At 44.3% G+C, this 250,469-nt stretch overlaps 3 protein-coding genes and 1 long non-coding RNA gene across 6 annotated transcripts; 3 read left to right on the top strand and 1 right to left on the bottom strand.

The window, feature by feature from the left end:
- The first annotated feature begins 15,606 nt into the window (after positions 1-15,606).
- On the top strand, positions 15,607-33,576 carry MAD2L2 (mitotic arrest deficient 2 like 2). The gene is made up of 9 exons (XM_073603167.1): positions 15,607-15,738; positions 18,476-18,523; positions 19,779-19,897; positions 22,326-22,397; positions 23,456-23,556; positions 25,085-25,179; positions 25,262-25,335; positions 27,561-27,653; positions 32,505-33,576. Exons 2-9 carry the CDS (start codon positions 18,484-18,486, stop codon positions 32,544-32,546), a joined length of 636 nt encoding a protein of 211 aa, XP_073459268.1. The 5' UTR covers positions 15,607-15,738; positions 18,476-18,483; the 3' UTR covers positions 32,547-33,576.
- Positions 33,577-39,160: 5,584 nt separating this feature from the next.
- LOC141111128 (F-box only protein 6-like) lies at positions 39,161-167,497 on the bottom strand. 2 transcript variants are annotated; one of them, XM_073603166.1, is made up of 6 exons: positions 167,322-167,497; positions 60,843-61,102; positions 56,857-56,983; positions 50,065-50,160; positions 48,614-48,749; positions 39,161-42,192 (listed from the first exon to the last, which is right to left on the bottom strand). In XM_073603166.1, exons 2-6 carry the CDS (start codon positions 61,099-61,101, stop codon positions 41,950-41,952), a joined length of 861 nt encoding a protein of 286 aa, XP_073459267.1. In that variant the 5' UTR covers position 61,102; positions 167,322-167,497; the 3' UTR covers positions 39,161-41,949. The 2 variants fall into 2 exon arrangements, with proteins under 2 accessions (XP_073459267.1, XP_073459266.1); XM_073603165.1 differs by lacking the exon at positions 167,322-167,497 and adding an exon at positions 70,015-70,240.
- Positions 78,083-129,774, top strand: LOC141111127 (F-box only protein 6-like). The gene is made up of 7 exons (XM_073603164.1): positions 78,083-78,346; positions 87,838-87,973; positions 93,880-94,133; positions 116,511-116,637; positions 122,798-122,893; positions 127,378-127,513; positions 127,761-129,774. Exons 2-7 carry the CDS (start codon positions 87,945-87,947, stop codon positions 127,911-127,913), a joined length of 795 nt encoding a protein of 264 aa, XP_073459265.1. The 5' UTR covers positions 78,083-78,346; positions 87,838-87,944; the 3' UTR covers positions 127,914-129,774.
- Positions 167,498-192,877: 25,380 nt separating the features above from the next.
- Positions 192,878-200,337, top strand: LOC141111131 (uncharacterized). Of its 2 annotated transcripts, none has more exons than XR_012236386.1 (3): positions 192,878-193,027; positions 199,576-199,705; positions 200,264-200,337. It is a non-coding gene; the product is annotated as an uncharacterized lncRNA (long non-coding RNA). The 2 variants fall into 2 exon arrangements; XR_012236387.1 differs by having other exon boundaries at positions 192,879-193,017.
- The last annotated feature ends 50,132 nt before the right edge of the window (positions 200,338-250,469 follow it).

Genomic DNA, 250,469 nt, shown 5'->3' with positions numbered 1-250,469 from the left:
CAGTGGAAGGGAAGGAAAAAGGAAGGAGGGGAAAGAAAGGGAGAAAATATTGGATAGAAGGTGAAGGAAGAAGGAAGGGAGGAAGGAAGGAAAAAAGTGATGAAGAAGGAAAGGTAAAAAGAAAATGGAAGGTGGAAGGGAAGGGATAAAAGGGAAGTAGTTTAAGAAAACTAGTGCAGAAAGGAAGAATGGAAGTAGGGAGAAAGTAAGGGGGAGGAAGGAAGAAGAGAAAGAAGGGAAGAAAGGGTGAAGAAGGAAAGGAAAAGAAAATGTAAGGTGGAAGGGAAAGAAAGAAGGAAGGAAGTTAATGTAAAGAAAATGAAAGTAAATGAGGAAGGTAGGAAAGAAAGAAAGAACAACTGAAGTGGTGAGAAACAAGAAGGAGGAGGGGAAGAAAGGGAAGAAAGAAGGAGTGAATTAGAAAAGGAAAGGTAAAAAAAAAAAATGAAGGGGGGAGGAAGGAAGGAAGGAAGGAAGGAAGGAAGGAAGGAAGGAAGGAAGGAAGGAAGGAAGGAAGGAAGGAAGGAAGAATAGAAAGATGGAAAATGATAAATATACCTATCCCTCTACACAGGGACATAAGTATCCTCTCCCTGATGCCCGGTGGCCGTGATCTGCTGGAAGTGGCAGAGGGTGCAGTAGATAATGAGAGTTGATGGGAAGCAGAGCGGCGAGGAGTGGGATCAGAGAAGATCAGGTAGCCTTTTCTCTGGCTGTGTATCCCCTGAGGATGAAGAGGAGGAGAAGACTGAAGACAAAGGATAGCAGAGAACACTCATCTCATCCATGATGCAACTAAACAAAAGCTGAGACCTGTGTGGCCCAGCCTGGGGGTGAGCACCCCCTCCTACTGTCATTACATCTGTCATAACATCTGCACTGTGACCTGGAGAGCCCTTCAGAGGTCTGAGACCCCAGTCCAGGGGCTCACATAGGGCCTGACAGCCCCTGGGGCTCTGTGACACTGACAATTATCTGCTGCATACAGATCACAGGGATGACCTCTCACCACTCTGGAATCTGCTATGTCCAGATAACCTTTGGGGCCCCAACTATCTGCTCCGAGCCCACTGCAAGTCACATCATCACTGCTGCTTCTCCTGGGAATAACTGATGATCAGTGATGTGCAGATTCTCTTCTTTGAACCCAGATCTTTATCAGATTGGGATCATTCACTGCATATCACCATGTCTGTGTATAAGGATTCATTGATGGTATGGAAAAGGTTCTTCTCTGCCCCTTAGCAGTTCATATTTATTGCAAAATGCATAGCGGGTCCTCTCCCTCCCACTACCTTGTACAGTGTATTACTGACCTCGTTTTCTGGCTGGAGGACGTCCAGAATCCTCTAGCCCTTTCCTCCTGACCCTGACTATTTCTGGCCCACCCCTTTCATTCATTGGATTTCAGTTCTTTAATGCTGGAGCATCGCACATGGGCATTACTTAGGGTGATCTGCATACAAATACATGTATAGCCTAGAAACACCCACTCCTCCAGACTGACATCCACCCATAAAGGCATTTTAATATTTTTTTAACACCTCCTGAGATCTTGCCTACTGCTTACATCAGGGCCGAGGGTGCTTAAAGTGATTGTAAAGTCTCGTTTTTATTCCACAAAAATAATAATCATGTTATACTTACCTGCTCTGTTGCAGTGGATTTGCACAGAGCAGCCTGGGTCCTCCTCTTCTCGGGTCCCTCTTCATTGTTCCTGGCCCCTCCCTCCTGTTGTGTGCCCCCACAACAAGCAGCTTGCTATGGGGGCACCCGAACCAAATCACAGCTACCTGTGTCCCCTGATTGGCTGGCTGACTTTGATTGACAGCAGCAGGAGTCAATGGTGCCGCTGCTGTGTCTCAGCCAATCAGGAGGGAGAATCTCGGACGGCTGAGAAACTCGTGGACATCGCTGGACAGAGAGGGACCTCAGGTAAGTGTGAGGGGAGCTGCTGCACACAGAAGGCTTTTAATCCTAATGCATAGAATGCATTTAAGATAAAAAACCTTCTGCCTTTACAACCACTTTGTAAACCACAGTGCTATGATGTTTTCAGGAAACTATGTACAGCACCATGCTGGCCCCTCCCACCAGCCATGATCTATCTGAATTTCAGAAGAAGAAGCACAGAGACCCAGGGATGACATAATTGTGTCTAAAACAAAATATATTTTATTTAAAAATATCATAAGCATGTTGCTAAGAGGGGGGAGGGAGGAACCAGAGTGCTTTAATTTAAGCAGAATAAACTTCAGCTTAACCACTTGCCGACTGCAGCACGCCGATATACGTCTGCACAATGGCAGCGGTGGGAAAATGGGCGTACCTGTGCGTCCCCTTTAATTGGCAAGGCCAGCGGGCGTCGCGTGCTCCCACAGAGTACAGCGTGACCGTGACCGTGGGTCCCGCGGACTCGATGTCCACCAGGGGCCCGTGATCGTGTCTCGGAGCCGCAGAACGGGGAGATGCCTATGTAAACAAGGCATTTCCCTGTTCTGCCTCGTGACATGACAGAGATCTACTGCTCCCTGTCATCGGGAGCAGTGATCGCTGCCATGTAAGTGGTAGCCCATCCCCCCACAGCTGGCATCACTCCCTAGGACACACTTAACCCCTTGATCGCCCCCTAGTGTTTAACTCCTTCCCTGCCAGTGTCATTTATACAGTAATCAATACAGTAATCAATGCATTTTTATAACACTGATCGCTGTATAAATGACAATGGTCCCAAAATAGTGTCAAAATTGTCCGATGTGTCCGCCATAATGTCGCAGCCACGATAAAAATCGCAGATTGCCGCCATTAATAATAAAAAAATAATAAAAATGCCATAAAGCTATCCCCTATTTTGTAGACGCTATAACTTTTGCACAAACCAATCAATATACGCTTATTGCGATTTGTTTTACCAAAAATATGTAGAAGAATAAAAGACAGATTTGGGGTGTAAGGGAAATCTCCCCTATACAAGATATTCCATTGACTAGCACAAGGCTAATTCACACATTCCTCAGCTCTATTCACTGGGCCATAGCCTTCAACTGGCGCTCCACTACGGTACCTTGGTCACAAATACTCAACCGCATGACGAACATCAAACTCTCTGAGAGAATCCACCACACATTATATGACTCTATGCCACTTTATCAAAAAAAATGGACTCACTGGGACACCACCTCTATGATTTAGAAAAATTTCTATTATATATATGTAATTGTCCTTTCCTCCTTTTATGACAATACTTTTGACTGGCCTGATTATAACAATGTGTATTTTTTCATCTAACTAACCATATTCCTTTATTATCTCCTATACAACATTTACTGCTAAAGATATTTGTATACATTTCCATACCATCATTGTAATTGTTTTATACCTTGACCTTTTACATAATAAAAATAGTTTGTAAACACAAAAATATGTAGAAGAATACATATCGGCTCAAACTGAGAAAAAAAAAAGTTTTTTTATATATATTCGAGGGATATTTATTATAGCAAAAAGTAAAAAATATTGCTTTTTTTCAAAATTAATGCTCTTTTTTTGTTCAAAGTGCTCTGGTCAGGAAGGAGGTAAATATTTCTGGGGCTGAAGTGGTTAAAGACTGGGGCAGCATGACAGATAACCTGACCTGCAATAGCCTCTGACTATCTCCTGTAGCGTGCTTGTAGTCTCTGACCATCTCCTGTAGCATGCTTGTAGACTCTGACCATCGTTTGTAGCATGCTTGTAGACTCTGACCATCTTTTGTAGCATGCTTATAGTCTCTGACCATCTCCAGTAGCGTGCTTGTAGTCTCTGATCATCTCTTGTAGCATGCCTGTAGACTCTGACCATCTCCTGTAGTGTGCTTGTAGTCTCTGACCATCTCTTGTAGCATGCCTGTAGTCTCTGACCATGTCTTGTAGCATGCCTGTAGTCTCTGACCATGTCTTGTAGCATGCCTGTAGTCTCTGACCATGTCTTGTAGCATGCCTGTAGACTCTGACCATCTCCTGTAGTGTGCTTGTAGTCTCTGACCATCTCCTGTAGCGTGTTTGTAGCCTCTGACCATCTCCTGTAGCGTGTTTGTAGCCTCTGACCATTTCCTCTGGCGTGCTTGTAGTCTCTGACCATCTCCTGTAGCGTGCCTGTAGTCTCTGATCATCTTTTGTAGCATGCTTGTAGTCTCTGACCATCTCTTGTCGCATGCCTGTAGACTCTGACCATCTTTTGTAGCATGCTTGTAGCCTCTGACCATCTCCTCTGGCATGCTTGTAGTCTCTGACCATCTCCTGTAGCATGCCTGTAGCCTCTGACCATTTCCTGTAGCGTGCCTGTAGCCTCTGACCATCTCTTGTGGCATGCTTGTCGTCTCTGATCATCTCCTGTAGCATGCCTGAAGACTCTGACCATCTTTTGTAGCATGCTTGTAGTCTTTGACCATCTCCAGTAGCGTGCTTGTAGTCTCTGACCATCTCTTGTAGCATGCCTGTAGACTCTGACCATCTTCTGTAGTGTGCTTGTAGTCTCTGACCATCTCCTGTAGCGTGCTTGTAGCCTCTGACCATCTCCTCTGGCATGCTTGTAGCCTCTGACCATTTCCTGTAGCATGTCTGTAGCCTCTGACCATCTCTTGTAGTGTGCTTGTAATCTCTGACCATCTCCTGTAACATGCTTGTAGTCTCTGACCATCTTTTGTAGCATGCTTGTAGTCTCTGACCATCTTTTGTAGCATGCTTGTAGCCTCTGACTATCTAAGGTGGCATGCTTGTAGTCTATGACCATCTCCTGTAGCATGCCTGTAGTCTCTGACCATCTCCTGTAGCGTGCTTGTAGCCTCTGACCATCTACTGTGGCATGCTTGTAGTCTCTGACCATCTCCTGTAGCGTGCTTGTAGTCTCTGACCATCTCTTGTAGCATGCCTGTAGACTCTGACCATCTTTTGTAGCATGCTTGTAGTCTTTGACCATCTCCAGTAGCGTGCTTGTAGTCTCTGACCATCTCTTGTAGCATGCCTGTAGACTCTGACCATCTCCTGTAGTGTGCTTGTAGTCTCTGACCATCTCCTGCAGCGTGCTTGTAGTCTCTGACCATCTCTTGTAGCATGCCTGTAGTCTCTGACCACCTCTTGTAGCATGCCTGTAGACTGTGACCATCTCCTGTAGTGTGCTTGTAGTCTCTGACCATCACCTGTAGCGTGCTTGTAGCCTCTGACCATCTCCTCTGGCATGCTTGTAGCCTCTGACCATTTCCTGTAGCATGCCTGTAGCCTCTGACCATCTCTTGTAGTGTGCTTGTAATCTCTGACCATCTCCTGTAACATGCTTGTAGTCTCTGACCATCTTTTGTAGCATGCTTGTAGTCTCTGACCATCTTTTGTAGCATGCTTGTAGCCTCTGACTATCTAAGGTGGCATGCCTGTAGTCTCTGACCATCTCCTGTAGCGTGCTTGTGGCCTCTGACCATATACTGTGGCATGATTGTAGTCTCTGACCATCTCCTGTAGCGTGCTTGTAGCCTCTGACCATCTGCTGTGGCATGCTTGTAGTTTCTGACCATCTCCTGTAGCGTGCTTGTAGCCTCTGACCATCTACTGTGGCATGCCTGTAGCCTCTGACCATTTTCTGTAGCGTGCCTGTAGCCTCTGACCTTCTCTTGTGGCATGCCTGTAGTCTCTGACCATCTCCTGTAGCGTACTTGTAGTCACTGGCCATTTATTTTAGCATGTCTGTAGTCTCTGACCATCTCCTGTAGCTTGCTTATCGTCTGTGACCACTTCCTGTACCATGCATGTAGTTCTTAACCATCTCCTCTAGCATGTCTGTAACCATCTCCTATTGTATGTTTGCAGTCTTTGACATCTCTTGTAGCATGTCCTTAGGCTCTGAAAATCTCTTATGCCGCGTACACACGACCGGACTTTCCTGCAGAAAAGGTCCGATGGAATCATTCCATCGGATATTCCGATCGTGTGTGGGCTTCATCTGACTTTTTCTTTCGAAAATTCTGACGGACCTACAAATAGAACATGTTTTAAATCTTTCTAACGGAATCAATTCCTATCGTGAAAACTGCTCGTCTGTATGCTATTCAGACGGACCAAAAACGACGCAAGGGCAGCTATTGGCTACTGGCTATTGAACTTCATTTTTCTAGTCCCGTCGTACGTCATCACGTTCTAAACGATCGGACTTTGGACTTTGGTGTGTAGGCAAGTCTGTTTCAGCAGAACTCCGTCGGAACTCCCTCAGAAAAACATCCGAAAAACAGTCAGAGTTTATTCTGACGGAAAAAACGGTCGTGTGTATGTGGCATTATTGTATTTTTGCAGTCTCTACAGTTTTCTGTGGTATTACGATCACTGAATCTTCTGCATGCGCAGGGACCACATTTGAAGCCCTGTATAGCAAGAAAAGTGACCACCACTAGTCCAATCTTTTCCTTACAGTATCCAAAACTAAAAAGATTTTTTCTCTTGATACACATTAATGCCACCACTGCCCTGCGGTTTGACCCCTTATCATGTAACACTGATGAATAACATAACTGGAAGTGACAGAATGTAGAGGAAGTGATATTTCCTGTGTGTTGGGATATGAAATAAAGCCACCACCTTCATTCATTATTCAGCAGCCTGTTATATGGATAGTGTTCCATTCCGCTGTCCCCTGACTGCTGGTGTAATATTGTGTTTTTATATGCCTGAGGCATCCGAAGAGGGCCACTGCCAGCCAATCAGAACACAGCAAAGGTCCAGCGCCACTCTAAATTTCCTGTCTCGCTTCAATAACAGAAGTAATTTTTGCTTAGAAAGCTGGTTGGGAAGATGACATATAGGATGAAATTCATTAAAAAAGTACTCCGCTAAGCATAATCTAACTTAAACACATAACAGAAGCCCATTATAACTACACATGCAGTAAACAGAAATGATAAATGACTTTCTTGAATGTTACTGTGTCATAAATGACATGTACAGAAATGTGACTTTGAACAGGGGCAGAAATCGGAACTTTGTGTGCTGTGTCTCATAGCTAAACAGGTCTGAATCAGGGAAAAAAAGATCTGCTCCCCTAGTGCAATTATAACTTTACATGTTCTCTTGTCTGTAATTTCTTGCTCACCCACTGAAAGAAAGAAAATGTGAAAAGAACGAGAGGGTCACAGATATAAGGTACATTTTAAGCTTGCCATACACTAGAAGAATTTTAAAAAATGTTGAAGCTTTCAAACAAAATTAATTGACTCAATGATGGCAAGAAAGAATGCTATGATGAGCGATTTTCCTACAAATATATAAACAAAAATCTAACTGTGATGGTCAGTCTTAATGTCACAAGGCAGGTCACAAGAGAAAGCCAACACATTTAGTAGAGGGGGCAATACTTATTCTTCATCAGGGTCAATTCTTCCCTTCATCAGGGCTTAGATGCTGGCAGTAAATAAGGAGAATGCAGGTGACAAACTGGACAGCAGACTGCGGTGGGTGGCAGCAAGAACAGGCAGTTAAGCCATGTTTATACCCACATCCAATTCTCATAGGTGTGAACCCAGCCTTACAGTCTCCAGCAACACATCTCCAACCTTTAACTACACCTGTAGCATTTCATCATCCTCTTCTCTGACAATCCTTTACAGCATCACATATAGTGTATATTATAGGCGGCCCCCTGGGGATGCCGGGGGGCCGCAGTTAAGACCCCTTATATCTAGTAAGTTGACCACCACTTGTCTAACAGTCCTAAAAGTATGACAGCTGTAGTAATACTGAGCACAGAATATCACATATCTGCGACTCCTGGGGGTTTCACATGTAATTAAACGCATTTTCATTATAACAGTGCAGCGTGTCTATTTATCAAATGGCCAATCAATTACAAGACGGCCTAAAGCATCGGCATAATCAAATCCGGCTCCGATTCTTTCACTTCAAGGCTATTTTTACTAGATGCAGTAATGATGGGCTAGTTGAAGGACCGGGCATCTGGCGATCGCTGGTTGTCATAGCAACATCACGGTTACCTTGTTATGTAGGCGTGGCATGACATAGACGACGGATACCTCTGTGTGCTTCTAATTTTAGTCATGTAATAAAAGGGTACAACAAACGGGCAGGCTTGGCAGGAGTTGCTCTCAGCAGCCACCTTATTAGCTACACCTGTCTGGTACCCATAAAATGGGGCTTGTGGATAGGAACAACACTCAGCTATGTGATGGCATTTAAAGCAGAACTGAAGCTAAAAATACAAAGCTAAAAAGTGAACAGCTTCTTAAAAAAATATTTTTAATCTAGAGATTTCACCTCCTGAACATTTTTCTGCCACTAGATGGCCTCAGTCTCAGGCCAATATACAACCCACTTCCTTTGAGCTTAAAGCGGAGTTCCACCCAAAAATTGAACTTCCGCTTTAAGTACTGGTGACCCCCTGACATGCCACATTTGGCATGTCATTCTTTTGGGGGTGGAGCAGGTACCCAGTTTTGACAGGCACCCAGCTCCCACTTCCTTTCCTGGCGCCGGAAGGAGGTTCACCTCTCCCCCCTCCCTCCCTGCAATCTTCTGGGACACGTCACAGGTCCCACAAGATTTCCCTGTACATTCACAGCATGCGACGCAGCTCGCGCCCAGCTGTGAAGTCACAGCTGGGCGCCCAAAGTTACAATGCCAGCGCCGCAGAGAGGGGGTGGAGAGGAGCGAAGCTTCGTGCGCCCGCATCGCTGGACAAGTGATTGACTGTTTATTAAAAGTCAGCAGCTACACTTTTTGTAGCTGCTGACTTGTAAATGGGTGGAACTCCGCTTTAAAGTGTTTGTTAACCTCAAAAAATAAAAAATAAATCCTGTTCCCTTAAAGCATGTTATACAGCACAGTGCTTGTGCTGTGTCATTTAGACCCCTCTATCACCTGCAATACCTGGCTGATCCTGCCTGGCTATATCCTCAGCCATGTAAACTGACCACCGTGTATCATGGCTGCTGACCCCTGACACCGTGGTCAGTTTACATGCCTCCGTTATCCGCAGCCCTGCTCTGTCTCCTCTGTGCTCTCTCCCTCCCTGCCTATGTCCATGTCGCTCTGCTCCCCACCCATTAAACTGGCTGGTCATACACTTTGTGGAGCCTGATGTATGCCAAGATAACATTCTCCATACCAGTACACTGCCACCAGACTGAACTGGTGACACCAGACAGAATGAATCTCCATGGATTTCTACTGTGTTTTCCAAATTCTGCACGTCACACAGGAAATCCAGATTGGTTAGCACAGGAGACATTTCTCATTGTCCTCCAGTTTTGGTGTTCCAGTGCCCCTTCTTGGCCTATAGCATGGAAGAGCCTTGTGTGGTCTTCTGCTGCTGTAGTCTGTCCTTCTCAAGGTTCCCCATGTTGGGTGTTAAGATATAGCCTTCTGCATAGTACTGCTGTAAAGAGCAAATATTGGATTGTTTATTTCCAGACAAGTCTGACCGTTCTTCGCTGACTGTTCTTATTAAAGCGAACACAAGCAGCACAATGCAAGGTCTGCTTTTAATGTCCAGGTCCCCTCTTCCTGCAAACATTTTTTTCCTTTAGCAGCTCCAAAGTATGCCTGTACAGTAAAAACTCAGACTTGTACTAACCATCTGCATCACTGGGTGTGATGTCACCGTCCTTCAAAGAAAATTCCTGGGGAATACAAGGAAGGTGAAGACACTTCAGTTCACTGCAAGATTATCTTCTTGCAAAATTTTGGCTACTACATTTCCCAGGGATCTTCCAGGAAGGACGGTGATGTCACTCTCACCTAGGCACTGAATGCAGAAGACAGGAGCAAAGTAAATATAAAATGTACGCTTTCATTACAGGTACACTTTGCAGCTACTAAAGACCAGCAGTTTTTTTACAGGGAGAGGGACCCCAGGCATTATACCCTGTTTCCCCGAAAATAAGCCCTACCCTGAAAATAAGACCTACAAGGACTTTAACTAGGGCTAATTTGGGGGGTAGGTCTTATATTGCAGCCATCACCGACAATCACGCTAGGTCTTATTTTCGGGGAAACAGGGTAAGAGAGCCTTACATTTTACTGATCTTCTCACAGAACCGCTGTCCAGGATGTTTTTTGTTACCAAAGCCCTCCCCATAACTCCCAGAGTCTTCATCAAATAAAATTCTCATGAACTTGAGGTGTTTTTCATATTATATAGTGTGTCAGGAGGAAAAATTAGGTGTTTAAAGCGTATTCCCCATGCATGGCCCAAATTTACTTCCAAACCTTCCTTTCCCTCCCTAGATCATGTCCCAGCATTATTTTTTTACCTTTATTTTTAGCAAAAAAAAAAAGTTTTTTGTCTTTACTTTGACTTCATCACTGGGAGGTCAGTTCTTAGGCACCTCCCCAGAACTAAATTTCCAAGAGCAATGTTATTGCACAGCTTTTATTCCTTTTTCTGCCAAGAACATTCAATCAGACTGTAATTTTTCTGACATATAATCTAAAAGTTATATAGATTTGCTGGCCAGAATAAAATTATTTTTCATAGGAGGCAATTCAAGAGGGAGAGAGCAGACTCTATCTTTAATGACAAAAAAAGATCCTATGCTCTTTCTGACAAAGGAAAAGAAAACTGTGGCACTGGTTACTAAAGAAGGTCTTGAAAGCCTCACTTCAGCAGCCATCGCCACAGCTGCTCCTCCTTTCACAGGACACTTCAAGTTACAATGCCCATAAAATGGTATACTGTCACCCTCAGGAAATTAGATTAACTGGCTCCCTGTCAGTGCTGGGCTCTCAGTCCTTCCTTCTCTGTGCTCAGCTTTCAGTTAATTGCCAGAACTCATCGTTCCACAGTGGCTCACCTGTTGTTCATCTCTTGCTCGTCAGTCAAGCCCTGGGCCAGCCCCTTCTGGCTATTTAAACTGCCTGGTTCAATTCCTCAATTGCCTTTGCCTTGGTCAAACATATCTAGAGACTCTCTGCTGTGTTCCTGTTGAAGACTTGCCTGGCTGACATCCCTTCTGGTTCCTAATCCTGTCTGCTGCCTCTGACTACGCTGATCTCTGGCCTCCCGATTTCCTGGCTTGTTCTGACTACCCGATTTGGCTACCGAACCCTGGCTATGTTTTGACTAAGTTTACCAGTTGTACTATTTTTAGCATTTTATTAAAAGGTGTGATTTTTACTGCATTTTCTGTCTCTGTTTGTTTCATGGTTCCTGACACTCCCCTGCAGAAAATCCTCCAGGTGTTTCATGTTTTGGCCCTTTTCTTGAAGCCACAAATCTTGGAATCTTTTCACAGGCAGTGGATCATGAAGGAGCCATCTGCCAGAAATTACCAGAGGCAAAAGAACCCGAAACAACATTGTCCTCAGCTATCTCCCCCCAAACATATACAACTCCTTGGGTTGCCTGCACACTTGGAAGCCTGCCCTATATTTTCCTGAACACTGCCACGACAACTATACGCCTCCTTTTTTGTCTGCTGTGGTCTCAGGGAGGTGGAGTCTGGATAAAGCAGGCCCTGAGACAAGAGGAAGGCCTTCCTCCTGCTGCACTTGATCTATATAAGGCTTGATACAGTTGTCACATAAGACCTTTCCTGGCACATGATGGCTTGGGTTTAAGCACCTCTGGGCCTGTCCCTGCAGAACTTACAGAATCTCAGTGGCTCCTGTCCTCTAGACATACCAACTTCAAAACTTGTGGCAGCCATTTGCCTCAGGAGTTTCATAGTCTATTGAACACTTGGGGGGATTGGTGGTTCTGAGGACAAATTACTAAAAAAAAGCATAAAGCAAGAGGTGACTAATGTGTCACAATTACCAGGTCACGTGGTGGCATAACCAGTGGTTGTCAACAAAGTGACCCAGTGGGCCATGAATTAGATATAATATCCCTGACTATACTTGTTGGACCATGTATCTGTAATCATGTGGACCAAGCAGTTGACTACGTGGTTTAGCAACATGGAAACATTACCTTCCACATGATAGTGGATGTCAGGGATGACCTTATAGGAGAAAAAAAATGGTTGCTTGGGACCTGTCACTGCGATACAGTACAGGCTGCAAATTCACAGAAGGGGCAGACTCCACCTGCTGGGACAGGGGCCGCTCAAACTTTTTTCAAAACTGGAAATGAGATGCTGGGCAAGGGGGTGGCTGGGGGACTTACTTTTTTTCTACATTACAGTAACAGGGGCTGAGAAATCTGCCTGCTCGGTGTTAAAGCTGGAGATCTGTCAGAATCAGAGCATAGTTGCAGCTTTGTCCCTACACTGCAAAGCCCCATGTTGAACCTTTTCTCAGCTGGAGGTGCCGTAAGAAAAAGCTCTGACACCTATTGAAATAATTTCATCCCGAACACTTGTGGCTGCTGATAGGAAATTTTGTATAGTGGTATTTGATAGAGGTGGAAAGGGGAGAGCTGGAAAGAACAAGAGGAGGCCCATTTGCTGCAGAGGTCAGATGCAAGACTTTGGCCTGTGATGTTTTTTTTGCAGCACATTGTGGGATATCTGGCTGGGCAGTTCCCAACAAGTGTCTCAAAAGCGTGCATTGACTCCAAACTTCTGAACAAGTGGAACCCATGGCTCTTCCCTACTGACTGCAATAATACTGTGAGGTGAGTCAGCAGAGCGTGGGTCAACTACAACCCCCAATAAGAGAAAGTGGATTGAATGACACTGGGCATCATTCGATGTGGAAGACTGGGGACATCTAGTGGTGGAAAAGAGGTAATACATGGGGGTAGACTTTGGATTAAAAGCATGTATTTGCAGCAAAAGCTGTTTTCCCCCCTATACTGATGTTTTGCCTATTTTACCCTTGGAGCTCAGCTTTATTCCAGCTACAGACAAAACTTTTTTTTTTCTAGCTTTATATGATGTGCGAAAGGATAAGAATCTCTTTTAATTATTATTATACAGACTTTATGTAGTTTGTGCAGTGCTTTACAATATAAAGGGAGACTGTACAGGTACAATAGAATTCAATAGAAGAGGGTTACAAGGGCCTTGCTTCTGAGAGCTTACAATCTTATTGCTGTGTGTTTTACAAGAAGAGAGGTGAAATTCCAACATAAACTGGACTCAATAATCTTCAAACTCCCTAATCCCACTATAATAGAAGTATGTCCACATTGCTGTGTGTGCCCCCGCTGGATGGAGAAATCCCCCCTCACTCCGACAGCAGTCTTGGCACACCTCTCAGGGGACAATCCCAGAGGCTGCCATTCCCAGCCTGAAAATGCTGTCTGCCTGGCTGTGTTTTATGGGGGGTGCCGGCACTCCATCCTCTATATAAGCATCAACCTGACAGCCAGCAAACCAGCAATTTCAGGAAGAGTGGTCAACAAAGATAACCCTGGAACACTCCCGACTCCCTAAGTTCTCCTCCTTCTCATTCAAATCTCCTAAACTCCTGAGGCCCAACACGTGACCTGTGGGCTACTGGGGACCAATCAGATTGCAGAGTGACAATGGGGTGCCAGGCGCTGGAACGTTGTGTCCCAGCACTGAAAGAGAGAGAATGGACTGTGGGCGGAGTTATCTCCATCCACAGAGAAAGAGACAGCAGTGCAGGTGTTTGATAGGCATGTGGTCAGCAGTGGGGCGGGGTTAACACTTCCACTGATATGACCACCAATAAGGTAGGGGGGGTTAACACCTTCACTGCCATAACCACCAATACAGGGGAGATGAGGGGGTATAAAACTTTCACTGCCATGACCACCAATATGGGGGGGGGGGGGGGGGGGAGTGTTTAACCCTTTCCCCTACACTGCCATGACAACCAATACAGGGGGATGGAGGAGTTAACACGTTCACTGCCTTAAGCCGGCCTTCAGTAATTTTTTCATCTATTAAATCTTCTGTCCTTATTGTTTTCATTTTGGATAGTAAAGCATTTCTTTTCTGCCAGTAAATACCTTATACAGCCCACTTCCTGTTTCTTGTCTGGTCATTAGCCTAGGCTTATGACATCATGCACTGCTCTGTTGCTCTCTCTCGTGAGAGTTTGCCAGGAAGGGAGGGGGGGATGAGTCATAAGAGAGCCAATGATAGCTGGAGGTGTGCCTCTCTGTGTCTGTGTAAATCCAGGAAGTGAACAGGCAGCAGCTTCAGCTGCCCACAGTTAAAATGGCTGCAACCAGACTTGGTGGAGGGAGATTTCTGCAGAATATTTGGTAAGTACAAATTACAGTATATATAAAATAATATGCAATGTGGTTGGAGGGAAGCTTCAGAATGGCAAAGATGTTTTCATTACAAATTATGTGAGCAGACTGCAGTTTAACCGCTCGCCGACCAGCCGCCGCAGATATACTGGTACCGGTACGGCGCTTTATCAGGCACGCGTTCCCGCGGCGCCGGACCCGATGCACGTGCCCGGCAGCCGCGATGTCCGCTGGCCACCCGCAATCGCTCCACAGAGAGCCGAAACGGGGATCTGCCTATGTCCACAAAGCAGATCCCCGTTCTGACAGGGAAAGTAGAGAGAGATCGTTTGTTCCTAGTGATCAGGAACCGTGATCTCGCTGTACTCCCAGTCAGTCCCCTCCCCCCACAGTTAGAAACACCTCCCTAGGACACACTTAACCCCTTGATCGCCCCTCTAGTGTTAACCCCTTCCCTGCCAGTGTCATTTATACAGAGTCATTGGATATTTTTAGCTCTGATCGCTGTATAATTGTCAATGGTCCCAAAAAAGTGTCCGATCCGTCCTCCGCAATGTCGCAGTCTCACTAAAAAGCACAGATCGTCGCCATTACTAGTAAAGAAAAAATAATAATAATAAAAATGCCATAAATCTATCCCCTATTCTGTAGACGCTACAACTAAACCAATCAATATATGCTTATTGGGTTTTTTTTTTAATCAAATATATGTAGCAGAATACTTATTGGCCTAAATTGATGAATACATTTGTTTCTTTTTTTATATATATATTTTTTGGATATGTGTTATAGCAGAAAGTAAAAAATATTGTTTTTTTTCAAAATTGTCTGTCTTTTTTTTTGTTTATAGCGCAAAAAATAAAAACTGCAGAGGTGATCAAATACCACCAAAAGAAATCTCTATTTGTGGAAAAAAAAAAGGACATCAATTTTGTTTGGGTACAACGTCGCACGACCGCGCAATTGTCAGTTAAAATAATGCAGTGCCGTATCGCATAAAATGGCCTGGTCATTAAGGGGGTAAATCCTTCCGGGGCTGAAGTGGTAACGCGGCAGGTGGGGGGCATAAACTTTCACCGCCATGTCCACCATTGTGTGTTAATAGCACTGACACCAGTACTGGGATTATTGTACTCCAGATTCCTCGAGCATTGCCATACACTGCACACCATTCAGCAGGACCGACATTTCTGGGCGTTGTGGTGCGAAATCTTTGGTGAGAAAATCCCCTGCTACTGTGCGGCCCTCTGGAAGTGTGGGGGAGGGAGGGGGTGACATGAGCTTGGTCTGGAGCTCCACTTTAAGCCCTATAAACTACAAGTCCCATCACCCTCCAGCCTGTCATAGTGGCTTCCCGGGAGGAGGTGAGTGACAGCGGGGGACACACGTGTGTCATCAGATCCTCTCCCCGCCATCACAGCCTAAGGCTGCACGGGGCCGGTGACGTCATCAATCGGTGCCCGAAACCGGAGAGGAGAGAGCGGTGTCGTCATCAGCGCTGCGCCGGGAAGAGTGCTGACTGCAGGAGGAAAGACACAAAGACTGGGGGGCCCCAAACCTGGGTGCTGAAGGGGCCACTGCTGTGTGACACCGGTGTGTACAGTGTGCTGACAGCTCTGATTATTATTACTGGAGTCATGTTTATTAGTGTTATTGTTCTGTGATTGCTGGTATTTGTATTATTATACTGCCAGTGTTGTTTTTTGTAAATAATATAAATATGTTATTATTATTAGTACTTTCCTGTTTGTTTTTGGGATTCTCCTCCTTGCCTCTCTCATCACATGTTCTATTGTTGTTATTTTTATGGGACTGATATTTTCCTGTAGCCACCATTATAATCATTTCTATATTTGTCCTCATTGTGAGTGTTCTGATTAGATTCATCGTCAGGGTGGATTTGATTTAAATCACTAGTAAAAAGGCTTGATTTAAAGCGGAGTTCCGACTAAAAAAAAAAAAGAAAGAAAATCAGCAGCTACAAATACTGCAAGTGCTGACTTTTAATAATCAGAGACTTACCTGTCCCAGGGTCTAGCGATGCGGGGGAACGAAGCCCCGCTCCTCTCTGTGGTGCCGGCATTGTCACTGTGGGTGCCCGGCTGTGGCTTCACAGCTGGGCACACCTTGCGCATGCGTGAGCCGCACTCTGACTGGCCGGGCAATTATCTGGGACCTGTGACATGTCTCAGATGATTGCTGAGAGGGAGGGGGGGGGAGGTGAACTTCCGGCGCCGCGGTCCCCCTGGAGGAAGTGGGAGCTGGAACCCTCTAAAAAGAGTGTTCCCGCCCCCCAAAAATGACATGCCAAATGTGGCATGTCAGGGGGTCACCTGCACTTAAAGCGGAAGTGGGTGGAACTCCGCTTTTAATCATAATTTTTTAAAGAGCAACTGTCATCTCTGTTCCGCAGTGGAGTGGCTCCTCCTCGGACCCGCTGTTGACTCACAGTCCAATTCACTTTATTGGGACGTCTGGTGATGCGGCAGTGACACAACAAGGTGAGGGACATGGTGAGAGCAGGTGAGTGGATGCCCGCTAACAGTCGCTGCCATGATGGATCTGAAATGACAGGTGCTCTTTAAATGTAAGGACTAATGCCCCGTACACACGATGAGATTATCGTACGAATGATCGTCCATTTTTTATTGCATGCTAGTCTCAGATCGAATCTGATGAGTTTACTAAAGTCACGAAAATTCCCGCACGACAGAAATAAAATTCAGAAGTGATGTTATGTGTTGTAATGCATTTGTATTGCATGTTCAAACGATAGCTGTACTGATTAAACGAAAATCGTACAATCTGGCATCGTACGAAAACATTTTTCGTGCATGTCCGATAGAATAATATCGGATGAACTGTCCTGATCGTCTCTCAAAAGCTCTGTACTAACGTTCCGATTCGAAAGTGGTATTTTCCATACGATTTTCTGATCGTGTGTACGGGGCTTTATTCTTGCTGGTAGTTAGAATCTTTATTATTTACAAACAAAATGAAGGTTTCCTATTTAGAAAAATAAGCTGTTGGGTTAGTAAAACAGCGATATCAGAACCGATTCAATCATACAGTTTGTAGTGTACATAGATTTGCAAAACAATGGGATAAAGGAATATTCCTGAACTTTGTTTTATCTCGTGGTTGCTGTGAAATTGTGTGAATGCATCAATGCAGTGCATGGTATCTCAGCTTGCAGAGCTTGGATTCATTCAATGAGTTTACCAAACATGTAAATATTGCAGAATATACAGCCTCATGCTACATAACTAAGCTCCATTTTATGCTGAATAAACTAAGTGATTAATGTCTCTTAAATAGAAAACTATCTTTAGATAGCTTTTTACTCCAAAAGCACTTTATTAAAATAAATTTGATACAAATCCAAAAAAAACATTTAAATTTAAAAAAATCCCTGAGTCAGCCAATCACAGATCGGAGTAAAGGGCCAATCGCAGCAGCCATTTACCAAGTGATCAGCTGTGTCCAATGACAGCTGATCACAATGTAAACTCTGTGTGAGGAGAGGAGAACAGAGCCGATAACTGTCTTGTGTTGAAGGAACATCTACACTGATTATCAGTGCTGCCAATCGGTGCCCAAGCCCACCAGTGCACCCCCCCCCCCCTTTTTTTTTTGTTTGTTTAGCAAAACATAAAAAAAACAGCAGTGATTAAAGCTCTGTGTGAAAAAAAAATGATACAAATTTAATTTAGCACAGTGTTGCATGACTGCGCAATTGTCATTCAAAGTGTGACAGAGCTGAAAATTGGCCTGGGCAGGAAGGGGTAAAAGTGCCAAGTAGGCAAGTGGTTAAGTGAAATAGTAACCAACTTTTAAAGTTAGGTTTAACATACACTTTAATTGTTGTTTTATATCCCTTTTGTAGCCCATAGGCAGCCATTTGTCCTATCTGTGTAGCGATCAATTGACACTCTCTCAGCAGCTCATCATTGGCATTTTAGTCCTCCAGAAAGCTTAGAACTTAATAAAATGGGAAATCATAAAGTATTCATAGGTTCCAAGAGAAGCAGAAACACTTTATGATTTCCTGCTCGACACTCTTCGTATTATTAAGGAAGCTGCAGCAAATATTTCATGTTTTATTAGGTTAAGCTTTTTAATTTAAAAATGTTTTCATATTTTTTTTTTGGTTAGATTGTTTTATTCATATACACATGTACTTCTGTAAAAGAATGATTGATTATTAGAGAATTTCCAAGGCGCGGTGTTAAGTTATGTATAAAACAATTTAACAGCACCCATCCTACTTATCTCTTCTCAGTTTGTGGTATGAAATCACCAATAGGTTGTATTTCCTGTTTATTATTAGATGGAAATATGACCACTCTCACCCGACAAGACTTAAACTTTGGGCAAGGTAAGTCAAAAATCTGTGGTGGCTGCTGGGGCCATCTTCTGTTATATACTCCTAGTATTTCAGAGTTGGATTAAAGTGAGTGTCCCTGGAGGGGGGGGGGGGGGGGGGGGAGAGAATTAAAGCTTATCTTTCCTGCTGCCAATGTTCAGTCTGATAAAGAGTTACTGGAACCAAAAAATTAAATGCAAGCATTGCTTCCCAGTGTGCCCCAGGTATCTGACGCTCTCGGAAGTGTTGTTGCATTTGATTTTTTTCAGATGCCGTAGTTTTACAATAGAGTGAAGATTGGCAGCGGGACAATTAAGTTTGAACCATTTTCTTTATAAGTTGAGCATTTTAAAACCTGTTTTGTAAACCTGAACAAGCCCAAAGGTCTCTTATTTTCTCCCCTTTTTTTTTTTCTTTGCTAACGATTATGTTGAAAGCCTTGTTATATCTGTTGGATTCTAGAGAATTCCATAGATACTTGGGGTGGGGGTGACCCAATACGGGGATCCAACCATTCACCCCTCTCCCTTCATTATCATCTAATTCCAAGCATTGACATTGGTGTGATGACAAGCATCGCAAAGCAGGGAGCCAGTTTGTGCAGATGGACTATGCAAGAACCGGCAGGGTGTGGCTGAAATGCAGGTGGTGTACGCGCATGCAGGAGTTGGAGCTGCATTTGTGGTTTGAAGTGTGAAAGTTGTAACTGATTCCCAGGGATTGCCCTGGCTGAATGTCATTATGGGTGACCTGGGTGAATTTTGGGAAGAGCAGGAGGGGCTCATGGCTGGCTGTCTCTTAGTAGTGGCTGTGCCAATTGTGTGCTGGCAGTGCGGTGATGTCTGCATTCCTCCAAAGTTTTTTTTTTTTTTTTTGTTCCTGCTGCCAGCCGTATTGGTTCTACACTGCCCTGTAAATGTGAGCCGCATGGGAATAGTGTGCTGCTAGTGGAATTGAGTGTGTGTGTGTGTGTGTGTGTGTGTGTGTAGCCCACAACTGGTGGCCCAGATGCCATGGCAATCTTGTGCCCATCACCTAGAGGCACATGTTAGCTGCAGCTTGCTTGTCCCTGCTGGGGATCCGGCATGAAAGCACACTGAGGAGAATGATCTGGCTATATACTAAAAGGAGTTGACTCTCTCCCTTCCTACAAAACAAAATCATCTAAGCTCCCTGAGAACTCTTTGTAGCCTACCAATCTAACATGCAGAAATGTGCTCTATATTGTGCTGATGCTAAACAATTTCTGCTGCTTTCCTCCCCTCAGTGGTGGCGGACATCCTATGCGAATTCCTGGAGGTGGCCGTGCACCTGATCCTCTATGTCAGAGAGGTCTATCCGACTGGAATCTTCCAGAAGAGGAAGAAGTATAATGTCCCAGTTCAGGTATATAGTAAAAAAAAAAAAAATATATATATATATATATATATATATATATATATATATATATAATTTTTTAGTGTCTCCTGTATAAACAATTCCCCCATATTATCCACATAAATCCAGTGCACCTTCCTCTACTACCCTAGGTTACTATACCCTGTATTAATGAGATTGATTTCCAATAATCTGTGTGGAGGGGGGTTGGTAAAATATTGAGCAGGAGGCGGCTGATGAGGAAATGTTCCAGTGACTTCTTAGCTCAGCAGATCAAAGCTTCATCTAGGTTTAAGTCATTGTGACAGGTGTGCACAGGGCAGCAGTGTTCTTCCCCTTCAGTTATCACTACTGCATGCTGAATGTTAATGCTGAACAGGACTAGTATGTGATGGTAAGACTCCGGGTTTTATTTCAATTATTGTAACATTGTATGGTGCAAACATGGGACAATTCTGGGTTGGTATTTTTATCTATTTAAATATTTATCCCAATACTTTTTAAATATTGAGGAACCATTACAATAGTTTTCAAGTCTCACGATGACCCTGCTAAAAATGATGATATCTACTGCTCTTGAAACAATAGCGTAGTCATTAAATTGCAGATCTGATAGTGGTAATAATAATAATAATACATAAAAGAACACGGCATACTTAACACATTTAACACCCAGATTATTTTTAATAATGAATCATGAAATGTAACAATAAACAGTTACTAATGGCTGTAAAATAAAAGTAAACAGTCAAAATGATATTGGTGGTCTCTGCAAACATTTCCCCTTACATTGGTGGTCCATGTAGTGCTCCATTACATTGGTGATCAGTGGGAAAAGTGGCCTCTTACATTGGGAGAAGGGCCCCTTATACTGGTGGTCAGTGAAACGAATGCCATGTTACATTGCTGTTCAGTGGGAAGACTTGACTGTTTTTTATTGGTGGTCAGTGTAGTGACCCCTTACTATGATGCCTAATGAATAGGATGCCTGTTGGTGCTCAGTGGCTGTTTGCTTGAGAGACGGTAGGAGAGGCTCCAATGATTCCACACCATTGGCTCTGCCAAGTGACATTGGTGCTGCAACTACCGGTATGCAGGCACTATCAGGCAAGAGCTCAGTTTATAATCTGCTCAAGAAACCCAGTCAAAAAGCAATTTTTGGAGGAACCCTGCTTTAGAAAGGCTGGCATAATGTGTACGTGTGTTGATCCGCTTTCCTCACTAGGATGGATACTCAGTTGTTGATTAAAACGGGAACAGATAGACATCTCTGTCCTTTCTTGTTGAGCTGGTTCACAGTGCATAATGTCTCACTCAAAGGACATCTTCAAAGGAAAGGAGAGAGATAATATAAACAGGTGTTTCATGCAGTTTAACAAGAAGAAAGTACTGTTATACCCAACCCCTTCCCCAAAGTGTCCCTTTTGCCATGTATTGGTGCAGTTTGCATGAGAGTTATCCTGGTGCTAGCAGAACTATCACTGGAGCCACACTTTCCAGAAAGGGATTTCTTGGGTGTAAAGGGTAACCATTCTATTTTGTAAAAAAGATAACCATTGTGTGTGTGTGTGTGTGTGTGTGTATGTGTGTGTGTGTGTGTGTGTATATATATATATATATATATATATATATATATATATATATATATATATATATATATATATATATATATATATATATATATATATATATATATATATATATTAGTGGTGGGGGTAAAGGGCTGGATAATGCTGGATGTCAAGCCGGGAAAATGAGGCAAACTGTATCTGACTTGCTGCTGCTTGTAATACACATTGTGAGAAGTTCACCGTATGCAGCAAAAACAGAGTAAGTAATTTTAGTGCAGGAGAGGAGCCTGTACTGCAGTTCAGCTCTAAAGACTTATGCCCCGTACACACGGTCGGACTTTGTTTGGACATTCCGACAACAAAATCCTAGGATTTTTTCCGACGGATGTTGGCTCAAACTTGTCTTGCATACACACGGTCACACAAAGTTGTCGGAAAATCCGATCGTTCTAAACGCGGTGACGTAAAACACGTACGTCGGGACTATAAACGGGGCAGTGGCCAATAGCTTTCATCTCTTTATTTATTCTGAGCATGCGTGGCACTTTGTCCGTCGGATTTGTGTACACACGATCGGAATTTCCGACAACGGATTTTGTTGTCGGAAAATTTTATATCCTGCTTTCAAACTTTGTGTGTCGGAAAATCCGATGGAAAATGTGTGATGGAGCCTACACACGGTTGGAATTTCCGACAACAAGGTCCTATCACACATTTTCCATCGGAAAATCCGACCGTGTGTACGGGGCATTACAGTCAGGGAAGTTAATGCAATGGCAGGTGGAGAGGAAGAGCAAGTCAAGCACAGATTGTTTATGTTCCTCGCAGTCTGCTCAATGTCTTCATATATTATGTGTGTTTTCTAGATGTCGTGTCATCCAGAGCTGAATCGCTACATCCAGGACACGCTGCACTGTGTTAAACCCCTGATAGAGAAGGTAAGGCTACTACATGACCTGATGTGGGCACACACTCTGACAAACAAGAACACGTACATGTATGGGGACACTATAAACATTATTTTCTCAGACAGGCTTGTTGTTTTTCATGTAAAGTAGATCTAAACTTGATCACTAGAATCTCATGTAAGCTTTAACATGTTTTCCTAAATCTGCAGCTTTTGTTTAAATAATCTCTGGTGATCCTACCAAGGTCCTTGTTCAGGCACTTCCTGTTGTAGGGTGACAGTGCTTTCTCCCTGTTTCCCAATAGTGCTCCTACTTTGTCACCTTGTCACATGCACCCCTGCTGAAAACTACAAAAAGACGCACATTGTGCAGGCATGGTCCACCATTGTTGCTTGCAGGTAGCTGGTCCAGAGCAATGATGTGCAACTGCACTGGAGGGAGTGCATGTAAGCGGAAAGTGGCTGCAAGAGGCTGGAGTACATCAGTAGCACTGAAATGGAAAAAAAATAGCGCAGAGCAAACTAAATGTCATCCAGTTAGGGTTTACATCTACTTTATACTTTCTAAAGGCTCAAGATTTTTTTACCTTCGTGCATTCTATGAATTCTGTGTGAAGCAGCTCCCCTAATACTTACTTGAGCCCCATTTTGATCTAGCAATGTGCACGAGAGCCTCGGCTCTTCAGGGACTCTCACTCTTCATTGGCTGAGTCAGCAGCAGGAGCCAGTGGGCAGAGAGAGGGGACGGGACGGAGCCGCAGCTCTGTGTCTGAATGGACAAGCAGAGCAGCGGCTCGGGTGCCCCACAGCAAGCTGTTTTGCTCTGGAGGCACTTGGCAGGAGGGAGGGGCCAGGAGCGCCGGCGAGGGACCCGAGAAGAAGAGAATCTGGGCTGCTCTATGCAAAACCCACTGCACAGAGCGGGTAAGTATAATGTGTTTGTTATTATTTAAAGAAAAAAAAAACTTTTAATATCACTTTAATTACACTGGCTTTATGTCTTGTGGCCACTTTTATATTGAAATCGTGCTTGGTGGGGTTGATCTTTAGTAGCTGCTCTCTGACACTTTGTTCTCCTTGGCTTTGCAGAATGATGTGGAAAAGGTTGTTCTGGTCATCCTGAATAAAGAGCACCACCCTGTGGAGAGATTTGTTTTTGAAATGGCACAGCCTCCTCTCCTTTCCATCAGGTGACTGCCAGTAATACATTATATCTTACTTCTAGAGTGCCCAGCTTTAACCTACATTAAAGTTTCACATTTTCTGTTTTATTCATTTTAAACTAGGCTGGAGGGAAGTCAATGCCACACTTGCATGCATAGATGTTGGCATGATTCCAGTAGATCTGTCATTTTTCAACTTCCTTTAACAGGGTGATAGTGCTGTTCTTTCAGCAGTGAAATCATAGTGGAGGGAAAAAAAAAAAAAAAAATTATATATATATATATATATATATATATATATATATATAACATTTCAATTGAAAAATGCACTATGATAGTAATTCATAGTGATGAAAGTTATCCTTTTAGATCAGTTTTTACTTGGGATGTGTCGAATCTATATTATCTTGACTGACCTCTGTCTCTTTCTGTGCAGTCAGGGTGCTGGCTCTCTTTCTGTGCATATTAAAACTAAAAACTAAAAGAGTGGACTTTAAAGGCACAAAGGCAGACTGTCTAAAAATTAATTAGATTGGTTTGTTAGGGACAAGATTAATTACGTGAAAACAGTTATTACATATAAATACATATAAAAATTGTTGGTCAGGATGTGGATCCCGGCACAAATATTCTTTTATTCGCTCGACATGTTGCGCGTAGAGGCTCGCTTCTTCAGGAGCATAAAAGGTTCATGTAGTCATCAAACGCAGAGGGAACGGCGTGATGGATTGCTGATAAGCAAAATTATCTGGGTATGTCTGGAGACAGGTAGGTACTGACACAACAATGAAAAAACACAGGTACTGGTAGCGTGAGCCAGAGCCCCTTTATATCTTATACACTATTTCTTATGATGTTCAACCAGCGTTAATGTGATTGTAAGGTCTGTTTTGTAAGGTATTGTAAAGAAAACAGACTGGTGGCTCAGAGAGGTTAACACCTCAAGGATAGTAGAGCCAAGTTGTGTGAGATTGATTCGTCTCCTGATAGCCGATCAGTGTTTGCTGGGTCGGCTACCAGCAAACGCTGATCGGCTATCAGGAGACGGATCCACATCCTGACCCACAGGCCTTCTTACTTACATCCTTGTCTGGATAGTATCACGGGAATCTCAATTTCCGTTCTCTCGGATGTATTACTGCATTTCTCTATCGTATTAAGTGGTGTCAGAGTTTATGAGTGGGGTATATAATATCAACTTCATGAATTTTTTATATTTATTTATATGTAATAACTGTTTTCACTTAATTAATCTTGTACCCAATAAACCTAAAAAAAAATCTAATTATTTTTAGACGGTCTACCTGTAAGCCTTTGGAGTCCACTCTTTTAGTTTTTAGTTTTCATATGTCCATTACTGGGACGTTGGCACACTACTACCTGTGTAGCCACAGTGTCACCCTGTGTAAGTACACAAAAACCTGGAATCTTTTTCAATCTCTTTCTGTGCAGTCAGGGTTCTGTATTATGGCTCTCTGTAAAATCTGTGTGTGTTCAGGGTGTTAGATTGGAAGCCGTCCTGAGTGCTGTGACATTCTGTTTGTCTTTTGCACAGTTCCGACTCCCTGCTGTCTCACGTAGAGCAACTGCTGAGGGCGTTTATTCTGAAGATCAGTGTCTGTGACGCCGTGCTAGATAACAATCCGCCAGGTACTGCTCACAGTTGGGGCATTGTCCTTTGCTTCAGGTGTAGATTTAAATGGAAACTTTAATGGTTATCATTTCCATCCAGGCTGTACGTTTACTATGTTGGTCCATACACGGGAAGCAGCCACAAGGAATATGGAAAAGATTCAAGTTATAAAAGTGAGTTACCAGACAGTTTAGATGACTGTGAAAAAGAGAAACTATCCTTTTGGGAGGTCCATAGATTTGGACGTCCCTGGGATAGCAAAAGACAGCTACTTTTGGTCAGAAAGGGTAATGGACGAGATCAATGTAAGAAATAAAGTATCAAATTTTATTATGGTTTAAATACCAAAATCATCAATAAAAAATATATCAAGTTACTTTCCATGCCTGTTAGTAACTTTTAAATCTTTGAATGACACATCATTAAAAAAGGATACAGCGAATGTCTAGTACAAACAATGTATCAACATCACAGATGACGGATCTAAAGACTAACAATACACACACTTAACAAATAACACATAACACACAATGCAGGCGCCTGGAGTGATCCACTTCTGCCTAGCAGCCCCGGTGGAAAAATACCAATTCATTAAATTAAAGAAAGATTTCAGAAAGAATCTGATTAGTTAGTTAATTAAGTCGGGGGTGCTGTGCAGAAGTGGTCCCCGGGGATGTTGTTTAAATTGGCTGGGCGGTAGGAATCTTATTATGATATGGGGGGCGGTAAATAGAGTGGTGAAAAAAACTGCAATGTCTGGATCTGTGTGTATCCCACAAATGTTTGTTGAGAAAGTCCTCTTTAATTATTCCATTACTGATAGTATAGTCTGAGTATGGATATAGGAAGGGTTGCTTAGGGTATAAGTCACAGTTCCAAGCAGAGAGGTTAGGCTGTTGTTAAGTGTGCTTATATGCATATAGATGTTCAGTAATGATAGTAAGGCTGAGCTGATAGTCCGCTGTTCCTCAGATCTTCCGAACGCCTAACCTAGCCCACTGAACATGCAAACTTTACTAGGCATTTCAATCACATTGATAAAGCCAGGGTACTGTGGGATAAGAAAAGTAAATATTTGTTGGTATGTTACCACCTTCGTTTCCTATGTGGACTCTGACACACTTCTTATCTTTCCCGGCTGTCGGTGTTTGAATAGTGAAACAGCTGATGGAGAGTGTTGAATCACTGATACGGCAGCCCTGCATTCACGCTGCGCTGAGTAGTTTATCTCTCCATCCTGCTGCATTCAATAGCCACTCGTTCCCATATGGATCAGAAGTCCTGATTGTAAGGTGGTTGATCCTTCGCTGTCCCACAGTTTTCCCTTTCAGTGATGATTTATAGTTTGTAATAGGCTCACTTGCAGCTCCGCTCACTCTGTCATCTCATGTAGTATGGCTCATTGCTCCCCCATTCCTCCGCTACAGCACGGTACCTCGGGGGTCACTGACACGGAACCCCTGCATCTGATTTACGCCAACGCGTTTCGCAACATGAGTCACGTAGCTCATAGCATTTCTAGTCGTGGCCATCTTGAGTAAGGGCAGATGATTCATATAGCATTTACGTCCTGCACGCTATCTGCGCTTAGCTCAGGTATACAGGCAGGAAGGTGTGCTAAGCTGAGAAAACTCTGCCTTCCCCCTCCTGGGAAGTATGACTTCATTCACCTAGGCCCAGAAACCAGGCAGTAGTTGAAGAAATGTAGAAAAATGTTTAAAACCAGTAAATACTTTCCTATCTATTAATGCTAGCAGCATAAGGATTAAAAATAATCAATGTTAATTAAGAGGGTGAAGTGCCACTTTAATATTCATAAAGTATTTAAGTCCACTTTGTGTGCACCAAATTCCCTTCAAACCCAGGTATAACCTTATAAAAGTAGCAGTGACATCATCACTATGCTGTATATAGCCTATGCAGAGAACAGAGTTGTGGGAGGGACCCAGCAGGCTCCACCAACTACAGGAGAGGGCGGAGAGCAGACCAGTTATCCTAAACAAGGAGAGAGAGTCTTTATTACAGGAAAATCCAGGAAGTTCCACACTGGATTACTACACAGATCTGGAAGAAATATGCAAAGCAGAGTACACATGGCTCGTGTATTTAGATAATATTTGGTTATCCCAGAGTTCAGCTTTATTATGAAGTCACGGGGTTGATTTACTAAAAACTGGAAATTCTAAATCTGGTGCAGCTGTGCATGGTAGCCAGTCGGCTTCCAGGTTGTGTGTTTTTTTTTTTTTGTCAAAGCGTAATTAAACAAGCTGATTGGCTACCATGCACAGCTGCAACCAAATTTTGCACTCTCTAGTTTTAGTAAATCAACCCTACAGAGTCCTAGAAAACTGTCACTGAATATATCCATCTTTAATCTTTGCGGTTGGTTTCTGCATAGGATTTCCCTTGGATACTGGCTGATGAGCAGGATGTACACATGCAGGAACCTCGGCTCATACCACTGAAGACCATGACCTCTGATATATTGAAGGTGAGTGTTTAGAAACTGACTTTTCTTAATATTGTACTACCTAAGAATGATTTTTAATGGTCACAACAGCTCATCATCAGTTGGTCATTGGTACACAATCACTTTGATCAGAATGAATCTGAATCTGACCAAACAAGTGTCACTTCTGTTTAGACAAACACAGGTCTACACTCTCACAAAGACATTTTATCTTTGTGGTGAGGAAGATCCTTATCTGTTACAGCATGACACTACCTCTGTGCTAAAAGCCAGCTCCATGAGTTTGATGAGTTTAGTGTAGAGGAACTCTAGTGTCCTGTACAGAGCCCTCACCTCAACTCTACTGAACACCTATGGAATGAATTGGAAAGCTGATTATGACCCTGTCTTCTCATTCAACATCAGTACCTGACCTGACAAATGGGCCTTCCCGGAGGAGTGGTGGCTGTTATAGCTACAAAGGGGACAACTGCATGTTAATGGCCATAGTTTGGGAATGTAATGTCCACAAAAATGTTGGCCATATAGAGATAGAATAGTCAGTAAGGAGCGCATCTGTTGTCAACAATAGACCCAGCTCTGTCACTAGTTGTAATAGAAACCTATTATTTATTGGGTTTCTTTTCATTTATTTTTTTGTGCTCAAGGTAGCCTAAAATCATTACCTGCATTATTTACCATCAGGCAGCCAGGGGAGTCCAAGAGTCATGTATAGTGATGAATGGCAGCCATCACATGAATCTCATTAGGACATCCAGTGTGTTCTGCAGGGCTCTCAGCACCCCAGTGATCACTACTGGGAAGTTAAATCTGATGTTTAATCTGCTTATATTTTGCTTTCCCTGGTTCAACCTTTCCCCCTCATCAACCTGCTAATACAATGTTTAACTGAAACAACAGAATGACGCGTTGTTGGCCTGGCAGTCTTTAGCCAGATCAGGCAGCTTTCAGAGTTAAAGTGTTAGTGCCCACAGCTTATAAATCATCTTTTTACATTTAAAATATTGCCACTATATACCTTTTTTGGCTGATCTGTCTGTATACCACGGTCAGTGATCACCTGCACAGTTTCTCCAGTGCTGAGAGTTCAGGTAGGAGGAGATTTCCACTGCAGCCTGTATACACGCCCACATGCGTGATGCCAATATCATGTGACCTGGCTGTCTCTGAGAAGAAGTAGCATTTTTTTTTTTATCGTGACTGCGACATTGCAGTGGACAGATCGGACACTTTTGACACTATTTTGGGACCATTGGCATTTATACAGCGATCAGTGCTATAAAAATGTACTGATTACTGTGTAAATGTCACTGGCAGGGAAGGGGTTAACACTAGGGGGCGATCAAGGGGTTAAGTGTGTTCCCTGGGCGTGTTCTAATTGTAGGGAGGGGATGGGCTCACTAGAACATGACAGAGATCACTGCTCCCGATCACTGGGAGCAGTAGATCCCTGTCATGTTGCTAGGCAGAACAGGGAAATGCCTTGTTTACATAGGCATTCTCCCGTTCTGCCTCTCCCTGTCACGATCGCGGGCCACCGGCGAACATCGAGTCCGTGGGACCCCGCAGGCACGCTCCCGCTAGCAGTCGATGATGCAGCGACGTACAGGTACGTGATTTTGTGCACACGTGCCACTTTGCCGACGTGTGTCAGCATGAGGCGGTCGGCAAGTGGTTAAAGTTTAATCTGCTTAAATGTTGTCCCACCCCTCAACTCGTGGATCTGATCTGGCCGGCTTGGCGGCTTCTATTTTGTAAGGTAAGACTAAACAACACTAGTATTCCTTCCTAATTCCTATACTCATACTGTATATACAGTGGGGAAGTCTGTGGATATTACAGCAGTGGGGGAGATTGTGGATATTATTACAGTGGGAGAGATTTTTTTTTTTTGATCCGAAAATGTATTTTATTTATTTCAGTTACTTTTATAGCGCCGTCAATTTACACAGCGCTTTACATATACATTGTACATTCACATCAGTCCCTACCCTCAAGGAGCTTACAATCTAAGGTCCCTAACTCACATTCATACATACTAGGGACAATCTAGACAGGATCCAATTAACCTACCAGCATGTCTTTGGAGTGTGGGAGGAAACCGGAGTACCCGGAGGAAACCCATACCGGCACAGGGAGAACATGCAAACTCCAGGCAGGTAGTGTCATGGTTGGGATTCGAACCAGGGACCCTTCTTACTGCGAGGCGAAGGTGCTATCCACTGTGCCGCCTGAAAATGATCCGAACCGTGACTCCTGATCTGAGGAACAATCCGAACCGTGAGTTTTTTGATCCGTTGCACCCTTAATTATCATCCCTATCTATCTGTGCTTCTCTATGCAACGCAGACAGATCATGGCTGGAGGAAGAGGCCAACAGAGTGCAGTAAATAGATTCCTGAAAACATCACAGCAACCTGCCTCATTACTCCTCTCGAGCCGTGCGCCATGATGCAAGCAGTGAGCTGGGTCTTGAAAGGAGTGATGCAATTATCAAAATGCCTTGATGGGTATTTGTTAGTCCTGGAGGAGTGGACATTCCTAGGCGGGCTGAATTTGAATGCTGAATGCCCAAATGTAATGCTAAACCTCCATGATTGAAAACCATTGCCATGGACGGTAAGCTGGGGAGGAAATGGCTAAGAAATGGGGCGGGCTTTATCTGATTTGCTGTGGCTTCTATTGCACATTGAAAAGCTCACAATCTGCAGTAAAAACAGAGTAAAAAATTTCTGGAGAGACAGATAGGTCTTAATTGAATGATAAAATGTCTATTGGGAGACAAATCTATATACATTCAGTTTATATAGTCCATATGTTAAAAGTTCAGCATGAAATCTGAGCAACATTAGCAGCGGCTCCCAATTGAGTAAAACAGACTCTGCAGGACATAAAAAGGAACACAAGTGGGCGCAAGACTAAGTGTAGCAATAGTAGTAAAGGAATTTATTAAAAAGCCAAATGGCAACTCACATTTTTAAAAGGAGCAATATATATATCTGTGTCTAAATGGCCTTAATAATTTGCAATCCCAGGGTCATTTGCTTGGTCCAAGGTGTATGTAGCTCCTGTAGCTGGTGTACCCAGGAAGGGACGGGGGAGCGTTGCTGGAAGGAGCTGTGACCAGGGTGGAACGCGGAAGCTGCCGGACCAAAAGTGACATCAGCATACGTCTATTGCTACACTTATTCTGGTGCCCCCTTGTGTTCCTTTCCAGATTTAAGACCTAAAGACCTCTTCTGCCCAGATCACATTTCAGTATGAATAATTTTTATATCCCCGACCAGATCAAATGCAGCACATGACATGAAGTATATTTGATCTGGTAACTACAAATAATTAAGGCTTCCCTTAAAGGGTAACTCCACTTTCATGGGGAAAAAAATAGCATATAAAAAAAAAAAAATAATATAGCATATACAATTGTGACACAAATCATATTGTAATTGAATGTTATCAAAAATTACCTTTCCTTTTCAATCTGCAGCTCTGTAATTTTCTGTAAGATGCATTGTGGCTACCTGGAGGCTTTCTGTACACAGAATAAAATAATGTCCTGCTTGTGTGATTGGCTCACTGATTTTCCCAGAAGTCTACAGTAAGATACAAGTCAGGTTTTTGGCATCCCTTGCAACAAAAATACATTTTTTGGTAAGATACTCTCAATTGGAAATCACATCTTAAGGAAAGCTGACCCTGCTGGTTTCCTCATTAGAGCCCTACAGCCCCACAAGCCTGTAACGGAGTAACGAGTCCTTCTGGGGGGAGGGTAAGAGTGAGTACTGTTTTTTTTTTTTTTTTTTTATCGGTACCCATCCCCATTTCTGCAATCCTCACCTAGGCAAGAATGATGTCCCTTGCCTTGCCTCCTGGGACATGACAGGAGGCGGCAGGACTATGCGCAAGGTGCCACTCAAGTTTGCACCTTCAGAAAGCCATACCAGGGACCACCAGTGGTGGTAAGAAGCAGCAGTTGGGGAAGACAATGCTGGAGCCCAGGCATGGGCAAGTACTTGATTTAAAAAAAAAAAAAAAGTCAGCGGTGACAATATTTGTAGCTGTTTAACCTAAAAAAAAAAAAGAAATGAAGTTTCTCTTTAAATATAACTGACCAGCATGCCATAAATTTTAATTTCAACATAAACGAATAGTGTCCCTAGTACTGCTCAGAGGTGTATTGGTGTCACTGCCTCAGCTGCGGGTGATCACATCTTCAGCATCTGTTCATCCCAAACTAGTGCATACAGCATAATAGGAAGATGCACCCTGCTGTTCTCCTAGGCACAAAAACAACTTTATTTTTCCAGCTTTGGTGAGAAAACACTGCTAAGCACATTTCTCCACCTACTGGGGCTTAATCATAGTACAGACTCTACAATTAAACCCTAGTAGGGGTGAAATGCAATAGTGGAGCTGGGTGGGGTGTCCTCTACAGTACTGCACCTGTGCATTACTGCCAAATGGAATTCTATGGGGCTTTAGGATTTGAGACAGTTACATAGAATATGAGGCTGTAATGTGCAGGAGCTGCCAGGACCTGTGGATTGAGGTAAGTGTGCATCTGTGGAGGGGGAGGTGGGTTAGGTCAGAAGAAGGGGGCACAAAAGAGAAGTGCACTTTGTTTGTTTTAAAGAGCATTTATTTAGGACTTCTCTTAAATAAATGACTTATCTTTATAATTTGAGTCTTAATCTAATGTTGAGCACTCTGATTCATAAGTGAACCTTCTGTGTCTCGATACGGTATAATTATATTAGTCTTGGATATACTCCACCACAGCCAGTGGTGCAATATTCTGACACTAAGGTTTACAGATATGAAGAGTGATTGGTCACATTACTATGCTGATGATCCATTTCTTGGTCTTTTCAGATGCAGCTTTATGTAGAAGAAAGAGCACAGAAATGCACTTGACATCCAACTCTGCGACTCACCTACAGCTAAGCCCCACTGACATCATTATTTCCAGAAGATGCTAAAGGCTCTATGATTGGCTGAGTTCATATTTTCAGTCTCCTTATTAGATGACTTGTTGATTGTATACAAGGAACTCATTTCACAAACTCCAATCTCCTGTCTCCTTAGTTCAACAGACTGCAGAGAGGATCTACAAACTGCTTTTATGGAGCCATGTTTATACCTATGCTGCAGTGTTTGACACTTCCCTGGCTCTTTCCTGCCCCCTTATAAACATGCTAATGAAAATTTGATTTCTTTTTTCATTTCATACTAAATTTAGACCCCAGGGATGTCATCACTGGATCTGTGTGCTTCTTTAGGCATTGCAGGCTGACCATGGCTGGTGGAAGGTGCTGGTTGGTCAGAGCAGTCGTGATCATTTCAAAATGCCTTGAATTGGCTAGATGACACTGGATGTGCTCCAGTCAGGAAATGAGGGGGGGGGGGGTTCTATCTGACATGCTTCTATTGCACTTTGTGAGAAGCTCACAGTGTGCTGTGAAATTTAGGTAAGCAATTTAAGCCCAGGAGAGGAGCCTGTACAACCGTGCAAGGCTGGAAGTCCGGTATTTAAAGGAAACTTCACTTTTATATTTTGCACTTAAGTATACATATAAACATAAATACGTAATTGTCAGCTTCCATGCATTTTGCTGCCTCCAGTTTGACCTCAAGCTTCAGAAGAGCCATTTTCATGATCAGCAGCATGTAAAAAATCTAATCTGCTGATTTGTATACTGTTGCGATGGTTACAAAAGAAAAAGTCTTGGCTCACTGCAGGTTGCAATACAAGAATAATTTTTAACTGTTACAAACTATCTTTATGTTTTAACAAAATTGCATTGAATTGTCAATAAAACTTTGGAATCAATTGTAACTTGTTGATAAATTGTGAAAAATCACTTACTTTGTCCTCCTTCGCTGTGTATTTTATGTGTTGCATATTTTGTATTTGGATTAAATGTTCTTTTGTTTGTTTCTTTCATTCATTCTTTATCTATAATTATACACAGTGCCTTGAAAAAGTATTCACACCCCTTGACATTTTTCACATTTTGTTATGTTACAACCAAAAACATAAATGTATTTTATGTGATAAATCAACACAAAGTGGCACATAATTGTGAAGTGAAAGGAAAATGATAAATGGTTTTCAAATCTTTTTACAAATATATATGTGGTAAGTGTGGGGGGCATTTGTATTCCCCCTGAGTCAATACTTTATGGAACCACCTTTCTCTGCAATTACAGCTGCAAGTTTTTTTGGGGATGTCTCTACCAGCTTTGCACAGCTCGAGAGTGACATTTTTGCCCATTCTTCTTTGCAAAATAGCTCAAGCTCGGTCAGAGCTTCTGCAATTCTTGCTACAGATTCTCAATTGGATTTAGGTCTGGACTTTGACTGGGCCATTCTAACACACAAATATGCTTTGCTCTAAATCAGGGATCTCTAAACTACGGCCCTCCAGCTGTTGTGGAACTACACGTCCCATGAGACATTGTAAAACTCTGCCATTCACAGACATGACTAGGCATGATGGGAATTGTAGTTCCTAAACAACTGGAGGATCATAGTTTGGAGACCCCTGATCTAAACCATTGCTTTTTAGCTCTGGTTGTATGTTTAGGGTCGTTGTCCTGCTGGAAGGGGAAGCTTCGCACCAATCAATCTTTTGCGGACTCTAACAGGTTTTCTATAGACTATAGACCTGTTAGTTTAATTTCTATAGTTGGGAGATACTGGAGAGTTTAATAAAAGATCACATAGACGAGTTCTCGCTGGAAAAAAATGTTTTAGGCAACAGACAGCATGGATTCATGAAAGACAGAAGTTGTCAAACAAATCTGATTTCTTTTTATGAAGAGGTAAGTGAAACCTTGGACAGAGGGGTGACTGTGGACGTGGTATACTTGGATTTTGCAAAAGCGTTCGATACAGTTCCCCCATACATGGGTCATGTGTAAGGTAAAGTCTACAGGCTTGGAAATATCAGTTTGTAAATGGATAGAAAACTGGCTAAAAGACAGAATTCAGAGAGTAGTGGTTAATGATTCCTACTCTGAATGGTCTAAGGTTATATCAGTGGTGTACCCCAAGGTTCAATATTGGGACAATTACCTTTTAATATCTGTATAAATGATATAGGAACTGGTATTAAAAGTACCATTTCAGTCTTTGCAGATGACACCAAGCTATGCAGTGGAATAACGTCCTTACAGGATGTCTCCAATTTACAAGCCGATCTTAATGCACTGTCTAATTGGGCGACTATGTTTCAGATGAGGTTTAATGTTGAGAAATGTAAAGTTATGCACTTGGGGGGTAAGAATATGCATGCATCATACATGCTAGGGGGAGTACAACTGGGGGAATCCGTAGTGGAGAAGGATCTGGGGGTTTTGCTAGATCATAAGCTCAATAATAGCATACAATGCCAAGCTGCAGTTTCCAAAGCGAGCAAAGTCCTTTCTTGTATTATGAGGTATGGACTCCAGAGAGAGATATCATTTTGCCCCTGTACAAATCATTAGTAAGATCTAATCTGGAATATGCAGTTCAGTTTTGGGCACCGGTTCACAAAAAGGATATTGGGGAACTGGAGAAAGTGCAGAGAAGGGCAACCGAACTGATAAGAGGCATGGAGGAGCTCAGCTATGAGGAAAGATTAGAGGAACTGAATTTTTTTTCTCTTGAGAAGAGGAGAATAAGGGGGGATATGATCACCATGTACACATATATAAGGGGTCCATATAGTGAACTTGGTGTTGAGTTATTCACTTTATGGTCAACACAGAGGACAAGGGGGGACTCTTTACGCCTAGAGGAAAAGAGATTTCATCTCCAAATACAGAAAGCTTTCTACACAGTACGAGCTGTGAAAATGTGGAATAGACTCCCTCCAGAGGTGGTTCTGGCCAGCTCAGTAGATTGCTTTAAGAAAGGCCTGGATTCTTTCCTAAATGTACATAATATAATTGGGTACTGACATTTATAGGTAAAGTTGATTCAGGGAAAATCCGATTACCTCTTGGGGGATCAGGAAGGATTTTTTTCCCCTGCTGCAGAAAATTGAATCATGCCTTGCTGGGGTTTTTCACCTTCCTCTGTATCAACTGTGGGTATAGGATTGGGTATTTGGGATTGAATGATATTATTTTTTATTTATTTATTTGGTTGAACTAGATGGACTTGTGTCTTTTTTCAACCTAACTATGTAAATGGGGCTTCTAGCAGAGGGAGGAGCTAACAGGCTGTAATGGAGGAGGAAAACCATTTATGTAATGCACAACATACAGCATTGCTTTACACAATCAGTGATAAGTGTTTCTACATTAGCCACTAGACCAGTAGTTAAAGTGATTGTAAAGGTTTTTTTTTTCTTCTAATATGTTATACTCATTTGTTTTGTGCAATAGTACCTGAACCTCCTCTTCTGGGTTCCCCCATTGGTGTTGTCCGATCCTCCTTTTCTCTGTCTGTCCCCATAGCAACCTGCTTGCTATTGGGGCAGGCTTGATTCTGTGCAGGGCTGTGTGCATCTGTAGACACACATAGCCCATCCCCGCTCTCTCCTCACTGGATTTGAATGACAACAGCAAGAGCCAGTGGCTCCTGCAGCATCTCCAGTAAGAAGAGAGAGAAGGTAGAAGAGCTGCTGCAGATGGGCACAGCGCTGGATCAAGATCGGGATGAGGTAAGTGTTTAAGGGGTGGGGACACAGACGCATGAAGGTTTTTTCCTTAAAGTGGTTGTAAACCTCAGACATAAAATCTGAACAAAGTATATCCCTCTATAGCAGGGTCAGCAACCCATAGTATCATCAGTACATCTAATGAACATCTAACATAAACATAAATAGTAAGCTAATCAACAGCTAGCACCTAACAGCTAACTGATCCAATTAGCAGTAAGTTATTTAGCAACTATAGAAAGTGAATTTGGCTAATGCCACATCCGAAGCAGGGAATACAAAAAGATTGCAAGACCAGATATGCCAGAGCCGCCTAACTAACCGTAGTGCATTGCAGTGGATCGTGCAAATCCAATAAGGTCCAGCCTGGGGCGGGCATAGGGGCACCAGGACCCACCGCCAAACAGCGGGAATTCATCAAGGGCAGAGATATATATAGTTTAATTATCAGGGATGGATACAGTGGTGGGCCACCAGCATATAGCTCACTGGGCAATTTGCAGTAAGGTGTATAAGAGGGGGGCAAAAAAGCCCCAACATCCAGTTGAAGAGGTATAAGGAGCCAGGGATATTATGAATAAGTACAGCAATCAGAGCGCTCCCCAAAAGCAATAGCCACAGGATACTCGCCAGCCCTTAGAAAAATGGCTAGTGTCATTAGACGCCAAGAAACACCGCCCACCAGGCTGCCCTTAATCAACAACTAGTAACCTAGAAAAACCTAGCTGACTCAGGTCCGTGCCCACCCAGAAAGTTTGGCACCAGTTCCCCAGAAAGAAGACCCAAGGCTATCCAAATCTCATCAACCAACTTTCACTTGTGTAATCTGCCCACTTGTCTGTCCACTACTATACAAGCCATCATAAGAAAAAACTCATACAATGTTCCAGCAGTCTGAAAAAAGTGGAATTAATTTATCTTCATAAATTTCTTGAGGGAAATTGTTGATAAATATTTATATCCCATCTGAAGAAGCTTCTCCAACTCAGTCTGCAGGAGGGCCGCCATATTCCCTCTGACCATTAACCTGTACACGATTAATATTATTAATATACACCTTTCCATCCACTCCAGCTTTATTGTCCTTATTCAGGGAATTAATCCAAGCCTCGCTGTCAGCGTTCATCACATTGTTATCCATCATTAGAAAATGATCTGCTCTCTCAACAGGATCAGAGGCTGAGCTGAGTTCTTTTCCATGATCTGACTGGAAAAAGCAGACAAAATCCCCGGTCTTCTCCATGGACCATAATCGGGGGTGAAAGGCTAGCCCCCAGTCACCTCCAAAAGCCTCCTGTCCTGGTTGGGTTAGTCACACAGCCCTTGGGTGTATTTATGCTTATAATTGCTATCTTTGGATCAGGATCTTTATGGGGAAAATCTCTGTTTGGGTTTATTTGTGACCATCTCCCCTTTTGTGAATAGATCCTGTTTACCTTATGGTTATATTGTTGGCCAATGTTTATTATGTTTACTTCACCAATCTCTTATGGCATAATGGGACTTGTTTTCCCCCCCGAGGCAGACATGGTGTCCTTATGCTTTGACTGTTATACATCCTCTACCTGGGACCCATATTATATTTGATTTATTCATATCTGTAGGAACACCACACCTGTCAGGGGTGAGTGGGGCTTCTCGTTGTGAATCTTTTGAGACAAACTCCTGGAGATGAATTTGAGGTGACTAACTCACCCCTTTGGGGTAATCACAGGACTTATTTTCCCCCCTGGAATTCCACACTACTTTTCTCTATCTAAGGTATGATGATTAATGGGATTGTTTTTTTTTATGATGGTATATCTTTTACAACTCCCTTACCTGGTTCTCCCCCCCCCCCCTTTCCTTCCCTGTTTACCTTCCTCCCTTCCTCTGTTCTTCCCCTACTTTCCTTTTCCCCCTTTCCTTCCAACTCCCCCCCCCCCCCCTTCCTCTCTCTTCCCCTCTCTTTTTTTCCCCCTCTGCCTCCCCCTTCTCTTTACCCCTCCCTCCTTTTTAATCAATTATTTTCTTGTTTAATTCTCTGTCCCTTTTCTCTTAGGCAGGGCTCCAGTACAGTTAGCATATACATCTGCTAGACACTTTTTATTTTTAGTTGTTGAGTTGTGTATTGGTCTGAGTGCTTGTTGCATGCCCCCCTGTGTCTGTCGTTGGGGAGACTCTGGCGCCTCTGTCTTGGCTGTCTTTTTTTGCCTTTAGTTGCTGGTCCTCATTGGTAAGCAATTTTGTTCACCCCTTCTCTTTCCTTCCATGTTTACCTTCAGCCCTTCCTCTGTTCTTCCCCTTTTTTCCTTTTCTCCAATTCCTTCCTCCTCCTTCCTCCCCCTTTTTCCCCCTCTCCTCACTCCTTTCTCTTCCCTCCTCCTTCCCCCCTTTTTTAATCAAGCAGAGGGCTCCAGTCTGTTGTTGTTGAGTGGTGGTATTGGTCTGCGAGCTTGTTTCATGCCCCCTGTGTCTGCCATAGGGGAGACTTTCTGGCACCTCTGTCTTGGCGTCTTCGAATGCTAGTCCTCATTGGTAAGCAATTTTGTGACTATCCCCCTTTATCACCATTGTTATTACATGTATTATCATCTGTGCATATTCAGTTTATTGTTACTCTGTCATTATGCTTTTGTTACAGATCGTACCCAAAGTGTAAGTAACCCCACCCCTCTATCGTTTTCAGCCAAGGAAGCTGCCATCTTTGCCTCTGTTTAAGCTACAACTGCCATGATGCTGCACATATGATCAGTTATGACACCAGCCATTAGATAAAGAAAGATATCACCGCTCTAGGAAGGTCAATCAGGAACAGACATCTCCTCCATGCTGGAAGTAACAGGTGCCGGAAATGCTTATAATGAAGTAGTGAGAAAAAGTCCAGGACAGCCGCACTCAAAATACTGTTTTACCTTTATTGAGTGATGATCATAAAAGATACATGCCACAGCAGAAAAATGCAGGAAACTGACGCGTTTCACACTGTAGTCAGTGCTTAATCAAGCTATGATTACTAGTGACTAGTGACTTCTAAGGCTTTAAATATACGCAGAGGGATATATACTGGAGCCTGCCATAGGATATACAAGAATTTTGGTAGTATAATCATTTTTATTAAGTTTATCCGGCCCATGACTCCCAGAGGTAGTCTGGTCCATGCCTGTGTTTTGGTTTTTAAGACTGTGAATAGTGGTTCTATGTTTAGTCTAATATAGTCATCTGGGGAGCGGGTGATCATGATACCTAAGTATTTCATTTTGCTAAGGATGAAAGGGGATGAAGCCTGTATCTCCGTTGGGGCCCCTATATCTAAGGGTAGTATCTGGGATTTATCCCAATTGATCCAAAGCCCTGAGTAATTCCCGAATTGCTTTATGGTTTCAAGGGCCGTTAGCAAAGACTGTCCTGCATCTTCCAGATAGAGGAGCATATCGTCTGCGTTTAGGCTAATGGTCTCAATCAGTTGACCACAGCGTAAGCCTCTGATCCCGGGGGGCATGCGAATTGATGTAGCTAGGGGTTCTACCGCTAAAGCATATAATAGGGAGGATAAGGGACAGCCCTGACGCGTGCCTCTAGATAGTGGGAAAGCGTCAGAGACCCTACCATTAATCAGGATCCTGGCACTTGGAGATTGGTAGAGAAGCTGAATCCATTTAATGAATTTGGGCCCGAAACCAAACCTGGCCAGACCGTCCCAGAGATAGTCCCATTCTACAGAATCAAACGCTTTTGCGGCGTCCAGGGACACCACTACTCTGGAACCTATCTGGTCGTGTTCGGCCTGCATATTGATATATAATATAAGTAAGTTAAACGCTGTGTTTTTCGCAGGCATGAACCCAGTTTGGTTGGGGTGAATAAGATTCAGAATCACTTTGTTTAACCGGAGTGCCAGGACCTTGGCCAAAATTTTTATGTCCAATTGCAGTAGGGAGATGGGGCGATACGATTCAGGGAGCGCAGGGTCCTTGCCTGGCTTGGGTATAAGTACAATAAATGCTTCTCTCATTGACTGTGGGAGGGATCCTGATTTGAATATGTGTGTAAACAATTCATGTAATTTGGGGACTAAAGCCTCACTGTAGTTCGTATAGAATTCTAGGGGGAGACCGTCTGATCCCAGAGCCTTGGAGGGGGCAAGGTGAGACATTGCTTCTGCAATATCATCCTCAGTGATGGAGGCCTCCAACAACTCAAATTGAGTTGAGGTTATCTGGGTAAAGTCTACAGTAGAAAGAAAGTCAGCTATATCTTGTTTGGAGTTATTAGTGGTGGATGAGTATAGGGACGTGTAAAAGGAGCAGAATTCACCAGCCACGTTCTCTGGGTCTCGGATCAGGTCGCCTGTGGTACCTCGCAGGGCGACTACAATGGGCCGTTTATGTTCCAGATGTGCCAAGTAAGCCAGTAGATGTCCCGCAGGCTCCCCACACTCGTACACCTTTTGTTTAGTGTAAAATATTTTCCTTTCTGCTCTTTCAAAATGAAGTCCATTCACTATACGGGCCTGCACTTTCACCTGGCTTGCCGCTTCTGTGGAGGGGTTTTCTGAGAGGGACCTCTCTACCTCATTTTTAGTTCAGCTTGTTTAATTACTTGATTTGAGGTTCTCCGATATCTAGATGTTCGCTGGGACAGTAGCATGCGTGCATGAGTTTTAAATGCATCCCATACTATATCAAAGGGGGCTGAGTCTCTGTTGGTCTGGAAAAGAACTCCCATTCCTCTCCCGCAGTCCCCAAATCGGGGACAATTGAGAGCTAAAAAGGGTTGAGTCTCCAGGCGTAAGAGAAGGAGGGGGAACTCACTTTGACCTCTATCCAGTATGGAGCATGATCCGAGAGAATACGTGGGGAAAATCCAGCTCCGCTTAAGGTGGGTACTAGAGATTGGGAAATAAGAATTAAATCTATGCGTGACATGGTATTGTATGACGCAGAGAAACAAGAAAAGGCCCTATCTGTAGGGTGAGTATGCCTCCAGGTGTCTACCAGTGCGAACTCGTTCATAAGTTTCCCAAATCTCATGGGTGAGGGGGTGTGGTTAGTTGAGGGTGGCGAAGCAATTCTATCTAGGTTAGTATCTAGTATCGCATTGAAATCTCCCATCCACAGTGCAGGAACTGATGGAAACTGTGCCATGAATGCCAATCCCTCAGTGAGAATATTAAACTGGAATGGGGGAGGTATATAAAATGCCAGCAGCAACAGTTCCAACCCATTCAGCATGGCATGTATAAATAGGAATTTGCCCTGTGGATCGGATCACATTGTTAACAAGGAAAATTGAACCGTTTTGGCCACTGATATTGCAATGCCTCTGGAGTGTGCAGAGTACGGGGCTTGGTATAGCCATCCCACCCAGGGTTTCTTAAGGGATAGCAGTAGTTGACCCGTAAGGTGGGTTTCAACCAGCACATTGTGTTTTAAGGTAGGCCATAGCCGCATTTCGTTTAGGTTTAGCTCTAATGCCGCGGACATGCCACGTTAAACATTTTAGAGTAGGCATACTAATGCAAACAATCTATAGGCACGCAGCCCTGTATGCTCCCCCGGGCTCAGAGGTAGAACCATGTCCGCACATCAGGTATGTTAAGCAGTGATTGTGCCCACATGGTCCATGCAGAAGACTTTAAAAAAAAACCTTCTACTCTTACTAACACTTGAACTTCTTCATTTTATTCACATACAGGGCTTGCAAGCCCTTTTTTTAGATTTTCCTTTTTGATTTTGTTTTTTTACTCCATGGCACTTGATGGTGTGGGGTGTCACAGACTGCACTGTCAGATCCTCTGGTTCTATGGTGACACTGGTATTGGTGACACGTACCCCATACCAACCGGCCCACCACTGTGTGTCCTTCCCGCCATGACTGAAGTATATATAGCGCACTCCTGGTCCGTAGTCCCGGAACGTGTGAGACATCTATGGAGGAAGGAGACAGTACATGTATGAAGTAGGTTTATATATATTCACACAAATACATACAGATGTACATTGGGGTTGATTTACTAAAGGCAAATCCACTTTGCACTACAAGTGCATTGATAGTGCAGTCGCTGTAGATCTGAGGGGAAGATCTGAAATGAGGGGAAGCTCTGCTGATTTTATCATCCAATCATGTGCAAGCTAAAATGCTGTTTTTTTATTTTCCTTGCATGTCCCCCTCAGATCTACAGCAACTGCACTTCCAAGTGCACTTGTAGTGCAAAGTGGATTTGCCTTTAGTAAATAAACCCCAATGTCTCAACACTTCTTGTTGGAATGTCTAACTGGCCCATCTAACAATTATTTCTGTATGCAGCGATTTTTCAATATGCTCAATGCTAAAAACATAAACTTTGTAAAACTTCTTTTTCAAGTGCATATAAAATATCATAAGTTGATATTTTCTATTTTTCTGTTACCAGATGCTATCTCCTCTTATTCCTGAAATTCCTTATCTGCAGCTTCTTAGAACCTAAAGAAGAAATCTCACCACACACATATCTTTTAACCTATTCCTCCCATGTAGAACTTTGTCCTGTTTTGATAGGCATGGTGGGTCCAGACCTGGTGTGGTCGACAGCGCGCCCCCTTCCCTCCACTGCTGTCACCACGCTTTTCTGTGGGATATGAATTATTAATTAGCGCTTATTGACAAAGCTTGTCTCCAACAACAGGCACTTGCCCCAGACCAGCGGCGTCACAACAAATCCAGAGGGAGGGGGTGTCTCAGAGCAAGTGCCTTAAAAACATCCACCAGAGTGGGTAGAAACAGTCAGTAGCCATGCAGGGTTGTGCCAGCACTTGCTTTCATTTGCAATGTCCTACAGGGAGCTTCCCAGTATAGTCTGCTATACAGATTGGACCAGTTCTAATGATCTAGAACAGGATTAACAGCAAGCCCAGTGTAGAAATTAGTCACAATTGGTGACAACCAGGGGTTCCCTGCCAAACCGAGACGCTACGATCTTACAGCACCAAAAAAGCTCTCTACCACAGTTATCTTAGGTTCCAGACCTGTACCGACCATATATTTCTACACAGCCATGATGAAGGGCGAGGCTATTCCCCTGAAACGCACTGGATTTTTACATGTGAGCTAAGTGCTTTAATAAGCCTACTACTACTACTACAATAAAAGAAAACTGACCTCAGTTACATTAGGCATGCCTCTAAACCTGTTCTAGATCATCCCCCAGAGCATCTCTGGGGCAGCACCCAGAGACCTAAACCAATATCACCAACACCATAACCCCATCGTTTTGAAGGACAAATTATCTGTCCTCCTTTACTTGTTACCTATCCAAACACAGGCCCAGCGTAGTTATACAGTGCCTTGAGAAAGTATTCATACCCCTTGAAATTTTGCACATTTTGTCATGATACAACCAAAAACGTAAATTTATTTTATTGGTATTTTATATGATAGACCAACACAAAGTGGCACATAATAGTGAAATGGAATGAAAATGATAAATTGTTTTCAAAATGTTTTACAAATAAATATGTGAAAAGTGTGGTGTGCATTTGTATTCAGCCCCCTTTACTCTGATACCCCTAACTAAAATCTAGTGGAACCAATTGCCTTCAGAAGTCACCTAATTTGTAAATAGAGTGCACCTGTGTGTCATTTTTTTTTTTAAATCAGAATAAAGTTTATTAACAACTTTTAACAGTACAATAAACAATGCACATTCCAAAGTATTACATTTTTACAATACCTTCACAGAATACAAAGTAGAATAATGTTCTTGTACATAGCCAAAGCAGGTTTATACAACAAATTGAACCTGAGATGCCATTAGTCGTTATATCTCACTGTATATGTATCCCTAGATATGGTTTAGGAAAACATTCTCATCATATCTCTTCCCCAATACTTTAAATTTAACTCACTCCAAGGGTGAGGACACACTGAGAAGTTGAGTTGCCATAGTCTATCAAGAATTAGGTCTAATGGAGCCAAGCCAGGGGTAGCTAGCCAGCATTACCAGATCTTTTGAACCGGGTCAGGCTGCCTCTATGCTGATATATCAATCGCACATATCTCAAAGTTAATCCCATGTTGGCTAACTACATCTCTGAAGTTGGAGAGGTTTGAGAGATCCAATGTCGCAAGATCAGCTTTCGAGCTTGGAACAGTGATCTGGACACCACCTCTCTGACATATTTGTCCATTATAACCTCAACCAGTATACCCAATAAGCACAGTTTAGGGTCAAGAGAGATGGTCACTTGAAAAGTATTGTTGATGGTGTTTACTATTCCAGTCCAAAAGCAGTGCAACTTTGGGCACCACCAAAGGAGATGTATCAGATCCCCATTAGATCCCTTGTATCTCGCATACAATAGGTCTGGGCGGAGTCCAATTGCAAACAATTTAAGTGGGGTACGATGAACCCGCAATAATATATAGTTGTGACAGTCTTTGGATTACATTTAAAGAACAGCAATGGACCGATTCCAGGGCCTCTGACCACTGATCCCCGTCACCCACATCCTCCACACATTTTTCCACAGCTGTGTTGGAAGAGTTCTCCAGGCACTCTGGCAGCAGCATCGCATAGCACCCAGAGATAAACCCTCTAGTGGATGTGGATTGCTGCATCATATTGAAAAGTGGAGTGGGAGACAACACCGCCTGCTCTAAGGATGCTTGCACTTTAATGGCGTGCTACAATTGAAGGTAGCCGAAGTACATTTTGTTTGACAAACCATACCTGGCTTGCATCTGGGCAAATGGGAGAAACCTGCCATTGCTTGAAATGTGACAAAGGTGAGTAACACCATATGCTTGCCAGAGGGCTGCACACTGCAGCTTTGCAAGTTCTGGGTAAGTATTGTTATTCCAGATGGGGCTGTGACTATTAAATCCTGACACTCTTTGTAGTTGTTTTTCTTTGAACCAAATCCTATGTAGTAACCTATACATAGGGTACCTTTTGTTGGACTTTAACCACTTCCATACCGCGCTATTCTGGCACTCCACTCCTACATGTAAAAATCATAATTTTTTGCTAGAAAATTACTCAGAACCCCATAACATTCTATATAATTTTTTAGTAAACACCCTAGGGAATAAAATGACGGTCATTGCAACTTTTTAACTTACACAGTTTTTGTGCAACAATTTTTCAAACGCGTTTTTTTTTTTTTTTAATTTCATGAATTAAAAAACAAAACAGTAAAGTTAGCCCAATTTTTTTGTATACTGTGAAAGATGATGTTACGCCAAGTAAATAGATACCCAACATGTCACGCTTTAAAATTGCGCACACTCATGGAATGGTGCCAAACTTTAGTACTTAAAAATCTCCATAGGCGACGCTTTAAAATTTGTTAAAGGGTTACCAGTTTAGAGTTGCAGAGGAGGTCTAGTGCTAGAATTTTGCTTGTGCTCTAACGCACACGGCGATACCTCACATGTGTGGTTTGAGCGGCGTTTACATATGTGGGCGGGACTTACGTGTGCGTTCGCTTCTGAGTGCAAGCTACCGGGGACAGAGGCGTTTTAAAAAAAATTTTTTTTTTTTTTATTGTTTATTTTACTTTTTTTTACACTTTCTCTTTTACATTTTTTTTTATCACTTTCATTCCTATTACAAGGAATGTAAACATCCCTTTTAATAGGAATGGTGCGTGACAGGTCCTCTTTATGGAGAGATGCGGGGTCAATAAGACCCCACATCTCTCCTCCAGGCTTGAAAGCATGAGATTAAAAAAAAAAAAAAATTGAGGATCTCATGCGAGATTGTTTACAATCGTGGCCCGGATGTGACGTCATAACACCCCACCCGGGCCTCCGATGGTCATAGAGATGACTGGGGACCATCTGGTCACCAGTCATCTCTATGGTCGTCATCCGGCAGCGGCCGATTCCTTCTCCGGGTCCCCGATGGCACGGGAGAGCCCGGAGAAGCACCGGATGGCGGAGGGCCCTCCCGTCGCCTCCCGTCGCCTGTAAGAACGATCAAGCGGTGGAACTGCCGCTATGATTATTCTTATGGTTCACAGAATCGCCAGCTGAAAATGAGGATATCTGAACGATGCCTGTAGTTGCAGGCATCATTCAGATATTCCCACTGAAAGTCAAGGACGTCATATGACGGCCTTGGGCTGGAAGTGGTTAAGAAGAGCTGGGCCTCAAGCACCTTATCCCTAAACTGTGACAGCAGGAGAAATATGTTCAAACGGCAATAGTCCACAATCTCAGCCGAGACTATGATCCCCAAATATCTGAACTGCTCCACTATAGGCACTGGGTAGAAAGAAGATAACTGGGGGTCAAGAACTCCATCCAGCAGGAACAGGGCTGACTTGGTAACTAGTGTGTAATTTAATATCAGTATAAATACAGCTGTTCTGTTAAGCCCTCAGAGGTTTGTTAGAGAGCCTTAGTGAACAAACAGAATCATGAAGACCAAGGACCACACCAGACAGGTCAGGAATACAGTTGTGAAGAAGTTTAAAGCAGGGATAGGGTATAAAAAAAATTACAAGCTTTGAACATCTCATGGAGCACTGTTTAATCCATCATCTGAAAATGGAAAGAGCATGGGACAACTGCAAACCTACCAAGACATGGCCGCCCACCTAAAATGACAGGCTGGGCAAGGAGAGCTTTAATCAGAGAAGCAGCCAAGAGGCCCATGGTAACTCTAGAGAAGCTGCAGAGATCCACAGCTAAGGTGGGAGAATATGTCCACAGGACAACTATTAGTCGTGCACTCCACAAATCTGGCCTTTATGGAAGATTGGCAAGAAGAAAGCCATTGTTGAAAGAAAACCATAAGAAGTCTCATTTGCAGTTTGCGAGAAGCCATGTGGGGGACACAGCAAACATGTGGAAGAAGGTGCTCTTGTAAGATGAGACCAAAATTTTACTTTTTGGCCTAAAAGCAAAACGCTATGTGTGGTGGAAAACTAACACTGCATATCACCCTGAATACACCATCCCCACCATGAAACATGGTGGTGACAGCATCATATTGTGGGGATGCTTTTCTTCAGCAGGGACAGGGAAGCTGGTCAGAGTTGATGGGAAGATGGATGGAGCCAAATACAGGGCAATCTTAGCAGAAAACCTGTTAGAGTCTGCAAAAGACAACGATCCTAAACATACAGCCAGAAAAACAATGGAATGGTTTAGATCAAAGCATGTTCATGTGTTCGAATGGCCCAGTCAAAGTCCAGACCTAAATCCAATTGAGAATCTGTGACAAGACTTAAAAATTGCTGTTCACAGACACTCTCCATCCAATCTGACAGAGCTTGAGCTATTTTGCACAGAAGATTGGCCAAAAATGTCACTCTCTAGATGTGCAAAGCTGGTAGAGACATCCCCAAAAAGATTTTCAGCTGTAAATGCAGTGAAAGGTGGTTCTACAAAGTATTGACTCAGGGGGGCTGAATACAAAATGCACGCCACACATATTTATTTGTAAAATATTTGGCAAACCATTTATCATTTTTTTCCCACTTCCACTTTACAATTATATGCCACTATGTGTTGGTCTATATAAGAGTGAAGAGCCAGCAACTCCAGAGTCCTTGTTACAAAAATGTATTGGCTACATATGAGCATTAAAAAGCAAACAACTGATGTGTTTCAGCTTGAGCCTTAGTCATAGCCTACACTTTGTGTTGGTCTATCACCTAAAATCCCAATAAAATACATTTACGTTTTTGGTTGTAACATGAAAACATTTTGAAAAATTTCAAGGGATATGAATACTTTTTCAAGGCACTGCACACACATCAGTGCTAATGATGTCAGATGTGCCCAATATGTGCAGCAACAGCAGAGGTGGCAGGAGCAACAGAGCTCTGCTTGTGCTAAATAATAGGAACGCCCACAAATCAGGCTTCTGGCAGAGGGAGGAACTAACAGGCAGTAATGGGATTTTTTTTTCTTCTTTATTGCACAATAATACAGCGGTTCTTTACACAATCACTGATAAGTATTTCTACATTAACCACTAGACCAGCAGCTAAGGTTTTATTGCTCATGAGACTTCTTCTTTAACTCCATAAAGTCTCAGATGTCAGCAGTTGTGTTAAAATAAGAGCAGAATGACCGGAAGCATGCAAAGAGAAAAATGCTTTAATTAGAGCTTTAGTAATTTACTGTACCATGTTAGCCATGAATGAATGCAGAAAGTTTGCTCTTTCTTGTATAAACTAGTGGTTTAGCAAACTTTGAAAAAAGTGTGAAGCTGGTGCTGGGCTTTCTTAACAGCACTTTTTGCAAAAAGGTGTTTACGTATAATTAGTGCCATTGTAAATTTAGCCTATATCTGCGCTGCGAAGCAGTGGTTATGCATGCAAACCTTTACAAAAATTGGATGCAGTCGCTCCCTACCTCCTGCCAATGGGCGTCACTCCACTGCGGTATAAACACCAGCTCCGGGGAAAATTTACAGAGAACCTTCTTGTCTTCGGACAACAGATGCACTTTTATTTCGTACTGACAGCCACAGTCTGCCCTAGCTGCAAACCTGTACGGACATTCAAAGGAAATAATGGCACAAGTTATAAGATTTCCTGAAAGAAGAGCTCCTGCTATGATAGTCATAGAGTGATCTGATATTCACCTGTACCCCCACTATCTACTGCCCATCAATGGCAGTTGGGTATAAAGAGATAAAGATGACAATGGCTTGTAAGTTTTATATTCAACTTAAAGTACATCTAAAGCCTTGGTGCCCAACATGTGGCCCAATGGCAGCATGACCACCAATATGAGGGCTATGAGGAGGTTAACTTTCAACATGAATGCTCTGCACCCTAAACATTCTCCTCTATCTTCATCCATGCCATGCTCCTCTCTGAATCATTCTCCTTCTTTTCTATCCACCACCATTTCCCTCTCTGGTCACTATCATTCCTTTCTATCAATGCCCACTCCACCTCTCTGATCGTTCTCCTCCACATCCCTCCATACCTTCTCTCCTTTACTCTTCTGTCATTGATCAAAGTCCACTGCTATTTCCTCTATACACAGCTATCAGACTGACATCGTTGCTCAATGCCGGGGCAGGAGATGTTCGTCCTTCCGAGCTCCTCCTAGTCTTCTCTCAGAGGGCACATCAGAGTCAAGGAGGAGCCTAGGGGAACCTTCCCTGGCTCTGTTTGACTAGCATGACAGACGGTAAGGGATGGTTGGGGTCTGGCTGGATGCCCGGTGCTAGCAACGCTACTGGTGCCCCTCCCTCACCTTTACACTAACTGCACCCTGGGCACATGTCCTCTATGTCCACCCCTTGTCCTGACCCTGGGACATGTGGCCCAGGACCACTGTGCAAATGCCTGGTGTGCCCTATGGCCAGTCCAGGCCTGCTCACTAACACCAATGTTGGGGGTTATTATTCCACTCACTGTCACCAATGCTGGGGGTTATTATTGCTCTCACTGACACTAATACTGGGGGTTATTGTACTCCAACTTCTTCAGTGCGCATTGCAATACACTGCAAAAAAATGCAAAACAAATGCAGCAGGTCTGCAATTTTTGGCCGTTGAGGTGTGAAAATGTGCTGCTATTGTGCAGTCCTCTGGAAGTGTCTGGGTCTGCACTTGACCCCCACTGATCTAAAGGCTCCTGTATGCTTTCAACAACATTCACAGGTAAATATTGTATATAAAATTTTAGGGGAAGTACACACAATAGTTAATATAACCAGCAGGTCAGTTTCAGGACAAAGATCTCAATGTTCATAAACATACATTTTGAATTTGTGAATTTATTTGCAGTTCTCTTCCATACAGCTTGTCATTTAGTTCATTATATGTTTTGAAAAACCTTGTTGCTCACCAATCTCTGATGACGATATCTGGCTGGTCACTGTCCATCAATTCCTTACTATATCCCATCTTCCGTAGGTCTATAAGCTGGGACTTCAGACACTTCCTATGGAAAACCAAAAACAGTTACCTAAGGTATCCCATACAACATACTTGCCAACTGTCCTGAATTTGCTGGGACATTCCGGGAGTTTGACCCTTTTCCCGATGTTAGCGTTTCCCGGGAAATGTCCCGGGAAATCCCTTTTTTCACGATTTTTTGCCGCTGCCGCTAGAGGTCCGCGGCCGGAGGAGACATTGTACACCATTTTACAGAAGACCAGAAGAAGTAACGGCGAGAACAAACAAGAAGCGGATCTGGCGGGTGGCTACAATAAAAATTGAGCTGTGATGCCGCCCACTGGTCTGCTGATTGTTAAACTTTCTGAAATACACATATTTCTATTGTGGTGTAGGATCTGGGCCTGCTGTCCCTCCATCCCTCTTTCTTTCCTTCCTTCTCTCTCTCCCTTTGTTTCTCCCTCCAGCCCTCATTCATCTCAGACTCTAACCACACCCCCTTTGAGTCATACCCCCTTTAAACCACACCTAACATTTGGCTTAAACCACTCCCATTTTCCTGCCGCTATGTCACACCTACAAACAAATGCCCTGCCCCATAATAATAATAAGAATCCGCCCACAGACAAAAAAGTGTCCCTATAATTTTTTTTACAATGTTGGCAACTATTCTATTATGGCTTCCACTGTAAGGAGTCAAAGTCACACTGTATTAAAAAAGGAACAAAAGAGTGCATCACCCAGAAACAGACGGCCTCTAGCACTCTTCTCCTCTAAAGAAAAACTCATTGTCTGAAAGCATTAAGCTGGCTGTTCTATTTAAAGGGGTTGTAAAGGTAAAAGTTTTTTCACCTTAATGCATCCTATGCATTAAGGTGAAAAAACATCTGACAATACCGCCCCTCCCAGCCCCCCGTTTTACTTACCCGACCCCTCGAAGGTCCTGCGTTCGCTCCCGACATCCATTTCGCCGCTCAGCCTGGTCGTTGATTGGCTAGAGTGGATGGATTGAAAGCAGCGCAACCATTGGCTCGCACTGCTGTCAATCACATCCAATGATGCAGCGCGCTGGGGGCGGGGCCGAGTGATACAATGAGCGGCTATGGCCGCCGGCTGTATCACGGGAGCGCGCCCGCAAGCACTTGACACCTTGCGAGGGAGCTCACATGAAGGTGTTAAGTCCTTGCGGGGGGGAGCCGAGACAGCCGCTGAGGGACCCCAGAAGACCATTTTCGGGGCCACTCTGTGCAAAACGAGCTGCACAGTGGAGGTAAATATAACATGTTTGTTATTAAAAAAAAAAAAATAGCTTTAGTGATCCTTTAACTTGCGCATATCTTTTGTGTTGCATTGAACTGCATCAGGTTATTATTGTTCTGTAGTATGCTGACATCTAGTGGAGATTTTGGGTCACTAAAACATGTTTACTATGTGATTTTGGTTTCCCTCTCTGTCCTCCTCTCCCATTCAGTACTGGTTAGTTTAGTCCTAACTAGACCCTCCACATTTCTTTCATGTCCCCCCCAGTCAGTGTTAGTACTTCACAGAGACAGGGTTTAGGGAAGCCATTGTCTTCTTACACTTCAAAAGACTGAAAAAAGATCTTCTGTACTGCAAATAACTGAAGTAAAATTGTGTTGGATTCAATGTCTGTGCCTTATTGAAGAGTTAAACTGCCTGAAGATGGTGTCAAGTCAGCATACTGTCTGGGAAGACTGGGTCCAAGGAGTTATGTCAATGCATACCAGTGATGGGAGTAAGTCACACATGTGCAAGTCACAAGCAAGTCTCAAGTCTTAACCTTCAAGTCACAAGCAAGTCCCAAGTTACTGTAGCGAAAAGCAAGCAAGTTAAGTCAAGTCCCTGCTAGAAGTCAAGCAAGTCAAGTCAAGTCATTTATTTTGGTCAAGTCACAAATTAAGTCAAAATACTGATCTACCCCGAAGCCGGGACTCGGGGGAGCTTTCTTTTGTGGGGGGGGGGGTGGGGGGGTGGGGCGGCTTTTGCCTAGGCCAAGACACAGAACTGGTGGTGCCAAGTCATTGCAAGTCAAATAGCCCAAGTCAAAGTCAAGTCGCAAGTCATTAGTGACAAGTCAAAGTCAAGTCGAGTCATTTATTTAATTTTGTCAAGCAAGTCGCAAGTCCTCAAACAGGTGACTCGAGTCTGACTCGAGTCAAGTCATGTGACTCGAGTCCCCCACCTCTGATGCATACAGCGGCATTGGAAACAGAAAACTGGCCACCCATTACAAAATAAATATCCCAAAAAAATTAAAAAAATAAAAATTTCTTTATCAGTTTAGCCGATTTATATTCCTCTAAATATTTTTGGTAAAAAAAAAAAAATCACAATAAGCGTATATTGATTGGTTTGAGCAAAAATTATAGCGTCTACAAAATAGGGGATATATGTATGGCATTTTTATTATAATATTTTTTTTTTTTTTTTTACTACTAATGGCGGCTATCATCGATTTTTAGTGGGACTGCGACATTACAGCGGACAGATCGGACACTTTTCACACTTTTTTGGGACCATTGACATTTAGACAGTGATCAGAGCTAAAAATAGCCACGGTTTACTGTATAAATGTCACTGGCAGGGAAGGGGTTAACACTAGGGGGGCGATCAAGGGGTTAAATGTGTTCCCTCATAAGTGTTTCTAACTGTTGGGGGATGGGACTGACTGGAGGAGGAGACATATCGCTGTTCCTAATTACTAGGAACAACAGATCTGTCTCTCCTCCCCTGGCAGAATGGGGATTTGTTTTTACATACACAGATCCCCGTTCTGGCTCACGGACATCGCGGCCGCCAGGCACTCGCACCGAGCGTGCGCCTGCTATGGCTTTTAAAGGAGCCGATGTACCCATTGGTCGATTCGCGGGAACGAGTCAACTTGCCAGTGGCGTACCAACAGGGGCGGGGGGGGCGGTCTGCCCCGGGTGGTACACATTAAGGGGGGGGGTGCAGTAAAATCAATTTTTTTTTTGCCAATGGTAGTCCCCATGGATTGGGCTGGCAGCTCAGCTCCTTCTCTCTGTTCAGTCGAGCGATGTGCAGGGAGGGAGGCAGGCAGAGGCAGACAGGAGAGGACATGATAGCAGAAAACAAACACTTTTGCGCACAAGTGTGTTAATCAGGTGGACTATAGTCCATAACGGAAAGTGTCTCAGGCCTTGCTGCCCTCAAGGATAGGGATATCCTAGTAGTCAAACAAGAAAATAGAGAAAAGGGGGCGCACCAGACATTATCTTTGGATATATTTTATTAAAAATATAAATTAAAAACTACTCACAAACATGTGAAAGAAAACCTCAGTTTAATGACAACAGTCTCCAGATGACAATAGAGAAGACTTGAGAGTTGATATTTTTACAATGACAAATTTTTGTGCGTGTTTTTACATTTTAAATGGGGGGGGGGGGGGGGGGGCAGATATAGGATTCACCCCGGGTGCCAAATGTCCTAGGTGCGCCCCTGCAACTTGCTGAAGTAAATGTGCATGAGCTGGTCAGCAAGTGGTTAAGGCTTAACTTGTAGGAACTGATCTTAGCATCCTAATCCTAATGCTGTGAGGCAGCCATGCAAACCCACGAGCCTGTACCAGGTCACTCCTGTACTTGGTGGGTTTTCATCTCAGGATAAACTTTCTATAAAGTTCTTTTGAACTGTTGTCTACATATTATACAATATCTTACTCTCATGACTAACTAGTACTAGATACGTCATGACCTGGATCCAGTGCTGTTTCTTGGCCTAGGCCGACAAGGCCCAGGCCTAGGGCGGCACTTTACGGGGGGCGGCATTCCCGCACGAAAAAAGCCTCCATCTGCCGAGTCCCGGCTCCCACACACAAACCGTCCCCAGCTACAGACCCCCAGGCAGGCGGCTTACTGCAGCCTGTAGTGATGAAACAGCGGCGTGGCTTGGCCGGGGAGGGAGGGCGAGGACTAGCGCGCCATAAGCGGCCAGTGATTGGCAACACTCTAAGCAACTGACGGAGGCTTCGCCTACCCTCCTCCGTGACATCTAGGCTCAACGCAGGTGTGCTCACCCCGCTGTCTACTGTTACTACTAAACACAGAAGCCTCAGTTCTGTGCTTACTGCTGACAGCCCTGAGCTCATCTCTACCGCTGGCTTCCACAGAATCTCCCAGCTTCTGCACCAAAACAACGTAGAGACACTTGCCCGGTGCTGTGTGATCATGGGCAGGAGTACGGGGCTGGGCATTACTTCAGACGTCGGGATGGCGACCCCCATGCCTGATGATCCCATGGCTGCCACTGCCAAGTGAAAAGTGAGTTGCAGCTACACTGCATGGGTAAAGCCAGAAAGAAGGGGGGGGGGGTATCTTATGCAAAGCTGAGGAGATACAGAGGGAGCTGAGTTAAAGAGATGCAAAGCTTAGCTGTTGGGGGGTTGCAGAGATAAGCTGTAGGAAAGGTGCAAAGGCGAGTTGTGGCCAGGGGTGCAGAGGTTAGCTGTAAAAGGGGGGAAAGTGTGATGAAGTGAGCTGCGGTCATTGAAGGGGGAGGCGTGCATAGGTGAATTGCAGAAGGATGGGGGTGCAGAAGTGAGTAACAGACATGGGGTGAAGAGGTGAGTCGCAGAAAGAGGACGCAGGGGTGAGTCGCAGAAAGAGGGTGCAGGGGTGAGTCACAGAAAGAGGGCGCAGGGGTGAGTCACAGAAAGAGGGCGCAGAGGTGAGTCGCAGAAAGAGGGCGCAGAGGTGAGTCGCAGAAAGAGGGCGCAGAGGTCAGTCGCAGAAAGAGGGCGCAGAGGTGAGTTGTAGACAGGCGGTGCAGATGTGAGTTGCCAAAGAGTGTGGGTGTGTAGATGTGAGTTGGAAAAGGGATGGGGAGTGTTGAAGAGGTGGGTTGTGCATGGGTGGGAATGAAGAGGTGGGTTGTGGATGGGTGGGAATGAAGAGGTGGGTTGTGGATGGGTGGGTGTGCAGATATGAGTTATAGACAGGGGGTGCAGGTGAGTTGTGGATTGGGGTGTAGTAGTAAGTTGTGGATGGTGGGTGCAAAGGTGAGTTGTGGCAGGGGATGCAGAGATGAGTTGTGGACAGGAGTTCAGAAGTGAGTTGTAGATGGGGGTGCAGAGGTGAGTTTTGGACGGGGGCAGAAGTGAGCTGGGAACAATTTTGGACGGGGGTGCCGAAGCAAGTAGTGGTTGGGGGTGCAGTCAGTGCTGTTTCTTGGCTAAGGCCCAGGCCAGCACTTTTTGGGGGGGCACCATCCCAGCACGTAAAAAGCCCCCCCTCTCACGAGTCCTGGCTCCCGCAGACAAACTGTCCCCAGCTGCAGCCCCAACTGGCAGCGGATGGCTTACTGTAACCTATGGCTGTGCTGTTTTCTGGTGGTGACTTGACCGGGGAGGGAGCACTTAAAACAACTGACGGAGGTTCCGCCTACCCTCCTCCATAGCATCTATTGCAACTTCCTCCTGCCTCCTGCCCGGGCTCTGTGTGTTTACGATTGGAGACAGGAGGATGAGGGGTACCACCAGGACAGCCAGGTACGATTCTTATACCTCTTGGGCACTCTTTTTTCTGTTTGATAAGCTGCACTTATGGGACTGTAGTGATGGGCACTGATAAGCCTGCACTGATGGGACTGTACTAATGGGCACTGATAAGGCTGCACTGATGGGCACTGGTGGGACTGCACTGATGGCACTGTACTGATGGGCACTGAAAATAACAGATACAACATTTGAAATGGTATACAAAACAACAAAATATAGAAGTAGGCACTTGGTACCCACAGAGAGGAAGAGGTGGAGCTCTGAGAGGAAAAGGTGGAGCCTAAAGAGCAAGGGTGGGGTTTATAGATGACAGGGCGGGTCTTAAACAGGAAAGGTGTGGCCTTGACAGGAAGGGGTGGGTCATAATTTAATTAGGGGGTGCACGAGTTTAGTCAGGCCTAGGGCAGCACAAAACTAAATACACCACTGCCGGTAATGCTCAGTGAAGTCGCCTAGACCTTAGTCTTTTACTAATATATATATATTTTTTCAGTTAGCAATTAAATTGGGTGGGTGGGGGTGAAGGGCTAATAAGGAGAGTTTAGGTCTTTTGCACTGCAAGGTATACTGTAGGAAACTTTCAATCTGATTGGCTGCTATAGAGTACTTTGTTTTATACTTTGCTCTCTGCTTTGCCTTAATAGTAGCCAAACACATTTAATGGCAGTTGGATCAACACATGTCGATTGTTTTAAAAATTGATAAGCTCAGTAGGGTTGATTTACTAAAGCTGGAGAGTGCAAAATCTGGTGCAGCTGTGCATAGAAACCAATCAGCTGACAGGTTTTAGCCCTGGTTCACATTGATGCGATTTGACATGTGACTGGTATTGAAGTGGTTAAAGTACTTTTTTTTTTTCATTTTGGATAGAGTAAGGGAGGGTTTGAGCTCCTGTCAGTTTATTTTTTACCATCCCTGTCTCATTGCAGAGATTTCCCTTCACTTCCTGCCCCATAGCCAAACAGGAAGTGAGAGGAAATCTATGCAAATTAAGGGAATCCATTGCTCCCCCCTCCAGGCCCTCAGAACTAGTGTCCCCACTTGAAAATTTCAGGGCGGGTCTTAAACAGCAAGGGGTGTGGCCTTAGCAGGAAGGGGTGGGTCATATTTAAATTAGGGGGTGCACGAGTTTAGTCAGGCCTAGGGAAGCACAAAACCTAAATACACTACTGCCTGGATCAATGAGGACCTTCATAGACTTACTCAAATGACGTCACAAAGTACTTGGTGACTGTGTCATCTGGATGCTGCTGTCCGTGCTCGCCTGGCAGATCCTCTACCTTCCAGTGATGACCCTCGTTTTTCTCTAACTTCCAAAACTTGAACCCTTCTGTAACAGAATAAAACGATACAACGTAATAAATAAAATAAATAGACATACTATTTTCTAACTACTTTTTTGGCCACTTTCTACTTTTACTTTCTAGCATGTGACCATTGGCGTCACTAAATTTCAGCCACATCAGATAAAATTAAAATTTATTCTTGTTGGAGACATGTATTTGGGAGAGAAACGTTATGGCATGTGATATTTCATCATATATTTGTCATTTAATGTACAAAACTAACACCTAAAGTGGACTTCATTTAATTGAGAGCTTAGTTTTAGGGTTGCACCGATACCACTTTTTCAAGACCGAGTACAAGTACCAATATTTTCTTTCAAGTACTCGCCGATACCAATTACCGATACTTTTTTTAATGTCATGTGACAGTGGCACTAATATGCAGCACTGATAGGTGGAACTGATGGGCACTGATGAGGCATGTGTCAGTAGTTTTTTATTTTTATTTATTTTCTTTTTTTACAATTTTTTTTTTTTTTTTTACAATTTATATATTTGTTGTTATTTTTTTTTTTTACAATGCTTTCTTTATTGCTTTATTGGGGGGAGTGGACGGTGTCAGTGTTTTGTTTTTTTTTATTATTTTTACAAATTTACTTTAAAATATTTATTTATTACAATGTTTTTTTTATCAACCCTGTTGGGGGGGGGGGGGGGGCTTTGGTGAGATATCAGAGGTCTAAACAGATCCCTGACATCTTCCCTTTGAGACACAGAAAGGGACTGAGGACATAGATCCCCCAGTCCCTTTCTCTGCAGCCTTAGCTGCACTGAAGAAGAATGGAGAGGAGACGATGCTCAAGTATGAATAGACAGAGTCAGTGATCGCTGACTCTCTTCATTCGGAAAAGGAAGGAGTTGGTAAATGACAGATTTACTGGCTCCTTCCTCTGCTCTCCTTCCTGACAGATCCAGGATGAGCCGGGGCCGGAGGAAAACTCGGGGAGGACACAATCGGGGATGATCGGTATGGCAGTGGGGGCACTGACTCTCCCCGACAGCTGCAGGAGGGAGAGGAGGAGAAGCGTCAGAAAAGCTCTACAGGGAGATCAGTGCTTGTAACTGCCCCCACCACCGCACTGATCATCTGTGAGGCTCCTGCTACACTGAGGACGCTGGGTGTACTGGCCTCCTGCCAGGTATCGGGTCACACATTGGAGCATTTGCATGAGTACAAGTACTCGTGCAAATGTTCGGTATCGGCACTGATACCGATAATAGCATCGGTGTAACTCTACTTACTTGTTAACCTGTTATGCAGTCAGACTAGATGGAAAAAAAAGGGTAATTTTGAAACTGTTGGCAGCAACACATCTCAAATTTGGGACAGGGCCATGTTTAGCATCCCCTCTTTTACCAACACTCTGTAAACATCTGGAAACTGAGGAGACCATTTGCTGGAGTTTTGGGAGAGGAATGTTGTTCTATTCTTGCCTGATGTAGAATTCTAACTGCTAAACAGTCCTGAGTCTTCTTTGTTGTATTTTTTGTTTCAAGATTCACCCCATATTTTCAGTTAGGGCCAGGACACCCTTGAGTAGATGCAATGCTAATTGGTAGACTCAGAGACTTCTATAGGTAGACATCTACACAGTGGAAGGCCTCAAGCCGGATAACACATCTGTATAGCTAGGACCGCTGTCTCCTATGGCAACTAATCTTGCAACAGTCAATAAAAGGTAGTTGTATGTAACACTTGGTAACATAGAACAGTCCTTTTACTTATCTCACAGCATCCCACTGTAGATTGTCACTCACTGGAGCTCCCAGTCTCTCACCAGACTTCCAGATCCCAGTCGTCACTTGATCCTCTTAGCTTTTTCACAGCTATCCCGCTGTATACTCCTCAAGCATCACCTCCGCTAGCCTGCTGGGTCCCTGGCTTGGCACTTACTGATGCTTTCCCACTTCTTCACCGTCCCCGGCTGGTGAGAAGACTTGCTACAGCTTACCACCTCTGGTAACAAGGTGGATGGTCCCTTAGTGCCGACAGCTTCCCCTCAACCTCCAACCACAGCTGGTTCCCTGTCCGGCTGAACCTTCTCAACTCGGTTGGACTCCAATCCTGCAGTCCCAACCCTACGCTGCTTCTCCTGCTCCTGGATAGGCCTTAGGCAGCCTAGCAGCCAGGTGTCCCTGGGATAGGCCTCAGGCTTCCGGCCTAGCAGCCCAGGGGGACATAACACACGTCCACCCATACAGCCGTCCAGGTGGCACAGAACCCCGATCACCTGACTCTGCCCAAATAAGTAGGCTCTCCCAGCAGGCCAAGGAACTAAAGAAACTCCTGCCAATTGGCTGAGACACCCCATCCATTCATACTCTGACCTTGTGAAGCCCCCTGTCATTCTAATGTCCCCAGCCACAGTGCCACCTAGTGACAGAAAAGAAAGGTTACAGCAATCCCAGAATTAGAGGGGAATCAATTGATCTTCTAACAATTAGCCAGGAAAATTACCACCTGGCAAACTAAATTTATTAGCAACCCTGCCTAAACACCCAGGTACTACATATTTATATATATATATATATATATATATATATATATATATATATATATATATATATATACACACACACACATATACATCAAGTGTTGTTGATTGGAGCTCTGTGCAGAGGGTGTGTTGCACTGCTGTAGATCCAGACTGCTGAACTATGTGTGAGAACAGCAGTCTGCCACTTCAGCATGTTGCTGGAACAGGTCAACTCAGTACACTGTTAAGTGCACACATAGTAACAAAAAAAACCCTATATTTTGCCTGGCTGCAAAATAAGTAAAAAAGAAGTAAGATTGCGGTTGGGCAATTGTATATCTGATGAAGGATTAATAATGCTTTCCACTTAGCCCTGTGATTTATATCCAGGCCAGGGACTTGACTTTCCTCTGCTAGTGTATGTAAGCCCAAGATCCATTTTTAGTACCTTTGGTATTATCTATCATATACGGAGCTCAATTTCCAACTGAAGTACAGTATTTTCTGGCGTATAAGACGACCTTTAACACTTAACAAAAAACGGCCAAAAAGCGGGGGTCGTCTTATAGGCCGGGTATAAAATGCAGCCCGCTGTATGTCAGCCTGCCGGATGTGCGGTAATACACCGCTGAGCCAATCCCAGCAAGCGTTGTATTCTATTAATGAATACAGAGCCTTCTCAGATTGGAGAAACAACCTCTGCCAATCCGAGCAGGCTACTGTATGTGGCCACTGTATGGCTTTGAGAGTCAGAGAGGCACGGACTGATGATGTTACAGCCTCTGCCAATCCGAGCAGGCTTTGTATTCATTAACAGAATATATCTCTCACCGTGATTGGCTCAGCGCAGTATGGCTCCAGCTCCAGCAAGAAGAAGGAAATATAGAAAGTATGAAGTCTCGGAAGGGGGGGCCGTCTTATACAGTGAGTATAGGCAATAACTGTAGAAAAACAGTAAACTTTGGGGGTCGTCTTATACGCCTGGTCGCCTAATACACCAGAAAATAAGGTAGTGTGCATAGCAGGCTGACAACACTACTGCTAATTGTAAGGCAGTGGCTTAGCGCTATCAGCCTGCAACAGGAAGTGCTGGTTCTGGCAGGATCATCAAATAAGAAACTTTACAATAGAGGCCCAAAAATGATTTGCTTAAGAAAACTGTATAGAATGAGGCATGATGCCAAACAAACATACTCAAAACAGATTTTGGGTTTACATTAACCAATAGAGTCTGGTGACCTCCCCACCTCTAGCCAGTAAATGGACACAGTAAAGGAGTGGCAGCACATATGCATACAGTACATCTAATTGACTTCTAGTATTGCCCTCCACATAACTACGTTACTAACGTGCCTATGTGTCTCACCATTTGCACAAGTATTTTTCAGTAAATTACGTCTGCGGTTGCTGAGATAATAATATTTCTTCCAGTCTTTTGGCTGATGTTTCCAGTCTTTGGGGATGTGTCCCATTTTCTGACATATCATCTTCCACAGCGTCGAAGAGTCAATGACGTCCCTCCACTGCCTACAGACCAGCCGGCAGCGACGGATCAAGTCCAGAGGTGGAACCAAAGACAAAATCTCCAGAAGAACATCCTCTGGGAGGAGGGTGATATTGAGCATCCTGCAAACACAAAATGGGCATGTATTAAAGAGGACCTGCCATGCAAAAAAAAAAAGAACTTGTCTATTTAAAGTATTATTCCAACTCATACCAAGTGGTTTTTAAAGGATCCAGGACTGGTTGTATAGGTAACTTTGTATTATATAGGTTATTTATTTAATGAAGGAGCTAAGCAACATAGCCTTGGAGACTGACCCAGATTGCTCTGGCTCTTGCTGTATACATGTTTCGGCACTCAGATGCTGTATTTTATGTACTGTATACTGTTTATTTAAAAACAAGATGGTTTTCTGGTTGAACTGTTGAACCTCTATTCTGTGGGCAGAAACACTCCATACCTTTTTTCCCAATATATGATGTAGTAGTCATGACACAGTGGAGATAGTAGAGTGGGGCTTAGTGGGAAATAGGAAAAGCGACAGCGTGTTTTTAAATTGCCCTCCCCCCCCCCTATAGTTATTTTCATATTACAAGCTTGCACTACACATTGCATAGAAAAAACAGTGCTTCACAGTAAGGCGGCACATGGGACCTCCTTCCGTTGACCACCTAGCCTGTCTGTAGCCTTGACTATTCTTACATTATGTAGAGGGTGACATCCCCACCCCTCCTGGCCTCAGATACCAACAACACATTGGATCTCAGTGCCAGGGGGCATTTATAAACACTCTGTCACTTGTCTCTTTAACAAATTTTGAACTGCCATATGTCTAAAAACGCCAAGGTGGTGGGTGCTTATTTCCTTAATGCCCTTTTTAAATGGCACTGCAGAAATCACCCTGGGCTGACCAGTACACTTATTCATGGCTTGAACCAAGCTACCTTGAGATGGCGGAGAATCTGCTTGTAGGCAGGCTGCCTACAGTTTTCTAGCTAGAAAGTGGCTTATCCAGTCTATAAAGGGGTTAATGCTGTACTTTGCTGTTCCTGTGATTTTTGGGCCCAGCCTATCCTATTGGTATTGTAAAAAGTGGGAAGGCCGGTTTCCGATGTCACAGGTACCGGCTCAAAAGAAGGATGTGATTGCTGCAGAGCAGGACTGCTGCACCTTGCAGTCTGTCAGAGGCACTGGGAGTCTAGAGATCTATCAGCTTCTGGAGAGCACCAAACATGAACTACTACCTTATAGAGGTATGTCTGGGCAGCCTGCTAGAGATAGTTCTATTGTCACTGCTCATGTTGGACTGTACTATCCTGATGATTGAAGTAATGGTTGCATTAACTATTTTAACCCCTGGGTGGACATCCTTGACTTTCAGTTGTTATACCGGGATGATGCCTGCAGCTACAGGTTTTGGGAGCCTGAAGTCCGATCTGACGATGCCACCGGCTTATCATAGAGCTGGCCATGGACCAGACAGTCCCTGGCCATCTCTTTGAACCTGGGAGACAGGAAGCCATGTCATGACATCACTTATGGTTCTGACAGATGTAAACACAGCCATTTGTTCTGGAAAATAAAAGATCAATGTTTTTTAGAGGAGACCCCAGATGTCTCTATAAAGAGGACCTGTCATGCCTTATTTCTATCACAAGGGAAGTTTACATTTCTAGTGATAGGAATAAAAGTGATAAAATAAAAATGAAAGTGACAGTGTAAAATAAATAATAATTATTTTTTTTAAAGGCCCTTGTTCCCCCATGCTCGTGCGCAATAGCAAATGCATATGTATGTCGTGCACACATATGTGAACAGTGTTTGAGTACATCATGGGACACAGAGTCAGGCTATATTCCATCTCCAGGTGAATAGACACTGGTAGACCAAAGGTCTTTAGACAAGAAGTGATCCCCTATATAACCCCTCCCATACAGGAAGTACTTCAGTTTGGTAGCAAGCACTGAATCCTCAAAAAAGAGGGGAGAGTGCCCCATGATGTACTTAAAGAAAAGGATTTTACAGGTAAGTATGATGAAAAAATCCTATTTTCTTTTTCATACATCATGGAGCACAGAGTCAGGCTAATATTCATTACCTGCTGGGACGTCCCAGAGCAATAGCCTTGAGGGGAGGGAGACACCCTGCCAAGCGATAGCCATCAGAACTTATACGGCAGCTCGCAGTATACTGCAGCTGAAAGCCGAATCCTCGGCTGCTTGAACATCCACTTGATAACAATTTGTGAAATTATGCACTGAAGACCAGGTAGCAGCTTTACAAATCTGAACCACAGATACCTGATGGTGAAAAGCCCAGGAGGTTCCTACACCCCTGGTAGAATGAGCTCTCACCCTAAAGGGAGGAGCTTTATATTTCAGGCCGTGGGCCTGAATGATCAATTGTTGGACCCAATTGGCAATGGAAGCCTTGGAAGCTGCCTGCTCCTTCTTGGGTCCTTTTGGTAAAACAAAAAGAGTCTGATCCTAGGCTCTCCGCAGATCTAGACAAATAAACCTTGACTGCCCGGACAAGGTCCAATGAGTGCAGTCTTCTCTCTTTTGCCGAGCGAGGCTGAGAGAAAAAAGTAGGCAAAATAATGTTCTGATTTAAATGAAAGGCCGACACCACTTTTGGTAAAAAGGATGGAACCTGAAAGGATGGACCCTGTCGTGGTGAAGGATCAAGTATGGTTTCCTGCATAAAAGGGCCGCCAACTCCGACACCCTTCTAGCCGAGGTGATAGCCATTAGGAAGGCTAGCTTGTGTGACAGCAAGTCTAATGGGATTTCCTTGATAGGTTCAAATGGTTGTTTCTGTAACACAAACAGCACCAAGTTCAAGTCCCAAGGACACATATGTGACCTAATGGGGGGAAGCAAGCGAGTTGCCCCCTGCATAAAAGTTTGGATCAGTGAATGGGAGGCTAAAGGCCTTTGGAAGAATACTGATAGGGCTGAAACTTGACCTCTGTACTCAAAGCCAATTTGATTTCCACAGCTGACGGTAGAAAAGAGAGAATTCTCCCAATCACGTATTTTCGAGGATGCCATTTTCTGGCTTCACACGCAATATAGCAATATAAGTCTTCCAGACCTTATGATAAATTTTCCTAGTGACAGCTTTTCTAGCATTCACTGGGATAAAAACTACTGGTCCCGAGATACCACGGTCCTTCAGCACCCTGGCTACAATAGCCATGTCGTCAAATTTAGAGACTGTAAATTGGGGTGAAATATAGGACCTTCAGACAGGAGATCGGGGTGACATGGAAGCGTCCATGGCCCGTTTATTGTCAGTCTCACAATCTCCGGGAACCAGGCCTTCTGGGCCAGGCTGGTGCTACCAGAATGACTGGAACCCCCTCTTTCCGAATCCTGCGCAACAAATGTGGAAGGAGAGGGATCGGAGGGAAAGCATAAACCAGGGAGTACTGTCTCCATGGAACTATCAGAGCATCTGCTCCGATTGCCAGAGGATCCCTTGTTCGGAACACAAATTGCTGTAGCTTGTTGTTGAACTTGGATGCCAATGGGTCAACCTCTGGCCATCTCCAATGCTGGCAAATATCCTGGAACACCTCTGGGTGTAGGGACCATTCCCCCGGGCAGATCTGCTGGCGGCGGAGATAATCTGCCTTCCAGTTCTCTACTCCCGGGATATGGACTGCCAATATAATCGGCACATGTCCCTGTGCCCAGGCTAGTATATGGTTCACCTCCTTCAGAGCTGAACGACTCCTGGTACCGCCTTGGTGATTTATATAGGCCACTGCATTGGCATTGCCAGACTGAACCCTGATAGCACAGTCCTGAAGCTTCACCGTCCAGGACCATAGGGCCAGTCGTACTGCCCGTAATTCCAGGACGTTGATGGGCAGGAACTGTTCTGTCCCTGACCATTTCCCCTGAGCTGTGAGCACTTCTAGGGTCGCTCCCCAGCCTGAGAGACTGGAATCTGTAGTCAGGATTTTCCCTTTCGCAGGTTCTGATCCTGCAATCACCAGTTTAGGCTTAAGCGTGCCCGAGGAGATAAGCACATAATCCAGGGCTTGTCCTCTTCTGATCCAGGCCAACAAGATGTCTTGTTGTAAAGGCTTGGAATGGAACTTGGCATAGGGCACTACCTCGAAGGAGGATACCCTAGAAGACTCAAACAGAGCTGAATGGAGGGTTGTCTGATACCCCTTATCTGATGCACCTGAACCTTCAGGGCACAGATCCTTACAGGTGGCAAGAATACTCTTCCTTGAACCGTATCTAGGATCAGACCTTAATACTTTAGACTTTGAGCTGGTTTCAAGGCAAACTTTTTGTTATTTATGATCCAGCCTAAGCTTTTCAAATACCGCACTGTGCATATTATGCTCTGTTCTAGAGCCTGTAATGAGTGATCTCCGAGCAGGAGGTTGTCCAGATACCCAAGCACTAGGATCCCTTGGGCCCTTAAAAGACCCAGTACTGGTGCTGGGACATTAGTGAACACCCGGGGAGCTGTAGCCAGCCCGAAGAGTAGATCCACAAACTGAAAATGATGTTCCTCTACTGCAAAACGTATAAACCTCTGATGAGGCTGAAAGATAGGTATGTGTAAATACGCATCTTTTATATCTATGGAGGCTAGAAAGTCTCCCCTCTGGAGTGAGGCTACTACTGAGCAGACAGACTCCATCCGAAAGGATTGTATCAGTAGATACTTGTTCAGGGATCTTAGGTCCAAAATGGGCCTTGTGTCCCTGTTTGGTTTCTGAACCGTAAACAGGTTTGAATAAAACCCTGTGCTTCTTTCGGTAGTGCCTGAAGCAATAAGTTTCTTTTTTGGAAGATCCGAGGGAACGCTGGATCTTAAAAACCTCTGAGGGGGAATCCCCCGCAACTCCAGCTAGTAACCGCGAGATATAATTGAGGTGACCCACTCGTCCTGAATTATTGTTCTCCAAATGTCTTGATGGAGTGGGAGCATCCCCTCAAAAGGACGGCTTGGTGCTGGGTTTAGAAGAATTTTGGACCCAGGGCTTCTTCTGGCCCTGGCCCTGCTGCTTGCCCCTGGCCCTAGCGTCCTGTTGGCGGCAGAACTGCCTTGACCCTGAGACATTGGAGGAAGCAGTCCATGAGGTTTTTAGGACGTCTGGTGCTTTTCTTCACAGGAAGTAGAGAACTCTTCCCTCCGGAAATCTTTTAGAAGTATTTGTTCAAATGATCACCAAATAAACGTTCCCCATGAAAAGGGAAACCTGACAATAACTTTTTACAAGGAAGCTCGGCTGACCAGTTCTTAAGCCATAAGAGTCTGCGCATATGTACAGAGAGAGCCAAACGAGAAACCTTCTGTATTGAAGCCTTTAAGGCATCAATAGCAAAACACAGCGCTCAAAAAATATCTGTCTTACTTTCAGGCAAATCATCCTCCTGGTTAGGCCTATCAGGCCATTTGACCTGATCCTTTACAGACTGGCAGATACCAATTGCTGTAACAGCTGTTTGAATAGCTGAACTGGCCAAAGAAAAGGAAGCCTTTAATAATGACTCCAATTCCTTGTCAACAGGATCTTTCCAGCCCTGTGCGTTATCTACCGGATAAATTAAGTTCTTGTTTAACTGCTTCAGCCCCGGAAGATTTTACTCCCTTCCTGACCAGAGTGCTTTTTGCGATTCGGCACTGCGTCGCTTTAACTGACAATTGCGCGGTCGTGCGACTTTGTACCCAAACAAAATCGACGTCCTTTTTTTCCCACAAAAAGAGCTTTCTTTTGGTGGTATTTCATCATCTCTGCGTTTTTTATTTTTTGCACTATAAACAAAAGAAGAGCGACAATTTTGAAAAAAACACAATATTTTGTACTTTTTGCTGTAATAAATATCCCCTTTTTTTAAAAAAAGAACATTTTTTCTCAGTTTAGGCCGATATGTATTCTTCTAAATATTTTTGGTAAAAATAAAAATCACAATAAGCATATATTGATTGGTTTGCGCAGAAGTTATAGCTTCTACAAAATAGGGGATAGATTTATAGCATTTTTATTATTATTTTTTTTTTCTACTAGTAATGGCGGCGATCTGTGAAGGGGTTAACTGTGTTCCCTAGTGTGCGTTCTAACTGAAGTGGGGAGGGGACTGACTAGGGGAGATGACAGATCGCTGTTGATACTTTGTATGAACAGATGATCTGTCACTTCTCCCCTCAGAGAACTGGGATCTCTGTGTTTACACACAGAGATCCCGGTTCTCGCCGTGTTACGAGTGATCGTGGGAGCCCAGCGGTCTCGATGGGGCTCCAGGGGCAAGCTGCGGGCGTGTGCACCCCTAGTGGCCACCAGAGGGAGCGACGTAACATAACGGCGATTCGCCTGCCCATGCCATTCTGCCGCAGTACCCCTGCAGCGGCTGGTCGGGAACAGGTTAAGGAAGAGACTGCTGCATCTACTGCTGGCATGCTCCATTTTTTAACGAACTTTTCATCCATGGGGTATAAAAAGGAAAACCCTCTTAGGAGGAACAAAAATCCTGTCAGGATGTTCCCAATCAGCATACACCGCCTGTTCCAACAGCGGGTGTACGGGGACAGCCTGTGTGGCCTAAAGAGGCCTCAGGGATCCCAAAGAGGACCGGGGGGGCTCAGTCACCTCTGCAAGAGGCAACTTAAAGGCAGAATGAACCATTTCGATCAAAATCAGGATCAAAAGCCTCTGCAACTGAAAGGCAGACATCAACTGGATATCTTCTTGTCCAGATTGCTCGTAAGCCGACTCACCTGCCGGGCCCTTCACAGAGTCCTGAGCTTAAAGCTCTTCCCCATCCTCAACCCATTCCTGCTCCAGACTAGGAAGCTCCGGGGAGGGGAATCTGTCACGCTTCCTGCTACCCTGCGGGATGGAGGCAATCATGCCAGCAATCCTGTGCTCTCACCTGTCTAGGGCCGAAGACAGTTCATCCTTGGTGATAAAGGGTGAAGCAGCAGCATTGACTATAGGCACAATACCAGATAGGCGCAGCGGCTTAGATTGCCCGGAAGCCTCTGGTCTTTCAGGGATACAACACTAGGGATACGACTAGGTTCATCAGGAACTACTGACGACATAGGTGTGCCCTTCCCTGTAGTGTTGGTCCCGCTCCATTTTTTGAAGACATTTACCAGCCACAAAAAGAGAGTACTTGGGTGTAGTATTAAAACACCTCAGAATGGAGACCCTTTAATAGGCCCTATTAAAGCCCCTATGTAACAATCCTGCTAAGCACCTTTAGCCTGCCATGCAACACCTGGTGACTCACGTGACCCAGGTAAGGAAAAATTAACCGCTGCAAGTGTTCAGAGCCTGCTCTGTGTCCCACAGCTGCCTTCTGGAAGCACTGCATGCTTGGCCTACACAGCTTAAATAAGCTGGGTGTGCGCCAGAATGTTCTGTGTGTGCGTGCGCATGCACGTGTGTGGTCCCAGCGAACAGGCCTGGCTGTATTCACGTATGAGGTGAAGCCTCACGTGCCCAGATAAAAGGCTACTGCGTATGTGCGGCGAAGCCACGTGCGCCATGGCCTCCAAACAAACTGCTAAGTCCAGCGGCGCTTTTGCGAATGTACGTGCACCATGGTCGCCAAACAACTGCTGAGCACAGTGGCACTCTTGCAAACACACATGCGCCCCGGTGAACTAAGGCGAAATGACACACCGTTGTGCGCCATCATACAGGTAAAAAATAGCCAGACACAAGCAAAATAGGTACACTTTGCAAACACCCACAGCTAGCCCAAAACTCCCCTGTCTGGTCACCACACACAGGTGTCCAGCCTCTAGCTAGCTTGACTGATTGTTACAATCACTGGGACACCCCACAATAATAAGTAAAGAGGTTTCACTTGCCTGTCCAGGCGCAGGGAAACTTAGAAACTAAGAGCCCAATCTTCACCCTTCATGGCGGGTTCCTGTCACTTGAGGACCTTCGAGGACTGGGTACCCTTTTCATGTTCCACTCCCTTGGACAAGTACAGCACCCTGCAGGAATGCCTTAGCGCTGTGGTGTCCAGGATTCCACTTCACAGGGTCCAGCACCCGGAGGCCACATTGCAGGCAAAACCTCGCAGAATCTTGAGTCTTCTTTGCGATGCTCGGGTACCATTTATCTAAGCATATAAAGCCTGTGAATGAATATTAGCCTGACTCTCTGTCCCATGATGTATGAAAAAGAAAATCCGATTTAAATAAAAAAAATCAGATTTAAATAAAAAAAAAATCAGATTTTTTTTGAATTTTTTTTTTTAAAAATCATCGATTTTTATGCATCCTGCCTTTACAACTCCTTTAAGCCTGGTCTGAAGTTCTTTAAAGGGGTGCATGATGGTTCTGAGCAAGAGTCAGTAAAGCACAGGTGGGGTATGAAGCAAAGCCACTACAAAAGGTCCACTCGGCAAGTCAAGCAGAAGGCAGTTGCTATGGGTAACCAAGAACTAGTGCAAGGTACATTGCAGCCAGTCGTGAAACATGGTATCTGGTGTAGGTGAGGGGTCCACTGGTAGTGAGGGGGTCAATGATCTGGCTTGGTTTCTGAAAGCAACTGGGACCAAACCCATGTTACAGATTCCCTTAGCCTGGCCACCTGGCATGGAAGGAGTGCAAGCATGAGGTCCATGCTATGTGCATGGCGGGACCCCAATCTGTCATTGGGACTGAAGTGACAGAGGTACGCTGGACTGGTGGAGTGGGCATAGGCTCAGTGTCCCTCATAAATGCAACATCCAACAAGCTAAGGTGTGTAGTGACACAAGACAAAGACACTTCACAGAGGGACTCTACATTTTCTTCTGCACACTGTATTAGGCTCTTCTCTAAGTCGGGAAACTGCCATAATCTTTGATCCTCACATGACTGCGGTCACCATCTGGCATTGATTAGCTCGCTCTGTGCGAAAATGTGCCCCCCACATGCAGGAAGAGTGGCACCACCCACGTGCTTCCATAAAGACGGCTGTTTTCAGCTGTCTAGCTACATGCAGGAGCTTTGAAAATATGAGATAATAAAATAGGGCTTGTCCTTTGTGACGTACCTGTATGCCGTATTGCTGTGAAACCCAGCAGTGCAGAGATCAGAACCTCAACAGGCCAGATCCTGAATAGAGGAGCCCCCTAATAGAGCAACCCCTGGGGTCCTCCAAGAGTGGACAGGCTTTTATTTCACCTTCTCTCCCATATTCAGTGTCTCTGTAGCCCTCAGTCTTCCAGGAAACTTATAATCTTTATTTGTAAGAGAAGCTGATAGGATATAAAGTGACATGTGACTCATCTCCGAGAAAGCTTTCACTTTCTGTTCCTGAGAATATTGAGTACTGTTCGTGATACTTTTTTTATTTGCACTAACATACAATTTTTCAGGACAAGCTTTCGGGGTATGTCCCCTTCTTCAAGGTCCAAGCAGTACTGATTCACACATTTTTAAGCAGAATGTTAAAGAAGAAAAAAAAAAAGAGAAAAACAAACACATACAAATCAATGGTAATAAAGATAGCAGCAGAGTTAGTGAGATAAGACTAAGGCTTGGTTCACACAGGGGGGCGACTTGTCGTGCCGCGTCTAGTGTGAACCGGCACAGAGGGAGATCTATAGTATTACAGCCACATACTTTCTGTTCCTGGAAGAGGAAATGATTCTTAACCACTTCAGCCCCGGAAGATTTAATGACCAAGCCATTTTTTGCGATACAGCACTGCATCGTTTTAACTGACAATTGCATGTTCGTGCGATATTGTACAAAAACAAAATTGATGTCCTTTTTTTCCCACAAATAGAGGTTTCTTTTGGTGGTATTTGATCACCTCTGCGGTTTTTATTTTTTGCGCTATAAACAAAAAAAGAGCGACACTTTTGAAAAAGAAAAAACAATATTTTTAACTTTTTATTATAATAAATATTCCCCAAATAAAAAACAAAAACAAATTTCTTCCTCAGTTTAGGCTGATATGTATTCTTCTACATATTTTTGGTAAAAAAAAAAAAATGCAATAAGCGTATATTGATTGGTTTGCGCAAAAGTTATAGTGTCTACAAAATAAGGATAGATTAATGGCATTTTTATCATTTTTTTTTTTTTTTACTAGTAATGGTGGTGATCTGCGATTTTTATCAGGACTGCGACATTGCAGCAGACAGATCAGACACTTTTGACACTTTTTCGTTACCATTGACATTTATACAGCTAAAAATAGCCACTGATTACTGTATAAATGTCACTGGCAGGATAGGGGTTAACACTAGGGGGCGATCAAGGGGTTAACTGTGATCCCTAGATGTGTTCTAACTGTGGGGGGAAAGTGGCTGACTAGAGGAGGAGGCAGATCATTGTTCCTACTTAGTAGGAACACACAATCTGTCTCCTCTCCCTTGACAGACTGGGATTTGTGTGTTTATACACACAGATCCCGGTTCTCGCTCTGTCACGAGCGATCGCGGGTGCCCGGCAGGCATCGAGCCCGCCGGGCACACGCATCGGCTCCGGGGACATGCTGCGGGCTACAGCGTCTTAAAGAGCCGACAATTAGCTGGATCTGCAAGGAGGATTCATACAGACGAATATGATTCCTTGGTGGGATCATTTTGTCTGGTAAGCGGCTTGTTATTCAGTCAGCACGGTGGTGACATTTTCTTCATGTGGAAGCAATTGATTCTCGTCACGATCATTCAACTGGAATTACAGATGGGAAGTTGCATTTATTGACACAGATATTTCCCTTTTTCTACCACCTTTTCTTTTGTGAATACAGTACAAGAGCTGTGGAACATTGTTTCTATTTTTTCTTTGATTGGACACATTTGTTTTTCACTTTGCGGATTCTTTTGCAATAGGTTTTTTTTTTGTTTTTTTTATGCAAACACTCCTAATTTATGCTTATTTTTGGTTTTTCAAATTTTGTCATATCCATTGCATACCAATTATTGAGTTATTATTTAGTGGTAACAGTTTTACTCAGTTATGGTGATACAGCGCATCTTAGAGTGGGGTTCCACCCAAAAAAACAAAAATACATGAATAATCCTAAAAAACAAAAAAAAAAAAACATTTGGATATTTTTTTTTTTTTTTTTTTAACTTACCTCTAAATGCCTGTTGCTAGGGGGTCCCTTGTAGTCTGCCCCTTCCAGTGTCTGGGCTGGTGACATCACTTCCCCCTCGGCACAGGAAGGGCTCCGCTCTGCTCCCTCCCTCCTGTCAATCATCTGGGACCCATTACAGGTCCCAGGTGACTGAGCGCCCAATCAGCCACAGCCCGGCGCCCACAGTTGCAATGCCGGCGCCGCTGAACGGAGGGGGAGACGAGCGGGGCTTCGATCCCCCGCATCGCTGGACCCAGGAACAGGTAAGTGTCCAATTAAAAGTCAGCAGCTGCAGTATTTGTAGCTGCTGACTTTTAATTTTTTTTTTTTTTTTACTGGACCCCCTGGGTGGAACTCCTCTTTAATGATTTATTATGTTTATTTAACAGAGGCGAGATGGGAGGCCATCAAATAAAGCGAAGTTCCATAAGGTAGGGTGTGAATCTGGACACGTCAGCTTGCTGCACGGGAAGCAAAAGGAGGCCTAAGGATTCACACCTATGCATTTTTAGTGCTTTTTGCATTTTGTAGATTTGCATTACAGAACGTGTTCCATAGGAAACCATGTTAAATGGACTGTAGTGCAAATCTGAAAAATGCAAAAAGCACTAAAAGAAGTGGATGCAGATACAGCAGCTGTACAGACACAATCGCATTTCAAAATCTGAACACAGACAGTGTATAGGCTTCCTGCACGCAGCTCCATGGTGGATGCAGGCGCAGAAAACAACAGCGCAGCACACAGGACTGTTGTCAGAGAACATCTAAATGAGCCTTAGCCCAGGTTCACACTTAGCTGCGGTAATGAAGCCGCACAAATTCACTCCTGCATGTCAGTCCTGATTTCGGCCACGATTTCAGAGACATCTGTGCAGATGTCAATGTAAATCGCAGCCCTAAATCGCAAAAAGTAGTACAGAAACTTCTTTTTGAAATCGGTGCAGCGCCACAAATGCAGCAGTGATTAGGACCGTACCATTGCCGGCGATTTGACATGCAATTTGACATGTCAAATCGCATGTCAAATAGTACCAATGTGAACCAGGGCTTAAAGCGGTCTGTTAGTCCAGTGCCATTGTAGCAGACTCAGAGGGGTTTATTTACTAAAGGAAAATCCACTTTGCACTACAAGTGCACTGCAAGTGCACTTGGAAGTGCAGTCGTTGTAGATCTGAAGGGGGACATGCAGGGAAAATAAAAAACAGCATTTTTGCTTGCATAGGATTGGATGATTAAATCAGCAGAGCTTCCCCTCATTTCAGATCTTCCCCTCAGATTTACAGCGATTGCACTTCCAAATGCACTTCCAAGTAGCAGGAGAAAGTGACTGGCTCTCTATTGAGCCGGTTCACATATCTCCGGGGGCGGCTGTGGAGTAGTCTGTACAGAAACGCTATGCGTCTTTGGCTCTGTTTCAATGCCGAATTCAGGCAAAGATTCGGTCCCTGAAATGGAGAACAGGGATGCATAGCGTTCCTGTGAGATCCGAGGCCGGTTCCAGTGTGAACTGAGCCTAAGCCTAGGTTCATATTGGAGCGATTTGTCATGCAATTTGAGAGATCAAATCGCATGACAAGTCGCGCCTATTGGAGGCAATGGCACTGTTCCAATCGGTGCGACACTGATTTTGCAGCGTCGCACCAATTTGCAAAAGTAGTTTCTGTACTACTTTTGCCAATTTCAGGTGCGACTTAAATAAACATCTGTGAATGAAGCCACACAGACGTCTATCAAGTAGCAACTGAAATCGCGCTGACCTTGCTACTTTGAAATTGCGCTACTTCAAGTGAAATAGTGTGATTTCAAAGTAGCATCAATTTGAACCAGGGCGAAGAGATACAAGGAGCTATGAAAGGTTTACCACATATACACAGACACTAAGGTCTTAAATGCCATAGTTGCCAACAGTCCCGATTTTCCCGGGACAATCCCGATTTTGGGACCCTCGTCCCGATTGGAGGATGTCCCGAATAGGGATTTCCATCAGGAAAATCGGGAATGTTGTTTTTTTTAATTTTTGGAGCAGCTGGCTCCAGCAATATGGCCGCCGGTGCCGCCGCTCGATCTTCCCCCTAGTGTTCAGTGGAGAGAGGAAGGGGGCTCGATCCGTGCAGCCAATGAATCGGCTTCTTTAGCTGCACGGATCAGCCCCTCCCCTCTCCATTGAACACACGGTGCCGGTGTCTTGCCGAAAAGTTCCCCAGCTCGGCTATTTCCGCCGGCTCGTACTGTGCAAGCGCTGCGCCTGCGCAGTACAGGGGGTCCTTACTTGCCGAGGGGAACTTTCTCGGCAGAACACCAGCCGCTCCTGGTCAGGGGGGGGTCTGCACTGAAGGGGGGGTCTGCACTGATTGAGGGGGATCTGCACTGATGGAGGGGGTCTGCCATGAGGGGGTCTGCACTGATGGAGGGGTCTGCACTGATGGAGGGGGTCTGCAATGAGGGGGTCTGCACTGATGGAGGGGGTCTGCACTGATGGAGGGGGATCTGCACTGATGGAGGGGGTCTGCACTGATGGAAGGGGTCTGCAATGAGGGGGTCTGCACTGATGGAGGGGGTCTGCACAGATGGAGGGGGTCTGCAATGAGGGGGTCTGCACTGATGGAGGGAGTCTGCACTGATGGAGGGGGTCTGCACTGATGGAGGGGGTCTGCAATGAGGGGGTCTGCACTGATGGAGGGGGTCTGCACTGTTGGAGGGGGGTCTGCACTGAAGGGGTCTATACTGACTCTGCTGGGGGCACCTGATGCAAGGACAGACTCTGCTGGTGGCTAGTGACACGCTCAGGGCTCCCACTGATTCTGCATTATGGTGAGTTGAATGATTTAATTTTATATTACATTGTAATAATAGAAATAATGCGATTCAATCATCCTGACACCATAACAACCATGGTGCCAGGATGATTGAAGTGCCAACACCAAGTGTTTGGAGTATCTTTATCTGCTGATTGTTAAACTTTCTAGAATACACATATTTTTATTGTGTAGGATCTGGGGCTGCTGTCCTGTCATTCCCCTCTCCCCCTTTCCCTCTCCCCCTTTCCCTCTCCATCCCTCATTCATCTCAGACTCTAACCACACCCTCTTGAGCCACGCCAATTTAAGCCACGCCCACAATTTCACGTAAACCACACCAATTTTTGCCGCAGCGCGACGCACTTATATATTTTTTTGCTAAACCACACCTGCAAACGAATGCCCCACCCCCTAATTATTGTACGGCTCCGCCTACAGCCAAAAAAGTGTCCCACATATTTTTTTTGCAATGTTGGCAACTATGAGATTCCATTGATACCAGAAGCACCAGCCTGCAGATATTGAGCTGTAAAGAGTTAACCATAAATGTAAGCAGCAGTGTACATGTGCCCATTGACGCACAGCAAGGACACAGAGGGTTAATTATCAGAGAGTCCTTATTTCAGATAACAGGGAGATGATAGGAGAAACAAAGTTGGAGCACAGATAAGCCCTGTGTGAGGTTTTCAAGGAGAGACAGTGAAGAGGATGGGGATTTTACTCTCACCCTCCAGGATATGCAGACTGTAGCTGAGTCTGTCCACTGAAGCCACAATCCCACAACAACACAGGAGGAGACGCTGACAAGTTCTCTCTCCCTCCTGTCTGTGCAGAGGGGAGGGGGGAACTGTGAGCACACGCTGTGCTCCATGTGAGAGACGCTGCTGCAGCCAGCAACCTCCGGCAATGAATAGACTGACTCGGGAGGAAGAGGGGGGCTTTTTTCGTGCGGGAGGGGGGGGACTCCTTTACACCTAGTGCAGCAACTGGGGATTTTTCGCACTGGATAAGCGCCAGGGCCCATAGAAAACATCAGTTTTTCATGCTCTGCTTCACTATGTCACAGTACATGTTGGCACTAATGGTTCCCTCAATGAACTGTAGCTCCCCAGTGCCGGCAGCACTCATACAGCCCCAAATCATGATACTCCCACCACCATGCTTGACTGTAGGCAAGACACACTTGTCTTTGTACTCCTCCTCACCTTTTTGCCACAACACACGGTTGAAACCATCTGAACCAAATAAGTTTATCTTGGTCTTATCAGACCACAGGACATGGTTCCAGTAATCCATGTCCTTAGTCTTCTTGTCTTCAGCAAACTGTTTGCGGGCTTTCTTAAGCCACGTACACACGGGTGGACTTTTCAACATCAAAGGTCCGATGGTCTTTCTGATGGACTTTCGACGGCTTTACGACGGACTTTCGGATGACCGGACTTGCCCTCACATGAACGGACTAAAGTCTGTTGGTATGAACGTGATGATGTACGAAGGGACTAGAATAAGGAAGTTCATAGCCAGTAGCCAATAGCTGCCCTAGCGTCCTTTTTTGTCCGTCAGACTAGCATACAGACAAACGGATTTTTCGACCGGACTCGAGTCCGTCGGAAAAATTTGAAACATGTTCCAAATCTAAAATCCGTCTGATTTTCGTCAGAAAAAGTCAGCTGAAGGTCCGATGGACCAGTCCGGTTGAAACGTCCAGTCGTGTGTACATGGCATAATGCATCATCTTTAGAAGAGGCTTCCTTCTGGGATGGCAGCCATGCAGACAAATTTGATGCAGTGTAGATATAATAAAATATTTCCAAAAATGTGAGGGGTGTACTCACTTTTGTGAGACACTGTAAATTCTAGGTAAAATAGATGAAGTCAGTAATTCTTCTATTCAGGACTCTGCACCATAGCAGCTAATTTGGAATAGATTAGATTTAAATTTGTATTACTTTTATTTGGCTAAAGTAACTGTCAGTAAAAGTAACGAATACAAATGCATCCAAAGATATGAATTATCCGAAGTAACGAATGCCGCATCTAAACGAATGGAACGAATACAAATGCATCTGAAGTTATGAATGATCCGAAGTAACATATGACGATCAAAACAAATGATCTGATAAACGAAAAAAAGAAACCAAAAAAAATGAATGAAACGAAAAAAAAGGACAGCGCTGTGGTTAACCATTCATCCCTTGCCCTGAGAGATCTTCGGAGCAGACAGGTGGGCTGGTAGACAAGCAGCCAGGAGGGCTGGTAGTACCTGCAGGTGGTGGAGCTGGGAGCAGTTCTACAAAGGAGAGGAGATACTCCTGCATGCAGATTCTCAATATTTTGTGCTATTTTCCAAAGGGGGCAGAGAGCTCCTGGTCCGTAAGGGACTTTGCCACTGATCCAAGAGACTGGAGGTTTCGAGTGAGGAGAACAGTCCAGGACCTTTTCTTTGTATATAGGAAGGAAGTTGTCCTCATATGTTGTTCTACAAGTCAAGTTGGGCATCCCATAATCCCTACACCCTATCCAAGTTATGCCCCGTACACACGAGCGCATCCACGTTTTTTCCAACGGAATTCCGCTTAAGCTTGCCTTGCATACACACGGTCACACAAACGTTTTCTGAACTTTCAACCATCAAGAACGCGGTGAGGTACAACACTATGACGAGCCGAGAAAATGAAGTTCACTGCTTCCGAGCATGCATCGAATTGTTTCCGAGCATGCGTAGGAATTTTGCGCGTCGAAATTTGTACAGACAATCGCATTTTCGGATAGGAACTTTTCCTGACCGAAAAATAGAGAACATGCTCTCAATCTATTGCTGGCAAAATTCCGCCAGCAAAAGCCCGATGGAGCATACACACGGTCGCATTTTCCGACAAAAAGCTCACATCAGAGTTTTGCTGAATTTCCGATCGTGTGTACGCAGCATTCGTTTTCCCCAATAAAAAAAAAAAAAAAAACAAGCCCGTGGACAGCAGCCCCTGCAGGGGTTTTATTTATAATTATTTATGATTTTTGTGGCACTAATGAAATGCCATTTTATGTAGAGCACTATACCATTTTATGTTTATATAAACCCATCCCTCTCTTCTTTATTTAGCGCTCTGTTTCACAATGGATTACTGCACAGATCTGGAAGAAATACACAAAGCACACCAAGATCCAGCTGCAAACATATACACGCCTTTTCTATGTAGACAATATTTGCGGAGTGTAGCTTTAATTGACACAATGGGTGGGAACTGGAGCAAAGGGCGTCATTCACATGAGCCCGGGTGTCATGGCGTCTGCACACAGCTCTGGGACTCGGTATTATAGGACTGTGTGTCCTTCCTATTAAAGAAGATGAGGAAGATTGGTCAATCTGCAGCCTGACTCCGTGATTCTGATCGCATTCTGCGTGCCTGCTTTCACTTCCTTTTCCGTGTGTAAACTTCACAAACTTGGAAAAGTCCCAGCATAAATTAACTCTTTGCTGTCACTGCAACTACTATGTGAGCAGACTCCTCCATCAGACGCATCCATAATTGGTATAGTATATTATTGTAGAAAATGCATGCAGAACAATGAGCTCCAATGCATACGGGTCCAGTGATAAGATGTGTGGCAGAAGGCAGAGGTGTACCATTCAGCCCCACTGCAGGCACTCTGATAAACTCTATGAGAGACTATCAGCTGCTGCTGGGTGGGGCTGGAGGGTGCATTGAGTACATGCATTGGGCCAGTATGCACTCAGGGACGTGCGGTGAGTTCAGTGGCTGGCAAGGCACTGGCTAGTATCAGAGCCAGATACACACAGGTTACATACACTGCGATCGTTAGAGCGAGAGCAATAATTCTAGCACTAGACCTCCTCTGTATCTCTACACATGTAACCTGGAAAAATTTTTACAATGTCGCCTATGGAGATTTTTAAGTACTGAAGTTTGGCGCCATTCCACAAGTGTGCGCAATTTTAACCACTTAAGAACTGAGCCTCTTTTTGAGATTTGTTGTTTACAAGTTAAAAACTGTTTTTTTTTTTTTGCTAGAAAATTACTTAGAACCCCCAAATATTATACATTTTTTTTCTAACACCCTAGAGAATACAATGGCAGTCGTTGCAATATTTTCTGTCACACCGTATTTGCGCAGCGGTCTTACAAGCGGCACTTTTTTTGGAAAAAATACACTTTTTTGAATTAAGAAATAAGACACCAGTAAAGTTAGCCTAATTTTTTTTTATATTGTGAAAGATAATGTTACGCCGAATAAATTGATACTCAACATGTCACGCTTCAAAATTGCGCCCGCTCGTGGAACGGCAACAAACTTTTACCCTTAAAAATCTCTATAGGCGACGTTTAAAAAATTGTACAGGTTGCATGTTTTGTGTTACAGAGGAGGTCTATGGCTAGAGTTATTTCTCTCGCTCTACCGATCGCGGCGATACCACACATGTGTGGTTTGAACACCGTTTTCATATGCGGGCGCTACTCACGTATGTGTTTGCTTCTGCACGCGAGCTCGTTGAGACGGGGCACATTTAAAATCTTTTTTTTTTTTCTTATTAATTTTACCTTTTATTTTTTATTTTTACACTGTTCTTTAAAAAAAAAATGTGTCACTTTTATTCCTATTACAAGGAATGTAAACATCCCCTGTAATAGAAAAAAAAGCATGACAGGACCTCTTAAATATGAGATCTGGGGTCAAAAATACCTCAGATGTCATATTTACACTAAATTGCAAAAAAAAAAAAAAAAAAAAAAAAAATGTGATCTAAAAGAAAAATGTCCCTTTAAGAGCTATGGGCGGAAGTAACATTTTGACGTCGCTTCCGCCCTGCAATAGTATGGAGACAGGTGGGGGCCATCTTCCACTCACTCGTCTCTATACCCAGCATGGATCAACATCCGATCGCCTCCGCCGCTGCCGACAGCTCCAGTAAGGGGGCACTGAAGCGCGGTGGGAGGGGAGGGCCCTCTCCCGCCGCTGATAAAAGTGATCTCGCAGCGAATCCGCTGCAGAGACCACTATTATCGGATACCGGACTGCCGGACGAAAAAGAGGATACCGGGGTTATGGCAGATGGCTGCTGCCATAACAATATTCCAGAAGTGGTTAAAGCGTGGCATGTTAGGTATCTATTTACTCGGCGTAACATCATCTTTCACATTATACAAACAAAATGGGGCTAGCTTTAGTGTTTTTTAATTTTTTTTTTTTGTATGTTCATGAAACAGTTTCTTTAAAAAAAAACGTGTTTGAAAAATGGCTGTGCAAATACCGTGTGACATAGAAAATTGCAATGACCACCATTTTATTCTCTAGGGTATCTGCTAAAACAATATATATAATGTTTGGGGGTTCTGAGTAATTTTCTAGCAAAAAAATTATGATTTTTAAATGTAGGAGAGAAGTGTCAGAATTGGCCTGGGTGTCAAGGGGTTAATTACCATAAGTAGGTAATATACGGGTGGCTTAGCGGACAAATACTGAAGTTTGAAGTTATAACTTCCAACCAGTAATTTCACCGTAAATAGATAAATAATAAATTATTATATTATAACATATAGCATATAAATATATGATTTAGCGTGATTAAAAAAGTACCTTTTCATCAGCAGATTCTCATTCTCTCTCTTAACTTTGTGAAATAAAAATGGGATTGTGGGTAAATTTTATACCAATAAACCCATGTTTTTTCCTTCTAGTTAAAGTGGTTGTAAACCCTTTTAAAAAAAAAACTCCCAAAAAAAAAAAAAAAAACCTGCAAGACAAAGGCATAATGAGCTAGTATGCATAGCATACTAGCTCATTATGAATTACTTACCTGAGATCGAAGCCCCCACCCGACATCTCTCTGGGGGGTTACTTCTGGGTATCGCGGCTCCGGCGCTGTTGGCCGGAGCCACGATGATGTCTCTCCTGCGCATGTGTGCCGGAGCCGCCGGTAACGGCACAGTACAACTGAACCCACGGCACGTACGTGCCCTTGCTTCAGTTTGCTTAAGTGCGCATGTGCCAATGACCAGTGGCGTAACTAAAACCTTCAGGGCCCCAATGCAAGAAATCGTGAAGGGCCCCCCTGACCCCTGGACAGCACTTTTCCTAGGGGGATGTCTGATAAGAGGAGGAGCCGCGAGAGCCGCCGAGGGACCCCAGAAGTCGGTGTTCGGGGCCACTCTGTGCAAAACTAACTGCACAATGAAGGTATGACATGTTTGTTATTTAAAAAAAAAAAACCTTTACAATCACTTTAAGGGGTTAAAACAGGTGGTCAGGAGGCAACATATTGCCTCTTTACCGGCTGTCAAATGCTTCTGAAAAGTGATCTGAGCATGGATCGCTTTTCAGAGGAACAGCATTTTGTTGCTGGTACTTTGAACAAGCAAGAAAAGAAAATCAGTTCTGATTGTACACATATAGGGTGTCAGGATTAAACGTGCATACATAAAATGTGCATACATACATCTAAACAGTGGCGGCTGGTGCTCAAAATTTTTTTGGGGTCGCAAACATTTTTTGAAAAAAAATCATCAAATGCAGCCACTGTGCCATCAATTGCAGCCACTGTGCCACTTAAATGCTGCCAGTGTGCCATCAAACGCTGCCACTGTGCCCCTCAAACGCAGCCACTGTGCCCCTCAAACGCAGCCACTGTGCCCATCAAACGCTGCCAGTGTGCCCATCAAATGCTGCCACTGTTCCATTAAACGCAGCCACTGTGCCCATCAAATGCTGCCAGTGTGCCCATCAAATGCTGCCAGTGTGCCCATTAAATGCTGCCAGTGTGCCCTTTAAATGCTGCCAGTGTGCCCATCAAATGCTGCCACTGTGCAATCAAACGCTGCCACTGTGCCCATTAAATACTACCAGTGTTCCATCAAACGCTGCCACTGTGCCAAACGCTGCCACTGTGCCCATCAAATGCTGCCAGTGTGCCCATCAAATGCTGCCAGTGTGCCCATCAAATGCTGCCAGTGTGCCCATTAAATGCTGCCAGTGTGCCCTTGAATGCTCCCAGTGTGACCCCCGACCGCTCATCGGTCGACGCGACGAGTGGGGTCCTCCATGCGTCTCCTGCTGTCCACATCTCCCGTCCTCCCCTCCTGATAGGCGTCCAATAGCGGCGCCTGTTGTTTCAGCCAATCAGGTGACGGGTAACAGACCCGAGCACCTGATTGGTGGAGAGGCAGTTTAGTGTTAGGAAAGCGATAGTCATTCGCTTTTCTAACACAGCTGAGTGACCTGTGAGGTCACCTTTTTTGATGCCTATTAGAGCCTATGGCTCTAATCCGGTGCTTCAAAAACACCCCCCCCCCCCCCCCCCCCCAACGCTGTAATTCAGGTTCCCTGCGCCCAAAAAGGGGCTGGGCGCCTGAATAGGGGGTGGCAGCTGCCGCTATAGATAGATTCATGCAATGCATGAATCTATCTATTGGTGATAGAGGGGTGGCTGGAGAGAGGGGGGCGGCGCCTGTGCGCCCTTAATGCATGGGCCGCCACTGCATCTAAACACACACACATACACGTAAACACACACATACACACACATATACTGTATATACACACACAAACACATATATAAATACACACATAAACACACATAAGAACACACACTTACAGAAAGCCTTTTTAAAAACGGCAGCGCTTTACCTCACCTCTTCCTGCCGGGTACTGCACTGTAGGGGGAGACAAAGAGCACAGCACACACTGCTTTCACTTTAGAACAGTGTGACAGGCTCCCCGCACAGTGCCGATTACAGTTCGGCGGACGATCGGGGAGAACGATCTCAGCTGCCCCGCTCCTATCAAGATAAACAGGGGGGCCCTCAAGGGCCCCCTGCAGCATGGGGCCCAGTCGCCATGGCGACCTCAGAGACCCCTATACTTCCGCCAATGACGTCGGCACATGCAAATAAAGGGGATATTTCCTAAACCGTGCAGGTTCAGGAGATATCCAGTGTAGCTACAGGTAAGCCTAATTATAGGCTTGCCTGTAGTATAAAGTGGTTGTAAAGGGTTTACAACCACTTTAAGAGGACTGGGCTGGAAGGGATTATTTGTCTTTTTGACACATGCCCCCTTCTATGACACTGCAGTGAGAGGCATGCCTCAACTGCAGCATTTTTATTGGACAGCTTGTTCCAATGGTGCTTTACCATTGGTCCAAAGCTCCAAGCTGTCCATTGAGCTCAGTGCTTCTAACAAGAAGTGAGAGGCACTGTGAGCTCATCCTCTCAGACTGCTGCAAACAGAGTGTGCCAGCTTGTATTTAAACTGGCCGCTCTGAATGTAGCTTCTCACAGGCTGCACAAGGAGCTCCGTATCTCCAAAACCATAGGTCGTAGGAACCCCAAATTTTGACCAGTGGTGGGGTAGGACTTCAGTTACCTACCCCCCAAGTTTGAATTTGACGACCCTTGAAGCTTGAATCTTGGACCTCTGCTTTCGTCCATGGGCCCATGCTGCCCTAAACTTTAGTAGCACTCAGTGCAGCAATCAGCCTCCGCAGCTGTCGGCTTCTCCTAGTGTTTAACCACTTAAGCCCCAGACAACCAGAGCTCTTTTTGCGATTCTGCACTGCGTCGCTTTAACTGACAATTGCGCGGTCGTGCGACGTGGCTCCCAAACAAAATTGACGTCCTATTTTTTCCCACAAATAGAGATTTCTTTTGGTTGCATTTGATCACCTCTGCGGTTTTTATTTTTTGCGCTATAAACAAAAATAGAGCGACAATTTTTAAAAAAAACGCATTATTTTTTAATTCTGCTATAATAAATATCCCCCAAAAAATATATAAAAAAACATTTTTTTTCCTCAGTTTAGGCCGATACGTATTCTTCTACATATTTTTGGTAAAAAAAATTGCAATAAGCGTTTATTGATTGGTTTGCACAAAAGTTATAGCGTCTACAAAATAGGGGATAGTTTTATGGCATTTTTATTAATTTTTTTTTTTTTACTAGTAATGGCGGCGATCTGCGATTTTTTTTTTTTTTATCGTGAGTGCGACATTATGGCGGACACATCGGACAATTTTGACACATTTTTGGGACCATTGTCATTTTTACAGCGATCAAATGAAAATCCAAGACGGAGCTGGGTGTGTCTGCTGCCACCTTCTTCTGACTGCAGGTGTTCTGTCAGATGAGCAAACCTGGTGACAATGGAACGCATGCGCAGCTGACGGAACGTCACTTCTGTTACTTAATCTGACCGGTTGCCGATTCTGACAGAACACTGGGAAGAACCTGTGGGCGTAGCTAGAAAGCAGAAAATGCAGGGTCTGGAGGAGGACCAGAGGAAGGCTGGAGTTGGCTGCCAGAGTCTACTGAATGATGAGACTAGGGTAGGCATAAAGGAAAGAAAAAGGCGCCTAAGATAGTAAGAGGTCATAGGAATATAATGATTTATCCTCATGCGGATCGCTGTAATCCTCGTCTGTCAGGGGGAGAGAGAGAGCCATCCTGCAGCTGTCAGAGGAGTCCCTAGTGACATGGATTGGTGAGGAGGTGTAGATGCGATGAGGCGGCCCGGGTTCTGGAACCAAGCTGAAACGCACACGGCCAATGTGACATCAGGTGAAGGTGGTGGACGGTAACGTGTTTCGGACCATGCACAGCTCCTTCATCAGACCCCAAGGGGGTGCTGCAGCTGCGCAGAGAGGCACAGGAGTTGTCCACAGCTGCAGGAGAAAAGAAAGGGCAAAATGAAATGGCTTGGCAGTCCAGCTTTGGCCTGTGGGCCTTGAGTTTGACACATTTGCTAATCTATAGGAGGGTAAGCCCATGTTATTTTTTTGCTGTCTGTATACAATTGGGTTAAAATTCCCTTCACTTCCTGTCCCAGGGATGCAACAGGAAGTTAGTGGAAATATCCCAACACAAGGAATTCCTCTCTATATTTTGCACCAGATCAGGTGTCCCCATTTGAAGATGTCCCCTCGCCCCCTGTTCTGGTGACAACTGTAAAATTTTAGATATGCCATCACTTTTTATACTGGTGACAATGATTTATCAGGAGTGAATCCCCCACTTCTAGCTGGGGAAACAGACAGCAATAAAATCTGAGCATGCTTAGGCTGACCATACACTATACAATCTGACTGTACAATTTCCGTTAGATCTATCATCAACTATGTAGTGCAAGGGCCTGCTGGATTATATACTGATTGAATATATTGCTTAGGTTTGTCTTGACACTGACCCTGTAGCACAGACTGTGTCCAGGGCCAATGACTCGCAGCATTGGCCAGCTGCCTCCCATTGCTTTCAATAGGGCTGCCTTTCTCCGCTAATCACCGGGACCCCCTCCCGCTGGGGTTCTCGCTGTTCATGTTTTCATGTCATAATATAATATACTGTGATGGTCATTATTATTGTTGTGAAAGGGGTGGGAAGACATAGAATTTACACTGAGGTCCTGAGATTCTGAAAATGACTGGGAGTATAGAGCGGTTAGCTGGAAAATGAATGCTAAAAGTTAACTTGTTCTGTGCGAATTGGGCAGGAAATGCTACATTTTCTGCAGATAGAATGTGCAAATGTGGAAAAATGCTGCATTATGGCCACTGGATGGCGCTGTCTATCATAGGAAATAAGTATGCTCCTCGGCTCCATCTAGTGGCCATAATGTAATATTTTCTGCATTCACACATTTGATTTTCAGAAAATACAGTTGGAAAAGTTAGATTTTGCCCTATTCGCACAGAATTTACATTTGATTTAGGTGGATGAATAACTATGCAAAATATTTATAAATACACTCGTTAATGTTAAATGAATTTCCTGCTCTCATACCCATCTTCCCTGACAACTTCAGTCCATAGCACCGGTCCCTACTAGTAATGTACTGACTATGCTGACCGCTCGTCTGCTGTCTGTCTTTGATTCACTTGATTCTTGATAGTCGGATAAATGACAGTAGGGAGATTCCCCCATCCAGATTTTGCTCTGGGGCCCCGTGATCTGTAGTCACACCCCTCAATAGAGAGGCGACGGTATCCCCATTTAGTTGTCCTAGTGACCTTCACTGGGATTGAAAGTGATAGGAAATCATAAAACCTGAGTTGTCACCAGAACGAGTATAAAGTGTTAATCTTCCAATGGGGACATTGGTTAGCCCCGTTTCACACTGCTGCAAATTGTCATGCGATTTGCTGCAGCTTGCAACACAGGAAGTCACATGACAAGTCGCAACACTTTCATTTCAATGGGTGCCATCTTAATTGGTGCACTACTTTTCTGCACCTTTGGTGCGACTTGAATGCCATAGACTGCAATGTTAAAATCACAAAGGTTGCAAGGGAGTCATATCTTTGTCTTATCTATGTGGCTACAACATGATCTGACTTCAAAGGGTTTTTTCTTAACCCTATAATCCACTCCCAGTCCATTTCCTGCTGTGTCACACTCTGTATTGTGTTGTTTGGGCAAAGCCAAAGTCACATGAAGTTGCAAGAAGGTCGAAATGCAAATGTTCACTGGCAGCAGTGTGAACTGAGCCTGAGGGTGACAACTAGCTAAGAGTGAATTTTCTCTTGTTTTCTGTTGTCTCTGAAACAGGTGAAGGGAAATCTCCCTAATGGGACACAGACAGCAGCAACAAACCTGACAGGGGTTATAACCCCCATATAGCAAGGATAACTTGCTACAAATTTGTGGCAGTGTTGAATTTTAGGTCTTGTTAACTTGCTGCACATTTTCACTGGCAAGTTGTACACCTGCAGAGTACTTGAAGCACAAGTTCTAGTTGACACTTTTCCAATTTGTAGCGCATTTGCATTGCAAGTCTCTAGCAAGTCGCAGTGGTGAGTCTACAGCAAGAGCTCTGCAAGTCTACAGCATGAAAATTCAGCCACAGTGACCCCATGTGGTGGGATGACTATTGCACAACAAACTGAACCAGAACTTGCAGCAGACCTGCAGAATGTTTGCAAAGAAAGTTGATCTGGAGTCATGCAATGCGGACTTGCTGTAATTGTGCAACAACCGTGTGAATCCTGGCAAGTCTACCAATAGCTTAACAAGTCATTTTCAAACTTGCAGCTCAATTGCTTGCTTTCCGGGTCCTTCCATATTCAGAAAGAAAAAAATATTTTTTTTTTACTGGCAGGATCAACTAGGGATGCCACATTTTCTTTAAGCCAGATCCAAACACTTTAGCAGCCTGGGACACCTTTGGGTGCCCCAAGAAGAGTAGTACTGTGGTGCGCATAGCGTGCCACAGCGAACAGTGATTGTGGCCAAATTGCTATTGCTGACATCATCACCCAGTGATGCCGAACCTGCCCCGAGACAGCCACCCGCACCTCCCGGACGGCAACAGATTTGCATACCTCCCAACATTTTGAGATGGGAATGAGGGACACCTACTAGCAAACATATGTAGGCATAAGACACGCGCCCTGCCACACCCCCTTAAAGGAGAATTAACCCAAAAAAAGGTTAATTAAATCCACAAGGACTTTTTTTTACCACTCCTATTCCTTTAAATTGGCTTTTAAATTTACAAATGCAGCAATTTAGAAATTGGATGAAAGGTTTAGCACTGGGAAACTATTTTGAAAGATAAAAAGTATATTTTAGATACAACTATATGGACCAGACCAAAATGAGGGACAAATGAGGGGCAAAGAGGGACAGAGGGACATTGCTCCAAATCAGGGACATTTGGGAGCTATGGATTTGTGTGTGACTATCTCGGTTACTCTGGGAGCCACAGCTTGGTCTGAATAATGTGTCCGGGTTTCAGTCTGCCTTTCTTTTTCGACCTCACCTACTATGTAACTATGCACCTGAACGACCACAACATACATGGATATACAAGGTAATACTGACATATAATCACACGCATAGGATGGACCAGTGTGAAAGGGGTCTTAGTGAAACTCATACGTCAAGCTCTGCATTGCAGGCAAGGGGACTTTCTCAGCTGGAATGTTTTTTTGTTTTTTTCTGTAGCATTAGTGGAAAGTTATTTTCTTTCTTCCCGTAGGTTGACACCGTGAGACCAAAGCTCTTCTTGGTGGGAAAAGTGCCATCGCTCATCTGCACTGTGCTGACAGAGGAGGGAGAGCGGCTGCTGGGGAGGTGACAGCTGACATGGGGGCCCAGCAGACCACGCAGCAGAGGTGAGACCGCACAGCTGACTCATTGATTCCTGGGCCTGGCCACATATTGGAAGCAGGCCTCTGCTTTCCTGTAAACAGGCAGGATTTTATTATATATTGTATTTCACAAGCTACCACCCCCAGGCGCTGTGAGCGAGAGGGCAGCGAGGGTGCCAAGGTGTGAAGATAGGGGCCTGGCAGACAGAGATATGTGGTCATAACATAGAAGAAATATCTGCACTGAAAATTTCTGTCACGTCTGTTGAAAACACGGGGGAATTAAATGTCAGCTCTGTGGATCGATATGCACCACTGCAAATCCCCATGCCTTTGCCTTTCTAGCCCTATGTTAATGCCTGGCTTGTCTAGCCTGCCTGGCCCTTACTGCTGGGCATTGCTACTGAGGAACTACAACTCCCAGCGTGACCTGTTAAGTTGCTAGTCCTCACTGCTAGGCATTGCTACTGAGGAACTACAAATCCAAGCGTGACTAGGGTTCCCACCTCATCCCTTTAAACCCAAACACATATTGATTACACAGGTTCTGTGGCTGATTAAGGTGGTAATTAAACTCACTTGGTGTCTTATCTGCATTAAATTCGCCTCAGAACCTGTGTAATTCATATGTTCGGTTTTAAAGGGATGAGGTGGCAACCCTAAGCTCACCGCTGGACATTGCTACTGAGGAACTACAACTCCCAGCGTGACCTGTCACACAAGTTGCTGGTCCTCAATGCTTGCTAATGCCACTGAGGGACTACAACTCCCAACATGACCTATCAGCCAAGGTGTCTTGCCCTCACTGCTGGTCAGTATTGCTGAGGAACTACAACTCCCAACATGATCTGTGAGCCAGGCTGCCTGGTCTTCACTGCTGAGCATTGCTGCTAAAGTACTACAACTCCCAGGCTGCCTGGGCTTCAATGCTTAATAGGCATGAGCCAGATGTACCTGGGATTGATTTGCTAGATGTTTGCCAAATTGTGGTGAAGTTTTGAATGTTAATCCAAACCCACAGAAGTCAATAGAAGAGGAATCTTTAAATGGTTAGGTCACCATTGCCAAAAACTGCCTATGCAGATAAGTGGTGTCTGTAGATGAGAACAAACTGTGCAGCTCTGACCAAAGCAGAATAATGTCCGTGTTAAGAGTGAATGCTGTTTATTTACCTCATGAAGCCCGACTTGAAAACTCCCAGGATGTTGCTAAGTGAGGCCTAGCTGAATTGTTCACCTTCTCCACCACAGGAGTGATCTCTCAAACTCTGCGCTCAAAGCTACTGCATCAGTGGAGAGAAAACGCATGTGAGGGGATTTGAGATACAGAAATCTCGTTCCTGTGATGGTGGATGTGAACAGTAAGAGCTAGGCCTCACTTAGCAACGACCTGGGAGTATTCCAGTCAGGCTTCATGGGGTATGTAAATCCTACCTCCCAACATTTGAGATGGGAATGAGGGACACCTACCAGCAAATGTATGTAGGCATGGGACACGCCCCCTGCCACACCCCCTTAAAGGAGAATTAACAAAAAAGGTTAATTAAATACACAAGGGCTTTTTTTACCACTACTATTCCTTTTATATTGGCTTTTAAAATGTACAAATGCAGCAATTTTAGAATTTGGAAGAAAGGTTTAGCGCTGGGAAACACCCTTTTTTTTTTTGAAAGATAAAAAGTGCATTTTATATACATCTATATGGATCAGACCAAAATGAGGGACAAATGAGGGACAAATGAGGAGAAATGAGGAGGAATGAGGGACAGAGGGACTTTGTTGCAAATCAGGGACAGTCCCCCTAAATCAGGGACAGCTGGGAGCTATGTGTAAATGGCCTACTCCTATAGTAAGGGCATTATTCAACAGTCTAATACTGCTGACACAAAGTGTTCACACTTCCACCTACTGGTTAAAAATGAATACATTTTAATTGGTGTATTTTTATTTATTTCTTTTGTGTGGCACGGTTTTTTTAAAATAATTAACCATTGTTCAACAGTAGCGCAGGAACCTTTTACTAAATCGGTGTGACTTGAGTCACACTAATTCGAACGGTTCCATTGCCGTTAAAGGGGCACGACATGTCATGCAACTTCGAACTCTTGAGTCACATGACAAATCAGCCCTAAAGTCAGATCTGCACAGTTTGCAAATCAATTTTGGTAATTTTCTAAAAAAAAAAAAAAAAAAAAAAAAAAAAGTTTTAAATTCCTTTTGGTGGGGAGCAGTGGTTTAACTACGTGCCGCCCGTCCACAATAGATTTACTGCGGATGGGAAGCACAGGCAGGCCCGACAACATACCTGTACATCGTGGCCTGTTTTCCCCGGGATAACACCTTCCAGAGCTCAAGTGGTTAATTATACTAAAGTAAGTTGTACTGCGGCAGGTTGGCGCGGCTGCGTGAATCGCCGTCATTGTACGTCGGCCGCTTTAAGAAGCTATAGGAGGCACGCGCCCGCTGCCGGAGCCGATGCCCGTGGCCACGATGTCCGCCAGCTACCCGCGATCGCTCCTCAGAGAGCCAGAATGGGGATCTGTCAATGTAAACAGACAGATCCGCGTTCTGACAGGGGAGATGAGCTCAGGCGTGTTCGCACAGCCCACGTGCAGAGCCCGCCAGGAATTTGGCACTGCGTTGCGCTAATCACAGGCAGCGAGACATTTCCCGATCTCTGCAGCCACGTATCGGGACAATGTCTCTCTGCTTGTGATTAGCGCAGTGCAGTGCCGACTTCCTGGCGGGCTCTGCACGTGGGCTGTGCGAACACGCCTGAGCTCATCCTTACAGGGGAGTAGAGAGAGATTTGCTGTTCCTAGTGATCAGGAAATCAGGATCAGGATCTCTCTCCTCTAGTCACTACACTCCCCCCACAGTTAGAAACACCTCCCTAGGGAACACTTAACCTCTTGATCACCCTCTAGTGTTAACCCCTTCCCTGCCAGTGACATTTATACAGTAGTCAGTGACTATTTTTAGCTCTGATTGCTGTATAAATATCACTGGTCCCAAAAAAAGTGTCTGATCCTTTTGCCGCAATGTCGTAGACCCGCTAAAAATTGAAGATCACTGCCATTACTAGTAAATAATAATAATAAAAAATAAATAAATAATAAAAATGCCATAAATCTATCCCCCATTTTGTCGACGCTGTACCTTTTGCACAAACCAATCAATATACGCTTATTGCAATTTTTATTTTTTTTTACCTAAAACAAGTAGAAGAATACATATTGGCCTAATGAAGAAATTAATTTTTTTAAAATTTATATTTATTTATTTATTATAGCAAAAAGTAAAAAAATATATATTTTTTTTAAATTGCCTTTTTTCTTTATAACGCAAAAAATAAAAACAGCAGAGGTGCTCAAATACCACCAAAAGAAAGCTCTAATTGTGGGGAAAAAAAGGACATACATTTTGTTTGGGTACAAAGTCGCATGACCGCGCAATTATCAGTTAAAGGGACACAGTGCCATATTGCAAAAAATGGCCTGGTCATTAAGGGGGCGAATCCTTTCTGGTCCTTAGTGGTTAAAGAAAATACCTGATTCACTCTCTTTGTGAACAAAGTGTCTGGGAGGTGAATAGGGGAGCCTACCCAAAAAATAGGCATTGGGTTCCCCCTAAAATACATACCAGACCTTTTATCCTTAAAGCGGGTCTGTGATGGATGAACAGACAAAAAAAAGGCATGGGGTCTCCCTCAAAATCCACATCAGACCAAGCATGCAGCCTGGCTGGCCAGTAAAGATGGGGCCACCAAGCATCTGCCCCCCCCTTTGAACCAGACCAGGCCACATGTCCTCAACATGGAGAGGATACCTTGCCAGCCAGGGAGGGCCTCTTCCCCACAACCCTGTCCCAGTGGTTGTGGGGGGTCTGCAGGCAAGGGGCTTATTTGAATCTGGAAGTACCCTTCAAAAATAAATATCAGATACCAGCCCCTCATGTGAATGAGTAAGGGGTAGGTACACAGTACCCCTACTTATTCATTAAAAGTAAACAGTGAATATTGAGACCACACACTTTGGAAAATCATTTATATAAAAAAGTCCCATGGTGTAAATCAATTGTCAAGCCAACTGTCCAACGATGCAGATCCTTGTCAATCATGGGAAACAAAGCCCACCAATAAAAATAAACCACCAAAATATCCACTGCCCACAGAGACTTGTGTCAAATGAAAGATCCCAACTGTCAGCTGAATTGTAAATACATGGGTGGGGATGGTGGTCGATGTCACTGACATCACTGACATGTGACACAGATGTCACATATGGACATGGCCACTTTTGAACAGTGATGTTAGCCATAATCCCCGCGTCCGTTAGGTGTGCACGGGCGCCACCGCCATCCATGCGTCCGGCTCCCTAATCTACATACATGGCACCAGAAGCATGGATTCCTATGGGGGGGGGGGTATGAAGCACGTGATTAGAGCCTGAGGCTCTAATAGGCTTCAAAAAAGGGTGGGCTTAGGACGCAGAGCACTTCGCTCCGAGCCCACCCAGTTGTGTGAGAATAGCTAATAAATATTCTGTGGTGCGCTACGTACAAAGTGCAGGGTTCAGGAGTGCGCTACGTATGGAGCGCAGAGTTCAGGAGTGCGCTACGTACAGAGCACAGAGTTCAGGAGTATGCAACGCACGGAGCCCTAAGTATGAAGTGCAGAGTTCAGGAGTGTGCTATCTATGTATGGAGTGCAGAGTTCAAGAGTGCGCTACGTACAGCGTGCAGGGTTCAGGAGTGCGTTACGTATGAAGCGCAGGGTTCAGAAATGCATTACGTACAGAGCGCAGTGTTCAGGGGTGCGCTACATGCAGATTGCAGGGTTCAGGAGTATGCTACATACAGAGTGCAGGGTTCAGAGGTGCATTACGTACAGAGCGCAGTGTTCAGGGGTGCGCTACGTACAGATTGCAGGGTTCAGATGTATGCTACGTACTGAGTGCTGGATTCAGGGGTGTGGTACGTATAGAGTGCAGGGTTCAGGGGTGTGGTATATAGAGAGTACAGGGTTCAGGAGTGCGGTATGTAGAGAGTGCAGGGTTCAGGAGTGCGGTATGTAGAGAGCGCAGGGTTCAGGGGTGCACTACATACAGAGTGCAGGGTTCAGGAGTATGCTACATACAGAGTGCTGGATTCAAGGGTGTGGTACGTATAGAGTGCAGGGTTCAGGGGTGTGGTACATAGAGAGTACAGGGTTCAGGAGTGCGGTATGTAGAGAGTGCAGGGTTCAGGAGTGCGGTATGTAGAGAGCTCAGGGTTCAGGGGTGCACTACATACAGAGTGCAGGGTTCAGGAGTATGCTACATACAGAGTGCTGGATTCAAGGGTGTGGTATGTATAGAGTGGAGGGTGCAGGGGTGCAGTATGTACAGAGTGCATGGTTTAGGGGTGCGCTATGCAGAGTGTGTGCAACATCCCAACCCCAACACCCCCCAAGTTTCCGTGCATCTCTACTCTCTCCTACCTAGCCCGACTCTAGTCCAAGTATTTGGCTCTAGTACCTCCCTGTGTAGGTGGCTCTACTACCCGTGTATTCGGGCTCTAGTACATCCCTGTGTAGGTGGCTTTGCCTTGCCTTGCAGGGAGCTCATTCTCTTTCCCAGATTCTGGAGATCTGTCCCCGTCGTTCCCCACCATGAGTGTGTGCAGGCATCTGTTAGATCCAGGAGCCGCTGAGAGCAAAGATGTCTCTTGTAATCACAGAAGGCTTCTGCATTTACACATGGCAGCAGGGAGCGGGAGAAGAGGGTGAGAGCCAGAGGTGGAATGGAGTTCCGCCATGTTCCAGCTGAAAAACTGGGTGTGAGGGCCACATAATAAAGCCTGGTGGGACGGAAGTGGCCAGCGTGCCCTGTCTTTGACATATGTGTTCTATGCAGATCAAATGTGTGAATATTATATTTTTGTTTCTTGCAGCCCGTGGAGCATGTTGCCAGAAGACGTATTGCTGGAGATTCTAGCCCTGGTCCCGGCTGTGGATCTGATCCATCGCTGCCGGCTGGTCTGCAGTCAGTGGACGAAAGTAATCGATTCTGCAACGCTGTGGAAGCTAAAATGTCAGCGTGCTGGCTACATCAAAAAAGACTGCCAGAAACATCCCAAAGACTGGAAGATCTTCCACTACCTGTCCAGCCACAAGAAGAACCTGCTTCAAAATCCATGTGCGCTGGGTGAGCAATTTGTTATGATCCTGGACTTCTCTGTAACTTTAAAACTCTGATTTAATAAGATCCACTTTTTATCATTAAAGAAATATCTTCCAGTTAGTGACTTTGTCTAGGCTGCGATAATGTCATTAGTCTGCTGCAGGCAGAAGAAAGCATTTCCTCAGTTTCCTCTCCCCCAATGATCAGACTGCAACATTATAAATTTGTAGCAAGTCACAAGGTGAGAGGCTGCAGCAGCGGCTGATCTGTGTCAAACATTTGTGAACACAGGCAAAAATTGCACCCTAATATAACAATATCTACACAGTAGGGGAGATTTACAAAAGCCGGAGCACTCAGAATCTGATGTAGCTCTGCATGGTAGCCAATTAGCTTCTTTCTTTAGCTTGTTCAATTAAGCTTTGATAAAATAACCTGGAAGATGATTGGTTTCTATTCAGAGCTGCACCAGCTTTTGCACTCTCCAGTTTTAGTAAATCTCCCCCAGTATTCAAGGCCAGATTAGGATCAGTAACACAAGAAAATGATCTGTATAGAAGAGGTGATCCCAGCAGAGGGGTCCTGTTTTTGATGACTACAGGTTCCAGTGATAGAAATCCATCACTAGGTGTCAACATAGACTTCTACACCATCAATAACGTCTTTGTCCATCTCAAAATTCACACTAGACGAGTTCCTGTAAGATAACAGATGGAAGGGGAAGATCAGGTACATATTAGGGGAGCTTAATCCCCATGATTAAGCTGCAGGGGTGGATTGAAACGCGTAGGAGGATGTGGCCTGCTTGGAGCCCAAGCTGAGGCTTTCATATCTATTCACATAGCTGTCCTAAAATCATATCAATCTACCTATTTCACCAATAAAGTGCAATTCATTCATGAAAAGAATCATGCAGCAAATGTACTGTACCATTATACAATACTACTATTAAAGTCCAAATAATAAATGTCCATATGTAAAATAATCTTTATACATCAGAAATATATTAAAGTGCTTCAAAAATTCTTCATATGGTGCTCCATATACAAAGGCCCCTGGTGGTGGACCCTTTCCTCATCTTCATAACATAGTAGGGGTTGTTCTGTAGTCCCCAGAGAGAACTGTCAACATTGCTAACTGTTATGCCCCGTACACACGGTCCGATTTTGCGACAGAAAATGTTCGATGGGAGCTCGTTGTCGGAAATTCCCGACCGTGTGTAGGCTCCATCGGACATTTTCCATTGGAATTTCCGACACACAAAATTTGAGATCTGGATCTCAAATTTTCCGACAACAAAATCCGTTGTCAGAAATTCCGATCGTGTGTACACAATTCCGACGCACAAAGTTCCACGCATGCTCGGAATCGAGTAGAAGAGCCGCACTGGCTATTGAACTTCATTTTTCTTGGCTCGTCGTACGTGTTGTACGTCACCGCGTTCTTGCCGTTCGGAATTTCCAACAAGATTTGTGCCACCGTGTGTATGCAAGACAAGTTTGAGCCAACATCCGTCGGAAAAAATCCTAGGATTTTGTTGTCGGAAAATCCTATTGTGTGTACGCGGCATTAGTAGTACAGCAGAGGCAGAGAGTACAGAAAGGTATTAACCACTTGACGACCGCCTCACGCCGATGTACGTCGGCAAAGTGGCACGGACAGGCAAAATCACGTACATGTACGTGATTTGCCTTCCGCGGGTGGGGGGTCCGATCGGACCCCCCCCCCGGTGCCCGAGGCGGTCGTCTTTTGTCCAGCGGCGATCAGTGATGAGGGGGAGACCATCCGTTCGTGGCCCCCCCCTCGCGATCGCCGCCGGCCAGTGAGAACACTCCTTTGCTGCTGTATGCTAAACAGCAGCAAAGGAAGTGATGTCATCTCCCCTCGGGTCAGTATTTTCCGTTCCGGCCCGAGGAGAGAAGACATCTATGTGAGTGCACAACACACACACACACACAGTAGAACATGCCAGGCACACAAAACACCCCGATCCCCCCCGATCGCCCCCCGATCCCCCCCCAATCACCCCCCCCCCCCCCCCCCGTCACAAACTGACACCAGCAGTTTTTTTTTTTTTTTTTTTTTTCTGATTACTGCATAGTGTCAGTTTGTGACAGTTACAGTGTTGGGACAGTGAGTATTACCCCCCTTTAGGTCTAGGGTACCCCCCTAACCCCCCCTAATAAAGTTTTAACCCCTTGATCACCCCCTGTCACCAGTGTCACTAAGCGATCATTTTTCTGATCGCTGTATTAGTGTCACTGGTGACGCTAGTTAGTGAGGTAAATATTTAGGTTCGCCGTCAGCGTTTTATAGCGTCAGGGACCCCCATATACTACCTAATAAATGTTTTAACCCCTTGATTGCCCCCTAGTTAACCCTTTCACCACTGATCACCGTATAACCGTTACGGATGACGCTGGTTAGTTCGTTTATTTTTTATAGTGTCAGGGCACCCGCCGTTTATTACCGAATAAAGGTTTAGCCCCCTGATCGCCCGGCGGTGATATGCGTCGCCCCAGGCAGCGTCAGATTAGCGCCAGTACCGCTAACACCCACGCATGCAGCATACGCCTCCCTTAGTGGTATAGTATCTGATCGGATCAATATCTGATCCGATCAGATCTATACTAGCGTCCCCAGCAGTTTAGGGTTCCCAAAAACGCAGTGTTAGCGGGATCAGCCCAGATACCTGCTAGCACCTGCGTTTTGTGCCTCCGCCCGGCCCAGCCCACCCAAGTGCAGTATCGATCGATCACTGTCACTTACAAAACACTAAACGCATAACTGCAGCGTTCGCAGAGTCAGGCCTGATCCCTGCGATCGCTAACAGTTTTTTTGGTAGCATTTTGGTGAACTGGCAAGCACCAGCCCCAGGCGTCAGGTTAGCGCCAGTACCGCTAACACCCACGCACGCAGCATACGCCTCCCTTAGTGGTATAGTATCTGAACGGATCAATATCTGATCCGATCAGATCTATACTAGCGTCCCCAGCAGTTTAGGGTTCCCAAAAACGCAGTGTTAGCGGAATCAGCCCAGATACCTGCTAGCACCTGCGTTTTGCCCCTCCGCCCGGCCCAGCCCAGCCCACCCAAGTGCAGTATCGATCGATCACTGACACTTACAAAACACTAAACGCATAACTGCAGCGTTCGCAGAGTCAGGCCTGATCCCTGCGATCGCTAACAGTTTTTTTTGTAGCGTTTTGGTGAACTGGCAAGCACCAGCCCCAGGCAGCGTCAGATTAGCGCCAGTACCGCTAACACCCACGCACGCACCGTACACCTCCCTTAGTGGTATAGTATCTGATCGCATCAATATCTGATCCGATCAGATCTATACTAGCGTCACCAGCAGTTTAGGGTTCCCAAAAACGCAGTGTTAGCGGGATCAGCCCAGATACCTGCTAGCACCTGCGTTTTGCCCCTCCGCCCGGCCCGGCACAGCCCACCCAAGTGCAGTATCGATCGATCACTGACACTTACAAAACACTAAACGCATAACTGCAGCGTTCGCAGAGTCAGGCCTGATCCCTGCGATCGCTAACTTTTTTTGGTAGCGTTTTGGTGAACTGGCAAGCTCCAGCGGCCTAGTACACCCCGGTCGTAGTCAAACCAGCACTGCAGTAACACTTGGTGACGCGGCGAGTCCCATAAGTGCAGTTGAAGCTGGTGAGGTGGCAAGCACAAGTAGTGTCCCGCTGTCACCAAAAAGACAAACACAGGCCCATCGTGCCCATAGTGCCCTTCCTGCTGCATTCGCCAATCCTAATTGGGAACCCACCACTTCTGCAGCGCCCGTACTTCCCCCATTCACATCCCCAACCAAATGCAGTCGGCTGCATGAGAGGCATTTTTATGTCCTCCCGAGTACCCCTACCCAACGAACCCCCAAAAAAGATGTTGTGTCTGCAGTAAGAGCGCGGATATAGGCGTGACACCCGCTATTATTGTCCCTCCTGTCCTGACAATCCTGGTCTTGCATTGGTGAATGTTTTGAACGCTACCATTCACTAGTTGAGTATTAGCGTAGGGTACAGCATTGCACAGACTAGGCACACTTTCACAGGGTCTCCCAAGATGCCATCGCATTTTGAGAGACCCGAACCTGGAACCGGTTACCGTTATAAAAGTTAGTTACAAAAAAAGTGTAAAAAAAAAAAAAATATGAAATAAAAAAAAATAGTTGTTGTTTTATTGTTCTCTCTCTCTCTATTCTCTCTCTCTATTGTTCTGCTCTTTTTTACTGTATTCTATTCTGCAATGTTTTATTGTTATTGTTATTGTTATTATGTTTTATCATGTTTGTTTTTCAGGTGTGTAATTATTTACACTTTACTGTGCTTTATTGTTAACCATTGTTAACCATTTTTTTGTCTTCAGGTACGCCATTCACGACTTTGAGTGGTTATACCAGAATGATGCCTGCAGGTTTAGGTATCATCTTGGTATCATTCTTTTCAGCCAGCGGTCGGCTTTCATGTAAAAGCAATCCTAGCGGCTAATTAGCCTCTAGACTGCTTTTACAAGCCGTGGGAGGGAATGCCCCCCCCCCCCCACCGTCTTCCGTGTTTTTCTCTGGCTCTCCTGTCTCAACAGGGAACCTGAGAATGCAGCCGGTGATTCAGCCAGCTGACCATAGAGCTGATCAGAGACCAGAGTGGCTCCAAACATCTCTATGGCCTAAGAAACCGGAAGCTACGAGTATTTCATGACTTAGATTTCGCCGGATGTAAATAGCGCCATTGGGAAATTGGGGAAGCATTTTATCACACCGATCTTGGTGTGGTCAGATGCTTTGAGGGCAGAGGAGAGATCTAGGGTCTAATAGACCACAATTTTTTCAAAAAAGAGTACCTGTCACTACCTATTGCTATCATAGGGGATATTTACATTCCCCGAGATAACAATAAAAATGATTAAAAAAAAAAATATGAAAGGAACAGTTTAAAAGTAAGATTAAAAAAGAAAAAAAATAATAAAGAAAAAAAAAAAAAAAAAAAAAAACACCCCTGTCGCCCCCTGCTCTCGCGCTAAGGCGAACGCAAGCGGCGGTCTGTCGTCAAACATAAACAGCAATTGCACCATGCATGTGAGGTATCACCGCGAAGGCCAGATCGAGTGCAGTAATTTTTCCAGTAGACCTCCTCTGTAAATCTAAAGTGGTAACCTGTAAAGGCTTTTGAAGGCTTTTAAACATGTATTTATTTTGTTGCCACTGCACGTTTGTGCGCAATTTTAAAGCATGTCATGTTTGGTATCCATGTACTCGGCCTAAGATCATCTTTTTTATTTCATCAAACATTTGGGCAATATAGCGTGTTTTAGTGCATTAAAATTAAAAAAAGTGTGTTTTTTCCCCAAAAAATGCGTTTGAAAAATCGCTGCGCAATTACTGTGTGAAAAAAAAAAATGAAACACCCACCATTTTAATCTGTAGGGCATTTGCTTTAAAAAAATATATAATGTTTGGGGGTTCAAAGTAATTTTTTTGCAAAAAAAAAAAACTTTTTCATGTAAACAATAAGTGTCAGAAAGGGCTTTGTCTTCAAGTGGTTAGAAGAGTGGGTGATGTGTGACATAAGCTTCTAAATGTTGTGCATAAAATGCCAGGACAGTTCAAAACCCCCCCAAATGACCCCATTTTGGAAAGTAGACACCCCAAGCTATTTGCTGAGAGGCATGTCGAGTCCATGGAATATTTTATATTGCGACACAAGTTGCGGGAAAGAGACAAATTTTTTTTTTTTTGCACAAAGTTGTCACTAAATGATATATTGCTCAAACATGCCATGGAAATATGTGAAATTACACCCCAAAATACATTCTGCTGCTTCTCCTGAGTACGGGGATACCACATGTGTGAGACTTTTTGGGAGCCTAGCCGCGTACGGGACCCCGAAAACCAAGCACCGCCTTCAGGCTTTCTAAGGGTGTGAATTTTTGATTTCACTCTTCACTGCCTATCACAGTTTCGGAGGCCATGGAATGCCCAGGTGGCACAAAACCCCCCCAAATTACCCCATTTTGGAAAGTAGACACCCCAAGCTATTTGCTGAGAGGTATAGTGAGTATTTTGCAGACCTCACTTTTTGTCACAAAGTTTTGAAAATTGAAAAAAGAAAAAAAAAAATGTTTTTTCTTGTCTTTCTTCATTTTCAAAAACAAATGAGAGCTGCAAAATACTCACCATGCCTTTCAGCAAATAGCTTGGGGTGTCTACTTTCCAAAATGGGGTCATTTGGGGGGGTTTTGTGCCACCTGGGCATTCCATGGCCTCCGAAACTGTGATAGGCAGTAAAGAGTGAAATCAAAAATTTTCACCCTTAGAAATCCTGAAGGCAGTGATTGGTTTTCGGGGTCCAGTACGCGGCTAGGCTCCCAAAAAGTCCCACACATGTGGTATCCCCATACTCAGGAGAAGCAGCTAAATGTATTTTGGGGTGCAATTCCACATATGCCCATGGCCTGTGTGAGCAATATATCATTTAGTGACAACTTTATGAAAAAAAAAAAAAAAAAAAAGTGTCACTTTCCCGCAACTTGTGTCAAAATATAAAATATTCCATGGACTCAATATGCCTATCAGCAAATAGCTTGGGGTGTCTACTTTCCAAAATGGGGTCATTTTGGGGGGTTTTGTGCCACCTGGGCATTCCATGGCCTCCGAAACTGTGATAGGCAGTGAAGAGTGAAAGCAAAAATTTACACCCTTAGAAATCCTGAAGGCGGTGATTGGTTTTCGGGGCCCCGTACGCGGCTAGGCTCCCAAAAAGTCCCACACATGTGGTATCCCCATACTCAGGAGAAGCAGCTAAATGTATTTTGGGGTGCAATTCCACATAGGCCCATGGCCTGTGTGAGCAATATATCATTTAGTGACGACTTTTTGTAAATATTTTTTTTTTTTTTTTGTCATTTTTCAATCACTTGGGACAAAAAAAATAAATATTCAATGGGTTCAACATGCCTCTCAGCAATTTCCTTGGGGTGTCTACTTTCCAAAATGGGGTCATTTGGGGGGGTTTTGTACTGCCCTGCCATTTTAGCACCTCAAGAAATGACATAGGCAGTCATAAACTAAAAGCTGTGTAAATTCCAGAAAATGTACCCTAGTTTGTAGACGCTATAACTTTTGCGCAAACCAATAAATATACGCTTATTGACATTTTTTTTACCAAAGACATGTGGCCGAATACATTTTGGCCTAAATGTATGACTAAAATTGAGTTTATTGGATTTTTTTTATAACAAAAAGTAGAAAATATCATTTTTTTTCAAAATTTTCGGTCTTTTTCCGTTTATAGCGCAAAAAATAAAAACCGCAGAGGTGATCAAATACCATCAAAAGAAAGCTCTATTTGTGGGAAGAAAAGGACGCAAATTTCGTTTGGGTACAGCATTGCATGACCGCGCAATTAGCAGTTAAAGCGACGCAGTGCCAAATTGGAAAAAGACCTCTGGTCCTTAGGCAGCATAATGGTCCGGGGCTCAAGTGGTTAACTTATTAGACTTCTGGCAGGATTGACAGGTGTATATATATATATATATATATATACTAAGGCTCGGTTCACACTGCCGCGACTTGGGATCTGGCTTGTAAAAACCCCAAGTATATGACATGTCAAATTTAACCACTTGCTTACTGGGCACTTACACCCCCTTCCTGCCCTGGCCAATTTTCAGCTTTCAGAGCTGTCACATTTTGAATGACAATTGCACGGTCATGATACACTGTACCCATATGAAATTTTTATCATTTTTTTTTACACAAATAGAGCTTTCTTTTGCTGGTATTTAATCACCACTGGGTTTTTTTTTTTTTTAATAAACAAACAAAAAAAATACCGAAAATATAAAAAAAAAAAAACAATCACAGTTTTCATAGTTTGTTATAAAATTTTGCAAACAGGTAATTTTTCTCCTTCACTGATGTGCATTCATGAGGCTGCACTGATGGGCACTGATGGGCGGCACTGATGAGCGGCACTGATGAGCGGCACTGATGAGCGGCACTGATGAGCGGCACTGATAAGCAGCACTGATAGGCGGCACTGATAGGCACTGGTAGAGGGCACTGATAGGCAGCACTGATAAGTGGCACTGATGATGAGGCACTGATTTGCAGCACTGGTGGGCATTTATAGGTGGCACTGGTGGGTGGCACTGGTGGTCACTTCTGTCCAGCAGTGGGTGTCCATGTGCGAGACCGATGTCCCATTTACACAAGTTGGTAATCTGTTGTTTTTTTTTCTCCTCAAAGGAAAAAAAAAGGCGATTGCCAGCTTCTGTTTACATCACATGATCAACTGTCACTGGCCGGGATCGGCCCCTTACTCCGATCAGCCGAGTCTCATGAACTCGCTGATCACAGAGTGCACCGGCCTTGCCCGCAGGGAGCGCGTAGGCAGCACATGCAGGGGAGGGCATACATGGACACCCTCCTGGCAATTTAGGCCTGCGCTGTAGCCGTCTTTCGGCTATAGTGAGGGTGGGAAGAGATTAATGTTAGTCAATGAGAGCTGTCCTAATTAGCACTACTGAAGTTGCTCCGACTTTAGCCACTTCAGCCCCGGAAGATTTGGCTGCTCAATGATCAGAGCACTTTTTACAATTTGGCACTGCGCTGCTTTAACTGCTATTTGCGCGGTCATGCAATGCTGTACCCAAACAAAATTTTCGTCCTTTTTTCCCCACAAATAAAGCATTCTTTTGACGGCATTTGATTGCCTCTGCGTTTTTTATTTTTATTCTTATAAACGTAAAAAAGACTGAAAATTTTGAAAAAAAAAATGATATTTCTTTCTCGAACATCACGGGACACAGAGCCACAGTAATTACTGATGGGTTATATAGGTATCACTGGTGATTGGACACTGGCACACCCTATCAGGAAGTTCAACCCCCTATATAATCCCTCCCCCTTGCAGGGATACCTCAGTTTTTACGCCAGTGTCTTAGGTGATGGACGTGTAAAGATGTCCTGTGCTGAGCTCCAAAGGGAATATCCTAAGATCCTATACTGGGGCAAGCCAGGCGAACCGGATCCATTCAAAGTGTCTTTTCATGGCCGAATTGAATGGTACCCGGGCCTCGTGTCCGAAGAAATGAGGTTTTACCCGTAATGCTTCGCTTTTTAGAGAGCTGGACCCCGCAGATCAGAAAATGGCTTTAAACTTCCTAATTTCTGGCGAGGTGCTTTACGGTCCCAGAACTGTTGGATCCCCCTACTGATGGGGGCCCCAGTCTCTGACGGTTTTTTCAAACGGAGCCCACCGTGAGAGGTGAAGATTGGGTCTGTGTAAACAGCACCCTGCGGCTGGATAAGGTAAGAGGAGATTCCACAGAATTTTTGAGTTCTAGTGGCTTTTCTCCTTTAAGGTAAATGCATGCTATGCCTATTGTGACCACCGGGGGCTGCCAAGAGCACAAACCTACACATGCTGACTGACTGTCTCAGGTGTTCAGTGCTGATTATGTCCCACCATCTCAAAGCAGGCTGCAAGCAGGTAAGGTGGAAAGGGGGATCTCTCATGTTTGAATGTTCCCCCCAGGCTAGAGAGGGGCCACAGGGGTCTAGAAAGTGGTTATACCACCTGGGCTCTGTGGCCTAATGGCCACCATCTCTGAAGATAGCCGTTCAGGCAGATCTTGTTACCAGTCTCCCCCCCCCCCCATCCCCAGCCTTTTCTCCAGAAGCATGACAGGAGAGTCGGCAGTGCGGGAAGCGCTCGTTTTTTTTCAAAACTCAAGGGGGGGGGGGGGGGCGGTAGAGGAGGGGGCGGGACGTCAGCACAGAGTGTTTAGACTCCCACTCAGGCCAGCTGCAGGCTATTAAAGGCACTCTGTACAGGTGCACTCAGCCTTCTGAGAGACACAGAGCTGACGGTCGCATGTAAGGTGGGACACAGGCATTCTCCTAGGCAGCATTTACTGAAGTAACACCAGACTGAGCATTGGGTAGCAAGGCTTTTAGCCAGACTACATCGCTCAGCGGGCAGTGTTCATTTGTATACCTCACACCTTGTTGCTTTGCACTATGGGTAGAAGAGGTTCAAGCACCCCAGGAACCAGAGACACTAGGGGATCTCGTTCAGGTTCTGAGGGCCTCCTGTCGGCAGCATCCTCCCCCCTAAAGATGGGCCAGGGACGGCTAGCCGGGGAGAGCCATCGGGGTCAGGGGCTAAACCTGCTTCTGGCACTTCAGCCCCTGTATATATTACACAAGAGGTTTTTTCCTCAACCATTAATGGTCTAGAGGAAAGATTAATGGCCGTGATTATGTCTTCACTCAGTGGAAGAAAACGCACTAGGCTTTCCTCTGTTCCCCAAGACCCTCAGACAGAGGAGCTCTGGGATAAAGGAGATGAATACCTTTCAGAGGATCGGGATGGGATGGACGATTCCTCTTCGGAGGATTCAGGTGGAGAGGGACCCTCTGCGACTTCCCAAGAGGAGAAAGTCTTAGTGCAGATCCTCACTGGATTGGTCCGCTCCACATTTAAGTTGCCCATACCTGAAACTGCTAAAGAATCCTCTTCTGCTTTGGGGTCACTGAAACCTTTCCAAGCAGCACATGCTTTTCCTGTTCATACTTTACTTGAAAAGCTTATTTATTCTGAGTGGGATCACCCAGACAAACGTTTTTTTCCTGCCGAGAAAGTTTTCAACACTTTATCCGATGGAAGAAAAGTTTATTAAAATGTGGGGAATACCGGCTATTGATGCCGCCATTTCCTCCGTAAATAATAGCCTGACTTGTCCTGTAGACAATGCTCAGATGCTCAGGGATCCTGTAGATAAAAGGATGGAATCCCTATTGAAGGATGTTTCTCCTTAGCAGGATCAGTGGCCCAACCTGCAGTAGCAGCGATTGGAGTCTGTCAATACTTAAGAGACCATGTTAAGCAGGTCATCAAAGTATTACCTGAACAGCAGGCCCAGGGGTTTGCTAACCTTCCAGCGGCCTTATGCTTTGTGGTTGACGCCATTAGAGATTCTATCGTGCAAACCTCCCGTCTTTCACTGGGGTTGGTGCATATACATAGAATCCTATGGTTGAAAAATTGGTCAGCCGAAGCACCATGTAAGAAGCTACTGGCTGGGTTTCCATTTCGTGGTGCAAGGTTGTTTGGAGAGGACTTGGATAACTATATCAAGAGAATCTCTTGTGGGAAAAGCACTCTCTTACCTGTCAAGAAGAAGAGTAAGCGTCCCTCTTTCAAACGGACTCTTTCCCCAGCGCCGGGGGCTTCAGCCTCCAGGCAGTCTCGACGGCCGCCTCCATCGGGGTCCAGAGACAAGAGTCAACCCCAGGGACAAAAGAAGTCCTGGGGAAAGAAGCCTACTAGGCAAAACACTAAGACCTCTGCATGAGGGGGCGCCCCCGCTCACTCGAGTGGGGGGAAGACTGCGACAGTTCTCAGAGCTCTGGCACGAGGACTTCCAGGACAGATGGGTAGTCTCCACGGTAACCTTAGGGTACAAGCTGGAGTTGCAGGAATTCCCTTTTCCTCGGTTCCTCAGATCAAATGTTCCCAGAGACCCAGAGAAGAAGCAGTCGCTCCTTCTAGCGTTAGAGCGACTTTTGTCGCAGGAGGTCATTATGATAGTTCCCGCAAAGGACCAGGGATTGGGCTTCTATTCCAACCTTTTTACGGTCCAAAAGCCAAATGGGGATGTCAGGCCCATTTTGGACTTAAGGGATCTGAACCGATTCCTAAGGATTCAATCCTTCCGCATGGAATCAATTCGAACAGTAGTTCCCACCCTGCAGGGAGGAGAATTTCTGGCATCAATAGACATCAGAGATGCATATCTGCATGTGCCCATTTTTCCTGCTCATCAGAAGTTTCTGCGCTTCGAGGTAGGAGGGCGCCATTTCCAGTTTGTGGCTCTGCCTTTTGGGATAGCCACTGCACCTCGAGTGTTCACAAAGATCTTGGCTCCTCCTCTGGCCAGATTAAGGGCTCAGGGTATAGCTGTCATAGCATACCTAGACGACCTGCTCTTGATAGATCGGTCGGTAGCCTCTTTGAATGGAAACTTGAGGACCACGGTCAGGTATCTAGAACACCTGGGTTGGATCCTCAACTTAGAAAGGTCTTTCCTAAAACCAGTAAGAAGACTGGAGTATTTAGGTCTGATTATAGATACAAGCCAGGAGAAAATATTTCTACCCCAGGCAAAGATCACTGCTTTGAGAGAGCTGATTCTGACAGTAAGGACCAAGAAGGGTCCCTCAGTCCGCCTTTGTATGAGGCTACTAGGGAAGATGGTGTCTTCATTCGAAGCAGTTCCCTATGCTCAGTTTCACTCAAGAATGCTGCAACACAGTATTCTGTCGACCTGGAACAAGAAGGTTCAGGCATTAGACTTTCCGATGCACCTGTCGCATGCGGTGCGTCAGAGCCTCAATTGGTGGCTCATACCCGAAAACCCGCAGAAGGGGAAATCCTTTCTACCGGTTACCTGGACGGTGGTAACAACAGATGCCAGTCTGTCAGGTTGGGGAGCAGTTCTGGAACAGGCTGCGGTCCAAGGGGTATGGTCCAAGACAGAGAGGACCTTACCCATCAACATTCTGGAGATCCGGGCGATACATCTAGCTCTAAAAGCCTGGATTATCAGGCTACAGGGTTGTCCGGTCAGGATCCAGTCCGACAATGCCACAGCAGTGGCTTATGTCAGTCATCAGGGAGGCACCCGGAGCCGAGCTGCTCAAAAAGAGGTGAACCAGATCTTAGTCTGGGCAGAGATGCATGTGCCATGCATATCGGCAGTTTTCATCCCGGGAATAGAGAATTGGCAGGCAGACTATCTAAGTCGCCAGCAGTTACTTCCAGGGGAATGGTCTCTGCATCCCGACGTCTTTTGGGCCATATGCCAAAGATGGGGGGTTCCAGATGTAGATCTCTTTGCATCCCGATTCAACAAAAAGATAGACAGATTTGTGGCAAGGACAAAAGATCCTCTTGCATGCGGGACGGATGCGTTGGTGATTCCGTGGCATCGGTTCTCACTGATTTACGCATTCCCGCCTATTCTGCTACTACCACGACTCCTTCGCAGGATCAGGCAGGAAAGGAAGTCGGTACTTCTGGTGGCCCCCGCTTGGCCCAGAAGGACTTGGTATGCAGAAATAGTAAGGATGACGGTGGGTTCCCCGTGGACCCTACCGGTACGCCCAGACCTGTTATCTCGGGGTCCAGTGTTCCATCCTGCCTTACAAACGCTAAATTTGACGGTTTGGCTATTGAGACCCACGTTCTGAAGAGTCGTGGGCTCTCAGGTCCTGTCATATCTACCTTGATTAATGCAAGGAAGCCAGCTTCCAGGATGATTTATCATAGAGTCTGGAAGGCTTATATAATCTGGTGTGAATCCAGAGGTTGGCATCCCAGGAAATATGTCATAGGTAGAATCCTTGATTTTCTACAGATGGGATTAGAGATGAAGCTGGCCTTGATTACCATCAAGGGCCAGGTTTCTGCTTTATCGGTATTATTTCAGCGGCCACTTGCTTCGCATTCTTTGGTCCGAAACTTTATGCAGGGGGTGATGCGTCCTAATCCTCCGGTTAAAGCGCCCCTAAACCCCTGGGACTTGAATTTGGTCCTGGCTGTGTTACAGAAACAGCCTTTTGAACCAATAAGTCAGATTCCTTTGGTCTTGTTGACAAGGAAATTAATTTTTCTGGTGGCCAATCTCTTCTGCTAGAAGAGTATCAGAATTAGCAGCTCTTTCCTGTAAGGAGCCTTATTTGATTATACACAAGGATAGAGTGGTACTACGCCCTCATCCTAGTTTTTTACCGAAGGTGGTTTCTGATTTTCATTTAAACCAAGACATTGTTCTACCTTCCTTTTTTCCAGATCCCTGTTCTCCGGAAGAGAGATCTCTACATTCGTTGGATGTAGTAAGAGCAGTTAAGGCCTATCTAGGGGCAACTACTCAGATCCGCAAGACGGATGTTTTGTTTGTGCTGCCAGAGGGTCCCAATAGAGGACAGGCAGCGTCAAAAGCTACCATTTCTAAATGGATTCGACAGTTGATCATTCAAGCTTACGGTTTGAAACAGAAGATTCCTCCGTTTCAGATCAGGGCACATTCCACAAGGGCTATTGGTGCTTCTTGGGCAGTGCATCACCGGGCCTCTATGGCTCAAATCTGCAAGGCCGCAACCTGGTCTTCAGTTCATACATTCACCAGATTCTATCAGGTGGATGTGAGAAGGCATGAGGATATCGCCTTTGGGCGTAGTGTGCTGCAGGCAGCGGTACAGGGTCCTCAGGTCTGATTGCACCCTACTTGGTCGTGGTTCCCCCCCCTCAGGTAGCATTGCTCTGGGACATCCCATCAGTAATTACTGTGGCTCTGTGTCCCGTGATGTTCAAGAAAGAAAATAGGATTTTTTAAAACAGCTTACCTGTAAAATCCTTTTCTTTCGAAGGACATCACGGGACACAGAGGTCCCGCCCCTCTTCTAATACACTATATTGCTTGGCTACAAAACTGAGGTATCCCTGCAAGGGGGAGGGATTATATAGGGGGTTGAACTTCCTGATAGGGTGTGCCAGTGTCCAATCACCAGTGATACCTATATAACCCATCAGTAATTACTGTGGCTCTGTGTCCCGTGATGTCCTTCGAAAGAAAAGGATTTTACAGGTAAGCTGTTTTAAAAAATCCTATTTTTCTACTTTTTTGTTATAAAAAAATCCAATAGACCCAATTTTAGTCATACGTTTAGGTCAAAATGTATTCAGCCACATTGGCGCATGCGCGGCGCCGAACGTGATGGACGCCTGAGAGCTTAGCTCCGTCCAGCTCCGGAAGATAACGGCCGCCGAGGGCTACTAACAGCGATCGATCCCAGCAATTTTATCACCCCTCAAGCCCCCTAAGCATAGTGCATGCCTGGGAGAAAGAAAAAACCCAGAGGATCGTCTCAACATACCCTAACCCACTATCTTCTCCGCACCCGCGATCTAGGCAGCATGTCTCAAAATGGCGCCGCAGGGAGAAACAAGCCTCCGTCTCCAGCACCATCTCCAGGATCCTGCTATGTTCAAACACCCGTCTCCGATCCCAGCCGTGAGTACACCGCTTCTCTTACAAAGACAGACTTAGAAAGCAGCCTGGAGGCCATGTACACTAGGCTGGCGACCAAGTTTCAGACTGAGCTGCACAAAACCTCTCACACTCTCTCCCAGGAGATTGCGGCCTTAGGCTCCAGGACGGAAAGACTGGAAACTAAACATGACGAACTGGCTCTCGCATACAGTGACCTCTCCAGAGAACATGAATCACTAGCCACTACCTTCTCCTTGATGCAAACCCAAATAGAAGACCTTGACAACCGCAATAGACGCAATAATTTGCGTATAAGAGGTATCCCAGAATCTATTACGGATCTCATCCCTACAATGATCCGCCTGTTTAAATCTTTGCTCCCGGACACAGACGCAGCTTCGTTCACCTGTGACCGCATACATAGAGCCCTCAGACCTAAACCGCCCGATGACAAACCTCCCAGGGACATTGTCCTTTGTATGAAGGACTTCTTAACTAAAGAGGAGATCCTTCGAGCTGCCCGCAATCGACAACGTATCACCCTGGATGACCGCACCATCCAAATATATCCTGATATCTCCCCTGCCACCCTAGATAGGAGACGTGGCATGAAGGAGATTACTACTGCCCTCCAAACTGCTCACATTCGCTATAGATGGGGTTTTCCCTTCAAGCTGGTAATCCCTCACAATGGTACCACATACTCTGCCACGTCGCTCCTGGAAGGCCAAGAGGCTCTGGTTAAACTGGGCCTCCTAGATCCTGATGTCATCCGTCGACCCCCCTCTACACCAAGACTCTCACCTATTTGGCAGACACCTCCAACCAGAAGGGACAGACGCAGAATCAGATATGACGTTGGAGACAGACCGGAGGACCCTTTTCGTTGATCATCTTCCCACCGATGTCACCCCCAAGACACCCCAGCAACATGCACCCATCTCCAGCTTACAACTATCCGGACGTCTGTCCTACGGAGCCGCGACATGTTTTCCCCACCCAGCCGCAGCCCAGCAGATTTTGACATAATTTTTATTTTTTGGTTTTGTCTTCACTGCTGGCTAGTTCTTCTGTTTTGATTTTTCTTTTTCCTATTGGCTTGACATAGCACAGAACTTCTTCCAGGCTGGGTTCGAGACCTAGTAGTCTCGTGAATTGTGATTTCTTTTTTTTTTTTTTTTTTCAGGTTTTCTACTATGACCTGTTCCAGTTCCTAGTTATGAGGACACTCACATCATCTTCAAGCTTATGTGTTTTTTTTCTCTTTTTTTTTTGTTATATTTTTTCTACTCTCCTTTTTTTTTCCTCATTTTTTTTTTAAAGGTTTTGGTACACCGTCACAATACTTCTGCATCATATTACTTAGGCTGAAATATTTTATATTCTACATAATGAAGTTGGTCCGTACTATGTACATGATTGATGTATTTCGCTCTTTTACCCCCCAGTGCTCGAGTATGGCGGCCCTCCCTTTGTCACTCGCAATCCAATGGGCTAGCTCTTGGCCCTCTTTATTTTGGGTCTATTTGCCCTCAGACCATAGATCACTATCACTATTACCATGGTGATTAGATGTATATCACACAATGTCAAGGGATTTAATTCCCCTTTAAAAAGGAGAAAGGCATTTGCATTCTATAAACAGCTTGGAGCGCAAATTCTCCTCTTACAAGAGACACATTTTGCACACACCTCACACCCTAAATTTCTCCATAGACACTACCCTCAGACTTTTTGCTCATTACACCAGACGAAAAGTAGAGGTGCTGCCATACTCCTTCACTGCTCTTTCCCAATGGAAGTTAAACAAGTTTTTAAAGATAAAGACAGTAGATATGTTATAATCAAAGGTATGATTCATTCTAGAGAACTAACTATCGCCAGTATTTATGCCCCTAATGACTCTCCTGCATCTTTTTTTCACTCCTTCTTTGACCGCCTCTCTCAATTTCAATCGCCACACATGATAATAGGAGGGGACTTTAATATGGTGGCCAACCCTACTCTTGACAGATCCTCGATGTCCCCCTCAACCAAATCTTTTCCCCGTTCACTCTCGGGTGGACTACTAGACCATCAACTGGTGGACACCTGGAGAGCTCATAACATTGGGGCTAAGGAATATACTTTCTACTCCCATCCCCATAAAAGTTATGCGAGACTTGACTACATCTATACCACCCCCATTATCCTTGCCAATACCACAGATGCTAGCATCCATCCTTGTTCCTGGTCGGACCATCATGCCACTGCCTTCACCACCTCATACATTAGGCTTGCACCAACCTCTTACTCATGGAGACTAAATGAAGCTCTCTTATCTGATGCAGTAGTTGAGGGAGAAATAGCACAAGCTATTGAAGAATATTTTAATTTTAATGCCATCCCAGAAACCCCTCCCTCTATGGTTTGGTCGGCACATAAGGCGGTGCTGAGGGGGAAGTTAATTAGTCTTGCAGCTGCTCAGAATAAAATAGATAAACTAAACATTTTAACCCTCAATAAGGACTTGGATAGTCTTTACAAGAATACCAATCTTCTACACTTGGAATCCACTAGACAACTAATTGACCAAAAAAGATTGGAATTGGATGATATCCTGTCGAAGAGAGTGGAAAAAACTCTGCGTTGGTCGAGAGCCAAAAGCCTTCTTCATGAGAGTTCTGCTTCCACACTCTTCGCCAGAAAACTTAATCGTTCCTCCCGCCCTCCCCATGTCTATAGATTAATGACCCCCTCTGGACATATCACCTCCCATCCCCAAGAGGTCCTTCAAATCTTTGAACAGTTCTATTCCTCTCTATTAGCCCCCTCCCAGCTAAAACCCTCACTATCAGACGTTACATGGTTTCAGAACATCCCCCTACCAAATCTTACCCCCTCACAATTAGACATTTTGAACGCCCCCATCACACCAACAGAGGTTATGAATGTTATTAAATCTCTAAAATCGGGTTCAGCCCCCGGGCCTGATGGATTTTCCTCTCTCTATTATAAGAAATTCTCTCCCCTCCTCACCCCCAGATTAGTCCATCTATTCAATTGGGTTTTACAAGGTGGTAGTTTCTCTGAAGATATTTTATTAGCTAACATGTCCCTGATTCCAAAACCTCATAAGAACCATACCTTACCCCAAAACTATAGACCTATCTCGGTCATCAATAATGACTTAAAAATCTTTAGCAGAATCATGGCTGACAGATTGGCAATAGTTATCCCCTCTCTTATTTCCCCTTTTCAGTCCGGCTTTATTCCCCATAGACTCATCACTGATAACATCCGCCTAGCCACAAATATAATACAAGACGCTAACTTATTTTCGCGAAAACTCCTCATGCTTAGCCTTGACATACAAAAGGCATTTGATAGTGTCTCCTGGACATACATCAATACACTCCTACAACGCATGGGCTTCCAGGGAGCATTCCTACATGCCTTCTTGGCCCTCTATCAGAACCCGAAAACCAGAATCAGACTTCCGGGTTGTAACTCTAAATTTTTTACCCTAGGCAGAGGTACAAGACAAGGATGCCCTTTGTCACCTTTAATTTTTGCTTTAGCCCTTGAGCCCCTAGCCACTGCTATACTCCAAAACCCAGATATCACTGGTTATTTGAAGGGCCACTCGACATTTAAATTTGGGATGTATGCAGATGACGTTTTGATGTTCATTACCAATCCCCTGGTATCCCTCCCGAACCTTTTTCAGACTTTATCGAAGTTTGCAGAGATCTCAGGCCTCTCCATAAACATGTCAAAATCAAGTGCACTCCCAATAGGCTACACACCTGTAGAATTACTTCACCTCAAATCAGTCTATGCATTCAACTGGACGGACTCCCACCTCCCATACCTAGGAATCAATCTGACTAAAGATTTTTGCAGACTCTTTGAAGCTAACATCCCCCCCATGGTATCTAAACTTAAAGGTATACTCAAACAATGGTCACATCTACACATTTCATTTCTTGGTAGAATTACAGCACTTAAGATGACCATCCTCCCCAAACTCCTCTACCTATTTAGATCCCTACCACTTAAAATTTCTAAAACTTACCTACACTCTATCCAAGTGATGTTTAATAGATTTATTTGGAAAGACAAACCTCCACGCTTTTCCAGGGAGGTCCTGTACCGTTCCTCTAAGAAAGGTGGCTTAGGGGTACCTCAGGTGTGGTTTTACTACTTAGCCAGTAGGTACACTCAACAAGCACAATGGAACATACATTACCCCAGTGTACCCTGGGTACACTTTGAGGCTGAATCTATCGCCCCTTTGTTTCTCCCAGGCCTCATGTGGTCCAATAACCCAGTTAGTTCAGAATTGGGACTCAAAAATTTGATCACTCAAGCAGGCCTTCAACTCTGGGACACTTACAAAAATACATACAAACTAGTTTCTACTGTTCCTCTAGGTGCCTCATTTTTAGGAGACTCTAGATTCCCCTTAGCATACAATAGACCCTCTTCCTTTCAACTCTGGATAGAGTTAAAATTAACTACATTAAGTAAATTTCTCCTAAACTCAAAATTTGTTTCATTTTCGCAACTGCAAACCAACTACCACATCCCAAACAGTGAATTTTATCACTTCCTACAAATACGCCACTTTTTCCAAAAACACTACCCTGGCCCATATTTATCCTCCACAACTCTGTTTGAAGACATTTGCTATGACTCCCCTCGTCAGAAAGGCCTTATTTCTCTAATCTATAACAATCTTGAGGCTAGCATTGAGGAATCACCCCTTAAATATAGATCGCAATGGGAATCGGAGATGGGTCTGGAGGACATTGATATAGATTGGGTAAAAGGCTGGCAAAATTTACGCAATTGTACCAAATCTATTATGGTGCGCGAAACTGCTATCAAACTATTAACACGTTGGTACTACACCCCAACGCGTCTCCACAAGATCTTCCCACATTCCTCCCACCTCTGTTTCAGAGGTTGTGCTCAACAAGGCTCTTTTCTACACACCTTTTGGGAATGCGAAAAACTACGTCCCACATGGACAGAGATCTTGAAACTGATAGACAAGTTGGCTAATAAACCCCTCAACATCTCTTATCAACATTGCCTGCTGTTTCAGTCTCCTCCAGATTCCACTAAACCATTGGTAAAACTGATCCATTCTATATGTGTAGCCATGCAATGGGTGATTGCCTCACATTGGAAATCACCTTCTGTTCCGTTTCCACAAGTGATTGCTAGAATAGACCGTATGATGTTGGCAGACAAGATTTATCACACCTTGCATGACACTATCCCTCAGTATGATGCTATTTGGAATCCTTGGTTTTTATTTAGACTCCAAAAGTGACGGTTTTTTTTTTTTTATATTTTTCTTTTTCTTTTATATTCTACCTCTGTACATGTTCTTTGTGTGCTTTTTCTTTTTTTCTTTATTTAAATGCTTTACTTTCTTCTCGATTAATCCTTAGCCATGTTTTATCTACTAGACTTTGCCTAGACTTTAAGACTATAATGTCTTCTATAATTGATTAATTAGCTCTTTAATGAACGTATGCTTCTAGTCTCGGCATATAATTTTTGATCCTTGCATTTATGGCTTTGTATATCTTTGTATTATATTTGTTTTACCTTTCTGCTAAAATAAAAACTTTTTGAAAACAAAAAAAAATGTATTCAGCCACATGTCTTTGGTGAAAAAAAAATGTCAATAAGCGTATATTTATTGGTTTGCGCAAAAGTTATAGCGTCTACAAACTAGGGTACATTTTCTGAAATTGACGCAGCTGTTAGTTTATGACTGCCTATCTCATTTCTTGAGGTGCTAAAATGGCAAGGCAGTACAACCCCCCCCCCCAATGACCCCATTTTGGAAAGTAGGCACCCCAAGGAAATTGCTGAGAGGCATGTTGAGCCCATTAAATATTTTATTTTTTTTTTTATTGAAAAATGACAAAAGAAAAAAAATTACAGAAAGTTGTCACTAAATGATCTATTGCTCAAACGTGCCATGGGCTTATGTGGAATAACACCCCAAAATACATTCTACTGCTTCTCCTGATTACGGGGATACCACATGTGTGGGACTTTTTGGGAGCCTAGCCGTGTACGGGACCCCGAAAACGAATCACCGCCTTCAGCATTTCTAAGGCTCGGTTCACACTGGGGCGACTTGTCAGGCGACCTAGTCGCCTGACAAGTCGCCTCCCGTTCTGTGCTATGGAACCGTTCTAATCGGAGCGACGCAAGTCGCTCCGACTTAGAAAAAGGTTCCTGTATTACTTTGGGGGCGACTTGGGGCGACTTGCATAGACTTCTATGCAGAAGTCGTCTCGCAAGTCGCCCCGGCAGTCGTTTGCAGGTCGCCTCGCTGAGGCGACCTGCAAGTCGTGCCGCCCATGTGTGAACCGAGCCTTAGGGTGTAAATTTTTTATTTCACTCCTCACTACCTATCACAGTTTTGAAGGCCATAAAATGTCAAGATGGCACAACCCCCCCCCAAATGACCCCATTTTGGAAAGTAGACACTCCAAGCTATTTGCTGAGAGACATATTGAGTATTTTGCAGATCTCGCTTTTTGTCACAAAGTTGTGAAATTTGAAAAAAAAAAAAAAAACCCTTTTACTTTTCTTTCTTCATTTTCAAAAACCAAGAGCTGCAAAATACTCACCAAAAAAAAAAAAACTTTTTCTTTTCTTTCTTCATTTTCAAAAACCAAGAGCTGCAAAATACTCACCATGCCTCTTAGCAAATACCTTGCAGTGTCTACTTTCCAAAATGGGGTCATTGGATTGGGATTGGTTTTTGGTGTCCTGTGCGCGGCTAGGATCCCAAAAAGTCCCACACATGTGGTATCCTCGTACTCAGGAGAAGCAGCAAAATGTATTTTGGGATTTAATTCCACATATAACCATGCCATGTTTGAACAATATATCATTTAGTGACAACTTTGTGCAAAAAAAAGAAAAAAAGAAACGGCGGCTGGTCTGGAATTGGTTAGAAAAGTTTCCTGTACTACTTCAAGGCGACTTCTATCCAAGTTCTATGCTATACTTCTATCAAAGTAGTTCTCAAGTTGCCAGGAAGCCGTCTGGCAAAGTCGCACGAGTTTCAGGTTGTGGCAGTGTGAACCGAACCTTATAGGAACAAATGCAACAAAACTTTTTCAATTATATATTTAACAGACAAATAAGAACCAATAAGAGAAGTTCATTGTTAGAGTTGGCATACACTTTAAATTAGTGCCCTTCTGCATGTCCAGGAACCCTTCAACTGGCAAAGCTTCCCATTAACAGAAGCTAAATCTAAAACAAACCCGTTAATTGTATCTTATTTTTATTTTCCTGTTATAGAGAAATTTAATTCATGGACAATAGAGGAAAATGGTGGTGATCTTTGGAAGGTGGAAAAATTGCCTGGAGATTCAGGAGAAAATTTCCCAGATGAGACCGTCACCAAATACTTTGTGACTTCCTATGGGTAAAGTCGTCCTTTTCCTTTTTGTTTTGTTACGAACCTCTCCTCCTCTTGGGGTGGTGTGAAATGACCCCCTAAGTCAGGGGTGCTCAACCTTTTTAGAGCCTTTGCACACTGGGGCGGTTTGCAGGCGCTATTGCGCTAATAATAGCGCCTGCAAACCGCCCCGAAAGTGCCGCTGCTGTGTATCCAGTGTGCAAGCCCCGAGGGCTTGCACACTGGAGCGATGCGCTGGCAGGACGGTAAAAAAAGTCCTGCCAGCAGCATCTTCAGAGTGGTGAAGGAGCGGTGTGTATACCGCTCCCTTACCGCTCCTGCCCATTGAAATCAATGGGAGGCGCGGCTATACCGCCGGCAAAGCGCCTCTGCAGAGGCGCTTTGCGGTGGTATTTAACCCTTTCTCGGCCGCTAGCGGGGGGTAAAACCGCCCTGCTAGCGGCCGCATACCGACGGTAAAACGCCGCTAATAATAGCGGCGTTTTACCGCCGACGCCGCCCCAGTGTGCAAGGGCTCGTAAAGAGCGAGGGTCACTTAAGTGATTTGGTAACTGGTCAGGGGCCACAATGAAATGAAATGTTTCAGAATTTTTAATTTTTAATTTTGCATAGCATAATTAAGATTTTCCCCCTGCAGCCACTGATTTTCCGGCAGGAGAGAGAGGAGGAGAAGCCAGCTTTCAGCAGTTGCAAGAGGAATATGGAGAGGATCGATTCCTTTATATGCGCCCCGCTGCCCACCCCCCCCGTCCAAGTGTAAAACAGAATGGTGCAAGGGTTCCCTGGAGCATGGGTCAGGGTCACCATTGTGACCCCTGACTTTACACCAGTGGTTGGGGGTGTGGGGGTGTGTGGCAGATACCCCCCCCCCCAAGCTGCAAATGTAAATGAGGCCTTAGGCCCCTTTCACACGATCGGACCGTTCAGGTCCGCCTGTCAGTTTTGACGGCAGACCTGAACGGGCGATCCATGTTAGCCTATGGAGCGTCGGATGTCAGCGGAGACATGTCCGCTGACATCCGACCCCGTCCGATCCGCTAAAAGCAGACGGATGGCCCTACGTCCAGGTCTGTTGCTATCGGATCGGGTGAGATCTGACGAAAACGGACATGCTGTCCGTTTACGTCTGATCCCTCCATAGGCGGCAGCGGCACCTGACAAGCCCCTCCCCACTCAGTGAGCAGAGAGGGACCTGTCATCCGCCGGCTCAGCGGAGATCAACGGACTGATCTCCCGCTGAGCCGGCGGACCGAGGCGGGCTCCGTAGAAACGGAGTCCGCCTCGGGTGAAAGGGGCCTAAATGTACTGAGCCCCCTGTAAGGCTGCTTTCACACTGATGCACTGTGGTTTACCCACACCTGCACTTAGACTTCTAATATATCTTGCAGGTGTGGTGCGCTTTCTGAAAGCACACCAAAACTCCTGCATTCATTTTGAGGGAAAGGGCCACATCAGAGGGCTCTGAGGGCCACAGGTTGAGCACCCCTGCCCCATCTCAAGGTCTGGTTCTTGGTGTGCGGTACGGAGAAAACTAAGCTGGGTGCCAGTCATTTTAGTCTTTTTATTTTTTATTGCTGTACTCATTCTGAGAAAGAGAATTTTAGGGGTGTAGGATACCCAAAAATAGGAAAAGTTATTCTGAAGTAGTAGTAGGCCCTTTAACCCTTTCACTGCCAGAGCTGTTTTTGTGTTTTTTGTACACATGCTTAAAAAAATCATTTTAGGCCTGAAGATGACTTAAAACCTCAAACCATATATTTTCTGATAGCAGACATTCTGTAGAATAAAATGACAGTAGTCCCAATTTTATTATGTGACACAATGTTAGCGCAAAGGTATATCAAATGCAACATTTCAGTAGAAATCCTTAATTTTTGTTACACCTGTTTTTACTCTTTATCCTAATCACAATGAGGACAAAAGGTCCCCTATGAGGTTCTTTTTAAGTAACAGGTTCTCTTTAATGAGGAATCAGTGGTTATGGTTAGTCTTGCTGTCACTTACAGTGCCTTGAACAAGTATTCATACCCCTTGAAATTTTCTACATTTTGTCATGTTACAAGCAAAAAGGTAAATGTATTTTATTGGGATTTTATGTGATAGACCAACACAAAGTGGCACATAATTGTGAAGTGGAAGGAAAATGATAAATGGTTTTCAACTTTTTTTTTACAAATAAATATGTGAAAAGTGTGTGGGGGGGGCATTTGTATTCAGTCCCCCTGAGTCAATACTTTGTAGAACGACCTTGGATGTCTCTACCAGCTTTGCACATCTAGAGAGTGACATTTTTGGCAATTTTTCTTTGCAAAATAGCTCAAGCTCTATCAGATTGGATGGAGAGTGTCTGTGAACAGCAATTTTCAAGTCTTGCCACAGATTCTCAATTGGATTTAGGTCTGGACTTTGACTGGGCCATTCCAACACTTGAATATGCTTTGATCTAAACCATTCCATTGTAGCTCTGGCTGTATGTTTAGGGTCGCTCTCCTGCTGGAAGGTGAACCTCCGCCCCAGTCTCAAGTCTTTTGCAGACTCGAACAGGTTTTCTTCTAAGATTGCCCTGTATTTGGCTCAATCCATCTGTTGAAAGAACAACAGCAAAGTTGCTTATAAACTGACAATACTATATGCATTATAACTATGTATGCAGCAGGTGGCGCTGTAGTATTATAGTGTATAGTTCATGTTATCCTATGTTATAACAGGATGTATTGTCTATCTCAGTGCATGTAGTTGTATCCTCCTGTTTCCTGTTCCATGATGTAAAGACATTTTCTGATATTCCTCTATGAAAGTAAAGTATTCTGCTGTATACAAGTTTCCAGTGCATGATTCAATACCCTGCTAACACCATCTTCCCATCAACTCTGACCAGCTTCCCTGTCTCTGCTGAAGAAAAGCATCCCCACAACATGATGCTGCCACCACCATGTTTCATAGTGGGGATGGTGTATTCAGGGTGATGTGAAGTGTTAGTTTTCTGCCATACATAGCGTTTCATTTGACCAGAGCACCTTCTTCCACGTTTGCTGTGTCCCCAACATGGCATCTCGCAAACTGCAAACGGGACTTCTTGTGACTTTCTTTCAACAATGGCTTTCTTCTTGCCACTCTTCCATAAAGGCCAGATTTGTGGAGTGCATGACTAATAGTGGTCCTGTGGACAGATTCTCCCACCTGAGCTGTGGATCTCTGCAGCTCCTCCACAGTTACCATGGGCCTCTTGGCTGTTTCTCTGATTAATGATCTCCTTGCTCGGCCTGTCAGTTTAGGTGGACAGCCATGTCTTGGTAGGTTTGCAGTTGTGCCATACTCTTTCCATTTTCAGATGATGGATTAAACAGTGCTCCATTAGATGTTCAAAGCTTGGGATATTTTTTAAAACCTAACCCTGCTTTAAACTTCTCCACAACTTTATCCCTGACCTGTCTGGTGTGTTCCTTGACCTTCATGATGCGGTTTGTTCACTAAGGTTCTCTAACAAACCACTGAGAGCTTCACAGAACAGCTGTATTTATACTGAGATTAAATTAAACACAGGTGGACTCTATTTACTAATCAGGTCATTTTTGAAGGCAATTGGTTCCAATAGATTTTAGTTAGGGGTATCAGATTAAAGGATTAAAGGACTGAATACAAATGCACGCCACACTTTTCAGATATTAATTGGCAAATAATTTGGAATAACCATTTATCATTTTCCTTCCACTTCACAATTATGTGCCACTTTGTGTTGGTCTATCACATAAAATGCCAATAAATACTAAAATTTAAACTAAAATTTAGTTTTTTTGTTGTAACATGACAAAATGGGGAAAATTTGAAGGGGTATGAATACTTTTTCAAGGCACTGTAGACCTCTGATATCTCATCTGCCCTCTATTGAAGCTAATGGAACACAGATCATGTTCCATTAGCTTCTTCCCTGGCCACACAAGCCAGGAAAAGTGGCATCCAGACCCAGAAGTGACATTTTACACATCACGTCTGGATTCATTTTAGGAAGGGGAGATCAGCCAATGGACATTCACTGATCCCCCTTCCCGCTACCTGGCAGCACCCACCATGCAGGTACCAGGTCCGCTTATGGGAGCGGCAGTTGCAGTGCATCTCTTTCTAATAAGCAGGACCCTTGACCTTCTGATAGCAGTAAGCCCCAGTTCACACTATAAGGCTACATATACACTGGAACTCCCCTAGATGTTAATTCTCCTGTCAGCAGAAAAACACTAAATATGGCAAAAACATGTGTAAACGGGGTACCGTGTTTAGCCGTATTTACCAATTGGACATCTATTCATTTAATTGGCCAGAGTACTGGCCATACAAATGAATAAATGGGCAAGCGCTAGCGCTTAGGCGCGTTCACGTGCTTTTTTGCCACGTTTGCGTTTTTTGCCCCAACATATCATGCAATTCTTCTGTGTTCAGGGGAGGGACGTTTAAGTGCCCCTAAACTCTGCTGCTTCTAAACTCTGGTAAAAGCCTACGTGTGCATGGACACATAGGTTTTATTGAGTTATGTTCAGGAGCTTTGGCAAAAAAACACCAAAAGCTCCTAAACTCACGTTTAGGAGCAGCAGTGTACATGAGGCCTTACCGACATGTGAATCACATAGGAACTGCACTGCATTCACATGCGATTCGGTGTGGTGCAGTTCAAGCCCATTCAATTTTAATGGGCTCGAATAGCACCACATTGCAGCAAAGAAATGCAGCAAAGAAAAGCAGGTGCTTTTTTGGAGCCACACTGCAATCGCATAGCATGGTTGTTTTGCAGGCAAACCACAATGTGTTTGGGGGTGTCATTAACTTTTTATTTCAATGCAGTGTGGGAAATTTGCAGGGATCGCTGCGTTTTCCGCATCGCATATGCATGAACCTAGGCTTACAGATATGCTGATGTATGCACTGAATTTTTTTCTCAGTGTCCAGAAGCTTCTATCTAGCTTCTCTGCTCCTTCAAGACAGCCGTCCTTTAGCCCAGCTCCTTTCTGCTATCTCATCCAGCAAGGTAGCTAAAGTCCTTGGCCTTCAGCACGTGCCCCCAGGCCGAAGGAAGGGCAAAGTAGAGAGACACTCAATACAGACATCCTTTCCAGCCAAAAACCTAGGAGATGAAGAGAGAACACTCTGGAAAGACGCTCCAAACGTCCATCATCTCCTTAGAACAACTCTAAACATAGACCTCAAGGATTGGTTGGGTCAGATAAATATTCATAACTTCATTGGCAATTGTCCCTCAGTCTGATTACTGGAACCTCCTCAACAGTAACAGGCAGAGCAATCAACACACTGAGATTAAGAGAACCAGTATAGTCCAGAAAATTGTGAGGAGAGCTTGGGCTGATAACAGCCTAGCTAAAAAATACTAAGCTTAATTAGGGACTGTCCAGCTTAGGCAGGGTCCCTATATTTACACATAACAGTAATATAAGCATTGTTTTATGCAATTGGATTTTACATAGTAGCTATCTAGTTGCAATGAATTGGTTAGCGATTTAAAGTGGAACAACACTGCATCTGAGCACCATAAATGAAAAAAAAAAAAGCTATTTAATTCATTTTTCCATCCATCCATGTCTCTGTGCTTTATTTTGCTGAGACATCAAAAAACACCCCACTAGCATATCTGGCCATGGCAATCTTGAGTAAGGGCAGAGGATTCATGTGACATTGATTTCTTGGAATCCATCTGCCCTAAGTTCAGGCATGTAGGCAGGAGGGTGTGCTTAGCTGAGAACCTCTCCTCCTTTCCACCCCTCCTGAAGACTTCTGGAATGCATAACATAATTTGCCTGGCCTGGAAACCAGGAAGTAACTGAAAAAAATAAAAAAAGTTTAAAACCAGTAAATATGATATACTTTCCTATCAATTTCCTAATGCTAGCAATATAATAATTGAGAGAGAGGTTGGTTGAGAAATTTCCACTTTAAAACAGTTGTATGGAGTGGGGAAGGGTTAGAATGTCAGGATTTTTTTTTTTATATCTGTGTCTCTGTTATTTCTCCTTACTTCATGTCAAGTTGACAGTTGTCAGACAAAAGGGGAAGTACATATGGGGAAATATCCCCAGTATGGACACTGGATGAGGGAGACATTAGTTCAGGACCCACTATGAGCATTGGAAGAGCCTGCCAAAACTTATCTTTATCTTTCCAGGATTTGCAAGAAATCTCAGCTGATAGACCTGAAGAAAATGGGGTACAGCAACAAATTTATGGACACTTTTCAACCGGACATTGTCATCAAAGACTGGTAAAAAAAAATGTATTCCCTGATATTGAATTACAGTATATCACCAGGGCTGGACTTCTCAATAGGCCATAACTTAGGGCATCATGACCACCAAGCCATTGCTACTTATAAACTTAAAGAGCCTGTTGTGTAATACTCCATCGCCCCTTCTCCTGCACACATCTCTGTGCATTTGCAACTCCCAGACCTGCCGCATGCCCACCCACAATCTCCAGTTACTCCTGCTTCCAGCCTCCAACATGCTGGAGAGAGGGGTAGGACACATGCCTGTAAGGGCTGTGGAATGAGGACTGAGAGATGGGCATGCTGTGAAAGGCCAGCTGATGGTGTCTCTCTAGACCAGGGGTTTCAAACTCAATTTCATTGCGGGCCACATCAGCATTATGGTTGCCCTCAAATGGCCGGTTGTAGCGTAAGACTATCATAAGACTATGTATCTTCTCATTATCATATTGAATAATTGCCTCTGCATTCAATTATTACTTTATGCTGTGTACAGAATGCAGGGCTTAAGGGTACGCTGCATACAAAGTGCAGGGTTCAGGCATGCGCTCTGTATAGAGTGCAAGGTTCAGGTGTGCGCTCTGTACAGAGTGCAAGGTTCAGGTGTGCGCTCTGTACAGAGTGCAAGGTTCAGGGGTGCGTTCTGTACAGAGTGCAGGGTTCAGGGGTGCGCTCTGTACAGAGTGCAGGGTTCAGGGGTGTGCTCGGGTGTGCTGTATACAGGGTGCAGGGTTGAGGAGTGCGTTACATACAGAGTGCAGGGTTTAGGGGGGTGCTATGCACAGTGTGCAACACAGGCTGTCCACATCTCACTTCCACCCCTCCTTCCTGGCTCAGACCTCTGCACCACTCTCCTCCATCCCCCACTTCTGCACACATCTCCCTCCACAGCCCTCCTCTTTCCTCTCCACCCCAAAGCTTTCTCGCATCTCACTTACCCAGCCAGGCTCCAGTATCAGTGTACTGGGCTAGCAGTGTAGACAGTTCACCTTGTCTTGTAAGCATCGGTCCCTGTCGTGCAACATCATGAATGTGTGCAGGGATCTGTGAAAGCTGCAAGCTGCCTAGAGCAGAGCAAAGAAAGATGACAATCGGGCGAGGAGGGCAAGGGCTGAAAAAAAGCTGTTAGGATTGAGTTCACCTGCTGGTGGCACTGTGCTGCTCTGGGCTGTTTGCTGCAGCTCCAGTGTCCACCAGCAGGTGTCTCCCAGGAGCCAGCAGGCTGTAGTAATCAGTTACACCAGTGTTCAGCTGCCAGGTGGCTATTTAAGGCTGCTCCTCCCTTCCCCCAGCATGCCTTATTTTGATTGCTTCCTTGTTGCCAGAGTTCCTGATACCTATCCTGATCCATCCCGCACCCCTCTGCCTTGCTCCCTGCCCTAGTACCCAGACTTGATCCCCCTACTATGCATCCCTGCATTCCCTGTACCCTTGTCCTTATATTTGTACAGTATATAGTCAGTAGTTAGGTTGTTCTTGTTTCCTGGAGTTTTGTATGTTCATGGTTTGCTATGTATGCTTGTTTGTGTGTTTCATTGTAAATCTCACTTTGAGGCTATCTACATTGTTTGATCTCATTTTCCATGTGTAGCTCTATATATCTGGTCTCCCTGGCTGCGAGGGGCACATGACATGGCCTGGCAGGCTTGATTTGGCTTTTGGGCCTTGCGTTTAACATCTGTGCTCTACACATCATTGGTTATGTCATTACAGTACAGATTGTGTCTCTGTAGACATGTTTTTGGTTGTGTTTTAACTGAACTAATTGTGTTTCTGAGGGCATATTTACTTGCTAATGATCATTCACTGGCAAGTCACTTCTTATGTATTTATTTGTCTCATTCTTTGGGCAATTCTGCTTTCTGTTATAGACAAGAAATGTTTCATCATAAGCATTAATGATTATTTTATCATGTTTATGTGGACAAGTGTCTTTTATTGGGATGGAGGGTATAACCGCATCCAACACAGCTGTTGGGAAGTCTAGAGCAGGATTAAGGTAGCTGGCCTAAAGCCTTGTACACACGATACGATTGTTGGCCAACCGATCGTCTGATTTTTATCAAAAGGGCGTGTGCCAGGATCTTGTCTTGCATACCAACGGTACACAATTGTCGTGCCACAAACACAAACGTAGTGACATATTACGAGGAATTTCAGCTCTTGAGCGCCACCCTTTGGGCCCCTTCTGCTAATTTCGTGTTTGGTGAGCATTGATTCCGAGCATGCGTGTTTGTACTTTCGACTTTTGTGTGACGAATTTGTGTACTGACCATACGAAAATCAGACGTGCAGCCGTTGTCTGCCAAAAATGTACTAGCCTGTCATCCAACATTTGTTGGCCGAAAGTTGGACAATTCTCAAAAGTAGCGTACTAATGGTAAGACTTTAGGACAACAGTCTGTCAACAGTCAATCCCCTGCCAACAATAGCATCGTATGTACGAGCCTTTAGGAAAGAAAAAGTCCTGGTCCTGGATATCATACAATGTACAGGGGGGAAATTACTGAGCAAGTGCAAAAATAATCCACCTTTTCATGGCTTTGGAGATCCAACAATGTCAAAGTTCATGAATATTATGCTGCCAATATTTCTATGAGAATTCAAACTGGATGTGGCCTTTTTTTCCTCCCACTTTTAAAGCAAAACTAAACCCAAGAACAAAACTGTAATAAAGCATGGCATACTGTCTATTTTAAACACATAAAGTATTTTAAATGCTGGCTTGCAGTACATGTCCTTTCTACAGTTTTTATTCACTTTCAATGTACCTCTGAGCTTGCTAGAAGTCTGATTACTCAAGGATAAGACAATTCACTTGTATAGCCCCCTCCCACCTAGACATCAATGTCCTTTCCCCTTGCCCTCCACTTTCCCCCCTACATAGCCTTTTAGTAGCTAAAAGCAAATAAGAATGCTATAGAGTGCCACTTGAGTGACAGCTGGAGCTGTTGACATTGCATTCAAGATGGTGACACCCAACAGAAGTCTTAGGGCTTTTACAGATAAATATCATGCATAAAATATGTTCAATGCACATTTATTTTACTTATGTAGCCATGCCCCCGCAGGGGTTGCTGAATGTTGTGGTTCGCCTGTCACGCTGCTCAGCCCGACATCCATCTCTCAGTCATTCAAAGGCACAGACCAGTCCATAGCTTTGTTTTGTTTTATTTGAGGGTATTAAACTTGGATAGAGATTTGGGAATGATGGGATGCCCAGGAATAGTCAGAAACCTGCTTGGGACTCCTATATACACTCTAGTATATACACCTCAACCTTCTCTCCAGCATAAACACTTGCTGCAGACTGTTACTCCACCTGCACTTCCCTTGCTGCAGACTGTTACTCCTCCAGGCTAGCTAGCACCACATTGTTAGGCCTGACACGGCTTCAGCCAGGCCTCAGTGAACTGCCTTTTGCAGGCAGGGACCTCGGGCCCCTGTGGTGTAGTAATAGTTCAGGTGCTAGATGTCCTATATTCAGCTACCACTCCCAGATAGCTCTCTTCAGGTCCTGCCAGCCAGCCTGGCTGCAATGACCTCTCTCCACTGCCCTTTTCACAGTCCTCTCTTCTGGTCCTGCACCCATCTTAACTGCAATCTCCCAGTTCTCTCAGGTGTGCCTCCCCAGTCTTCACAACTATGCTCCACTCACCAGCCTTCCCGGCTGTGACCAGTAGTCCTCCCTGTAGACTCTAGGAAGTGTTCTCTCCTGCTGTCTTCTACTTGCTCTCTCATGTGCCTCTCCTTCCAGGATCTCATCACTCCTCCTGGATGCTCCTGAGCCCCAGCCCAGGGTCACCCCCTTCCCCCCCAGACTGGGGAGCTCCCTGTGGACCCCGACAGCCTCCACACTCCCACACTCTAGCTCTTCTACCTGACAGCTCCTCCCCAGCTGGTATTTCCCCAGGGATTTTAAGGAGGCCTGCCCCCTGCCAATCTAGGTTGCGGATTGGTCAAGGCTCCTTAGGATACCCCAGGCAGCTCCACCTCTCTTCCCCTCCTCTCCTAGCACTTTCTAGAAGGAAGAGGGAGGTGACAGTGAAGTGAGGCTGCCTGTGAGTCACCAGCTACTATCCTGAGCCACTCCCAGCCCAGAATGAAAGCAAATGGGCCTAGCAACCAGCTAGACCTGTCTAAATTGTCCTATTCTCATAAAAATCCTCACTTTAGCACCTACCTAGCTAGAGGGTGCAGGAACCCACTGGGGACTTATTTTTACCTTACTGTGGGCTACTATCTGCTGCTGGCGCCTCTCCAGATCCTACTAGTGGGGATAAAAAGTGAAGTGCAGGTGACACCCCACCTGGGACTGCAGCCGGAATTACAGAGGAGTTATCTGCTGATGAAGGTCCTGTCTGCATGGTGATGGAATTTTTGAGAGCATTTACGTATTCTTTATTTGTTCATTTACCTCTGATTTGCTGCTTACTTAACTTACTTAACTTAACATTTTGTAACCTCTCCCTTTCCCTCAGGTATGCAGCGAGGAAGGATTGCGGCTGTCAGTATGAGTTGGTGGTTAAACTACTTTCTAAAAAGAAGACGACCATACAGGAATTTTCCCCAGAAAAAGTGTTCATAGAACAGTGGAGCGACGCCTGTTGGCGACAGGTATGACAACGCTGCCAATTCTTATAAAGCCATGAGATCCTATATGGCCAGTGAATGCAGCCTCAGGCTGATGGGCAGTAATACAATACCTAGGTGGCCTATCCTGTAGTAGATTTATCTCAGCATTCCTGCAGCATTAAAAGAAAGACAATTTAGCTAATGTATAATGTGTGTATAATGTGTGCTCGCTAAAGATAAATGTTTTCATTTCATTCTTTATTCAGTATTTTTTCTCTTATTTTATAAGATGACGTGTAGGTTTAGTAACTACGGACCAGGAGTGCGCTATATATATTTCCAGCATGGTGGAAGGGACACACAGTTCTGGGCCGGCTGGTACGGAGTTCGAGTCACCAACAGCAGTGTCACCTTTGAACCGGAAGATCTTAGCTCTATATGAGAACAGGTGTTTGACACATTAAATCTTTTAATGAGAGCTCTAGAGCTTCACCAACTTAAAACTGGGACCCCGAGTGTTGCTTTGTTCTTGATAAAAAACAAAACAAAAAACAATATCATTGTGTCAATTCTCACAGCCTGGGGTGTTGCTTTGCCATTGCTCTGGAACCCAAAGCATCAATGTGTCTTTGTTCTAGAACCTCAACCATCACTGTGTCCTTTCTCTACAATCTTAATCATCACTGTGTCATTGCTCTACAATCCCAAGCATCATGGTGTCTTTTCTCTACAATCCCAAGCATCACTGTGTCATTGCTCTACAACCCCAAGCATCGCTGTGTCATTGCTCTGCAACCCCAAGCATCGCTGTGTCATTGCTCTGCAACCCCAAGCATCGCTGTGTCATTGCTCTGCAACCCCAAGCATCGCTGTGTCATTGCTCTGCAACCCCAAGCATCGCTGTGTCATTGCTCTACAACCCCAAGCATTGATGTGTCATTGCTCTACAACCCCAAGGATCACTGTGTCATTGCTCTACAACCCCAAGCACGGCTGTGTCATTGCTCTACAACCCCAAGCATGGCTGTGTCATTGCTCTACAATCCCAAGGATCACTGTGTCATTGCTCTACAACCCCAACCATGGCTGTGTCATTGCTCTACAACCCCAAGCACCGCTGTGTCATTGCTCTACAACCCCAAGCATCGCTGTGTCATTGCTCTACAATCCCAAGCATCATGGTGTCATTGCTCTGCAACCCCAAGCATGACTATCTGTGTCATTGCTCTGCAACCCCAAGCATGACTGTGTCATTGCTCTACAATCCCAGGTATCATGGTGTCAATGCTCTACAATCCCAAGCATCACTGTGTCATTGCGGTACAACCTCAAGCATCATGGTTTCATTGCTCTACAACCTCAAGCATCACTCTGCCGTTGCTCTGGAACTGCAAGTATCACAGTGTCATTGTTTTGGAGACCCAAGAGCGATTCTGTCATTGTTCTGGAATCCAAAATGTAATTTCATAGAACTCTGAATGTTGCCTGGCCCTTGATGCAAACCTCAAGTGTTATTCTACTATTACTCTGGAACAACAAGTGTCATTCTGTTATTTCTCACAACCTGCAGTGTCACTTTGCCATTGCTCTGGAATCCCAAGCATCACTGTATCATTGTTTTAAAACCCCAAGTGTCAATGGGTCATTGCTCTGAGACCCCAATTATCACTAGATCATTGCTTTGGGTCCCCATGCAGAAGTGTGTGATTGTCCTGTAACTCCAAGGGGTAGGTTTACTGAAACTGGAACACTTAGAATCGGCAATAAAACCTGGAAGCTGATTGGTTTATATGCAGAGCTGCACTAGATTTTGCACTCTCAAGTTTTATTAATTAACACCCCAAGTCATAGGCGTGTGCAGGGGTATGCCTGGGCACACCCTAATCACCCTGTGCAGCACAGATTCCCCCTGCTGATATTTCACCAAAGCTTCTAAAAAAAAATTGTAAAAAACAAAAAAAAATAAATAAAATTGTAAAAATAAAATAAAAATTAAAAAACTACGGACACTGTCTGAAAGGATCATGTAAAAAGCCCCTTGTGTTTTGCAATCTAATATACGAACTGCGCCTTTTGTAATAATATGAATGAACCATCATGACTCCATTTTGTATACCCCCACCATTTTGTATGAAGTCCCTTATTGTGTAAGTTCAAACTTGTGTAAAAATGTACAAGAATGCTTGCACAACATCCCCCCCCCCCTTATGTGCTCACTGCGGTCAAACCTGTTTTCGGAATATATATCCTGTTTAGCTTTAGGCGATCAGCCAAGATATGTGACTAATGACCAGATGTCTTATCTAACTCGTGATAGCTATATAACAAGTAACAAACTTGTATAACCCACGTATGCATTAAACGAACCACTCCCCCTCCTTTGTTCTATACTGAATATAAGCTACTTTCGCGCTTAATAAACTCAGACATCTTATGAATGCACAACCTGCCTCTCGTTCATTCGGTGTCTCCAGATACCTGAGGGCCCTGTTGGTGTACCTACAAGAAGGGTAGACGTCCATAATACCTACTATTTCGTTTCACTGCCCTACTGACACCAACCTCTGCTCTACTGACACCATCCACTACCCTACTACATTTTAAAATGTTTACATTTATTTAGAGAGTGTGTGTGCGTGTGTGTGTGTGTGATATATATATATATATATATATATATATATATATATATATATATATATATATATATATATATATATGTGTGTGTGTGTGTGTGTGTGTGTGTGTGTGTGTGTGTGTGTATATATATATATATATAGGCATGTGTGTTGGGACCTCAAGTGTCAGTATGTCATTGTCCTAGAAGCCCAAGTATAACTCATTCCCAATCGGCGGTGGATCATTTTTTAAAGGGCGGCATACCAGGGGCTGGCATGCTTTCAGAAGTCAATCCTGCTGCCTTTTAAATGTCTGCTTTTTTTTAAATTCCAAGGGGGATTTTATATGAAAATTCTGCACTGCAACTGTGAGCCAAGCATTTGGGTGCAACCATTAACACCAGTGGGTGAGTTGGACAAGCGGTGCTACCTGTCAAACTCTCCAGACTGAGTTAAAATGCTTTGACTGTAAAACAGAACATTGCATCCACATATCCGACTGCATTGTTAGAATTTAGGTGGGTGACTGGGGGGCAGTAAAACTGCAGTTCTGCTCAGGTACTGCCCCGTGGCTGTCCATGTGAAAGAGCCCCCTACAGGTCTTGTCCCTGCCTCTTATGTTGATGTCTCCCTCTTACTGCAAGTGACCAGCTGGCCATCAACAATTTCTGCAATCAGCTTGGTTCAGTGATCACTCCTAGGACCGTGTGGGTACAGCACCTAACCTCTCTGATCTGCAGCTTCCTCCACACATCATTGGAGTCAGCAAGTATTCCCCCCCTCCTCCTCTCCATCATACAGATAGGAACACATTTCGGGGCCTTGCCCCCCTATCAGCCTAGCAACCAGACCCCATGTTATCCATTTTATATCACCGGTAGATGCTTCGGTGAGTGTTTAGTTATAATGAACTGCTTCCTTTACAAGCGCTGAGTCTTACATTTCATACATTTAGAACTTATAGCCAAGTATATAACAATTCTAAGCAAATAATACATCATTTGAATATCAATACAATTAAATACAGTTAATCATTTAGTTGGGATTTCATGAATGATAAATAATAATTATGTTTGTTATTTATAATTACTTATTTTTCTCTGTTGACTAATGGGGTTGCTATATGTACATATGTATAAAGAAGTATAAATGTGCCATATAAAGTGGTTTATATTTTCAGTCTTTACTAATTTACTAAGTTCCTATTTCTAATTCAACTTACAGCTGAGGTTATAACAACTGCAAGCAAAGTTATACAATACAATTAAAATCATTAGTAAAACAATACAATTAAATGCAAATAAATAGTTGAGATTTCATAAATGCCTGTCCTTTAAAATTCCTTTTTTAATGTTGTCTTCTATACTGGTCTGTATTTTCGGTCTTAGCTAATCTATTGTTTCTATTTTTAATTATTAATTTAGCCAATTTACAGCAAAGGTTATAGCAACAACTTTAAGTAAGATTATAAAATCAAATCATTAGAATATCAGTACAATTAAATACAGGCAAATACAAATAATTTGTTGGGATTTCATAAATGGCAAATAATACTTATGTCTATCTAAAATTAATTATTTTTCAATGTTGTCTAATAAACTGGTCTATATGTTTGGTCTTGGCTAAATTACTATTTTATTTATTCAACTTACAGCCAATATTATAGCAACAACTCTATGCAAAGTTATAAAATAAAAATACAATCATTAGAAAATTCATGCAATTAAATAGAGCTAAATACAAATCCTGCTGGTCGGATTTCCTATCTGATATACCGGTATTTATTATGTCTGTTGTTTAAATTTCCTTATTTTTCAATGGTGTCTCTATGTGTAAATATGTATTGTGAAGTATAAATATGCCATATAAATGAGTCTATATTTCCAGTCTTAGATAAATTATTGTTCCCACTCATCACTGTTTCTATTTTTTTTATTTAGCTAAGACTGATAAAATAGGAATAGTAATCTAACTAATGGCAAGTACACACGATCCGAAAATCGGACGAAAAATACCACTTTTGACGTGATCGTACGATAATCGGATCGTTAGTACAGAGCTTTCGAGAGCCGATCAGGACCATTCATCCGATATTATTAGATCGGACAAGCACGAAAATTTTCCTCGTATGACACCAGATCGTACGATTTTCGTTTAGTCAGTACAGTACAATAAAAATACACTACATCACTTCAGATTTTTTTTTTTTTTTTCTGTCGTACGAGAATTTTCGTGACTTTAGTAACCTATTCAATTTCTACTTGCGACTATTAAGTGAAAAAAGTCGTCCAAATTTTGAATCATGTGTACGGGCCTTAAAGCGGAGTTCCACCTAAAAATGGAACTTCCCCTTTTCTGGTTCCCCCCCCCCTCCGGTGTCACATTTGGCACCTTTAAGGGGGGAGGGGGGAGCAGATACCTGTCTAATCCAGGTATTTTGCTCCTACTTCCGGGCATAGATACCCGAGCCACCCGCGGGTATCTACGCCACCCACCCCTTCCCCCCTGCTGTCTTCTGGGAGACACACAGGTCCCAGAAAACAGCAGGGACCAGTGGGATAGCACAGCGCGAGTTGCACATGCACAGTAGGAAACCAGGAAGTGATGCCGCAAGGCTTCACTTCCTGATTATCTTACTGAGGATGGTGGCGGCAGCACCCGACAGCCGAGGGATAGATCGGCTTCGGGTGCCGACATCGCGGGCGCCCTGGACAGGTAAGTGTCCATATTTTAAAAGTCAGTAGCGGCAGTATTTGTAGCTGCTGACTTAAAAAAAAAAATTAGGCGGAACTCTGCTTTAAGACTGAAAATATAGACCACTTTATTTTTCTAAACCCTGTATACCTTATGTTTTTATATTCTTATATTCCCAGATTGTGATGGGAACTGGTACTATAGATATGTGGAGAGTTTTTAGATATGCAGATTTTATGTAAAAATAATACATAAAAAAAAATTAAAAATGTATGTGTATAATAAATATAAATATATATATATATATATATATATATACACACACACACACACACATACACACACATACACACATACACACTTTATACATTTTATATAAATTCAGGTACAGGTGCAGGTGCCTGCATTTGAAAAATGCATTTAGTGATGTATAACCCTTTGATGCCTGAAGGTAATACAAATCTTAACACCTGAATGCAGTTTTGCAACTTTTGCATGTGTTAACAAAACTGTACACTATATTATCAAAAGTATTGGGATGCCTGCCTTTACGCACACATGAACTTTAATGGCATCCCAGACTTATGCCCTGTACACACGATCAGACTTTCCGACAACAAAACCGTCGATTTTTGTTCAATGGTTGTTGGCTCCAACTTGTCTTGCATACACACGGTCACACAAATGTTGGCCAACAATTACGAATGTAGTGACGTACAAGACATACGGCGAGCCGATAAAAAGGAAGTTCAGTAGTGATGCGTGATTCCGAGCATGCGTGTTTGTACTTTGGACTTTTGTCCGACGGACTTGTGTACACACACTCGGAAAATCTGACAACACATGTTTGTTGGCGGAAAATTTGAGAGCATGCTAGCCAACATTTGTTGGCGGAAAGTCCGCCAACAAATGTTCGATGGAGCATACACACGGTCGGAATTTCCGCCAACAAGCTCACATCTAACATTTGTTGTCGGAAAATCCGATCGTGTGTACAGGGCATTAGTCCGTAGGGTGCAATATAGATTTGGCCCACCCTTTGCAGCTATAACAGCTTCAACTCTTCTGGGAAGGCTGTCCACAAGGTTTAGGAGTGTCTATGGGAATGTTTGACCATTCTTCCAGAAGCGGTCAGGTGAGTTAGTGAGGTCAGGCACTGATGTTGGACGAAAAGGCCTGGCTCCCAGTCTCCGCTCTAATTCATCCCAAAGGCGTTCTATTGGGTTGAGGTGAGGACTCTGTGCAGGACAGTCAAGTTCCTCCACCCCAAACTCACTCATCCATGTCTTTATGGACCTTGCTCACAAATGTGCTTCTGGAAGAATGGTCAAACATTCCCATAGACACACTCCTAAACCTTGTGGACAGCCTTCCCAGAAGAGTTGAAGCTGTTATAGCTGCAAAGGGTGGATCAACTCAATATTGAACCCTACGGACTAATGCCCTATACACACGGTCGAACATTGATCGGACATTCCGTCAACAAAATCCATGGATTTTTTCCGACGGATGTTGGCTCGAACTTGTCTTGCATACACACGGTCACACAAAGTTGTCGGAAAATCTGATAGTTCTGAACGTGGTGACGTAAAACACGTACGTCGGGACTATAAACGGGGCAGTAGCCAATAGCTTTCGTTTCTTCATTTATTCTGAGCACTTTGTGTGCCAGATTTGTGTACACACGATTGGAATTTCCGACAACGGATTTTGTTGTCGGAAAATTTTATAGCAAGCTCTCAAACTTTGTGTATCGGAAATTCCTATGGAAAATGTGTGATGGAGCCTACACATGGTCGTAATTTCCGACAACAAGGTCCTATCACACATTTTCCATCGGAAAATCCTATCGTGTGTACGGGGCATAAGACTGGGATGCCATTAAAGTTCATGTGTATGTAAAGGCGGGTGTCCCATAGTTCATCACAACTACTTAGTGTATCCAAGTAAATCACCTTGTTTTTTTTCATCATAAACCGGGCCTTTATTTGGTGGTAAATGGTAATGAATATCTCATGTTTTTGTATCATTATCTAATGAAAACTAGCCCAATAAAAAGTATATATATATATATATATATATATATATATATATATATATATATATATATATATATTTATTTATTTTTTAAATTTCAGCTGCAGGTTATGTATTTCTTGCCAAGACCATGACTTACCACCAAAATAAACCCAGAATGGAATATCCTACTGGTATTCATAGCGATACCATATACTGTACATATGTGTATATTATATGTTGTTTGTACCTGTAGTAGGGCCAAGAAACAATAGTGTGTATTTTGTTTTTTATCTCACTCAAAACACATGATCCTACCTAAAACAACATACTGACAATGACCTTTGACCTTGATATTTGATCCCTGACTGATACTTGTAAGTCTCGGTTCACAATGCAGCGATGCGGGAACCATGCGAATCCAGTGCGGGTTCCCACATCGCATACAACTCGCAGGCAGTTCACACTGCCCTATGCAAACTGCTGGGAGCGTCAATAGAAAGTTAATGACACCCTCTTTTCAGTTCGCATATCGCAGTGCGAGCTGTAAATTCAGACAGAAATTGGATTGCATGGGTGTGAACACCCATGCAATCCGGTTCTAGTTCGGACCAAAAAAGGGTCCTGTGTGAGTTTGGTCCGAATGTGATGCAAATTCAGCCAGACAAGCTGCATGGCTGAGTTACCATCACACAGACATCGCATGTGATTTGCACAGCAGTAATGTCTGACATCGCAGCAGTGGGAACCGGCCCTTAGGCCCCTTTCACACTGGGGCGGTTTGCAGGCGTTATTGCGCTAAAAATACCGCCTGCAAACCGCCCCTAAACAGCCTCCGCTGTTTGTTCAGTGTGAAAGCCCGAGGGCTTTCACACTGAAGCAGTGCGCTGGCAGGACGGTAAAAAAAGTCCTGCCAACCGCTTCTTTGGAGCGGTGAAGGAGCGGTGTATTCACTGCTCCTAAACCGCTCCTGCCCATTGAAATCAATGGGACAGCGCGGCTATACCGCGGTAATACCTCAGCTATAGCCGCGCTGTACGAGCGGATTTAACCCTTTTTCGTCCGCCAGCGGGGGTTAAAACCGCACCGCTAGCGGCCGAATACAGCCGCAAAAACCACGGTAAAACAGCGCTAAAAATAGCGCTGTTTTACCGCCGACGCCCCCACCGCCCCAGTGTGAAAGGGGCCTTACTGTTACTAGAAATTACTTGTACTTCTTCAGACATTGGTTATAACCTTGAATGTTTTATTTTTTAACTGATGTACAATATAGCAAAATATGTAAAAAGGAAATTAAGGCTGCAAAAACTCAAAGCAAACTACAGGTTGCAAAAGAGAGAAGGGCAAACACGCAAAAATTCTTCAAATATATTAACCACTTGCTGACTGGCGCTCGTCGATGTATGTCGGCAGAATAGCTCTCCTGCGCAAAAGGCGTACCTGTACGTCCCTCTGTAAAAGCAGGATAACGGAAACAGGAGCGTGCCCACTGGTCCCGCAGACTCGATGTCTGCCGTAGGCCCGCAATCGTGGTGAGGAGAGGCAGAACGGGGAACTGCCTATGTACACAAGCCATTTCTCCGTTCTGCATAGTGACATAACAGAGATCTACTGTTCCCAGTGATCGGGAACAGTTAACTCTGTCATGTTTCAGTAAGCCCATCCCCCCTACAGTTAGAACACACTAAGGGAACACACTTCACCCCTTGATTGCCCCCTAGTGTTAACCCTTTCCCTGCCAGTGTTATTTTTACATTGATCAGTGCATTTTTTTTTTAGCACTGATCAATGTAATAATGTCACTGGTCCCCAAAAAAGTAATTTGGGGCCAGATTTGTCCACCGCAATGTTGCAGCCCTTTTAGAAGATCATTTTGAGTTGGTGACAAAGAGAAGGCAAAATTTATTAACCACTTGCCAACCATCCGCCCCAGTTGTACTGTGGCAGAATGGCACGGTTGGGCGAAACGATGTTCTGTAATGTCGCTTCACCCCGTGGCCACTAGGGGGCACGCGCGCCCCCCCCCCCCCCCCGAGCCGCTGCGAGTGCCCGGCAGTCATGATCACCGCCAGGCTCCCGCGATCGCTCGGGGCACACGGAGAACTGGGATCACACAGTTTTCTGTTCTCTGAGGGGAGAACAGACAGATCGTCTGTTCATACAGAGTATGAACAGCGATCTGTCATCTCCCCTGCACACTCCCCTCCCCCCTTCAGTTAGAACACAAACTAGGGAACACAAACCCTTGCTTGCCCTCTAGTGTCAACCCCTTCACTGCCAGTGACATTTTTACAGTAATCAATGCATTTTCTATAGCATTGATTGCTGTATTAATGCCAATGGTCCCAAAAATGTGTCAAAATTGTCCGATAAAAATTGCAGATCGCCGCCATTACTAGTAAAAAAAAAAAAAAATAATAGAAATGCCATAAAACTATCCCCTATTTTGTAGGCGCTATAACTTTTGCGCAAACCAATCAATATATGCTTATTACGATTTTTTTTACCAAAAATATGTAGAATACATATCGACCTAAACTGAGGAAATAAATATTTTTTTTATATATTTTTGGGGATATATATTATAGCAAAAAGTTAAAAAAATGTGTTTTTTTCAAAATGGTCGCTCTATTTTTGTTTATAGCGCAAAAAATAAAAACCGCAGAGGTGATCAAATACCACCAAAAAAAAAGCTCTATTTGTGGGGAAAAAAGGACGTCAATTTTGTTTGGGTGAAATGTCGCACGTCCGCGCAATTGTCAGTGAAAGTGGAGCAGTGCCGAATCGCAAAAAGTGCTCTGGTCAGGAAGGGGGTAAAATCTTCCGGGGCTGAAGCAGTTAAACAACTTCTTCAGCTTTGTGTATACAAAGGAAAATGGGGGAGCTCAAGTTGGTTCAGAAGTGGCTCTGGATGCGTGTTGCTACCCGCCAGGCCTTTATAAGTTGTGTTGAACCTTTCTACAATATAACTTTGTTGCCTGACTTGGACTCTGTGTGTTTATTACCCGCCACACCATGCTGCACTTTGTTTAGATGACAATACCCAAATTCCAAGCAGCACCTTCAGACATTCTATAGGCATAAATTATGCATGTAATTTCCTGAATACCTATCACATTAACCTCCCTGGCGGTTTTCCCGATTGTGGCTCGGGGTTAAATTTCAGTACCATTAGTGGTAACCCCCGAGCCACACTCGGGATTGCATTGCAGGATCCTGGTGCGGTATACTTACCTTGTCCCCAGGATCCTGCGATGTCCCCCCGCGGTGTCTGCGGGCTGTGTCCTCCGCCCGAAGCATCTCTATGCCGGGCTCCGTTCCCTGCGATCGTCGTGACGCACGGGGGCGGAGCCTGGCGGCAAATTCAAAAAGGTGAAAAATCATAATACATACAGTACACTGTAATCTTACAGATTACATTACTGCATGAAATTATTTCACATCCCTTTTGTCCCCGGTGCTTTGTCCAATGCCCTGCATGCAGTTTTATATGATATATACTGTTCTTTCTGCCTGGAAACTTGAGATTGTCCATAGCAACCAAAAAGTGTACCTTTACGTCAAAAGTGGTTTTAGACCAGCTAGAAAATTAGAACACTTGCAGAATTGAGCAATAGTGAATCGTGGGGAAATTTATTTTATTATTATTATATTTTTTTTTTTATAATTATTTATATTTATTTATTATATTTTAATTTATGATTTTGTGCTTCAAACTTCATCATACCGGGGATATCTACTAGACTCTTGTTTGGACAGATATAAGTGTGTTATTGCTAAGAATTACAGGCCTACAATATAAAACGCCAAATTTCTATGAAAAATAATTGTACCTCTTTGAGACGCAAAAATGTGACATACTGTAATCATACCGCCAGGGAGGTTAATGGACACTGTGACTGCCTGTACTATTAGGGCTTGTTCACACATGAGGCTGGGGGGGTCGGTTGGGTTGTTAAAACATCACAGCTGAGCCGCAGTTTTATGTGCGGCACTCTCTGAAGGGAGAACCGCACCCTATGCCAGTGTCAAAGTCTGTGATCAATAGCCACAGCAATACAATATCACCATAGTGACACTGCACTTCTCTAGTGAAAGGATGTAAAAAAAAAATCTTTATTTTTTAAATTTTTTTTATTTACATACTATCACCAGATCAAGCATAGTGTCACTATGGTGATTTTGCACTTCTGCGGCGGTGATCATGTACAGTGGCTGACTGCTCTGATGGCACTGTAAATCAGTGTAGCTAGTCATTGTCTCTGGCTCACTACACTGACAAACTGCCTGGGGTTGATTTACTAAAACTGGAGAGTGCAAAATCTGGTGCAGCTCTGCATAGAAACCAATCAGATTCCAGGTTTTATTGATAAAGATTAATTGAACAAGCTGAAGTTAGAAGTTGAATTCTCAGTGTAGCCGGCCAGAGACAATGGCTAGCTACACTGACTTAAGCCTCGTACACACGGTCTGATTGTTGTATGACCGAGCGTCTGATTTTTGTCAAAAACGCGTGTGCAGGATTTTGTCTAGGATACTAGGATAGCCTTCTGCTAATTTCGTGTTAGTAGAAGTTTGGTGAGCGCTGATTTGCGTTTTTCAGATCGTACAAAACAAATGCCCTTTAAAATATGTTTGGTATAATCAGTATCACCAGCAAAGCAGCTTCATTATTATCCCATTAAAGAAGATGAGAATTTTGACATTTCATCAATTGCCGCATCACGAAGGGTAAATCTAGATTACGAACAGTAGTTTACAAGACCAAACTCTTCCCAGTCATTCCTTGATTCCGAGCATGCGTGTTTGTACTTTCAACTTTTGTATGACGGATTTCTGTACTAACCATCCGAAAATCAGACAAAAATTTTATAGCCTGTACATCCAGATTTTTTCTGATGTAAAAGTCAAATCGTCCGTCGAATGCACCATGCTAACGATCCAAAAATCCACAGACAGCTCTTCAGAGTTTTCCCTTCTGATTTTCGTACCATGTGTACGAGGCCTTAAGGCCCGAACACACACGATCAGAAAATCGATTGAAAAGCACCGCTTCTGAAGCGATCGTACAATAATCTGATGGTTAGTACAGAGCCGATCACGACAATTCGTGCAAAATTATCCGATGGGACAAGCACGAGAATATTTCTCGTACGATACAAGATTGCACGATTACCGTTTAATCAGTCAAAAAATACAATACAAATGCACTATATTACATTACTTCTGAATTTTTGTTCTGTAGTACGAGAATTTACGGAACTTTAGTAACCTCTATTATTTTCAATTTGAGACTAGCATGCAAAAAAAAAAAAAAAAAAGTAATCAGAGCAGCCAGCCACTCTATATAATCGCTGTCGCAGTAGTACAATGTCACCATTGTCACAATGTGCTTGCATACCGTGTCATCAGCAGCAGAAAATGTCTCTGATCAATAAAGAGAGCAGTACAATGTCACCATAGTGTGAAAGGAAACCATTCAAAGACTGCAGGCATGCAGCCTTTGTTTACAACTATGATCGCTGTGATTGGTCACAGTGATCACATGGTACAGGGCCATGTATTCCACTCTCTGATCTGCAGTGTCTGAGAGACACTCTAGGAGCTGTGCACGAGCGGCTGATGCCGATGGCCATATATGTGCACCTTCCCGCATTGACGCTTCTCCTGTCCAGCCATTTATGTACATGGGGTTGATGAACTGTACTGTTTGTTTTAATGCTGAATTTGATTTTGATTTGATTTGATTTACCTTTTTGAAAAATAAAGACTGTTTGCTTTTCCCAACATGGCTGGGTGGTGATCCGGACTCCCCCAAATATCACAAGGTGTATCAGTTGGATCTGTACATTTACCAATATATACTTACCTCATTGAGTGTGATAATCTCTGTCTTCAAGACATTGACAGACTGTTGTCAGACGTTGTTTAGATATATGATGGAGTAGGTGGAGGGAGCACATTCCATCTACGTATTTGCTTTGTACTTTTGGGATTCATCCCTTACATTGAGTCCGATGTGCATTGACACTGCAATAATGTTGTAAATCTTGAGCTTGGACTTTGTACACGGAACTCAGTGAACATTAATCATTTCTCACTGTACTTAGGACTCTGGAATGCAGTTATTATGCAAGGTTTTATGGGTTTCGGTTATAAAGTGTGGATATCTATAACTACCATAGATGTGGTGTCTGTAAATTTTTAAATACTTCTATTGATATATTAATACAGTCAACCTATCTTCCTGTGGACTGTAGTATACAACAATGGGAAATCTTAATCTTTGAATGGATTTTGGCAATAATAAAGGATAAACGATAAAAATACAATAAATGAATCAATAAAGCTATAAGAGTATAACAGTTGAAAATTCAAAGTCAAATGTTAATCAAATTAATAATAAGCAATTCCAGGTGCCCAGAAAATGTGCAGCATACAGAATTCACTTAACACTAAGGAATCTATCTGTCTCTGATGAAAGATCTGTGGGGTAGTGTCAGATGATTCCGCTATAGGGCGCTGTTCAGTCACAGGAGCTCCGAGAAGACACGCCTCCTTCCTGGTCGCTGGCAAAGTCAAACAATTTTATAGCAGAATCATCTGACACTACACCACAGATCTTTCATCAGAGACAGATAGATGCCTTGGTGCTAAGTGAATGCCCTGGAGTATAACGGAGTACGATTAGCAGCGGTCTCAGAGCGACTTATTGACTTTGGATAGAAGTAATGGGTGTGTAAAAATTGGTCTTTGGGTGTCGGTGTCGGTGGCACCTTTCCACCGTAACCCTATAGAGCAGGGATATGCAATTAGCGGACCTCCAGCTGTTGCGGAACTACAAGTCCCATGAGGCATAGCAAGACTGACAGCCACAAGCATGACACCCAGAGGCAGAGGCATGCTGGGACTTGTAGTTTTGCAACAGCTGGAGGTCCGCTATTTGCATATCCCTGCTCTATGGTATCTTAGGTCACTGGGGAAGCTATCCGGTCTGTCCAGCGATGTCCACGAGTGTTTCAGCTGTCTGAGATTTTCCCTCCGGATTGGCTGAGACACAGCAGCGGCGCAATAGGCTGCCGCTGCTGTCATTCAAGGTCAGCTAGCGAATCAGGGAAGAGAGGGCCAGGGGCTCCCTGTCTAAATGGACACAGGGAGCTGTGACTCAGCTCAGGTGCCCCCACAGCAAGCTGCTTGCTGTGGGGGCACTGAACAAGAGGAAGGGGCCTGGAGCACTGAAGAGAAGATCCGGGGTGCTCTGTGCAAATCCACTGCACAGAGCAGGTAAGTATAACATTTTTGTTATTTTTATAGGAAAAAAAAGAGACTTTACAATCACTTTAACTTTTTCTGCTGCCTGTCTTCCTCTTTTGTCCCTGGAGAGAGACTTACAGGAAAAGGCCAAGAAGGACTGAATGGGTATTAAAATGAGTCTATGAATCTGTTACTCTGAGGCCACAATTGCTTAATATGTATGATTTAGGGGCAGACAGAAGGAAGTGGAGGAGAAAGGGATGAAGAGAAAGGGAAGGAGGAGTAGAGGTAGGACAAGGAGGAGAAAGAAGTGGAGGAGGAAGAGGAGGTGGTGTAGAACAGAAGCAGCCTCTGCAGCATGGCCAACTTGCTTGGGGGTGTCACGAATATTGTATTTGACAGGCAGCTGATGTTGGCACTGCATCCTTGCCAGGCAAACACTAGCCGGGTATGCTGTGCACCCTGCTGCTGTCAAGAGAAACAGACATACCCTATATTGTCAAAAGTATTGGGACATCCGTAGGGTTCAATATTGAGTTGGCCCACCCTTTGCAGCTATAACAGCTTAAACTCTTCTGGAAAGGCTGTTCACAAAGTTTAGGAGTGTGTCTATGGGAATGTTTGACCATTCTTCCAGAGGAGCATTTGTGAGGTCAAGCACTGATGTTGGACGAGAATGCCTAGCTCACAGTCTCCGCTCTAATACATCCCAAAGGTGTTCTATCGCACTGACGTCAGGACTCTGTGCAGGCCAGTCAAGTTCCTCCACCCCAAACTTGCTCATCCATGTCTTTATGGATCTTGCTTTGTGCACTGGTGTGCAGTCATGTTGGAACAGATAGGAGCTATCCCCAAACTGTTTCCACAAAGTTGAGAGCATGAAATTGTCCAAAATGTCTTGGTATGCTGACGCCTTAAGAGTTCCCTTCACTGGAACTGAGGGGCCAAGCCCAACCCCTGAAAAACAACTCCACACCATAATCCCCCCTTCAAGAAATGATTGGGACCATTGCACAAAGCAAGGTCCATAAAGACATGGATGAGTGAGTTTGGAGTGGAGGAACTTAACTGGTTCTGACCTCAACCCGATAGAATACCTTTGGGATGAATTAAAACAGAGACTGTGAGCCAGGCCTTCTCGTCCACATCAGTGTCTGACCTCACAAATGAGCTTCTGGAAGAATGGTCAAACATTCCCATAAACACACTCCTACACCTTATAGACAGCCTTCTGATAAGAGTTGAAGCTGTTATAGCTGCAAACGGTGAGCCAACTCAATGGTGAACCCTACGGACTAAGACTGGGATGCCATTAAAGTTCATGTGCGTGCAAAGGCAGGTGTCCCAAGACTTTTGACAGTATAGTGTATTACTTCCACTTGCCAGTTGGGGGCACAGATGACAGCTAGGTACATATCACAGTGGTGTAGCACAAGCCATAAACTTCCAAAAGAAGGCTGACTCCATGAGCTGGAATAGGAGAAGCTGTGAATCCAACAGTTTTGCCAAGCTGGCATTAAGATGTGGGGAATAGTGGTGATTTTTTTTCTTACAGCAGCAGATACAATAAAAAAGGCCCACAGTGCAGAGCTCTGTGGAAAAGTCCTGGGAATAGCAGTGGCCTATACCTGTGGGTCAGTGCTTTTAGATGGATTAGGCATAGAATATGATATGTATAAAAATAGGTGACTCAGAGGGTTGGGTGTGTCATTGCCATCATCCCTTGGAAGATTTAGAAACAAATATATACCTCAACGTGGGATTTTTAAGGCAATGTAGTAAAGAAAAAATTATATTTAGATAAAAGAATAATTTATTGGTACATAGAAAATATATAACATACAAAAATACTTTTAGTGATCATACGATTAAAAAGAAAAATCGTCAAATAGCATGAAATAAGCAGGGAGCTGGAGCTCCTACATCATGATACATCCTGCTACAAGATACAATCACCACCTATAACGATGCGATGGTGTCAAGTAGCGATATTCCAACGCGTTTCAACTTATAACATCAAAAAAAGTCTTCCTCAGGGAAAGATTGCATCACGTTCTAAAGTTTCAAAAAATAGCAGTGTTACATATCATATGTATATCGCATATATGTCATTAATCACATACATTCAATCAGTAAATGCAACCTAGCTGCAGGAAAAATGCATTCCCAGTGCTTAAAAGGGAGGGGGGAGTCTCCATCATTTGTTGCCCATGCTGTCCAAAATCCTCTACAGGACGACAGGATATATTTTGAAAAACCAATAATAGGCAGCCAATAAGTAAGGTTTCTGGAAAAACAAAAAGTTTTTTGAGATAATAGTAGTAAGGGCAAGATTCTTTCAGAGACCAGTATTCTCTGAGGCTTTATGATTAGAGCATATATAGAGTTACCTTCTAGTAGTATAGTTGAATATGGGTCTTAAAAAAATGCAGGGAAGCCTGTGACGATGAGCCTAGGTTGCAGAGTACCTCTCGGTTAGAAGCCGAATAGGAAGTGCTGCCATAAGCCGTCCCTGGCGTCCTAATAAAGGGATGTGGGCGTGGCAAGGCTCTGGGCGCTGCATCTCCATAGCGACGCTCCACCACCAATTGGTGCACCTGTGGGAGGCGCGGTACCGACACAGCGGCATCCCGCCCCTCAAGTGGGAGGTATGGGTGTAACGGAGCTCCGGGCATCTCCATGGTGACGCCACATCGCTAATTAGTACAACTGTGAGGGGCGTGGTATTGGCAGAGCGACGTCCTGCCCCTCGATCAAGGCTCCACGCCCCACATCCCCATATCCTATGGGGTGTGGGGGTGGCTTGCCGAGACGGGGGAGGGGAGCGTTGCATCGCCTAGGCGACACTACGCATTCTCATTGCCTGTCGGCGGCGCGTGCAGCGTCAAAGTCATGTGACTAAGTGCTGCAGAGACGCCGTTTCTCTTAGGAAAGTAGAAAGAAAAAGACCTCCCCCGGATGCGACAAACCAACCATTGCGCAAGTGGGCGGAAGCCAACCTAAGTGTAACGTGGGGACAAATAACCCACTGCTAAAATAAAAAAATTAGAACATTAATTAATTAGTGCTCCATAGTCTGGTGGGACATGGTGCACGGATAAAGGGGGAAGAAAAATGCGGAAAGGCAATGGGGGTCACTATGTCAACTAGGGAAGTTGTATTCAAAAGCCAATAAATACAACACCATTGGGGATTATGTGAATTCCCTGTGCGGGATGCCTGAACCCTTTAAATGGTCTAAATCTCTCTTTGCTTCAACCATGGAAGCTTGGGAGGAAAGGACCTATTAGGACTAATGACCACCGACAAAGTAAGAAACCCCCGGCCCAACTAGCAGCCCAACTACCACATCAATACAAAACATTTTTTAAAAATCTGAAAAAATATAATTACAGTTAAAAAATACAGCAAATAAATAAAAGTGTGGATAAGAATCTGCCACTCTGGGGCAAAAAAGGCTAGGAGGATTTCCACTAAATTATAGAGGGCTCAGACAGCTAGACCTGGTGGTGGTTATAGTGTCACTTTTTTTTGTAGCTTCAGGTGGCAGATGATAATCACTGCAATCTGCAGCTGCACTCCCCAACCACTGTACAGTGTGGCTATTGTCTCTCAAATTATACACTGTAATGTATTTGTCAAGATAAAACCTGCCTCATCACTTCATTTTAAATTGCAGCCTAACCAACCTGCTTATATACTGTCCATCCACTAAAAAATATTTATAGCTATCGTCTCTCAGATAATACCCTCCTTTTTTTTTTTTTTTTTTTTACCTTGCTTTCTTTTATTTGCTGCCTTATCAAGTGTTTGCTATTGTACTCACCTACTGTCCTTTATGCTATCTAGTTTCTACCAAACGCATACCTGAAATCTATATTTGAAATTTTTTGGGTAATATCTGGGGATATGTGAGTGGATCTGGGAAACATGGGGTTGTGGTTCTGAAGTGGATTTGTATACCGTACTTTGTGTTAGCATTTTATTACATTTTTAGGACAATGCAGTGTGGCATTTCAAAACGGAAGCTCTCAAACTATACTATTAAAATGTTTTGTACTGGGTATTTACAATTACTGTTATAACTTTCTCATCATTGTGCCCATATTTGTGTTCAATGTGTATTTTATTGCAAACATTTTATTGCTGAAACCTCATAACCTTTGTTCTCAAGGTTATACTGCTGGTTGGTTGTTACATTTTTTTTAATTGCTGCTATGCATGCCTTTTTTTAATTGGAACACGCTGGTTCTACATACTGATACCTCCCGGAACCGGTACTGTAAGTACTGAGTACTGTAATCATTAGTAGGTAGCGAGCAAAAAGTAAGTCCACAGTCAGTTCCTCAAGCCGCTCTGTCAGTTTTCTTGGCTGCAGGGGCGTGGGGGGCATCATAAAGAGCGGGTGCTGAGACAGTGGGTGGGACCCAGGCTACACAATTCTGCAATAAATCTGACTGTTGTATACAGAATAATACTCTCTGATTTTGTTTTCACAATTAACCTGCCTCATCTCTCCCATTTAACTGTGGCCCAATAAAATGCTGACATAATGTGCATGGAATCTGTACCATATTTCTGACCTGTCTCAGAAATAATACACACTATTTTTAACTTCACATAAAAACCTGCCTTGTCTCTCCCTCTTCAATTTCAGCTTAGTAAAACTGCTTAAATTACGTGCAGCAAATCCATACAATATGTCTGCCTGTCTTTAAAATAATACTTTTAGTTTTTTACTTATGCTAGTCACCTGAGTAGCATAAGGCTGTCTCCCAGGGGCCACACATCATTGTCTAAATATTAGAATTTTGCTACACATTGTGGACAATCTCTCAGTCTCATATTTGGACTATTTTCCCTGGTGGGTGTCCACATTGATTGGTGGGCACTGAAGCCCATATTTGTCTCCCCACTTTGGCACTGAGTCCACTCTCTGTGCATTATTTTGCCCCAGTCCCAGGAACCGTCTGCCTTTTCCTGCTCTTCTCTTACTAGCAGATTGGGCTGGCCTGAGATATCTGTACATAGATCCTGACGGTGGTGTAGTAGAACCGGTTTCCAGTGGGTCGGTACCCTCTGAACCAGTTTCTGGATACTTATAAGTGAGACTTATCTCTTTGCAAGAACCTTGACTGTATCCTGAAGAAGCCTAACGCGTAGATACACAAGGGCTCACTGCACATTAGTATACATGATTTTTAACTTTTTTTTATTGTTCTATTCATGTAGTGTATTTTTCAATAAATAGTGTTTATTTTCATACCTCTTTGTTGTTTCCTATGCCTTCAAAGTCTGACCTAGGTATACTGTTATAGTACACGTTTTTTTCTTGTTGAGTAGAGGAAGAATATTGCGTGGGACATAATCATATAATCATTGTTTCTTTCTAAGTAGTATGATGATTCGGAGAAAAAAAATTGGAGGAGCAGTTTTTCAGCTACAGTACTGACTTAAAAATAATGTGGTTTTCTGCTCAGATCTATCACTTGCTGTCATTGGGGTATGATAAATTAGCTCCAGGCATGAAGGCTGTAATACTAGTGGTTTGACACTTTTTTTTACATTATCTCTAAAAATGGTAATAAACTCTTCTTTTTAGCTTGTAATTTCAGATAAGATAACAATAAGGCTTACCCATAGGTACAGTGAATATCTCTTAAGCCTGTACCATTTAGGAGATATTCAGATATGTATCAGATGGTGACGTCACCTGCGCATGCACACTGTGCTCTGAATGGACGCCACACTCGAGTGTGCTGTTCTTTGAGGCTGGAATCACACTGCCGCACAGAGCAGCTTACAGCAGGGGTCCCTGTTTACCGTTTCAGGTCCGATTTCAGTCCAATTTCAGTTTTTAGATGAATTTGGACTAAAACGGACCAGAAAACGCATAGGACTCCTGTGCAATTCGCTCCAGAGCCACTCCAGAGATGTGTGAACTGGCTCCATAGAGAGCCGGTCACAATCTCCTGACATGCGAATTGGATGCGGGGAAAGAGAGTGCAGTGCCACGACAGTGACTCCCATTCGTTGAAGTGACATCATTATGGCTCAGCCATTCAAACGCACAGAGCCTGCAAACCCGGAAGGAAAATCAGGTTGAAGATAGAATCCCTGTCAGCGGTGACAGCATGCCACTGGAGAGATACGTTTTATAGGTAAGTCTGTCATTATGTGCTAGTATGCAATGCATACTAGCACATTGTGACATTAACCTGCATGGGGACCAGTTTATTTTGGTTGTTTTGTTTGCTGTTACAGTTTGCTACCACTTTAATTGTATGCATGGATCTAAGTTATATACGATTATTTTATTTCTATAGACCATAGGTAACCAAAATTGACTAGCTATAAGGTTAATTTTTGACTAGTCCATTCATGTTCTTATATATGCTATTTTTTTAAAAGAGAACCAAATGCTGCATTCCTGTTTCTTTAAAGGGGGTGTAAACCCTCATGTTTTTTCACCTTAATGCATCCTATGCATTAAGGTGAAAAAACACCTGGCAGTGACCGGCCCCCCAGCCCCCCCGTTTTACTTACCTGAGCCCCATCTTTCTGTCGGCGGAGACGCGCTCTCCCTCTCTCCATGGGGTCCCGGCTCTTGATTGGATAGATTGATAGAAGCACAGCCATTGGCTCCCGCTGCTGTCAATCAAATCCAATGACGCGAGCGCCGGGGGGCGGGGCTGAGTCCGGCATTCGTGTCGCAAATGCTGGACTCGGGAGCGCGACCGCAAGGTAACCCCCCGGGAGAGCGCTTCACCTAGGGGATTATCTGATCTGGGGAGGAGCCGCAAGAGCCGCCGGGGGACCCCAGAAAACAAGATTAGGGGCCACTCTGTGTAAAACAAACTGCACAGTGGAGGTAAGTATGATACGTTTGTTATTTTAAAAAAAACTAACCCTTACAATCACGTTAAGAAAAAAAAAAGGTGCTTAAAAGAACATATAACATGACAGAGATTAAAACCGAAACTGGAACTTTTCAGAGACCTCATAAAAGCCAGAGATATCTAGACTTTATGCACACACAAGATTCTTCAGTCACCTGGTAAGTCCCTTCTTGGAGCAATCTAAGTTTAATTCTACTTTTTAAGAAGCAATCCTATCATATTTGTGCGATCAATGATAAAATATTATAGACTAGTGCTATTTCTATTCATTTCTGTTCTCAGGCTATTTAGATATTCACTCTTAATATTCATGTACAGTGGATTTAACCTGTAAGGAATTCAGAATGTCCTTTGGATGTTCTACGATTCTTCCCTGGCAGGCACATACCCATGGCTGTACATGCAGGAATCTCTGTGAAGCAGAATCTTTGCTAGCTTTTTTTTTGGCACTGATCACTGTAAAGGCATACCTCCCAAAATTTTGAGATGGGAATGAGGGACACCTACTAGCAAATGTATGTAGGCATAGGACACGCCCCTGAAAGCAGCATTAACTAAAAAAAAAAAAGTTAATTAAATCCACAAGGGCTTTTTTTACCACTACTATTCCTTTATATTGGCTTTTAGAATTTACAAATGAGGCAAATTAGAAATTGGATGAAAGTTTTAGTACTGGCAATCACTTTTTGAAAGATAAAAAATGCATTTTATATACAACTATATTAGACCAAAATGAGGGACAAATGAGGTGGAAAGGGGGACAGAGGGACATTGCTCCAAATCAGGGACAGTCCCTCGAAATCCGGGACAGTTGGGAGTTATGGTAAAGGCATGTAATAAAATGTTATATTGTAGTTAGTGGAGCATACCTGCAACTATTTTTAAGGCTGAAGATAGATATGGCAATCTTTACATAGTTACATTGGTCCTGCTTGGACTCATATAAGTATTTATGTGCCATACCTGCGGGTCTCTCATGGAAACTGGAAATCATTGTAGTACACAATGCTACTACAGTGATCTCCACTAGCTTCAGGCCCCCTGCTGAGCAGCTGCCCTGCTGCATTGTGAACATAGGAGGCTGTGCGCTATGCATGGGCACCATTCAGAGAACACTTAATGCATTTTGTCAATGAATGCAATGTGTTCTCTGATTGGATAAGTTGAAAATCGTGATGTCACCGCCTTGCCTCTCTCATCTAATCAAAAAATGTTGTGCTTTGATAGAGAAAATGTGACGTTCTCTCTGAATGGTGCCCATGCCAAGCAAGGGACCTTCTGTGTTCCCTAAGTAGCAGGGCAGCTGCTCAGCATGGGACCCAAAAGCTAGCAGCAATCACTGTAGTTTTGATGCCTACTACAAGGATTTCCAGTTTCCACAGAGATCCAAATGTATGATACATTGTATGAAAATTTGCCAATCTGGGATGAGGTTTGGGTTTGCTTCAACCATGGGTGTTCCCTGTGTGTTCACTGTTCACAGATCCATCAAATTAATGCTGAAATTGGCCATAGTAACCATAATGCAGCCAACATCTTCATCATAAAGGGGGTGATCCAAGAAGTTATATTCACAATGTGCTTTAGCTGAGATAGGTGAAGCATAGGAAGTTCTGCTAATAAACTGCAAAAGGAAACATTTGCTTAGGGCTTTCAGACTTGTTAATAAACAAGAACAATCCACCACTGTATTTTCAAATGTCTAAGAAAGTTGAAAAATAGCATTGGGCCCGTAAGATTTTCTTATTGGTATTGATATCTTATCCCAAAGCAGAACTATATTCACCTACATTCCAGCGACGCTTTGTCCTGAAGCTCCCTCACTGGCCATTAAGACCAGTGAGGGAGCTCCAGCCCTTTCGATTGGCTGGCCTGGGGTGCTGTCACTCCCATCTTCTTGACCACACCACTACAAAAAGTTCCAGATATGATTTCAATAAAGGTCAGGGAGGACAGTCAAAAGTATAGTCAACACGTTTCAGGTGTCCAAAACTGCCCGTTTTCAGGCATCTCCATATTAATACAATATCAGTAAAGTATCCCCTCAGGGTCATAGTTGAACCAAATAACCAATAGCATTAGATGTATACAAATCAAAAAGTTGTATTACATGAATAAATAGCTAGTATACAAGAACCTCAGACAAATGAGGGAATTTGGAAACATACCATTTTAGTTCATCAATTGGCTATTGGGTATTTGGTTTTAACTATGACCCAGGGGAGGGGATACTATACTGATCTTATTTTGATATGAAGATGTCCTTACTGTATGTTTTTTTGTAGCCGTGATGAAGGGGGGCGATTTTTATTTTTTCCATAAAGGGGCGATTTTGGACCCCTTGAAATGCATTTGGTATTATAATAAGAATAAGGTTGTAGATGGACCTTTTAGCAGTGGTGTGGCACTTCTGTTTACATTTTTGTTGGAAAATGGTCAAATCTGAGATTTAATGGAAATTAATATAGGTATTGGAATGAAAATACTTGTATATATGTGGGCCATTTTTTCCCCATAAGTCATGCCTGATCTTTTGTGCTATGACTTTATTGGAAATAACTACACTATAAACAAGAGTGATCATGAATAATACACCCATAGGGTGAATTTGATGCAAGAAAAATATATAGCTAAACTTAATTAAGCTTTATAGCAGCAGGTCTTGGAATAGTCTCAGTTCCTTCATTAGTAAAATAGTAACAGCAGCATCTATGAAACAAAACAGTCAGACAGCTTTTAAAGTACTGGCAAAGAAATTAACCATCTCTTATCTCTGTTAACTCTATCCAGGCCAAACTTCAGTCAACAGCAATTCTGCATGTTGACCAGCTTGAGGCAGTGATTTCATGATTGATGTACCTTAACAGCATGTTTCTACTGGTCAGAATGTAATACAAGTATATGTTCTTGTAAGAAAAGAGTAATTATTTGTATGGATTAATTATGATATATTCTATATTGATTAGTAACTAAATTCATTATTATTCCTCTTCTCAGAAGCAGTGGCGGCTGGTGGTATATTTTTTGGGAGGGGCGGCAAACAATGCATCCACCCCCCCTCCCCCCGTAGGTTGGTCGATCAGGTCACCGACAACCCCCCCCCCTCCCCCCGGTCAGTCGGTCGGTTACCAGCTCCGCACTTACCCTATCTATGGCGCGGGCAGCGCTTCCCTCCGGGCGGTGGCTTCCCCTGCGGCTTTTCCTCGGCATCGCGGTGGCCGTGCGTCTCCTCCCTCTTCGGCCAATAGGACCGCTTCTCCTTTCGGTCAATCAGGAAACGGGTCTCAAGACCCATTCCTTATTGGCTGGGAGGAGAATCAGTGTGACAATAGCAAATTTTCCTCCCACTTTTTGTTGTCACTGTATAACAGGAAGTGAAGGGAAATATCCCCAATGGTACATGGAAAGCAAACATTAGTATTGGGATTGGTTATGTGCATATAATCTTGTTCCTTGTTCATCCTTAGTAATCTGTACAAACTTGCCCTAATAGGATTGTGAATTCTCGTAAACAGATAGGATCTTCTTCTAATGCAATATAGTATTCTTGGTATTTTAGGATCCCAACTGCTTCAAGGAGATAGTCTTCTTTATTTTGTATAGCTACTTCCCCTCTCTTATCTGCCCTTAGTATAATAAAATCAGTGTTATCTTATATCTTAGAAAGTGCTTTGAATTTTTTTTTAGGTTTGTTTTACCTGAAGGTATTTCCCTATATGTATTAAAGTGGTAGTAAACCCAGCTTGGTCATTTTTACCTACAGGTAGGCCTATAATAAGGCTTACCTGTAGGTAAAATGGATATCTCCTAAACATTCACCGTTTAGGAGATGTTCACCCTGGATGCAGCCAGTTACGTCAACAGCGCATGCACTCTGAAGGTCTGGCATACCTTGCCGGAACCTTCGGGGCTGTGTGCCAGAACCGAGGGTTCCCGTGCGTATGCATGGGAGTGACTTGATCGCGGCTCTGGCCAATTACATAGCGCGCGAACCCAGAAGAAAAACCGGAGAAGAAGTCAGCCCTCTCAGCGGTGACAGTACAGCCCTTGAGGGCTACGTTCCAAGGCGAGTACTTCATAATATGCTAGTATGTGATGCATACTAGCACATTATGCTATTGCCTTGTACGTGTTTTTTTTTTTTTTTTTAACAGTAGCTGCGGTTTACAACCGCTTTAAAGTGGTTGTAATCTCTGCAAAAAAAACAACAACCTGCAAGACATCGCATACCCGCTTATTATGAAATACTTACCTCAGAACGATGCTGTTGCAGCGGTCCCTGTACACCGCTGTGACAGGCAACATGCCTCCGGAATGGTACTTCCAGATTCGCAGGTTCTGGCACTGTGATTAGGCGGAGCAGCAATGACGTCACTCCCGCGCATCCACACAGGAGCCGCCAGTCACGGCACAGCAGCTGAAGAAACGGCACGTACAAGCTGTTTCTTCAATGCGCATGTGCCGATGACGTGGGCGCATGCCTATACAGTGAATATCTCCTAAACTGTGCAAATTTAGGAGAAAATCACAGTACCTACAGGTAAGCCTTCTTATAAGTGGTTGTAAAGGGTATACAACCACTTTAAACTCTTTGATAACTATAGATTAAATGAAAAGGGTCCTCTATGTTGGGATGAATGTAGATTTAGGTTTCAAATTCTAAAGATATTCCTAAAGTGAAATGAATAGGTACAACGCAAAAGAATTTGTTTGATCCGCTTTAGATTCCAGTACTGATTTGATAGATTCCAGTAAATTTGATAGTGTCTTTTTTAGAGCTTTTCCTAATATCATCCAAAATAAATGAAAAAGTTCACAGGTATGAAGATAACTCAATTCTTTAAAAAATCAAGAAATAAAAAGCAACAGAGAAAACAAAAATACAGAGGAACAAAAGGAAGGAGTCAAAACGAGGACAAATAACTCTCTCACCTTAAAATCTTTAACCTGCCAAAATATGAACTGACATCTTATTAATATAATTTAACAAAGTTCACAAAACAATAATTTCTCCAAGAGGTTGACCAATTATTTCCAGTCTTCTAATTCTACAGCTAGCAATCTTTCTCAGTACATTGACATGCATTTACAGAAATATGTCAGGAACCTTCCATTGTACACACAGGACTCCACAGACGTTAGAAATAAATTAAAGCTATCTTTCTTTAGAACTTATAGCCATATCCTCAAATAGCGATGAGCTTCTGGTTAGGGGCAGGCATAGGTTTGCGGCAAACCCAACAAATTTGCTGTTCAGTAAACGATAATCTAATGCAGCCATTCACCATTATAGCAACTAATTGCCAAAAATTTACGTCCTGGCCTTTGAACTGTGGTAAGGTGGCTTAGAAGGGCCAATAATGGGGGTTTTGTTATGTGACAGCTGCTTTCCTATAAAAGACAGGGTTCCAACAGCCTTTTGAAAGTGTGTGTTGGCGCAGACAGTGCTCAAAGGAAGAGATACAGCATAGCTGCCAACTGTCCCCGATTTAGAGGGACTGTCCCTGATTTGGAACAATGTCCCTCTGTCCCTCATTCCTCCTCATTTGTTCTTCATATTGGTCTGATGTATATAAAATGCACTTTTTATCTATCAAATGTGTTTTCCAGTGCTAAACCTTTCATCTGATTTCTAAATTGCTGCATTTGTAAATTCCAAAAGCCAATATAAAGGAAAAGTAGTGGTTAAAAAAGCACTTGTGGGTTTAACCAATCTTGTTTTTTTTTTTTTTTTGTACAATTCTCCTTTAAGGGGGCATGAGGAGGGGTGTGTCCTATGCAGACTGGTGGACCACATATTAATGTGTAATCCCCATCACACACACACCCTTTACTGTGCATAGACCCAACTGTACCTTTTTATGTGTGTCAGCAACCACTTCAGATGAGCTGTGCACCCTCTTGCCCCCCAGTATAATTTTTTTTTCTTGCTTCACTTATTTTGATGACTGCAAAGCTCCAATGCATTCTTCTCTCTCTCTGTGCAGCTGATGGGTGAGAACTGTTCTCCTGGCCAACAACACTTTGACAACCCTAGATTCTATGGACTCCAGTTGTATGCCATCACCACTACAGGGGTTTCAGCAACATTGTCAGCCCCTTCACAGTAAATAGACTAGCTGGAGTTTTGTCGTGACCGCGTAGAAAAACATAATAAAAATGTATTCAGAAAGCAAATTATTGGAAAACGGAAGTAGAGAGGATCAAAAGAAAGAGAAAGCATAATTCAACAAGTAAATTATTGTGTAGTCTTTCCTTCCATTTTATTCCCACCAAAGCACTATGTCCTCATTCTCCCTGTTGCCTTATGCCGTGTACACACGACCAGACTTTTCGTCGGACTGAACTCCGAAGGACTGTTCGACGGAGTTCCGACGGAGTTCCAGCGAAACGGACTTGCCTACACACGATCACACCAAAGTCCGATCGTCTCGAGTGTGATGACGTACGACCGGACTAGAATAAGGAAGTTCATAGCCAGTAGCCAATAGCTGCCCTTGCGTCCTTTTTTGTCCGTCGAACTAGCATACAGACGAACGGATTTTTCAATCGGACTCGAGTCCGTCAGAAAGATTTGAAACATGTTCTATTTCTAAAGTCCGACAGATTTTTCGACAGAAAAGGTCCGATAAAGCCCACACACGATCGAATTGTCCGACGGATTTGTTCTGTCGGACCAGTTCGGTCGAAAAGTCCGGTTGTGTGTACACGGCATTAGAGAGGCAGGGCACATCCGCCTTTTCTTTCTGGCAGCGGGTGTGCTACACAGCCAGACCACATGTAAGGGAAGTAGTTGAGTGGCTCACCATGCCTTCCTCATCTTCCTCTTTCCAGGCCCAGAAGGTCAGGATGTTCTGGCACGCGGAGAGTGTGTACCCGGCTGGCAAGCAAATACTAGGACAGCACTGGAGTGTATCGGACAATAATTAAGTCCATAAAATTTGTCAAGAGTCAAAGTACATGAAGTTGGATATGAATTAATAACTGTAGAATAATGCACCGGGGGTCTCCATCTTCAGAGTTTGGCCAGCTCTGTTAAGATAAAAAGAGAAGGGGGGGGGGAGCCACCTAAGTGTAGTATGAAGGAAATTTAGTTTGTTAACAATAGATTAAACACACTCACAAAGTGTCAGGTAAAATTATGCTTATCTAAAAGCTCAGTATCAGCTGCTGCCTCCGTCCTTAAGGCACCGCTAGTGGTCCAGACAGCTGGGGATGGTGGAGATGGGCATTGGCGCCAATCAGCTGATACAGCTTTTAGATGAGCATACTTTGACCTCACATTTGTGGGTGCCTGTAATCTATTGTTAATAAACTTTTTGATCTTCATACTGCACTTAGGTGGCACCTCTCCCCCCTTCTCTTTTTTTCCAGGCCCAGAGCAGCTAGCTTCCCCAACAGTTGATACAGTGCCTTGAAAAAGTATTTATACCCCTTGAAATTTTCCACATTTTCATGTTACAACCACAAATGTAAATGTATTTTATTGGGATTTTATGTGATAGACCAACACAAAGTGGCACATAATTGTCAAGTGGAAGGAAAATGATAAATGGTTTTCAAATTTTTTTACTAAAAAATATATGTGAAAAGTGTGGCGTGCATTTGTATTCAGCCCCCCTGAGTCAATACTTTGTAGAACCTCCTTTCACTGCAATTACAACTGAAAGTCTTTTTGGGGATGTCTCTACCAGCTTTGCACATCTAGAGAGTGAAATTTTTGCCCATTCTTCTTTGCAAAATAGCTCAAGCTCTGTCAGATTGGATGGAGAGCGTCTGTGAACAGCAATTTTCAAGTCTTGCCACAGATTCTCAATTGGGTTTAGTTCTGGACTTTGACTGGGCCATTCTAACACATGAATATGCTTTGATCTAAACTATTCCATTGTAGCTCTGGTTGTATGTTTAGGGTAGTTGTCCTGCTGGAAGGTGAACCTCTGCCCCAGTCTCAAGTTTTTTGCAGACTCAGAGAGGTTTTGTTCTAAAATTGTCCTGTATTTGGCTCCATCCATCTTCCCATCAACTCTGACCAACTTCCCTGTCCCTGATGAAGAAAAACATCCCCACAATATGATGCTGCCCCCACCATGTTTCACAGTGGGGATGGTGTGTTCAGGGTGATGTGCAGCATTAGTTTTCCGCCACACATGGTGTTTTGCATTTAGGCAAAAAAGTAAAATTTTGGTCTCATCTGACCAGAGCACCTTCTTCCACACGTTTGCTGTGTCCACCACATGGCTTCTCACAAATTACAAATGGGACTTCTTATGGCTTTCTTCTTGCCACTTTTCCATAAAGGCCAGATTTGTGGAGGGCACGACTAATAGTTGTCCTGTGGACAGATTCTCCCACCTGAGCTGTGGATATCTGCAGCTCCTCCACAGTTACCATGGGCCTCTTGGCTGCCTCTTCTGATTAATGCTCTTCCAATTCAGGGGATGGCCATGTTGCCTGGTTTCTGTGATTATGTGCATACACCTCAATCATTATAGTGGTATGGACATATACATATCTAGATCTGAGAGATCTTACACAAAAGAGGTAGTTCCACCTGCAATACAAATTTATTGATAGGGTTACATAATATATACAAATTAAACACCAGATTGTATTTACAACACAATGTACAGTGTAGGTGCCCTGGCTTACATGATATTTACAAATTAACCACAACAACCATATTTACAATACAATATAAGATCCAAGTATAGCGTTAGATTATCTGTTAACTTCAGGTCGGCCCATGGTGACTGCTCTCTGTCCCCACAACAAAGAGGGACTTAGCTTGGTCACAAAGCATTATATCCCTCCTCCTTTCTGTACTGTGGCTAATATAATTCTGCCTAATTGGTCACTGTACCTAGTAAATGTATATTGGGCACAGCCTGATTGGATGAGTCAAAGAAGGCTGTTGTTTACTACCCAGGTGAGATGTTATCAGGGAAAACAAAAGGCCAACCTTTGAAGTTGAACTAATTACCGTAACACCAACACAACACTCAATACTTTAAATATATTTCCTTCTAACTGAAATATATTTCTAATTGCAATATTATTTACAGCTGTTAATGGAGATTTCACATAAACCCATTATGTAACAGTCAGGTCTTGGTAGGTTTGCAGTTGTGCCATACTATTACCATTTTCGGATGATGGATTGAACAGTGCTCTGTGAGATGTTTAAAGCTTGGGATATTTTTTTATAACTTAACCCTGCTTTAAACTTCTCCACAACTTTATCCCTGAGCTGTCTGGTGTGTTCCTTGACCTTCATGATGCTGTTTGTTCACTAAGGTTCTCTAACAAACCTCTGAGGGCTTCACAGAGCAGCTACTGTATATTTATACTGAGATTTAATTACACACAGATGGACTCTATTTACAAATTAGGTGACTTCTGAAGGCAATTGGTTCCACTAGATTTTAGTTAGGGGTATCAGAGTAAAGGGGGGCTGAATACAAATGCACGCCACACTTTTCAGATATTTGTTTGTAAAAAATGTTGAAAACCATTTATGATTTCCTTTCCACTTCACAATTATGTGCCACTTTGTGTTGGTCTATCACATAAAATTCCAATAAAATACATTTACGTTTTTGGTTGTAACATGACAAAGTGGAAATATGAATATATGAATACTTTTTTAAGGCACTGTAATGTGCACTCTTCTTTCTCCTGCTCTACTGCTAATCCTACCTAAGCCCAACAATCTGGCATTGAGGAGTCGGTTGAATTATTTCAGCACAGCATCAGTAACTTGATGAAGGACTATGCACAAAATATCATGTTGTCAGATATAGAGGAAAAGAGTGCCAGGCAAATAGAGGGAGGGTACATCAGACAGGGAGCAGCAGTTGGTTGTGCTGTTCCTGCAGCTTATTGCCAAGTGGGCTCAAGCGAGGAGGAAGGTAAGGACGATGTGGTGGCAAACCTTACCTGGTAGCCAGAGATTGCATAAGAGAAAATTGAGATAGAGGTAGAACAGCAGTGTGGCAGGATATCGTCCCGGGGTATGGGCAGTTTGCAGTGAACTGGAGGGAGGAGCCATACTATCACCTACAGATAAGAGCCTGAGTGAAATAAAAGCGCAAAAAAAACACATCTCTGAATAAACTGAGACCATAAATGTTCATGTGGATCTCAAAACCAATGTTAGGAATATGTGAAAAAAGTCCACAGATAGAAAAACCCAATGTGTGATGAGTCCAAAAGTATAAACTAAATGCTCATAACATCCTCTTGACATCAAGGATGGAAACAATTTGTGAAGAAAGTTGCAAGTGGAATATCCACCACCAATTAAATGAAGGCTTACCAGAATGCTTGGACCCAAAAGGGCGTACGCCCAATGAGTCTAAAAGGCTTGTGGCGTACACCAAAGGTAAGGGTATCAATGCAGGTGACCTCAGATATAAAAGTCAGGCGTTCCCCTGGATCTTCTGATGGCTCTCAAGGGTAGAGACCCCCAGGGTAGACACTCATGGAGCGGCGTGGATAGATTCTCCCATGCATTCATATGTATAATTAGGAAGGGGAACAGAATGCTACATAGTGTAACTCCATAAAAATATGGGGTATTTATTAAAAGTAGGAAAACTCACATTTAGGAAGATATAACAGCGCTTTGGTACATGTGCAATGGCAGCAGTGGAGCTCGGTCTGGCGCGTTTCATCTAACAAGACATCATTTGGGGTGCTAGCCTGCCTCAGCCATTGTTAAATAAATAAATAGTTTGATCCCAATGATGAGATACAGACCTTTGGTGTGTCATCAAAAGCGGATGTATGGTTCCGCAGTCATTTTCTGTATCAACCAGATGGCGCCACTGCGTGCATTGCAAGCCTCACTATGAGAAGTCGGTCACTTACTGACGCAGCCGGAAGGCGCAAAAACGTGCACGTCACGCCTCACTCTGGAGAGAGGGTCATAGATGCGGCGCCAGCGTCATCTATTCGGCGCCATATTAGTAATGTAAACCAAGCCTCATTTTCAGACACTGAGAATGTGGATAGAGCCTTGTTTTCAAATTCTCACCATCCATCGTATGAGACTGATCACACTCAGCGAGTAACAAAAAACCGACAACGCCACTCTGTCAGTTTCAAAGGATGAATGGTCATAGGTATAGTCTCACATGGATAAATAACGAGAACAGACCTATATCAGCAGCATCATGCAATAGAGGCCAGTTGGCATATGGGATAATAATCGTTTGCTAAATTAAAAAGAACACTGAAATTGTGAATAATAAATTAATAAAAAATCCATATAGATACAGAGAAGTACTTTAAAAAATTTACAAAAATAAAAATCCTGACGATCCAGCGGGACTGACACTTAACTGGGGACAACGATAATAAGTATCTATTAATCATGAACAATACCAACCATAATAACAAAATTAAAATAAAATGGAAGGTGAAAATGGTGTATACATATTTTCCATGCCAGAATTCCTAATTAGATGGTTTGAATTTAGGCCTTTTTAATAAAAGCGCTGATGCCTATCATCTGGGCCTCTCCACACGATCTGTGTCTTTTTTCACAAATATGTTGCTAACAAAACCTTCTTGAGCTGTGTCAGTTGTGGTAAAACTACTAGTCATTTTGGTACCACATGCAGGAGAAGACACATGAATCTGAACCACAAGACGTGGTGGGAACCGCACATTAATGATACCAGTTGACATTGAAAGGCCAGCACTTCTCCTCCTACTCATTTCCAGTGGCAACTGTTTTTTGGTTTTTTTTGTAGGGGGGGGGTGGCAAACAACCACCCCCCCCCTCAGGTGGCCGGCGGCACTACCCCCCCCTGTCTGACGGTCAGTCCGGCACTTATCCCATCTAGGTGGCGGGTGGCACCGGTCTCTCTCCTCCTGTGGCACCGGTGTCCTCCAGCATGGTGGACAGTGGCGGGTGGCGAGCTGCGGCTTATCTCCGTCTTCTCTCTCCACCTGAGTCTCCGGTGTCCTCCAGCACGGCGGAAGGTGGTGGGCTGCGGCTCCTCTCCGTCTCCTCTTTCCTCCTCTCCTCCTAAGGCTCCAGTGTCCTCCAGCATGGCAGACGGCGGTGGGCTGCGTCTCCTCTCCATCCCTTCCTGCGGCTCCGGTGTCCTCTAGCATGGCGGGTTGGGGGGCTGTGAGCAGCAGCTCCAGTGTCCTCTCCGCCTCCGCTCTCCTCGTCCTAGGCGCTAGGTGTCCAATAGGGATCGCTTGACGTTTTGACCAATCAAGGAAACGGGTCTCATGGCCCGCTTCCTGATTGGCAGGGAGGAGATTTAGTGTAAAAATAGCAAATTTTTATTCACTATCGGCACACAACTGGGTGGGACCAGGGCACGGTACTCTGAGCCCACCCTTTTTTAAAGCCTATTAGAGCCTCTGGCTCTAATCACGTGCTTCAAACCCCCCCCCCCCCACCATTGGAATCCATAGTCCGGCACCCTGTATGTAGATCAGGGGGCCAGACGCGGCCGTGTGCCCCTAATAGATGGGCCACTGCTCATTTTCTCTTTCCACCTCCACATTTCCCATCTGCCCCTTTGTGATCGGGCACTAGAGGAGGATGGGCAAACATTTAAAAAAGGTTGGCAGTGTGGGTAAACGTGCTCTTTCAGTAGCAGAAGCAAAATGTAGATGAAATCTGCTGGAACCTGTCACTGTCTGTCACCATATTTCTTGTATGAAAATTGTAACTGAAAGAGCTTGGACCTACAACACCACCTCACAGTGGAATCCACCATCAGAAGACTGAAGGAATTAAAAGACCAATAGTTCGTCCTTCTTATAAAATTCAGTTCCATGTCAGTTTTTTTTTTTTTACCTGTCAAAGCAGAACTCCAGATGAATATAGAATCTTCTCTCCCACTCACACACCATGTTACATTCATTGAAATCAATAAATAGAATTTTCTCAGGGGAGGGGGCGGGCCACCATCAGGTGCTTCTGAAATGCATTGTAATGTTAGACTCAAAACTATTAATCCCCACAGCTCCAGAAGTTCAGAGCAGGGAAGAGGACTGGATATCACAGGACAGATGTTTTCTTTGAGAACCGTCAGTGTGCAGAATGTGGGACATTCTTTGTTACAGGAAAATCTGACTACGGCAGCAGGTCAAAAAAATTAACTAAACTTCATATTTAAATGAAGGTATTGAAACACTACATCATAAATATACTCATTGATTCTTACCCCCTCTTTTTTTTTTTTTTTAGAAAAAATACTTTGCAAAAAGTGAAAATTCACCTATTCACCACTAGAGGTCATAAATCACTTATGCCCCGCACACACGGTCGGATTTTCCGACGGAAAATGTGTGATAGGACCTTGTTGTCGGAAATTCCGACCGTGTGTGGGCTCCATCACACATTTTCCATCGGATTTTCCGACACACAAAGTTTGAGAGCAGGATATAAAATTTTCCGACAACAAAATCCGTTGTCGGAAATTCCGATTGTGTGTACACAAATCCGACGCACAAAGTGCCACGCATGCTCAGAATAAATAAAGAGATGAAAGCTATTGGCCACTGCCCTGTTTATAGTCCCGACGTATGTGTTTTACGTCACCGCGTTCAGAACGATCGGATTTTCTGACAACTTTGTGTGACCGTGTGTATGCAAGGCAAGTTTGAGCCAACATCCGTCGGAAAAAATCCTAGGATTTTGTTGTCGGAATGTCCGAACAAATTCCGACCGTGTGTACGGGGCATTAGGATAAAATGTTTCCGCCATGAAAAGACATTATAGCTATAATCAAATGGGACTTGTCAGGACACATTGATACAGACACAATATATAATTAGGATTCTGTCAAAATAACTCAAGTATGGGGAGTTAGAAATATTTATTGCTTTACCTACAATTTTTTTTTCATGATTTTATAGTGTAATAGAACTGCTTTGCCATTTCTTATATTCTCCTTTTGAAGTCCTGAGCATGCCAAATGAATAAATATATATATTGATTTTTATTGCATTCTGACCAGTAGAGAATAAGGACCCTTTCACATGGGTGTTCAGTTTTGATTCATCTGTCAGTTTTTCAGATGGGTCCATACTCAACCACTATGTATGTTTATGAGCAGGCAGATGTAATTGGATCATTCACTTACATCTGTGTCCATTCAGGTCTATTTTTTAAACAGAAGAAGGCTGTGTCCTTTTCCATTTAGATATGTTTACATCCATTCTGTCTTTACCTGTTTTTAGGCAAGAAACATTTAGGTCAAGGCCTGGACTGGGACAAAAAATAGGCCCGGGCATTTTGGAATGAGCAGCCCATGACATCTTAACCGGCCCCTTCCCCACTCTCCATCCTGACGGATCCCCCAGGAGAGGGAAGGGGGAAACCCGGCAAAGGTGCGGGGGGTGAGGGGGACAGGGAAAGAGAGGGGGGGGGGCAGAGAGCACAGGGAAAAACCTTGAGAACATGGGGTGGGACGAGAGCACAGGGGGTCTGGAGAGCACCGTGGGGGGAGACAGAGAGCATGGGGGGCAGAGAGCACAGGGGAGAGGCAGAGAACACAGGAAGGAAGAGGAGAGCACAAGGGGGCTGGAGAGCATGGGGGCTGGAGAGCACAGGGAGTGGGGGTTGGACAGTACAGGGGGAAGCAAAAACACAGGGTGGGGCGGAAAGCACAGGGAGGGCAGCAGAGCACAGGGGCTCAGAGCACAGGGGGGAGGTGGAGATCACAGGGGGGGCTGGAGAGCACTGGGGGGGGGCTGGAGAGCACTGGGGGAGAGGCAGAGGGCACAGGGGGGCACCATAGAGCATGGGGTAGGTGGAGAGCACAGGGGGGCTAGAGAGCACTGGAGGGGCTAAAGAGTACTGGGGGGCTAGAGAGCACTGGGGGAGAGACATAGGGCACGGGGGCAGCGTAGAGCATGGGGGAGGTGGAGAGCATAGGGGGAGAGACGGAGGGCACAGGGGGGCAGTGTAGAGCATGCGGGGAGGTGGAGAGCACAGGAGGGAGGTGGAGAGAAGAGGGAGGCTGGAGAGCACTGGGAAGGCTGGAGAGCATTGGGGGGAGGTGGAGAGCACAGGGGGAGAGGCAGAGGGCACAGGGGGCAGCATTAAGCACGGGGGGAGGTGGAGAGCACAGAAGGGAGGTGGAGAGCACAGGGGGAGAGACGGAGGGCACAGGGGGGCAGCGTAGAGCATGGGGGGAGGTGGAGAGCACAGGGGGAGTTGAAAAGCACAGGGGGAGAGGCGGAGGGCACAGGGGGACAGCATAAAGCATGGGGGAGGTGGAGAGCACAGGGGGGCAGCATAGAGCATGGGGGGAGGTGGAGAGCACAGGAGGGAGGTGGAGAGAACAGGGGGGCTGGAGAGCACTGTGGGGGTGCTAGAGAGCACTGGGAGGGCTGGAGAGCATTTGGGGGAGGTGAAGAGCACAGGGAGACATGGAGAGCACAGGGGGAGAGGCAGAGGGCACAGGGAGCAGTGTAGAGAATGGGGGGAGGTGGAGAGCACAGGAGGGAGGTGAAAAGCACAGGGGGAGAGGCGGAGGGCACAGGGGGGTAGCATAGAGAATGGGGGATGTGGAGAGCACAGGAGGGAGGAGGAGAGCACAGGGGGGCTGGATAGCACTGGCGGAGAAGTAGAGGGCACAGGGGGCAGCGGAGAGCATGGGGGAGGTGGATATCACGGGGGAGAGGTGGAGAGCACATGGAGAGAGGCAGAGGGCACAGGGGGGCAGCAGAGAGCACGGGGAGGTGGAGAGCACTGGGGGGGCTAGAGAGCACTGTAGGGGGTAGACAGCACTGTGGGGGGGGGGGGGTAGAGAGCACTGTGGGGGCAGCAGAGATGAGCAGGATAGGAGGAGCAGTGGGGTAGCTGCATATAGAAGAATTATTCTCCATCTTCCTCCCGCAGTACCTGAAAGCCTGCAAGAGGGAGAGGAGCAGAAGCAGGCATTCAGAGACTGCGGGAGGAAGATGGAGAGAATGATTCTTCTATATGCAGCCACCCCACTGCTCCTGCTATTTAGGTTACAGGGGGCCGCACTGAACTATACTGGCGGCTGTGGAGAGGTGTCTCCTCTAGCTCCTCCCCCCTTCATGTTTCCGTTCCTCTGGTGCCGATGGCTGAGCCTGAGCTGAACTGGCAGCCGGGCGGCCGTGGAAAGGTCGGGGGCCTGGCGCGGGCTTAAAGAGCAGCCTGCCTTGGCCCCGCAAGCAAGGACATGCGGTCTGGTGGTCTAGGCCCACCGGGCGAATGCCCGATATGCCCTATGGCCAATCCAGGCCTGCTTAGGTCTCATTCACACATGACATGCGTGCCCCGTGCAGGACCGTGTTTAGCAGACACGGGGATGTACAGGTGTTGCATGCATCCCTTTTCAGCAGATACCCAGCTCATTAGTACCCCGTCTCTTTGATGTCTAATGGGACACATGGCTGCACAGACACAAACGCAGTGTTCCAATATGACACCCAGTGGCGGCTGGTGGTATTTTTTTGGGGGGGTGGCACACAATCCACTCGCAGCCACACCCCCGATTGGTCAGTTGGGTCACAGGCATGCCCCCCTGGTCACCGTCACCAGACCCGCACTTACCCTATCTAGGTCACGGGCAGCGCTTCCTCTGGATGGCGGGCGGCAGCTTCACCCTGCGTCTCCTCCTCCTGGGCTTCACAGCGGCTTCCCCTGCATCTCCTCCCTCCTCCTCCTCGGCGACCAATAGGATCACTTCTCCCCTCGGCCAATCGGGTGATGGGTCTATGGACCCTCTTCCTGATTGGCCGATTGGCCCGGAGCAGAATCAGGAAGACAATAGTGAATATTAATTCGCTTTTGTCACACAACTGGGTGGGTGGCTTTTTTTAAGCCTATAAAAGCCTCTGGCTCTAATCGCATGCTTCTAAAAGAAAAGAAAAAAAAAAACCCCATTGGAATCCATGCGTCCGGCACCCTGCATGTAGATTAGGGGCCGGATGCATGGATTAGGGGGGCAGGGCCACCACTGATGACATCCATGTTCATGCGGGTGTGAGTCCCTTAACACCCATTTTATTCTGGGTCTCTGCTTTCAGAAAATATAAAATGTTTGGGGGTTCTAAGTATTTTTCTAGCAAAAAAATTGAAATTTGAACATAGGACATTAGTGGGATATCAATAGACGGACAGGACGTGAAACTAGCAGTATTCGCTGATGACCTACTTACTGCTTTATGACACCAATCCGCATGTGTCTATGCCCTCTATTTTGTATGAATTTCAGCGTTTTGGAGCCCTGAGTAACTTTAAAGTAAACTTGTCTAAATCAGAGATTCTTAATGTATCTCTGTTATCACATCCAGTTCAGGCTCTTGGGAATAATTTCCCATTTAAAATCTGCACTTTGATGCTTAAATATCTGGGAATTAGAATTCCCTCAGATCTTATTAAATTGTATGTGGAAAATTATCATCCTCTTATGCAGTGTACAATACAAGATCTCAAGAAGTATGATAGAGCCCAATATTAATGGTTCGGGAGGATTAACATATTAAAAATGGGCATAATACCGCATTTTCTTAATCTCTTTCAAACTATACCTATTGGGGTCCCCCGCTCTTTCTTTGTTATTTTACAATCTGCTTTTACAAAGTTTATTTGGGGATGTAATAAACCTAGATTACAGAGCAGAATTATATCCCTTCCTAAAGGGAAGGGAGGTGTAGGAGCGCCGGACTTATATTGTTATCATGCTGCAGCGGTTTTAACTAGGCTAGTGAATTGGTTTCATAATTCCCTTTCTAAACAATGGGTTCATATAGAGCAGTTGATTGCTCCGCATGATCTCCAGGCACATCCCTGATTAGAGATATCTGCTAGAGGTCCACTTTCCTCTCTACCCTTTCTCACAGCTCACCTAGTGCACACCTGGGATAAATTGCAAATCCAATTAGGACTTTACCCTAAAGTGGGACTAATAATGCCCCTGTTTGGCAATCCTCTAGCGGAGGTTCGAATGCAGTTTTTGTATTGGAAGAAGAAGTCAATACGCAGAATATCCCAAATCTTGTGTCAGGGAAATCTCCCGCCATTGTCAAATCTGATTCCTATGCAGCAGCAATCAATTACACAATAGTTGGAATATTGGCAACAGATCGTGTGCACACTCATTAAATGGGGCTCCACAATAACACCCATCCTTTGGACTTGAGCGTAAGAATTACTTCCCAAGTATAATTTTGACCCGCACTAGTCAAACTATCCTTTTCATGTAAAGAACCCGACCTTTGACTTCCCAGAGGCCAGCCTAGCCTTCTGCAGAAGCACAGAACATCAATAAAACATTTTACTACAATAAATTGTGGTCGGTCGCTGCGACAGAATAAGTGTACAGACTTCACCAAAAGTTAGGTAAAATAGTGTCCACTTACCTGCCGGACAACGACCCCACTTCTGGTACCAGCTTTGTTAGGTTCGGTTCTTTTGGACCTCTTAGCCTAGGCCCGGACACTGGGTGTGTGGATTTCAACAACTTCACCGGTGAGGTAAACAAGACACTTACACTGGTTGTTTGTGAATAATGAATACAATTTAATGCTTGCTTTGGAGCGGAATATATACAGTAACTGTCACGTACTCCACTCGTAGGTGGACCAATCAAAATACAAGTTAAAGTTATACATTATACATCATAGCATGACTTCCCTTTGCGTGTTACCACATAGCGTTTTTTTAGCACACTTCCTTGGGGCTCATCCTGTACAGACTAAGCTTGTGCATCACTTAAGCAGAAGCGTGTAACCACATTCTAAGAATTCAAATGTCAAGCGTCTGTGGCTGAAACAAATGTATGTAAAAAAAAAGAGAACTATCTTAAACTAACATCTAAATTTATATTTTTGCTTCCGTAACTAAAAAGCAGAACTTAAAGTCTAGCTGGAACATCACAAAAGTTATAAGTTCAATTAAAGTACAGGCTTTTATATATCTACTTATAAATCAAAAAAAGCAATTTACCCTTATGATTATCTTTTCTATCCTCCTTTTCTTCAGGAGATGTTTTCAGTAAAGAACCAGATACTTTTGAGTCTCTGCTCTTAGGCCCCATTCACACTAGCGCGTTTTTTGATGCATTTTGCATTTTGCAGAAATGCACGGGAATTTTTTAACATGGGTTCCTATGGAACATGTTCACATCAATGCTTTTTTGTATCTCTGCGTTTTTGGAAAGGGTCGGGGACTTTTTTTCATGCAAAAAGCAGCGTTTTGCATGTAATGGTTTTCAATGGACAAGCATCAAAAACGCAAGTGCACCGTTTTTGCAGCGTTTTTGATGCGTTTTTGGTGCGTTTTTGGTGCGTTTTTGCCGTTTTTTTTTTTTTTTTTGTAATTTTTTTTAAGACTGTAAAAAAAATGAAAAAAAAAAAAAAAAAAAAAAACGCAAAACGCAAATCGCGGCAAAAACGCCGCAAAAACGCCGCAAAAACGCGGCAAAAACGCGGCTCAAAAACGTGTCAAGCATGAAAAAAAAACCTCCAAAAACGCTCAAAAGCAACATGCATAGGTGTGAATCGAGCCTTACAAGACACAAGGCTAGATCATATTCTCTGTGCGGTACATAGGATTCTAATTTTGAAACTTCATCCACACCTTCCAGAATGTACAAATAAATGAGCACTAGATTTGAATGTCCAAATTAAAACAGAGGAGTGGGAGAAAGCGTTTACCCTCACTCACTGTATGTCACTAGCAACTAAGGCACATGAGACGAATTTCAAGCTTCTATCTCGTTGGTATAGATGCCTGATGCTGCTTCATCAGATTTATCCGAATGTTTCAGATTTATGTTGGGATTGCCATTCTGCCAAGGGCTCATTACTATATATCTGGTGGGAATGTCCACCTGTTCGTGAGTTTTGGGATATGATTTTCCAGCTCTATACCAGGGTAACTGGACTGATTGTCCCCAATACACCACAAGCTACTCTGCTATCTATTCTACCTGACTCCCTTAAATGTATTAAAAAAGGTCTTCTTAAGCCGCGTACACATGAGCGGAATGTCTGACAGAAAAAGTCAGACGGAAGCTTTTCATCGTCTATTCCAATTGTGTGTATGCCTCATCGGACTTTTTTTTTCGAAAATTCTGACGGACCTAGAAATGGAATATGTTCTAAATATTTCCGACGGAACCAATTCCTATCGGGAAACCCGCTCGTCTGTATGCTGTTCCGACGGACCAAAAACGACACATGCTCTGAAGCAAGTACGAGACGGAAGCTACTGGCTATTAAACTTCCTTTTTCTAGTCCTGTTGTACGTGTTGTACGTCACCGCAATCTGGAAGGTCGGACTTTGGTGTGACCGTGTGTATGCAAGACCGCTTGAGCAGAATTCTGTCGGAGTTTCGTCGGAGAAACCTTCAGAGTTTATTCCGATGGCAAAACCGGTCATCTGTAAGCGGCATTAGGCATTGGTTGACAGCATTAAGAACTGTTATACCACGCTTTTGGCGGAAGGCACATGCTCCTCCCCTGATTGAGTGGGTTATAGAGATGGACCATATTGAGAGGATGGAGGCACTCCTGTCATGGGAACTGGACACACACGAACAATGTTGTCAAAATTGGCTCCCCTGGAAGTTGTTCAGGGAATCTACCGAAATGCAAAATGTCCCTGCAGGTTCGTCGTAAGATTTGAACCTGGTGCAGAGTTGGGATGAGTGAGGTGAGGTCGGAGTGCCTATGTCGGGTTGCTATATTCTAATTATTCTTTTATGTTCCCCCTTGTTATGTTTTTCCTTTATCTTTTTGATTTTTGTATTTTTTGTATTTTTATTTGTGTGGTTTTTTTTCTTCTCTTCTTTTCTTTTCTTTTCTTTCTTTTTTCCTACCTACCTTTTCCATGTGATATGCTTTTGCAGGTATCAAGGACTGGGATTAGAAGACAACGCACTACAATCTTGTTGTTACTGAAAGGACTTGACATGGCTATCCCGAACATGGCCCAACAATCTGCATAGTTCGGTGTAGCACTTTTTCTTACTAGAAACAAGTTTTTTGCAATGGTATACTATGCCAATGACAATATTTTTATGAGTGCATGTCACATATGGGTAAAGGTTTTTTCTGGGATGTTTATATGTTATATGTTAGATATTATGTACAATTTATTTTTATTTTTTTATTGCAGCATGCTTATTTGATTGTTTTTTTGCATACATATACTATCTATCATATAAGTTTTTTGTATGAAAATTAATAAATTTGGATTGAAAACGAAACGAACATGTATGTGAAAAATTTTTTAAATTGCCCATGTAGGCAAGCCATTAAATCTGAAACATGTGTTTAAAAGTTTCTAATTAACATTTGGACTGGATATATCATTTAAAAATGTATTATGTTTACAAGAAATCCTGAAGACGTAGATTCAACATTTTATTCAAAAGAAATATTATTTAGAGTATTAACATCTCACTTGTTCAAAGTGCATTCGCCTTACATACATTATTTTTTTTTTCTAGTAGCAACATCCTAGAACTACATTAATGCAATGAATCACATTGGATTATATGCAGCGCAGCGTTTATGCTTCATTTCTAAAGTAACTTCTCAAGGCACTGATGAGCCAACTGGTGAAAAGATCTGTGTCATGTTCCATGGGTCTACAACTATTGCAGCTGCGAGCATCGTCAATGGAATTGGAATTTGTCGTTCAAGAGATGGCATGCTAGGAAGAGGTGTCTATGATAGTAGAGATCAAAGCAAAACTCTATGTTACCCCTTATTTAGCAAGGCAGACCAGGTTTTATGAAACATAGGATTACTGTACATAGGGTCAAATACAATTTATAGAAAAAAAAAACACTTTCTGCAAAAGACATGGCATGATCATGGCTATGATACAGGATGAGTACCTCCATATGTGGTATGGTTGGAGGAAGATTGTGTTTGGATCAAGGTTGTTGGTGTAGCCCATGTGACTCAAACACAATCTCCATGTAATATGATGACACCAGTCAGTACCAATAAAATGCATAAATCAGAGGGACAAAATAATCTACAGCACATTCCATTATGTTCCCACAATATACATACAAAACATTCTCACATTCAGCATCAACTCTCCAAGGTGACATGGTTCATTCACACAGAAAGAACCACGACTGTTAAGCATTGTAAGGCCTCATGCACACTGTGAAGCTCAAAAATATTTTTTCTCCTACAGGAGATTTTATCATCAAAAACGCGGGAAAAAAGACGCATTCCCACGTCTGGTGTTAATGCATTCTAGTGGCCAGAATTCTGGCCAATTAAAAGTACATACCGACAGCTGCACTCATAATATTGTACACACCAATATTTAAATAAAAAGAAAGAAATGTTGCGCTGTTCTGAATGTATTAATAACACTAAAGTGCAAATAGCCTTAAAACAAAAAACAAATTGCATCCAACATAACAGAGAAATCCACTTATTCAGAGACTGGTTAATATTATCCCTGCCATCATGGAAAGAATAAATATTAAAGTGCAAAAGTCCAATAGTGTAAACACATCCCAATCATAAACGTAGTGTAGAACACGTGCACAGTTCTGTTCCTTAGTGCTTCAAGTGATCACCAGCCTCAAACTAGGTATGCAGTGTATCCCCTTCTAGGAAATCTCATAAAGGCTTATAAATGGTTTTCAGATCTTTCCCACCACAGATTTCTCACATATAATAGTGAGAAGCATAGTAATATGAAAGAGAAGAGACTCTCATTGCGCAACGTCCTCCCCCCAAAAAAAAGCAATTTATTAAAAGAAATGTACTTACAAATCCAGTAAAAAAAAATAAAAACAGGCATTGGTTACAAGTATTCATCTTGTGCCCCGGCGGGCGTGCTGATGTCAATGATATTTCCCCTGCCCGACACATGTTTCGCCGCAATAGACGTCACCAACAGGGCAATCCCCTTTGCCCCGTTGATGGTGTCTATTATGACGAAACGTGCATATAGGGCAAAGCAGCATGTCCATTATAATGCTGGCCCTACCTTCAGGATATATTCACGTTCCCTTCACTGCTATATTCGGTCATCAAAAGCGAGTGGTACGGCTGTGTAAGCTGAAAGCAGACTCCCTGGCCTGTGACAGCACTGATTGGTCCATCACTGTCAAATGTGGGAGAATCTCTTTTAGCCCTGGTTCACATGTCAAATCACATGCCAAATCGGCGGCAATGGCAGCGACCAAATCGGTGCAACGCCACATCGGCGGCACCACACCGACTCCCAGAAGTAGTTTCTGTACTACTTTTGGCGATTTCGGGGTGCGATGTCCATTGACATTTGTGCAGAAACCCGCACAGATGTCTGTGAAATCGCCCCCGAAAACAGCTTGTGCAAGTTCAGCTGAATTTGCATGATTTCATTCCCGAAGTCAGTGTGAACCAGGGCTTAAAGGGGTTGTAAAGGTTTGTGTTTTTTCACCTTAATGCATCCTATGCATTAAGGTGAAAAAACACCTGGCAGTCACCAGCCCTAGCCCCCCCCCATTTTACTTACCTGAACCCTTTCATTCAGTTGGCAGGGACGCACTGTCTCTCTCTCCACGGGCTCCTGGCTCTTGATTGGATAGATTGATATCAGCACAGCCATTGGCTCCCACTGCTGTCAATCAAATCCATTGACGCAGGTGCCAGGGGGCGGGGCCGAGTCCTGCATTCGGCCTCTATGGACGCAAATGCTGGACTCCGGTGCGCGCCCGCAAGGTAACCCCCTCGAGGAAGCGCTTCTCCTAGGGGGTTATCAGATGTGGGGAGGAGCCGCGAGAGCCGCTGGGGGGGACCCCAAAAGAGCAGGTTTGGGGCCAATGAGCTGCACAGTGGAGGTAAGTATGATATATTTGTTATTTAAAAAAAATAAAAAAATTACCCTTACAATCACTTTAAATGTTGTAAAAAAAAAAAAACTCATACAAAGCTAAATAAAAGGTGAAGAACACGAGATGAAATACTCAAAGACATCAAATCCTTCTTTAGGAAAATATATGTCTATTAGAAGTTTACTAAAGTTGATTAATAAATGATTACTTACCAATCAATGTATAAATACTGGCCCGCAGGCTCTCATTGACCGCAGGGGACAGAAAATAAAGGGGAAATCTCACTAGTGGAAACATGAACAGCAAAAACCCTTCTCCTCCCCTCCTAAAAAGTGTTTTTATTGTTGTTTGAGTCCCTTCCAGAGAAATATCCCTTCACTCTCTGTCCCTTTTATGGGTTTACAGGAAATGAAAGGAAATCTAACCAATGGAGACACAAACCATAATACAATTCTTATAGAGAAAAAAGTTTTTGTACTGAAGTTGGACTTTAAATTTGAAATGGGTTTAAAAGATTCTAATTGACATTCTGATTGGATATCAGTAATAAATGCATTATGTTTATAAGACATAGTAAATAAATAGATTGAACATTGTATTCAAAAGAAACCAATGTCTTTTAGGGTTCGTTTATACTTGCTTTGACATTAACACACTTTAAATCGTCTACTGCTTCAACATCCTTTTGTGTATTTAATGCTTTGGTGATGCTTTTATGAAGCTTTTTTGAAGTTTTAAAAAAGCTTGGCAAATGCCTTGCGTGTGTTGATTTTCTATTTGTTTACAAGGGGCTCAGTAGAACCCCAGCTCAGTAGTACCCCCACTCAGCAGATCCCCAGCTCATTAGTTCCTCTGTTTAGCAGATCCCTAGCTCATTAGTACCCCCATTTAGCAGATCCCTAGCTCATTAGTACCCCTGTTCAGCACATCCCCAGCTCATTAGTACCCCTGTACAACAGATCCCCAACTTATTAGTACTCTCATTCCGCAGATCCCCCGCTCAGTAGTCTGCTGATCCCCTACTCAGTAGAAACCTCCATCTCTGCTGATCCCATGCTCAGTAGTAACCCCCAGCTCTGCTGCATCTCTGCTTTGCTTATCTCCCTCTCTTTGTGGTTCCTGCTCACCTTCCCCTATAGTGTTCCCATGTTGCACCCCCAGGTGTGCCGTCTGCTAGTTGCTCCACTCCAGTCCAGAGCCCACTCGACTTTCCTGCTGCTCCTTGCTGCACACCAGATGTGATGTCACCAGACACTTCCAGAATATATACACATGAAGCGTAAGTAACTGATGATGAAGTCTTTCTGGTTTCCTTGTTGGTTTCCCAGTGCATCCTGGGATGTTTCATACCTGCAATACCTCCAAAACAAAGCATAGCTAACTCTGAATGAAAGCCTCTCAAAAGTTGCAGGTGCTGTTGGAGAGCTTTGTCATAGACTTCTATGGAGGCTTTGGAAACTATTTGAAGCTCCAGGACATGGGGTATAATTTTTGAAGCAAAGCAAACACAACAGTGTGAACAGCACTGTAAGGTAGCCATGTTAGTGTGTCTAATGCCACATTTTGAAGCAAGTGTAATCAAGGCCTTATGCCGCGTACACACGGTCGGACTTTTCGGCTACAAAAGTCAGACAGCCTGTCCGACAGACTTTCGACGGACTTTTGGCGGACTTGCGGCAGACTTTCTTACGAACGGACTTGCCTACATACGATCACACAAAAGTCTGACGGATTCGTACGTGATGACGTACACCGGGTAGCATGGGTTTTTGCCTGTCGGACTAGCACACAGACGAGCGGATTTCTGGGTCCGGCGTAGTTACGACGTAAAGATTTGAAGCATGTTTCAAATCTAAAGTCCGTCAGATTTGCGGCTGGAAAAGTCCGCTTAAAGTCCGCTGAAAGTCCGGGGAAGCCCACACACGATCGGATTGTCAGCCAGCTTTAGTCCGTCGGCGTCCGTCGGACTTTTGTAGACGAAAAGTCCGACCGTGTGTACGCGGCATTAGAGTATCAACATCCTGCTTGATGACAATTTAATTGCTTTAAAGATGCATGTTGTGTTTTTTTTCCTTCCAATAGCACTGGCCCTCAACTACATATATGCCATGAATAGCATTGGAGACTTATGGGCAGAGGAGAGACTATGCAACTTTTATGAAGTAACTCTTCAAGGCACTGATAAGCCAACTGATGGAAAGATCTATGTCATGTATCATGGCACTACATCTTCTATAGCTGAGAGCATCATCAAGAATGGATTTCGTCAGTCAGAGGATGGCATGCTAGGAAGAGGTGTCTACGTTAGTAGAGATATAAGCAAAGCTCTGCGTTACCCCTTATTTAATAAAGCAGACCAGGTTGTTTTGAAACTTAGGGTTAATGTTGGGAAAGTTATCAAAATTGCCTGTAAACATCACCCCTTGAAAAAGACATGGCATAATTATGGCTTTGATACAGCATGGGTACCCCCAAATTGTGGTATGATTAACAGTGGCTTAGAGGAAGATTGTGTTTGGGACCCCCAGAGGATCAAGGTTGTTGGTATAGCCCATGCCACTAACATGTATGTAGGGCAATATCTTCACAGGTTAGTTGAGCAGTATGCAGATTAGAGGGTAACTCCACTTTTGTGAGGAAAAAAATAGCAAATAAAATAAAAAAAATAATATGGCATAAACATAATTGTGACACGAGTCATATTGTAATTGAATGTTAACAAAAATTACCTTTCCTTTTCAATCTGCATATGCAATATGGCTACCTGGAGGCATTCTGTACACAGATGATGTAGAGAAAACCCCCCAGATGTGCCATTTCCTGCTTGTGTGATTGGCTTACTGATTTACCCAAAAGTCTTCACTAAGATACAAGTAAGATTTTTGGCACCCCCTGCAATGAATATGTCATTTTTGGTGTGATACACTCAAAGGGAAATCGCATTTAAGGCCCCGTTCACACCTATGCGAATTAGATGCGGCTTACACCGCATCCAATTCACAGGACATTTTAAAATACCTTCATCTGAATGCATCTGGTTCACATATGTGCGTTGCATTTGCACTGCGCATTGCCCAAAAAACGTGTGCGTTTTCTGGGCATTGCGGTGCGAATTACAAGCACATTATCTTCTATGGGAACGCATCTGATTCGCAGATGCTTTCCATTGTGAACAGGCATTCTCTCCTTCTCCTCACTACACCTCCCCCCTCTCCCCCTCTCCCTGCTCAGCTGATGTGCAGATAGAACGGAGAGGAACCGCTGAACGGCTGCTTTTTATCTTTGCAGAGAAAATGTAGCTGGAATTCGCACCGGACTAGTGTGAACCCGGCCTAAAGGTATACCCTGCCACCTTCCACTTGCAGGTGCAGCAGTTGATTGATAACTATAAAATGACTCCCATACACTTTGCACATGAACACAGGCAAACAAACAGCTATTTCTTCAGAATAGCAAAAGGTAGAAATCTGCAACAAAATTTGTTAAAATTCTTCCAATGTTCATAGATCACCCAGAGAGGAATGTTTTTCTCAACAAAAATTGAGTTACTCTTTAACCTGTTCGGGCCGAGAGTCCTCAAATATGTGGACTCTCGGCAGGTGGGCTTTGACGCCAAGAGGCTGCATATTTGCGTACCCAAATGTAAACAAACCTGTGCTAAGAGAGCGCGCCCTGCGCGCTCCCGCCACAGTTACTGGTGCCGAACAGAAATCTTCCGATCACTACTTGCGATTGGGAGATTTCCACTCATGTGACAGCCAATCACGACAGTCACATGATCATGAACCCCACCCTGCCTCCTGGCATCAGAAACCCCTTAAAGGGCTGGGAGGGGCTGGCATTAAGGGATTAAATGTGAAATTATCAGAAAAAAATGCGTAATGTTAGAAAAGAACTCTACTTTTACTAAAAATATATATATTTTTTGTTGGCATATACCTTTGTTACACAAGCCATTTTGTTATTTTATTTGATTTTACTTAATTAAATGTGCCATTGCATTTGAATTTACAGCCATAGTGATTTTATTTGATTTGTTAAAAAATTCCAATATTATTTCCATGCAACACAGCAACCTGGTGGTGGTCCATAAACTGTATATAGTCATACAAATCTTTCCAGAAAATCTCTGCTTTTCCCAGTTGTCTGGACTGAGCCATAAATACAATTACAGGCACACCCTTGCAGAAAGAGTGTCATTTTTGGTAAAATATCTTTTAAGGTTTATTCACACCTAGACAGCGTCTATGTTTAGACAGCCCACACTCAACACTTTATAGCCACCTCTCTAGCATTCCCCTGCTGCTCTTTCTTCTGTGCCTGCCAGTGCAAAATACCCCATACAGCTATGAGGGAGCATGTGACCTCCCCCTATGATGGGGTGCTCAGGCCTAACAGCCATTGCTAGACCCAAGCTTTGTCATGTGATCACTTCCTCTGAGCTCTGACATCGGGTATTGGTATTGGCCTTCATGCTAACTTGTGCCGTCACCAACTTATTATGCTAACAGTTTACATAAACAGATACATATTCCCTGCATCCATCGAAATGTAGCATTGAAAATGGACTAAAGCTCTCCTAAAGTAAAATGCAAATGTTAACTTTGAGATTTATGATTTTGTTATGTTGCACAAAAGTTGCACTTATTTTAATTGGCAAATTTTGATAGTTATATTTCAGCGTAAATATCTGGGGGTGCACAAATTACATAAATGTTATGTTGGGAAAAAATACAGGAAATGCATTTTCATCTATTTTATCAATTTTCTCTCAACAAAACCTAGAAAATAAAAAAATGTGTATTCAAATCTGCTACCTTTGTGGCAGAAATAAAGGACTCACTGCTCCAGGTGGATTGATTAGTGCCTGATAGGAATATCTAACCAAGTGCTAGCCCCAGCCCGCCTCCGTGGGTATGTGAGTAAGAGAAGAAATGGCTGCAGATCGATTGAAATCCAAAATGTTGTTTATTGATCACCAAGATTACATCAAAGGACACCAACACACGAGTCTTGTAGATGCGTTTCACACAGTACAGTTGTGCTTAAATTAAGCACAACTGTACTGTGTGAAACGCGTCTACAAGACTTGTGTGTTGGTGTCCATTGATGTCATCTTGGTGATCAATAAATGACATTTTGGATTTCAATTGATGTGCAACCATTTCTTCTCTTACTCACATTTGTGGGAGATGCAGCAGCCGGGCAGAGAGCTCAGTAAGGCTAGATTCACATCTATGCATGTTGCTTTTGAGCGTTTCTGCAGTGCTTTTTTGCGGTGCTTGCCGCGTTTTTGAACATGCGTTTTTGCCGTGTTTTGCGTTTAGCGTTTTTTTTTTTTACAGTGTTTTTTTAATACTGTATACAGTGTAAAAAAAAAAAGAAAAAAAAATGCAAAATGCGGCAAAAACGCGGTAAAAACGCAGTACTTGCGTTTTGGATGCGGGTCCATTGAATTCTATTACATGCAAAACACTGCATTTTGCATGAAAAAAAGTCCCCGACCCTTTCCAAAAACGCAGAGGCACAAAAATGCATTGATGTGAACATGTTCCATAGGATCCCATGTTAAAAAATTCCCATGCATTTCTGCAAAATGCATCAAAAAACGCATTAGTGTGAATAGAGCCTAACACTGAGTTTGTGGTTTTAGCAGACTACTGAGCTGCACTGAGTACCCCATGTGGGTTTGCCACCTCATCCCTTTAAACATGAACACACATGATTTACACAGGTTCTGAGGCTAATTTAATGCACATAAGGCACCAAATGAGTTTAATTACCACCTTAATTAGCCACAGAACCTGTGTATTTAATATATGTTTGGTTTTAAATGGATGAGCTGGCAACTCTAACCCTATGGACACTCCAGCATCAGTGCCAGTGTCTCTGTTATGATACCCTCTGACAGATGTTGAGAGCTGTCCTTGGGAATCTAAGTGCCAATTAGTCTTCAACAGAGCTGATGGTGGAGATTGGTGGAAGACTCAGTAGGGTAGTTTGGCAGAGCAGTGGGATGGTACCTAGAACTGATGAGGAAAGAGTACTATGAGGTGACAGTCTGTGGGGTGTCTTGGCAGGCACCAAAGACAGCAACCTGGAGGTGTTCTGGAGCATACAGAAAGTATGGAAAAAGTAGATACTTGGAGAGGTGGAAGTTCAAATCAAGAAAAACTAGGTAAGTTTCAGAAATTCTTTGAACTGAGATAACATACTGGGTTGGATCATCAAGAAATTCTTGTCTGAGAAGATGGTATCAGGCGGCATGGAAACAGCAGCATTGGAAAACCTATGCGATGAAGGGGATGATTTATTAAAGGTAAATAGACTGTGCACTTTGTAAAGTGCAGTTGCACTCTGCAAGTGCAGTTGCTCCAGAGTTCAGTAAAGGAGATTAAGCTTCACTTTGCAAAGAATACCCAATTATGTGCAAGGAAAATAAACAAAACAGCAGTTTTGCTTGTACATGATTGGATAATGGAAGCCAGCAGAACTTCTGCTCATTTACTATGCTCTGGAGAAGCTGCACTTTGCAAAGTGAAGTAAAGGCTTGATTTCCTTTAGTAAATCAATCCCATAGAGTCTGGTTTGATGTTGCTAGACCTGGGCTGAAACTTCCATCTCTTATTCAGCCACATAGAGGACACTACTTGGGTTAGACAAACAAAACTGGTGAAAACAGAAAAATCACTGCACTTGGGTAAATACCACAGAGATGGCAGCCATAAACTTTGTAATACCAATTTTGTGATACCAAATTTACAAGAGATGATATAAAAAGTGCAGCGCTAGAATATAAATAAAAAAAAAAAAATAAGATCAGACAAATTATATAAATAAATCCAAAACAAAGCAGAAAGTGTCTATAGGCATCAATTTTATGTGGTCAATCAATTAACCAAACACTGTATGAATTTGAAAAACAATAACAATTCCACATATATAATAATTTGTAAAAAAAAAAAACCTGTGTAGTAACATCAATGTCCTGTGCAAAGAAGCATAGAGCAGAAAAAGTACAGAACCAATATGTTACCTAAAAGTTTCCATATGCGATCAAAACAGTAAGTGCTGCTATGCCACATATGCCACTATGTTTAAATGGTCAACAGTGCTTAAGGGGTTAATACCACCTGTCCCCGAAGGCAGCAACTGGCTCACGCCACAAAGCAACTCCATAGGGTAATAACATTTAAAAACATTATTATTATTATACAGGATTTATATAGGGTCAACAGTTTGCGCAATGTAGAGGTGGAACAGTACAATTACAATACAGCCCAATACAGAAGGAATAGGAGGGCCCTGCTCATGGAGCTTACAATCTAAAGGGAAGGGGAGGTGGTACAAAAGGTAATAGCTGCGGGGGATGATCTGATGGAGATGACTTGGGTACAGTTCTTAGGTGGAGATGGGGTAGGCTAACTTCCCTGAATAAGTGAGTTTTCAGGGATTGAGTTTTCAGGGATTGCCTAAAGGCAGACAGGGTAGGGCCGACTGTGTTTTAAGTTATTTTATAAATTTTTCCAGAAAAAACATACACAACATACTTAAAAACAACACATCAGGACATGCTAACAAATTCAGCAACTAAATATATCATAAATGTTACTCCTAGGTTTTATATACCATACAGCTTTACAAATACCCCTTGAGAAGCATATACGGTAGTTCAGAGACTCTCCCCTTCCCCCCTCTCCCCACCCCCACCCGCACCTAAAGATAAAAGGGATTTTAGGGATTGCCTAAAGGCAGACAGGGTAGGGGCTGACTTACCATATTGGGACAGGGAGTTCCAGAGGATGGGAGAGGCTCTGGAGAAGTCCTGTAGGAGAGCATGGGAGGGGCTAACAAAGGAGCTAGAGAGCATGAGGTCTTGGGAGGATAGAAGAGGACGATTTGGGCAATATCCGCAGATGAGGTTGGTGATATAGCCAGGGGCGATGTTGTGGATGGCCTTGTATGTTGTGGTTAGTATTTTGAATTTTTTACAGTGGGGTAGGGGAAGCCAGTGAAGGGATTGGCAGCGAGGAGCAGCAGTCACAGATAGGTTAGATAAGGTGTATTAGTTTAGCAACAGCATTTATAATAAACTGAAGGGGGAATAGACTGTGTAAAGGTAGGCCAGTGAGGAGGGAAAAAGAAGAATGGCTGCACATCCAAAGGTTCCAAACAACGTGCCTTTATTAAAAATCACCAGGGTACACCAAGGACACCAGATATTTAGTCATACACACCTGGAGCAACGGATTCCTTCTTCCTTGATTCAGTGAGGAGGGAGTTGCAGTAGTCAAGGCAGGGAATAAACTAGGAGTGAATAAGTTGTCACGGCACGGAGAAGCTTTTCGTACGATCCAGAAGACAGGCAGCCACACAAAGTTGTAACATAACTTCCCCAGCACTCGTTCTCCTGGCCTTTACTTCCCCTCTCTCCATCCTGTCTGCTGCCATGGGGAATCTGGATGGAGAGCTGGGGAAGCAAAGACCAGGAGAAAGAGTGCCGGGGAAGGTTATGTTACAAGTTTGTGTGGCTGCCTGTCTTCCGGATCGAACGATAAGCTTCTCAGTGCCGACACCTGATGATCATGTCTTTTTTCAGCCCGCACTGCACAACTAGCCTGGGAGAGGAGGTGAGCGCTGCGGGCGGGGGGGGGGGGCAGAGAAGAGGGGAAAAAAGGAGCATGGGGGGACCAGAGGAGCACAGGGGGGACCAGCAGACCATCTGGGGGACCAGAGGAGTATGGGGGGAACTAGAAGAGCGCAGGGGACCAGAGGAACACATGGGGCCAGAGGAGCATGTGGGGGACCAGAGGAGCACAGGGGGGACCAGCGGAGGATGTGGGGGACCAGAAGGGCATGGGGGGGAATAGAGGAGCACATGGGACCAGAGGAGCATGGGAGGGGGGACCAGAGGAGCATGTGAGGGGACCAGCGGAACTTTTGAGGGACCAGAGGAGCATGGGGGGACCAGAGGAGCATGTGGGGGACCAGAGGAGAAAAGGGGAAACAGAGGAGCATGAGGGGACCAGAGGAGCACAGGGACCAGAGGAGCATGGGGGGAATAGAGGAGCACAGGGGACCAGAGGAGCATGTGAGAGACCAGAGGAGCATGTGGGAGACCAGAGTAGCATGTGGGGGACCAGAGGTGCACAGGGGGACCAGAAGAGCATGTGGGGGACCAAAGGAGAACAGGGGAGACCAGAGGAACACATGGGCAACCAGAGGAGCATGTGGAGGACCAGAGGAGCACAGGGGGTACCAGAGGAACAGGGGGGTACCAGAAAAGCACAGGGACCAGAAGAGCACAGAGGGACCAGAGGAGCATGAGGGTACAGAGGAGCAGGGGGGTATCAGAAAAGCCCTGCAGCCCCCCCCACCACAAAGCACCTTGTCCCCATGTTGATGAGGACAAGGGCCTCTTCCCGACAACCCTGGCTGTTGGTTGTCGGGGTCTGCGAGCGGAAGGCTTATCGGTATCTAGGAACCCCCTTTAATAAGGGGGCCCCCAGATCCCAGCCTCCCACCCTATGTAAATGAGTATGGGGTACATCGTACCCCTACCCATTCACCTGGGGAAAAAAAGTGTCAATAAAAAACACACTAGACAGGTTTTTAAAGTAATTTATTAGGCAGCTCCAGGGGTCTTCTTCTGACTTCGGGGTCTTCTTCCGACTTCTCTCTCCGACCTCTTCTCTGGGTGTGCAGTTCTTCTCCCGCTCTCCGGTTTTATCTGCCAGGCTCCTCCACTATCTTCTGCTCTTTGGTCGCTCTTTTGCTAGCGGTGGCCCAGTCTTCTGCCTCGTCTTGTTCCCTCTACTCTTCTTCCGATGTTGACACGATGCTCTCTCCCACTGTAATGCTGTGTGCGAGGTGCGCAACGACTTATATAGGCATGGGGCGTGGTCACCGGGTGATGTCACCCGGTGACCCCACCCCTTATGATGTCACAGTCCCATCATGCCCCGGGACTGTGACGTCATAAGGGGGATGGGATCGCGCTGGAAGCATTCTCGCGGGCAGGTACTGTAGTTTGTACAAAAGTCCGATGGCTTTGTGTACACATGATTGGACTTTGCTCCATCGGACTTTTGTTGCCGGAATGTTTGTCCGATCGCACAGCCAACAAAAGTCCGATGAAAACCAAAAAAGTTTGTCCGATGGAGCGTACACACGGTCGGATGTTGCCCCAAAACAGCAAATTTGCATGTTTGTTGTCAAAAAGTCTGATCATGTCTATGGGCCTTAAGACCCCATACACACTATTAGATTTTAGGCAGATTTTTGTCCTCAGATTTACCAAAACTATGTAGTGCAAGGGTCTGCCTGATTGCATACAAATTGAAACTCTTATGCCGCGTACACCCGATCTGATTTTGCGACGGGAAATGTTGGATGTGAGCTTGTTGGCGGTAAGTCCGACCGTGTGTATGCTCCATCGGACATTTATTGTCGGACTTTCCGCCAACAAATGTTGGCTAGCATGCTCTCAAATTTTCAGCCAACAAATGTGTGTTGTCGGACTTTCCGATCATGTGTACACAAGTCCGTCGGACAAAAGTCCAAAGTACAAACACGCATGCTCGGAATCAAGGACGAGCCGGAAGCGATCGGTCTTGTAAAACTATCGTTCGTAATGGAAATATCACATGACTATTGAACTTCCCGTACGTCTTGAACGTCACTACGTTCTTAATTGTTGGCCAACATTTAATTGACCATGTGTATGCAAGACAAGTTGGAGCCAACAACCTTCAAACAAAATTCCACGATTTTGTTGTTGGAAAGTCCGATCGTGTGTACGGGGCATTGGGCTGCTTTCACACTGAGGCGCTTTACAGGCGCTGTAGCGCTAAAAATATCTCCTGCATAGCGCCTGTAAAGAGCCTCTCCTCTCACTCCAGTGTAAAAGCCAGAGTGCTTTCACACTGGAGCGGTGTGCTGGCAGGATGCTAAAAAAAGTCTTGCAAGCCGCATTTCTTTGAGCAGCGCCGCTTTGCGGGCGCTTTTAACCCTTTTTCGGCCATTAGCGGGGGTTAAAGAGGTTGTAAACCTCCCTGTGTAATTTGCACCTATAGGTAAGCCTATAAGTACTGTAAATATCTCCTAAACGTGCGCCATTTAGGATATATTTATTGTATACTGCGCCGATGATGTCATCAGCGCATGCACGCTGAAGGAACGGCCACCCGTGCCTTCAGCTCTCGCACGCATCCGATGGAGTGACGTCATGTGGCTCTGGCCAGTCTGGCCACACTGGGCTCAGTGTGCAGCTAAAGCTGACTGCAGACAATTCCTGTTCTATTCCTAATAATACAGGCAGTTAATTGAGCTAAGCTGCAGTTTATTAAGTCAGTGTACTGTATACTGGGAACAGTGTGCAGCTAAAGCTGACTGCAGACTATTCCTGTTCTATTCGTAATAGAACAGGCTGTGGATTGAGCTAAGCTGCAGTATATTAAGTCAGTGTACTGTATACTGGGCACAGTGTGCAGGTAAAGCTGACTGCAGACTATTCCTGTTCTATTCCTAATAATACAGGCAGTTGATTGAGCTAAGCCGTAGTTTATTAAGTCAGTGTACTGTATACTGGGCGCAGTGTGCAGCTAAAGCTGACTGCAGACTATTCCTGTTCTATTCCTAATAATACAGGCAGTTGATTGAGCTAAGCTGCAGTTTATTAAGTCAGTGTACTGTATACTGGGCACAGTGTGCAGCTAAAGCTGACTGCAGACAATTCCTTGTGTACCTATTCCAATACATCAAAGACAGTATGTCTGGAAGGTCAACATGGAGAGGCAGACACACACAGGCCAATAAAAGAGGGAAAGCAGGCTCTGTGTCTAGAGGCAACAGTGCTGGTCGTGGACACGGTGTATCCTCATCAGCACGTGGCCGTGGGGCACGCTTGTCCTTTTTTTCAGCAGCTGGCCGTGTTGAGCCGCAACATGTAGAAGAGTTGGTAGAGTGGATGACTAAGCCATCCTCATCCTCCTCATTCTCTCTCACCCAGGCTCAGGGTACTTTGTCTGCCAAAGCGGCCTCTTCCCTTGGCTCAATGGCATCAGTCACTCCTTCCCTAGCCCCACCATGTCCTGAGGAGTCCCCCGAACTGTTTGACCACAGTGTTGGATACATGCTGCAGGAGGATGCGCAGTGTTTTGAGGGCTCTGATGATGGTACCCAGGTTGAGGAAGGCAGTTACGTGAGCCCAGAGAGAGGGGGTGCCCAAGAAGGACAGCAAACTGGCAGTCATGTTCCCCCAGCTGCAGTATACTGCCAGGTTTGCTCCAGTGACGAGGAGGGATGGGATGATGAGGTCACTGACTCTACATGGGTGCCTGATAGGAGAGAGGAGGAGGAGGAGGCACATCTCCAACGAGGCAGGATGCCCTCCAGGGGCCAGCTTAAGGGCAGCCAACCGACTGCATCACAACGCAGAGCTCCGCATGTGCAGGGTGCTGCTGTCTCTGCGCGTTATTCCAAAAGTTCTTTGGTGTGGGCCTTTTTTGAGATGTGTGCAGCAGATCGCACCACTGCTATTTGCAACATATGTCTGAAGCGTATCTCTCGTGGCCAAAACAGCAGCCACTTGGGCACCGCATGCTTGACCAGACATATGTCGACCTGCCATGCAGTCCGTTGGCAAGCATACATAAAAGAACAACACCAAAGAACAAAGCGGACCTCTCCTTGCTCCTCATCAGCTGGGATCTCCAACCCCACTATACCTTCAGTCCTCTCAGAAACCTGCACTGAGAGGAATGAAGGTGTAAAATTAGGTGTGTCACTGCCAAGTACTTGCGGGCAATCTGCTATCGGTACACCAACATCCAATTGTCCCAGGCAAATTTCCCTTCCCCAGCTGCTGCACAGCCGAAAGAAGTTCGCTCCCAGCCATCCACATGCCCAGCGGATGAATGCTAGCTTGGCTAAATTGCTAGCACTTCAACTGATGCCTTTTCTGTTGGTAGACTGTGCCCCCTCCCGTGAGTTTGTGGAATGTGCGGTTCCTCATTGGCAGGTTCCCAAACGCCACTTTTTGTCACGGAAGGTGATTCCGGCTCTCTACGGGCATGTGGAAGGCAATGTCTTGGCCTCGCTGGACAGGGCGGACAGCGGTAAGGTGCATATTACCGCTGATTAATGGTCCAGCAGGCATGGACAGGGACGTTACCTATCTTTCACGGCCCACTGGGTGACTCTGCTGGCAGCTGGGCAGGATGCAGGACAGGGTGCAGTAGTGTTGGAGGTTGTTCCGCCACCATGCCTCCAAAATGCTACTACTGGTGATTCTGACACACCTCTCTCCTCCACCTCCTCCTTTTCTTCTTCCTCTATGGCCTCTTCCTGTGCTGATTTGTCCTCGGAACCAGCAGTGCTCCGTAGGCGTTCAAGGGGCTACGCAAGTACGCAGGCAAAAAGATGCCATGCGGTGCTTGAGCTGGTGTGCTTGGGGGACAGGAGCCATACTGGGGCAGAGATCCTGTCAGCTCTGCAGGGGCAGGCTCAGAGGTGGTTGACGCCACACCAGCTTAAGCCAGGAATGGTGGTTTGCGACAATGGCACCAACCTCCTCTCCGCCCTTCGACAGGGACACCTGACCCATGTGCCCTGTTTGGCTCACGTCCTTAACCTGGTGGTGCAGCGGTTCTTGGGCAGGTACCCGGGCTTACAGGATCTCCTGAGGCAGGCCGGGAAAGTCTGTGTGCATTTCTGCCGGTCATATAATGCCAGTGCTCGGCTGGCTGACCTCCGCCTAATCTGTGACATGCCCACCAGGTGGAACTCAACGTTGGCCATGCTGCAGCGGCTGCACATGCAGCAGAGGGCCATCAATGAGTACCTGTCCGATTATGGCACTAGGACAGGGTCAGGGGAGCTTGTTTTTTTTCCCCACGCCAGTGGGTCATAATCAGGCATGCATGCACTGTTCTATCACCATTTGGGAAGGCCACGAGGATGGTGAGCAGTGACAGTGCATGCATCAGTGACACTGTCCCTCTTATCCACCTGTTGGAGCACACGCTGCGTGGAATAATGGACAGGGCACTTGAGGCAGAACAAGGCCCCCTTTATTCGAACAGTGTTCCTGCTGGCCCGCTGATCACACAGGAAAAGTACAAGGAGGAGGAGGATTTTGTTAGCATGGAGATGGAGCCTAGCACTCAGCATCAGCAGCAGTCTTCAAGGGATCATTTACAGTCCGAAGAAACCGATGGACTTGTACATGGCTGGAAGGAGGTGGCTGGGAATCATGTCGTCCTTAGTGACCCAGAGGACTCTGGACCGAATGCCTCAGCAAACCTACGCTGCATGGCCTCCCTGATCCTGCAAAGCCTGCGGAAGGATCCTCGTATTCGTGGTATCAAGGAGAGGGATCATTACTGGCTGGCAACCCTCCTTGATCCACGTTACAAGGGTAAGGTTGTGGACCTTATCTTGCCGTCGCAGAGGGAGCAGAGGATGAAACATCTTTGGGAGGCCTTGCAGAAAGGTTTATGCAATGCGTTTCCAGAGCCTGGGAGATTACAAATTCCTCGTCCTGGACAACGTGTTGCTGAGGCTTCGGTCAGTCACAGAAGGAGCGGTGGAGAAGGTGGCCGTCTGACCGATGCGTTAAGAAAATTTTTTAGTCCGCAGCCCCAAGGTATGATTGGTTCCAGCAACCATCGCCAGCGTCTGATTTATATGGTGCAAGTCTCAAAAAAGTATAACAAAAAGTATAAAAAATTATCAAAATTTTATTATATCAAAAATTTAAAGGAAAAACATGTGCTAGAATGGAAACAGTGAATAAAAGCAACAATGGGTGCCAGAATTAACAAATGATGAAAAGTACAACCAGGATATACATGACAGGTCGACAGAGCTACACAAAACCCCACAAAGGCTATATCAGCAAGGAGCCAATTGACAATGCAGGCCCAACGCGTTTCGAGGCTTTATATAAGGATTGCGACCTCTTCTTCAGGGGATAGAGGTAAGGTGTACATCTGTCATGCTATTGCAGGGTCAATACTGTATGGCATCCACCCCAGACAGGGGGAAGGGGAGAACGGTAAGCCACCGGGGCCCAGATCCGAATATCAGCGACGCCGCCACACAACCAGGACCGCCAGCAGATCAGGACCAGACACAGAGGGCGTCACGTCCCTCAGCTGTATTTTAATTTCTCTTTATCAAACACTCTTTATCAGCTATTGACGCAGGCTAAAATTATCTAAGCCTTGACTCCTCGGGCGGGTAAACAGCAGCTGACAGCACCCCAAGTGTGTAGGATATACTATTGGTGCATAACGAAGGGTTGATCCCTGTGCTGATTCGCACAACAGTGTTGTCTATAGTGGCTGATAGATTTTAAATACCTCGCTCCGGGGGAAAATGGCAGAAGAATGTCTATATTCAGCGGCTTGAGCATATCATAGCAGCTGCACTTTCAGTTCTGTGTCCTCCCATACCCTGGGAGGACACAGAACTGAAAGTGCAGCTGCTATGATATGCTCAAGCCGCTGAATATAGACGCTCTTCTGCCATTTTCCCCCGGAGCGAGGTATTTAAAATCTATCAGCCACTATAGACAACACTGTTGTGCGAATCAGCACAGGGATCAACCCTTCATTATGCACCAATAGTATATCCTACACACTTGGGGTGCTGTCAGCTGCTGTTTACCCGCCCGAGGAGCCAAGGCTTAGATAATTTTAGCCTGCGTCAATAGCTGATAAAGAGTGTTTGATAAAGAGAAATTAAAATACAGCTGAGGGACGTGATGCCCTCTGTGTCTGGTCCTGATCTGCTGGCGGTCCTGGTTGTGTGGCGGCGTCGCTGATATTCGGATCTGGGCCCCGGTGGCTTACCGTTCTCCCCTTCCCCCTTGTCTGGGGTGGATGCCATACAGTATTGACCCTGCAATAGCATGACAGATGTACACCTTACCCCTAGCCCCTGAAGAAGAGGTTGCAATCCTTATATAAAGCCTCGAAACGCGTTGGACCTGCATTGTCAGTTGGCTCCTTGCTGATATAGCCTTTGTGGGGTTTTGTGTAGCTCTGTCGACCTGTCATGTATATCCTGGTTGTACTTTTCATCATTTGTTAATTCTGGCACCCATTGTTGCTTTTATTCATTGTTTCCATTCTAGCACATGTTTTTCCTTTAAATTTTTGATATAATAAAATTTTGATAATTTTTTATACTTTTTGTTATACTTTTTTGAGACTTCCACCCTTTAAAATCCCACCTAAGAGGAAAAATCATCCATTGTGTATGTATAAAGGGATGCGGGTCGGTTGTCTCATTCCATAAAGCTCTTGTCACCACCAGTTTCGATTTATATGGTGCAGGAATACCTAGGGGCAAGATCAGACTTGAACACCTTTCCCACGAAAATCCTCTGGGTTACTGGGTCTTGAGGATGGATCACTGGCCAGAGCTTGCACAGTATGCAATTGAGCTACTGGCCTGTCCTGCATCCAGCGTTCTTTCGGAATGCACATTCAGTGCTGCTGGAGGCTTTGTAACCTATCACAGGGTGCGCCTGTCCACCGAATTGGTCGATCGGCTAACCTTCATAAAAATGAATCAGTCTTAGATCACCAGCTACCAAGCACCTGATGCTGATGTAACCGAATATTTTTTTTTTAATGTGAGATCCCTTCAAGATTGCCTATTCTGATGCTGAGTGACTATCCTGTAATGCTGAGTGACTATCCTCTTCCTCCTCAATTTTCATGCTGATAGCTTGTAAGAACATTTTTGGTTCTGGGCACCGCCACCAGTCGCTAAGGCCCAACTTTTCTGCCCCTGTTTAACAGGGGCGTGTAATTACAATTTTTGATGTAATACTTTGCAGCAATGCTCATTCCTGCACTCCAAATAAAGTATCTGTGAGGGGTTGCAGTGTTGTGGCACCAGCACCAGTGCATAAGTCCCAATTTTTCAGCCCCTGTTTAACAGGGGAGTATAATTACAATTTTTGATGCAATACTTTGCAGCAGGGCTCATTCCTGCGCTCTAACTAGTGTACCTGTGAGGGGTTGCAGTGTTGTAGCACCGGCACCAGTGCCTAAGGCCCAATTTTTCAGCCTCCCTTACACCTCTGACTTGGGACCTCTGATAGTGAGAACAGAAGGCACCAAGGTACAGAGTCACATGAGTGCCAAGAGTCTTTAGCTGGAAGCTGGACGACAGTCCTGAAAGGGCTGGAGAAGACAGAGGCAGACTTCAGCAGGAGGACCGACAGGCAGGCAGCTGGTGCGGATGGCAGTAAAGAAGAAGCAAGGTCAGGCAGGCTGGGTCATACACGGCTAGGACAATCGGATGCAGGGTGCAAGCAGGTTCGTAGTCAGGGGCAAGCCGAGGTCAAAAGCCGGATCAGCAAACTGGAGCCAAGGAGAAGACAAGAGGATGGTCACAAGACAAGCCGGGGTCGGTGCAGGTGGAGATCAAGGGATGGTCAAGACGAGCCGGATACGTACCAGGGATCAAGATACAGGTTCTCAGGAAACAGGATGCACAGAGCTGAAGATGAAGCAGCACTGGGGCTGGGTACTGGCTGTGCCTAAATAGACTCACTGGCGCCAGCGTCGCTCACTTGTGCGCGCGAGCGGCGACGTGCACATGGGTGCGCGACGGCTTCTGTTTGCGCGCCAGTTCGCGCATGCGCACTTCTATGCGCCAAGGCCCAAATCCTATGGGCAACAGGAATGCGTGTATTTCTGCGTCTCAAAGCTCTTGTAGGGAGGCGGATCTCTCTGCCGGTATGCGCATCCTGACAGGTGTATAATTACAATTTTTGATGCAATACTTTGCAGCAGTGCTCATACCTGCGCTCCAACTAGAGTATCTGTGAGGGGTTGCAGTGTTGTGGCACCAGCACCAGTGCATAAGTCCCAATTTTTCAGCCCCTGTTTAACAGGGGAGTATAATTACAATTTTTGATGCAATACTTTGCAGCAGGGCTCATTCCTGTGCTCCAACTAGAGTATCTGTGAGAGGTTGCAGTGTTGTGGCACCAGCACCAGTGCCTAAGGCCCAATTTTTCAGCCCCTGTTTAACAGGGGCGTGTAATTACAATTTTTGATGCAATACTTTGCAGCAGGGCTCATTCCTGCGCTCCAACTAGAGTATCTGTGAGGGGTTGCAGTGTTGTGGCACCAGCACCTGTGCCTAAGGCCCAATTTTTCTGCCCCTGTTCAACAGGGACATGTAATTACAATTCTTGATCTAATATTTCACAGCAGGGCCCATTCCTGCGCCCACCAAGAGTAACTGTGAGGCCTTACAGTGTTGTGGCAACACCACCACACCGTCCACCACCAAAGGCCCAATTTTCCTGACCCTGTTCAACAGGGGCATGTAGTTACAATTCTTGATCTAATATTTCACAGCAGGGCCCGTTCCTGCGCCCACCAAGAGTAACTGTGAGGGTTTACAGTGTTGTGGTAACACCAACATCTAAGGCCCAAATTTCTGCAGAGTATATAGGGCAGGCCCCTACTTTCAAACATCCAACTTACAAATAACTCCTACTTTCAAACAGAAGGAGACAACAGGAAGTGAGAGGAAATCTACCCATAGGAAGGGAAATTCTCTCCTGTAAGAGTTCCTTGTTTCACTAAAACCCCAAATTTTCAAAATCCAATTGTCATTGGGACAGAAAGTGAGGTGAAATCTTCTGAACAGGTGCACAGACAGCAAAACAAAGGTTATAGGGGTGATAACCCTTCCCTATGTTTTCCAAAAAGCTTAAAAATAGATTTTTTGGCTGAAGTTACACTTTAAAAATGTACCAGTTCAAAATTACAAACAGATTCTACTTAAGAACAAACCTACAGTCCCTGTCTTGTTTGGACCGCCTGTATACTGCTGTTCAGAGTATATAGGGCCTGGGGGCCCCACGCCTTTCCTTTTTTTAATTTGGGTGCGGGGTTTCCCTTAATATCCATACAAGACCCACAGGGGCTGGTAATGGGCTGGGTGGTACCCATGCCTTTTTACTCAATGATTTTCATCCATATTGCCTTGACCCGACATTACATTAAAGCCGCAAGCAGTTTTAAATGACTTTTATTCCTTTAGAAATGTCATTTTGTGCAGGGACTGTTCTAAGCACGGGAAACACGTGCCACTTTACAGGCATACTATAGACACCCCCAGGCACGATGTTTAAAGGAATATTTCACTTTCCTTTTCACTTTAAGCATCATTAAAATCACTGCTCCTGAAAAAACGGCCGTTTTTAAAACGTTTTTTTTACATTGATACATGTCCCCTGGGGCAGGACCCGGGTCCCCAAACCCTTTTTGGGGCAATAACTTGCATATTAGCCTTTAAAATTCGCACTTTTGATTTCTCACGTTCGAGTCCCATAGACTTTAAAAGGGTTCAAAAGTTTGCGCGAACTATCGGTCCGTTCGCAAGTTCTGGTGCGATCCGAACCGGGGGGTGTTCGGCTCATGCCTAGTCTGGAGGAGGACCAGAGGAGGGCTGAAATCAGATGCCAGAGTCTACTGAATGCAGGGACAAGGGGGTGTTGTGGCTGCACAGGATCTGTAGAAGGGAGTTCCATCCTCATCTCTGCTGCTAATTGCTGAGACAGGAGGATGGCAGAGACGAGCCTCTCCACAGCTGCATGGGGAAGCACAGGATCTGTAGGAGGAGTTCTGCCCTCCTCCCTGCTGCTGACTGCTGAGACAAGGTGGAGACAGAAATGAGAGGGGTTCCACAGCTGCAGGAGAGGTGTGAGGGCCACTTGGAATGGCCTGGCAGGCCGCATTCAGCCTGCGGGCCTTGTGTTTGTCACGTGTGCCCTAGATTAAGCCTGAATTGCAGTGGGTCTTTGCTTGTGTGACTGCCAGCCTCTGTTCTATATTGGGAGACCTGGGTACACCCTTAGGTGCCACTTGGAGTGTAAGTACTATATAAACAAATGGAAGGACCTAGTTAAGCAAGTTCCTTTGTGCTTTCATGTTTTGATGCAGAATAACTTTTAAATTAAAATAAAATGTAAAATATGAAAGGCAGCTGGCGTGTTACTGTATGCCACATGTTATTTTGTTTCACATGAAAAATCACATCAGTGCTCTGAAGTTTTTTCTATTTCCAGTAAAAGGCGTAGTCTAAAGATACAAATCCCAGGATGAAAAACAAACAGAAGAGTGCTGGTGTCAAGGAAAGGAAACTAAAACTTCCGGATGATGTCCACATATCTGACGTGTGATGGAAAACTCAGTGCAGATAACCATAGACTGCATAAAGTGAGTTCTGGTGAGTTTTGTCAAGGGGGATTTCCAAACGTGAAAATAATCCCAATTTGATACACTGGTATTTTAATATGTAATGTGATAATCATTTTTAACTGCTTCCCATCCGGCTGCTTTTGAAAAATGTCTACACGAGAGTAATGCTCTCAAGTTCCTCCACCCCAAACTTTCTCATACATGACTTTATAGACCTTGCTTTGTGCACTGGTTCAAATTATTTGGTGGAGGGGGGATTATGGTCTGGGGTTGTTTTTCAGGGGTTGGGCTTGGCCCCTTAGTTTCAGTAAAGGGAACTCTTAAGGCGTCAGCATACCAAGACATTTTGGACAATTTCATGCTCCCAGCTTTGTGGGAACAGTTTAGGGATGGCCCCTTCCTGTTCCAACATCACTGCATATTTGTGCACAAATCAAGGTCTATAAAGACATGGATGAGTGAGTTTGGGGTGGAGGAACTTGACTGGCCTGCACAGAGTCCTGACCTCAACCCAATAGAACACTTTTTGGATGAATTAGAGCTGAGACTTAGAGCCAGACCTTCTCATCCAACATCAGTGCCTGACCTCACAAATGCACTTCTGGAAGAATGGTCAAACATTCCTATAGACCAGGGGTCTTCAAACTTTCTAAAGAAAGGGCCAGTTTACTGTCCTTCAGACTTTAGGGGGGACAGACTGTGCCCAGTGGAAGTAAACAATGTCCGATCTTTGGCATTAGGGAAGAAATAGTTGGTGTCATTGGGAGGACTAGTGCCCTATATTTTTTGTCAGTGGAAGGAATCATGCCCCATTGTTGGTGTCAGTGGAAGGAATAGTGTCTCAGGGGCCGGATAAAGGCAAGCAAAGGGCCATATCTGTCCAGAGGGCTGCAGTTTGGAGACCACTGCCATAGACACTCTCCTAAACCTTGTGGACAGCCTTCCCAGAAGAGTTGAAGCTGTTATAGTTGCAAAGGGTGGGCCAACTCAATATTGAACCCTACGGACTAAGACTGGGATGCCATGAAAGTTCATGTGCGCGTAAAAGCAGGCATCCCAATACTTTGGGTAATATAGTGTATGTGTGTGTTTGTTTTAAAAAAATAGCTGTGAGACTACTGACTCACTAGGATAAAATACCTGAGTGTCTATACACACATTTCTTAACCACTTGGTGCCACCTTTTTTGGTACACTTTGTTGCCTTGGCCGCTTTAGTGTATATTTCGCCACTTGGTGCTGAGATCCCATGAAAATATGCAGTCTCTCAGCGGGTGCTGCCGCCACCATTGCGGGTAAGGGACCCCGGCAATGTAGCCTTACGGCTTCACGCCGGGAACCCTATTGTGCATGCGTGAGGCCCCCGCTTCTCTCTCCCACTGGCCCAACGACAGGGAGAGGAGGAGGGAGCCCCGCGGTGATGTCATGGGCCGCAGCCCAGATTCCCGGAAGTGGGAGCAGGATACCTGTCGAAGCGTCTACAAACTATGGTATATATATATATATATATATATATATATATTTTTTTTTTTTTTTTACTAGTAATGGCGGTGATCAGCGACTTATAGCGGGACTACGATATTGCGGAGGACAAATCGGATACTAACTGACACCTTTGACACTTTTTGGGGACCAGTGACACTAATACAGTGATCAGTGCTAAAAAATGTGCACTGCCACTGTACTAATGACACTGGCTGGGAAGGGGTTAAGATCAGCGGAGATCAAAGGGTTAAATGTTTGCCTAGGTTGTGCTTACTCACTGTGGGGGAGGTGCTTTACTGGGGAAAGGCAAAGGTCCCTGTTCCTGCTTTGCAGAAACACAGGATCAATACTTTCTTTGCTGCTGACAAAACGACAGTCTGCCTTGTTTACATAGGCAGATCTCTGTTGTGCCTGTGTCCTGTGTAATCGGCGGGCACCGGCAGACATCAAGTCCGCTGTACGCGCCGCAGGGCTCCCGCTGTGTATAATCAGGCATGCAGTATTTCACATGACAAATACTTTGCATTGGATGAAGTGCCTAAAAAGATCACATGAATCCTATGAAGTTTTGTATTGTTAGTGAAAGGGCATAGTCTAAAAAATACAAACAGCCACAATACAGGAAAGAAAACTAAAACCACCAGATGAGATCCACTTATAGAATTTGAAATGCAGATAACCAGATTACAGACTGAATAAATCCGGTTCTTTTTTTTTTTAGTCTGTGGTATGTGAAGGGGGATTTCCAATTGTGAACATAATTCCAATACACCGATAATTTAGTATATAATGTGTTGAGTAATTTTAAAAGTGAACACTTTGCTCTAAGCTAGGTAAAAGAACAAAGAATTCTTGTATAACAAGATGACAAGATACTGGTAAGAAATGCATGGACTTTGTAGAGTATTACAATAAAACAACATACACCAGAAGCCACATGCCGCGTACACACGGGCGGACTTTTCGGCATCAAAGGTCCGACAGCCTTTCCGACGAACTTTCGATGGACTTTTGACGGACTTTCAAACGAACGGACTTGCCTACACACGATCACACCAAAGTCCGACGGATTCGTACGTGATGACGTACGACCGGACTAAAATAAGGAAGTTGATAGCCAGTAGCCAATAGCTGCCCTAGCGTGGGTTTTCGTCCGTCGGACTAGCATACAGACGAGCTGACTTTTCGACCGGACTCGAGTGCGTTGGAAAGATTTGAAATATGTTCCAAATCTAAAGTCCGTCTGATTTTCGACCGAAAAAGTCAGCTGCAGGTCCGATGAAGCCCACACACAGTCGGATTGTCTGATGGATTCGTCCCGTCGGACCACTCCGGTCGAATAGTCCGCCCGTGTGTACACGGCAACACTCCATTCAACACTTTAACTACTTCAATACTGGGCACTTACACCCCCTTCCTGCCCAGGCCAATTTTTAGCTTTCAGCGCTGTCGCTGTTTAAATGACAATTGCGCGGTCATGCTACACTGTACACAAACAGAATTTTTATCATTTTGTTCCCACAAATAGAGCTTTCTTTTGGTGGTATTTGATCACCTCTGCGTTTTTTATTTTTTTGCTAAACAAATAAGAGACCTAAAATTTTGAAAAAAAAAAAAAGCTTTTCTTTTGTTTCTGTTATAAAATGTTGTAAATAAGTAAGTTTTCTCCTTCACTGATAAGGCGGCACAGATGAGGTGGCACTGATGGGCACTGACGATGGGCACTGTTAGGTGGCACTGATGGGCACTGGTAAGCGGCACTGATGGGTGGCACTGATATGCAGCACTAATGGGCATTGATAGGCGGCACTGATGGGCACTCATGGGTGGCACTGATGGGCACTGATAGGCGACACTGATGGGCATTGAAAGGCTGCAATGAAGGGTACTTATGGGTGGCACTGATGGGCACTGATAGGCGGCACTGCTGGGCACTGATATGCGGCACTGATAGATGGCGTTGATAGGCATCACTGATGGCAATGGCACTGGCAGGCATTGGGGATGGGCAATGATTGGCAGCTGCCTGGGCACTGACTGGCATTTCCCTTGTGGTCTAGGGTGGCATACCTGGTGGTCCAGTGTGGTGGCAATCCCTGGTGTTCCTGGTGGCATCCTGGTGGTCCTGGGTGGTTATCCGAGGGGGGGGGGGGCTGCGCTAATAAACAATAAGCACAGACCCCCCCTGTCAGGAGAGCAGCCAATCGGCTCTCCTCTACTCGCATCTGCGAGTGAGGGAAAGCCGATCAACGGCTCTCCTTGTTTACATAGTGATCAGCCGTGACTGGACACGGCTGATCACACGGTAAAGAGCCTCTGTCAGAGGCTCTTTACCGAGATTGGTGTAGTGGTGTGTCAGACTGATGCGCGCCCCCACAGGCGCGTGAGAGCGGTCATTCTGGAGGGCCGTCACATGACGTCCACCCAGAACGAGTGCCGCGTCGCCAGCCGTCATTTGACGCCCGGTGGGTGGGAAGTGGTTAAAGTGGTAGTAAAGTCCACTTTTTTTATTTATACCTACAGGAAAGACTATAATAAAGCTCACCTGTAGGTACAGTAAATATCTCCCAAACATGCACCGTTTAGGAGATATTTACTTTAGTAGCAGCCGGGGACATCACCCGTGCATGCGCACTGCGCTCTAAATGGACTATGCCATCCAGTCAGAGATCTGTGTGGTTGGCCGTGACACTTGTGATGAAGCCCGCAAACCCAGAAGATAGACCAGGTGAAGACGAAAGCCCCAGCAGCATTGACAGCACACTGCTGGAGGTCTTCTTTTTAAGGTACACTATATTACCAAAAGTATTGGGACACCTGCCTTACACACACATGAACTTTAGCACTTTATTGACATCCCAGTCTTAGTCCGTAGGGTTCAATATTGAGTTGGCCCACCCTTTGCAGCTATAACAGCTTCAACTCTTCTGGGAAGGCTGTCCACAAGGTTTAGGAGTGTGTTTATGGGAATGTTTGACCATTCTTCCAGAAGTGCATTTGTGAGGTCAGGCGCTGATGAACAAGAAGGCCTGGCTCGCAGTCTCCACTCTAATTCATCCCAAAGGTGTTCTATGGGGTTAAGGTCAGGACTCTGTGCAGGCCAGTCAAGTTCCTCCATCCCAAACTTGCTCATCCATGTCTTTATGGACCTTGCTTTGTGCACTGGTGTGCAGTCATGTTGGAACAGGAAGGGGACATCCCCAAACTGTTCCCACAAAGTCGGGAGCATGAAATTGTCCAAAATGTCTTGGTATGCTGACGCCTTAAAAGTTCCTATCACTGGAACTAAGGGGCCAAGCCCAACTCCTGAAAAACAACTCCACACAATAATCCCCCCTCCACTAAATGATTTGGACCAGTGCACAAAGCAAGGTCCATAAAGACATGGATGAGCGAGTTTGGGGTGGAGGAAATTGACTGGCCTGTATAGAGTCCTGACCTCAACCCAATAGAACACCTTTCGGATGAATTAGAGTTAAGACTGCAAGCCAGGCCTTCTCGTCCAACATCAGTGCCTGACCTCACAAATGCGCTTCTAGAAGAAAGGTCAAACATTCCCATAGACACACTCCTAATTCTTGTGGACAGCCTTCCCAGAGGAGTTGAAGCTGTTATAGCTGCAAAGGGTGGGCTATCGCAATATTGAACCCTACAGACTTAAGCCACATAGACACGATCAGACTTTCCGATGGGAAATGTTCGATGACAGGCTGTTGCCGGAAAATCTGACTGTGTGTACGCTCCATCGAACAATTGTTGTCGGAATTTCCGCAGGCAAATGTTGGATTGCAGGCTTTCAAATTTTCCGCAAACAAATGTCTGTTGTTGGATTTTCCGATCGTGTGTACACAAGTCCGTCGGACAAAAGTCCAAAATACAAACACGCATGCTCGGAAGCAAGGACGAGCCAGAAGCGATCGGTTTTGATCGATCGTGAAGTGGCAAATTAATGAAATCTCGAAATGCAGCGCACAATTCTCTTCTTCTTTAATGAGATAATAATGAAGCTGCTTTGCTGGTGATACTGATGGAGTTATTGCAAACGAATTTTCAAAGGCTTTTTTTTTCTAGTGATATCAAAAATAATATTATTATGCCTTTTTTTTTTTTTTTTATTTGGGCAAGTTACCACAACACCATTATCCCGTAGTTTTTAAGATCAAAGATACAACTATGTTGGTGTCTCTTGTCAATTTTACATTGTATTTTTTTAAATGTAACTGCCAAATCCCAAACTGTCATTTGAAGTAAAACACATAGCCAAGTATTATTCTCCACAATTTTTTTTATTGTAGATTAAAAAAAAGAAAATAAATAAAATTAGACACGCATCCAAAAATGTAGAAAATATACCAAATCAAATCATTATTCCACCCAAAAAATAATGTCAAAGCAATAACTCCAAGGCCAAAAATAAATAACACGTTATCTCCACCGATTCTGCAACATGTCTGATTGACGAACGGCTGTTCAGAAACTAACTGAGAAGCTTGAAATGAAAAGTGCGAAATGAAAAGCGCGAAATGAAAAGCGCAAATCAACACTCACCGAACTTCTACTAACACGAAATTAGCTGAAGGAGCCTAAAGGGTGGCACTAAAGAGCCGAAAAACAACGTAGTACGTCACTATGTTCGTAATTGTTGGCCAACAATTGTGTGGCCGTGTGTATGCAAGACAAATTTGGGCCAATGCCCTTCGGACAAAATTCCACGGTTTTGCTGGCCAACAATCCGATCGTGTGTACGAGGCTTAAGACTAGGATGCCATTAAAGTTCATGTGCGTGTAAAGGCAGGCGTCCCAATACTTTTTGCAATATAGTGTATGTAATGTATTTACTTCCACTGACCACCAAACCTTTTTTATTTCTAGAACCCAGGACACTCTCCAGCCACAATCTAGCCCCCCCTAAAATCTGAAGGCAAGTAAACAGGCCCTTTTGTTTAGAAAGTTTGGAGACCCCTGTTGTAGACAATAAGTAACCAAAACTGGCTACAAGATTCATTTTTTGCTGTTTCCATTCATCTTCTTATACAGTATGTGCTATTTATTAAAAGATAACCAAGCAATTTATTACTGTGTTTTCTTTAAGAGAAAAAAAAAGGTGCTTTAAAAACATATAACACAACAGATGTAAAAACGGAAACTGAAACTAATCAGAGAACTTATAAAAGTCAGAGACATCTGGAAAGTATGCATACGCTAGAGTCTTCAACCGCCTGGTAAGTTCCTACTTGGAGCAACCTGAGTTTATTTCTACTTAGAGACTTTGACTTTTTGAGAATCATTTTTTCAGAATGTGTGGCTAAGAAAATATGTTATCCCATTGTATACATTACTTTCTGTTTTTTAGCTCTTTACAGATTTGCTCTTACCGTAACTTTCATATACAATGGAGTTTATCATGTTAATTACGAATGTACCATGGGTGTCCTACAGAAGTTCCCTGGTAGGCACATGCCCATGGCTAGAAATGCAGGGATCTCTGTGAAAGAGAACCATTGCCTGCATATTTTTTTTTTTTTGCAATGATTGCTGTAATGATGTAACGGTGTTAAAAAAAAAGGTTGTGTTGTAGTTAGTGACACCTAAGTGAACTAGTTTTTACTCAGTTCGTTATCATAGTATATCATATATTTCAAGCATAGTATAATAACTTCTTTAGTACATTTGGGGGAAATTGGATGTAGTAATACTAAATAATCTGATTTCACTCCATTTGGAATTTTCTTTGTGTCCTGTTTTACTGTTCATTCTTTTTTTTTGATCATGTATTCTAGCCTTGTACCAAAGGAAGGAGTTGTTGTAGTGAAGAACAGTGCTGTCATAAAGTGATATCTACTCCAAATTCTAGGTAAAGTCATTTTCAGAATTCATCTTTTATCAAAATATTTTAATTACTCTCTTTTGTGAAATAAGCACACAAGGAAGGAGCGTTCTATGATTTTCAACTGTGAACTATTTTGTGGAATATTAATCGGAGTACAAAGAACATGTAGTGAGGCAATACTCCTTCTGGGTAATTCCATAGCTTACATGGCAGGTGTGCAAGTGAACACCTCACCCACAGGTAGGTGTCCTTGTTCAGGGGTGACTTAGGCCCCTTTCACACTGGGGCGGGGGCAGCGGTAAAGCGCCACTAACAATAGTCGGTATTTGGCCGCTAGCGGGGCGGTTTTAGCCCCGCTAGCGGCCAAGAAAGGGTTAAAAGCCACCGCAAAGCGCCTCTGCAGAGGCGCTTTGCCGGCGGTATATCCGCGCTGTCCCATTGATTTCAATGGGCAGGAGCGGTGAAGGAGCAGTGTATAGACAGCTCCTTCACCGATCCGAAGATGCTGCTATCAGGACTTTTTTTCCCCGTCCTGCTAGCGCACCGCTCCAGTGTGAAAGCCCTCGGGGGCTTTCACACTGGAGAGACAGCAGCGGCTGTTTCGGGTTGGTTTGCTATTATTAGCGCAATAGCGCCTGCAAACCGCCCCAGTGTGAAAGGGGCCTTAAAGGAAAACTGTACTTTTGGTACAAGTTGTTCTTTCTTATATGCAGTCCTACAGTTGGCGCTAGGCTCACCTTCTTCCTCAATCCAGTGATATTTTCATTTCTACGGGTAGCTGTACTCATGGTGGTCTCCAGCTGTCCTGCAGAGTGCAGTTTTTCCCATAGGAATGAACATCACACATGTCCAGACTGAAATGGACCCAGAGAGGGCATTTTAAGAAGCAAAGCCATGCAGTGCTTCCGGTATCCACACAGTGAGGATTGCTAGATAGAGGATGAAGTTGAGTATAGAACCAGGTGGACTACACTCCGGAGAATAAACTTTATTACCAGAAGTATTGTGATGCCTGCCTCTACACACACACACAAACTTTATTGGCATTCCAGTCTTAGTCCGTAGGGTTCAATATTGAGTTGGCCTACCCTTTGCAGCCAGGGGCAGACTGACAACTTATGGGGCCCCCGGGCAATGGGAAATCATGGGGCCCCCTGTGTCCCTGTCCACACGCAAGCCACGCAAAACACCACCTACTTTTTGCACTGCACCCACATTACATACGTTTGTCCATTCCCCCTTTAGCTACAGTGGTTGCAGCTAAGGATGTACACATGCTGCAGCAGGAATTATACCTCCTGTTGCTTTTGGTGGGTGATTGTGACCCATTCAAGTAAATAGGGCCACTCTGCAAATACCCTGCAACTTTGTGCAATGCACGAAGTTGCAGCATGCTAGTGTGTGTCCAAGGGGTTAAAGCAGGTGATGAGGAGGCAATACAAAGTTTAACCCTTTTTTTTCACTGTACTGCACAAGGTTGCACAGCCTTCTGCAGAGCAGCCACATTCACTTGAATGGGTTACGCTTGGCAGGCACTACACCTGCCAAGCGTAACAGGGTGTATAATTCCTGCTGCAGCTGCAACATGCTTAAAAACCTGGCCACTACAGTTAAAGTGGTTGGGGGTGAGTAAACACAGGACTCAACTATGAGGTTTTACCACCCCCAAACTGTGAATGTAGACAAGCCCTAACTGTCCTGCGCCCCCTATCAGAGATGGTGTTTAGGGGACACCTGGGATGAGGACAGAGAGGGACTCCTGAAATAAGGGCAGAGAGGGACTCCTGAGATGAGCACAGAAATGGGTCCTTGGGATGAGGACAGAGATGGGCCCCTGGGATGAGAGCAGAGAGGGGGTCCTGGGATGAGAGCAGAGAGGGGGTCCTGGGATGAGAGCAGAGAGGGGGTCCTGGGATGAGAGCAGAGAGGGGGTCCTGGGATGAGAGCAGAGAGGGGGTCCTGGGATGAGAGCAGAGAGGGGACCCTGGGATGAGCACAGAGATGGGTCCTTGGGATGAGGACAGAGATGGGCCCCTGGGATGAGAGCAGAGAGGGGGTCCTGGGATAAGAGCAGAGAGGGGGTCCTGGGATGAGAGCAGAGAGGGGGTCCTGGGATGAGAGCAGAGAGGGGGTTCTGGGATGAGAGCAGAGAGGGGACCCTGGGATGAGCACAGAGATGGGTCCTTGGGATGAGAGCAGAGAGGGGGTCCTGGGATGAGAGCAGAGAAGGGGTCCTGGGATGAGAGCAGAGAGGGGGTCCTGGGATGAGAGCAGAGAGGGACCCTGGGATGAGAGCAGAGGGGGGTCCTGGGATGAGAGCAGAGAGGGGGTCCTGGGATGAGAGCAGAGAGGGGGTCCTGGGATGAGAGCAGAGAGGGGGTCCTGGGATGAGAGCAGAGAAGGGGTCCTGGGATGAGAGCAGAGGGGGGTCCTGGGATGAGAGCAGAGAGGGGGTCCTGGGATGAGAGCAGAGAGGGGGTCCTGGGATGAGAGCAGAGAGGGGGTCCTGGGATGAGAGCAGAGAGGGGGTCCTGGGATGAGAGCAGAGAGGGGGTCCTGGGATGAGAGCAGAGAGGGGGTCCTGGGATGAGAGCAGAGAAGGGGTCCTGGGATGAGAGCAGAGGGGGGTCCTGGGATGAGAGCAAAGAGGGGGTCCTGGGATGAGAGCAGAGAGGGACCCTGGGATGAAAGCAGAGAGGGGGTCTTGGGATGAGAGCAGAGATGCTCTCATCCCAGGGGCCCATCTCTGTCCTCATCCCAGGACCCCCACGCCGTTTTTATTTAAAGCTTTGGCGTGGAGTTCCCCTTAAAATCCATACCATACCAGACAGCTGATGAGTCATCGATTGTTAAGGACGCGGCAGTCAGTTTCCTTAAGACACAATTCTTCACACAGAATTTGAATTGGTTGATAATTTTTCGACTGATCCGAATTCTAATCGTTCTGAAAATTTAGAATTTGTTATAAAATGAATAAACAAAACGGAATTAAACAAAAACTAAACAAAATTTTACGAAAACAAAACAAAACCAAATGAATTCCAAAACCAAACCAAACAAATTACGAAAGAAAACAAAATTAGTAACATAACGACTCTATCCGAAATGAAACAAATTTTTCCGTTCTGCACATGTTTATTAACCTTTATGCTTTACACTCTCTTGACCCACAGCAGCATAGGTTCAGGTTTTTTTTTTCCTAACATGCCTTTTAAGCCCAGCCCACTGTTAACATACGGTGGCCACATCCACAGTTTCCTGTGCGCACTCCGTTATTCACCTTGTCATAGTGCCAATGGTATTTTGTGTTTATACCTCCAAAGTCTGCCTCTTGTTTCAGGGCATGTTAAAAAACTGAGGTATTCATTTGTGGGTGTGATTTTGTGGGCATGGTCAGTAGGGTGTCCCCGGATTCCATTTTGAAAACCTGGTAACCATTTCCTAATAAGAAACAGTTTTTATTGCTGCTTGTGTCCCTTTTAAGCTCGGTTTACATATATGCGAATTGGATGCGTTTTGAACTGCATCCGATTCGCATGACATGTGGACCGAACCAGCTTTCTATGGAGCTGGTTCACATACAGTATGTCCAGGTTGGCCAAAGTCCATTCTTAAAAAGAGTTCTGTAAATTTTTCAGCCCGGTTCAGATGCAAATTCAAGTGTCATACAATGTAAAAATTTGCACCTGAACCGGTGAATGAAATTGCATCGAATTTCCCCATACTCACTATCCCAATGACAGGGTGACGGCAACTGAGAGGAAATCTACCCAACATGGACTCAAAAAGCAATACAATTCAGGCAGACGTTCTCACTCTAGCCATACTCTATCCAAAACTGTAAAAGAAGTTTTTACTGGAATATGTTAAATAGATCCTAAATGACACCCTATGTGTATTATAAGTACTGTATGTATTATCTAAAGGCATGCTAAATGAATAGATTCAGCATTTTATTTAAGAGGAACCAATGACATAAAGAGCATCAACATCCTACTTGATGACAATGTAATTGCTTTAAAAAAAAAAAACATGGTTTTATTTATTTTTCTTCCAGTAGCAATGGCCTATGTGTATGGATATGGGACTGTGGATTTCTGGGCGGAGGAGAGATTACCCTATTTTCAAGAAATACTTCTCCAAGGCTCTGATCAGCCAACTGATGGGAAGATCTATGTCATGTACCATGGTACTACATCTTCTAATGCTAAGGGCATCATCGTGAATGGATTTCGTCAGTCTAAAGATGGCATGCTCGGAAGAGGTGTCTACGTCAGTAGAGCTATAGACAAAGCTCTATGTTACCCGCTATTGGACAAAAGTGATCAGGTTGTTTTGAAACTCAGGGTTAATGTAGGGAAGGTTATAAAAATTGACAGACAATATCACCCTATGCAAAAGACATGGCATGATCATGGCTATGATACCGCATGGGTGCCTCCATATTGTGGTATGGTTAAAAGTGACTTGGAGGAAGATTGTGTTTGGGATCCCAAGAGGATCAAGGTTGTTGATATAGCCTATGCCACTAATCTGTATGTACAGAAATCTCTTCAGAGGTTGGTTCAACAGTATGCAAAATAAAAATGAAATCTTCCAGATTATATACAGCATATACAATTGTAATGGCTTCATTTTGTAATTGCCATTAAAATGTACCTTTCAATTTCAATCTACATCCTTTGTGGTTTTCTTTGATCTGTCAAAAAATTAAAATCTCTCTCCTATGTATAAACTATATGCACTACAGATTTTCCACAAAAAACACTTTTTTTAAATGTCTGTTATGAACTACAAATACAGTTACAGGGATCTCCTGCAATAGGAACGTTATTTTTTATATACCTTATAAGGTTTATCCAAGCCTAAAAGGAATTTAGACACTGCAGTTTTTCTTATTACAACACTTGTAAGCGGGGTGCAATTTAGTAAGTTAGGTGCTGCCCCAGACGGCAGGGTAATGCCCCATACACACGGTAGGATTTGTTTGATGGGAGCTTCTTGTCGGAAATTCCGACCGTGTGTGGGCTCCATCGGACATTTTTCATCGGAATTTCCATCACACAAAATTTGAGAGCTGGTTCCGGTGTCGGAAATTTGCGATCGTGTGTACACAATTCCGACGCACAAATTTCCACGCATGCTCGGAATCAAGCAGAAGAGCCGCACTGGCTATTGAACTTCATTTTTCTAGAGAAGTTTGAGCCAACATCCGTTGGAAAAAAAACATGGATTTTGTTGTCGGAATGTGCGATCGTGTGTACAGTGCATTAGTGTTAATGTTTTTCCCGGGGGCTTGGTTTGGCGGGTTTTTCTTGGGTCCGACCCACTGATCCTGTGCTGTAAAAGAGGGACTTGCCTTGGTCTAAAAGAGAATGGTGTTATACCTTTCTATCATCATGAAATCTGTCATAATGTAGGAGGTCATCGGAACTTGGGGTTTACCCTGAAGACACCAGCCACTGGGGAATGCCGGGGCAGCACATAGCCTGAGTTAGGATTAGGAAAGTAAGGACCAGAACTATTTTATTATGGACTTTGCATGCTCTGAGTCTTTGTAAGTAAAGCATTGAAACTTTGCCTTCTGTCTGGTCTGAAGTAATTGAAAGGAGTGTAATGCAAGCATGTACAAACAAAAAGAGCGCACACTAAGTGCAGTAGAGTTAAAAGTTTTAATGTTAAAATCAAATGCAAACTGGCCACTCACAAAATTAAAATAGAAAAAGCATGTACTCAACACTTCCAGCATGGATGCCTCTCTGTGTTCACACTTGTAGTCCTGGATTGCAGTGCTGTCAGATGTGGGAAAAGCTGCAGCTGGAGGACAGACACAGGCGCAGTGTGTTGCAAGGGATCTCCTGGATAATGTCACATGCAGGCGGATCAGTGGGCGTGGCTACGCATTTCAAAAGACCTCCTTCTTTGTCAAGTCTCTGGCCAATTTGCATTAAAGATTTTAATGTTAAAATGGGCGGCGTCCACTCTGTTACTAGGAACAGTAGTGGAAGACGTTGGACAGGTGGATGTGGACAAAGCTCAGCGTGTCCCTCCTAACTGCAAATTACAGTGGAAGAATGTACATTTACACTGGGACCTGAGAATTAACCGAAGAACAGTTATGGTGCATGTGTACATGGAGTATGAGTAGAGGCCTGCCTTAAGGTTGAGTTTTCCACATGGCAGCCTCAGCCTTGTCCCAGGGCTATGATGAAAATGGCACACAAGTGAAGGTACCTGTGTATATGTGTAGTAAAGTGATTCTGTTACAGCTGCCTAGCATTGCCCAGAAGAACCCACCCCGGGATAGGCCTTTCATGTGACCCATACTTGGCGCCCAACAAGGAGAGAAAAAAGGAGGACGTGGTGACCAACCACCCCACCTACCCTACGCACTGATAATGTTCAGTTGGTTATTCTTATGGGAGCAGGACTGCTGTTAGAAACCACGGGGCCCCATACAGACAACCTGAGATGGGGCCCCATACAGCCAATGTTTCAGTTATGAATGAACACAGTGAGTGATCAATACCGATCACTCATTGTGTTCATTCAGGAAAGGAAGGGGCTGGTAATTATGACATATTTACCTGACCCTTCCCCCCACTCTCAATCTTGAAGGATCCTACTATGTGCCTGCAGGGGAGGATGGAAGCAGTCAGCACTGTGGGGGTGGGGGGGCACACAGGGGGGCCTGGGCAGCAGGGGGAAACATATGATGCACAGGGAGGGTGATTGGTGTGGTGTGAGGGGAGGCAATTACCGGAACCAATCCTTTTTATGGCTCTCTCTGCAACAGGTGAATGCCAACAGGAGGGAGAGGAGAAGAAGCCAGCTTTCAGCTGCTGCAGAGAGCCATACAGGGGATTGGTTCCAGTAATTGCCCCCCCGCCACACCAATCACCCTCCTTGCCCATATCTGATTCACTCTGCTGCCTAAGCCCCCTTGCTGGCCCGGGCCCCGTATAGGAGGACTGATGGTAACCCCTTATCTACAGTCCTGTTCCTTTAAAGCCTATTATACAGCACAGTGCTTGTGCTGTGTCATTTGGCCCCCATATCACCTGTAATACCTGTCTGAGCCTGCCAGTTTCTACCCTCCCCTCTCTGCGCTGACTCCCTTATATCAGGGCTACAGAGCCCTGACACCAGAGTCAGCGTACGTGTCTACACCAGCCACAGCTCTCCTCTGGGTCTCTTGTGTCCTCTCCCCTGTCCTCTCTCCCCTCCCCTCTCTGAGTGTCAGCTCCATGTCTGCGCCGCCCCCTCCCGTTCTGCTGCTCAAATTTTTGTTTATTTTTCATATAATCCTCTCTTTATTAATGTAATGTCCCCCTGTGACTGTGCTTTATGAAAATAATGTTGTATATACCTTGTTTACAGAGCGCTGATCAGCGCTCATCTGACATGCCGCTTCTCTCCTCTCTCGCATGACAGATTCAGTGGGCGGGGCCGCCTCTCTCCTCTTCTTCTCCTACCCTCCTGACTGACACCAGTGGAGGATCCCCGGCCCCACCCATTGCATCTGTCAGCAAAGAGGGGAGAGAGGCAGCGTGTCAGATCAGTGCTGATCAACTCTCTGTAAACAGGGTATATACAGCATTATTTTCGTAAAGCACAGTCCCAGGGGGCCATTACATTAACCACTTCAGCCCCGGAAGATCTGGCCCCTTAATGACCAGGCCATTTTTCGCAATGCGGCACTGTTTTGCTTTAACTGACAATTGTGTGGTCATGCGACATTGTACAAAAACAAAATTGACGTCCTTTTTTTTCCCCACAAATAGGTATTGGTGGTATTTGATTACCTCTGCGATTTTTATTTTTTGCGCTATAAACAAAAAAAGAGCGTCAATTTTGAAAAAAAAACAATATTTTTTACTTTTTGCTATAATAAATATCCCCCAATTTTTTTTTAAAAAAAAGAATTTCTTCGTCAGTTTAGGCCGATATGTATTCTTCCACATATTTTTGTGAAAAAAATTGCAATAAGCGTATATTAATTGGTTTACGCAAAAGTTATAGCGTCTACAAAATAGGGGATAGATTTATGGCATTATTATTATTATTCTTTTTTTTACTAGTAATGGCTGTGATCTGTGATTTTTATTGGGACTGCGACATTGCGGCGGACAGATGGGACAGTTTTGATACTTTTTTGGGACCACTGACATTTATACAGCTATCAAAGCTACAAATAGCCACTGATTACTGTATAAATGTCATTGGCATGGAAGGGGTTAACTCTAGGGGGCGATCAAGGGGTTAAATGCGTGTCCCAGGAAGTGATTCTAACTGTAGGGGCATGGGACTGCCTGGGGGAGGAGACCGATTGTTGTTCCTAAGCATTAGGAAAAACTGATCAGTCTCCTCACCCCTGACATAATGGAAATCTGTCTATTTACATTGACAGACCTCCGTTCTGTCTCTTTGTGGAACGATCGTGGGTGCCCGGCAGATTCGTCGTGCCGCGGGGCGCGCCCCCTAGTGGTCTTAAAGTGGCTGACGTACAGCTACGATGGCTCACCCAGGGGAGCCAACCTACCGCAAACTGCGGTGGCTGGTTGGGAAGCAGTTAATAAAGAGAGAAGATTATGAAAAGATACATTGGTGGGTTAACAACCACTTTAAGCCTTACAGATATACAGTACTTGTACTCTCACCTTACCTAATTAGAGTCCACTCTAAGCACTTTATAGTCACCTCTTCCAGTGCCCCCTGCTGCTTTTTCTTCTGCACCTGCCAGTGTATAATACCCCATATTTCCAGCAATGAAAGAACATGTGACCTTCTCCCATGCTAGGCCCAAGCATTGTCACGTGAACACTCCGTCTGAGCTATGACAGCAGGTAATGGGATTGTCAATCTCATTTATGCCCTCACCATCTCAAATTGATATTATCCTAAAGTTACGCTATCAATTTATGTTCCCTGTGTGCACTGAAATGTAGCATCAAAAGTAGAATAAAGCCCTCCTAAAGTAAAAAGTAACCTCTCACTTTGAGCTATACCATTTCACAACATTACATAAAAAGCACTCTTATGTGATAATACTTTATAATTGGCAGGTTTTGTTGGTTCTCTTTTGTGATAAATATCTAGGGAAGTACAAATTAAATATATGCTGTGTTGGGAAAAAAATACAGGTAATGAATCGTCTCCTAATTTTCAATTTTTCTTTTGAAAAAAAACCTAGAAAAAATATTATATATCCAATTCTGCTACCAAATGAAAGCTCTATCTGTACGGAAATATATATAATGGAAAATTGTTATCACTTACCGTAATTTTCATTTCCTGGCCCATCCTCACGTCAGCACATAACGGGTTAACACCTCCTTTGGAGCCCCCAATGACCACATAATCCAAGCTGAATATAAAAGACAGCCCCTCCCCCAACTAAGATGTTCGATAACTTAGCCTGCGACAGGCCACTAGGGAGGGAGTCCTGTGCTGACGTGAGGATGGGCCAGGAAAGGAAAATTACGGTAAGTGATAAAAATTTTCCATTTTCCTGGCCCATCCTCCCGTCAGCACATAACGGGATATACCAAAGCCAATATAGGGTGGGAGAGAACAAATGAAAAGAGATACTGACAATCAAAAAAAGCTGATGAAGCCAGAAAGAATTGATATCTCATCTCAAACTTGCTGGTCGCATATTTAGTTTGTAAGGTTGAATGAAGACCACACCAGAACTTCAAGCTAGAACTTACCTATATCTTCCAAGCAATCCTGGCTTAACTGCCCCAAAGGCTGCCACCCCTCTAGTCAAATAGGCTTGCAATTGTTTCAGAGCAGAAAAGTGTGCTTCTTGCATGCCAATCTAATCACCCTGGTAACCCAAGAGTGGATGACTCTTGAGGGCCTGATGGTTGAATGAAAAGATTGTACACTTTCCTCTTTTGACTAAGTACACTGTTAGTAACTCGACCATGTGAAGAAAACTGAAGTCTTCCTGCTATGCACTTAGTGCCTCTCATGTGAAAGCTCTAGAAAAAACTGGGAAATAGTCCCTCCGAAATTGGATACCACTTTAAAATTGAACTTTGGAGATAGATGTGGTATCCCTATCTCTGGTAAAAAGGAAAAAGAAAAAGCCACCAAAGGGCCCTTGCCGGAAAGTGTTGCAATCTTCAATATCTGTCTGAAGTAGTTGCTGTCAGAACCAGTTTTATAGTGAGGTACTTCAATGGAAATGAAACCTATTGGAGGGTGCTCTCAGATCCAAGCCTAAGTCCCACAGAGGGAACCAGGATTTCCCTCAAGGTCATATGGATTGTCATCTGGAAGAAGCATCTGGTCACTGGCTTTTGCACTCATCTGCAGCCTGTGAAAAGATAAGGTAGCGATCTGCACCTTAAATGGATTTGTATGCCAGACCAACCTCTAGTGCCGACTGTAAAATGTCAAGGATTTTGGCTAGAGCAGGGAACACAGGAGAGAAAGCTTTTGCTGAGCAGACAAAACAGACTTCTTTCATATCCTCTCCTATGTAACGTTCATGAATGATCTTCTGGTCACCAGGGTCTGAACAACTTCAGATGAGAATCCCTGGACCTCTAGTGTAGCCTATTCCATAGCCAGGCTATAAAAAGTAGTCTTATTGGATTGGGGAGCTGTTACTGACCTTGCCATAAAGGATTTCATTTGACCAGAGACAAAGATCAAACAGAGAATTCCATGGCACTGTGAACCTCTTGTATGACCGAGTCTTTGCAGTGGTATCCTGTTGCAAATATCTGAAGCTGCATGTTCAGTGAAGTCTCCCAGAGAGCTGGAACGCCCCATAGGGCCAATATTGGTATGAGGCACTTTTTGAAAAAAAAAATTCTGCCTAACCGAACCAATAATTGGCTTTGCTTTCCTGGCAAGAAGACCTACCTTAACTGATTTAAGTGATTCTCTGCCCTACGAAAAGTTTCTTTGCAAGACGCAACAAGAAAAAGACTTTTGGTGTCCCCTTTTTAGACAATGTAGGCTACTACTGTCTTGTCATCAACCCCTTGAAAACCTTGAAAGGCTTAAAAATGCTAGAAAAGGGCTTTTTTCCATTCAAGATACTTGGGGTGTCTGCTCTTGCACTTGTCGCTTCAGATGGTGGACTCCCCAGCCCCAGAGACTGGGATCAGGCTTCAGAAGCATCCTATCGCCTGGGCTGAGAGGCATGCCCCCGAAAGAAGCACAGTGGCGAAAATTTTAGTTCTTGTTGAATTTGTATAAGCACAAAGATTTTCTGATCCATAGACAGCCCAGCTCATAGACTAAAGAAGGCAAATTGAAACGACCTCATGTGCCACCTGGGCAAAGGTACCACCACTGCCAACAAGATCTTCAAAAAGATTCCTTGGGCTGTGCCAATTCTGTAAAAGGCAGACAACTGGAAGTGACCTCTGGCAACCGAAAATCTTACATGCCTCTGGTGGTCGGCATTGATCGGTACATGGAAGTATGAGTCAGGCAGTCGAATGATTCCAACTGGTCCTCCTGCTGAACTGCACCTGTGACTGTCTGCATGGACTCCATCTTGAACCTCTTGATGTATATGAACACATTCCATTCCTTCAAATTGAAACAGGTCAGGAGGCTCCTGCCTTAGGTACTAGAAAAACTGGGGAGAAAGGCCCCCAGATGATTCTATGTTTTCGGCATCATTGGCTTGATGGCCTTGTAGCAGTATAAAAATTTTGCAAACATTTTCTCTTTTGAGATCTGTTCTCCATTGTCCACCCACCTGTCTTCTGGACCCACTGGTCTTTGGCGATTTGTCCAAACCCTCCAGAAGGAAGCTACAATCATCTACTTCACTTAGGCCCCCTGGCCCCAACTGGAAAAGAGTGGTTGAACGCACCTTTAAAAGAGACTTTCCAGCCATCTTAGCAGCTTGCTCTGGACTTATTTAATGTCAAAAATAACTTTGAGATACCTCCATTGTGATCTATTAAATCTGCAGCCTGTCCTATAAGATTTGACCTCCTGCACCCTCTGAAGTTCAGTGGGCTTGAGTGAAGGATGGCGGCTTCCTCTTACTAGTCTGTGGCTACAGTCCAGATTTTTCCTCCTGTCAGTCGCCTAATTGCGCTGTTCAGCGTTTGGCCGAACAATAACCTCCCATTATAGGAAATGTCGAAAGCTTGTGAAGTTCCGCCTGCCCTCCAGTGGCATAACAACAATGCTCTCCTAGCAGTGACCGAGTGCGCCAGCGCTTGTACTAGATCTATCAAAAGCATCAACCAAAAGCCAGTTGCCAGGTTCCACTCTTTCCAGAAACTGTGCCAAATCTTGCAGTTTCCAATGTTGAATGTAATGCCATTTCTGAAGTTAATATATCAAAGTTAACTCTATTGCTGGTTGGTAGGCAAAATCTGTCACTGTATAGATTCTGTGCAAGCCTGATGGCCAGATCACCACAGTTTCTGCATTTCAGATGTGTTTCTGCATGAGTGTTTTTGATGCATTCTACATGCGTTTTGCCACTTTCCTATGTGTTCCTATAAAGAAACAATGCAACCTTCTACTCTTGTTGATGGCATTAGAATGCGCTGTACTGGTGTGAATTAAGTAATTGGAATCAAAGTTAAACACTATCCATGCGTTCTTAATGCAGAAATAAAAACGCACTGGACTGCATCTGGTGTGAACAAGTCCATTGAAGGCAACCAAATTATAAAAAGGCAAAGACACTTGCTGCACCGGACACAAGAGGGCAGCAACCACCCCTGGAAGTGCAGTGCATAAACATACAGCAGCCATTTTATCTGGATAAAGCTTAGGGAACCTGTTACTGTAAATTGGTCTTCTGACGAGGTCTCTGTCATCCTCCATCAACGAGCGATTTACGCTCTATCATTGTTGGGAAAAGACCATCCTCCACAGAGTGATTTACGATTTGTCATTATGGGAAAAGACCATCCTCCATCATGAGCGATTTACGCTCTGCAATTCTGGGAAAAGGCCATGCTCCATCATGAGCGATATATGCTCTGCCATTATTTGAAAAGGCCATCCTCCATCATGAGCGATTTACGCTCTGCCATTATGGGAAAAGGCCATCTTCCATCAGCGATTTATGCTCTGCCATTATGGGAAAAGACCATCCTTCATGAACGAGCGATTTATGCTCTGCCATTATGGGAAAAGACCATCCTTCATGAACGAGCGATTTATGCTCTGCCATTATGGGAAAAGACCATCCTTCATGAATGAGCGATTTACGTTCTATTGTTATGGGTGTTGCTTGTGGCGTGGATATTTGCAGCATACTTTCTGCTATAGCCTCCATAATAGGGCCTAGAATTTTGCACAACCCCCATCCTTGTGAGGCAACCTGTGCAATTTCATTGCTCTGCCACTGCAGACTGTATGCAGGCCCAAAATGCACCCTGAGCTTGACAAGGCATCTTTTACCATGCTGGCATAAACGCATGTGCCAATTTCCTGGATTCTGTCCCTTCACAGGGTAAGTGGAAACAACTCCTTTAGAGTGTATTGACCACATGCTTAATGAATGTGACAACCTGTTAGGTGTCGTCATCCTGTGATCGTTGACGGGTCTTATGTTTTTTGGAGCGTTTGCGTTCAGGGTTTCTGCTCCCAAAATAATGCAAAACACCTTAATTTGCATATTTTTCCTTGGGCACTCTTTTAGGAACCATGTCCCACGTCGCCCCCTCCTACCTTTGCTAATCTTTTGTGCCACTTACAGGTGTGGCAAGCTCATATTTGCACAAAATATATGGAGAAAATCATCTTACCTCTCACCAAAAAACATAGAACCCTGTCTCTTTAAGAGCCATCTGCCTTCATCCACTCACCTCAGAAGTCTCTGCAGGTGAGCTTTAGGCAGCATTTCCAAAGGCAGACAGCAGACACAGTCAGAGTCTGAGACAAAAACCAGTCAGACTGTCAAACCCACAGAAGTACACAGCATAGCAAGAGAGACAGGACAGCACATCCAGAGACAGACAGGAGACTCAGCCAGAATCTGAGGTAAGTCCTTTACCTGGCAGGACTGCAGAGAGAGAGGGAGAGAAGCCCTCCCAACTGCAGACCTCCAAAATCAGTTACACCATTGTATGGCGTCTGGCGGTTCCCATCTTGTGCTCCCCATCTCCCCACACTCTGTGACACCATTTACAGCCGCTCTCAGACTGACAATAAAGCCAGGAGAGCAGTGCAGTGCACTGCATATAAAAAGACAGGAAAAAAACCAAAGGGAGAGGCAATGATGACATTGCAGAGGTCTTATAATACCACACCTGTACAATATATCAATGCAGTTTAAGCATTATTTTGCCCGCAGCCTTGGCACAAGGCACCTCCGTTTTTAGAAAGATTTACTTTCAGCATTCTGGGTCTTCCAACTCCATGAGAGGCTGAACATGGAGGGGTAGGTTTGGCAGGGGAGATGCAGCAAACAAATTACTTACCAACTGCAATCAGCATGTGGCCTGGAGCATGACCAAAAAAAGAACATCTTAGTTGGAGGAGGGGCTGTCTTTTATATTCAGAAAAGTATTCAGACCCCCTTAAATTTTTCACTCTTTGTTATATTGCAGCCATTTGCTAAAATCATTTAAGTTCATTTTTTTTCCTCATTAATGTACACACAGCACCCCATATTGACAGAAAAACACAGAATTGTTGACATTTTTGCAGATTTATTAAAAAAGAAAAACTGAAATATCACATGGTCCTAAGTATTCAGACCCTTTGCTCAGTATTTAGTAGAAGCACCTTTTTGATCTACAGCCATGAGTCTTTTTGGGAAAGATGCAACAAGTTTTTCACACCTGGATTTGGGGATCCTCTGCCATTCCTCCTTGCAGATCCTCTCCAGTTCTGTCAGGTTGGATGGTAAACGTTGGTGGACAGCCATTTTTAGGTCTCTCCAGAGATGCTCAATTGGGTTTAACTCAGGGCTCTGACTGGGCCATTCAAGAACAGTCATGGAGTTGTTGTGAAGCCACTCCTTCGTTATTTTAGCTGTGTGCTTAGGGTCATTGTCTTGTTGGAAGGTAAACCTTCGGCCCAGTCTGAGGTCCTGAGCACTCTGGAGAAGGTTTTCATCCAGGATATCCCTGTACTTTGCCGCATTCATCTTTCCCTCGTTTGCAACCATTCGTCCTGTCCCTGCAGCTGAAAAACACCCCCACACCATGATGCTGCCACCACCATGCTTCACTGTTGGGACTGTATTGGACAGGTGATGAGCAGTGCCTGGTTTTCTCCACACATACCGCTTAGAATTAAGGCCGAAAAGTTCTATCTTGGTCTCATCAGACCAGAGAATCTTATTTCTCACCATCTTGGAGTCCTTCAGGTGTTTTTTAGCAAACTCCATGTCGCCTTATATGTGTCTTGCACTGAGGAGAGGCTTCTGTCGGACCACTCTGCCATAAAGCCCCGCCTGGTGGAGGGCTGCAGTGATGGTTAACTTTCTCCCATCTCTTGACTGCATCTCTGGAGCTCAGCCACAGTGATCTTTGGGTTCTTCTTTACCTCTCTCACCGAGGCTCTTCTCCCCCGATAGCTCAGTTTGGCCGGACAGCCAGCTCTATGAAGGGTTCTGGTCATCCCAAACGTCTTCCATTTAAGGATTATGGAGGCCACTGTGCTCTTAGGAACCTTAAGTGCAGCAGAATTTTTTTTGTAAAATTGGCCAGATCTGTGTCTTGCCACAATTCTGTCTCTGAGCTCTTCATGGACGTTCCTTTGACCTCATGATTCTCATTTGCTCTGACATGCACTGTGAGCTGTAAGGTCTTATATACAGGTGTGTGGCTTCCTAATCAAGTCCAATCAGTATAATCAAACACAGCTGGACTCAAATGAAGGTGTAGAACCATCGCAGGGATGATCAGAAGAAATGGACAGCACCTGAGTTAAATATATGAGTGTCACAGCAAAGGGTGATATTTCAGTTTTTCTTTTTTAATAAATCTGCAAAAATGTCAACAATTCTGTGTTTTTCTGTCAATATGGGGTGCTGTGTGTACATTAATGAGGAAAAAAAATGAACCTAAATGATTTTTGCAAATGGCTGCAATATAATAAAGTGAAAAATTCTGAATACTTTCCGTCCCCACTGTATATATATATATATATATATATATATATATATATATATATATATATATATATATACAGACATACCCCACTTTTAAGTACACAATGGGGTTTATTTACTAAAGCTGGAAAGTGCAAAATCAGGCTCACTTCTGCATAGAAACCAATGAGCTTCCAGGTTTTATTACCAAAGCTTAATTGAACAAACTGGGGTTAGAAGCTCATTGGTTTCTATGCAGAAGTGAGCCTGATTTTGCACTTTCTAGCTTTAGTAAATAAACCCCATTGTGTACTTAAAAGTGGGATATTCCTGTATATATATATATATATATATATATATATATATATATATATATATATATATATAATTTTATTTTTACGTGCATCTGATCTAAGGCACCATTCACACTTGTGCAACTTGTCATGCAACTTTGGACATCAAAGTTGCATGACAAGCCATTCCCCATGTTTTCCAATAATAACCATTCATATACAGTATATACTAAAGTCTTGTTTTTTTTGTTGCTTAAAAATAACAAACATGTTAAACTTACCTGTAATGGTTTTGCACAGAGCAGCCCAGATCCTTCTCTTCTAGGTCCCTTTTCAGCACTCCTGGCCCCTCCCTCCTGACAAGTGCTTGCTATGGGGGCACCTGAGCCAAGCCACAGATCTGTGTGTCCATTCAGACATGGAGCTGCGGTTAGGTCCTGCCCCCTCTCTCTCCTCATTGGCTCACTGACTTTGATTGACAGCAGTGAGAGTCAATGGCACTCCACTGCTGTCTCAGCCAATGAGGAGGGAGAGTCCTGGGCAGCCGAGTCTCTCCTGCAACATCGCTGGATAGGGATGGGGCTCAGGTAAGTATTAGAGGGGCTGAGGGGGCTGCTGCACATAGAAGGTTTTTTTTTTATCTTAATGCATAGAATGCATTAAAGCTGTAGTAAACCAAATGAAAAAAAACAAAAACCTGCAAGACATTGGCATAATATGCTAGTAAGCATTGCATACTAGCACATTATGAAATACTTACTTCCTTAGGATTGCCCTTTCCATGCATTGCTGTTATCTACCTTAAGGAAGTGCACTTACCTTGGGGAGTGTGCAGTCGTTTATGGCATAGGGTATCACCACTGATATTATGTATAACATGTTATTCTTAATTGTCAATCTTCATTGTTTTTAATGATAAAGCGAGTGTAAGGTTTCCTTTTTTAAGAAAATTTTAAAAATATTTACATTTTTATATTTATTCGATTTCAGCTATATTTGGTTGCCTTGAAAAAGTCCCATAAAAAGAGTTTTTTTTACAACAAGTTCAAAAATTTAAGGGATGATGGCAACCCAAATCCAACACTGATTAAACCAGTGCCTAAGCTTGGATGCCATAATACACACCATGTTGGGAGGTCAAATGGCACTGCAGATCACTCCTAAAACACCCCAATACTAACAGTGAAGTTTGGAGGGGGAACATCATGGTGTGGGGCTGTTATTTCAGCATACAGTAATAGCAAACTTCATAACATTGAAGTAAAGATGAATGGAAAAATGTACCAAGACATTCTTGATAAAAATCTGCTGCCATCTACCAGGATGATGAAGATGAAACGAGGGCGGACATTTCAGCAAGGCAATGAACCCAAACACAAAGCCAAGGAAACTTTCAATTGGTTTCAAATAAAGAAAATAAAGCTGTTGAATGGCCCAGCCAATCACCCGACTTGAATCCAATAGAAAATCTATGAAAAGAACTAAAGATCAGAGTTCATAGAAGAGGCTCACGGAAACTTCAAGATTTGAAGACGGTTTGTGTGGAAGAATGGACCAAAATTACTCCTGAGTAGGGATGGGCCGAACCGACCCCTGTTCGGTTCGCACCAGAACTTTCGAACACTGCAAAGTTCGGACCCAAATAACGATCCCCATTAAGGTCAATGGGACCCGAACGTCAAAAATCAAAAGTGCCCATTTTGAAGGCTTATATGCAAGTAATTGGGCATACAATGGTTATAGGGGTCCGGGTCCTGCCCTGGGGGACATGTATCAATAAAAAAAATATATAGTGCCTAGGGGATCCCCTTAGTCTACCTGTAAAGAGTCAGATCTGTACCATGTCTAGAATCTGCTGCAGCAATAATTGCATTTATAAAGCCAAAACAAATGACATTTTCCCTGCAAGCTGCCTTTATTTTGCTCAGCATAAGGTGGGGAGCCAGTGCGTATGATGAGGCCACAATGTAGTACACTGGAAACAAGATTAGAGATTTTTTGGATACATTCTGGTGTCACTTTGACTTTGGATAGAAGTAACGGGTGCGTAAAAATGACTCTTTGGGTGTTGTGGCGCCTTCCCACCATAACCCTATAGAGGTACTCTTGATGAAAGCAAGAATTTGCCTTGCTGTAAAAAATTGCAATGATATGCACCTGTCAAGCAGGTGCTGAAAAATTGCTCTTTGGGTGTTAATTGTGCCTATGAAACCTATACTAAAAACATTTTTCCAGATGAAATGATTGAACATCCTCAAAGCTAGGCACCCTTAACCACTTCCGGACAGCCGCACGCAGATGTACGTCCAAACTTTGAAGGGGGATACTGTTGTTATGGCAGCAGCTAGCTAGTATCCCCGTTTTCATGCAGCGGTCCTCTTTCTGATAAAAGTGGTCCCTGCGGTGGATTCGTCGCGAGATCACTTTTATCCATGGCAGGAGAGGGCCCCCCTCCTGCCGCAAAACGGTGCCCTCCGCTGCTTACCGGAGCTGTCGGTAGCGACGGAGGTGATCGCATCCGTCTCCCTCCTGTGCCTGGAGACGAGTGAGGCTAAGATGGTGCCCACTCGTCTCCATGACACTGCTGGGCGTTTTTTTGTTTGTTTTTTTTTTATTGCATTTTAGTGTAAATATGAGATCTGAGGTCTTTTTGATCCCAGATCTCATATTTAAGAGGTCCTGTCATGCTTTTTTCTATTACAAGGGATGTTTACATTCCTTGTAATAGGAATAAAAGTGACACAATTTTTTTTTTTAAACAGTGTAAAAAAAATAAAATAATGTAAAATAAAAAATAAAAATAAATTAAAAAAAAAAAAAAAACCCGTCCCGCGTGCAGAAGCGAACGCATACACGAGTAGCGCCCGCATATGAAAACGGTGATCAAACCACACATGTGAGGTATCGCCGCGACCGGTAGAGCGAGAGTAATAATTCTAGAACTAGACCTCCTCTGTAATGCAAAACATGCAACCTGTAGAATTTTTTAAATGTCGCCTATGGAGATTTTTGAGGGTAAAAGTTTGACGTGACATGTTGGGTATCAATTTACTTGGCGTAACATTATATTTCACAATATAAAAAAAAAATGGGCTAACTTTACTGTTGTCTTATTTTTTTTATTCAAAAAAGTGAATTTTTTCCAAAAAAAATGCGCTTATAAGACCTCTGCGTAAATATGGTGCAAAAAAAAAGTATTGCAACGACTGCCATTTTATTCGCTAGGGTGTTAGAAAAAAACCCATATATAATGTTTGGGGGTTCTAAGTAATTTTCTAGCAAAAAAACCTGTTGTAAACACCTAAAATCCAAAACGAGGCTGGTCCTTAAGTGGTTAAAGTGGATGTAAATCTAATGTCATCCTTTCCAAACTACTGCCATAGGGGTCATCTATAAGGATATACATGCCTCCTGCATGTATCTTTACCTGTCAAATGTCTCCCCTCTGTCTGTTATGAGACCCGAAAAACTGCAGATTCTGTGGGCGGGTCTGTTGTCTGGAGCTCGGTGGGTGGAGTCGTGATGTCAGTAGACTCCCCGCCCACCTCTACACTCCCCTTGTCAATATGCATTTTCTCCTGTGTATTTCTTACACTGAACTTCTGCTATGATCTCTAACATCCAGTGAAAAGACAGGAAAGTAACCACATGACTTCAGCATGACAAATCATGGTGAGGTGTGGAACAGCCAATCCTAGCAGAGCTGCTGAAGAAAGGAGTGGGGGTGGGAATTAAAAAATAATGCATGTCTTAGGCTAATACACGAGATATGTAAATCACCTGTCACTCACAGCAAGGGGGAGTATTTGACAAAGTTTTTCTTTTTGTCAAGTTTTATCTCACTGAACAATAAAATAGGATTGCTCAGAGCTGGATTAACTCTTTGTGGCAAGACTGGGCTCAAATGATAGGAAATCTTATACTCTACATTATGACATAAAAAAAAAAAAAAAAATTCGGGTTTACATCCACTTTAACCACTTGCCGACCGCCTAACGCAGATATACTGTGGCAGAATAGCACGGGCAGGCAAAATCACGTACCTGGTGCCCGAGGCGGTCGGCATCGTTGGGGGAGCGATCAATGCTGAGGGGCTTATTCGTGGCCATCCCCTCGCGATCGCTCCCAACGAATGACAATCTTCCTCTGCTGCTGTAATGTAAACAGCGGCAGAGGAAGTGATGTCATCTCTCCTCGAGTCTGTCTTTTTCGTTCCGGCACCGAGGAGAGAAGACATCAAGTAAGTGCACCAAACACCACACGTACAGTAGAACACTCTAGGCACACTTTTCACCCCCCATCACCCCCCGATCACCCCCCTGTACCACCTGTCACAGTGACACCAATAGCATTTTTTTTTTACTGATTATTGCATTGGTGTCAATTTGTGACAGTTATAAGTGGTAGGGCAGTTAGTGTTAGCCCCCTTTAGGTCTAGGATACCCCCCAAACCCCCCCTAATAAAGGTTTAACCCCGTGATCACCCCCATCGCCAGTGTCACTAAGCGATCGTTTTTCTGATCGCTGTATTAGTGTCACAGGTGACGCTAGTTAGGGAGGTAAGTATTTAGGTTCGCGGTCAGCGTTTTATAGCTAATAAAGGTTTTAACCCCCTGATTGCCCCCTAGTTAACCCTTTCACCAGTGATCACCGTATAACTGTTACGAGTGACGCTGGTTAGTTAATTTGTTTTTTAGAGTTTCAGGGCACCCGCCGTTTATTACCTAATAAAGATTTAGCGCCCTGATCGCCCAGCGGTGATATAAGTTAGGTTTTAGGGTCAGATAGGGTCTGCATCGCCCTAGACAGTGTCAGGTTAGCGCCAGTACCGCTAACACCCACGCACACAGCATACACCTCCCTTAGTGGTATAGTATCTGAACGGATCAATATCTGATCTGATCAGATCTATACTAGCGTCCCCAGCAGTTTAGGGTTCCCAAAAACGCAGTGTTAGTGGGATCAGCCCAGATACCTGCTAGCACCTGCCTTTTGCCCTTCGGCCCAGCCCACCCAAGTGCAGTATCAATCGATCACTGTCATTTACAAAACACTAAACACACATAACTGCAGCGTTCGCAGAGTCAGGCCTAAACCCTGCGATCGCTAACAGTTTTTTTGGTAGCGTTTTGATACAGTCGCTAACAGTCAGGAGCTTTTTTACCTGTGAGTCTCACTAGTCTACAACTAAATTTAGAGCCCAAAATGGCAAATCGAAGGTACACTAGTGAAGAGGCCTACACGTTTCTGAGCATGACAGATAGTGAAGAGGAAGTCACTCATCTGTCAGATTCAGGCTCAGAATACGATCCTGTAGACGACAGCGGCTCCATGACAGATAGCTCTGATGACGGAGTTGTGGTCCCTGCCAAGGTCAGGCGTACCAGACCCCGAACTTCTTCTTCTGTCGTTGATGTGCAAAAACTGCAGGTCCCTCGTATGGAGCAGAGAAGTACTAGCGCCGCTATTCCATCTGGTGAACTGTCAAGCACCAGCGGCCTAGTACACCCTGGTTGTCCATCCAGCACTGCAGTTTCATGTGGTGACGTGGTGAGTCCCGTAAGTGCAGTTCAAGCTGGTGAGGTGGCAAGCACAAGTATTGTCCCGCTGCCACCAAGAAGACGAAAACTGGCCCGTCGTGCCCATAGTGCCCTTCCTGCTGCATTTGCCAATCCTAATTGGGAACCCACCACTTCTGCAGCAGCCGTACTTCCCCCATTCACTGGCCAACCCGGCATTCAGGTGGAAACAGTTGATTTTACGTCACTTGATTTTTATTCGCTGTTTTTCACAGAAGATCTCTATAGATCTATTGTGGACCAAAGCAATTTGTACGCTGGTCAACACATCGCCACTATTCCCCAGTCCTCCCTTGCCAGAGATTGGAGACCAATTACGGTGTCCAAATTTAAGCTCTTTCTGGGCCTTTCCCTCAACATGGGCATAACTAAAAAGAGTGAGTTGCGGTCATATTAGTCCACTGACCAAAATCACCATATGCCCTTGTTCTCTACTTCCATGACCAGGGCACGATATGAGCAGATCTTGCGGTTCACGCACTTTAATGACAATGAACTCTGTCGTCCTCGTGGAGACCCTGGATACGATCGGCTCTACAAAATTCGGCCCCTCGTTAACCACTTCAACCAACGTTTTGCAGACTTGTTTACTCCCCATCAAGTTGTCTGCGTTGATGAGTCCCTGATTACATTTTCTGGCCACTTGTCAGTCAAACTGTACCTTCCCAGCAAGCGTGCCTGATACGGGGTCAAGATGTATAAGCTCTGTGACAGGGCCACAGGCTATACATGTAATTTTATGGTTTACGAGGGAAAAGATAGTCACGTAGAGCCGACAAATTGCTCTGACTACATAGGAAGTGCTGGCAAGATTGTGTGGGACTTGGTGTCACCCTTATTCGAAAAGGGGTACCACTTATATGTGGACAATTTTTACACGAGCGTGCCACTTTTTAGTCACTTGTTTGATCAGCAGATTGGAGCATGTGGCACCGTGTGACCTAATCGCCGGGGCTTTCCCCAGCGGCTTGTAGATTCCCGTCTTAGGCTGGGGGAGAGAGCCTGCTTGAAGTGTAATAATTTGCTCGCTATGAAGTGGAGGGATAATAAGAATGTTTTCGTTTTTACCTCCCTTCATGCAGACACGACGGTCCAAATTACTACGGCGACTGGTGTTGTGGAGAAACCCCTCCGTGTCCACGAATATAACCAAAATATGGGAGGGGTGGACCTCAACGACCAGTTGTTGGCGCCGTACCTAATTGCCCGTAAGGCCAGAAAGTGGTACAAGAAAGTGTCTGTTTATTTATTTCAATTGGCTTTGCTGAACGCTTATGTGCTATACAGAGCTTCAGGACAGACTGGATCCTTCCTTAAATTCCAGGAAGAGATCGTCAGAGCCCTTCTGTTTCCAGACGGTGCTCCACCTCACCTTTCCCAACCAAATGCAGTAAGCAGGCTGCATGAGAGGCATTTTCTTTATGTCCTCCCGAGTACCCCTACCCAACGAGCCCCCCAAAAAAGATGTCGTGTCTGCAACAAGTGCGGATATAGGCGTGACACCCGCTATTATTGTCCCTTCTGTCCTGACAATCCAGGTCTTTGCATTGGGGAATGTTTTGAACGCTACCATACACTAGTTGAGTATTAGCGTAGGGTACAGCACTGCACAGACTAGGCACACTTTCACAGGGTCTCCCAAGATGCCATCGCATTTTGAGAGACCCGAACCTGGAACCGGTTACAGTTACAAAAGTTACAGTTACAAAAAAAAGTGTAAAAAAAAAAATACACAAAAAAATATATAGAATAAAAAAAACAAAAATAGTTATCGTTTTATTGTTCTCTCTCTATTCTCTCTCTATTGTTCTGCTCATTTTCACTGTATTCTATTCTGCAATGTTTTATTGTTATTATGTTTTATTATGTTTGCTTTATAGGTATGCAAATTTTTTTTATACTTTACTGTTTACTGTGTTTTATTGTTAACCATTTTTTTGTTTTCAGGTATGCCATTCAGCTGCAGAGCGGATTTATTTATCTTGACAGCAACAGTGTTTGCTCCCACAATACATAAAGCCGCGACTCCAGCGCTGTCGGAGGTGATTTCACCACCACAGTTTAAAAAAGGGCATATATGCCGAAGCATGGGGGCAGCAGGGGCGGAGGAGCGATTTGCTCCTACCTTTTGCGGGTGGATGCCCCCATGCTTCAGCATATATATATTTTAGGCACAGGTTCTGTTAAAAAATGTTTTTTTTGTATTTGCTTTGCAGGTATGGTAGGTCTTACTGTTATACTGTAATGTTACTTTGTTTTATTGTTAACCATCATTTGCTTAGCACAGTGGTTCTCAACTCCAGTCCCCGGGACCCACCAACAGGCCAGATTTTAAGTATTACCTTGGGGAGATGCAGACTAGAATACTGCAATCACTGAGCAGCAAATTATATCACCTGTGATGTATTTCAGTTATCTTGCAAACCTGGCCTGTTAGTGGGTCCTGAGGACAGGAGTTGAGAACCACTGGCTTAGCAGGTACGCCATTCAGTTGCAGCGCGGATTTATTTATCTTGACAGCAACAGCGTTTGCTCCCACGATACATAAAGCCATGACTCCAGTGCTGTAGGAGTTGATTTCACCACCACAGTTAAAAAAAAGAGCATATATGCCGAAGCATGGGGGCAGCAGGGGCGGAGGAACGATTTGCTCCTACCTTTTGGGGCGGATGCCCCCATGCTTCGGCATATATAAACGGTGCATGTGTGCCCATCATTAGAAGTGGGTGGATGAAGGGAGGTATTCTAATGGTGGGTATACTCACCGATCAATCTCTTTTTTTCGTTCAGCCCACAGGCTGCATGAAAAAAAGTTTACAATATATGCCCAACAAGGACCAGCAACGTACTGGTATGTTGCTGGACTTTGAGTGGTTATACCAGAATGATGCCTGCAGGTTTAGGTATCATCTTGGTATCATTCTTTTCAGCCAGCGGTCGGCTTTCATGTAAAAGCAATCCTAGCAGCTAATTAGCCTCTAGACTGTTTTTACAAGCAGTGGGAGGGAATGCCCCCACCGTCTTCCATGTTTTTCTCTGGCTCTCCTGTCCTGCAGCCGGTGATTCAGCCAGCTGACCATAGAGCTGATCGGCGACCAGAATGGTTCCAAACATCTCTATGGCCTAAGAAACCGGAAGCTACGAGCATTTTATGACTTGGATTTCACCAGATGTAAACAGCGCCATTGGGAAATTGGGAAAGCATTTTATCACACCGATCTTGGTGTGGTCAGATGCTTTGAGGACAGAGGAGAGATCTAGGGTCAAATATTACCTGTCACTACCTATTGCTATCATAGGGGATATTTACATTCCCTGAGATAACAATAAAAATGATTAAAAAAAAAATGAAAGGAACAGTTTAAAAATAAGATAAATAAGAACAAAAAAAAAAAAAAAGCACCCCTGTCCCCCCCCCTGCTCTCGCGCAAAGGCGAACGCAAGCGTCGGTCTGGTGTCAAATGTAAACAGCAATTGTGAAGGTGAAGGGAGCCGGAGCGTACACAGAACATGGAGCATAGAATCCAAAGCTGACATTGAGAGAGCGAGTGCAACGAACACTGCTTGAGAGACTTGGAGATCGGGAGACGTTTTACCATCTACATCAAGGCTGATATTATCCTGTTGGGAGCTGACAGCGTTCAAAACCACCTGCAGGCACAGACTGCGTGAGGATTTTTTTGGGCTGTTATCGCTCAGCCAGGAGGTGAGAGGCTGGGGGAACTGGCTTTCTTTATACACCTGTTTTTTTCCTTCACTGGGGATATGTGAAATAATTTTCTTTGATTCATCACGAAGGAGATAGGAATGGGATGCTTTGCATATACATTTTTTTAGTTTAGAAACGATTTACTTTGGGACACTTTTTGGTATCACATTTAGTGTGATATTTATGCTGAACACTGTTTTTTCTATTTTTCTGGTGTGTTATTAGTTGTTCACTTTTATTTATTTTTTATGGAAGACACATTGTTCACTTAGTAGAAATAATTGTCCGATTTGACACATTTTATGTTAACTAGATACATATTTATTTAGTATCAATTTTTGGATGCTGCACAAATATTTGCACATTATTATCTATAGAGTGTATTTTTATATAATTTATTCAGAGATATTATTGCTTTCAATTATTTTTACTTATGGATTTATTTATTTAGATTTATGGAATATTTAAACATTATTTATTATATGAATTTGTGTTTCAATTATTAGGACCGTAATGTTTATTTAATATTTTTTCATTCACTTGCCTTCACTTTGGATGCTGCACAGAATTATTGTTTGCACATATGTTTTAGGAACACTGTGTTGTTTGAGTCACGAGTTATATTTATTGCTGTTTACAATTAAGGTCTGTAAAGAGGTCACTAATTATCTGGATCTCAGTCATTTAGTTCCCTTAATTAGCTGCACTCTTTTGATGCAACATTTATTTGTTATGATTCTTGATTGCACAAAAATGGTGGAATATAAATGTACATGAACTGGATCCTTACCTGGAATTTATTTTTCCTGGTGTGGTTATTAGTTCCTTTGTTACATAGTTCATCTCTTTGAGGTAATAATTAGTTATTCACGCATCATAGGAATTTTTTTTGCTACCTGCATCTTCTTACAGGCATCTATTCCTTCGGTGTCCACTGTTTTTTCCTTTGGCATCCCAGGAATATACCCATTGAGCTAAGCGCCGCATTTTTACCCCCCATATCATTTGTTATGGGTGTGTGAACATTATCATCTGTGGTTATTATCCTTGGCTCCTTTGATGAGCTTGACAATTATCATTGCTGCTTTACATGTCCTGTATTTGGCTTTGGCACTTAAGCATTATTCCTTTACTATTATCAGTTATCTACGCACCTTAGAATCATTGTCATTGTTTGAGTTCTTTATTGGCATTTTTCATACCAGCTTTTTATTCTTGGCGTCTCAGGAATTTGTTTTTTAGATTAGCGCCGCAGATTTATTTCTCTTATTAATTGTTTTTAGGTGTGTGAACACTATTATTTGTGGCTGCTATTCTTTTTCTTATTTGACGTTTTTAAGGGATTTTTTAATTTTTTATTGTTGGATTATTAATTTTTTGGTGTGCGCACAAGTACTTATTATCATACTTCATTTTATGACTTGGATTTCACCAGATGTAAACAGCGCCATTGGGAAATTGGGAAAGCATTTTATCACACCGATCTTGGTGTGGTCAGATGCTTTGAGGACAGAGGAGAGATCTAGGGTCAAATATTACCTGTCACTACCTATTGCTATCATAGGGGATATTTACATTCCCTGAGATAACAATAAAAATGATTAAAAAAAAAAATGAAAGGAACAGTTTAAAAATAAGATAAATAAGAACAAAAAAAAAAAAAAAGCACCCCTGTCCCCCCCCCTGCTCTCGCGCAAAGGCGAACGCAAGCGTCGGTCTGGTGTCAAATGTAAACAGCAATTGCACCATGCATGTGAGGTATCACCGCGAAGGTCAGATCGAGGGCAGTAATTTTAGCAGTAGACCTCCTCTGTAAATCTAAAGTGGTAACCTGTAAAGGCTTTTAAAGGCTTTTAAAAATGTATTTAGTTTGTCGCCACTGCACGTTTATGCGCAAATTTAAAGCATGTCGTGTTTGGTATCCATGTACTCGGCCTAAGATCATCTTTTTTATTTCATCGAACATTTGGGCAATATAGTGTGTTTTAGTGCATTAAAATTTTAAAAAGTGTGTTTTTTCCCAAAAAAAATGCGTTTGAAAAATCGCTGCGCAAATACTGTGTGATAAAAAAAAAAATGAAAAACCCACCATTTTAATCTGTAGAGCATTTGCTTTAAAAAAAATATATAATGCTTGGGGGTTCAAAGTAACTTTCTTGCAAAAAAATAAATAATTTTTTCATGTAAATAAAATGTGTCAGAAAGGGCTTTGTCTTCAAGTGGCTAGAAGAGTGGGTGATGTGTGACATAAGCTTCTAAATGTTGTGCATAAAATGCCAGGACAGTTCAACCCCCCCCCATGACCCCATTTTGGAAAGTAGACACCCCAAGCTATTTGCTGAGAGGCATGTCGAGTCCATGGAATATTTTATATTGTGACACAAGTTGCGGGAAAAAGACACATTTTTTTTTTTGCACAAAGTTGTCACTAAATGATATATTGCTCAAACATGCCATGGGAATATGTGAAATTACACCCCAAAATACATTCTGTTGCTTCTCCTGAGTACAGGGATACCACATGTGTGAGACTTTTTGGGAGCCTAGCCGCGTACGGGACCCCGAAAACCAAGCACCGCCTTCAGGCTTTCTAAGGGCGTACATTTTTGACTTCACTCTTCACTGCCTATCACAGTTTCGGAGGCCATGGAATGCCCAGGTAGACACCCCAAGCTATTTGGTGAGAGGTATAGTGAGTATTTTGCAGACCTCACTTTTTGTCACAAAGTTTTGAAACTTGAAAAAAGACAAAAAAAATAAATTTTTCTTGTCTTTCTTCATTTTCAAACACAAATGAGAGCTGCAAAATACTCACCATGCCTCCCAGCAAATAGCTTGGGGTGTCTACTTTCCAAAATGGGGTAGTTGGGGGGGGGGGGGGTTGTGCTATCTTGGCATTTTATGGCCTTCGAAACTGTGATAGGTAGTGAGGAGTGAATCAAAAATTTACGCCCTTAGAAATCCTGAAGGCAGTGATTGGTTTTCGGGGCCCCGTACGCGGCTAGGCTCCCAAAAAGTCCCACACATGTGGTATCCCCGTACTCAGGAGAAGCAGCAGAATGTATTTTGGGGTGTAATTCCACATATGCCCATGGCATGTTTGAGCAATATATAATTTAGTGACAACTTTGTGCAAAAAAAAAAAAAAGTTTGTAATTTTCCCGCAACTTGTATCAAAATATAAAATATTCCATGGACTCAACATGCCTCCCAGCAAATAGCTTGGGGCGTCTACTTTCCAAAATGTGGTCATTTGGGGGGGTTTGTGCCATCTTGGCATTTTATGGCCTTCAAAACTGTGATAGGTAGTGAGGAGTGAAATCAAAAATTTACGCCCTTAGAAATCCTGAAGGCGGTGTTTGGTTTCGGGGCCCCGTACGTGGCTAGGCTCCCAAACAGTCCCACACATGTGGTATCCCCATACTCAGGATAAGCAGCTAAATGTATTTTGGGGCGCAATTTCACATATAACCATGGCATGTGTGAGCAATATATCATTTAGTGACAACTTTTAGTAATTTTTTTTTTTATCATTATTCAATCACTTGGGACAACAAAAATGTAACATTTATTGGGCTCAATATGCCTCTCAATTTCCTTGGGGTGTCTACTTTCCAAAATGGGGTCATTTGGGGGGTTTTGTACTGCCCTGCCATTTTAGCACCTCAAGAAATGACATAGGCAGTCATAAACTAAAAGCTGTGTAAATTCCAGAAAATGTACCCTAGTTTGTAGACGCTATAACTTTTGCGCAAACCAATAAATATACGCTTATTGACATTTTTTTTACCAAAGACATGTGGCCGAATACATACAAAAAAAAGTTTGTCATTTTCCTGCAACTTGTGGCAAAATATAAATTATTCCATGCACTCAACATGCCTCTCAGCAAATAGCTTGGGGTGTCTACTTTCCAAAATGTGGTAATTTGGGGGGTTTTGTGCCATCTTGGCATTTTATGGCCTTCAAAACTGTGATAGGTAGTGAGGAGTGAAATCAAAAATTTACGCCCTTAGAAATCTTGAAGGCGGTGTTTGGTTTTGGGGCCCCGTACCCGGCTAGGCTCCCAAAAAGTCCCACACATGTGGTATCCCTGTACTCAGGAGAAGCAGCAGAATGTATTTTGGGGTATAATTCCACATATGCCCATGGCATGTTTGAGCAATATATCATTTAGTGATAACTTTGTGCAAAAAAAAAGTTTGTAATTTTCCCGCAACTTGTGTCAAAATATAAAATATTCCATGGACTCAACATGCCTCCCAGCAAATAGCTTGGGGCATCTACTTTCCAAAATGTGGTCATTTGGGGGGGGGGGGGGGGGGATTTGTGCCATCTTGGCATTTTATGGCCTTCAAAACTGTGATAGGTAGTGAGGAGTGAAATCAAAAATTTACGCCCTTAGAAATCCTGAAGACGGTGTTTGGTTTCGGGGCCCCGTACGCGGCTAGGCTCCCAAAAAGTCCCACACATGTGGTATCTCCATACTCAGGATAAGCAGCTAAATGTATTTTGGGGCACAATTTCACATATAACCATGGCATGTGTGAGCAATATATCATTTAGTGACAACTTTTTTTTTATCATTATTCAATCACTTGGGACAACAAAAATTTAAAATTGAATGGGCTCAATATGCCTCTCAATTTCCTTGGGGTGTCTACTTTCCAAAATGGGGGCATTTGGGGGGTTTTGTACTGCCCTGCCATTTTAGCACCTCAAGAAATGACATAGGCAGTCATAAACTAAAAGCTGTGTCAATTCCAGAGAATGTACCCTAGTTTGTAGACGCTATAACTTTTGCGCAAACCAATAAATATACGCTTATTGACATTTTTTTTTACCAAAGACATGTGGCCGAATAAATTTTGGCCTAAATGTATGACTAAAATTGAGTTTATTGGATTTTTTTTATAACAAAAAGTAGAAAATATAATTTTCTTTTCAAAATGTTCGGTCTTTTTCCGTTTATAGCGCAAAAAATAAAAACCGCAGAGGTGATCAAATACCATCAAAAGAAAGCTCTATTTGTGGGAAACAAAGGATGCAAATTTCGTTTGGGTACAGCATTGCATGACCGAGCAATTAGCAGTTAAAGCGATGCAGTGCCAAATTGTAAAAAGTGCTCTGGTCAGGAAGGGGGTAAATCCTTCCGGGGCTGAAGTGGTTAATGATCAGCCATTGGCGTGAGGAAAAAAAGCAGAGGTGGCCTGAGCCTGTCGTCGTGCCCTACTGGCACAGGTACTCAATGACGGCCCTCTGCTGCATAGCCGCTGCAGCATTCCCAAAGTTGAGTTCCACCTGGTGGGCATGTCACAAATCAGGCGGTTTACAGGCAGGTGGAATTCCCGCTGAATTTCAGCCAACTGAGCATTGGATATGTATGACCGCCTGAAATGGCTACAGACTCTTCTGGCCTGCTTTAGTACATCTTGCAACCCTGGGTACGTACTTAGGAAACGCTGCACCACCAAATTTAGGATATGTACTTTCCCTGTCTAAGGGTAGACAGGAGGTTTGAGCCATTATCAGACACGACCTGGCTCACACCACACCTGGCTCCAGCTGGCGTGGTGTGAACCACCTCTGGGACTGTCCCTGCAGAGCTGCAAACTTTCTTAATGATTAAGTGCTGTGTCTTGGGCAGCCTGGGCAGTGTTTTAAGGTCTCCATACCCGGTTAGGACCCGTGCATCTAGTGCACATTGAACTGGGTATTCTGCAATAATGTCTGATTTCCAATCAAACTTGATCAACTGGATTGGCTTAGCCAATGCAAATTTAGGAACCCATCTTGCCCAACGATCCTCCCTAAAGGACTTAGCAATGCAAATAGAGGGGGCTGCACTGGCAGACAATTCAATTTTGACACTGGCCCCTGGCACAGAGGAAATTTCATCCTTCTCTAGGTCACACTTTCCAGTCCATGACAAATTGTCTGAAAACAGTTCAGAGAGTCGATTGGATGAGATATCTGAATTGGAGATAGTGGAGCACTCTTCGGCTGGGAGTAGGTTGCGCTTGGAACTAGCAGCAACTGGTACAACAACCTTGTCTCCCCCACTGGCCACAGGTATCACCCCCCCCACTGGCCCACTACTTTCACCCTTTGCAGGCTTACCCAACTCCGGCATCTTTTTCCCCGGTGGTTCCACCTTCACGGAACGCAGGTGGGCCTGACCATGGCTTTGAGGGATAAACAGAGCTTTGGGTCCTGGAGCAGCCACAGAGATGAGAGGAGCAGCTTCTCTCACAAGCCAAGTGACAGCAGGGGGACTCTCCATGCCGTTAAAACTTTAAGCCAAAGACAGATAAAATTATCTAAAACTCTGACTGTAAACGAACCTAATCCCTAATCTTCACGCTAACTGATTTCTTATGATCCTCTAAATAACCCCCTGGAGTGGTTGTTTTTATCTGGCGTAAGGAGGTCCTTGATGATGACCTGTGGGAAGGCAAAAAGCATTGACGTAATTTCCGGTTCTGAGTCCAACAGACATCACTTAGGTTTATCGGTGGAACACACGCTAACAGCGGCATTTCCTATTGCAATCTCTTGACACTATATGCCTGTTTTTACTCTGCATTTTGTAAGTATTCACTCTATTTGCACAATAAAGATATTGCCAAACAGTACTTCACTATAGTTCCCTCCTTTTATCTAATTTTGGGTACTATTATCATGAGCATGTGAGAGCTGCCTTGTGAAGAATTAGAGGGGTGGTGCTGAGTTGGTCTCAAGAGTAGGGTTAACCCACATCCCAAATAGTCTAGGCAAATGGAAAAGCTGCCATCCCTGGCCACCATTTTAAGCCTGAAATGACCCCTAGACTGAAAAGCTAAGGGTCCATTCCATCCAGTGAGTGGGGAAACGGGAGAGGGTGTTGCGCACCTCAAATTTTCATTCACTAATATATGGACATTCAATTACTAATAAATTGTATTATTTGATTTTTTACGTTATTGTTTATTATTGCGAGCGCTGTAATTTATATATGTTTTTGTTAAAGACTGATGCCACAGGAGACAACATTCCTGCACGTGCCGATGTGGCTTTTTGCTGGAGGCCTTTCCCTGCATGGCTGTCCTCCGGTTTAGGTCTCGGAGTCTGCTAATTGAACTTGCAACTACTCAAGGGTGTTCTGGCCCTAACCCTCTTTCCTCCATAAAAGTTTGTAAGAGAAATAAACATCTCTTTTGCATTCAAGAAGTGTCTGGCGACCAATAACTTCCACCTTGCACCCACTATGCCTCACAATCCACCACAGAAGGATGTCGGCTATCTCTGGCCCTGGAGGTCCTCATTAGACTAAAGGAGGCCGGAGACCTTGCTATACATGTTGGAAGCATTCCTCAGAGATTCAGGTCCATAGTGACATGATAGCATCAGGCAGTTGCTGCAGATTTGTCGGCTGCACATGTGTTGGTAACTTCTCTTAGATAAAATAGCTATCCAAAATACCAAGCCATTGACTCCGATTTAAAGCATCTGTGCAAGATAAAGGAAAACCTGCAAACATGGCCTGTTGGGGGTACTTGAGGACTGAAGTTGAGAACCACTGCTCTAAGATCTGGTGACCGTGAAGGCCATTGGAGTACAGTGAACTCACTGTCATGTTCAAGAAACCAGTTTGAGATGATTTGAGCTTTGTGGCATGGAGCATTATCCTGCTGGAAGTAGCCATCAGAAGATGGGTACACTGTAGTCATAAAGGGATGGACATGGTCAGCAACAATATTCGGGTAGGCTGTGGCTTTTAACAACTTCCCGCCTGTAGGACATCATATGACATCCTTGGACTTTTTTCAGCAGCTGATTCCCTGAAAAGTAAAAGCCCCCACCCACCTCCTGCTGTCCTCCGGTGCTTTTCCCAGCTTGCCCATGTGATCGGTGAGCCGGAGAAGGAATCCACTGCCGCAAACGGTTTACCATAGAGCTGGCTGTGGCCCAGATGGTCCCCGGCCATCTCTTTGACCCTTGGAGGCTGGAAGTGATGACACTTCTGGCACCCGCAGTTGTAAACAATGCCGTTTTTTTTTTTTGCTGGAAAGCCTGAGATCATTTTTTTTAATCTCAGGCTTTCCAGCATAGAGGAGAGATATGGGGACTTATAGACCCCAGATCTCCTCATAAAAAGGACCTGTCATGCCCTATTCCAAGGGATGTTTACATTAGGACTGGCTTCTGTTGAATGGGCATGCTGGAAAACCAGCTTCTGACCAGCATCCAATCAGTGCTGATAGCCAATGGCTACAAGTGCTGATCAGTGTGTTCTGGTGGAGGGGGAGTCAGAACACAAAGGTACAGCGGGGGAGATCGCCACACTAACATGTGTTAGTACAGCAATCTCTCATTTTTTTTCATTCAGCCTGCTTGGTTGCATTAAAAAAAAAACTTATAGTGTGTACCCAGCTTTAAATGGGTAAGTAACTATTATAAAAAAGAAATGTGGTAATTATGCAGGTGACAAATAGTAATAAATGATCAAAGAAAGCAGCTGGCAATCACACAACAGAACATATGTGTAAAAACATAAAAAACAAAAGTTTGTGCACTAGTGTATGATAAACAAAAACTGAATAATAATAGTAATTAGTCCAAAAAGTGTCCATAAAGTATCCAAACACTCCTCGCGACTCTTGGGATGAAGGATGATAGAAACACCCAAAGTGCACTTTCCACCGTGAATTATAAAAGATATACCTTTACCAGGATAACTAGACTCCACGTTATAGGAGCCTAGTAAAGCATGGATTCACACCCACACCATTGAAGATTCATCCATTGAAAACAAACGAGAATGGCGTTGAAGTCAGCCTTGCTGGTATCTTCTTTCATTTTCTGATCCTCTGTTCCACTGGCAAATGGCACTCCCCCACGATCTATGGAGCCTTCTCTGGGCTTGATGATGTCACGAGCAGTCCACCGCTCAAGTCCCACACTGTATTCTTCTTGGGCGGTGGACTGTTGGGAATCCTGCGTTGCATCAGAGGGGGGCGGGGTCTCCGGTACACGTCACTGGGAAACCCCGGCGTTTCCCCTTGTCAGAGTGGGACGGGGTCATGTGACAGGCGGCCCCGCCCTCAGCTCCATAAGAACTGTCAAGCTGGTGCCGCGTCATTGGCTGGGTGCCTCCGGTGGAAGCAGGATCCTGTGCGTGTTCCTCGCTGGAGTCGCTGGAGATTATTCATCGCTGGAGATCATTCATCGCTGGAGATCGAGATTTGGATTACATCGCTGGAGTAGTAGCATGGATTTATTGGATTAAATCACTGGAATCTCTTTTTTATTTTTTTATTTTTAATAAAGGACTTGTCCCAAGCCGTCTCCTGTGGTTTTTTTAACATTTTGAAACTTTCTTTTTGTGAAATGGTAGGGGTACAGTGTACCCCTTACCAATTCACATGGGGGGCGGGATCTGGGTGTCCCTTTTATTAAAGGGGGCTTCCAGATTCAATAAGTCCCCCGCCCACAGACCCCCACAACCACCGGGCAAGGGTTGTGGGGATGAGGCCCTTGTCCCCATCAACATGGGGACATCCTCCCCATGTTAAGGGCATGTGGCCTGGTACGGTTCAGGAGGGGGGGCGCTCTCTTGCCCCCCCCTCTTTTCCAGCGGCCTACCAGGTTGCGTGCTCGGATAAGGGTCTGGTGTGGATTTTTGGGGGAACCCCACGCCATTTTTTTTTTTATTTTGGCACAGAGTTCCCCTTAAAATCCATACCAGGCCCGAGGGTCTGGTATGGATTTTTTGGGGGGAACCCCACACCATTTTTAAAAAAAATTTTGGCGTGGAGTTCCCAGTAATATCCATACCAGACCTGAAGGGCCTGGTGATGGAATTTTGGGGGTCCCCCACGCATTTTTTTTTTATTTTGTTATTTTTCAATGACTTTCAATGACTTTTATGTGTATTGTCGGGACCGACAATTCATTAATAGCCGGCACTAGCACTTTTAAATGACTTTTTTTTCCTTTAGAAATGTCTCTCGGACTGTTATAAACACGGGAAACATGCGCTACTTTACAGGCATACTATAGACACCCCCCAGGTACGAAATTTAAAGGAATATTTCACTTTTATTGTTTCACTTTAAGCATTATTAAAATCACTGCTCCTGAAAAAACGTCGGTTTTTAAAACTTTTTTTTGCATTGATACATGACTCCTGGGGCAGGACCCAGGTCCCCAAACACTTTTTATGGCAATAACTTGCATATTAACCTTTAAAATTAGCACTTTAGATTTCTCCCATAGACTTTTAAAGGGTGTTCTGCGGCTTTTCGAATTTGCTATGAACACCCCAAATTGTTCGCTCAACTCGAACAGATAGCCCATCCCTACTATTAACATACTGTATCAGAGAAGACAGAAATACCCATGTGGAAGAGTGAGTTTTTACCCACATCTAACTAACCTACACACACAAAGATAGATAGGTTTGAAGAGTATGTAAACAGACAGGACTAAAACTGTGTACAGGAGACCGGTCCCAAACTCACCCTCAGGGCATGTAAACTAACAAAACTAAAGCTGACCATACACGGATTGAATACACGGATTGATACATGGTTCAGCGGGGACTGGTCAGATTTTGATCCATGTTTGGGTACCCTGAGTGTACAGAAGTCGATCAACCTCTGTGCAACCAGCCAGCTCTGCCACCAGCCTTCCTGGAACCTGGTACAGACGCTTGGCACTCTCTAATCTCTCCTCCCACTCTGCCACAGGAATAGACATGTGTGGTTTGTTTCGTTCGGAATTAAAATTCGTAATTTTCGTTATTCGGAAATTCGCATGTATCTGAATTTCCAAATTAGAATAGTACCGAATTTAAATGAATCCGAAATAACGAAATACGAATTCGGACGAAATTCAAATTTGAATACTTTTCGAATACTTTTCGAATTTGAATAGTTTTCAAATTCGAATTTTCAAATTCAAAATCTTTTCAAATTTGAATAGTTTTCCAATTTCCAAAAAGAAATAAATAGAATAGAAAATAAAAGAAATAGAATAGAAAACAAATATTTATATTCCTTTATTTTCTATTCTATTTAATTTTTTTTGGAAATTGGAAAACTATTTGAATTCAAAAACTTTTCGAATTCAAAAACTTTTCAAAATCTATTCAAAAACTTTTCGAATTCGAAAACTATTCCAAACTGATTCGAAAACTTTTCGTATCGATTTAAAAACGAATAAACAAAACGAATCCCGAAAACGAATTAAACGAATGAAACTAATTTAACTAAACTAATTTATGTAAATAAGGAATAGAAACAAAACAAATTCTTTCGTTCTGTACATGTCTACACAGGAATGTTAGCCATTGAACTTTGGTATAAGGGCTAAGGCCGATCCGAGTCATGCTGGAACTCAAACCTCCTTCCGCACCCTCTGCAAGGGACTTATCCTGCCGACTGAGTGGTCCCAAACTGTCTCAACGCAAGCAAAATGTCAGAACCGAGACTGTGTGCAGGGGAACGGTCCCAAACACATCTCTGAACAAGTAAACTGAAAGAACTGAGGCTAAGCATGTGGAAACTGGTCCCAAACACAGCATCAGGTCATGTAAAATGTCAAAACGGAGACTGTGTGCAGGAGAGTGGTTCCAAATACAACCTCAGAGAATTAAACAAATATAAGGGCATTTTCAAGCAACTTCCATTGTGCTTTCATGTTTTCATACAGAATAAAGAATAATTAACAAGTTAAAACAAACCACGCTCCCTTTAGAATGTAAGTACAAATAAGAAAATAATAATCACAGAAATGCAAATAGGAAAATAATAAATCACAAAAATGTAAGAAATACTGTGTCATTGGTGACAACCATAAGTGACTTTCGGCTAGAGTCCAATCAAAAAGCATCAAGGTGTTGAAATATCAAGCAGTAAAAAACAAAAATCAAAAACAAAAAGTGTTCAAAAATTGAGATAAATTCTCAAAAACTTCTGGATGAATCCTCCCAATATTAGGCAAACATCAAGTTGCAATAAAAAGTATGTGAACCCTTTTGGAATTATATGGATTTCTGCACTATTTGGTCATAAAATGTGATCTGATCTTCATCTAAGTCACAACAATTGACAATCACAGTCTGCTTAAACTAATAACACACAAAGAATTAAATGTTACCATGTTTTTATTGAAAACACCATGTAAACATTCACAGTGCAGGTGGAAAAAGCATGTGAACCCTTGGATTTAATAACTGGTTGAACCTCCTTTGGCAGCAATAACTTCAACCAAACGTTTCCTGTAGTTGCAGATCAGACGTGCACAACGGTCAGGAGTAATTCTTGACCATTCCTCTTTACAGAACTGTTTCTGTTCAGCAATATTCTTGGGATGTCTGGTGTGAATCGCTTTTTTGAGGTCATACCACAACATCTCAATCGGATTGAGGTCAGAACTCTGACTGGGCCACTCCAGAAGGCGTATTTTCTTCTGTTTAAGCCATTCTGTTGTTGATTTACTTCTATGCTTTGGGTCGTTGTCCTGTTGCAACACCCATCTTCTGTTGAGCTTCAGCTGGTGGACAGATGGCCTTAGTTTCTCCTGCAAATTGTCTTGATAAACTTGGGAATTAATTTTTTCTTCAATGATAGCAATCCGTCCAGGCCCTGATGCAGCAAAGCAACCCCAAACCATGATGCCCCCACCACCATACTTCACAGTTAGGATGAGGTTTTGATGTTGGTGTACTGTGCCTCTTTTTCTCCACACATAGTGTTGTGTGTTTCTTCCAAACAACTCAACTTTGGTTTCATCTGTCCACAGAATATTTTGCCAGTACTGCTGTGGAACATCCAGGTGCTCTTGTGCAAACTGTAAACGTGCAGCAATGTTTTTTTTGGACAGCAGTGGCTTCCTCTGTGGTATCCTCCCATGAAATCCATTCTTGTTTAGTGTTTTACGTATCGTAGATTCGCTAACAGGGATGTTAGCATATGCCAGAGACTTTTGTAAGTCTTTAGCTGACACTCTAGGATTCTTCTTCACCTCATTGAGCAGTCTGCGCTGTGCTCTTGCAGTCATCTTTACAGGACGCCCACTCCTAAGGAGAGTAGCAGCAGTGCTGAACTTTCTCCATTTATAGACAATTTGTCTTACCGTGGACTGATAAAAAACAAGGCTTTTGGAGATACTTTTATAACCCTTTCCAGCTTTATGCAAGTCAACAATTTTTAATCTTAGGTCTTCTGAGAGCTCTTTTGTGCGTGGCATCATTCACATCAGGCAATGCTTCTTGTGAAAAGCAAACCCAGAACTGGTGTGTGTTTTTTATAGGGCAGGGCAGCTGTTACCAACACCTCCAATCTTATCTCATTGATTGGACTCCAGTTGGCTGACACCTCACTCCAATTAGCTCTTGGAGATCTCATTAGTCTAGGGGTTCACATACTTTTTCCACCTGCACTGTGAATGTTTACACGGTATGTTCAATAAAAACATGGTAACATTTCATTCTTTGTGTGTTATTAGTTTAAGCAGACTGTGATTGTCTATTGTTGTGACTTGGATGAAGATCAGATCACATTTTATGACCAATTTGCGCAGAAATCCATATCATTCCAAGAGGGTTCACATACTTTTTATTGCTGCTGTATTTCACGATGGGAGCCTTCCATTTATTTTCTTCCCATTCGTGGCATTAATGTTCTTCAATGACCAATTTCCATCCGAGGGTTCAACCAAATCCATCCAGTGTCCATGCAGTTACAGCGTTCCTGATTTTCAGCACCTGGACCAAGCCGTGATCATGAGAATCTTTCTGGCATGTCTATGAAGCACTTCTGACTCCTGTAATGGGAGTCACCACAATCTGGTGAGTAGACTGTGTGGCCGGTGATGGTGGTGGATTACTGTTCCCTTGATGTTTGCCGAATATTGGGAGGATTCATCCAGGAGTTTTTGAGAATTTATCTCAATTTTTGAACACTTTATTTTTGATTTTTGTTTTTTACTGCTTGATATTTCAACATTTTGATGCTTTTTGATTGGACTCTAGCCAAAAGTCACTTATGGTTGTCACCAATGACACAGTATTTCTTACATTTTTTTGATTATTATTTTCTTATTTGCATTTCTGTGATTATTATTTTCTTATTTGTACTTACATTCTAAAGGGAGCGCAGTTTGTAATTAACTCGTTAATTATTTTCTTTTCACTTACCCTTATAACGTGCTGCTCCTATATATAATTTTTAAAATTTATTTTTTACTTTTTATTTTTATTTAAAAATTAAAAAGTCTCCACCTGCGCGAGTTGGTGGTTTTTACCATTTAAAATAATTTGATACAGAATAACTCATAAACAGGCCCAGACTGGGACAAAAGATAGGCCCGGGCATTTTAGACTGGGCTGCCAACTTTTCCAGGGACCCGGGTGGGGGGGTTTGGGTGACGGTAGACATTCGTGGGGGTGGCTGGTGTTGATCCACCACCTGTAATGTGCAGGGACACTGTGATATAAAGGGGACTGCACTGTAAAGGGGCACTGCAATGATTACAGTGCCCCTTTACAGTGTAGTCCCCTTTATATTACAGTGTCCCAGTCCTATTGTGGCCATACAATGCTAGTACTGTCTGTCTCCTATTGACACCTATTGACATCTGTCTCCTATTGGCATACAGTGCCCAGTGACAGTGACCTGCTCTCCCTCTGGTGGTGCTGGACAGTGTGGCGCTCTCTTTCTGGTGGTGCTGGACAGCATGGCGCTCTCTCTCTGGTGGTGCTGGACAGCGTGGCGCTCTTTCTGGTGGTACTGAACAGTGTGGCGCTCTCTTTCTGATGGTACTGAACAGCACGCCGCTCTCTCTCTGGTGGTGCTGGACAGCGTGGCGCTCTGTCGCTGGTGGTGCTGGACAACGTGGTGCTCTCTTTCTGGTGGTGCTGGACAGCATTGCGTTCTCTCTCTTAAGGTGCTGGACAGCGTGGTGCTCTCTTTCTGGTGGTGCGGTACAGCGTGGATCTCTCTCTCTGGTCGTGTGAGTACAGAGTGTCTCTCTCTGGTGGTGTGGGTACAGCGTGGCTTTCTCTGGTGGTGCGGGAACAGCGTGGCTCTCCTGGCTCTCTCTGGTGGTGTGGGTACAGCTTGGCTCTCTCTCTCTGGTGGTGTGGGTAGAGCGTGGCTCTTGTGTCTCTCTCTGGTGGTGTGGGTACAGTGGTGTGGCTCTCACTCTCTGGTGGTGCGGGTACAGCGTGACTCTTGTGGCTCTCTCTGGTGGTGCCATACAGTGTGTCTCTCTCTCTCTCGTCTGGTGCGGGTACAGCATGGCTCTCTCTGGTGGTGTGGTACAGCATGTCTCTCTCTCTCGTGTGGTGCGGGTACAGCGTGGCTCTCTCTGGTGGTGTGGGTACAGCGTGGCTCTCTCTCTGGTGGTACGGTAAAGCGTGGCTCTCTCGGGTGGTTTGGGTACAGCGTGGCTCTCTCTGGTGGTGTGGGTACAGAGTGGCTCTCTCTCTCTGGTGGTGTGGGTAGAGCGTGGCTCTCTCTCTCTAGTAGTGCGGGTACAGCGTGACTCTCTCTCTCTCTGGTGGTGTGGGTACAGCATGGCTCTATCTTGTGGTGCTGGGGCTATTAGTTCTCCCAGCACAGTCCTCTCTTTTTTTTTCCATGTCCCCTGTAGTAGCTGCTACAGTTTAATACTCCTCAGTTTGTTTCCCGGTTTTCTCTTTTCCCCCCAGCAGAGTGCATGCTGGGGACTGTAGCCTGTTTCCTGCTGAGAATAATTGGGCCACCAATCTCAGGGACTACATTTCCCATGATGCTCTTCTAGTTTCTTCTGATTGGCCCTCCGCTGTGGCCAATGGGGAGGGAAGAAGAACAGGCAGGAAGCTTTCTCTTCTCATGCGGTGCCGACATGAGAAGGGGAGGGGGAGCGAGTGGGGGGAACATCCTGACAACGGCCCGCAGCTCTCCCCCCCACCATGTGGATGCCCATGACTGGAGGAGGAGGAGCAGTCCATAGGAGCGGAGAGCGGACATGTCAGCGTCAGCTCTGAGGCTGAGCTGTGTGTGTGAGAGAGACACATAGCTCAGCCCATGCAGCCGCTAGTTCCGCCGGAGAAGACTAGGGCTGCCACCTCATCCCTTTAATCAAGGACACACATTAATTACACAGGTTCTGTGGCTGATTAAGGTGGTAATTAAACTCACTTGGTGCCTTATCTGCATTAAATCAGCCTCAGAACCTGTGTAATTCATATGTGTCCTGGATTAAAGGGATGATGTGGCAAACCTAGAGAAGACACAGGCATGGCCGCATAGCGGTAGGCGAGTGGTGGCCGCGACCTGTGTTAACCCTGTCCAGGCAGCGATTGCGGCTTACCTCCCACTGTGCGGCCTGATCATCAACATGCCACGGAGCGGGTAGCCCTGGCCCATCGGGCAGATGCCCGGTCTGCCCTATGGCCAGTCCGGGCCAGTCCGGGCCTGCTTGTAAAATTAAAATAGAATGTAAACTATGAAAGGCATCTTGCTGTGTTACTGTTTCCTACATGTTATTATGTGCAATGCAGTATTTCACATGCTTTGGATGTAGTACATTAAAAAAAATCACATCAGTTTTCTCAAGTTTCTATTTCCAGGGAAAGGGCATAGTCTAGAAATATACATCAACAGAACAAACAAAAGAGTATGTGGATCGAGGAAAGGAAACTAAAAGTGCTGGATGACGTCCACTCCACATATCTGACCTGCAGATAACTGAAGATTGCATACATAGTTGCATAGTTGGTAAGGTTATATAAATACATCTGTTTTCCATATTCCTGTATACCAGGGGTAGGCAGCCTTTCAGGGGTGGAGATCTACCTGGACAATATCGAAGGGATTGAAGATCACTGGGGTGCGGTGTCCCCCCTTTCTTTTTAAATAAATACATTTACTAGCAAGTCCTCAATAAGAAATAAAGCCGGCAAGAAGAAAACTTAGGAAAATCTAACAAAACAAATGTTAATGTAAAAATATAAACTTAGCCTACCTTAAATGATAGCTTTAGCAAGAAACTCTGCATTCACTTTAATTCACACATTCTTTCACGTCTGGGGAGTAATTGGTCACCCCCACAAGACTGATACAGGAGTAGAGGCAGAACCACTGGAACTGCAGGTTGACTTTCTTGACTAATTGCCTGCTGTGTGCTCCTAGCTCTCGCCAGTGTAAGTAGTAGGTAGGACAGTGTCCAAGGGTCAATAGTAGGTAGTGCAGTGTACAGAGGTGAGTAGTATGTAGGGCAGTGTACAGAGGTCAGTAGTATGTAGGGCAGTGTACAGAGGTCAGTAGTATGTAGGGCAGTGTACAGAGGTCAGTAGGATGCAGGGCAGTGTACAGTAAATATAAATAGTTTAGAATGCAATCTAGGAGAATGGCTGGGATATAGTGCAATGTCCGCTGAGAGGTACTTTTTAGCAAAAACAATAGGTGATGGTCCCTGCGTAGCAGCTGTAAATGGGCAGTCTTTAGTCCTAACTCTTCAGACAGCTAGTGTTGGGGCCCAGTAGTACCATTGGTCCACATGATTTTATAGGTAACTTTATTGTTTGCAAAGGTAAAAAAAGTACAAACAAGAGAAAACAGTGCTGCTCACATATAAATGGTGTACAATGCAATAACAAAATGTCCATTCAGTATACTGTTAGCTTATATAGAAGGACCATATATAGGATAAGGACATATCATAGCATAAGGCCTCTTTCACACGGGGCAGATCAGTCATGATCCGCCCCGTGAACATCCGCTTGCTCAGCGGGGATCGCTCCGCCGATCCCCGCTGAGCAGGAAGATGACAGGTGCATCGCTGCACACTGTGCAGCGACGGACCTGTCAGAGCGCCGCTCTCCCCTATGGGGGGATCGGATGATGACGGTCCGTAGTGTCCGTCGTCATCCGATCCGATCCAAAAACGGAGGAAAAAGTAGGTTTTTCCTCCGTTACACTTTTCGGATCGGAGCGGGTCGGATGTCAGCGGACATGTCACCGCTGACATCCGACGCTCCATAGGGATGACTGTATGTCCGTTTTTCATCCGAAAACGGATGGATGAAAAACGGACATACGGATCATCCGTGTGAAAGAGGCCTAACTCATGCAGAATACAAAGTTTTAAAAAAATAATGAAGTTAGAACTACAAACTCCATGGGTCATAAGCCATAAAATGGTATAGGCATTTGCAACAATCAGTGTAAAACAAATGTATCCTGGTCTTAATATACAGTGGGTATAAAAAAGAATTACCCCCCTTTAAAATAATTACATTTTGTTGCTTTGCAGCCTGAAATGAAGACAGAAACCATTTTTGTTTTATCCAGCTGTATTTACTCAGTGAAACTTATAACATCCAAGTGAAAGATATAACACCAACACGTCAGAAAAAAATAAAAAAAACAGAGTCACTGAGTTAGAAAAAGGATCGAGGTGCGTTTTGGCAAAGCTCAGTCGTAAATGCATGTGATCTTTCTTGAGGAGGGGCTTTTTTCTTGCCACCCTTGCATACAAGCCACATTTGTGAAGAATTTGTGATATTGTTGTCACATGCACACAATGACTACTCTTTGTCATAACTTCCTGCAACTGTTTCAGAGTTATTTTAGGCCTTTTGGTAGCCTTTCTGACCAGTTTGCTCCTGGCTCTTTTATCCAGTTTGGAGCAACGTCCTGCTCCAGGGAGGGTCTGTGCTGTACCAAATATTTTTCACTTCCTAATAATAATAAGTGGGTAGCACTCTCACCTAGCAGTAAAAAGGGTCACTGGTTAAAATCCCAACCACGACACTACCTGCCTGGAGTTTGCATGTTCTCCCTGTACCTGTGTGGGTTTCCTCCAGGTACTCCAGTTTCCTCCCACACTCCAAAGACATGCTGGTAGGTTAATTGGCTTCTGTCTAAATTGGCCCTAGTATATAAATGTGAGTTAGGGACCTTAGATTGTAGTCTCCTTGAGGGTAGGGACCGATGTGAATGTACAATATATATGTAAAGCGATGTGTAAATTGACAGAGCTATATAAGTACCTTAAAGTGATTGTAAACCCGTTACAACCACTTTTACCTACAGGTAAGCCTAGATTAAGGCTTACCTATAGGTGCTCGATATATCTCCCAAACCTCCACGGTTTAGGAGATATTTAAAAAAAAAAGGCGATCGCCGATGTCAACAGCACAGACAACAGCACAGGCACACTTTAGACTCCTTTAGAAACGGCGAGCGTGCCGTTTCTAAAGGAGATCATGCCGTGACTGGCGGCTGCCACGCGCATGCGCGGGAGTGACATCATCGCAGCTCCGGCCAATCACAGCGCCAGAGCCACGATACCCGGAAGGAAGATGGATGCTTCGTGGAAGAGGGGACAGCAGTGACATCGCAGGCTTCGGTTTCAGGTAAGTGACACATAATGGGCTACTATGTGATGCATAGTAGCCCATTATGCTTTACCTTTGCAGGGAGACAAAGAGGAAGTAAAACCCATCAGGGTTTACTTCCTCTTTAAATAATCATAATGTATTCAATTAAATAAATTGAGTCATTTCCCTCTCACTTCACACGTAGTAAATCAGGCCCACAGATAACGATTATAATCTGATTCTAACCCTACCCTCATAAAAGCATTTTGGATAGACCACTACTTTAAAGAGAATTTACAGTATATCTCCTTCTCCTGAAATGCTATCAGATTTGCAATATGCCAGAAGGGAATTATATCTATACTACCAGAAGTTTACTAATACCTCTATGCAACATACTTTAGAGCACATTTTTGAAAAGGAAGACAAAATGGGCGATTGAAGGCTCTCTTGACAGCTGATACTTATCCCCAACAGTCATTCCTTGCATTTCCTCCACATCTGATGCATTATTAACCTCCCTAGAGGAGACTCTTACTGTAAATCTTTTGTCTCCTATTATACAGATTTATATTCTTCTATACCACCATACTCCCAAGAGTACCTGTTGGCATTATGGCATTATTAATTTACCCACTTTGCTGGTAGGGGCCTGTGATTTGCTGGATGCCCTCTTTAAGGTGGAGAAGATAATCACGGCAATTAGTTCTTTCCCGAACTGGAAGGCACCTGGTCCTGGCGGGCTACCGATTGAATGGTATAAACGTTATGTGGACTTGTTATCACGGCACCTCCTATCTCTATTTCATGATTGCCTCCAGCGTGAATGTCTCCCCTCCTCCTTCTATGAGGCCCATGTAGTACTCATAGCAAAGCCGGACAAAGATCCTCTCCAGTCCGCATTGTATAGGCCCATCTCCCTACTAAATATGGATTTTAAAATTCTCACAAAAACATTGGCTAGTAGGCTTATGTTGGTCATCCACCACATTATTTCACCAGATCAAACAGGTTTTATGCCTGGTAAGGCCACTGATATAAACCTCGGGAGGGTATATACTAGAGGTCGACCGATATATCGGCCGATATTTGGCGTGTTTTAATTAATCGGCATCGGCCGATTGTGCTGATAAAAAAAGCCGATTATAACTTCAGCGCGACTTGCAAATGACTTCTGTAATAGAAGTCAATGCAAGTTGCCTGAAGTATTCTGTGGAGCTCAGCGAAGCTGGCCCCCCTACAATCACCACAAATAAAAACTCAAGTGTATTTCTTTAGTGCTACATTTGTGCTGTTTTGTGCTGCTAAAAATTCCGTTCTATCCTTTATCGTTTTTGCGTTATTAATGATTTATTAAAGGTCACCAAAGGTCAGTCAGCCCCCCTACAACGTCCAAATGACACGAAACTGGTCTTGTTGGTTAGTGCTACGTTTGTGCTGGTTTGTGCTGCTAAAATTTTTATTTGTGCTGTTATGGTTTTTAAGTTATAACAGTTTTTTTTTGTCAAACCCCACTGACTTTGCCCACCCTACAATCAGCACAAATAAAAACTCAAGTGTGTTTCTTTAGTGCTACATTTGTGCTGTTTTGTGCTGCTAAAATTTCCGTTCTACCTTTTATCGTTTTTGCATTATTAATGATTTATTAAAGGTCACCGAAGGTCACTCAGCCACCCTACAACACCCAAATGACACGAAACTGGTCTCGTTGGTTAGTGCTACGTTTGTGCTGGGTTGTGCTGCTAAAATTTTTGTTTGTGCTGTTATGGTTTTTTTAGTTATACCAGCTTGTTTTTATATTTGTGCTTTTTTGTGTCATAATAATACAAATTTGTGCTGCTTTTATTTTTAAGATAATAGAAATTTGTTTTTTCCAGATGATGACATCACCCCGCTCTCCTGTCACATACCTGGTTAGTGAGCTCCTGGTTAGAAAGCAGCCATGGGAGCACAGTGACGTATGAGTGCCTGTGATCAGTCCAGTAGACTGCGTGGTGGCAGCAGTCAGCAGGTGGATGTGGCGGCAGAACCAGCTGGTGGCAGATGAGCTGGCACTGAGCTTGGCTGGTGGCAGACTGTGGGTAAGCAGCTGGAAGCAGGAGACAGATGAGACCTTGCTGGGCTGAAGAGCTGTAGCAGGCTGGATGAGCAGGATGCAGGGTCAGATGAGCCGGGTCCATAATGGTCAGGCATAGACGGCACACAACAGGATAGTTGGGTCACAAGCCAAGTCAGCAACAGGAGGTAAATCAGGCAAGAAGAGAAGGCAGAAGCAGAATCCAGAGACAAGCCAAGGTCAGTGCAGGTAGCAGTCAAACGGATGTCAGGAGCAAGCTATTATCATCTATTATCAAATTTTTATTATTATGACACAAAAAAGCACAAATATAAAAACAAGCTGTTATAACTAAAAAACCATAACAGCACAAATAAAAATTTTAGCAGCACAAACCAGCACAAATGAGGCACTAACCAACGAGACCAGTTTTGTGTCATTTGGGTGTTGTAGGGGGGCTGACTGACTTTTGGTGACCTTTAATAAATCATTAATAACGCGAAAACGATAAAAGATAGAAAGGAAATTTTAGCAGCACAAAACAGCACAAACGTAGCACTAACCAAGGAGACCAGTTTTCTGTCATTTGGGTGTTGTAGGGGGGCTGAGTGACCTTCGGTGACCTTTAATAAATCATTAATAACGCAAAAACGATAAAAGGTAGAACGGAAATTTTAGCAGCACAAATGTAGCACTAAAGAAACACACTTGAGTTTTTATTTGTGCTGATTGTAGGGTGGGCAAAGTGAGTGGGGTTTGAAAAAAAAAAAAACTGTTATAACTTAAAAACCATAACAGCAGGGCGTGGCCTGGCTATGGAGGAGTGAGGACGTGCTGAGCCCGAGCTTTGTCCGGTCCGCAGCTAAATCAGCAGCTACAGGGGTGATTACCCCCCGTTTTTCGCACAGGGCATGTCACAGTGGCGGCGGGCTTCTTCCCAGCCGAAAAGAGCTCACCCCAACGGACAAGGATCGCTGGATTCCTTCCTTTCCGACACCCCCCGTCAGCAGAGGGGGAAATCCAAGATGGCGCCGGAACGAACGGCCACGCTGCAGCAGGAGATTCAGCCAGCGCTTCCAGCACTGTCTCCTATCTCATCTCCCTGGCTGGTAAGCGACTCCATCCCCCCTGCATCCCCCCCGCTCTACATCGCCACAGGACAGGGGCACAATCCTAGCAGATTTGACAGAGGACAGGGACATCAGGCAGCACTTATGGTCTCTCCCTACTAAAGAGGACCTAGAGTGCTTTACCAGCAGGATTGAGAGGGCCTTCAGGCAAGATATTGAACAATTGCAAACAGACACCACTGAACTGGGCCATAGGGTAGAGACTTTGGAGCAGAAATTTGATGATACTATACCCGCCATCTCCCAGCTCAGAGAACAGACCGTCACCCATAGTCACCAAATAGAGGCCCTTTTGTGTCAGCTAGACGACATGGAGAACCGCAGCAGGCGAGCGAATATTCGCATACGAGGCCTTCCTGAAGCCACTGCACCTAAGGACATTGTCCCCACCTTGCAGGGAGTGTTCCGTGAAATCCTGAGTTTGCCTCCATCGGTGCCGATTGAGATAGACAGAGCTCACAGGGCGCTTCGGCCCCCATCGGAAGACCCCGACAACCCCAGAGATGTGATCTGCAAGCTGCACAAATTTACACTAAAGGACCGCATAATGCAAAAGATGCGTAACAGACCAGTCTTTGACTTTGATGGAGCTCAACTGTCCTTTACCAGGACCTCTCACGGCGTACCCTAATGCAGCGACGGGCCCTACGCCCACTCCTAACGGAAATTCAAGCGGCAGGCCTCACATATCGCTGGGGCTTCCCATTCAGCCTCCAGGCTTCCAAAAATGGCCGTTGGGCTATACTACGCACAAAGGATGACCTCCCCCGCTTCTTACACACCCTGGAGCTTAACCCAGTGGATTTTCCGGACTGGCGCACCACTCCGGACATCCAGATACCCCAGCTACCTCAGCCATGGATCCAGGCGGCAGGAAACAGGCGCTCCCGTGGTCGTAACAGGCAAACAGAGGGCCCACGTCCGGGTACTTCTACAACCAGCGACTGAACAAGCCACGGACACCCTTGTCGCTTTTCCTAATTTCTGGACATAATCCCCTCTTCATCACTGGTATCTCAACCAAGACACTGGGCCCAACGGACTCATTGCTGTCATATTCTACTCCCTCCTGCAGGAAGTTGCACACAAGGCCCTTTGCACTACTTCTCAACTCCGAGCACCATTGGGCACCATGATGGACTGGGGGGTCAGCGGTCTAGCTCCTCGCCTGGCTGTCTGGTTTTTCTCCCCTCCTTCTTTTTGTGTTTTTTTTTTTTTTTCTTCTTTTGCACTTCCTGGGAGTTCGAGTTACACAATCTCCTCTCTCCTTTTGGGGATATGTACTGTTTTTCTCCTCCTTTTTTTTTTTTGCACATCTTTTTCCCACCCTGTTTATGTGTCGTAATGGACTGGACGGAAGGATGGGCTAACCGTCCCCTTGGTGGGCACCCACGTACCCCACCTATGCCTCACCTTACTAGGTGAAAGTCCCTTGTGGGACTCTGAGCTTTCACCCGGTTGGTTTTAGGGTCGATACCCCCCTCCCGGGCGAGCTCTATAGTTTATTGTTGTTTTCTTTCTCTCATCCGTATCCCTTTCCCGCTTTTTCCCCCCTACCCGCCCTACTCTCTCACCCAACCCCCTCTAAATTCCCCCCCTTCTCCCTTCCTACCTACCCGCCTAACCTTCCCCCCCTCTCCCCCCCCATCTCCCCTCTTTATATCGCTTTGTGCCTTATATTACCTTCCAGAGCTAACGTTTATTGCTTTGATCTTCAGGTTGCCTTTTGACCGACTGAACCATGCACAGAGGACCCAGAGGGGGTGTGACCGATCAGCTATCATCCAAGTCAGGTATGCCGTCACTAAAAGTACTGTCTTATAATGTCAGGGGGCTCTGCTCTCCACACAAGCGCAACAGGCTATGGCAAAAGCTAAAGAGGTTGGGGGCCCAGGTGGTTTTCCTACAGGAGACTCACTTCAGGGAACAGTCCCTCCCAAAGATACCCACACACTTGTACACCCAGTGGTTCTTTAGCAACTCCCCGGTG

Source organism: Aquarana catesbeiana, linkage group LG10, assembly GCF_042186555.1.
Source record: "Aquarana catesbeiana isolate 2022-GZ linkage group LG10, ASM4218655v1, whole genome shotgun sequence".
In the NCBI taxonomy this organism is placed as follows: Eukaryota; Metazoa; Chordata; class Amphibia; order Anura; family Ranidae; genus Aquarana; species Aquarana catesbeiana.
Note: the sequence above shows the minus strand (reverse complement) of the source record. Positions and strands in the feature narration are given on the sequence as shown.

Coding starts and splice junctions, on each gene's coding strand:
- MAD2L2 (XM_073603167.1), top strand. CDS start 18,484: ATGACCACTCTCACCCGACAAGACTTAAACTTTGGGCAAG. Junction 19,898..22,325: donor AGTATAATGTCCCAGTTCAG/GTATATAGTAAA, acceptor TGTGTTTTCTAG/ATGTCGTGTCATCCAGAGCT. Junction 23,557..25,084: donor CCTCCTCTCCTTTCCATCAG/GTGACTGCCAGT, acceptor TCTTTTGCACAG/TTCCGACTCCCTGCTGTCTC.
- LOC141111128 (XM_073603166.1), bottom strand. CDS start 61,101: ATGCTCAATATCACCCTCCTCCCAGAGGATGTTCTTCTGGAGATTTTG. Junction 56,984..60,842: donor GAAAAATACTTGTGCAAATG/GTGAGACACATA, acceptor ATTCTGTTACAG/AAGGGTTCAAGTTTTGGAAG. Junction 42,193..48,613: donor GTGACGCCCATTGGCAGGAG/GTAGGGAGCGAC, acceptor CTTCCTCCATAG/ATGTCTCACACGTTCCGGGA.
- LOC141111127 (XM_073603164.1), top strand. CDS start 87,945: ATGGGGGCCCAGCAGACCACGCAGCAGAG. Junction 116,638..122,797: donor TACTTTGTGACTTCCTATGG/GTAAAGTCGTCC, acceptor TTATCTTTCCAG/GATTTGCAAGAAATCTCAGC. Junction 122,894..127,377: donor GACATTGTCATCAAAGACTG/GTAAAAAAAAAT, acceptor CCTTTCCCTCAG/GTATGCAGCGAGGAAGGATT.